This window comes from Eptatretus burgeri, chromosome 1, assembly GCF_056783735.1.
Source record: "Eptatretus burgeri isolate ZD-2024b chromosome 1, Ebu_testis_v1, whole genome shotgun sequence".
In the NCBI taxonomy this organism is placed as follows: Eukaryota; Metazoa; Chordata; class Myxini; order Myxiniformes; family Myxinidae; genus Eptatretus; species Eptatretus burgeri.
In genome coordinates, this window is record NC_140961.1 from 45197526 (window position 1) to 45485883 (window position 288358).

The 288358-nt window shown below is 44.4% G+C and overlaps 8 protein-coding genes and 1 pseudogene across 26 annotated transcripts in view; 4 read left to right on the forward strand and 5 right to left on the reverse strand.

Annotated features, from left to right (window-relative positions):
• GPN2 (GPN-loop GTPase 2) overlaps positions 1-8989 on the forward strand; it is a 30133-nt gene extending 21144 nt beyond the window's left edge. For 2 of the 4 annotated variants that reach the window (XM_085881586.1, XM_085881604.1), the window contains exon 6: positions 7552-8989. Coding sequence is in view for 2 of the 4 variants with exons in the window: in XM_085881594.1 (XP_085737720.1) it covers positions 3491-4537 (1047 nt within the window). In the remaining 2 variants the exon portion in view is untranslated. Of the gene's footprint in view, positions 1-1729; positions 6645-7551 lie in introns of those variants that run through there. The other 2 variants (XM_085881615.1, XM_085881594.1) reach the window with 2 other exon arrangements.
• An 8744-nt stretch (positions 8990-17733) lies between these two features.
• Positions 17734-47927, reverse strand: LOC147034370 (zinc-binding protein A33-like). 5 transcript variants are annotated; one of them, XM_085881655.1, is made up of 9 exons: positions 47800-47907; positions 40924-41233; positions 32364-32806; positions 26981-27076; positions 21467-21700; positions 20988-21010; positions 20688-20806; positions 19982-20059; positions 17734-19694 (listed from the first exon to the last, which is right to left on the reverse strand). In XM_085881655.1, the coding sequence occupies exons 2-9, from the start codon at positions 41153-41155 to the stop codon at positions 19168-19170; spliced, it is 1752 nt and encodes a 583-aa protein (XP_085737781.1). In that variant the 5' UTR covers positions 41156-41233; positions 47800-47907; the 3' UTR covers positions 17734-19167. The 5 variants fall into 5 exon arrangements, with proteins under 5 accessions (XP_085737781.1, XP_085737810.1, XP_085737788.1 ...); XM_085881684.1 differs by lacking the exon at positions 40924-41233 and having other exon boundaries at positions 47800-47927; XM_085881662.1 differs by lacking the exons at positions 40924-41233; positions 47800-47907 and adding an exon at positions 34531-34573.
• A 6063-nt stretch (positions 47928-53990) lies between these two features.
• Positions 53991-101808, forward strand: LOC147034371 (aryl hydrocarbon receptor repressor-like). Of its 2 annotated transcripts, none has more exons than XM_085881740.1 (11): positions 53991-54665; positions 61406-61590; positions 65947-66035; positions 81132-81221; positions 81469-81562; positions 88322-88389; positions 88745-88881; positions 90500-90555; positions 90739-90841; positions 91084-91265; positions 101306-101808. In XM_085881740.1, exons 1-11 carry the CDS (start codon positions 54610-54612, stop codon positions 101509-101511), a joined length of 1266 nt encoding a protein of 421 aa, XP_085737866.1. In that variant the 5' UTR covers positions 53991-54609; the 3' UTR covers positions 101512-101808. The 2 variants fall into 2 exon arrangements, with proteins under 2 accessions (XP_085737866.1, XP_085737874.1); XM_085881748.1 differs by lacking the exon at positions 101306-101808 and adding an exon at positions 92175-92309.
• Positions 96150-106195, reverse strand: LOC147034372 (uncharacterized). 5 transcript variants are annotated; one of them, XM_085881795.1, is made up of 6 exons: positions 105190-106195; positions 104068-104169; positions 103784-103815; positions 101796-101934; positions 101360-101523; positions 96150-97001 (listed from the first exon to the last, which is right to left on the reverse strand). In XM_085881795.1, the coding sequence occupies exons 1-5, from the start codon at positions 105239-105241 to the stop codon at positions 101483-101485; spliced, it is 366 nt and encodes a 121-aa protein (XP_085737921.1). In that variant the 5' UTR covers positions 105242-106195; the 3' UTR covers positions 96150-97001; positions 101360-101482. The 5 variants fall into 5 exon arrangements, with proteins under 5 accessions (XP_085737921.1, XP_085737911.1, XP_085737904.1 ...); XM_085881785.1 differs by having other exon boundaries at positions 96150-97207; XM_085881778.1 differs by having other exon boundaries at positions 101360-101465; positions 103784-104169.
• Positions 106196-113405: 7210 nt separating this feature from the next.
• On the reverse strand, positions 113406-146379 carry LOC147034373 (E3 ubiquitin/ISG15 ligase TRIM25-like). 4 transcript variants are annotated; one of them, XM_085881715.1, is made up of 9 exons: positions 146196-146350; positions 134822-135449; positions 133820-133915; positions 133333-133530; positions 133179-133201; positions 132909-133033; positions 124979-125056; positions 123033-123150; positions 113406-114126 (listed from the first exon to the last, which is right to left on the reverse strand). In XM_085881715.1, the coding sequence occupies exons 2-9, from the start codon at positions 135422-135424 to the stop codon at positions 113970-113972; spliced, it is 1398 nt and encodes a 465-aa protein (XP_085737841.1). In that variant the 5' UTR covers positions 135425-135449; positions 146196-146350; the 3' UTR covers positions 113406-113969. The 4 variants fall into 4 exon arrangements, with proteins under 4 accessions (XP_085737841.1, XP_085737852.1, XP_085737832.1 ...); XM_085881726.1 differs by having other exon boundaries at positions 113406-120148; XM_085881706.1 differs by having other exon boundaries at positions 113406-123150; positions 146219-146379.
• Positions 146380-153753: 7374 nt separating this feature from the next.
• On the reverse strand, positions 153754-195734 carry SEC63 (SEC63 protein translocation regulator). 3 transcript variants are annotated; one of them, XM_085881821.1, is made up of 22 exons: positions 195592-195734; positions 194442-194590; positions 190495-190594; positions 190284-190395; positions 186434-186546; positions 186030-186091; positions 185851-185909; positions 183859-183909; positions 182872-182980; positions 178892-178986; positions 178119-178254; positions 177820-177912; positions 177431-177579; positions 169235-169382; positions 168943-169031; positions 168378-168431; positions 163377-163520; positions 163121-163255; positions 157326-157427; positions 156903-157001; positions 154153-154257; positions 153754-154001 (listed from the first exon to the last, which is right to left on the reverse strand). In XM_085881821.1, exons 2-22 carry the CDS (start codon positions 194563-194565, stop codon positions 153909-153911), a joined length of 2172 nt encoding a protein of 723 aa, XP_085737947.1. In that variant the 5' UTR covers positions 194566-194590; positions 195592-195734; the 3' UTR covers positions 153754-153908. The 3 variants fall into 3 exon arrangements, with proteins under 3 accessions (XP_085737947.1, XP_085737933.1, XP_085737943.1); XM_085881807.1 differs by lacking the exon at positions 195592-195734 and adding an exon at positions 195379-195505; XM_085881817.1 differs by lacking the exon at positions 195592-195734 and adding an exon at positions 195404-195503.
• A 35234-nt stretch (positions 195735-230968) lies between these two features.
• LOC147034375 (uncharacterized) lies at positions 230969-233189 on the forward strand. Its single transcript, XM_085881834.1, has 3 exons — positions 230969-231210; positions 231630-231977; positions 232407-233189. Exons 2-3 carry the CDS (start codon positions 231842-231844, stop codon positions 233054-233056), a joined length of 786 nt encoding a protein of 261 aa, XP_085737960.1. The 5' UTR covers positions 230969-231210; positions 231630-231841; the 3' UTR covers positions 233057-233189.
• A 206-nt stretch (positions 233190-233395) lies between these two features.
• LOC147034376 (14-3-3 protein epsilon-like) overlaps positions 233396-288358 on the reverse strand; it is a 58191-nt gene continuing 3228 nt past the window's right edge. The window contains exons 2-6 of one of the 2 annotated variants that reach the window (XM_085881853.1): positions 285323-285528; positions 251005-251111; positions 250274-250480; positions 238561-238697; positions 233396-235139 (exon numbers count right to left, since the gene is read on the reverse strand). In XM_085881853.1, coding sequence (XP_085737979.1) covers positions 235081-235139; positions 238561-238697; positions 250274-250480; positions 251005-251111; positions 285323-285528 — 716 coding nt within the window. In that variant the 3' untranslated portion in view covers positions 233396-235080. Of the gene's footprint in view, positions 235143-238560; positions 238698-250273; positions 250481-251004; positions 251112-285322; positions 285529-288358 lie in introns of both variants that reach the window. The other variant, XM_085881847.1, reaches the window with a different exon arrangement.
• Positions 258330-260366, forward strand: LOC147034377 (uncharacterized; annotated as a pseudogene).

Sequence of the window (288358 nt, forward strand, 5' to 3'; positions counted from 1 at the left end):
ATCAAGCTCGGCTTAATCAAGCAGTTCACCAATAGCTCTGGACAAAGATGGTGACTGCTTCACTTACTTGTGCCAGGCTTTTCCAGGATTGACCATGGAGAAGTTGAAAGCTGGCATCTTTGATGGTTCTCAGATCCGTCAGCTCATCAGAGATCCAGAGTTCAAAAACTCAATGAACGAAGTGGAACTGGAAGCGTGGAAGACATTTGTTTTGGTAGTGAAGAACTTTCTTGGCAACAATAAGGCCAGAAACTACGCAGAACTTGTCAACAACATGCTGACTGCTTTCAGAAACCTGGGGTGCAACATGAGCATCAAGATGCACTACCTATTTTCACATATGAACCGGTTTCCTGAGAACCTGGGTTCAATGAGTGACGAGCAGGGGAGAGATTCCATCAGGACATGAAGGAGATGGAGACCAGGTATCAGGGTCGCTGGGACGCAGTCATGATGGCTGACTACTGTTGGAATCTGAAGAGAGACCTCCCTGCCGCTGAACATTCCAGGAGTTCGAAGAAACGGAAGTTCAAGCCCTGAAGTTTGAACAGTGGTGACGCAACATGCAATTTACTTGTACTTACCTTTATCAATGCCCACCATTCAGATGACAGTAATCGATGTTTCTATCATGTAATCAATAAATGTTGTTGGCAAAACATTTTTTTTCTTAAAAACATGTTTAGGATGATATGTGTGTTGACAAAAAATCAGCTGATAATGCCACAAAAATGTAATTGATTTTGTCACAAGATCTGATTTTTTCAAATAAACTTAGCACAAAACCTGACCTGATGGAGAAAAACGGATGCCATTTCCTGATTCAGCAGTGCCAGAATACCCTAATTCACTTGTAGAAAACTAGACAAATTTCAAAAAATAAAAACTTGTTCTCCAGTGTTCTTTTTTTCTTCTTTGTTCTTATTATTTTTTTTTTTTCTTTTTTTTTCTTGCTTTTTGTTCTTTTTTTTTTTTTTTTTTTTTTTTGTTCTTGCACATCTTGCACATCTTGCAAGTTTTTGTTCTTGCACATCCATACTTTGAAGAAACTTTTGAATCTGGAAACATCTTTTGAAATAGAGGTCCAGCATGATCTGAGACTGATATGGGCAAGTTATGTTCCACAATAAATCCACTAAAGAGAAGTTCCGCTCGGGTAACATCCTCTTCCTCGCTTGTCCCTTGTTTGGTGAAATAATTCAGAAGTGTACCGGTACTCGTGCTCGAAGATCTCTCCTTTGCAATGTCTGTGTGCCGTTTGCTTCCAACGTGCTTCCGAATATCATCGCGACCTCCGTGCTCAACTGAAATATCAACGCTGCATACTGTACAATACGCATGATGAATTCCTCTTTCAGACTTTCGAATACACGGGTATTGGAGACTGTATTCGGTCTTGTACTTCTGAGACCATTTCTTGGTCTTCGTAAGCTTCTTTTTTCTGCCATTCCGTAATCAACATCGAGGGTTTGAAGCATCGGTAACTTCGAAGTCGATGTTCCACAGCTGCAGCGCGACTCGTAGAACTCTAGCGGCTGTTAAATTAAACACCGCACGGTGGTCGCGACCGCCGGGCTGGTACGGGGCCCAGCTGCATGCAGTGAGCGTATCGCATGCATATACACTGTGCATACATACCGCATGCACTGTATTGCACACATACCGCATGCACTGTATTGCACACATACCGCATGCACTGTATTGCACACATACCGCATGCACTAAATCTCAGTGCATGATCGCATAAGCGAGATCCAGACCCAATGTTTCGCTGCTCCTCATTTGAATTTGCAATTTTTTACGTACAATTTGGTAGCAGCGAACGTTATGGAGTTACCACATGCTATACGTAGCAGACGATGCTTTTCATTCAATTCTCATACTAGTACATTCTGATGAGTGAACAGTGCAAAAATATCAAAATTTCGGGAGGATAAGGATAGTGATCGTAAGGGCGGGAGTTTGGGTGAATTTTCGGAAGCCTCCCGATGAAATCGGGAGGGTTGGCATTGCTGCCATTGCAAAAAGTGAAGACGAACAGCTTCTTGTGAAGCTCAGTACTTCAATAAACCCCACAGACGCGCATGCCATTGATGTTAAATACCACAAGCGATGTTGGGCAATTCATGTAACAAATGTTTGGCGTGTCAAGAAATCATCAGAAGTTCCTCAAGCCAGTATTGTAGTTGAGGAGGAAGCAGAAATTGAGTTCCTGAGCCTAGCAGAAGGCATGATGTTGGATGGAAAGATCCTCAACATGGGTGAACTACAAGACACTTTCACTGCAATAAGATCTGCTAACAACGTGACCCATCCAGAATGTCCCCGCAAGGTAATCAAGCAACTGCTGCAGAACGAAATACCCAGTATAGAGTTCAACAAACCGAAGCGCATCAATGAGCCAGAACGTTACACAATCAAAACTACCAGGGATGAAGCCATTAACCGGATGGAGGAAACAGAGATGGGGATGAAATCGGACATGAGGGTGCTATACAAAGCATCTTCAATTTTGAGGAGAGCGATATGCAAGGCCGACAAATGGACATTCACTGGAAACTTATCTGACTCTACGAGCGAGCATGTTCCAGAAGAACTCCACATATTTTATAGATGGTTAATCCAGGGCCCAAACACAACATTGTCATCAGACAAGGAATACTTCATCGTCAACAAGCATGCCGTCAGTCTGGCACAAAGTACTGTGGCGAAGTACTTGTCACCACAACAAGTTGGAAACGTAACGAAGACCTTCAAAGTGATACATGAGATGCCACAGCAACTGGCTATCGGAATAGCCATGAGGCAAGCCACCAGGAGCAAAAAAGTTGTTGATATGCTACATAAGTTTGGAGTGTCTGTGGAGTACAACAGATTACTCAGAATAGAAGGGCAGATAGCGTCTACCGTACTTCAGAGAATGGCAATAAACGATGGCCTTTACATGCCCCCAGATGTTGTGATGGGAAGATACTTGTTCTTTGCAGTCGACAATGTTGATTTTGCGGAGGACACTACGACGGAAAAAGAACCCTTCATGCTACAGCAATGGCGATTTACCAGAGGTGGGATCCAGGCGATGAGATTCCAAAGCTTGAACTAACTGGACCAGCCCAGATGCGTTCAATCACAGATCTACCAAGCATAACCACAAAGCTGGTGGACTGTCCAAAACCAACAGCAAAGCCTCAGAGTCCATCCTATGCATCATTCTGCATCAGAGAAGGTACCAACAAATCGGAGTATCTACCCGATGTTGCCTGGCTGATGGGACGAACCTTCCGCAGGTTCGAACAGAAAAAGGACGTGTTACCACATCCGAGTAGCGAAGAACTTGCAGAAATACAGGAAAGGTGATGAAATTCACTTGGTTTTTGACCGCTATGATGTTTCCTCTTCTTTGAAGACAGCCACTCGTGATAGACGGAAAGGCAGCCAGCCCGTGGTATCCTATCACATCACAGACACTACAAACATAGCCAAGGTGTCGATGAAGCAATTACTGGTGAGTGTGAAGACGAAGATAGCATTAACTGGTTATCTTGCTGAGAAGATGTTGGAAAGAGCAAATGCCATGGGGAAGCACATGGTCGTGGCATGGGGATCACAGTGTAAAGCAACTCATACAAACATGGCATACCTCCAAAGTGACCAAGAGGAAGCAGACACTAAGCTCCTCTTGCACGCTGTCGATGCAACCAGTCATTGTGCATCCAGTATTGCCATCCACTCCCCAGACACCGATGTCTTCATTCTGGCACTTCGGCGGTATCCAGTCTTATGCAGGAACACAACTTTTGTTACAGGGACAGGACAAAAGCGCCGCACTGTTCCCCTCCAAATGATTTACCGATCTCTGCGACCGATTCAAGTAGCAGCTTTGCCGGGACTCCATGTTCTGAGTGGAGCAGACAACACCGGAAGTTTCGCCGGAAAAGGCAAAATGGTTTTCCGGAAGGCTTTCCAACATGCCAGTGATGAGGTCATTACTGCACTTGGATCCCTGGGAACAACATCACACTTGAGTACTGACACACTGAACGCCATCGAAACGTTCATCTGCTCAGTGTATGCCCCTCAAACACTGCTCACCAAGATAGACAAGCTCAGATGGTGGATGTTTTCACAGAAACAATGCCAGTCCAAGAAACTCCCTCCAACACGTGATGCCCTCGGACAAGCCACCAGTCGTGCCCACTTCCAAGCCATCGTGTGGTTCAATGACACGACACCAAACCCACAGATTCCATCACCACAAAACTATGGCTGGAAACTTGAGGAGGCAAAATGGGTTCCAGTCATGACCACTCAACTCCCAGCACCAAAGTCTGTTATTCATTTCGTGAAATGCAACTGTTCCAAGTTGAGATGTCAAACAGCACGATGCACCTGTGTGAAAGCAGGACTCAACTGCACAGACATGTGTGGATGTTCCAGTCTGGAAGACAACTGCGAAAACTCGCACCACTCAACCGACGAGGATGAAGTACCAGACGAACACGATAACGATGATGACAGCGACGAGCTCTTTGGATGAGAGCTGACTGCCATGGGACTTATGCATACATATGAACTCGGGGGTAGGGTTACATTTTGAGGTATATCTCGTTGAATTATCAAGTGAATGATATGTATATAATATCAAAAGAACTAGTGATAACATAGGTACGTTGCGATACTATTCATTAGCAGATTGGTGAGCACAATGTTGAGAAAAAGGTATTTTGGTGAACTGCGGACGGTGAAACCTAAGTTGAAATATGGTCAAAATTTTGATTTTTGTGTGATTTATTCATGATATGGCTCATATTGACGAATAAATGACCTATGAGTATGCAGAGGTTCATGCCGGTCAATTTGATACCAAATATGACAAAATTGGTGGTATATGGAGGGGTCAGGGTGATTGTCACTTTTTAAGCGGCGTAAAAGTCATTCTTCAAAAAATGTTAAATGTGTTCAAAATACATGTCCACACCATTTCCCAGAGTGCCACCAAGCTTTTTATTAATCATTAGGGTCCACTTGAGTCCAGCGTGGTGGTTTGCTTTCATACCAAAAGTCCCACGGGACTTTATTTTGTGCAAGATGCTGCCTGACTATATATAGATAAATAAATAAATTCTGTGCATGATGAAAAAAAAAAACAGGCCCAAGACTCGGTCTTGAGGCACTCCTACCTTTGAAATAAGTAACATTTTGCCTCCACAAGGCACACATTTTAATACCTTTGTTTCAAAAGGCTCATTCATTGTTGGTTAGTTTTAAATGATTTACAAAATAAATAATTGAGTGTTTTAGCGTCAAGGTGTGAAGATTTTCTTCCGAGTAAATGTCTCATTGAAGGAAGACCCGTCGGGTTTCTATTAAAGTACGAAATAGTGTTGTGGGCCAGGGTTCGGTGGCGATAAACGACCACTAGGTGGAGCAGTAGAGCCGTCTCCCACCAAACACCTGGAATTTAGGTCGTGACAAACACTCAAACCCACACCTCCGTCGCCGCACGAAGCACCAGGGACCAGGAACGACGCAACGGACGCCAGCCAGCACGAGAACGGACGAGACGATCGCCCGCGGGTAGACGAGAATGCCAGCAGGCAAGACGAGGCTTCTTCTCTTTCTCCTTCTTCCCTTCTCGACGGCTCGCCACCGACTCTTATCCTTCCCCTCCCCCACGGGTCGAGGGAACCGCTCTGAGGGACTCGCCTCCGGATTGGACGAGGGGCGAACATCCCATCTGGCTGGGCGGGGCCACCCCTGAGGTGGTCAGCCTCCTGATTGGATGAGGCATCTCGGGGGGGGGGGGGCGTCGAGGCGTCTCGGAGGCCCGCCCCCGAAGAGGCTCCATAGTAGCTTTCGGCACGCTGGCCTCCCATTGGCTGGGGTGCGTGTGCGATGCTAGTCCTTCTCTCGTTGGCTGGAGGAAACGTTCCATGCCCTTCCTCGGGGCGGAGCCTCAATCTGAGGCGATGGAGGCTCCGCCCACGCCTTCAGCCAAAAACACGTGGGCAATGGAGACCAGGTTGAGTGAGGGACGGTGCCGCTGTTGTTGTTGTAGTAGATGTATAAAACCTGACTTTTCAATAACTCAGCGCACACATGAAATTCCCATTACACATCGGGACGGGACCCTGACTATAAACACATACTTATGGAAATAACTGAACTGCGGGGGCTGCTGTCTGTGTGCAAATGGCTTCCAGATTCGTAACAATACAACATATTGCCAATGGATCCTCGATATGGAAATCGGTCTAGTGTTCGGTGTTGTGTAATTGAAGCTGCTCCATGATTCTCCATAAGATTTGCTGAACTGATGCTTTTTAATTACCTTGCATGCAGGTGTAATCCTGCATGGATTTTTTTTTCATCCAAAGCTGTTCTTCACAAAAATCATCAATTGAACAATACATACAGAGCCCAGTGCTTGCTGTGCCTAATGTTTTGCACCTTAACCCCAAGCACAGTGCTGGCTACACAAGAGAAGTACATCAAAAGTGATGTGAAGACTGTGGAAGAAGAGCTGAGAGATTCATGATGGCGGTGCAACCGCACATCAATCCTGTACGGGTCCCAATTAAGTTATTATTCTGCAGAGCTGAAACTGTTAGGGTTGGGTCCCCTCTCTCTTTAAATTTTAAAAGGTATTACCTGTTGTTCAAGTGACTTGTTCTTAAGGCTATTCTGATATGGATTCCATATTTCTCAACTCGTTGGTAGTTTTTTTTGTTCTCTTGATTTGGGCATTTCAAACCATCAATTATTTTCAAGGTGTATTCTCGTTTTATGAGAAAGGTCATCCTATTGTGCCATTGCTGCTCACCTGCCATGAATAACTACTCACCAAGGAGGGAGGGGAAGGAGAGAAGAAATAAAAGAAAAACTGCCCCAAAAGTTTGACAGCAAACCGTTATGATTACGAGCATCAGAATGTCACTGCTGGTGAACATGGGGTTATGTTGTGAAAGTTACATCACTATAGAAATACGTATTCCTGATCATCACTCACACAAGTTTCTTTTCTCCCCTTATTATTATTATTTTTTTGTATAATTTTTTTTTGATCATCACTCACACCTCGACATAGTCGAGGCTCGTGGAAGAACTAGTACTAGTACACTTGATGAATTAGGACACAACAGAACAAAAGGAACAGTAAAAAGAGGGGGGAGAAACACCAACAGCAGAGCCAAAGGCCAAGACAGAGGGAGTCTGACAAACATTGGGTGTCGGGAGGAATGGGGGGCAGGAGTGTATACATGGGGTGGAAAAGAGATGGATACAGAAGGAAACTCACAGGAGGGAAAACTGGAAATTTTGAAGGTTGAGAGATTGGGGTGGGGTAAACGAGGGTATAAAAGATCATGGTTTTGGATTGGGGATGATTTGAGATGGTGGTGAACAGCTGTCTCAGAAACTTTGAGGGAAGGGTGGGATTGAAGAGGATGTGCAAGTTTATTCCACAGGCAGGAAAAAAAAAAAAAAGAGGAATGATCCTGGATTGAGGTAGTTTAACAAGGGGGTTGATGGTGGACCGTGTGTGCCCTGCAGAAACCTGGGGGAGACGAAGCACGGAAAGAGGGTGCAAGACCAGAAAGAAAGCGGTTAAAGACAGAGGTACCACCGACCTCTCTGATGGCGAAGTGATAGGCTCATTTGATTTGCTGTAAGAATACACAATTTGGGGTAGCTGCTGCATCACTACTCAACCAAGTACAATACAATGGTGAAGGGTCATTTAAATATTTCTGTTTGCTCTTGGAATTGTACCTGTATAAACCTTGTCCTTGCTTGCCAGCTTAAACATTGTTCAATCTTTAGACAGCTTATAGGACATTGAAAATGCAGGTTGCTTAGTTCTGTAACGATTGGGATTGAGGAGTGTGTGAAGGGAGGGGGGCAGCACTTAGTTCTTCCTCAAACATTCTGAACCCTACAGGACTTTATGGCTGCCTAGCAACTGACAGAGACTTTTGACAAAAAAGTACAAATGTAGGGTGCATAATATGAGTTTTCAATTTATCAACGACACCAAATTGGATTTTATCTGCATTCAAAGATTTGTTTAAAATATTCTTTACCACCTCCCTTTTCCCCCATGTAAACAACAGATGAAATTTCATTGAAACATTTAAAAACTACTGGTGAAAGTGGTCATTTTCTAATAGCAGCAATTAATAAATAAACGGAGCCCAGCAGGATAGCTCGGTAGCAAACTCACCGTTGGCCCGGCTGCTCTGGAACCGACTCCGAGCCCAACTATAAACTCTCGTCCTGATGGTTTACCAACATGGGATTCCGTTGAAAGGTTCATGAAGCCGGGTGTCCCGTCTGCTCGCATTTGCCAGCAAACAGATCACAAAAAAGGTCGTCATGTCGCAGTACTACCAGGGTTCTCTGCACCTCGATGCTTTGATAGCACCGAACCTGAAGAAAAAGCATTAAACTGAACATTAAAAAAAAAGTGTCCGTAAAATGTTTTGTACAAATGTGAGTAAGGTTGTACATACCTGTATGATAGTTACCTTGTTGATATATTTAAGCTGCAATGTATAGTTGTTTTTTTTTTAATTGAAGAAGTTGTATGCCAGCATATGAGGTTCCGAACAGGGTGGACATATTTCAGGTGAACATTTCTGAGAGACGACAGCCATTTAAAGAGAACCACCTTCGTCGGGCAGCAATGGATGGGTGCTGAGCGCTACTTTATAAAGCAGTCTCCAACATACTGTACTATAACTTAATGAAATAACATTTTTGACTTGCATCCCTCTCGCATACATATCGTTCTTTTGCAGTTCCTTTTCTATCCTGCTGGTTTTCAAATGTGGAAGGATTAGGGAAACATGTCATCATGTGTAAATAATCAATACATGCATGTACTGTGTACGTCTTACAAGAGGTTTGAAAACCAAACACCATGTGACTTTAGCTTTAAAATGAAAAATAAAAACCTTTTTTAATGCCTCTGCAGCTGCAGGCCAAAGTCCTCATGTTTGTGGAATTTTTTTTTGTATACCTTGTTGAGGCTCGTATGAGAGCAAACACACAACGCACATCAAGGGGGGCATGAGACAGGAGGGGTTGTCGGTCCATGCATCCTTTGCCGGTTATTTTTGTGAGCATAATTCCGGAATTACCAAAGGTGTTTCAACCAAACCTGGCACAACTATGGACTGAACCAAAGGGAGGAACTGATTACATTTTGGGTTTAAAAGATGAGCAGTCAAAAGGCACGTGACCTTAAATTGAAAATAATTTTGTTACCATAGTAACTTGTGTGAACCACCGAAGGGATTTCAATCAAACTTGACATCAGTATGAATCGCCTCCACTCATTCGTTCTTTTTTCTGCTTGTGGAACAAACTTCCATACTCGCTTCAATGTCATTCTTCCCTTCAGGTATTCAAGACAGCTATTCATTACCATCTCAAATCATCCGCCATCCAAAACAATGATATTTTCTACACCTGTTAAACTGCCCACCACCCCTTCCAAAATTTTGCTTTTGTTTGTCTCCATCTATTTTCTCCCTCCGCCCAGCATTTCCCCCTTCTCCTGCTGTTCCTTTTGCTATGTTACGTGCTGATCCATTCTTTGTGCTAGCTCTTCCACGAACCTTGACGATGTATACAAAAAAAAATTTGTGATATTAAAGATGAACTGATTCAATATGGGGGTTTAGAATGTCAAAGCTCATGTGACCTTTGAGAATCATTTTGCAGACCAAAACTTAAGTGACAAACATGTCTCATGTAACCTTTAGTTGAGATCAAACATAAGTGGTTTGCGATCTAATGTAGGTGGGATGTGATCTCACATAGGTGGAAGTGGTATATCCAGACACATTTGTATGCAATCCTATTTTCTACTTTTTTATACGCCCAATATATATATATATATATATATATATATATATATATATATATATATATATATATATATATATATATATATATATATATATATATATATATATATATATATATATATAATCGGGGCGTATTATGTGATACCGGTCGTCCGTCCGTCCATCCATTCCTGTCCGCACTCGAACTCCCAAAGTTTTCAACTTCCACATTTCATATTTGGTACATAGGTACAGACTGTGGAGACGGTGTGTCGCGACATACGTTCGTCACCTAAAATGGTTGCCATGGCAACCAGGATGCTGTTTTCCACGTAGTAGCACAATTCTGTAAATACCTTCTTGTTTTTCATAAATTGACGTGTTTGAATATATAATTGTGTGCGCGCGTGTGTATCACAGAGACTTTTTCGGGCGTATATTGTGCTCACTTGTTTCTTCTTCTAACTATTAGACATTGTCCATCCTTGTATGCACCAGTAAGGCAGCAAATGCAGTTTATTAAATTTACCAGCCATTTCCATGTCTCTCACACGGGGCCATCTGGAAAGCCCGCAACAAATGTAGATCTACCCTCAGGAGAGCCAGAAAACAACATCTGTCCAGTCTCAACAATGAGCTTTCAAACTTGCCTCCTTCCTCTAAAATCTGACGGTGCCTTGTCAAGTCCATCTCTAGTGTATGCTCCCCTTCCATCCCTTCCCTCACTTCAAATGGCACCATCGCAGACTGTTAGGGAGAAGACAATGCTTCAAAATCTTGTCCCCAACCCCTCGCTCTCTGTATCCACCCTTCCCAGTCATAACCAACTGCTCCTAAATAATGTATTTCGCACCTGAAAAGGGGGAGAAGTTTCTGGCAAACCTCAACTCTGACTCTGCAACTGGACTGAATGGCATCAGCACCTGTCTCCTAAAAACCTGCTCTTGCACTTCCTCTCTCTGCCCTTTTTCACTCTGTCATTTACCATAGGTCATCTTCCATCTGCTTGGAAATCAGCCAACATCACAGAATTAAATCTTCTTCTTTTTGCGTATGGCAGCTTGGTTGCTGGGTAGCTATCATTATGGTGGGGTGTGACTATGCTGCTGATGATGTGCCCCTGTTCCAGTACACTGGTACTCGTTTTGCCGATCTTGGAAAGATGACAGACAGTCAACCAAACCTGGTTTAATTCAACAACCAAGTGGGATTTGAACTCAGGACAAAAGGATCTCAAGCAACCACCCTAACCACCAAGCCAACACCATCCATCCATTGCGACCATACTCTGTGCAGAGCATTGGTGCTGCCTACGCAGTCTCCTGAATGAATGGGTGCAGATCTGGACAGGTCACCACTCCAACACAAGATACCAGCAAGCTGGTACTCATTTTTGCTGACCTCAGAAGGATGACAGGCAAAGTCAACCCTCAACAGCCAAGGGGGATTCCAAGCCCACCACCCCAACCATCAAGCCAACACCAGGCACTCATATACACCAAGACAAGAATCTAAGCATTGATTGTCGCCTTTTTATTTTCAGAATGACAAAGAATAAACAACAAATTAATTAAACTATGAGCAGTACAAGTTTCCAAAGGATGAAGTTAATTTTACAGTAAAATCGTAAACATAAGCTCTCGATTCAAAGTTTATTTTGAAATATAATTTAATATTATACAGTACTTGGCTGTTACACATGCCAAAATAACGGGAAGATGGCAGGATGGGTAAAGGGTATGCATGCTCACCTCTAAGCTATCTCACCTGGGTGCAAATCCCGACCCAGCTATAAAGCATAATCCTGTTGTTTCACAGGCAGGGCAATTCATCAATGTGAATTGATGTTAAACTGGGCATCCTGTCTGCCGGCATTATTTAAAGATCCCACAGTGCCCTTCACAAAGAGTAAGCAAGCTATCCCCAGCACCTTGGTCAAATTCCTGCCTTGACTTCCTGAGTCTGACTGGCGACCCAACCGGGATTGTAGCCTAACAACTGCTTCAGTAGCACCAACGCTCTGTATAGGACATGGTGATGATGATATAACGGGTGATGAGGTATGTGAAGCACCACCATCTGTTCCACGTAATTGTTACTTGGCACATCTAGGTCAAACCACCTTGAGGTGTGAGCCTTCAAGTGCAGTTATGATCCAATGTTACAGGACTCTATATGGCAAATAAAATCCTGCATGCTGACAAACACACACTACGATATCCATAATGAATAATTTGATGAGACATTTCATGGGCATGCCTGTGCAGCATGTTATCAGCTCATCGGTAAAATTGCATCAGCTTGGCTGACGAACACAAGTCATATGTGATGTACCTGTTGGCCCTTGATGAGCAAAGTCATCATGTGGATGGTTGCTTGGGCCGACAGGTAAGCAAATGGAAGGATGAAAGGACAAAAAGCAGAATTAGTCTGGAACATCTATAAAGAGGATGCTGTTATGCTGGTCCAGAGCATTGCTGTGGCACCAAGACTCCCAGAAATAAAATGTTCCATGAAAATGTACCTATTATCTTCATTAACCCAAGCCCCTTACTTTCTGGTTTCAGTGTTTCCTCCCTTTCCTGTTAGTTTATCCACTTGCTGGTTATGCCCAGTTCTTGCCTTTCTACCCCTAACCAATTTAACCATGCTTTCCCGTGAGACTCACTCTTGTAGAAAGAGAGCAAAATAAAAATTAAAACCACATAACAGACAGGGGGGTTGGTGTTCACACAGCATAGACTTTGGAGCTGTAGTCGCAGTGCAGAGTGGAGGATCGATCATCACATTGCACACACAACTTGGATGTGGTCCATTGTCCCAATGCAAGTACAACTCCTGGTAGAAGGCTCTCTCATGCTGTTTCATCACTCCTCCAGACTTTGAGGCCTTGAGGTGTAAGCTTTGGATCTTGATCATCTTCGAGAGAATATGTTGTGATGACCATTGCCATTGCACCCTTTGACCAGTCACGCCAATCTTACGACTCAGACATTTGAGCACCGTCGTGGCCGATCCGATGAGCACAGGGACATGCAGAGCCGCACATTGAGGGAGTTGCAACCTAACGGGTCCCAGTTTCTCTTGTTTACATGATTTATAGTTTCCATTTCATGATTGCACAGGAACACACACTGTAATGCTTAAATACTACTTCAGTTGCATGTAGTCTCATTTTTCTCATGGTCAGTTTGTTACATGATGGGATGCTGTGCTTAAGGGTAACACCAATCGATCAGGAGTTTACAATGTATAGGTTCCCTCAAGACATAGGAGATCAAAGGCAGTCGAGTGCCCTGGAGCAAGCTGATTGTAGAAAAGGGAGGGGGGGAACCTGAAAAAGTCAAATACAGAAAGCAGAATATCATGCAAGATAAATTCAGCTTCTCCCATGTCACAGCATCAAGCAGACTCTCCCTACCAAGTATTTGAATGCCCACCTGCACATCTACTGTTAAAAAATGGAGCTACAGAAAGAAGTAAAGTCGAAAGTGCTAATAAGAGAACCAATAAGCAAAAGTATGGCCATGAGGAAATGCAGAGAAATTGAAATAAAGTTTCAATTGCAGACACAGTGATCGGAAAATTTGCATAACTTCCATACATTTTAATCTGATAGACTTTGAAAAAATTTTTAGGGGGATGGGGGAGGTCTGCATTTGCTTAGAAAGTTAAAAAAAAAAATCCTAAACTATTAATAAGTGACAGCAGTCCTTTCAGTGTTATACACAACTAAGGAAGGAACTTTGTACTTTTGACAGATAAACTTCCTATCATAAAGCATATCAGTATTTACTATGCATCCTCATAAAAACTACCTGCAAAATCAAATTCTCCATGACAATTCTACCTTTGTTTGGAAAAGTGTGCCTTGTCAATACACATACTAGTCTCACTTTAGCTGTGCACTTTGTCCTCGCTCAACATTGTAGTTGCGTTCTCGAAAAATATGACGAAGCGAAAGTAACGTTTAACTTTTTAAGCGAATCACATTTTCCCACAAGAATTAATATATAAACTTTTGAACATTTCTCATCAGAACAAAATTCAAAACTTGAAATACTCCAAATGTATACTGATAAATGGAATAACGTTTTACAAAACAACATTATAAATATAAAATAGATTTCAATTTAAAAAAACATATCACTCACCAGTGATGGGTGTCGAGGTAAGTTGTAGAGGTGGGGTTGGGTGGAGGGACCAGTGGTGGAGTTAATGGGACAACCCAAGCACTGTCCCGATATCAACTGCTTGTTCTCAGATGTCCAAATGCTTTTAAACCTGCACTTTGATGTCTAAATTAATAGCTTTCTTACAACTGGACTCACTACAATCACTTAATGAGCATTTTGACTCTTCTTTCTGAATCACACTTCAAACAACATCAAAATGGCGTGACAGTTGTTCGTCTACATACGCCTCTGCATATACGTGACACAGAATAGTTCACTGTGGCCCTCTGGAAAACGACATAATAGCGAGCGTCTTGACATTAAAAGGATATATGTTCCCTATTGCATTAACACCGTTATAATGAAACGATGTTAACCGAATCAATGATAAGTGAAGAATTACTGTAACGTCTGTTACGGATTAATATAAATCTTTTTTGAATCCTATACAGTATATAATTGGGAAATGCTAAGGTGTTTTGTGTTAAAGGCATTATTCTGATAACTGTGAGAAAGGCAACTCGAGTTACAGTGAATTAAACCAGAGAGTTGGTGTCAAAGCCGCCCAATGCTCACCTGTTTATACATTTATCGTTTTTAAAAGACTAGTCTAATAATATTTTTTATAAAGCATTGCAGTGAAGTCTGATACAAATAATTTTAAACCAATATATGTATTTGTATATTGTAATCATTAAAAAATAGTGCGGTAGATAAAAACATTAGAAAGAAAATAACTTGCACCAAAAACTTTAACATTTTCACGCTGACGCTGATGCTCACGCCGGGGGTATCGCTATAGCTCTCTGTTCTTCGAACAGGCGAGCTAATAAATGAGATGTATTGGGGGAATGCAGACGGCTGAGTGCATCATTGGCATCATGACATCGAAATGGGTTATCAACAGAACTTTGAAGATGACTTTTGGTGAGGCTGAACGGTTCGATCAACATGACAATTGCACTCCTATGTTGACGTGAAATGAACTGGGTGAAAGATTTTTTTGTTAAAAAGAACACTCTGAACCAATGGTCAGGCTTTGGTCCATCTTCGGATTCAGACAGTACACATTGCCTTCTCTTGAGAAGGACCTTGCATAGTTGCCATAAAAGCCATGAGAGTTCGGCAGAAGCACCATGGAGGAGGTCTTGGAGATGAACCAGATATCCAGCTCCAGCAGCATACGGAGCCTTGCAGCGGTGGAGTGGTGTGCACAATGGAGACAGGCTGCGACGGCATCGTGAGCCTTGCCTCAATGGGCACACGGTGCCCACAGACCTGATTGTGATTCAGCACAGTGCCGGTGTTCAGATCCACTCTTGCTGGCAGACTGGTTGTGCTCACAAAGAGCCAACGCAGCACTCGGGGTACGAAACAACTCCACGTTGACATCTCATGCCAACAGCTTCTCTGGGCAGCGCGCGCCAAGGTCGTCCCTCCTCCTCCATTCTTTCTCACGGTTCGGTCAGAGTTGCGGTGAGATTTCCATACTGTGTGATAATTCCCGTGGCGCTCATTCACTCCATACACAAGGCTGACCATTTGGCTGACCATTCATGTTAGCTTCCACATGGCAAGGTTCAATTGCACGTTCGGACACTGCAAGATTCTGACTTTGCTTCACGGCATGAATCCTCTATTCAAAGGCATTTGAAGAATACGATGAGGTTATCATTTGGGTTTACAAAAATATTCAAGACTATTTACATGTGAATGGAAAGCAAAACATTTGCCAACTGAAATAATATTACCAGCATATGTTTTGAAAACAATATGTTCCTATATGAAAACAATATGACTGCTTTGAAGAAGATGAAAAGTGGAAAGGCGGTTGGCGCAGATGGTATACCAGTGGAGGCATTGAAGTGCTTAGGAGAGATGGCAGTGGGGTTGTTACCAGATTGTTTAATAAAGTCTTGGAAAGTGAGAGGATGCCGGAGGAGTGGAGATTAAGTGTACTGGTTCCGATTTTCAAGAATAAGGGTGATGTGCAGAGCTGTGGAAATTACAGAGGGATAAAGTTGTTAAGCCACACCATGAAGTTGTGGGAAAGAGTCGTGGAAGCTCAGTTGAGACGAGAGGTGACGATCTGTGAGCAGCAAGATGGGTTTACGCCAGGAAAGAGCACCACTGATGCGATGTTTGCTTTGAGAATGTTGATGGAGTAGTATAGGGAAGGCCAGAAGGAGTTGCATTGTGTGTTTGTGGATTTAGAGAAAGCTTATGATAGGGTGCCAAGAGAGGAGTTGTGGCATTGTATGAGGAAGTCGAGAGTGGTGGAGAAGTATGTGAGGATCGTGCAGGATATGTATGAGGACAGTGTGACAGCAGTGAGGTATGCGGTAGGAATGACGGACCGGTTTAAGGTAAAAGTGGGATTGCACCAAGGATCGACTCAGCCCTTTCCTGTTTGCAATGGTGATGGACAGGTTGACGGACGAGATCAGACTGGAGTCTCCATGGACTATGATGTTCGCGGATGACATCATGATCTGTAGGGAGCAGGCTGAGGAGAGCCTCGAGAGGTGGAGGTACGCACTGGAGAGAAGGGGAATGATAGTCAGTCGGAGTAAGACGGAATACATGTGCATAAATGAGAGGGAGGGTGGTGGTATGGTGCGGTTGCAAGGAGTTGAGGTGGGGAAGGTGGATGGGTTTAATTACTTGGGATCAACTGTCCAAAGTAACGGAGAGTGTGGGAGAGAAGTGAAAAAGAGAGTGCAGGCAGGATGGAGTGGTTGGAGAAGAGTTGCAGGAGTGATTTGTGACAGAAGGGTAGCTGCAAGAGTGAAGGGGAAAGTATACAAGATGGTAGTGAGACCAGCTATGTTGTATGGTTTGGAGGCGGTGGCACTAACAAAAAGACAGGAAGCGGAGCTGGAGGTGGCACAATTAAAGATTCTGCGATTCTCGTTGGGAGTGACGAGGATGGATAGGATAAGAAATGAGTATATTAGAGGGACAGCGCAGGTAGGACGGTTTGGAGACAAAGTGAGAGAGGCGAGATTGAGATGGTTTGGACATGTGCACAGGAGGGAAGCAGAGTATATCGGGAGAAGGATGTTGAAGATGGAGCCGCCAGGCAGGAGAAGAGGAAGGCCAAAGAAGAGGTTCATGGATACAGTGAGGGCGGACATGCGGGTGGTTGGAGTGTCAATGGAAGATGTGGAGGATAGAGTGAAATGGAGACGGTTGATCCGCTGTGGCGACCCCTAACGGGAGCTCGCCGAAAGAAGAAGATGTTTTGAAAAGAATAATAATAATAATAATAATAATAATAATAAAGAAGAAAACGAAACAGGGGTGTATTAAAACTTGAGTGTAAAATTGTTTTCTCACAGGGAGGCACTCATTCAGAGGCACGGAGGCCGCGCGTAACACGTCCTATTGAGTGAGGGTCGTATCCCTCAATGGAGGTTAAAGATTAAAAATAAAATGTGTTCAAATATCCATTCCTATATTTAATGAACAGTATGGTGTTTGAAAATCCCCCAAAAAACATCTCACCTCATCAAATGCATGTACGATCAAGAAAAACTTGTATGTATTGAAGGATTAAAAGTGAGACAACTGTCCACTTATTGTTGGCTCCTTCGCCCTCACCCCCTCCACCAAACCACCTCACTACCCCCAACCACCATGCAAACAATGTCTTTCCACTTTTGCTTAAATGGTATTGGTATTTTAAATGAGTAAGACCAAGGGAAAAAGGTTTAATTTCTGTGATGGTTTCTCAACCTCGACAGGTTTTATTCACCATGTAGAAACAATCAGATGAATTGGCTAAAAAAAAAATTTTTAAATAATCTTCTCTTCAAGTCATCTAGTTTTTCTGATATTTATTTTCTGATCAGACTCACAATGTAATGCTTGTCAGGTATCTGATGATTTATTGAAACAAAGCTAAGTTACTCGATGTATTTAGTTTTTGAAATGTTTTGTGAATTTACAGTATTTATTCAGATTATGGTGAGAATACATGTCGTTTCTTATATTTTAACTTATTTCCAGATTTTTAACTTATATTTTTTATTGTAAATTACTACTTACTTATTTCCATTTAACGTCAAAATATAAAGGGCATTTGAAGAATGCGATAAGATTATCATTTTTGGTTTATAAAAATCTTCATAACTATTTACATGTGCCTAGAAAGCTGTACATTTGCCAACTGAAATAATTATTACCAGCATATGTTTTGAAAACAATAATAATAAAGAAAATTTGATGAACATAAGTTATAAACACCTGTCTTTTCTGTAAATTATAACCCGTCTCATAGACATGGTTGTGTGGGGGAAAAAAAATCTAACCCAGCATTGTAATTTTTGGTATGACACATTCTTCAGTCTTGAAAGCAGAAAGTGTGTGTGTATGTGTGTGTATGTGTGTGTATGTGTGTGTATGTGTGTGTATGTGTGTGTATGTGTGTGTATGTGTGTATGTGTGTATGTGTGTATGTGTGTATGTGTGTGTATGTGTGTGTATGTGTGTGTATGTGTGTGTATGTGTGTGTATGTGTGTATGTGTGTATGTGTGTATGTGTGTATGTGTGTGTATGTGTGTGTGTGTGTGTGTGTGTGTGTGTGTGTGTGTGTGTGTGTGTGTGTGTGTGTGTGTGTGTGTGTGTGTGTGTGTGTGTGTGTGTGTGTGTGTGTGTGTGTGTGTGGAGAGACAGACAGTACAATCGTGTCGTACACTGTACTTTTGCATTCACGAAAGTGAGAGAAGGAAAAGAACCATGAATCAAATTTTCCCCTCAGATTAAAAATAATAATAAAACAAGACAAATAAATTCCCTCCAAACATAACTTACACGTGGCCTTTCTTTCACTTATAACACCCAACTTTGTCTCGATCTTTAAAATCAATATTTTATTTAAATTGAAGTATATACTTAAATACTGAGTATTTTTAATTTTATAAAACACCTGTTCTTTCTGTAAATATGCAGGGTAACATGTTCTTTGAACTCGAGTTATTATGATGACAATCACCGAACAACAGCACCTCAGGCTCTCCCAAGTAAAGAGCAACATACCATTTATTGGGCAATTGTATATCATTGCTATAACCTTTTGAACCACCCTTGTATAATCCAAGTTAGATAATAGGTGGCTGTTCTCAGACCAAGAGATTTTTCACCATAACAAGCAGAATGATGCAGACCCAGCACCCAATGACAATGCAGGAAGCAGCGGCTGGTTGAAAGTCGCTTTGAAGGTGTGCAAGAGTCCAGTGTCGTCCCCGTAACACACCAGCTCACCCGCCTCATAGTCCAAGCACAATCCCAGCCTAGATGGACTCGCCATCAAGTTCAGCAACACCCTCTTTCCGTTGTGCCAAGCGGCATATTTTCCATCCCATTTCCTCAAGCACCACGATGCGAGATTACCTCCCAGTGAGCATTCGCTGCCATATCCTTTCCGAGAGATGGAATCGTACACCGCACCGATCTCGCAACGATTTGTCCGACTTATATCCACCTCCCAGTAATGGCGGCCTGAGGAAAAGCTTTCTGTTGTCAGCACTTGGGTATAAAAGTCAAACCTGAGAGGATGGTCAGGGTGCGGCTGCACAGAGCTCGTCTTCGTTGCCATTTTTAAGTCTTTGGACAGCAAGAGATTTGGGTGAGCTGAAATGTGGTCCAAGGTGGGAGTACGTCCATCTGGTAGACATAGCAAGAACACATCTTTTGATCCAATTTCAAACTGACTGGCCACCAATCCTCCACTGATCACAATTATGAGGTTAACCACCAAGGTCAGATGACCAGGAACATTGCCTTGCATGATGTTCAACTATCCTCCAAATACATGTTCTAAACCAGCAATGCATTAGAAAGGATTCGGAAACATTACACTCGGATGTCACCAATGTTCTGATATGAACAGATGAATACACGATAAATAGTCTCTACTACTCCCCCACCCACACCCTCCAATCATTACTTACAGAGACTCCTTAAGCTGTTTGGTGACAAGCCACTGATCCCTGGTATGCTTGCCTTCCCATCCTTGATGAGTGGCAGAGCTAGAGAACAACAACAACAAACAAAAAAAACACAGAAAAGATTGAATTTAAAACTTTCCTTCACAATGTGTTGCTATTATGGAACATCACAGAAATCTGCCGCACCATTCAAGTTTGAGCAAATGTGAATAATTGGTTCTGATCAAGGGTGTACTTATCCCTCAGATGAAGGGTGTGAAAACACAAAACAGCGATCTCGGAGTGATATTCATGTGAACTTGTGAAAATCCATGTGATTATTGCATGCTGATCAATTTGGGTGGTATTCAGTGGCAATGCTTTGTCAAGGTCTCCACCAAAGCAAGAGCGAGAGAGGTGAAAGTAAAATAGATTTAAATAACCCGGCAGTGTAGCCAAAGAATGCCACCAACATCGCCCGGCACGTCCTGATGCCATAGCCGTACAAAAGACAAGCAGTGGTGCAATCCAAAAGGGGGCAATGGGAGGGAAATGTTGAACTTGGCCAAAGTGCATTCAAACTACAGTTTTATCCCCAGAGGAACTGAATCCTGTTATTATTACTTTTTTTTGTGTGCTTCGCAAGTGTAAAGGTGCATTTGGAGCAATCGCTCATCACACACTGAACTATGAATCAAAGGTGACCGAGTTCTAAACACATTCCACTCACTATGTATTTCCTTGAGGAAGGTCTTGTTCAGCTGGATAAGCGAGTCCATCTCATGCTGCTCTTTGGAAAAATCCAGTATGTCAGGAAGTGTGTGCTGTATGTCCCGCACAGAGTCCAGCCTGCACACAAACAGGAAAATGCATGGTGATGAGAATGGCCGCAGCACAAACATCAAGGACCCTTGAGGGTGATGAGAGCTCCATTAGAAAGTGAGATTTGAATGACTGAAGATTAGCACACCAGCATGCCAAATGCACAAACATGGGGCAGTACTCCCACTTTACCACCACTCACTCATACCTGCACTGGACATCTTTGTGATCCTGAAATGGCAAAAAAAAAAAAAGCAGCGATCAACAGGACTTCTACTCTTCCATCCATCAACTCAAACTACAATAATCGATTACTCCAGCTAATGATACATTTCGTACAAAAGAAAATAGGACGGCTACCAACAATGATGTGACAATAGTTAAGGAAAGGACCACGGATAGCCCGCCTTTATACCAAGCAGAGGGAGAAAGAAAAAAATGTTTTTTTTAAAAGGAGTAAAGTTTGAAGAAAGATAGTACGATTATAAATGCTAAAGCGGAGGCTTTAAAATCCCACAACTGCCTCTTTCAAAGATTCCAGAACTTTTCAGTCAAAAATGTGTAAATAAGTAAATGTAAGCATGTTCCTTCACAGATTGAATGTTTTTGTTATTGCAGGAAAAACAACAGCAAAGCATTGGAGTTTAACCATGATTAGCACAGACATGATGGTGAAATGCAGCTGACCTGCAGGAAGGCAACTGCCTGAGCTTCCTGTAGCACTTTCTTCAGGCTCAACTCTGTCTCCTGAACACGTTCCAGCTTCTGTTCCACTTCCAGAATGTGCTTCTCAAACAGCACACACTCCAACCTCTCCCGTTCCAGGAGTCTCTTTTTCATCACTTCCACCGTTTTGTCCACAAGCTCGTACAGTTCGTCTCGTTTCCGCTCCAATGCAGCCGTACCATCCCCAGCTGAACCCTGCATGGCATCGGTAGTATGTGGGTTCATGGGTTCATCAACTCAAAAAAAAAAAGATGTGCACTATGTGCACGTCCCATTTCAAGGTACAGGTTTGGAAGGCTGTGCATTACAATGACGGGGGTGGTTCATGTGTGACGTTAGATGGAAGTGGTACATCATAAATTGTACAACTGAAATGGCGAAAAGCTTTCACAAACTATCACGAGGACTTTCGGCTTTGCAAACTCTCCACCTCGTTCAATGCATTGTCACCTTGTGGGATGTAAATAAGAGTTCCCTTACAAGGACCTTCAAAAGCCTATGCAATGGATGCTTGTGCATGATCTATCCTTTTAAAACTAGCCGAAACCCCGTCAGACGGATTCCGTTCAATGAGCCCAATATGACAACCAGTGGCGGCTCTTGTAAGAGCCAGATCCCAGTCGATGTACTCCATGGCCTTATCTCATGAGGCCTACAAAACGTCCTTGTACACAACATTTTTTGTGTACACTACTCCTTGTGAAGAAGTCCCCTGATTTGTGCACGTGTCTACTTTGACGTACAAACACCGTGTCAAAACTTCTCAGGTCACAGTACCGAGAAAAACGTGACGCGACCGCGAGGAGGAGCACAAAATTGGTCCTTCAGTATTAATATATAGATGCTTCAGAGTTGAAGGTTGACTATTGCCACTATGTGCGATGCACTCTTACAGGTACGAAGTTTCTTTCAGTCCAGGTCACAGTACCGAGAAAAACGTGACGCGACCGCTAGAAGGAGCACAAAATTGGTCCTTCAGTATTATCCTTTTAAAATGCTGAGCGTCAAGCAAGAAAGCAACACATACCTTTCTCAAAGTCTTTGGTACGAGTTAGTCAGGGTCGGGTTTGAAAGACCATCTCCCAGACTAATCAGTGGATGCTCTAACCATTATGCCACTGAGTCTGGTTAAATTCTCTTTCTCTTTAAGAGTGAGGAACCAGATTTGGTGGTGTAATGGTAAAGAGCATATGCACTGAGTCTGGGAGGTCAATAATTAAAACCCTGGCTGAGTCATACCAAAGACTTTAAAAGGGGCATGTGCTGCTTCCCTGATTGACACAACATTTAAAAGGATAGACCACGTACAAAACGCAAGGAAGGCAATGGCAAACGACCCAGTATATCCTGTGCCAAGAAACTGGTTCAGCGGCACCAGCGCTCTCAAAAGAGTATGGTACTTCAACATTAAAAAATAATAATAAAAGCGAGGCTCATAGAAGAGCAAGGGGTAGTGGGGCAAAAACTGAACACAACCATCAAGGGAATAAATAAATTTTAAAAGTAATGTGTTCACGAAAAAAACAAAAATTGTTTTATATTTACTTTCCAAATATCTACCAATATAAAACAGTGCATATTTGTGTATTTGTCTGTCCCCCGTCATAAGGACGATTCAAGAAGGGTTTTCAAGGCCAATCTTTTAACATGACTGGGTATTCACGATGGTCGATTGTTGATTGAATATATATATATATATATATATATATATATATATATATATATATATATATATATATATATATATATATATATATATATATATATATGGCTTGTAGCAAGGTATTATATTATGTACACATTTAGGACACGGGGGACCAAAAAATGAAAGTCATTGTATGATTAAGTTTTGCATATCATTTGTTAGCCAACATCATGGGGATTCAGGATCTATTTGGGCAGAGCTTAATTCTTCCTCTTTCTATTGCTCTGACAGGTTCAAGGTCAAATAAACCCAAAGAGTATCAATTATCTGTATCAAGGAACCACTCATATTATTCTAAAATTGGTCTGATGGCTTAGATATGGATTATACACTAATTGGAAACCACATATATGGAGAATATTTGGTTTACCTGATATTTGACCTTGAGCAAAGAGGTCAAGGTCATATGAAATTAACAAATTGATCAAATTGATCAGTGTTCATTCAGGTCATAAATATATGTGCACATAAACTTAACCATAGAAATACATGCTGTGATGAACCAAACTAACATCTTAGGATTAAAAGTGCAGATTTATTAAAAACGTTACGTACTTCCTAACAACCTTTGATGTTCTGTATACTGAACACAAACTGGCCTTTGGTATTGATTTTTATATCATAGGGCCATCTTGGTAAACTTATTCTATGGTTATAAAATCAAGCTTATAGCTTCCAGTAATTTTGTAGCAGCTTGGTAAATGCAATTTGTTATGTACTTCCTAACATTTTTGACCCAATCATGGAAGTGAACCTAAAAACTGGTATGTAGTAATGATCCATGTTGAAACTTGCCATTTTAAATCATCACTTTATGCAGAAGTAAATTGCTATTTAAGATGTTCTATCAGATACATTTCAAATTTCTGGAATAAGATTTTGTAAGCTTCACTATGACTGGGGGAAATTTTGCAAAATCTGAGATTTTACACATTTGAAGGTGCCAAGATATGCAGAAGGTCATAAGAAATGTACTGTTTCGAGGAATTGTTCTATTCCTAAGTATAATGATATATATCAAACAAAAAAATGCATTTTCAACCATTTTGGACAACATATACAATCATACATGTAACCCATTTCTAAAAAATGAGCTATAAAAATGGAAAAAAATAGCCTGTGTTTGGATAAAAAACATGCTTTGTAAGCAACTATATCCAGAGGACCCATAGCAAAGTATACATTTTCTGAAAGCACAGACACTTGGGCATTATACAACATTATGATTGTTTATCTTATTAAAACTGGGTTCAATTTCTAAGCTTTCTCCTCATTTAGGACCACAGTGTACACAATACCATGCTACAAGCCATATATATATATATATATATATATATATATATATATATATATATATATATATATATATATATATATATATTCCATAAAAGAGTAATTACGTCTCTTCTATTGGAATTTTAGATGGTGATTTGCAACCGAGCCTCAATGGCGGTATACAGAAACTTTAAAAATAACAATAAATACAAGGCGCAGGGAGGTGAAATTCGCTGCATGTGATGTGTAATGCACGCAGCGTAAAACGAATGTTCATTTATGTCAGCAGGATGTATAATAAATAAAGAAGATATAAACACATCTGACTCAAGGACAAGGCTTCAGACTTTGTATAGCCAGGTGAGTGTGCCACTCAAAAATAAATGTCTCAGAAGATAAAGAAAATAGAGTAACACTTGTACATGTAGTGTGTTAAAATAACAGTTTTTGCGACAAAAACATCATATCTTCCAGTCTCTTTGAATGAAAATTCCAACCCCTCATTTTTGACAGGTTTTTATACTAGTATATGTACAGTGCCTATAGAAAGTCTATGCCCCTTTTCAAAATGTTCACCTTTTGTTGCCTTGTAGCCTAGAATTAAATTACATTAAATCAGCCTTTCACCACTTTTATTTACATATTGTAACCTACAACTTCCAAGTGAAAAACAAATTCTACAAATTTCAGAAAATTAATGAAAAATACAAAACTAGAAAATCTTGGTTGGATAAGTGTCCACTACCCCCTTTTTACAGCAATTGTAAATTCGCCACGAAGTGGCCAATGGCAACGTTGAAAGAGCTACAGGCCTTTATGGCAAATACTGGTCACTGTGTGCATGTGACAATATCCCAAAGACTCCGCAAGTCTGGTCTGTACGGTAGGGTGGAAAGAAGGAAGCCATTACTCAAAAAGCCCACCTCGAGTCCCACTTGAGGTATGCAAAAAACCACTCCAGAGATTCTGAAGCCATGTGGTGAAAAGTTTTGTGGTCTGACGAATCCAAGATGGAACTTTTTGGCCTAAATGTAAAATGTTGCGTTTGATGCACTTCCAACACAGCACATCACCCAAAGAACACCATTCCTACAATGAAGCATGGAGGTGGCAGCATCATGTTATGGGGATGCTTCTCATCAGCAGGGACTGGGGCACTTGTCAGGATAGAAGGGAAAATGGATGGAGCAAAATACTGTACAGAAAAATCCCAGAGGAAAACCTGCTGCCCTCTGCAAAAAATCTGAAATTGGGACGGAAGTTCACCTTTCAGCATGACAACGACCCGAAGCACACAGCCAAAGCTATACTGACTGGAGTGGTTAAGGAAAATAAAAAAACAAACATTCTTGAGTGGTCCAGTCAGAGCCCCGACCTAAATCCAATCGAAAATCTGTGGTATGACTTGAAGATTGCTGTCCATCAACACTCCCCACACAACATGACTGAGCTTGAACAGTTTTGTGAAGAAGAATGGGCAAATATTACCCAATCAAGTGTGCAAAGTTGAAAGAGACCTATTCCAACAGACTCACAGCTATCATTGCTATCAAAGGTGCTTCCACCAAGTAACTCAGGGTTAACTCAGGGTGGTGGGACACTTATCCAACCAAGATATTCCAGTTTTGTATTTTTAATAAATTTTCTGAAATTTGTTGAATTTGTTTTTCACTTGGAAGTTGTGGTTTACGACATGTACATAAAGGTGGAAAAAGTCTGATTTAAGGTAATTCAATTCCAGACTAAGACAACAAAAGGTGAAAATTTTGAAAGGGGGTGTAGACTTTCTATAGACTGTAATAAACCAGAAATTGACACGACACTAAACGTCATGCGCATTTGCAAACCGCCGCGTCACCTTCAATGCCAGATGGCTTCCAGAGTTACTCAGGTCTTTTTTAAAGACTGAGTTTTAAAAGGTCATAAGTAAAAGAAAGTGGAGCCACCCATCTCTGCCTGTTGTGACCATTTCAATCTCGGTCTTAAAAAATTTAAATACCATAAAAAAAGACTTGACACTGCAGGAGCCATCTGGAATTGGAGGCAAAGTTGTGGTGTGCATGAGCACAACGTTTAGCGTCATGTTTATTTCAGGTCAGAAGGGTGATTTCTGGTTTATTAATCATGCCGAAACGCCACTCCACATCCTCTCTGGTGCACAGCATGGCAGAGACAAGGCACTCGTGTGGCGGATGATCATTGTTAAAAGTGTGCAGCAATAGCTGATATGGGACACGATCTGTCTTGCTTCCTCGCCAAATTATAGTGTTTCATATACGTATCTATCTACCTCTCTATCATATATATATATATATATATATATATATATATATATATATATATATATATATATAATCTGTGGTATGACTTGAATATTTATACTATATATATATATATATATATATATATATATATATATATATATATATATATATATTTATTTATACAACTTTTGGGCATTTTGACCTACTGTGGGTATCTCATTAATAAAATACCTCTCCATTCGCATGTTTCTGCCTCAACTGCAACAGGTTGGACTCGAGATGTTTCTTAGACTCTTCCACTTGAGCAGATTGTGCAGTCAAGCTGTCCTGCATGCACCGTAGGGAACCAAAGAGTGGTGGAGAGAGATCATTAGTTCCAAGTGGACTGCTTTTATGCCCAACCTCAAATTATTTCAAATATATCATCCCCCCCCCCAAAAAAAAAAATGGGTAACAAGATGCTATGAAAAAGTCAGCACTCCCCAAAATCCTCCTAACCAAATAAAAACTAGAGCAAAGTCAAAGGCGTGCCATCGCAAATCCTCACGCTTCCCACTTAAAGCAAAGTTGAAAGATGGCAAAAAGTTTCACCTGTAATAAATAACCCAATATCAAATGGAGATTTTTTTTTTAATCCCCATGTTGACCCCATGACCCTGTCCCTACCCCCTGTTGTATGAACAGTTTGTCAAATACCAGAAAAATTGTTACATATTTCATGCTTCGTTTTCTCAAAAACAGAAAACATATTCTGTTTTCTATACATACACATATATATATATATATATATATATATATATATATATATACATATATACATATATATTGTTGCGGGCCGGCGGAGTCGGGTGAGACGACCACAAGCAACGTCGATTCCCACCAGACTCCCCGGAATTGTAGGCCGTCGCACACGGATAATTCCGTGACACGGCGGATCACTTAACTGACCGTGGACGCCAATAACTCAACCGCGTGACCGAGGGTCCTCCCGTCTATGGGTTAATCGGGTTACCTAAATAATCACGTGGTTGAATTACCGAGGAACCACGCCCTCGGTACGCCTTGCCCGAACCGGATCACTACCGGATCCGATCACTTCTCCGGATCGGATGCAGCCGAGCAACACTGCCAAGGACGTACCGGCTAAAAGGAACGGATCGTTGGGAATAAAATCCCGGTGAGAGTAGGATTCGGACCATGCTGGACCAATGAGAGAAAAGACAACGGCGAGCTGGGAACATTCCTAACGATAATTATTTATTAACAAGCAAGCAAGGAAAAGTATGTGGTACGACAAAGATTTATTGGGTATGTAATGCAGGGAAAGAGGAGAGAGGTGTGGTGCGACAATAATACAAGCAACTTAGGAAAGCAGACACAGGGCAGACTTGACGCGAGATTAATAACAGTAACAACAATAATGATCTTCTTCAGACTTGCTTAACAGACAGGCGCCAGCACACTCAGACACACACAGAAAAAGAAACCCCAATGAGAAGGGACTTTTGCAGCCAGGGAGGGAGGGAGTTGAGGTTATGCTCTCGGTACCTGGGCGTTTCGGGGGAGGGGACGCTCCGTGGTGCGGTACCCGAAAGTAGTCGCGTTGTCTCTGGCCCAAGCCGCACGTGTGGAGCCTGTGTTCTGAAGGAGGAGCTTGAGTGGAGAAGGGCAGAGTCCAGAGTGCGAGGTTGGAGTAGCAGGTGAAGACTAGAAGCAGGTGGTTCGTCGAGGCGAGACATGGGCGGAGTCAAGAAGCAGGAACACACAGCGTGAAAACACCACTCCGAATCACACACACACACCCCACGGAGGAGCTTCTCCGTCTTTTATAAAGCCTGAAGCTCGGAGAAGGGGATCAGGCCGAATTTGACGTCATCACCCGAATCGGGCACTTTGATTGGCCCCGACCCCTCACGTGGTCTGCCAGCTTGGACCTGGTTTCGGGTAGACATTGGTGCAGCCCACCCACCCTACTGCTAAAGCGTACGTGACTCGCCACACATGTCGGGTTTCGGGGGGTGGACGTTGGTGCAGCTCGCCCTCCTTGCTGCTAAAGCGTTCGTGACTGATTTATCCCGGGAAAGAAAAGAAGAGAAGAGTGGGCATGAAATGAATAGTGTACTAGACAGTAGAAAAATCGTGCAAATTATGATACAAGCATCAAATTTGGCATTTCTGTTCTGCAGGGCTTTCTGATCAAATCTGCCCGATTGGCCATTTGAAAATCCAAATTTTGAAAAATTTGAAGGAAAAAAAAAACTTCAAAAAAATTTGAAGTCACAGCTGGCTGAAATTCTTGAAGCGCAAGTGAACATCCCAGACAGTGAACCAAGGGGAGATGCAGTCATCATTGATGGCTCAGCACTTATCAATGCCCTACCTCCACGCACTTCAAAGATATTTGATAACTATGCTAAAGAAGACATCATCCCAAAAGTGGAATTCTATGGTGCCAGGTACGAGAGGGTGGACGTAGTGTTTGATGTGTACAAGAAGCAAAGTCTGAAGTCCGAGGCAAGGTCGAAAAGGCGGCAAAGAATCAGAAGAAGAGCGACAGGAACCAGTAAGACCCCAAGTAACTGGAGAAGCTTTCTTCGAGATGACAGCAACAAGACCAAGCTGTTTCACTTCCTTGCGGAAAAGATGTGTGAAGCACAGACGACAAGCACAGTCATTGTCACAAAAGGAGAAGATGCCATTAGCAACACAAGGAAGTCACTGGATGCTGTGTCTCCATGTTGTCATGAAGAAGCTGACACTCTAATATTTGTACACGCCAGGGATGCAACGACGGATGGTAGCAAGTCCATTATTAAGGCTAATGACACGGCCGTACTAGTCATAGCAATATCTGTACTGCCATCCTTACAGGAACTAAGTCTTGAGAACATGTGGATTGCCTTTGGCCAAGGAGCCAAGGCACGATGGATTCGAGTCCATGAGGTAGTTTCTGCAAGAGGGCCTGAGAAAGCTAAGGGATGCCATACTTCCATGCGTTCACTGGATGTGACGTCGTGTCTGCATTCCGCAGTAAAGGGAAGAAAACCGCATGGCAGACTTGGAACGTCTTTGATTATGTTTCTGAAACATTCACCAATCTCAGCCAGCATCCAACATTGATTGGTGATCTTGACTTTTTTGGGTTTTTTTTTTATTTTTTAAATTTGGATTTTCAAATGGCCAATCACGCAGATTTGATTAGGATCCCGTGGAGAACAAATGTGCCAAATTTGATGCTTGTATCATCATTTGCACGATTCGTCTCAAAAATTGCTGTTATCTGCCCCACAAGAAAGGGAAAATTATTTATTAACCCTAACTATTATACCATCGCAACGCACTCCCCGTTGTCCCGCTAAACAAAGGGAAGGGGTCTATCTACATGTATATTAATGGCATAACTGTCTTGGGACACCCCTCTGTTGTATACATGCGGTTCTTTGTGCGGAAGGGGTCTTTGTGCCACCAAAACTGATCAATCTGATATCTGAACTATACTCTGGTACTAAGAGTGCTGCGAGATGTGGTGATACCATCTCTGACTTATTTCAAATTGTTGCTGGAGTTTGTAAGGGTGTGTACTGGCCCCCACACTTTTCAGAAATTGTATGGACTGGATTCTGGGGAGGATGGCGGAGAGATCAAGCTGCAGTGCATCGTTTGGGAATGTCAAGATTTTTGACCTTGATTTCGCAGATGATGCAGTTATCTTTGCGGAGACTGGATATACTTTTGGGGGCCTTCAGGGTGTTGAATGAGGAGTCGGAGCCACTGGGATTATGGGTTTCCTGGGTCAAAACTATGATCGAGGCTTTCAATGACATCTTGGATGCTGCTGTCCTGTCTGTACCTGTTTGTGGTGAGGATGTTGAAGTCACAGAGAGATTCACTTACCTTGGCAGTGATATTCATGTCTCTGCTGGTTGTGAGACAGAGGTCACCAGACGTCTGGGTCGGGCCTGGGGAGTCATGGATTCACTGGATCATGGGGTGTGGCGCTGCGGGTACTTGTGAGAGAGGACGAAAGTCTGAGCCTTCATATCCTTGGTGCTTCCAGTCTTGCTCTATGAATGTGAGACTTGAACTCTGACCAGGGATCTGAGACGGAGACCTAATTCCTTTGGTACCAGGTCTCTTCGGAGAATTCTTCGCTTCCGCTGGTCGGACTTTGTGTCTGACGAGCGGCTGCTGAGACTCAAATGAGATTTGTTACCTGCATAGTCCGTGAGCGTCAACTGCGGCTGTATAGACATGTGGCTCATTTTACTGACGCTGATCCTGCTCACCAGATTCTCTCAGCAAGGGAGCCTCGTGAGTGGAGGAGGCCAATGGACCGACTACGTGCCTCATGGTTACAGCAGGTTGATCAGCATCTCAAAGAGATGGGGATGGGCTAGGCATCTGCCTTGGAGATGGCCAGACGGAGGCCCCTGGAGTAGCAGCGGAAAGTGGACACAGCGACGCGCTGCTCCGGGAAAGAGACAAGAGGGAAAGAGCCACGATGCCCTGACAAATCCAGTCAACAGGGAAGAATGGGGAAGATTTGGCCCCTGACTTGCGTTGATTGGGGGGGGGGTACAGCCACAGCGAAGAGGTATCCCTGATAGTGTGATTGTAATTGCATTTCGTTTTGTTTCCCATTTAGTTAAGCTGGTGAGAATGTGGCAAGTAATGCAAGGGGCCATTTGTCAAGAAGCAGGTCATTGGGACCAGGCTCATGACTACCCTGTTGCAGGAATAACTGAGAAGTCAAATCTAAATTGCAAATATCAAGTCCAATTTCACAAACAAATCAATTCCAGAGATGAAACCATGAGAATAACTGCTTGTACGAAAGATAATCTCAAAACGTACGATGCACAATAATTTGAATTTATGATGTACAGAACACATGCTTTGGAGGATTAATTCAAGAAATGAAACATTGTCATAAATATTGTGCTTAAAGACGTAACAGACAACACAAATGGGAAATGAGAGCAATTTGAGCCTCAGCATTTCTCCATGGGAACAAATTTTGTGTCCGTTTATATGCATGGGTTTTTTGGCAGGGGAAGAATGATGTGAGAGAGAACAAAGAAGTTTGATCCGTTTCCAAGGATCTACCACCAGTGCAACAGTTCAAGCAGACATTACCATGCCTACAGAGCCAAAATCCCAAATAGTTGAATGGTTACACACTCAGGTGAATGACCAGGTTGGAATTTGGGTTGAAATCACTTGCTTATCAAATTAACAAAATTCCATCCATCCATTGGGACCAGACTCTATGCAGAGCATCAGTGCTGCTATTGGGCACAATCCTGGACAGGTCGCCACTCCGCCGCAGGATACTCGAATGGCTCAATCACCCCAGCAAGCTGGTACTTATTTCGCCGACCTCAGAAAGATGACAGGTAGAGTCAACCCCACCTGGTATTAATTCAACAGCCAAGTGAGATTTAAACTCAGGAGCCCAGAATCCCAAGCCCACCACCCTAACCATTAAGCCAACACCAGGCATAAATAACAAATTACTACCCAAATAATGGTAACTGTTAAGTAACCGGAAAGTTGAATAAGCTTCAGAAAGCATACCACAACAAGGTTAAGTTTGGTAGTCCCATTAATTTACCTTGAGCTCGGCATGGGCGACTTCAACTGCAACCACTTTGTGTTGTTGGTGCTTCACCGTCATGCACATGAAGCACATTAAGCTGTCATCATCTTTGCAGTAGAGTTGAATCAACTTCCCATGATCTGGACATATGGGTCGTTTTGCCTGCTCCTCCACACCCAGGTTCATCTGTGTGACCATACTGGCTATTATCACATTCTTTTTGAGCTGAGGTTTTTGGGGGAAAACCTCACGACAGTTCGGACAGATGTAAGTGGAGGTCCCTCCTCTGCAGGCCCAGTACTGATTCACGCACTCCAGACAAAAGGAGTGACCACAGCCCAGGGTTACCGGGTCATTGAGCAAATCCAAACACACGCTGCATATCAGCTCATCACTTCCAAGTCCAGCAGCAGAAGCAGAAGACATTATGGGAGCAAACAAGGGGTGTCCACGACAACCTAGAACAAAGGAAGAAATCCATCACAGATGGGGGTAAAACATTAAAATGTTTGTTTGGAATGGTTATCACTATTGAACTTGATTATAAAAAGAAAGTGAAAAAATTGGGGTAGATACATAACCTCGTTGAAACATAAACTGATTCCTCAAAACAAGGCGATGCAAACAACCCAACACCTCCAAGTCAGGTTAACGATACAACCCAACACCTCCAAATCAGGTTAACCATACAACCCAACACCTCCAAATCAGGTTAACCATACAACCCAACACCTCCAATCAGGTTAACCATACAACCCAACACCTCCAAATCAGGTTAACCATACAACCCAACACCTCCAAATCAGGTTAACCATACAACCCAACACCTCCAATCAGGTTAACCATACAACCCAACACCTCCAATCAGGTTAACCATACAACCCAACACCTCCAAATCAGGTTAACCATACAACCCAACACCTCCAAATCAGGTTAACCATACAACCCAACACCTCCAATCAGGTTAATCATACAACCCAACACATCCAAATCAGGTTAACCATACAACCCAACACCTCCAAATCAGGTTAACCATACAACCCAACACCTCCAATCAGGTTAACCATACAACCCAACACCTCCAAATCAGGTTAACCATACAACCCAACACCTCCAAATCAGTTCAACCATACAACCCAACACCTCCAAATCAGGTTAACCATACAACCCAACACATCCAAATCAGGTTAACCATACAACCCAACACCTCCAAATCAGGTTAACCATACAACCCAACACCTCCAAATCAGGTTAACCATACAACCCAACACCTCCAAATCAGGTTAACCATACAACCCAACACCTCCAAATCAGGTTAACCATACAACCCAACACCTCCAAATCAGGTTAACCATACAACCCAACACCTCCAATCAGGTTAACCATACAACCCAACACCTCCAATCAGGTTAACCATACAACCCAACACCTCCAATCAGGTTAACCATACAACCCAACACCTCCAAATCAGTTCAACCATACAACCCAACACCTCCAAATCAGGTTAACCATACAACCCAACACATCCAAATCAGGTTAACCATACAACCCAACACCTCCAAATCAGGTTAACCATACAACCCAACACCTGCAAATCAGGTTAACCATACAACCCAACACCTCCAAATCAGGTTAACCATACAACCCAACACCTCCAAATCAGGTTAACCATACAACCCAACACCTCCAAATCAGGTTAACCATACAACCCAACACCTCCAATCAGGTTAACCATACAACCCAACACCTCCAATCAGGTTAACCATACAACCCAACACCTCCAATCAGGTTAATCATACAACCCAACACCTCCAAATCAGGTTAACCATACAACCCAACACCTCCAAATCAGGTTAACCATACAACCCAACACCTCCAAGTCAGGTTAACCACACAACCTAACCAGGTTAACCACACAACCCAACACCTCCAAGTCAGGTTAACCACACAACCTAACCAGGTTAACCATACAACCCAACACCTCCAAGTCAGGTTAACCACACAACCTAACCAGGTTAACCACACAACCCAACACCTCCAAACCAGGTTAACCACCCAAATCAACACCAACCCTCCATTGAAATGGAGCCTTCGTCAACAAGGACCCAATGGAGGGACGAGTAACTTTGGGGCAAATCAGCACATCGCTTCACGTGTCACCACATCCAGTTGGATCACAAACCAGAGACGAAGGCAAACACACGCATGGAAATGACGTCACGCCCTTCGTCACAAACGGGAAAGATTGTTGTAAAAAACCAAAATCATTTCGAAAACTTCCTCAATCTTTTCTCTCTCAAGTGCTCATCCACAATTATAGTGAATGTAAGACATTCTTTTTACCGTTTGGTCCACCAAAAAATATTTATATAAAAAGTCTCCATTTAACGACAAGGACATGTAATGTGGATGCGTGGATGTTCAGTGGGAAATAAATAAACGGGACATCTGGGACAGCAAGCTCATTGTCCCCTTGTACGCAGGGTCAGATTCTACTTCGTTATCGAGATGTGTGTGTGTGTCTGTGTCTGTGTCTGTGTCTGTGTCTGTGTCTGTGTCTGTGTCTGTGTGTGTGTGTGTGTGTGTCTGTGTGTGTGTCTGTGTGTGTGTCTGTGTGTGTCTGTGTGTGTCTGTGTGTGTCTGTGTGTGTCTGTGTGTGTGTGTGTGTGTCTGTGTGTGTCTGTGTGTCTGTGTGTCTGTGTGTCTGTGTGTCTGTGTGTCTGTGTGTCTGTGTCATTCCAAACTTCCATTTTGAAAAATAATAATCGACTTCAAGTTCAAGCAACAACATCGAGCAACACGACTAAGTTATATCAGTGAATCGGTTTGATGCTCTAGATGGAGCTGTTTGAGAGGTCTCAAAGGTCTGGCAGAGAACCAACACCCACCGATGAAACAAAAGCTTTACTCTTCGAATATGGAATGTAACTAGATAAAACAGCTTTCATTTACAACCAAATCAACAAATCACAGGTTGTTTGTTTATATTTGCATATACCAAAGAACAAATGTAAGGGTTAAATAAAATCCCAGAACAAGTGTGTGTCCCACGCTAGGGAAAGACAGAAAACAACATCTGTTCAATCTCAACAATGAGGTTTCAAACTTGTCTCCCTCCTCTAAAACCTGGCGATGCCTTGTCAAGTCCGTCTCTAGTGTACGCTCCCCCTTCCATCCCTTCCCCCACTTCAAATGGCACCACAGCCAACTCCGCTCGTGAGAAGACAGAATTCCTCAATGCTGTGTTTTCTACAAAATCTTGTGTCCCTCACCCCTCCCACTCTGTCCCAATCCTTCCCCATCTTCCCCAATTACTTCTGGACTCTGTGTCTTCCACCCCTGAGAATGTGGACAAGGTTCTCTCAGTCTCAATCCTTGACTCTGACTCTGGACCGGACGGCATCAGTCCTCGTGTCCTAAAAACCTGCTTTGGTGCTCTTGCACTACCTCTCTACCCTTTTCACCTTGTCATTTACCATCGGTCATCTTCCATCTCCTGAGAAATCAGCAAACATCACAACATTGTATTATAAAGGTGCAAATAAACAGACCCTCTTAACTACAGACCAATTAGCTGACTTCCAATCAGCAAGATCATGGAATCCATCATCAGTTGATATAAAGGAGAGGAGATTGGGACCATATTCTGTGCAGAGTGTTGGTGCTACTTAAGCAGTCTCCTTGGCTATTGGACACAATCCTGAACGGGTCACCATGATGACAGGATACCAGCAAGCTGGAACTCATTTTGCCGAACTCGGAAGGATGACAGACAGAGTTAATATAAAATCATTCCTTTTCTCCAACAGCCTCATCTCACATCATCAATTTGGATTCAGACCTGGTCACTCCACCTTGGACATGCTGCTTCTACTCACTCAACAATGCATGGAGACCCTCAATGTCAGACATGAGACCAGCTCTGACTCTCTCTGGACATATCTCATGCTTTTGATACAGTCTGACATCCCAACTGTGTCTGCGGACGTCCTCCTGCAGTTGGGTTACTTTTTTATTAGGAGGTTGGTGGCAGGATTTGCACTCCGGCCACCGTAAAACCCTTCATTCCGCAAAACACAAAAACGCAAAAAAAATCTGAAAACCCACTCCGTGGGAGTACCTCCTGTGCAGCTTCCCTTCGCAGGGCAGCTCACCGGATGATGGGATTGGGGCAAAGCCTTCGGGACCCCCAATCTTTGATGATAGGAGAGAAACCACGGGGTAACATCCCTGGGTCAGATTGCGGGAGAGTGTGTCGGAGTGGTGCTGAGGTGTCGTCCACCAGACGGCGGTCTCCTTGGGTTAACCTGAGGCGGTCCCTTCGGGTGGGTGCCTGGAATGTCCTATCCCTAAGAGAGGATGATCACCTGTCTCTGTTATCATCTGAGCTCAAGCGTTTGGACATCGGGATTGCAGCTCTCTCTGAGGTTCGGAGACCGGATTGCGGCGAGATAATGGTGGATGGTTACACCTACTATCGGTCTGGTCGCTCTGATGGTTACCATACCCAAGGAGTTGCTGTAGCTGTGTCCAATAAGCTGACCCCAATGATAATTGAGGTAACCGGTCAACGAGCGTATTATGAGATTAAGGATTCGTCACTCCTTAGGTGTCATTTCCCTGGTCTCTGTTTATGCTCCAACTGAGGCGAGTGATCTCACCGTGAAGGATGCATTCTACGCCACGCTCGAGTCTGTGGTTGATCAGTGCCCCAGACAAGATACACTTCTAGTCTTGGGAGATTTCAATGCATCGACTGGAACTGATAGGGATGGTTATGAGGTGTGTGTTGGTCCCCATGGGTCAGGAACTATGAACCAGAATAGCACTAAGTTCCTTGACTTTGCAAGAAGTCATGGACTTAGGGTGGCTGGTTCATGGTTTCAGCGCCCACAAGCTCATCGCTGGACTTGGTATTCCAACGCTGGCGGTGTGACAAAGGAGATTGACCATGTCCTCATTGACGGTCGTTGGAGGATGATCCAGAACTGCAGGGTCTACCGGAGTGCTCAGTTCCTCAATAATGACCACCGGCTTGTTGTAGAAACTCTAAAGCTGCACCTTAAATCGTGGAGAATGGTACCATCCCAGCCTAGGCTGGATATTGGCAAGCTCAGGGATGAGAGAGTAGCTAAGGAGTTTGCGAACAGGCTAAGTGGACACTTGGGGGGTCTGGGTGCCTTGGGGGGTCCTGAAGAGTTGTGGAGTGCCTTCAAGACCACCGTCCTTGATGTTGCCGGTGGATGTCTTGGAGCTCACCACAGGGCAAAGAAGATTTTGTCTCTCAAGGGACACTGGATACCATTGACCAGAGTCGCAGGGCCAGGCTGAATGGCAGAGCTGAGCTGTTCAGGGAGCTGAGGAGTAAAACTGTACGTGCACTGAGGGTGGACAAGGAGGCCTATGTGCGAGGAATCTGTGAGGGGGTAGAGCATCACCTGTAGACAGGTGATTCTAGTCCCGCTTACAGGGGAATTCGCGCATTGCGTTCATCCAAGCACATCCCTCGGAGCACTGCAGTTAGAGCAGAGAGCGGTAGGCTCTTGACAGAGGAGTCTGAAGTGAAGGCCCGCTGGGCCGGTTACATTGAGCAGTTGTACCAGGCTGATCCCCCAGCTGTCGAGTTGGACGTCAAGGGTGTTACAATCCCTGTTGCTGACCCTCGAATCGACTGTGGTCCACCTTCGCTTGTGGAAACACGGGCTGCGGTGAACCGGTTGAAACGGGCAAAGCTCCAGGGATCTGTGGCATCCATGCTGAACTTCTCAAGGCTGGTGGAAATGCTGCACTCGTGCCATTGCATGCAGTTTTGTGCTCTGCCTGGAACACAGGCATCATCCCAAATGATTGGAAGAGGGGCCTTGTTGTTCCTCTCTGGAAAGGGAAGGGTGATCGCCAAGACTGCAACAACTACCGAGGGGTGACGCTGCTCTCAGTGCCGGGCAAGGTCTTTGCTCGGATAATTCTTGATAGGGTTCGCCACCATCTGCTTGAGCACCAGCGTCCAGAGCAGTCAGGCTTTACACCAAAGAGGTCAACAATTGACCGTATCCTTGCTCTTCGTGTCCTCACCGAACGCAGACGAGAGTTTCGGCAGGGGCTGCTTGCAGCCTATGTTGATCTCTGTAAAGCGTTCGATTCAGTGAATCGGGATGTCCTCTGGAGGATTCTTGGTCTTCGTGGGGTGCCACCAAAACTGATCGATCGATGTCTGGACTCTACTCTGGTACTGAGAGTGCTGTGAAGTGTGATGGTACCATCTCTGACTTATTTCCAGTTGTTACTGGAGTTCGTCAGGGATGTGTACTGGCCCCCACACTTTTCAGCACTTGTATGGACTGGATTTTAGGGAGGATGTCAGAGAGATCAAGCTGCGGTGCATCGTTTGGGAATGTCAAGATCTCGGATCTTGATTTTGCAGATGATGCAGTCATCTTTGCGGAGACTTTAGATATCCTTTTGGGGGCCCTCGAGGTGCTGGATGAGGAGTCGGAGCCGCTGGGATTACGGGTTTCTTGGGTCAAAACTAAGATCCAGGCTTTCGGTGACATCTTGGATGCTGCTGTCCTGTCTGTTTCTGTTTGTGGTGAGGATGTTGAGGTCGTGGAGAGATTCACTTACCTTGGCAGTGATATTCATGTCTCTGCTGGCTGTGAGTCAGAGGTCACGTCTGGGTCGGGCCTGGGGAGTCATGGATTCACTGGATCATGGGGTGTGGCGCTGCCGGTACCTGTGCGGGAGGACGAAAGTCCGAGTCTTCAGGTTGTTGGTACTTCCAGTCTTGCTCTCTGGATGCGAGACTTGGACTCTGACCAAGGATCTGAGACGGAGACTTAATTCCTTTGGTACCAGGTCTCTTCGGAGAATCCTTGGCTATCGCTGGTCAGATTTTGTGTCCAACGAGCGGTTGCTGAGGGAGACTCGGATGAGATTTGTTACCTGCATAGTCCGTGAGCATCAGTTGCGGCTGTATGGACATGTGGCTCGTTTTCCTGACGCTGATCCTGCTCACCAGATTCTCTCAGCGAGGGAGTCTCATGAGTGGAGGAGGCCAGTGGGCCGACCACATGCCTCGTGGTTGCAGCAGGTTGACCATCATCTCAAGGAGATGGGGATGGGCCTGGCATCTGCCTGGGGATGGCCAGACGGAGGCCCCTGGAGTACCGGCGGAAAGTGGACGCAGCGACGCGCTGTTCTGGCACATGCTCCCATACCTGACTTGACCTGACATCCTACCTTACTCTCCAAACTCTCTGCATATGAAATCCAAGGCCAACTCCACACATGGCTTACTGACTTCCGCTACTCTTGTCGCCAACGTGCGGCTCTCAATGGAGTCCTCTCATCGACTTTCCCTGTCAAGGCTGGAGTGCTCCAAGGCAGTGTTCTGGGCCCAGTCCTATTCCTGATCTTCATAAATGATCTCTTTGACTCTCTGGAAAATCCCCTTTCTCTATTTGCTGATGACTTCACCTTCTGCCGTGACATCACTCATCCTTCAGACAGGATGAGCAACCTCTTCCCTTCTCGTCAGACCTTGAAAAAAAATGAAAAAATAATAAACCACAAGCTGGTCAAACACTTGGAATATGTCTTTCAATCTTGACAAATCTCATACTCTCACTATCCCTCTCCAAAAGGACCATCTGGTAAACCCTCCTATCTACGTCCTTAACAATCCTCTTGAGGAAGTTCAGTCATTGAAACTCCTGGGTCTCACTATTAGCCATGATGTTTTCTGGGCAAACCACATTTCAAAGTTGGCCTCCAAAGCCAACCGCCGACTGGGCAACCTCTGTCATACAAAGTCCTTCCTTGGCACACCTGAACTCCTATTCACAGACAAGGCCTTCATCTTCAGCTTCATTAAGCACTGCTCTCCCCTTTGTGCTGGATCCCCTGCCTCACATCTTGCTCAGCTTGATGCCGTAGAAATCAAGACCTTTGAGATCATTGGAATCTCGCGTGATGAGGCTGCATCTGTGGGCATATCACTTTGCCATCGTGGACAGGTCGGTGGTCTCTCGATCTTCTACTCCCTCCTTTCTGGTCTTGCACCCTCTGGGAGGATGGGGGGATTGAGGTGTCGGAGGCGGGGAGAGGATATTGAGGTGTCGGGAAGGGGGGGAGGGATATTGACTCACAATGGTGGGTGGGGTGGAGTCATGAGGGGGAAGGTTGTGAAGCTGTGAGGGGGTGGAGAGGTCTGAGGACTTGAGGTGGTTCGGGAGGTGGGGGGGGTGGTTGAGGAATTGGGGTGAAGAGGAGGGGGGGTTGAGGACTTCAATTCACATTTTACCTTACGTGGAATTTCCACGGGTCCTTGCTAGTGTGATGCAGTACGTTCAAATAACACAGAAAACGCATGAAGTAATGCACTTTCAAAAACGCTGCAGAACATGCTTCGTCCATTGCTCGATAATAAAGTAATATGTCACAGTTCGTGACAATGCTTTCGTCACTCGAAAATTTAAATATACATTCAAGTTAGAAGTAGTCAGGTATCTGTGAATTGCAAGAGGTCCTCCACTCAGTGCTGCCGAGCCCTGCAGTACGTACGCCGCACAAGCCTTACCTCTGATGTTGCTGCCGCGACGACAGATGGTGGTGTGATGCTTGTGACACCGGGCGGGGCTGGACACGTGAGAGAGACGAGACTTGAGTGTTGCCGCCTGGACGAAAAAATGTCTCACCGATGGTTGGTCATGTTTTTCCAGTCGTTGTCGGTTTGTGAATGGCGGTTTCATTTGAACGGCAAGACTCGGTTTTATGGTTGCTTGCAATGAGTTATGACGAGTCGTCGCCATGCGTCAAAAATAAGGACCTCCACTTCTCAATCACCTTGAAGTAGCATGTTCAGTACATGCCGAGCATCTTGATGACACCTATTAACAAGGATGTTGTAAACGGCACTTACTAACACAATGTTCCTGTCAAACCCACCAGCCACCACCCTCCACCTGTAAACGACACTTACTAACACAATGTTCCTGTCAAACCCACCAGCCACCACCCTCCACCTGTAAACGACACTTACTAACACAATGTTCCTGTCAAACCCACCAGCCACCACCCTCCACCTGTAAACGACACTTACTAACACAATGTTCCTGTCAAACCCACCAGCCACCACCCTCCACCTGTAAACGACACTTACTAACACAATGTTCCTGTCGGACCCACCGGCCACCACCCTCCACCTGCAAACGACACTTACTAACACAATGTTCCCGTCAGACCCACCGGCCACCACCCTCCACCTGTAAATGACACTTTCTAACACAATGTTCCTGTCAGACCCACCGGCCACCACCCAAAACCCTCCACCATAACGTACGAACGAGCAATTGCGTGTTGAGCTACGATTTTAATGGACACCAACCAGCACATTAATTACCCGTCGGGTGATTGCGTCACCTCCCCCCACCAGAGTGACACACACAAACTAACACTGATAAGTAACCCTACATTGTGAAGCACCGGCATCACGTGATGTAGACCTCTCCTCGCAAGTGTGCACCGTGGCTCTGACACTTACTTATTCTGTTCATGGAGGACATAATCCATGGGTAGACAAAGTACACATTTCGAGGTCGGGAGAGAAAAGGAATAGGAAATGAAGATTGGTAGAGAAATACAACAGGTGGATTAAAAAAAAAGGTGAAAGGATGAAAGGGATGACCCTTCACTATTAATTGCATTTGCCGCCAAAACAATGACATGAAATCACATGTCACATCCATCGTTTTCTCACAGAATGCAAACAAAATGGCGTCCCCAGACCACGTGACCAGAATTTTCCGGACACGTCACGTCGCCCCTCTTTCTTCACGGGGACTTCACCTCAACCCACCTCCTCTCCCTCATAAAGTTGACACAGCTCCACTCTCTGCACCCTCCTCCCGCTCCTACCAAGCTCATGGGCATTCCCACGTCAAAACAGCGGACCATGTGACCTTTTCCGCTTCACAGAAACCCGTTGACACGGACACATGGCCGCTGTCCTGTTCAACTCACAATTTGAGAAAATAGTTGGGAAAAAAAAAAACAGCAAACCTGCATAACCTCCGCAGGAAAAGCTTGGCTTCAGACAAAAGATCATTCTAAACCGAAAGGGTTCCGAAATTGGCGGCTGGAGGTTCGAGTATGGAGGGTTTTCAGAGCGATCCCATTGTGGTGAATCGAAGGACGTGGCGCGTGATCACATGTCGCACGGCTCGAGCACGGAATAGATAAAGCCAAGCTCCGCGCGGACGGGGCGATTGTCCCAGGGGCATTGTCATTTACGGCGGCGGTCCACTTGGTGCTCATTGAATGGTGAGAATTGAGAGTATATCGGACTCCGTGCTTATACTGATTTATTTTGCGGTGATTAGTTGCACGTGTATACATTACGGCTTATGTACTCCTTGCTGCACCTGTATTCCCTGATGTGCCCGTAGAAGCGGCTTCAATCAAATGGAATAAAGCCTACACTCTGAAGGTTCTTCTCTCGCTTTCATTTCAATTTATTCCATTTGGTTTTCTCGGCTCTCTCAACCAACGATGGACAAGATCTACAAACCAGAGAGGTTCGACGCAGACCCAAACGCGACTGACTCGGAAATGAAATGGTCGCATTGGTTCCATTCCTTCTCACACTATCTGACCATCATCGAAGAGGGAGCTGACAAATTGGCCGCCCTTGTGAATCATGTCTCGCCCAGCGTATACAGGCTCTTCTTGGAGTGTGACACCTACGATGCAGCGATCGACGTGCTGCAGGCGCTCTACGTGAAGCGCAAGAACGAGGTGTACATACGACATCTTCTCAACACACGCAAGCAAGCAGCCGGGGAGACCATCGATCAGTTCCTGCAAGCTCTGAGACAGCTGGGAAAAGACGGCAGCTTCCGGGCCGTAACCGCCGAGGTACACCGAGATGAAGCAACCCGAGAGGCATTCATCCAAGGGCTCAGGTCAGCCCACATACGGCAACGCTTACTGGAGAAAGCGCAACCCACTCTTGAAAAGGTAGTCGACCAGGCTCGAGCGATGGATACGGCTCAGCAGCAATCTGAGTCATTTGGGACACCGATGCTGCTAATGAACGCCGCTACGGTGGAAACTCAAGGAACCCCACAGGGCACCCCTGACACAGAGGATGGAGAAAAACCCGAGGAGTCGGATACCCAGACCTCGACAAACTCCTCAGCAACTACTTCGGTTGGTAAATGCTTCTTTTGTGGGTACAAAAGACACCCCGCCACAAATGCCCCGCCAGAGATGCCACATGCATGAATTGTGACAAGAAAGGGCATTATGCCAGGGTATGTAAATCTACTCGAAGGAGAAATAAACCCACTTCTGCGGCTCTCTACTCACAAAAGAAACTAACTGCAGCCTCATCGGGGAATCTATCCAAGTCTATCATCAACGTACGAATTAATGGGCATATGGTTGAGGCTCTGATTGATACCGGTAGCTCTGAAAGTTTCGTCAACAGCTCGCTAGTGAAGGGCAGGAAATGGAAGATCCACCCGACAGACAATACGGTATGCATGGCCGCCACATCACTACAGTCCCGCGTACGAGGATACTGCAATGTTGAATTGGACGTAAAAGGGTACACGCATCGGGATGTAAGGGTACTGGTGCTTCGTGATTTATGCGCAGACGTAATCCTGGGTCATAATGTCCTCAAGCAGCACACGAGCGTCGAAATACCCTTTGGAGGAAGCAAACCTCGTCTAATTTTAAATGCTTTGACCACCGCAGAGGTAACGTCCCCCCAGCTGTTTGCTAACTTGTCGCCAGTCTGTAAACCGATAGAGATCAAATCGCGGCGATATACCACTGTTGATACGAACTTCATCGCTTCAGAGACCAAGCGATTACTGGAAGAAGGAATTATAGAATCGAGCGATTCGCCATGGCGCGCACAGGTGATGGTCACCGCCAATCAGAACCATAAGAAACGAATGGTTGTCGATTATTCCCAAACGGTCAATCGTTTCACCCATCTCGATGCCTACCCTTTGCCGCGCATAGACGAGATGGTCGAACGCGTGGCCAATTATAAGATATTCAGCACCATCGATTTGCGAAGCGCCTATCATCAAATTCCCATCCGAGAGGAGGACAAACCTTACACCGCATTCCAAGCAGGTAGACACCTCTACCAATTCAGGAGGATTCCGTTCGGTGTCACGAATGGAATAGCTTGCTTCCAACGAGTTATGGACGACATCATCTCAGATGAAAACCTCAAAGACACTTTTGTTTACGTGGACAATGTCACAGTGTGCGGTAAGGATCAGGGGGAACATGATATGAATCTGGACAGATTCTTGAGCATTGCTAGAAAATATAATCTGACCCTCAACTACGAGAAATGCGTATTCTCGGCAAGGTCAATTGACCTTCTCGGCGACACGATAGCCGACGGCACGATTAAGCCTGATCCTGAACGATTGCGCCCACTTCGTGAGCTACCCCCACTTCAGGACCTGCAGACGATGCGCCGGGTGATCGGCATGTTCGCTTACTATGCGAGATGGATTTCGCAATACTCCGAGAAAATACATCCCCTAGTGCATTGCAAAAACTTCCCACCAGATGCCGCTGTTGTAAAAGCTTTCCACAGCCTCAAAGATGATATCAGTAATTCCGTGGTATTATCGATCGATAGCTCGATTCCCTTCGTGGTGGAAACAGATGCTTCTGATCACGCGATAGCTGCGACGCTTAATCAGTCTGGGCGACCCGTCGCGTTCTTCTCGAGAACTCTCTCTGGAAGCGAGCAGAGACACTCAGCAATAGAGAAGGAAGCGTACGCTATTGTCGAAGCCCTACGTAAAGGGAGACACTATTTACTGGGAAACCATTTCACGCTCGTCACGGACCAGCAATCTGTTGCATTCATGTTTGATGGGAAAAATAACGGGAAAATTAAGAATGAAAAAATTATGAGATGGCGGATAGACCTAGCCTGCTATAGTTACGACATTGTTTACCGGCCCGGGAGGGAAAACCCTGCTGCAGACACCTTCTCCCGGGTCTACTGTTCGGCGACAATCAGTCGGGCTTTGCAAGACCTACATGTGTCTCTTTGCCACCCAGGGGTAACCAGAATGGCACATTTCGTGCGCAGACAAAACCTTCCCTATTCTATTGAAGATATTAAACAAATGAATGCTTCATGCCCTGTTTGTGCTGAACTAAAACCCAGATTCTATGGCGCGGCTTCTGGCAGATTGATCAAGGCCACTTCTCCCTTCGAGAGACTAAACATTGACTTCAAAGGGCCCCTGCCGACCGAGACAGACAACAGATACATATTCACTGTTGTTGATGAATATTCAAGGTTCCCTTTCGCATTTCCGTGCTCGGATATGACCTCGGGCACTGTCGTGAAATGTCTCTCTGACCTCTTCGCTATGTTTGGGAAACCTTCGTACATACATTCAGACAGAGGGCCGTGTTTCATGTCGGCCGGGCTAAAACAGTTCCTATTAGAGCACGGCATAGCAACTAGTCGAACGACGGGTTACAACCCACAGGGTAATGGGCAGGTGGAACGGTATAATGGAGTTATTTGGAAAGCCGTAACTCTGGCGTTGAAATGAAGAGGACTGGGCCCCGAGCGGTGGGAGGTTACCCTTCTCGACGCTCTGAATTCCATATGCTCTTTGCTCTGCACGTCCACCAATGCAACTCCTCACGAACGAATGTTTACTCACCAGCGACGTTATGTTGACGGCCAATCGGTACCCCACTGGCTAACCCATCCTGGAACAGTGTTCATGAAACGCCCGGTACGACAAAGCAAGTATGAACCCATGGTGGAGGGGGTCGAACTCATCGATACTAATCCAGAGTATGCTCATGTCAGACTCCTGGATGGCAGGGAGACCACTGTGTCGGTTCGCCATTTGGCTCCCTCAGGTACTCCTCCCGCAGGTACACCACCATCTGGCACACCTCCCTCTGACATCCCCTCCCCAGGTGTTCCCTCCCCCCAGGAACTCCACCCGGGAACGGTGGCGACGGGGCTGCCGCGTTCCACCCGAGAGCGATCGAGGAGTCATCCCCGGCACGAGTCGAGGCTCACCAAGAGGATCGGAAGCCTCCCTCAAGTGAAACCGCCATTTACTCCTGGAGAGGTCGTCGGATAAAACCCCCTCGCCGACTCAATCTGCAAAGGGGATTATCGGCATCCTCGATGCTCATGCTCCTATATGCTCATTATATCATATATCGATGCTCATTACCATGCTCCTACAACTCAAAATAATCCTCACTGCTTGGCATGTATGCTTCTGTAGTTTAAATAGTTCGCATTGCTTGAAATGTATACTCCTGTAGCGCTGAAGTAATCATGGTGCGTTAGTTGGGCCTCTAGTTACATTTTAAAGACGGGGAGAATGTGGTGAATCGAAGGACGTGGCGCGTGATCACATGTCGCACGGCTCGAGCACGGAATAGATAAAGCCAAGCTCCGCGCGAACGGGGTGATTGTCCCAGGGGCATTGTCATTTACGGCGGCGGTCCACTTGGTGCTCGTTGAATGGTGAGAATTGAGAGTATATCGGACTCCGTGCTTATACTGATTTATTTTGCGGTGATTAGTTGCACGTGTATACATTACGGCTTATGTACTCCTTGCTGCACCTGTATTCCCTGATGTGCCCGTAGAAGCGGCTTCAATCAAATGGAATAAAGCCTACACTCTGAAGGTTCTTCTCTCGCTTTCATTTCACCCATAATGCCGTGCGCGCCGCCATGTTGCTTGTATTCACTTCCTTGGCAACGATCGCCTCAGTAACTCGACCATCGAGCACGTTTATCTCGTTATTCTGACTTACTGCGATGGAAGGTTACGCTCGTCGTTTTGCCTTGTTCCGTTTTGTTTACCTTTTCTCGCTTGTTTGTTTAGCTTGCCAACCAATATGGCGCCCGCGCATTGCATCATGGGTATTGAAACTCGTCGAGATAATTTTTTTTTCGTGCTGACAGGATGGTCGAAACTCGAGAGGTGTGTACATTCGCCTCGAAGCCGTCTATCCAGGGTTCGAATCCCGACACGGCTACAAACTGCCGTCCCGCTGTTTCACAGGCAAAAGGTGATTCGTCGTCTCTTGGATGGACGTTAAGCCGGATGTCCATTCTGCCGGAATTAATTGGTGGGCGTTGAAGATCCCATGGTGTCCTTCGCGAGGAGTAGGCGAGCTTTCACCGGCATCCTTATCAAATTATAAATTCCTCTCCTAACTGCTGGGAAGACAATGGCAAACCACCGAGTGAAATGAGTGAGAGAGAGAAAGGCCTTCGATGGGTTCGGCTTTAATTCGCTTGATTGAAGCCATCTCTACAAACACAAACAAAAAGGCACATCAACAATCGACTACAGCGAAGTATAATAACAATTAACCAGCAAACACACAGAGCGAGGTACACTCTCAACTCTCACCGTTTAAGCCTCAGTCGTCCACAACGCCAGTCAACGACAAGAACCGAGGGACCGTCCTTCAGTCAGACCAGTTTGTCAGACATCGCTTCACACGCAAGTCACACGTCACGTGACGCGACTTCGTCTTCTTCTTCTTTTTCTTTGATTTCACCACAGTGGATCCGTGAAAAGGTGTCCGCAGCAGCGTTGTCCCTCCCAGGCCGATAAACAAGTCATAGCTATAACAAGATAGATCGATGCGCCATCTCATTTTTAATTTTTCCGTTATTTTTCCCATCAAACATAAAAGCAACGGAGCATCAATGTTGCCAAGCAACCAAGGACCTACCTTCAGGCAGAGCAATCAATCGACATGCTCAATATCTCTATCTCTATCTCTATCTCTCTCCCCCCCTCTCTCCCTCTCTTTTTTTTCATTCACAATTGTTATCTTTTCTAATTCTCCACTCTCTTGATGGTGTGTGAAATATTCACTGACTGAAAGCTTCCAGTTGTTTCTTCAACTTCGTTCCATGCTCAACATGGCGCCTTTGGGGAGAGGGGGGGAGATACCTTGTCGAGGCTCGTGTGAGAGCGAACACACAACGCACATTAAGGGGGGGCATGAGACAAGAGGGTCGGGAGTGGGAAGGACAAAACAATGGGGAACGGAGAAATGAGGAGATCTGTGGAAGGGAGAGGGATGGGGCGGGGAACACGGGGAATACAAGATGTACATTACAGGGACTTTCAGGAGGGAAAGCTGGGAATTTGAAGGAGGTGGGCTTGGGTGGATTAACGGGGGTAGAAAAGATCGAGGATTTGGATGGGGGTGGTGATGAACAGCTGTTTTGAAGGCCTGGAGGGAAGAATGGATTGAACAGAGTGAGGGAGTTTATTCCAAAGGTGGGAAAAAGAGGAATGAAAGAGTGAAGATGAGCAGTGATTCGTGATTTTGGTAGTTTTACCAGAAGGGGGTTGTTGGCGGACCTTGAGCGCCCTACAGAAATATGGTGGGGACAAATCGCAGACAGAGCAGGGGGGCGAGACTGGAGAGGAGTCGGTAAAAGAAAGACCACCGACCAACCTGCGGTGAGAGAGTGAGAGTCCCAAAGACTCAGACAAATCGCGGGAGATGCCAATGATCCGAAATGCCTTGGTTTCCACAGCGTGAAGCCAAGAAAGGCGGGAGGCAGGAGCACCAGCCCAGAGGGGAGAGCAGTACTCCATCATGCTGTGGACAAAAGCTTTGTATGCGGTCAGGAGCTCAGGTGGGCCGAGGAAGGACTTTGCACGATGGAGGATTCCCAGTCGGTGACTGGCTTTGGAGACGAGGTAGGAAATGTGGCTTTCCCAGGAAAGGTCATGGCAGATAGTGAGACCCAGAAGCTTGAAAGAAAGGACTTTTCCAGAGGATTGTTGAGAAAGTGGATGGGGGTGGAGGGGGTTCAAATCGGTCCTTTCGGAGAGACATCATGAGAGTGTGAGATTTGCCAGGATTGAAAAATATGTTCCACGTGTTGGACCAGTTTGTGATTTTATCCAGATCTGCAGTGAGCGAAGAAGCTGCTGCTTGCCGGTCTGAGAGATGACAGATGGTACGACAGAGGGTGGAATCATCAGCAAAGAGATAAAGAGGATTTTCCAGAGTCGGAGATTTTTTTCCCATCAGCAAAAGAACCAAATTAATGAGCGGAAATCAGGCCATTGGAGAAGAGGAAGGATTTAATGTCTGAAGCGATGATGGATTCCATAACCTTTCTAATGATTGGGAGAAGGCTGATTTGTCTGTATTTGCAGGGATCTGTTTTTGAACCTTTTTTGTGCAGTACAGTCATGTTTGCTGATTTCCAAGCAGATGGCAGATGACCTTGAGCAAATGAGAGGGTGAATAGAACAGAGAGAGGGTGAGCAAGAGCAGAGGAGCAGGTTTTTAGGACACGTGGGCTGATGCCGTCTGAACCGGTTGCAGAATCTTAGTCGAGGTTTGACAAGTTCTCCACCTTGTCAGGAGAAAAGGACACAGAGTCCAGGAACAGCTTAGCTGCGGGGTAGCTATCATTTCTTGAAGCGCGACTGTGTCACTGATGCAGTGCCCCTCTACCAGTACACACACTGGAAGTAGTACTCATTTCGCCGAGCTCGGAAGGATGACAGGCTAAGTCACCCCCCTGGTGTATTATTTCAGCGGCTGACAGGGTTTGAACTCAGGGCTCTAGGATCCCAAGCTGCCACCCTAACCACTGAGCCAACACCAGGCTTAACAGATCGGTGTGCCTGGTAAGGTGGTACAGAAAGAAATGGGTTTTGGACACAAGATTTCGATGCAAACACCGAGTTTAGGCATTCAGCCTTTTCACGTGCGGTATTAGCAGTGTGGTCATTTGAGGTAAGGGAGGGAATGGGGGGGGGGGAACATACACCAGAAACCAGTTTGATTAGATGCCACCAGGATTTGGAGGAGGGAGAGAGGTTTGAGAGTTCAGACTTGAGATGAGAAAGATGTTGTTTTCTGGCTCTCCTGAGGGTAGATACATACTTGTTCCGAGCTTTATGGAAGGAAATGAGATTATCCTCAGTTGGGTTTGCTTTCCATGAGGCAAAGGCAAGTTGTTTCAGGACAACTGCCTCACCACAAGCTTCAGTGAACCAAGGGCGGGAGGAAGGGTAGGACAACTGAACACGAGAGGGGATAAATCTGTGCATGAGGGAGAGCAAGTTTCTTTGAAAGAATTCCCAGGATGAGTTGATGTTGGAAAAAGTAGCGATAGGAGACCAGTCTATAAGTTTGATGGCTGCTTGGAGACCCTGTCAGTCAGCTTGAGTGAAATGCCAGACTCGACGGCGGTGAGGTGGTTCTCTGATAACAGCCAGAGAGATGTCCACTCTGACAAGGACGTGGTCAGATGAACCGATTAGAGTGGAGGAAGAGCAGCAGATATTGTCAGGGAAATTTGTCAAAATCAGATCCAGAAGAGATGGAGTACCATTGGTTGAGATCCGGGTCGGGAAGTTGACCGATTGAGTCAGTCCCAATGAGTCGCAGAAAGCTTTTGTTGAGGTGCCATGACAGGTGAGAGAGGTACCCACACCTCGCCAACTGGCATGATGACAATTGAAGTCACCACAGATGAGGAAGAGAGAGTTTGGATGAGAAGTTAGAAGTTGCTCCATGTTTTCGGATAGTGAGGTGTAGATGGAGTCATAAAGTTAAATCAATCTCGAATGTTTGAGTGTGTGTACGATATATACAGTGTAGCATATCTCAAAAAGTTGAGGATGGATTTTGACGAAACTTAGTGGACGCATTGGGTGTGTGACAAGGACGAATTGATTTGATTTTAGTGAAAATCCGAATCCGGATACTTGAATTTTTTGTGCGGTTCTTCACGATTGAGAGATGGGGCTAAAAACGATATCCTGTACAGCAAGCACGATATCTCAAAAAATACTGATTGATTCCGATGAAACCTGCACAGGGTGAGTGTGTGACAAGAACAGATTGATTTGATTTTTTTGGAAGATCTGGATATGATATTATTTTTTTGAAGTGATTCTTCATAATTGAGAGGTGGGGGTAAAAATGATATATAGTTTGATATTTCAAAAAGGTATGGACGAGTTATAATTAAAAAAAAAATGGTGGATGAGTTGGATCGGTAACAATGACAAGCACATTCGATTTTGGTTCAGATCCGGATCCAGATCCGACCTATCAGTGAGATACAAAATGTAAACTGTTCAGCCTGGCAGAGGTATGTGCTCTACGGGGTGCTGCTCTCGTTTCGCATGTACAGTATATATGTATGTATATCCAGCATGTATGTCTAAACTTTAGAGAATCTAAAACGGCTTGGCTGATCTCCATCAACATTTTCATACTTGCTCTGGGTACCCAGGGTCAGGTCGTTCGCACCAAATCCCCTATTTCTCTCCTGTGAGGGTGAGGAGATGACTTGCAATTTTCACCTCTACGTGTGGAACAGTGCAAGTGGTTTTAACTCAAACTTCTCCTTGATTTACAAAAAATGCAACCAGTCTCCATTTCATAATGGTTCGAACCACTGATCCCTGCATAGTGGAGTCGCTATTGACACCATATTTCGCTCCTGGAGCGTGTGCGTATTACCAGTAAGAGAAAAACAAATGAGAGGAAATTAATAATGGGGAAGGAGAAAGTGCAGAGAAGAAAATTGAGGCAACATACGGTTGTTGGTGAAGAGTGTGGACAGAAGGGAAGGAGGATGGGAAAAGATTGCAGAAGTAAAGCGAAAGGGAAACATCTCACCAGCGCATTACAATGCATGGATCACTACCCTAAAGGTGGTATTATGGGATCTGTGGGGTTTTTTAAAAAAAAAATAACTCAACCCACAGTTTCATTTGGAGTGTGAATTTGGAGATTATATTTGCCTTTTGCGGGGGAAAAGGGGGCACAGCTTGAAGTTGCACAGAAGTAAATTGTATGAAATGTTAATTTTCAAGATTCATTTCCACTTTTTATCGGGCAAATATCTGATATTTAAAGTTGTACTTTTACCTTCCCTGTGTTATATTACTTCACAGGCCAATTAAAAACCACATTCATAAAAGGAAATTAGTACAGTGATGATAATAATAATAATAAATATTTCAAAAGGAATTTTCACCATCATATGAAGTAGCTTGGAGGTAGAGGTGTGCGTTGTTATTATACCCACACTTTTTGAAAAAAATGGGGGGATTTTGTAATCTGGCTCCATCTGTCCATCCGTCACGCGATCTCCTTAAGACCTATACGGTTGTGCATAAATTCACCAAACTTGGTAGTTATGATCACTACATGACAAGAAGGTGCGAGAGCAGTGTCATTTTTGGTCCCATCCCCTGGCGTGGGGTCAAAAGGTCAGATACCAAAAAATGCAATTTCTGGTATATTAAAAATAAATAAAAATTTGAATGAAACTATGTGCAATCAACATTGGGAGACGCATGAAATATGTAACGATTTTGGGGATTTGATCCCCAGGTTCATGCCTCAGGCGGTGGGGACTTTGGGTCACAGGGGTCAAAAATGGAAGAAAACAAGCTCAAATGAGCTAAGATCCTCGTCCTCTTAATGATGACGTCATAAAAACGAATATGACATCATTGTGATGTATCAGGTTTGCGATAAATTATCTGTGCTAATGCCCGGCTTGATTCGCACAAACAAAATTCAAGCAGCTTGCCTAGTTTCGGAGATAATGGTATAGGCAATTTCCATTAGCGGCGATATTATGACATCAACTTTTTTTCTAGGAAGAATTTCCAAAATCGGAGATGGTTACTGTCTGCGCGTGGGCTTTCTGCATATACATGGCAAGTTTCACAAAGATCCGATGAAAACTCTGGGGTGTGAAACAAAAAAATGTCAAAAAATAGGAATGACGTCATAGTGATGTATCTTATGTGCGGTAATTCATCTCTGCTCATGCCCTGTTCGATTCCCGCAAACAGAATTCAAAAAGCTTGCCTAGTTTCGGAGATAATTTTTAGGCGATTGCCATTAGCGGAGATATTTTAACGTCATAACTTTTTTTCTAGGAGGAATTTTCAAAATCAGAGATGGTTCCTGTCTGCGCAGGGTATTTTTACATATATATGCCAAGTTTCAGGAAGTTTCGATAAAAACTGTAGGCTGTGAAACAAAAAAGTCCACAAGAAGAATATGAACAACAACGTGAGTAAGACTTCGAGATCCTCCACAAGGATCTAAAAAAAAACATTTTAAACTCAAAATTTGATATCGAGTCATTCCTGGTGGAACTTTTTTTTTTCCATCTATCAACTTTGCTTTAGGTGGGAAGTGTGGGGATTTGCGATGACACACCATCGACTTCGCTCTGTTTTAATTAACGAAACGTTTTAATGGCTCTAATTAAACATTTAAATGCAATGACTGAGGATGATGAGTGTGGATTACAGCATGAACCATTGATCTTTTATTTATTTTTTTTTGCAGGTTTATTGTTCCCTTCCGTCCAACAGTACATGCACTGTAGGTAACACCTGTATGTAATGTCCAAAGCCATCCGGCTTGTCGCATAGGTCTCCATGCTGCTTTAAACATTTTATTAACCATCATTGAAGTGAAATGCATCATTGAGGCATTTCATGACCAGTTTTCCCAGTCTGAAGATGGCAGGACATGAGCCGATGGGCAGGGCTGGATTTAGACATGTGGTGGCCCCTGGGCAGCCTTCAGTAGTGGAGGCCCACCCTACCTTAGAATACTAAAAAGGTGACAAGACATATTTACAGTCATCCTTAAAGTATATTTTTCAAGAACAAAGAATCTGAACTTCTATATAAAATAGAGAATGAGATAAGATGAATATCTTGTATCTGCTATAGATGAATATCTTATATCTGTTCCACGAACTACCAACTACCATTCAGGCACTCACAAATACATTTATCCTTACAATTTTTTTTTCATGAAATATGTGGAGGCCCCCTGGTTGTGGAGGCCCCTGGGCAACTGCCCAGCTTGCCCATGCCTAAATCCAGCCCTGCCTATGGGTATGTAATGTGGACAGGCATGTGAGCCACAGTAGGTGTTGTTTATGCGTATGCATGTGATCCTTTATCCCTGCAAGGTGGTGTGCGTGAAGGCCCATAAAGGCTGTGTGTGGACAGGTGAAGCCCACCATGAAATTGGTTCAGTGGGAGGCAATGATACCTATGCACCTGGTCGGGGAGGGCTCCGAGGAAGTGACAGTGGAGGGGTGGATATGACATCCACCTGCCAAGCCCCACCGTTTTGTCCCCGAACTGGCACAGACCAGTGTATTTCTTCACCGTTTTACCATGCTGAGCTCGAGTGCGTTCGCTTGCAGGAAACGCCGACGACCAATTCCGAGGAGGTACTTTGCACTTTGTCCACATGGCAAGATGGAATATTTTAACTTCTTATTCCATTGTTATTACTCTCACTATTAATATTTATCCCAAATAAATAATTTCTTGATTTAGTGTAGTGACAGTTGTGGTTACATGCAGTTGTTTTGGGATCGATCATAGATGTAAGATCTCTGTTGAAACCTTTTTTCAAACTTTTCTTACCCATGCATCACACTCCTGGTTATGCAGCCTTTACAGTCCCTCATCGGTTTCCATGAATAATTAATGCTGTGTATCCATCCTGACATGATGGTGCAGAGGTAGCACACTTATCTTTGAACTGTCTATTCTGGGTTCGATTCCTGACCAAGCTGTGAACTGTCAGTGTGGTGTTTTGCTGACAGGGTGTTGCATCACATAGTGCACCGACCTTCAAATGGAGGTTAAGCTGGATGTTCTGTCTGCTAGCATTAGCTGGATGATATCCCATGGTGTCTTTTGTGAAGAGCAGCTAAGGAATTCTTAAAAGTGTGTGTGTTTGTCCAAAATTGTTTTTTCAATTTGGGATAGCTTTTCAGGTGTGTATTAGAACATAAATGGTGATATGTCTTGTATTACTTTAATACGTTGAACCTTTTTTTATATTTCTGTTCGGATTGATTGCGAAGGTTCAACCATGCAAAGCACTCTTATCGTTACTTTAGGTGTGCAAGTTAGATATTTACCTTAATCAATCAAGTAATTAATATTACCATTTCTGTTTTAATATGACACCTTATTAATCATTGCAGATCTTGTTTCCAAATAGCAGAAACTACTTATTTAAAGGGTAAGGTAAAAGCAATCCAAGATGTAAAGGATAATCAAAAGAAAATTCTGGCTTGGAAAACTGTTAATAAAATAACAGGCAAGGAAGTCAAAGCTGGGACACCAGTCAGATTAAAGGTGATACTCCAGATGAAAGAAATAAAGCTCTTAAACATCATTTTTGTAAGCTACTTGGTCAGCTTCCAATGCTTGAAGATCAAGAACTTCAATGGATTATGCCAGATATATCTATCTATCTGTCTCTATATTACTAAAACTCTCATCTTGCATGTATGTATTAAAATGTAAGATGTATTACATGCATGTAAGAATATGTATGTATGTTCCTCAAATACAGCCAAAACGGTACACGATAGCGCAAAAATTTTCGGCCCACCTTTCTCACCATTCTCCTGTGGTGTGCAGTATCAAGTTTCGTTCAAATCGGGCAACGAAAAAAATTATTAAAAAATTAATTCCCGATTCAGTCACGTACTCTTCGAAAGAATTTGATCAATGCAAATTCGCTGTTCGCAGGAGCTATCTTTCTTTTGTTGAAATGATTTTTTTCATCAACCGCTGTCACAATGGGAACCCAACGGGTTCACGGGTCATTTAGTTACTGATTAAAACTGGAGTTTTCACGAAGGAGGAACTTAACGCATTCATCAAGCAATACAGGACTTTTGAAATGACGTATGAATGCTAACGAAGTCTTTTGCGCATGCACAGTGTGCGCGTTTTCAGTGATTCGCTTCCACTAATTGGGGAATTTTTAACCTACCATTGCTTGGGTGAAATCTGTAAGTGAAATCGCCTTTTAAACAAAATTTTCAGAATTTAAATGAAAGAGTGGGAATTTCAAAATAGTGAACTATAATTGTTGTGTTCCTGAATTCAAATTGGACTCACGGAGATAAAGGAAATACGAGAAATATTTGTGTATGATGAGGGTGTCGTGTTCTTACCTTTCCCTGTTTATAAAAAATTATCAAGCAGTGGCAGTGGATAACACACCACACACACGTTTCTCCTTTCGATAACAGACACAAGAAAAAGAGCAATCAGAGATTGCAAACCCTAACTGGGACTTCTTTTGATTAAAAAAAAAAACCTATAACGTCATTTAAAAAAAATCACTCATTCCCCATGAGGAGTACTTGCTATGCACCAAGTTTAACTTTTTTCCTTGGTGCGGTTTCAGAGATACGGAGGTCCAAAGTTTTTTTTCCGTTTTTACAATATGATTGCCACACCACGTGACCTATGACGTCGTAAGTATCATTAAAACATTCTGCATGAGTAGTCGCCCCATTGCTGAAAATTTCGTCTTAATCTGACAAGCAGTTGCGGAGAAAAACACGAAAGTTCTGTGCGGACAAACAGACAGACAGAGACAAGCCGGTAGGCGGACATGGGTAGTCGCCTACCCAATAGAACCTGACGCGATGGGCCCGTTCGATGGGGAATGACCTGAGGATTAAGCACAAGAAAATTCATGATTCTAGCTTCAAGGGTTAATGCTGCAGATTGTTTTTTCGTTAAAATACCCCCACATTTAGAGGTTTTTCAGCCGTTGCTAGGCAACGGATGGGTCCATAGCAACGGTTCTTTCTCACACATAACTCGGACATACCATGAACCTACCATACCAGTTTCATGTATATCTGACTCATAGTCTCTGAGATATAACGAACTTCGTTTTTTTATTGTTTTTGACCAGGGTTCATTCAAAGTCTATCTTCTCCGACAGGTTTCATAGGATCCAGCTGGAAATTTTGACAATATGGCTGAATGTACTGCCCACAGTCGCTCGTGGCCCGATTTTTGATTTTCAAAAAAATTAATTTTTTATGATTTTTCAAAAATTTCAAAGTCCCGTTGCTAGGCAATGGTGGTGTCCATAGCAACGGTTCTCATTTGCACAGAACTTGGTCATGGTATGAACCTACCAACCAAGTTTCATCGAAATCGCCATTGTATTAACGGAGCACTGGACCGAACAGAGGGACAGACAAACAGACATATCGACGGAAACACTGAGTAGGGAAGATCAAAAAAAAAATCTTTTTTTCGACTGGATCAACTACCCAATAAACGGACCCAAATGCAATACCCTCTCCGAATCCTTCGGCGAATGTAAAAATCTCGTGAAATTTCTCTTACGGCTCCAGAACCAAACAAACAATGTATTTTTAACAGCCTACAGCTCCACCCTCCCATCGTGATTAATAGTAAATATCATCATTTTAAACTTACCCTGTGCATTGACAAGCCACAGATACGACCTTTCTGGGAAATCTGCCTGAATGTTGGGAATGGCGGCATTGGCTTTCCAATTGAAGACATCCAAGAAATGAATCACCAAGCCTGCCATGTTCACACGAGGTAATCCTGCAAGATTCAATGTCCACTCACTGGCAGCGATGGTCAATGGTTTGGGTAGTACGCACCCATCCACAGTCAGGGCCTTGCACCGGTCCACATCGTCGGGAGTTTTCTCTACGGGCTGAAGAGCTCATCTTTTTGGGGAGTTGAGAAAGTTCTCAAACGCTTTCGTTGTGCGGAGACACACCCCTTGCTCACAGATACTTTTCAAGCTTTGCAGCTTCGCTTAGAAGCTTTGTGAGCCAGTCCATGGAAGAATCCTTGTCTCGCGCACATAAATCACCATAATAAACATTGTTGCTAATAAGGGGTTCTGTGCAATGCGCACCGAGCATTCTGCGGAGGATTACATCATTTCAAAAGTCCCATATTAGCTAACAACAAAGCAGCTGTTCGAGGTAGCATACCAAAAGAAGTCTGGAAAAGTAGAGCCTTAAATAATTATTTGCTTAAAACTTGCAACAATATCTTCCTCGATGTAGATAAGGCCTAAGTCACATTTGCCACGGCGGCCGTGGGGTCTCCAAAATCTACGGCCACTAGCAATTATACGGCGGTCGCAATATTTCCACGGTCACACAATGTAGCAGTCACATATGTTTTTATTTTTTGGGTAGCCGCACGGCCTATTTATAAATTGTGGAGACCGAAAACGTGGGGGTGCCGTACGGTCTTTGATTTGATGTCGCACGGTGACCTTAGGGCGTTCCTGCGGCGTCCATATAATTTTCAAGGCAAACGCAAGGTCCCCTCAAGGCGACCGCAGGGGGACCGCAGGGGGGCCCTAAGGCGAACGTGTGGCCAGACGGACGGTAACGAGTGGGTTATTTTTTTTTAACCAGTTCTTTTGTTTCGGCTTGTCGAATTGCTACGGCGAACGTAGAAATGAAAAAAGTTATAACTCCGCGCTATAATTCCACGGCGACCCTACGGCCTGTAAAATATAGCCAAACAACGTGGGGCCACCCTGAGGCCACCTCAGAAACTCTGCGGCCGCCACACGTTTCTGTCAATTCAGAGGGCATACGGCCGCCGTATCCTCGCCGTAGAGCAAATGTGACTTAGGCCTAAACAAGGCGATCTGAGTCAACCAAAAAATTACAGAGGCATCAGTCTAATACATGTAGGAGATAAAATATTGAACAAAATGATATTGAATCACACATCCGTACATAGAGAGGATTTTGAGGAAGAATCAAAATATTTTCGGACAAAATCGATCAAAACTCACCCAAAGGCCAGATCTCACTCAGATGCATCATTGAAGGCATCAAGGCAAAAAATTGATAAGCTGTCATGACATTTATACCATTTCAAAAAGCTTTCGATTCAATCCATCATGATAAAATGTTCAACATATTGAAAGCTTATGGCACACCAGAATCAATCGTAAAAACGATCTGTACACTTTACACCGACACTATGGTGAAAGTTATCACACGAGAAGGGGAAACAGACCTCTTTAACATCCTGGCTGGAGTGCTACAAGGCGACATTCTATCTCCTTCTCTAATCATTATTTATTAGATTATGCAATGAGAACTGCCATTGGTGAGGATGCTAATTAATTCGGTTTCATAATTGTAAAACGCAGGAGTCGACATCACAAAGTAGAAAGAGTTAGTGAGTTTGATTTCGCAGATGACGTTGCCCTAATTCCCAACTCTTGACGCTGCCGAAGAGCTTCGATGCAGAAATGAATCCTCTGCAAAAACTGTTGTCCTGCACATAAATGCAAATAAGACAAAGTGCATGATGTTCAATGTTAATGGAGAAGTTAAAACTGCAGGCAACAATATCCTTGAAAATGTTGATGATTTCAAGTATCTTGCATCCTTTATTAAGAGTAAACATGACTTTAAAGTGAGAAAGCCCGAGCATGGGATGCTAAAAGAAAGATAAACAAGAGCGACTGATGTCTCCTACCGATATTTTCTAAGTCTAAAAAGGGCATTCATCCATTGGGATCATACTCTGTGCAGAGCATTGGTGCTGCCTTAGCAGTATCCTTGGCTGTTGGGCACAATCCTGGATGGGTCGCCACTCCGACACAGAATACCAGCAAGCTGGTACTCATTTTGCTGACCTCAGAAGGATGACAGGCAGAGTCAACCCCACCTGGTATTAATTCAACAGCTGAGCAGGATTTGAACTCAGGATCCTTGGATCCAAAGCCCACCACTCCAACCATTAAGCCAACACCAGGCATCAAAAAGGGTATAACTCTGTGAAAAATTGACGAAACATCCTGAAACTCGAACTTGTTCTGTAACTTATTATAACAAAGCCATGTACCAAGTTTCAGTTGTATATATTACAGGGTATGGGGAAAAAGTCTGTAAAACCACAGGTGGGACGGTCGGACAGATGGACAGACAGAGAGCAAACCTATCGTCCCCTCCTGTGAAACCGGTATGGAACTAATAAAATAGGGAAATAAAAGTATTTCAAAATACAATTCTTCAAAGCAACAGTCGAGAGTATTCTCCTTTCTTGGACACTAACTAAAGTACTTGAAAGTAGACTGGATGGATGTTCCACTGGACTCCTCGGAGCATCACGAAATATTCGTTGCAAACAACACGTCTTTAGTAAAGATCTAAATAGTAATCTTCCACGGGTTTGTGACTGTTTAAGGGAGCGCAGACTTGGATATACTGGACACTGTTATGGAGGCAAACATGAAATTGAGTCGCAACTCATACTCTGGTCACAAAGTCGGGACGAGATCTAGCGGTCGACCGGCTCTTACCTACATTGATGATTTGGAAATGTGAAGAAAGAAGTGACCAAGGAACATAGAGACCGAAGTGCGTGGAGAAACCTCATACGCATACGGCTTCAGTCGACCTGATGATGATGATGACTTAGGTTACGCAGCCTCATTCAATGGACTTTGGAAACAAGTTAAGGTTGTGGAGCCACTGTTCGAGGAGGTCCTGAGATGAATGGGTGCAAATGTCGATGATGAACGGTTCCCAGCTAATTATCCGAAGAACCATCGAACAATTGATTTTCTCGTCATTAATAAATATCGGTAGAAATGTAAGTTTGCCTGAAGAATGCAAGGTTGTTGTTTGAATTGCCTACCTTGGTTGTACAACTTGTATGATTGGTCTCAAAATGTGTTAAAGTTAATTGCAGGATAAGGTTGAAGGAATCCTCCAGATCTCTCTTTGTTCCCTATTGTTGTCATGAATTTACATGAGGGGTGACTGATGACAGTTTTTAGTCCTTTGTCTGTATTGGCCATACGATCAGTGGGGAATATAATATTACAATAAGTTGGTTAAACATACAATGGAGTTGGTGATCAAGTTTTGATATATTAAATAAGAGGATAACACTATGTGGACACGGGTAATATGTAATAAATGCTTTTCATACTCAAAGTACCATATTCCTCTGTGTAGCTTCATGTCATGCCATGCTTGCATCGTGTTAGCTGGCCATCTGGCTTGTTTGGAAAGTTTGAGCCATGCAGGTTGAGCGAAGCTATGTCGGTGAAAAGTTTGCCTTACGTACCAGACCTTGACTTGTATTCCTTGCTTAACCTCATGTGATGCAGACCAGCCAGGCAGCCCGGAGCCCCATCTGTGAACCCCTCTCGTCGACATCGTCTGAGGTTCAACAGTGAGATGGAGAAGCTTGCACGGCTTCTTCCTCTCCCTCCGCACGTTCGGGCACGGCTGGACAAGCTGTCCGTGCTGAGGGTCGCACTCGCCTTCCTGCGCTCCCGCGCCGCATTTCAGGGTGAGGTTGTAATACGATAACTGAGCACAAACAATGAAAAATTGGCCAAAGTCCCATCATGGCACCACCATGCAACGCAATTTGCATACACACCCCTAGCTGTCTATGCAGCATGTACATTGAGTGAGGGACCGATACTTGTACGTACAACGAAGAACCGATACTTGCTCTTAAAATTATGGAGGGATCCATACTTGCACTACAATGAGTGAGTGACCGCTACTTGCACTGCTGGGTGTTCCCACATTAGATGGGCAAGTTTTAACATTTAAGTGGGATGTTAAGGGCATCTACGGGGTGTATCAATAAAAGGTGAACCAATTCAAAACTTTATTAACCAAGATATTGAGAAATAAAACAAAAAATTAACTCGGAAAATGAAAACCAAATCATGGAGAAATGAAAGTCATTATGCATTAATGTGTTTGTCGTTGAGGTGTTCAATGTGAGCACCCCCACGCACACAACATCCATTCACACGAAGTGCGAAGGTTTCAATGATGTTTCTGCAAGTTATAATGGTTACTGTCTGCACAGAAACCTCAACTGCTGCCTTCAGATCAGGTTCAGATCTGGGACCCTGTTCCTTGTACACGTTGTCCTTACAAGCTCCCCAGAGTGTCCCTCGTCACTAAACCACACATCATGAATCCAGTTTGGGTTTGCCTCAATCTTCTGCTGCAGCATCTCACACATAGCGACTCATGCTGCTTTATCCCCATCAGTCAATTTATGAGCTGCTGTGATGTGGTAAGGAAAGAGGTTTAAATGTTGTTTCATTCTTCTTCTGATACTGCTGGGAGTTCAGCCGATCTTTGTCGATGGGATTTCTTTGCACTTTGCATGACTGACTCATGAACTTGTTCTATGTTTCCTTCACACCGTATACTTCTTGGACGACCGGACCTTCCCTTGTTAATGTTGAGAATCGTCCGTTCACTTTTGAACTTTTTCACAAGTTTCCAAATGGCTGGCTTGCTTGGCTTGTTTCTGGGATGCATTCCATCTTTAGTACAGAACCTCGTCTGGACGGAAGCAATTGATTTGGTCTCAAAATACCACGTGGCAATGTTTACTCTTTGCTCCATAGAAAACGTCAATTTTCCCATAGAATACTTTGGTTATGCTTGAATGACTTCTCCAAAGATCATTGATCATTCCTGCAAAAAAAAAAAAAATAAAGTTAATGGCTAAAAGTACAAAGGTCATTTGAAGTGGTTAACCTTTTATTGGCACACCCTGGAGTACACACGTCGACCCTCTCCTACACCCTCATCCCCAACCTCACAGGTCGTTAATAGCTCTGTGTACACGTTTTACCCACAAAATTATATGAAGAGGATGGTGTACACATTTACCCCACTATAGAGGATGTGATGAACATGGTGTACACATTTACTCCCTGTAGAGGATGTGATGAACATGGTGTACACATTTACCCCCTGTTTAGGACACGATGAACATGGTGTACACATTTACCCCCTGTTTAGGACACGATGAACATGGTGTACACATTTACCCCCAATATAAGATGTGGTGAGCGGGATGTACACATTTACCCCTTGTTTAGGACGTGATGAACACGGTGTACACATTTACCCCCCTATATCGGATGTGATGAACACGGTGTCCACATTTACCTCCCATATAGGATGCGATGAGCATGGTGTACGCATTTACCCCCCATATAGGATGTGATGAACATGGTGTACACATTTACCCCCCATATAGGACGTGATGAACACGGTGTACACATTTACCCCCTATATCGGATGTGATGAACACGGTGTACGCATTTACCTCCCATATAGGATGCGATGAGCATGGTGTACGCATTTACCCCCCATATAGGATGTGATGAACACGGTGTACGCATTTACCCCCCATATAGGATGTGATGAACATGGTGTCCACCTTTACCTCCCATATAGGACGTGATGAACATGGTGTACACATTTACCCCCTATATCGGATGTGATGAACACGGTGTCCACATTTACCTCCCATATAGGATGTGATGAACATGGTGTCCACCTTTACCTCCCATATAGGACGTGATGAACATGGTGTACACATTTACCCCCCATATAGGATGTGATGAACATGGTGTACGCATTTACCCCCCATATAGGACATGATGAACATGGTGTACACATTTACCCCAATATAGAGGATGTGATGAACACGGTGTCCACATTTACCTCCCATATAGGATGTGATGAACATGGTGTACACATTTACCCCAATATAGAGGATGTGATGAACACGGTGTCCACATTTACCTCCCATATAGGATGTGATGAACATGGTGTACACATTTACCTCCCATATAGGATGTGATGAACACTGTGTCCACATTTACCCCCAATATAGGATGTGATGAACACGGTGTCCACATTTACCCCCCATATAGGATGTGATGAACACTGTGTCCACATTTACCCCCTATTTCGGACGCGATGAGCGTGGTGTACATGGGTTTTGGGGCCAGGGTTGGGGGGGAGGGGGGGAGGAAGGAGTAGGTCGGTATACGAGCTGCTGGTGTGACTAGTAGACCCGAACAATGATGGTCCCTTTAAAACTAGACAAGGTGTTTCGGTGTCGATGAAAGTCGCTAAACAATCGCAACATGATCCGCTTCACGTTCAGAACCTGCCATTTGTGTCAAGTTCAAGCCTCTGTTGGTAAAGGGGGGAAGGGGTGAAAGCGTGGGGGCAGCCAAGTGTAAACTCGCTTAGTGTTACTGTATCCGATGTGATGTGCAGGTGATATTGTTTGGTGCTTTTTACCATCATCATATTACAATAATCACCTCTTTACTGATTTGATTCCTTGTATAAAACTGTTCTTTCACCCACCGCGATAGGTTTAACGATCTGTTAATTATATGTTATACCTGTAGTGGTGTACTTAATCATGCTACACTTTCTTTTTATTAAAACTTTATATTTTTCTTTCCTTAATTCCTGTTTCAACGTTTTATTATATTACCTTTTTATAAATCACCATGATTTCACTTTTTGGAGCCAGCAGTACAAACAATTCCGTTTGTGTGTACACCACTCCGACCACCTGCAGCACACACATGACGTGTATCTGTGTGTAGGTACTGGGTATACATGCATATTCACGCGTACCTGTTCATGTTTCCCGGTGTTCCTACCTCTGAGTGTTTACATGTCTGTGCTCTGCATATCTGTACATACATGTTCACGTATCCATGCATACCTACCTGTACGTACATGTTCACGTATCCATGCATGCACCTGTACGTACATGTTCACGTATCCATGCATGTGTATCTGTACGTACATGTTCACGTATCCATGCATGTGTATCTGTACGTACATGTTCACGTATCCATGCATGTGTATCTGTACGTACATGTTCACGTATCCATGCATGTGTATCTGTACGTACATGTTCACGTATCCATGCATGTGTATCTGTACGTACATGTTCACGTATCCATGCATGTGTATCTGTACGTACATGTTCACGTATCCAGACATGCATATCTGCATGTACATGTTCACGTATCTATGCATGCGTACCTGTACGTACATGTTCAAGTATGCATGCATACCTACCTGTACGTACATGTTCACGTATCCATGCATGTGTATCTGTACGTACATGTTCACGTATCCATGCATGTGTATCTGTACGTACATGTTCACGTATCCATACATGTGTATCTGTACATACATGTTCACGTATCCATACATGTGTATCTGTACGTACATGTTCACGTATCCATGCATGTGTATCTGTATGTACATGTTCACGTATCCATACATGTGTATCTGTACGTACATGTTCACGCTTCCGTACATGCATATCTGTACATGTTCACGTATCCATGCTTGCATATCTGTACATTTTCCATGTGTCCAATAATGCATACCTGTAAATGTTTGTGTGTCCATACGTGCGTACCTGTACATATTCATGTCACTGTGTGCATACGTGTGTGTGTGTGTGTGTGTGTGTGTGTGTGTGTGTGTGTGTGTGTGTGTGTGTGTGTGTGTGTGTGTGTGTGTGTGTGTGTGTGTGTGTGTGTGTGTATCTGTGGGTGCTCGAGTATCTGTGCTCTGCATATCTATGTGTTGACATGTCTGTGTGTGCATACTGGTGCATGTTCACTAGTCCATAAACATATGCATGTGTGTACTTGTGCTTGTTAAAATTTCCTTGCGTGCGTACCAGTACACATTCATGGATCCATGCATGCAAAGTTGTACATGTTCACTCATCCACACATGTATACCTGTGCATGTTCACATGTTTGTACTCTGTGTACCAGCGTATGTTCACGTCTGACATGCTCCTGCCTCCCCATCCCATGTGTGACAGTGCGCCCAGAGCAGCTGAGTTTGCTGCACACGGAACACCACTCCTTAACTGGCAGAACAGCCGTTCCTGAGGGAGACCTCATGCTACATGTGAGATAATCCTTAAACTCGTCAAATGATTACTGTAAGAGCTATCACTGTTGTAATTATAATGTAGTCAGACTCACAGCAATGGTATATGTTGCGCTCTATCGGTGCAGGCTTTCAGATTAAAAATAATAATAATAATAATAATAATAATAATAATAATAATAATAAAAAAATCAAATCCAATCTGTACACTCATTCTATGGTCTTCATGGTCCAGTTGCTTCCACGGAGTTTCCTTTCAAATCCACCTTTGTTTTGAAGATTTGCTCTTTGCACCTCTTTGATTGATCCAATTGTCATTTTCATTATTAGTAGCGCAGTAATCTAGTATAATACTAGTGGATTGTGCTTGCATTCTGTCAACAGATAAATAAATTGATTAAATGAAGAATGAGTGAGTAGTATGAGCTCTTTAATAAATCCAAGGTTCACCTCTCTCCCGACTGAGGAAGCTCGGCTCCACTGGCCGACTTTTGTTTACAGATATTTTCATTTATGGACAGTTTCGTGATTTTGTTTTCTCGAATCATAGCTTTTTTTTCATTGCATCAGTTGGCCAATTCCAACTTTCAACTTCTACCGCACTTCAAAACTATTAAACATTGATATCAGTGAGTGAATGAATGATTGATTAGAAAGACATATTGTATGCAATATATAAAATATATATATATATTATTTTTTTTTCTATATATATATATAAATATATATATATATATATATATATATATATACACACATATATATATATAAATATATACACACACACCCACACACACACACACACACACACACACACACACACACACACACACACACACACACACACACACACACACACACACACAGTATATATAAATATATAAAAAATATAAATATATAAAAAATATATTTTATATATATATATATATATATATATATATATATATATATATATATATATATATATATATATATGGTGTCCCAAAAAAATATACACCTTTTAAAATGCTTCGTTTGATCCAAAAAGCAGTAATTTTGTCACTAATGCTTCATTTCTTGTTGCAGAGACCCTGAAGTTTATTTTGATACCAAGCAAGCGCCAGAAAATTGCCAAGACTGACCGTACAACAACGGACGAAAATTGTTGAACTTTGGCACCAGACGAAAAGTGTCATACAGGTGCAACGACTTTACTCGAGACATTTCGGTATCCACTTGCGCCATGCACCAAACTTTCGGACAATAAAGTACACCATCGCAAAGTTTACCAATGTGGGAACCATCTGTGACCTTCACAAGGGTCACAGTGGTCGGAAGAGGACAGGTCGTAGTGAAGAAAATGTGGAAATGGTGAGACAGGTGGTCGTTCAGAGTCCAAAAAAAATCGATTTGACGACTTTCTGCCGAGACAAACATTCATAAGAGCAACGTTCAGAGGATCCTCCGCCAAGACATTCATGCCTTTCCATACAAAATTCAAACGGAAATGGTGCTTATTGATCAACAGAAACGCAAACGACTAGACTTTGCAAATTGGTTCTCAGGAAAGTTGGAGGAAGATGCAGACTTCCTCAAAAAACTTCACATGACGGACGAATGCCATGCTCACTTGTCCGGGGAGGTGAACAAGCAAAACTTTCGGTACTGGGGAACTGAAAATCCTGGTAATGCATCAACTGAACTGGTGCCTCGATCTGTTCTCAAAGTCACCATGTGGGTGGCGGTTGGTTGGTATGGGATAATTGGTCCATACTTCTTTGAAGATGACCAGGGACGCACTTGCATGGGAAACCAGAGGAACTATCGCGAAATGATTCAGGAATTCTATCTGCCTGAGCTACGTACTCAGGCCCGTAGGAGAAACAACCTGATCCAGATGAGAACCCAGTGGTTCCAGCAGGATGTGGCACCACCCCATACATCCAGGGAAACAAGGCGTTTTCTCAACTAACATTTTGAGGGCCGCTTTATCTCCTATGAAGACGTTGAGTGGCCACCGTATTCCCCTGACCTTAGTCCTCCAGACTTCTTCTTGTGGGGGTATCTCAAGGACAGGATCTATGGAAACCCTAGGCCTCAGACTCTTGATCAGCTGAAGGAAAACATCCACCGAGAAATCCAGAACATTCCTCAGGAAACGTTTCCAAAAGTGATGGAGAACATGACAACGCGTTTGCAGGCAGTGATCGGACAACGTGGAGCCTACGTCGAACATGTGGTCTCAAAGAAAACGATGATTCTATACCAAAATTTAAATTTTGGTGGCAATTTTGACATTGGTACAATAAACTTCAACCTTTCACCTTTCTATCCAGCCATATATCTTTTTTTTAAATATATGTTATGACCATCCTCTTTGCAGATGAAAAGTTGTATATTTTTTTTGGGACACCCTGTATATATATATATATATATATATATATATATATATATATATATATATATATATATATATATATATATATATATATATATATATATTGTTGCGGATTTCGCGCCCGCCGGCGTGCGAACGGCCACGTAACTCGAATCGCGGCACGTCGCCCACCGGACGGACAATCCAGTCGTGACCCTCTCGGACTAACGCCGGGAACCAGTCACGGGTGGACCTTTCGGTCTCACCGCGATCGAGCCAATCAGCCCCCGCGTGGTATAGGGTTGCTCGCCGACCCGACCTACCTAAGTACCCACGCGGAGGGTAGACCGGGCGATCGCACCTCGCCGCAGGTCGACTTCGGACACGGGCCACGAAGCGACCCGTTCCGTACTATCAGAATAACCGAGCGGTGTTATCGTCGACCTCGACGGTTCGATTGAGTATCGGGCGTATTCAGCCCACTAGCAACGCTTTACGAGAAGCAAGATGAGGATCCAATGGAGGAAAAAACGAAGCAAAGCGGGAAACAGGTCAACAATAAAGCACATTTATTCGCGGCACACGGGAAGCACACAAATACAATTCCACCAAATGCACACAAAAAAAAGAAAACACAATTCCATTTACACAAAAAAGCAAATATAAAAGTGAAAACACAGTGCAGAGCTAATACCGACTACCGAGCACACGGCAACACTTATACAATTCTACTTCACAGACGGCGCCGACAACACATACCCAAAACCAAGGAAAAGAAATATCCTCAAGAATGAGGCGGGCCTGAGGCCGAGACCGGGTCGCGCCTACCCGTCTGGTGATGAGACGCGGAGCGGCGATGGCGCTTCTCTCCGCGGGCCTCGCGGACAGTGTCAGGCAGGGGGGTGGGAAAAGGGGCCCCCTTGGTCGCACTATCTCAGCGCGGGGGGAAACAGGAGGGGGTTGCTGATGCTCGGGGTATAGAGGATCTTTATTATCCCTGGTGTGCGTCTCCACCTCGGCCAGGTCGCGCTGCCGGCCTCCCTCGGGCGTGCAGCTCCTGGCACCGACGTGAGCACCCCCTCGTCCGACTCTCTTCAGCTTCTCCAGCTACTGCAGGCTTCGGGCTCCAGACTTCCACACTCGTCCCCTCCGTTCCGACTCCTTCTCGTTCTCGTTCTGCTGACTGACGAACACCGTCCTTTTATCCCCCCGTAGCTTCGCCTTTGACCCCCTCCCTTTGACCTTTCACCTCGCTCCCCATTGGCCCGAGAAAAAGTGGGCGTGAAGGCTTTTTGATCCACAAATTTGCATATATCGATCGTTCTGGAGGCGGGGCCAAATCGCCCCTCGCTCACCGATTGGACGGCAAAAAGTGGGCGTGTGTCGTTTTTGATCCGTTTTTGAAGCACAAAATCCGTGATTTTGTACACGCTGTTCAACGTGCGCCCTGCACGAGTCCAACACCGGTACCCACAGCGGGGCAAGAACGGTGGCGATGCTACGGTTGCGAGGTGTGACGTGAAGGTCGTGGCGGTTGTGGTGAAGCGGTGGTTGTGGTCGGTGGTTGATGTTGTGGTTGTGATTGTAATCATGGCGGTTGGTCCAAAATAAAGATAGTAAAAGAAAAACGGCTATCCTGAAGAGTCGCAGCACGTATAAATGACATGTATTCCCACTAGACAACGGGTTTGGGCCTAACTACACATGCACTTTCCGAGATACCTCACCTAAGGGACCTGAATGGTGGTTTGCGAATTTGGTAACCACAACACTACCCCCTTCCCTTTTTACAGACTCGTCCCGAGTCGTCAAATTTTCGTGTGCCATCATGTGTAGTTTTCCCCTAGTACATTTTACCTACGGATCCCTGAGTGCGACATTCATGGTATTCGTGTCCCCAAAATAAATAACCTGAGGGCTGCGTAACTATCGAAACAAACTCACTCATACGGACGACTTAAATAAAATTGCCGGCGCTAGACAGACATGCCGGGGGGCGCACTCATATTTACAGTACATCTTAACCTTAACTTACAAATTTTACACTAAACCATGGCCCAGGATCACTGAACTCTGCAAAAAGAAAACAGTTAGCAGGGAGCCAGGCGCCCGCATGCAGTCTCTGGCTCAAACAATGCAGGTGACAGGGAACGTGGCTGGCTGCTCACACGCAGTCCAAGGCCTTCCCTTTTGAACTGAACGCGGTGAACCACAACGGTGCATGGGCCGCACAACGCAGTCTCCGTGCCAGCTCAAGTGGCACACGCAATGAGCACAACGAATGGATGCATGAACGGTTTGAACTGAATGCAGTGAACCACAACGGTGCATGGGCTGCACAACGCAGTCTCCGTGCCAGCTCAAGTGGCACACGCAATGAGCACAACGAATGAATGGATGAATGGATGGACGCAAAACACGGTGCACGGGCTGCCACTGCAGGCCCGTGTTGTAACCAACAGGGCAGTTCTCGCAGCTTGCAAACTGTTGCTTTCTGATCCTGGCGCATGCATGGAAACGAACAGGGGGGCAAAGCAAAAATTTAACGGGGCTGGTGAACGTGGGCAGTGGGCATGGCATGGCAAAGGTGAGCAGGCAAACACAGCCCGCAGAAGAAGGCCGCTGCAGGCAAACATAGCGGGCAGATGAACTGGCCGGCACAGGCCTTGAAGCAAACACGGCCAGCCGATGGCACAGGCCTTGCAGCAAAACAACAGCTGCCGATGAAGTTGGCCGGCCTCCGCCTTGAAGCAAAACACGGCCAGCCGATGAAGTTGGACAGCTCTTGCCGTTCAGTGGAGGTTGGTGGAGGGAGTGCGGTGGTGCTGGCCACTTGGAGGGCGGGCTCGGACCTACCTACCTGTCTCCCTCCCAACCTATCGCCTTTGCCTGTCACTGTACATACCCACTCCCTTAATTTGTCAAACCCCAATTTAGCCCCAACTTATTTTTTTATTGCTTTTATTTTTACTTCCCCACTATAAATCGTCCCCTAACCCCCTTTATCGTCCTTGTTCGGCTAACCTATTCTGTCACCTAGCCTACTCCCAACCCCTACGTTCCCTTCCCAGAGGGGAACAAGGGAGAGCTAACGTCCTGTGTCGAGGCCCAACGAAGCCTCAGAATGGCCTCCCCAGAGTTCGGCGATCTATAACCCAAAGTGGGTCCAGCGGCCCACAACGACAGCGAGGGGATGGATGGTGCGGAGGGGTACATCTCCTAATCTACCCTAACCATTAACTCTTAAACTACCCCGGGGCTTTCAACAAGTGCCTCTCGCTTAAACTATTGGTTCTAACAACCCAGATTCCCGTCGCCTGTGTTGGTGTCCTCACAATTTCGGGCCTCGCCCCCCAATTTTCGCTCCGTGCCCTCACACGGTCTCCTGGCTGGGACACGTGGCTCCCTTTGGCAGGCACGACCCTCTGCCGATTCTCCCGCTATGGCACCCCCGGGCACTACACTGCCTCCGAGCCTACCAGCTCCCTAACACCGGGGAGTGCCCCCCATGGCACCTCCCCTGAAACGCACACGTGGCAGGCCGGCCTCCCGGGCCCCTTTCCGAGGGTCACCCGTGCCCACAACACTGCCCACGCGGCTAATGGCGCCCGGGCCCCGCACTAAGCAGGCGCACCCGTGCCCACTACTCTATCCCGGCCCCCCATGGGCCCATGGCCTACCGCGGCCGACTAGCCTGGTGCCCGGGGTACCCACTCAGCGATACTCACCTTTCGCAGCCACGCTCCCAAGCCCGTCAACAGGGCTCCTGCACCCCTCCAAATGGGTCTCGAGCCTACTTTCCCACCAACAACAAAACGACCTCCATTTTTCAATTTGACTAACCCAGCTAACTCACTTTACTCTGACCCCGGGGTCCCTTGGGCGGGAGTCACTCCTCCCCCCAATCACTCATCGCACCATGCATTCCCCATTCGCTCCACTCACACAGACCCGCTGGCCTCACTCACTCACCATGTACTCACCTCACAACTCACCAACTCTTCAACACACACACCGCTGAACTCTGCCATCCTTCTAACTACATCCCCTAACTAACTCGTGCTCCCACGTCGTCCCTTAAACTACAGCACGTTCCTTTTAACACTACGTAGCTAAGCTACGTCCCCACTACACATTCACTGCCTGTCACTGTCTCAAATGTCATTTTATTTCCCAACCTAAATCTGGCTACAATCCCTCTAACTAATCCATTCCACGGACTCCATGAGGACTTACCCCTGCCCCAGTCGGTCCTAACTAAGCTAACCCTTCCCCCTAACTAGTTTTCATCCTGTGCCCAGGTAAGGGGTCTTCCACCCCTTGCCCACGAATCCTGTGCACCCGAAAGTGAGGCTTGTTTTTTTTTTTTTTCCATGCGCAGCACCTGCGCGGCAACTCAGAGGCTCGCGCACTTTGCACCTGCCCGTGACGTCATGCAGCTGCACGTGTTCCTCGTCCCTCCTTGGACGGGACCATCCGGCAGAGATACCCTCCTGCCGGATTCCAACCCCACGTGCAGCCATGACGTCACCGTGCGCATAAAAAAACAAGCCCCCGTCTCGAGGGTTCCCCACGCGAACACGTGTGCTTTGCCCGTTGGAGCTCAACACACACGATCGCGTGGAGAACCCGTCCGGTCCAAATCCATTTACCTGCCTAAACTTTGTCCGTCCGCGGGATCGGCAAATCCACCGCTGGCGTTTCCGGACCGGGACTTCACTCTCGCAAGCGAGCACGTGGTGGTCTCGTGCGTTGCACAGCACGGAACCGCGTGCTCACTGCTGGGTGAACCCGGCACGGTCCTCGAAACAGCTACAGCCGCTACCCGGCTTTCGTTCCTTACATGTCTCCGTCGTCGCCTCCATTCAACCCACGCACACCTGCGTGTTACGACGCACACAGTCCACTCCATCACATTCACACCGGGAGACGCGGCTGCGTGCTCCCGCATGCTGCCCGACATCTCCCTCTCATACCGCTCTCTCACACACACGGTCTCCCTGGCACACAGCGACCTTGCACACGGCCGTTCACTCACGCGTGCGGGGGCACTCACCCGCGGTGCCTCACTCGCACCTCCGTGCCTCATCCACACACGCGGGGGCACTCACCCGCGGTACCTCATCCACACACCGTGCCTCACTCATACACGCGGGGGCACTAACCGCGGTGCCTCACTCGCACTCCGTGCCTCATCCACACACGGTGTGCTGGGAAGCACGTACTCCGGCAACATCGCCACCACACCACTCACACGTGGTGCCTCATTCATACTGGCCGTTTCATCCACACACACGGCCTCTCTCACACACGGTGCCTCATCCACACACGGCGTGCTGGGAAGCACGTACTCTGGCACCACCATCGCCACCACACCACTCACACAGGGGTCGCTTCCACACACGGGGACGCACTCACACCTTGCACCACACACACAGGGACAACCATACTGGGGATTCGTGTCCCCACAAGGGTCTCCGGGGCCTCTATACCCCCAAGCTCTCCGTGCACCCGTCCACAGCACCCGTCCCCTCAACCTCGCAAAACACGACCGAACTCACCTGGTCGTGACTCGCCTCAAGGGGCATACTCCCTCCCCTCGTTCCTGGAGGAGGCCATCCAGGTGCTCGCACTGGGTCTCTACCCAGTCCGCCAGCTCACCCCATTGTTCTCCACTACCTCTGTGTGTGTGTGCGCGTCACTTACCCCGTCTTCCTCGTGTAGTCTTTCCTCTATTTTTTCTATCTCCCGTGTCTCTGCCAACTCTGTCACCTCTTCACCCTTTACCTCCCTTGTCTCAACTATTATTATTTCCTTTGTCACGGCCTTCATGCCCGCCTGCCGGCATCGGCCCATGTTCTGCGTCTCACCCCGCAGCTTTTTCGTTCTTTCCTTCATTTGCTGTGTACTCGCATCGATCTTTTCGTTCATGCTTTTTATTTCGTTTTTTATTTCATTTGTCATTGCCGCATTCATTTGTGCCAGCATGGTGAATAGCTGGGCCATGTCGGATGCACTCAAGTGAGCCGTTTCGGCAGGGGTTGGGGAAGGGTCTTGGTGGAGAGGGGGGGGAGGTGTCATACACCGCGGCCGCTGCCGCACCCACCTCGGGCCCTGGGTTCAGTTGGGCGAGTCCGTGTTCCTGCACAATCAACATTTCCTGCTCGGGATTCCATCCTGGACCATGGATCCTACACATTCTACATCCATTTCTAATACCCCCGGCTCCCCGCCGCCTTGGAGACGCCATCTTGCTTCTCGTGAAGGGTTAATTTGCTCGCTCGTAATTTGGAGGGAATCGGGGTCGCTTCTCTCACCCCTGGACCGATTCCCGTGAATTTAGCCGGAGACAGGACAGCCCGTTTCCTGTTCTCCGATACCAGTGCCGCGAGGAGGGCGATGAATTTGTATCCCACTTCTGACACCAGTGTTGCGGATTTCCGCGCCGCCGGCGTGCGAACGGCCCACGTAACTCGAATCGCGGCACGTCGCCCACCGGACGGACAATCCAGTCGTGACCCTCTCGGACTAACGCCGGGAACCAGTCACGGGTGGACCTTCGGTCTCACCGCGATCGAAGCCAATCAGCCCCCGCGTGATAGGGTTGCTCGCCCGGGTCGACCTACCTAAGTACCCACGCGGAGGGTAGACCGGGCGATCGCACCTCGCCGCAGGTCGACTTCAGACACGGGCCACTTGCCGACCCGTTCCGTACTATCAGAATAACCGAGCGGTGTTATCGTCGACCTCGACGGTTCGATTAATTATCGGGCGTATTCAGCCCACTACCAACCCTTTACGTGAGGCAAGATGAGGATTCAATGGAGCAAAAAGACGAAGCGAAGCGGGAGAACAGGTCAACAATAAAGCACATTTATTCGCGGCACACGGGAAGCACACAAATACAATTCCACCAAATGCACACAAAAAAAAGAAAACACAATTCCATTTACACAAAAAGCAAATATAAAAGTGAAAACACAGTGCAGAGCTAATACCGACTACCGAGCACACGGCAACACTTATACAATTCTACTTCACAGACGGCGCCGACAACACATACCCAAAACCAAGGAAAAGAAATATCCTCAAGAATGAGGCGGGCCTGAGGCCGAGACCGGGTCGCGCCTACCCGTCTGGTGATGAGACGCGGAGCGGCGATGGCGCTTCTCTCCGCGGGCCTCGCGGACAGTGTCAGGCAGGGGGGTGGGAAAAGGGGCCCCCTTGGTCGCACTATCTCAGCGTGGGGGGAAACAGGAGGGGGTTGCTGATGCTCGGGGTATAGAGGATCTTTATTATCCCTGGTGTGCGTCTCCACCTCGGCCAGGTCGCGCTGCCGGCCTCCCTCGGGCGTGCAGCTCCTGGCACCGACGCGAGCACCCCCTCGTCCGACTCTCTTCAGCTTCTCCAGCTACTGCAGGCTTCGGGCTCCAGACTTCCACACTCGTCCCCTCCGTTCCGACTCCTTCTCGTTCTCGTTCTCGTTCTCGTTCTCGTTCTCGTTCTGCTGACTGACGAACACCGTCCTTTTATCCCCCCCGTAGCTTCGCCTTTGACCCCCTCCCTTTGACCTTTCACCTCGCTCCCCATTGGCCCGAGAAAAAGTGGGCGTGAAGGCTTTTTGATCCACAAATTTGCATATATCGATTGTTCTGGAGGCGGGGCCAAATCGCCTCTCGCTCACCGATTGGACGGCAAAAAGTGGGCGTGTGTCGTTTTTGATCCGTTTTTGAAGCACAAAATCCGTGATTTTGTACACGCTGTTCAACGTGCGCCCTGCACGAGTCCAACACCGGTACCCACAGCGGGGCAAGAACGGTGGCGATGCTACGGTTGCGAGGTGTGACGTGAAGGTCGTGGCGGTTGTGGTGAAGCGGTGGTTGTGGTCGGTGGTTGATGTTGTGGTTGTGATGGTAATCATGGCGGTTGGTCCAAAATAAAGATAGTAAAAGAAAAACGGCTATCCTGAAGAGTCGCAGCACGTATAAATGACATGTATTCCCACTAGACAACGGGTTTGGGCCTAACTACACATGCACTTACCGAGATACCTCACCTAAGGGACCTGAATGGTGGTTTGCGAATTTGGTAACCACAACAATATATATATATATATATATATATATATATATATATATATATATATATATATATATATATATATATATATCTATATATACACAGTATATACAAAAGATATAAATAGAAATATATAAAAAATATAAATATAAATAGATATATATATATCAGCTTCCAGTGTGGTATTGCTGGATTTTGAGCAATTAGATCTCAAGGTGAGGCTGCGGCCCCTTCACCGACATTTACAAAGCATTGCTCCCTTGTTACATTGGACCCCGGGGCAGTTATAAACAAAGTACTCCAAGCTGTGGTGCACAGTTGCTCCTGAACCATGTGGACGTATAAACGTGAGATGTGATATACTGTGAGACAATGCAATTGTGCATGGTCGATTCAAATGTAACGCTTGTGTTTGTCGTTATGGATCATATTATCTTTACCCAAGCGGTAATGCAATCCGTGACGCCATTACTTGCTACAAACATTATCGCACCATTTGTATCTATTGTTCGATACCCTGAGGGCCATAGGTGGGGGGCTTCCCACACTTTTTGTTGTCCGACCACCTCCACACGTATTGTACGTCTTCGTCGACATGGTTCGGTCCCGTTAACTTTAGCACCTTTCATTACGATGGATGAGACCCACATATCTTTGACATTTTGACCAAATTATTAATTTGTCTTCTCCATATTCTCATAAGAAAGCTTTGTTGAAAATGTGATCACAAAATCTCAAATGGTAAAAAAAAGTTACAGCCCAGACGGACACACACAAACAGAAGTGATTGCAAAACCCAGGCTTTTGCTGTGTGGGAGACAGGCTAACAAACTAGAACGGCACTCAGTAGAGAACTTACCTCCACCAGGCTGAACAGTTCACGTTTTGTGTCCCACTGATAGGCCGGATCTGGATTCAGACCTTCATCAAAATCTAATCAGCTTGTTCTTGTCACCTACCCAACTCATCCACCAATTTTGTCATAATCTGTCCACAACTTTTTGAGATATCATGATTTGTATAGTTTTTGGCCCAATCTTTCAATGGGAAAGAATCACTGAAAAAATTCTCATATCAGGATTCGGATCTTCATCAAAATCGAACCGATTCATCCTTGTCATACACCCAAGCTATCCACCAATTTTTGTCCGAATCTGTCCACAACCTTTTGAGATATCCTGCTCACAGACAAACAGGGGTGAAACATATCCTCTGTCCACCTTTGGTGGTGGAGGTAACAATGATCAGTTTTGGATTTATACCCTTTATAATCCCCTATAACAGAACAGAGGTAAAACCATGTCGGCATCAGATTTATTATCTAGTATTCTAAAGTCATGGGTTTGATGCCTGAAAAATTGGATCCACACTCGAAAACTTCCACGAGCAAGGCATTGAGTCATAAAGTATTAGCGGTTTCAATGAGGGCACGAGTACGACGTTAAAACCGGCTGCCCCCATCTTTCTCACAGGGTATGAAAGAATGCAGACTCGATGGTGTAATGGTTAGTTTCCACACTGAATCTGGGAGGTCAGCGCTTCGAACCCCGGACGAGTCATACCAAAAACTTTCAAAATAGGAAGTGCTGCTTCCTTGCTTGATGCTCAGCATTTAAAAAGAACAACAATATGTTGGCAACCATTGCACAGGTTTGATGGGCTGCCGATAATGGCCCCCTGCATTGAAGTTCCTTGAAAGGGAACTCATGTTATCATAACATTCCAGGGTATCTTTCTGGCAGTTTGTAGGCCACTGTGTGCCAGTACCCTGGGCCATAATCAAAATTCACACCTCTTTGTCTGCAGTGTTATACAGTACATTCCACATAATCACGGCATTTTATAGGCAACACATGACAGGTCTACAAAAGCTCACCCACCATGGTATACAAGTGCACATTCAACTAAATAACGACGAAACAAGGAGAAAAAGACAGAAAATGTTATCGCCCCCATGGTTTTAGTAATTTTGCTGTACAGAGTTTAAAGAGGCAGCCCATATTTACAAGATTTATGTGTGTGTGCAACTGACTCGAGTGGTCATGTGACGTGGAAGAACATTTGAGACATTAGTGACATGTGACATTTGCCAAGTATGAACAAAATCAGACTATGCATGTTCAAGAAATGGCTGAGGAAACGTTTAAGTAACAAAATGGTTTCCAGTCGATATAAGTACAATATATATATATATATATATATATATATATATATATATATATATATATATATATATATATATATATATATATATATATATATATTGTTGTGGTTGAGGAAATTCGCAAACCACCATTCAGGTCCCGTAGGTGAGATATCTCTGTAAGTACATGTGTAGTTAGCCCCAAACCCGTTGTTTGGAAGGAATAAATGTGATTCATTCGGGCTGCGACCCTTTAAGATAGCCGTTTTTCTGTTCTATCTTTATTTTGAACCAACCACGTCTCAACCGCCATCACACAACAACCAGCAACCGCAACGCCGCTTCACAACAACAACAACAGCCACGACCTTTACCTTCACAACTCGCTCTCACAACCATCGCATCACCGCCATTCCAAGCCTCACCGTGGCCAGGGACCGCCACTTTAGACCCTCCACCACCTTTTCCTCTCCTTCTGCGGCCATTCCCGCACCACTTGTGAACGCCGAGCGTCAGGCTGTCCTGGCCTTGTACAGGGCGCGCGCTGAGCCGCGGGTACAAAGAGCAGCCTTTCCGAGGGGAAGTCGGATCAGGAATGATACACGCCCACTCCTTTCCGTTATATCAGCGAGCGCGGGGCGTTTTGGCCCCGCCTCCAGGCGCGTCGGAGTCGAATCGATATATGCAAATTCGAGGATCAGGGGAGGTTCACGCCCACTTTTCCTCCGTCCAATGGGCGAGCGTGGCTCCGCCCCCAAGCTCACCCTGATCCGGAAATTTGCATATGGGTTCTCCTGCCGTACTATAAAGCGCCGAGCGCGGGGCGAATTCAGTCAGTTTTTGGGTCGGAAGCAGTTGGAGGCAGTCGCAGTTTTGGGCTCGGGCAAGTTGGAGAGGTGTGGCGGCGGCGGAGTGTGGCAGCAGCAGTCTGGACGGGTCTGGAGGAGGGTCAGTCTGTTGGGGTTCGGAGTCTGTCGGGGAGCTGCAGAGAGGGGAAGCCGGGAACACGGTCGAGGTCGCAGTGGAGTCGCTCGTCATGGGACCCAAGCAAGCCAGCTATCCTCTTTCCCCAGAGCATCAACAATTCCCCCCTTCCCCCCCCCCCGCGCTGAGATAGTGCGGAAAGGGGGCCCCGTTCCCACCCCATTCCAAGTAGTGTCAACGAAACCCGCGGAGGAGCGCGGAGTCGGGGCACCGCCGCGACATTTGCGGCTCATCACAAAACGGGTAGGCTCCACCCGGTCTCGCGCCCACAGCCCCGTCTGCCCCCTTGTCGTTGAGGGTGGCCCTTTTCTTTTGCTTTTGAGTGTGTGTGTGTGTTGTCGGCGCCGTCTGTAAAGTAAAACTGTGTAAGTGTTGCCGTGTGCTCGCGTAATCGGTAGTAGATCTGCATTGTTGTGTTTCTTTTGCAATTGCTTTTGGTGCATAATTGTTGTAATTGTATATGTGTGCTATCGGTGTGCCGCGGAATAAATGTGCCCCATGTTGAACTGTTTTTCCCGTTTCGCTTCGTCTTTTCTTTAATTGAATCTCCATCTTACTTCATGTAAAGGGTTGGTAGTGGGCTAAATACGCCCGATAATTAATCGGAACCGTTGAGGTTGACGATAACACCGCTCGGTTATCCCGATAGTACGGAACGGGTCGCTTAAAGTGGCCCGAGTCCGGAGTCGACCTGCGGCGAGGTGCGATCGCCCGGTCTACCCTCCGTGTGGGTACTTAGGTAGGTCGAATTTGGCGAACAACCCTATCCCACGCGGGGGGCCGATTGGCACGATCGTGGTGAGGCCGAAGGCCCACCCGTGACTAGTTCCCGGCGTTAGTCCGAGAGGGTCACGACAGAATTGTCCGTCCGGTGGGCGACGTGCCGCGATTCGAGTTACGTGGCCGCTCGCACGCCGGCGGGCGCGAATTCGCAACAATATGTATACATGTATTGTCATTGTGCCAAGTTTAAACAAAATCGGTTCATACATGTCTGAGATGTGGCTGCGGACAGATGCACGGACGGACAAGACCCAATCCATGTATAAGCTCCCGTTTTGGACCAAGTCCAATGGTGGCTCATAATATGGCCGCCATCTTGGTATTCTGGTGGGCCTATCACATTAGGCCTGGAAGCCTCTGTTGATTCTTCCTGGTCTCTTGGCCTTGCGTGGCATTTTTTTTTTTGCGTCGCAGTTTGTGATTACAGTGTGGTCGTTTCTCATTTGTTATGTTCGTTTTTTGCGTCGCAGTTTGTGATTACAGTGTGGTCGTTTCTCATTTGTTATGTTTGATCAGGATGGTTCCTGTGCCTAAAAGTGCATGCTCACCAATACTCCTTCATGCTTACACTCCTTCTGGAGCTCACTCAATCATTGCTTCATTGATTTATGAGGAAAGGGGGAGTGGTTAACCCCCTATCCCACCCATCCCGATTTCAGCCAAAAACATTTCTACTCCATTGGCATGTCCCCTCATGATTCTCTGTTCTCATCATCACACTTATATCCTGTAAATCACACAATATTGGTTTCCTTTGCTTGTCTTGCAGGCACTGAACGGGTTCGTCATCGTGATAACAATGAATGGGACAATATTTTATGCTTCACACACCGTTGAAGAATACCTCGGATTTCACCAGGTAGGGAACCCTGCAAGCTCTCCGTACCTTTACACACCACAAATAATATCCACTGACTACACACACTGGTTGGTACATTGTCTGTGTCTGCTGAGCCAAGTACAAGTGCAGTACACACACACACACACACACACACACACACACACACACACACACACACACACACACACACACACACACACACACACACACACACACACACACAGTGCTACAAGAAATGTTTTCAAAGTGAGACTTTTGTTTGCAGTGTGACATTGTCCAACAGAGCATGTACGACCTTGTACACCCTGATGATCACGTGATTTTGCAGCATTCTCTCAACCCACCTTCTCGCAATCTCAGTAAGTTTGCGTTGGGAAGATGTGCTTTGCTTTGGAGAAGAATGAGAATAAGTAGACTAATTAACTTATTCGTCGGGGATTGACAGGATAGCTGAGAGAGAGTACTCGATTTTGACCTGTCTAGCTAGCCTGGGTTCGATTCCCAACCCGACTACTGTATATATGAACCTTTACGCTGGTATTTCGCTGGCAGGGCATGCCATCCTTCAGATGGGGATGTTAAGCTGGGGACTTGTTTATTTATTTATTTATTTATTTCCCATCACTTAGTGTCTCTGGATGTTAAAGATCTCACACTGTATTTCATAAGAGTCGACCATTGTGTGCTGGAACCCTGTACTCCAGCCCTGATTACGCCTATGGTTGAACAATGCCTCCATGAGGTGCTTGGCAGACAAGACTGAGTAAAAGTTGTTGCGCTACCTGTATAGCTATATCTACCAGACGCAGGAGGGGTTGTTGAGGAATTTTCTCCATTTGATTTAAAAACACGGTTTATTGCAATGAGATTCTGATCACACAGTGATACCTGCGATCGGTTGCGTTGCTACAGCCTGGTACATGCGATTGATTGGCTTTTTTTTTTTCTTTTTTTTTTTTTGTATACCTTGGTCGAGGCTCGTATGAGAGCGAACACACAACTCACAGCAAGGAGGCATGAGACAAGAGGGGCGGGAGTGGAAGGGACAAAACATTGGGGAACAGACACAGGTGAACTGTGGAAGGGAGAGGGATGGGGATGGGACGGGGAACATGGCGAGGGGAAGATGGACATTAAAGGGACTTTCAGGAAGGAAAGCAGGAGAATTGAAGGAAGTGGGCTTGGGTGGATTATCGGGGGTAGAAAAGATCGAGGATTTGGATGGGGGAAGATAAGAGGTGGTGGTGAACAGCTGTTTTGAAAGCCTGAAGGGAAGAATGGGAAAGAATAGAGTGAGGAAGTTTATTCCAAAGGCGGGAAAAAAGAGGAATGAAAGAGTGAAGATGAGCAGTGATTCGTGATTTTGGTAGTTTTACCAGAAGGGGGTTGTTGGCGGACCTTGAGCGCCCTGTGGAAATGTGGTTGGGACAAATCGCAGAGAGAGCAGGGGGGGCAAGGCTGGAGAGGAGTCGGTAGAAGACAGAAAGACCACCGACCAACCTGCGGTGATTGAGTGAGAGGCCCAAAGACTCAGCTTCATTGCGGGAGATGCCGATGATCTTAAATGCCCTGGTTTCGACAGCGTGAAGCCGAGAAAGGTGGGTGGCAGGAGCACCAGCCCAGAGGGGAGAGCAGTACTCCATCAGGCTACGGACAAAAGCTTTGTAAGTGGTCAGGAGCTCAAGAGGACCGAGGAAGGACTTAGCACGACGGAGGATTCCCAGTCGGCGACTGGCTTTTGAGGCAAGGTTGGAAATGTGACTTTCCCAGGAAAGGTCATGGCAGATAGTGAGACCCAGAAGCTTGAAAGAAAAGACTTCTTCCAGAGGATTGTTGAGAAAGTGGATGGGGGGGTTTTGTAAATGGTCCTTTCGAAGAGACATAGTGAGAGTGTGAGATTTGTCTGGATTGAAAGACATGTTCCACGTGTTGGACCAGTTTGTGATTTTATCCAGATCTGCAGTGAGCGAAGAAGCTGCTGCTTGCCGGTCTGAGGGATGACAGATGGTACGGCAGAGGGTGGAGTCATCGGCAAAGAGAAATAGAGGATTTTCCAGAGAGTCCGAGAGATCATTGATGAAAACCAGAAAAAGAACAGGGCCCAGAATGCTACCTTGAGGAACTCCAGCCTGCACAGGAAGAGGGGATGAAAGAACTCCATTTAGGGCCACACGTTGACTGCGACAGGAGAGGAAGTCTGCGAGCCATGAGTGGAGATGGCCTTGAATACCATGGGAAGAGAGTTTGGTGAGTAGGGCAGGGTGCCAGACTGTGTCAAAAGCACGTGATATGTCCAGGGATACGGCTCGGATTTCCTGTCTGGCATTGAGGACCTCCATCCATTGATGGGAGAGCAGTAGCAGCATATCTAGGGTAGAGTGACCTGGTCTGAAACCAAATTGATGATTGGAAATCAAGCCATTGGAGAAGAGGAAGGATTTCATGTCTGAAGCGATGATGGATTCCATAACCTTGCTGATGATTGGGAGAAGGCTGATTGGTCTGTAGTTATAGGGATCTGTTTTTGCACCTTTTTTATGCAGGGCAGTGATGTTAGCAGATTTCCAAGCAGATGGCAGATGACCTTGGGCAAATGAGAGGGTGAATAGAACAGAGAGAGGGTGAGCAAGAGCAGAAGAGCAGGCTTTGAGGACACGTGGGCTGATGCCGTCTGGACCGGTTGCAGAATCTGACTCGAGGTTTGAAAGCAAGCTCTCCAAGGCTTAGCAAGCAAGGCTTAGTCGACATTTTAATATTATGCAGCGTTGTTTGAGAGCTGGGGGGAGGGGAGGGGGTGCATGCAATGTCAAATTTTCCTGGGAAAAACATTTCATGAAAGGCTGTGCGGTTTTCAAGCAATTTCCATATTTCTAACACCTGCTGCACACCTGCAGCCTCAAAATGCCCTCTTCCCTTCATACTCCCTCCCATCTGGTTCTCTTGCCCTGGATTGGTCAATCGAATCATCACTGCAAATACACAAATTTGAATTATTTATTTAATACATTTTGACCATCACTGCTCCCTTCATACGAGCTTGATTTGTTTATTTATATACACCTTGCCATCTACATTCTACTTGATGGACGTATACCACCTTGGATTATTACCTCCACCACCGAAGGTGAAGGTGGTTATGTTCTCATCCCTTTGTCTGTTTGTGTATAGGATATCTTAAAAAAGTTGTGGACAGATCCGAATGAAATTTTGTGGACAGGTTGGGTGTGCGACAAGGACGAACTGATTGAATTTTGGTGAAGATCCGGATCCGACTACTATAATTTTTAAAGTGATTCTTCATCATTGAGAGATACGGCCAAAAATGATATATTGCATGATATCTCAAAAATGTATTGGGTCAGATATGTTCTCACGGATCAGGCATTAGTGGCGGAGGTATGCGCTCCACCGAGTGCCCTTCTCCTATATATATATATATATATATATATATATATATATATATATATATATATATATATATATATATATATATATATATATTTATATATATATATATTTATATTTTTATATATATATATATATATATATACATATACACCTTACCATTTACGTGACAACATACCACCTTGGATTATTTATTTATCTACATCTTACCATCTCCATGACAGACATACCACCTTGGATTATTTATTTATTTATAAACACCTACCATCTCCATGATGGACATACTACCTTGGATTATTTATTTATTTATAAACACCTACCATCTCCATGATGGACATACCACCTTGGATAATTTATTTATTTATAAACACCTACCATCTCCATGATAGACATACTACCTTGGATTATTTATTTATTTATAAACACCTACCATCTCCATGATGGACATACTACCTTGGATTATTTATTTATTTATAAACACCTCCCATTTCCATGATGGACATACCACCTTGGATTATTTATTTATTTATAAACACACCTTACCATCTCCATGAAAGACATACCACCTTGGATTATTTATTTATTTATAAACACACCTTACCATCTCCATGAAAGACATACCACCCTGGATTATTTATTTATTTATAAACACCTACCATCTCCATGATGGACATACCACCTTGGATTTTTCTTTTTTTTGTATACCTTGTCGAGGCTCGTATGAGAGCTAACACACAACGCACAGCAAGGGGGGGGGGGGAAATGAGACAGGAGGGGTGGGAGTGGGAAGGACAAAACAGTGGGGAGCAGAGACATTAGGAGATCTGTGGAAGGGAGAGGGATGGGGAACACGGGGTAAGCAAGATGGACATTACAGGGACTTTCAGGAAGGAAAGCAGGGAATTTGAAGGAGGCGGGTTTGGGGTGGATTAACGCGGGTAGAAAAGGTCGAGGTTTTGGATGGGGGACAAGAAGAGGTGGTGGTGAACAGCTGTTTGGAAGGCCTGGAGAGAAGAATGGAATTGAACAGAGTGAGGGAGGGTTATTAAGATATACTCTTTACCATATCCACGACTAACACACAACTTTGAATTATTGTTTATAATAAAAAGGTATTTAAATCTCAACAGAAATACAGCAAGACTTAGTTTTCCGGTAACCCAATGACCCCGATAATTTTCACCGAGCAATTTTGTTTTTCATTTTCCAGGTTTGGCAGTTTCCATCCGTTTTCGGCCATTTATGTTTGTTTCGGAAACCACTTCCATCACACCAATAACTTTCGATTCTCCATGGCAGGGGAAATAAATGTTAAATGTGTGATCAATGGCATGGGCACGTCGTTAACCTCATTGATCATTGCGGTTTTACCAGCTAACACCAATGGCAATTCATTGTTATCGAATAAACGTTGGACTGGGACATACAGTCCGTTGGTTGCATCATTATGTACTCAGTGCCGCTTATGCATTTCCCTTTCAAGTTTGGGTGGGAATATCGAACTTGTTCAGGGTGCCAGAGATAACTCCCCTCCCCGTGACAAGACACCGTAGGATATTTAACGTCCATCAACTAATGCTGACAAATGGGACATCCACTGTTAATGTCAATCAGAGCACACACATTGAATTGCTCTGCATGAGAAACACCAGGATGACAGTTTATAGCTGAGACAAGATTTGAACCCAGGCTAGACAGCTGAGAGACAAGTGCGTCACAGTGGAGGGGGAAATACATAGTTCCTGCAATTAAATGAATTGACTTGTTCAGTTCATCGATCTGGAGTATATTGAACCCACATACTTCCTTCCCTACTTATCTCACTTCTCCGCACACAGGTTACCGGAAACAATGTACACGTCAGTGCGAGTTCAGAAAATGACGAATCCATTTTGATATACGAGTGAGTATAGAGCAAAACAACCTCTATGCTTCATTGACCTCAAAAAGGCCTATGACTCTGCCACGCATTTGTTTTTCTTCGCAAGAGGCTCATGGAAGAGCAAGGTATATTTCACAAGTAAGATGGATGAATTGGGAAAGGCTAATGGGGGGTAATAAAGATCGTGGGTCGGAATTGGGGATGACAAGAGATAGCAATGCACTGCCTGCTTGAAGTCGTGGAGGGAAGAGCGAGATAGAACAGCCTCTGTAAGGTGGCTCCATAGATGGGAGAAGTGAAGAATAAAAGAGTTGAGGTGTGCAGTCAGCCTAGATTTTGGAAGTGTAACCAGGAGGGGGTTACTGGAAGAACGTGTGCATCCTGGAGTTGTTGTGGAGGGTTGGAGGACTGAATGAGCAATAGTGGAGATCAGACGGTAAAAAACAGAGAACACCTGCCTGTCATGGGAGAGCAACAGACCTTGTACTTCAGCCTGATCAGAGGAGATTCCAATACTTTTGAGAGTTTCAGATGATGAACCTGGTGAAATTGGTGAGCTCACCTGATGCTTTCACCAAAAGATACAGGCCCAGATTAGCTTGTAACATCCTCTTGGAAGAGATTGATGTGAACAATGGCCTAAGACGGGTGCTGTCTGGCACCTGCTCTATCCGAGGTGTACAAATCAATTGTATGGGAGTAGGAATCAATTTAAAGTTGTAAGCATGACGTATGGAATCAACAGAACGTTGATCACAGTATTCCAATCACCGTGGAAAGCAAGGAGTGCAAATCTGACAGTATAAGCATGACATAGGTGAGCTATCATCAGTACCCTGGCTAAATTACAAATTCCTGTCCTAACTTGCAGAGGGCATTGCATCAGTGGCAAAGCCATGCCTTCTGCCAATGATGCTATCTTGCCAGAAGAAAGGAAGTGACAGTGGGGGGAAAAAACCTAGAAGCAGTACGAGGCAGTGACGAAGAGCCATCTGGAGTGGTTTGGCCACCATACCCACATGCCTGACAATCACATACCAAAGATGAGCCTTTTCGGCTGACTACTTCAAATGCATCTCGGCTCTAAGTTGGGCTAAGAATAAGATGGAGAGATATGATTTGCAGAGATCTTAAGGGAAATGAAAGTATCAGAAGACAAGTGGTTTCTTATTATTTCATATACAGCCAGTGGCTGCTCGTTGCATCACTGCTGGGAGCACGGCTGTGCCGCTGATGGAGTGCCCCCCCCCCCCCCGTTTCCAATAAGGTGGTCCTCATCTTGGCAACTTCAGAAGCATGACAGGCTGAGTCAACCCACCTGGTATTAATTTAACAACCAAGTGTGATTTGAACTCAGGATCCTCGGATCCCAAGCCCACCACCCTAACCATTAAGCCAATACCAGGCATGACTGTAGTTTGTTTGTAGTAATATTTCCAGGGGTTGGTTTTTAAGAGACTTTATGTAAGGTTCTTCTTTGTCATTCCCGTTGCTGCAACTATCACTGGTACAACTTTGGTGCTCTTTGGCTTCCAGGATGTTTTCACTTCATTTTTGAGGTCCTGGTATTTGGTCATTTTCTTTATTTCTGCATTGTTTTGGTCAAAAATCGCTGGATATTGACAGTAATCTGCAGATATCCTAGAAATGCCTCCTTTTCTTTTTTTGACCTCAGCATGCCATCTGGTCGCATTGCTTTGTTTTCCATGTTCACGCTCGATGGGATTTTCAGGTTTATAAGAGTGTCACTTCCTTGTTTTCAATTATTGCTTTTAGTTCATGTTTCCATGGATTTTCTGGTACTGGAATATTGAATGTGTGTTTTTTCTAGGGTGTACTGTGACCGAGGCATTTAGTTGCCGTTGTCGTTGCCTGTTGAAAAATTCACTCGGTTTTGTGGTAAGTCTGTCTCTGTCTCTGTGTCTCTCTCTCTCATATATATATATATATATATATATATATATATATATATATATATATATATATATATATATATATATATATATATATATATATATATATATATATATATTTAGCATTGCCATCACTCCTTGTGCATGAAATGACCAGGAGTCGTTTATACTGTGGTTGGATTTGTGCGTCACAATTGCATCAATTGAACAGAACAAATGTTTGCACAATATTGTTATTATATTAAATAATGTTGGATAATGCATCAAGTTGTACATCACCATAAATTAATGTGATCATATTTCCTTGATTGTTTAAATGATGTCTGCTTTATTTCCTTCAGACTTTCTGCTTCCAAGGACGTGTGAAGGGGATAATTGGACAACTGGGCACATCAGAGTCGGCTGATAGGGTCATCCCAGCATTTTTTGCCATTGCTAGTCCTGTTCAGGCCAACATGCCTCTACCAGCCAACCCAAGGCAAACATGCATAAACACAAAGTTGCACAACAAAACCTTTGCATCTTATAGTAAACCTCTAATACAAAGCACTCAAGTGTAAAATCACACCATAAGAGGTCACAGGGAAATTCCCCTCATCCACATTTCCTCCTTGAGAGGCTCAACCTTAAGTGCAATGAAAATGTAAGGTAACTTTAAAACTACCGAAGGACAAGCTTCTAATTTTCATGTTTCTATCCACTGAAAGACCAGACTCGGTGGCGTAGTGGTTAGAGCGTCTGCTCTGAGTATGGGAGGTCAGTGATTCAAACCCCAGCCAAGCCATGCGAAAGACTTAAAATGGTCCATGCTGCTTCCTTGCTTGACGCTGAGCATTCAAAAGGATAGAGCATAGATGAACAATGCTGGGAAGGCAATGGCAAACCACCCAGTATAACCGTTGCCAAGAAACTGCTTCGGCAGCACCAATGCTCTGTTAAAAAAAAATAAAAAATAATAAAAAAAGTGCGATCCATCAAAAATCCATGGAAAGAAAGTTTCAGTCTCACGTCAACTCTGGACATTACAACCTTTCTCCCTCTTCCAATACCTGCTGACACTTGGTCAAGGCAGTTTCTGCAGTGTGATCTGCCTTTGTCAACTCTTTCATGAAAAAGATGGAGCATCATGGATCAGAACTCCAAGGACCATTTTCCCAACTCAGCCTTGTCTATTCTCACCATTTCCCTACCCTTCTCACCTCCGAACATTTAAAAACACCTTGAGCTTTCCACCCGACAAAAAAATAAAAAATTACTTGCGGTTATCAACACCACCACTGCACATAACTACTCTACAGTGCTTCAAGGGCAGGATACTCGTATTTCACTTGAGTTTATTGAAGTCTCCATCTTCTGTTTTGTTTTGTTTTGCTGAAGGTTTCTATCAATCTACAGAGAACATAGATGAACGTGGAAATGCATCAAGGAACTGAATGTCAAACAAGATCAGGGTGATCTCCGTGACATGGTCTTAAGCTCAGATTACTTTTTGAAGAGAGTCTTAAGCTGATCTCCGTTTTCTTAGCTCTCCACCTGCAGCAACGAAGATCTTCTACACACCGAAAATGCCACTTTATTCCGTCAGAGCGAACCACGAGTTACTTTGACAGCATCCTTGTTTATCACGTGTTGTCCAACATCCTCAACGTTGTATTTTGGAATCAATCTCCATGTAGCAATTTGCTAACAATTCCTGTTGAGGCTAAACGTCCCCTCATCCCAGTGACAGACACCGGCAGTACTTTCAGTCCTTTCAGCCAATGGCAGACATGATATAAAGCTTGTTCATCACCTGGAATACAAGATTCATCCTTCACTCTGGAAATAGCATCTTGCTAAATGTAGGCAACCTCGAGATAAAGTCTCTTCAATTACTATAACTCCCCACCAGACATGGGCAATTTATTCATTATGTATATATGAAGGGAGAGAGGGAGAGAGTCATTAGTAGGGGAGAAATATGGCACTGAAGTTGGGGAGGGGAGAGGGAAGAAAGACAGATTTGAAGGTACAATACAGGAGAGAGAAATGGCTTGCCTGTTATTATCATCGAGGCTGGGGGGGGGTCAAACTTATATCTGTGTATCTCTTGACAGAAAGGTGCATTTTCATACAAAGGAACCCCAATTCAAAACTCATCTAAGTCTTTCAGGTAAGACATGATTCTGTTGTGAGTCATTTGCTGACTTGTTGCCTCCCAATGATTGCCCTGAGTTAAGCTTCAAGTGCATGATACGAGTAATTGTAACAGAAAAAGGATTAGAGGAAACAAATTTCCTGAATCTGCTGAGAGACCGTTTACACTTTACATCATTTGTTTTTGTCCATATTTCAGCCTTTCATGGCAGTCACGCATTGCTGGGAGGCGATCATTGGATCTGGGCATATCCTAGCATGCCACATGGAGCATGTGGCTTGTACTTCGACTCTAATTTAGGGTAAGTCTCCAACTTCACCATGAGAGCATTGGATGAAATTGGATGCATGCCCAGGATGTTAATCTTTTATTTATTTAAGCTTGTACATTTTTCTTAACTCAAACCCAAACCAAGAGTTTATCAAAATGTAGGAAACGTCAGAGTGATGATCATATCAGTTCCGATCTCATCTCTCAAGTATGGATCAAGTTTAGTTAAACACCCTTCACCGAGTCAATAAAAGGAATTTTCTGTTGGTGCAGTTATATGAAGAGGGCTGAGCCTTTTGTGTACCCATGCCAAGAGTCCAGCAGCTTTTGCTCTATTGACTGTAAGAGTTGTGTTGGGAACAGCCAAAGCTGCAGTGTACACAGAACTCTCAGAAGCTTGGAAGAGCCTTCAAATTGGAGAAATATGGCTGGACCTTATGGACAGAGCAATCAAGGTGAGATCCTTTGTGTTATTCCCTCTGCCAGTGAGGGTGGACGGAGGTTATGTTCTCAGCGCTGTTTGTTTGTGTGCAGGATCTCAAAAAGTTGTGGATGGATTCTGACGAAACTTGGTGGACAGGTTGAGTTGTGACAAGGACGAATCGATTCGATTTTGATGAAGATCCGGATCTCGATCCGATCAGGATGCTAAAGTTTTAAAAGTGATTTTTCACAATTGATTGATAGGGCCAAAAACGATGTATAGCACGATATCTCAAAAAGTTGTGGACCGGTTATGACAAAATTGGTGGATGAGTTGATCAAGTGACAAGAACAAACCGATGAGATTTTGGTTCAGGTCCAGATCCAGTAGTCCGGCAGATAAGTGAAATATTTGGGGGAATTGTGCCTTTGATGATACAAGCATGAACTTTGGCACACTGTTAGATCATGCCCTTAGGAAGATATTTAGCTAAAGTCCATCGCAGATTTGTCCTGTGGCCAAAATGGCGGCCATTTTCCAAAATGAACGCTACCGATTGTTATTTTGCCAGTAGCTCAGGTTCTAGACCAGCTAGGATATTGATTCCGGTGGCTAATCGTACATTTTCAAGGATGAGGAATGCAGTGGTGCTATTTATAACATGCTAGCAACTACCAAACTACATATATCTGGCATTCAGGGAATTAAATAGTAAAACCATCAAATATTAGCGGAGTTATGCACATTTTCCGGAATTTCAGAATCAGCCCACGAGTTGTGTGCTGACCTCATAATTATGTTTATGTGTATTCATATATTTTGCTGCATATTCACACAGAACATCATAATAATGTCACAATGATAATTATCGATGTTAATACAGCTTTTGTGTACACCAAGTAACAACACCTAATCTGCATGTATATCTGTATGCTTTCAGTTGACCTGGACTGTGATTGTGGCGGCAGCCAACATATTTTCCTGGAGATTTCAGCTGGTAGAGTGGTGGTGGTATAACTAGTACATACTGTTCTCATATTATAACAAGTAGATACTGTTCTAAAGTAGCATAGTGCATAGGGACAATGGCCAAACTATACAAGGTGGTGGACCCTGATGAGCCTAGCTCCCCAGGTAAACAGTGCCCGACCAGACTGGAACAAATGTGTTCTGTGTCAGGAAGACACAGATGAGATGCTGACATGTCTATATAATTCAGCACGTGGCACAGATGGGGCAGGATACAAGACCATAGCTGAGCATCTTGTAGCATTCGACAAGATCAGTTGCCTGCCAAGAACACTAAAACTGTCACAACTAGATGAGGGTCAGGGCATCGAGGCAGCATTCTGGGTTCACAAAGCCAAATGGCATGACTCCTGCAGACTACAGTATAACAAAACAAAACTTCAGAGGGCTGAAAAGAGGAAAACACACCACGATGATGACCCAGAAACCCACAAATTCACCCGTCAGAGCATTGAACGTGAAACTCATTCAACAGAGACATGCTTCTTCTGTGGCAAATCTGCAGCAAGAGATGCTTTGTGTAATGCATCAACATTCGAACTTGACATTCGTGTGAGGCAGTGTGCCCTCAAACGAGACAATCAGCAGTTCACCCAGAAAGGTAGAGACATTGAAGGACTCCCTCCAACACAAGCAGCACTGATTCGGCACATAAAGAGGGCTGCCTCCCAAGCTGGTCACTGCTGGGGACAGATGATGGTTGCAGTCCTGGAACTCCCATCCCCAGGTGACTGGGGGTGGAAGAAGAAGGACACAGGTGGATGGGAAGTTCACTGGACCACACTGCCAGAAGCAACCCATGCCTGTCGAGAACTCATACGCTATGGATGCAAAAAGGGGTGCAAAGGACAGTGCACTGCCCTTTGCCACTGTGGTGGACTGTGTTCCCGAAACCAACATTACATTTCATTGAAAACCTGTAATATTGTTGCGGATTTGGAAGTTTACTGCACTCAACATACAGGCCCTATAGCTCAGTTATTTCGGCAAGTACGTGGTTTTAGTTAGGATCGCCGTCCCACGTTTAATGGGTGAAATAAATGTACTTGCGCTGTGAGTTACTTTGATAGTCAGGGTTTTCTTTTATTTTTACACCCCTCATGACTACGACAATGCCATCATCAACGCCGACAACACCGCATCACCCTCGCCTTCACTTCGCTTCCTTTACCTCGCTCTGGCCGATGTCATGGTGGGCGGAGTTCAGGGAGGAGCCGCGCGGCAGCCCTCGGCCAATCGGCGTGCAACGAGTGGAGTGACTGTCACTCGGCCAATCATGGCCCGCAACAGGAGGAAAGGGGTCCGCGTGACGTGACCACACCCTGGGCCAATCGATGGGCTTGCCGCCCGTTTTGGCCAGTGAGAGAGACGAAGAGCGATTTTGCGCGCCAAAACCAGGCAGTGAGAGAGGGAGGATCGCGAGGAGGCCCCCCCCCCTCTAAAGAAGGGGGTTTAATTATAGGCGTGGTCTGCGCGCTCAGGTGTTCTGGTCCTGGCAAGAAGTGCGAGCACGGGTTCTGAGAGTTGTGGCAAGAAGTAGACATCTGCGCGCAAGGGAGTTCTGAAAGCATCCGTGCACGGAGTGGTCGGTTCCACGGAGGGTCTTCTCCTGCGTTTTCACCCTGCCGACTTTCGTTCGCCCGGAGCCCAGTCGTGAGGGCGTCTGGATTGTGCTGGGGGTCCAGTCCTGCCCCGAGGACATGGTCCTTGAAGACCGCACGAGGCGGACAGGTCCGAGATAGGCCTCAATGAAGACCATTTGGTCCGATTCTTTGGGTGTGTGCGTATGTGTGTTCGTAGCGCCAGTCAGATAAGTAGTGAATTGTATAAGTGCTGTGCTGTATATACGTGCATTTAATAATCGGTTTTACTCTGCTCTTGCGTGCTTCCCTCATTCCCCAATTATTATTGTGAATAAATACCCCGATTGTTAAATGTATCTGCTCGTCCATGTCCTTTCCTCCATTGGCTTAGTGTGCTGCATGTTGGAAAATTAGCCAGGCTGTTGCCGCTGTAACGGGAAATTGGGACCGACGGACCTTGGCGATAAACTGCTCGGATCGCACACGGTTCGAGTATGCTAAGCGGCTCGTTCCGTACGGGTGCCGTCGAGGGTGAATTTCCCCGGTAGTTTGAATCACGTGGGTATTTAGGTAAATTGAAATTGGCAATCGACCCTAACCCACGTGGTCTACCTATTGGCGAACTTCGGTCCAATAAGGGACCCGTACTTTTCCGGAGTTTTCCGAAAAAGCACGATCTAAATTCTGGGTGATCGGTCGAGCAGACTCTGCTACTCCATCTAGCGGTTGTGCTCGCAGCCGACGCCCGGCCCCGCAACAATATTACCATGGAAGGCCTTACCTGGTTAATAATGGAGGGACTGTCGTAGACTTGCCCTCACCACTAACATGTCAAACAACAATGGGACATGCACTATTGATTTGAAAGATACAGCATAATTTCATGAACTGTGTGCTCATATAAATAAACTACCAAATATTATAAAGGAAACATTGCGAAGACTGCATTGTACTCTCAAGAATATGTCACAGTTTCAAAACATGTACATGTATAACTCCACCAATATTAAATGCGTTTATAATTTTACTATTATTTATTTCCCTGAAAGCAAGATATATGTAGTTAGGTAGTTGTTGGAGTAGTTATAGCATGTTGTAAATAGTACCACTGCATTTCTCATCCTTGAAAATGTACGATTAGCCACCAGAATTAATATCCGAGGTAGTCTAGAACCTGAGCTACTGGTAAAATAACAACTGGTGGTGGCCATTTTGGAAAATGGCCACCATTTTGGCCACAGGACAAATCTGCGATGACCCTTTCGCTAAATATCTTCCTTAGGGCATGATCTAACAGTGTGCCAAAGCTCATGCTTGTATCATCAAAGGCACAATCCATTCCCATATCTGCCGGACTACAGCCTGTGTGTGGGATACAAACGTTCAGCCTAGTGGAGGTATGCACTCTACCGAGTGCCATTCTCGGTGATGTTCCTGTTTTGATAATGTCTGTTCAATTCATGAGTTTCAACACGTAAGCTTCTTGTTAATTAAACATCATAAGTTCTGTAAAGATGACAAAAAGGTGTGTGCCATTATGAACGATAAATAATTTAAATGTTTCAGCAGTGTGAAAATTTGTTTTGGTGTTTAAAATTTGTCTGAACTAATTGAAATGCTGATGCTTCACTGAGAACTGTTCACAAAAGTGTCGAAAGAGGCTTTTGGAATGCCAGAGTACCAATTTAATGACTTCCTTATGTAGTGGTAAGATCATGCTGTCGACATCACCCTGGGGGGCTGGCTTATTCAAGAGGATTTACGGGGTGACATATTGGCACCAAGGAAGAGGTACAAAATCTAGGCTACAGTTAGAGCAAGGTGAACGACAATAGAATACTCTAAGTATTTTGGGGGTAATAACATGGCTGCCGTGTCACTAAGGCATCTCAGATGAAGTGTTTCTGGAAGCTTCACCAGAGGCCTCGGAATTCCATAAGCTATCTGTAGAGGAAAAAAGCGACTTGTAAAAAGACTGCCATTTGCAAAGCCCTATTGTCAAATGTAATTTAAGTTCACCTTTTAATTGAAGTTGGCTTTCAATTCCAATTTATAAACTGAATATGCAGAGCCAGAACGCTTTTTATTTTGTTGAATACAACTAGAAGCACCCGCTCCCTAAGGGAGCCGTCAAGGGGGTCATGTTATGCCTAATTTACTGCAAGGGGTTCCAGGATTACACAACCAAAAAATAGTTTCAATCGTTTCAGTTGTTTTTGCGGTACCTGGGAACAGACAGACGGACAGTCGGTGAATTATAGTAAGATGTCAAGACCAATGAAGGAAAAGAGAGTCCGAGCAAATTTAAAGGAACAAACACCAAAAGGTTTATTTGCGAGGGCGAGAAAAATAATGTGGTCCATTTAAAACAGGGGTTATTTAATCATACAGCAGGGACATACAGTAATTTGGCTGGAGTGTGCAGCAAAAGACATACAATGTGGTCCAAAAGTAAAAAGACAAAAGAGCAGTGCAACACCATTTCTATCTGAGACAATTTTACTTATTTAACAATACAAGGCACCATCAGTTTCATTCTGTGGATGGGTAGATAAGGGAGAAAGATAAGAGAAAGTTTGAGGTTTTGGTGACCTCTGCGCTCACCTGACATGGACTGGCGAGCCTGACACTTTCCTGCGCTGGGAAAAGGCAAGATTGACGGGACTGGGATAGAGGGTGTTGCTGTGCAGCCGGGTTATTGTTCTACCTCGTCCCACGGAACTTCACTTCATCCAGTAGCGCTCCGTTGCATCCTGTGGTGCTTCACCTCGAACCCACCACCAGACAGTTCAACCTCAAAAAATAAATAAATAAACAAAAAAAACCCTCTATATCCCTTTGGAAAATCCCCTGCAACGATATTTTGTATGAATGGGGTGGAATCCAGTGTCCCCGGAAAGCGTGACCGTGCCATGCAGCAACCGATCTCTGCCCCTCATGTTCCAAGCGTGGCGTGCCCATTGGCCCAGACTTCACTCGTTCTGCGACTGGACATGGCTTGGCTTCGGACCGGAAATGGCTACATTCATCTGTGAGGCAGGCCATGGAGCCGATCTCCAGACTCAACGTGAGGGCAGCTTGCATCGCTCCCCGCTGTTAGCACAATCGTCCTTCCTGGAGAGTCACAGATGGTTCCCCGGACAGCGCGATGGTTGCTGCCAATAGGGAGGAACAGAAATGTTAATGGAAACTTGCAGTAGACGGCAACGAGCTTGGGTGGTCATAGCGTTCCGAGCGGGAGCAAAGTGGTGCCCTGAGCAGGCGCAATGGTGGTGGCTGTGGTCAATCACAGGCGAGTGGGTGAGATGATGGTTGGAGCAGTGTTTGGAACAGCGCCGCAGTGGAAGAGCGATGGTAGAGTCTGAAGTGGATGGGATGTGAGTAAAGTGAGACAATGGTTGTTGTTTTTGTGCTGTGGAAGTAATTGTATTCTTGTGGTGGCGGTGTGGTTGAAAATGGTGTTCCCTTCATGTGCTGCCTTTTTGGCTGCTGGTTGCACCATTGGTTAGGGGCACAGCTATGCCACTGATGCAGTGCCCCTATTACCAGTATACTGGTGCTCATTTCGCCGACCTCAGAAGGATGACAGGCTGAGTCAACCCCCTGGTGTTAATTCAGTGGAAAACAAGGCTCAAACTTAGGACCCGAGGATCCCAAGCCACCACCCCAAACCGCAAAGCCAACGCCAGGCTGAAAGTGGTTTGGAAAGCACGATTGAAAGTGGTATGGTGGTTGAAGTCTGGTGTGTGATTTGAACAGGGTTTTGGTGGCATATGCTAATGAGGTGGTTCATGCAGTTTTAATGGGGTTTTAAATAAAGATAGAAAAATGGGGTGAAAAAAAAACAAAACTAATTATCCCTCACAATGCATGTTCCCTTTGTACCCCATGAGACACAAGGGAGGTCCCCATCTGTAACAAGGACTAACAAAATAACTATCTTGGGAACCACTGTATGCTGGTTGCCATTACTGGGGAGTGACAATTCACAGAACAACAGTATTTATCCATTACACACTCCTTCACTGCCAGGGTGAAAAATGGCCAAAAGCAGCTGGGAAGAATGAATTATAATTAGGACTTTCAGTCTCATCTCACTGCCACCAACTGCAGCTTATATATTGTTGCGGTCTTCGCGCCCGCCGGCGTGCGACGGCCAAGTAACTCGAATCGCGGCACGTCGCCCACCGGACGGACAATCCAGTCGTGACCCTCTCGGACTAACGCCGGGAACCAGTCACGGGTGGACCTTTCGGTCTCACCGCGATCGAGCCTCATCCACACACCGTGCCTCACTCATACACGCGGGGGCACTTAACCGCGGTGCCTCATCCACACACGTGGGGGCACTCACCCGCGGTTCCTCACTCATACTGGCCGTTTCACTCACACACACGGCCTCTTCCATACACGGTACCTCATCCACACACGGCGTGCTGGGAAGCACGCATCTCGGCACCATCGCCACCACACCACTCACACACGGGGTCGCTTCCACACACGGGGACGCACTCACCCCTTGCACCACACACACAGGGACAACCACACTGGGGATTCGTGTCCCCACAAGGGTCTCCGGGGCCTCTATACCCCCCAAGCCCTCGTCCACAGCACCCGTCCTCTCAACCTCGCAAAGCACGACCGAACTCACCTGGTCGTGACTCGCCTCAAGGGGGCATACTCCCTCCCCTCGTTCCTGGAGGAGGCCATCCAGGTGCTCGCACTGGGTCTCTACCCAGTCCGCCAGCTCACCCCCATTGTCCTCCACTACCTCTGTGTGTGTGTGTGCGTCACTTACCCCGTCTTCCTCGTGTAGTCTCTCCTCTATGGTTCCCTTCCCGGCTACCGTCACTGCCAACTCTTCACCCTTTACCTCCCTTGTCTCAACTATTATTTCTGTTGTCACCTCGTGTCTCGTCTCACACGTTTTGGTCTCCCCATTTAATTTTTCCCTTTCGGTCATCGTCACGACCCTCGCCCAACACGTTCCACGAATTATTTTTTCACCCGCCTCCACCGCGGGCCTGTCAGCCGTTGCACCCCCTTCCAGCTCGTTTGCTCCCACACGTGGAGTCGCCATTCCCAGCTCCCTGGTCACGGCCTTCATGCCCGCCTGCAGGCATCGGCCCATGTTCTGCGTCTCACCCCGTAGTTCTTTCATTTCTTCTTTCATGTTTGCTTCCATTCCGTTTATTTGCTGTGTATTCGCATCCATCGTCGTTTTCACTTCATTCATTTGCTTGTTCATTTCGTTTTTCATTTCATTTGTATTTGTATCCATCTTTTCGATCATTTTCGCATTCATCTTTTCGTTCATTGCCGCCAGCATGGCGCATAGCTGGGCCATGTTGGATGCACTCAGCTGAGCCGTTTCGGCAAGGGTTGGGGAAGGGTCTTGGTGGAGAGGGGTGGTGTCATACACCGCGGCCGCTGCCGCACCCACCTCGGGCCCTGGGTTCAGTTGGGCGAGTCCGTGTTCCTGCGCAATCAACATTTCCTGCTCGGGGATTCCATCCTGAGCCATGGATTCTACACATTCTACATCCATTTCTAATACCCCCGGCTCCCGCTCGCCTTGAGACGCCATCTTGCTTCTCGTGAAGGGTTAATTTAACTCGCTCGTAATTTGGAGGGAATCGGGGGTCGCTTCTCTCACCCCTGGACCGATTCCCGTGAATTTAATTGGAGACAGGAGAGCCCGTTGTCCCGTTCTCCAATACCAGTGCCGCGAGGAGGGCGATGAATTTGTATCCCACTCCTGACACCAGTGTTGCGGTATTCGCGCCCGCCGGCGTGCGACGGCCACGTAACCCGAATCGCGGCACGTCGCCCACCGGACGGACAATCCAGTCGTGACCCTCTCGGACTAACGCCGGGAACCAGTCACGGGTGGACCTTTCGGTCTCACCGCGATCGAGCCAATCAGCCCCCGCGTGGGATAGGGTTGCTCGCCAAATTCGAACTACCTAAGTACCCACGCGGAGGGTAGACCGGGCGATCGCACCTCGCCGCAGGTCGACTTCAGACACGGGCCACTTAAGCGACCCGTTCCGTACTATCAGAATAACCGAGCGGTGTTATCGTCGACCTCGACGGTTCGATTAATTATCGGGCGTATTCAGCCCACTACCAACCCTTTACGTGAAGCAAGATGGGGATTCAATGGAGGAAAAGACGAAGCGAAGCGGGAGAACAGTTCAACAATAAAGCACATTTATTCTCGGCACACGGGAAGCACACAAATACAATTCCACCAAATGCACACAAAAAAAAGAAAACACAATTCCATTTACACAAAAAGCAAACATAAAAGTGAAAACACAGTGCAGAGCTAATACCGACTACCGAGCACACGGCAACACTTATACAATTCTACTTCACAGACGGCGCCGACAACACATACCCAAAACCAAGGAAAAGAAATCCCCCCAAGAATGGGGCAGGCCTGAGGCTGAGACCGGGTCGGGCCTACCCGTCTGGTAATGAGACGCGGAGCGGCGATGGCCCCGCAACCCGCGGGCCTCGTGGACAGTGCCTGGCTGGGGGTGGGAACGGGGCCCCCTTGGTCGCACTATCTCAGCGCGGGGGGAAACAGGAGGGGGTTGCTGATGCTCGGGGTATAGAGGATCTTTATTATCCCTGGTGTGCGTCTCCACCTCGGCCAGGTCGAGCTGCCGGCCTCCCTCGGGCGTGCAGCTCCTGGCACCGACGCGAGCACCCCCTCGTCCGACTCTCCTCTTCTTGACTCTCCGACCCGTTCTTGTTTGCGACTCTCTCCTTACTCGTTCTGACTCACGAACACCGTCCTTTTATCCCCCCGTAACTTCGCCTTTGACCCCCTCCCTTTGACCTTTCACCTCGCTCCCCATTGGCCCGAGAAAAAGTGGGCGTGAAGGCTTTTTGATCCACAAATTTGCATATATCGATCGCCCTGGGGGCGGGGCCAAATCGCCCCTCGCTCACCGATTGGACGGCAAAAAGTGGGCGTGTGTCGTTTTTGATCCGTTTTTGAAGCAGAAAATCCGTGATTTTGTACACGCTGTTCGACGCGCGTTCTGCATGAGTCCAACACCGGTACCCACAGCGGGGCAAGAACGGTGGCGATGCTACGGTTGTGAGGTGTGCGTGAAGGTCGTGGCGGTTGTGGTGAAGCGGTGGTTGGGGTCGGTGGTTGATGTTGTGGTTGTGATCATGGCGGTTGGTCCAAAATAAAGATAGTAAAAGAAAAACGGCTATCCTGAAGAGTCGCAGCACGTATAAATGACATGTATTCCCACTAGACAACGGGTTTGGGCCTAACTACACATGTACTTACCGAGATACCTCACCTAAGGGACCTGAATGGTGGTTTGCGAATCTGGTAACCACAACAATATTCATTTGGCCTCAATTTATTTCATCAGAGATCAGTTATGTAGAATACTGTATTCCATTCCTTCTCTTTTCGGCCTCCCTACAGCTACATCTGATCCCAAGTGGACGCATATGAGTGTTATATCAAGGCCGTACGAACCTGGCTCCATCCACTCTTGGTACTACCCCGTCGCTCCGCTCACCCCGCAACCAAAGCAGTTGGTGTCAGGCCAGTCTGTTGCTGGATTCTGTCCACCCTCGTTTTCCTGGCCCAGCAGTATGGTCATGAAAGAGCGACAGCCATCAGTCTAGTTGGGGGTTGGGCTTGAAAATCAAAAACAGGAAGTGACGAAGATAGCACTTGCAGGAAAGTTATAGATTAATGCAATAATGTAATTATTTACAACAAATCCTCATCATGACTAAAATGATCTGGGGACAGGGATTGGGGGTTGGGGGAGAAGGAGGGAGGGGGTGGAGGGGGTTAGAGGCAATGAGCAATTTTTTTTGCTGTTTACCTTTTCGATAAAACTTGGAAATTATTTTCCCGCTACAAAATCTTGTATATTATACAATAATGTCTTGTCCACACTCACCAATGATGGGAATGTGAATAAAATGACAAATTTGCAGCAACGTTGTACTCCTTTTGACTTTGATATTGTTCTCTTCTTGAGGCCGGCTCAATTCCATCTTATCGAGAGCTTTACAGCTCAAAAGGTCTTCTCTTTTCTTCTAGTGTTTGAACACAAGTGGAGAATTCAGGATTAACCATGATGGACAAAGTTTCAAACAGTTTCTCTTTACACAAAGACCGTAATAAGAGTTCAACATGAAGCACAATATCGTAAAATCTGTCGGACCACTTTTCAGGAGTCTGGGGTAGCCAAGCAGCTTGACCTCACTAGTGCTTCCAAATAAATACGCACCTGATGTACAAGCGTCACTGTTCAACCATCTCATGCAGTTTGCTCAAAGCTCCCTGCACTAAACTGCCTCAACAAACACCTTTCTCCTTGATTATTTGCCTGACTCGGTGGTATGATTGTTGAGCATCTGCTCTGAGTCGGGGAAGTCAGTGGTTTAAACCCCGACACAGTCTTACCAAAGACTTTTAAAATGGTTTGTGCTGCTTCCTTACTTGACGTTCAGCATTTAAAAGGAAAAGAGCACAGACAATCCCCAAAGGTTGGCATCTGTTCAGTACAGTGAAAAAGGTGGCAACCTTGTTGTGGCATCACTGGCATCCAGCATGCCCTGGCAAGTGATGGCACACTTCCCCCAAACTTAGTGGCTGTGGTTGTCTCATGGAACAGTCATGTGGTGTGTGTGTGTGTGTGTGTGTGTGTGTGTGTGTGTGTGTGTGTGTGTGTGTGTGTGTGTGTGTGTGTGTGTGTGTGTGTGTGTGTGTGTGTGTTTCAGCTCCACTACAAGCCTTATATCCTGTTAGAAAAATTTTTTTAAAGCCTCCAATATTGGGGACATAAAGTGCCCAAAATGTCTGTCCTCATTATGAACATTTATATACAATAAACTTAAATTCTATTCACTAAACTTAAACCAAACTTCATACGTGTACAACACCATGCCTGCCTAATCCAAGAGACCTCATGATTGGGGTCATTAGGTCAAAGGTCACTCTTTAGACCATGGTATAAGGGTATCTGTTGTTAAATGTAGATTTTTATCATTAAATTGTCAAAACAGGCTAAGTAATAAAGGTGGTATACATGTGCAATTGTACAGCACAGTCAAAGCTTTGTGTCCATCGAAATGTACTGTACTCTTCATTTATGGAATGTTCGTTCAGATAGAAATGCTAGGAGATTACCAATAACTGCATTCTAAACTCATCAACAATAATTACCTGTTTTCCTCGGCATCTGGTGATTGCAGCCAAGGGCAGGAAAATCGATTTTTACTGTATTTTCACAGTCAAAGTCTTCATTGTTCCATTTACCCTTTACCAAGCCCTTGGTGCAACAAGACAAACAAGTGTCTTCAACTGTGCATATTAGAGAAGCTGGGGGGAAACAACACCCCAACCACCTGCGCACCACCCATGTTATTGATGGCATAGCACTGGAACAGATGATGGCCATAGGTGGCAATATGGCCACAATTGGAGAACTACCACATTGAGATAGCTCCACTGGGTCAAAGTGACTGTAATAGGGTGGATGGTACATTCAACCAGGCAACAGAGAAACCCGTCGAATCCCTTAAATTAACCACGACAAGAACATCAGATGAAGTTGAAATAAACATCCAGAGTTTGAAAATGCCAATCTCAAAAGGTGCAACAGACCAAGTACGTACATTGAGAATCTAATGAATGAGGAAAATCTGTGCTTTCTGCAAGAGTTGGTACCAAATGTGTCAGGCAAAGCTGTCGCTTGGTCTTCGGTTATGCATCACAAAAGGCAAGTGAGAAGTGAGAGATGAAGGCTTTGACATTTGATCATGAGGGAGCTAATACAAGAATGTTGCTGTGTGCCAAAGCTGCTGCCTTCTGGATTGAACAGCGGTTCGATTTCAGTCCCCCATGCCCCCCCCCCTTCCGACCATTTTGTGTGTCACTCACTTTAAGGCACCTGGATGCACAGAGCTTGGGTTCTGCACAAGTGAAAGACAAAACACAGTTCATATCCATCAATTCCATTCCCCAGTTAGTCCCAGCACTAAGTGCAGCACTCCCTCCACACCATGCAACACAAGCTCTCAAATTGGTAAAAAAAAAACCATCAAAAATAATCTCAGCATCGGAAAAGGTCTCAGAATTTAGAAACCATCCATGGGCAAAAAAGTCATGAGAAATGAAAATTTTGTATGCAGCCTGGATAACCATGCACAGAAGGGTAGGATCACCGTAGGTAGATGTCAGGTATTGGTTGTTCTGCCAAAAGCGGCACAAAGATGAGGGGCATCCACCGAAATGACAGCTTGGATCTTCATACTCAAACAGACCACCTGCAAGAGGCCAAACAAAATCTGCCTCATCTGTCAGTCCTGGGTGGGATATTGAAAATGACATTTGTCAACAATGATGATGAAAGAACAAGCACAAATACGTTTTGGAACTTATCGATTCTCATTCTACTGAATGGACTTGTTTGTGCAAAGGCATGTAATGAATATGAAAATCCACACTCGCTTGAGATGATAATAACGATGGCACAAACTCGTCACACATGTGCACACAAGTATAGTGCATTGTCAGACTGCCAAAGATACTGTTAGCAACGTAGTGCATAGAGAGTTTCTGCCCATCTATCTTACCTGCATATACTGATATTGGTGAAGGGTTAATAGAGAAGCATACAGTTCAGTTTATAAAATGTGTGCTGCTTAAATGTACCTCATCACAAACCCTGACCTAGAGGTGGGGGAGGGAGGAGGTAGATTCCACAATCTGACGTTACACTTACCTTAGAAATGTTCAGGTGCTCTTGCTGGGAAGTGTCGTTAGCCCTCTTTGTGGTGTGAGTTTTATAAAAATTTTGTGCTGTAGCCCACCTCTCCACTATTTGATGAGATTCAAGTTACTGTTGGCCTGATAACGACAATGTTTGATTATATATTTTATTCCCTTCCCAAGGAACTTAAAAGGGGTCAAAAATTCAGATACCTTTCCATACACAAGATGCAGATGGCTTATTTTGCTCTGTAAAACTGGTTCAACCTTTTAGAGCATGTTGGCCCCTTCCAAAACCTACCATTTGTGAACCACCATCCAGGACTGACTAACATAGTGGCACACATTTGCTGAGTGCAGGTCCCTGGTCTGCTAATGTGTATATTTATTTATTTCCCCAAAGAATGACAAAACAGCAAACAGTTGATGATCAGCTAGCTTTAAACTCTCATTCGACAACACCTCGTAACGGAATATATGAAAACCACAGCTCCTATTCACCAATGGTCCAAGTAAACCCCATTTCTTAGTACGTGTCGAGGGTGGAAGGATAGTCTTGGAGGATGCACACTCGCCTCCAAGCGATCCAGCATGGGTTCGAATCCAGCAGCAAGCGATGACTGTCATCTTGGTGTTTCACAGGCAGGGTGATTCAATGTGTGCCAGCCCTCAGATGGACGTTAAACCGGGCATCCCATCCACTCACATTAGTTGGTAGATGCGATAGACCCCACGGTGTCCTTCACGAAGAATAGGCGACCTATCGCCGGCACACACGAAACGAATTACAAATTCCTGCCCTAACCTACAGAGGGCATTGCATCAGCAGCACAGCGGTGTCCACAGAAAAAGAATGTTGCTACCAGCAGCTATGTGCTGCCAACAAAAGGAAAGCAAGGCACTGTACTTCTGCATTTACTCCGTTTGTTGCAGGGTGTCACATAACGGTTAAGGTGGCTGGCTTAAGGTCTCAGTTTCAGCCCCTGTCGTAGCGTTGAATTAACACCAGGTGGGTTGACTCAGCCAGACATCTTTCCAAGGTCGGCAAAATGAGTACCAGCTCACACTGCATCAAATGCACAGCTGTGCTTCCAGAAAATGATGCAACCAAGCATCCACAGGCTGCATACGAAACAACAAGAACAACTTGATGAATTATTGTGATTCACTTTCTCTTTCATGAACCTGTATTTAGCAAACTATCCATTGTTGATGCTTCCCAGCTGACACAAACATGATGAACCACAACACTCCAGGAATGCTTGCAATACGATTAGACCCCCCCCCCTCCGCGCTGAGGACACTGCAGCGTACCTTGATCGTCCCGAGCACTCACCTTATGGACTTTGAACCGTACCTGGCGGGATGATAGAGCCTCATCAAGGTTTCGCCACGTTACACTCACTGTGTCCTACCAGGCACAACTGTGGAATCTCCATCTTGTCCAGGATTCTATCTCCTATCGTATGAAAGTGGCTTTGAAGGTCCACAGACACAGAAAACAAAGTTTGGTTTAATGAGTAGATATGGCCTCCCAATTAACACTTAATCGTTATTCTTTATTATATATATATATATATATATATATATATATATATATATATATATATATATATATATATATATATATATATATATATATATATATATATATATATATATATATATAGCCTGGTGTTGGCACAGTGGTTCGGGCAGCGGCTTGGGATCCAAAAGGTCCTGAGTTCAAGCCTCGTTGGGCCACTGAATTAATACACCAGGGGGTTGACTCAGCCTGTCCTCCTTCGGAGGTCAGCGAAATGAGTACCAGTATACTGGGCCGGCGTATACCCCGGTTAAAATAGGTGTACCATATCCCTGTGTCATAAGAGGTGACCAGGGTTGCGTCAGGAAGGGCATCCGGCATAAAACATGTGCCAAATTACGATGCGAATCATACGGATGATCCGCTGTGGCGACCCGTAACGGGAGCAGCCGAAAGAAGAAGAAGATATATATATATATATATATATATATATATATATATATATATATATATTGAAAGGAAGATTTTAATGTTATTTGGTTCCCTTTTACGCTCAATTGGACAAGCCACTCCCATGACATCATCTGGACCTCTGGTTCTGACATGTTCGGTCTGACAACACCTTCTTACACAATGATTTTGGCTATCGTCATAATTTGGGGATTCTTGGTGAGAAAATTATTCGTCAAATTCATTTTCTGACGAGTCTAAAGTGAGTTGTGCGTCCATTATCTATTGAGTGCTGACAATGTTTTCCTTGATTGCCATGGAAGTTCATCTGGAATTTTAGGGGCGGCACCCAACGGGTTTACTTTTTGAACTGTAACACCTCAAAAATGATTATAATATAAAAACATGTTCAGTTATTTATTTATTACTGAAAAAATCAACACAATCACATCAAAAAATATATTTATTTATTTTTATGATTCTGGGAACCTCTAAGTAGTTTGTTTCAAGAATCTACCATTGGTTCGTGGACACGTATTTTGGAGAGTGACGTCATTTGGCAGTGTTGGGAGTGCAAACATCATCTCCGATTCTTTATACTACTCTCCCCACGATGGCCTTGCAGATGCTGACCATCGGTGTTAGCATATCCTGATTACTTGGAAAGTGTCGAGGACCCACTTACTGTGATAGCTTTACAGGATAGGTCGAGAAATCAGAGCATAAGTCATGCATGACTCATGTATGAAAACACCAAAAGGTTTGGATTGCAGGGTGGGAATAAGGGACGATTTTCACTCACTTGCAAAGACATGAGATAATCAGGAGAGCCACTGGTTAGTGTGAATGCTAGTAGGGTAAGCAGACAAGTCGGTGTGTTGGAATAGTGACGGGTTGCTGGGGTTGGTTGGTGAGACAAATTCTGAACAATCTGAAGTTGGCATCTCCTAACTCTGAAATTCTGAAAGCGTGAATATCATGTACTTCTCACTCTACCCACACTCTCATCCCATTTGGTTTGACGAATCCACAGATCAACCTCGAAATCCATGCTGGTTCATCACGAACTTCACAGATTGTTGTATTATTCTTTATTCACTCTAATTCTTGCTTTTTCTTTTCTTTTCTACTTTCATTTGTTATCTATCTCTCTAAGGAGAAGTGAATTCTTGCAGAAAGTTTTCTTTAAGGATCACTTGGCTGCACCTGGATGGGTTTGAGGGTAGTGGAGTAGTGGCTGAAACCAGAATCCTATAGGAGGTTCCTCCTGATGACTCAATCTTTGCTCTTTACTTCTTCGGGTTCCTTCTTGGTCTTCGATTTCATTATCTCATCCCCAGAGTATCAGCATTCACGCCAACTTTATCTTCACCATAGGAAATTTGCCTCTGAAGACCAGTGTCTTTCTGTACCATCAGTACTTTCTTTGATAACATGCAGCACATCTCCAAATCAATAGCTCAACACTTCAGTCTTTCCACCCAACTTACGAGTTCCTGAAAATTTCCTTCATCAAAATGTTATGGGAAACTTTGCCTTTAATCGGATAGTTATCTCCCACATTACATGTGTTGGTATAAAGAATCAAGTAATTTAATTGCGATACAAGATGTGCCATTTTGTGTAAAACTGCCATCTCCACTTTCCTAATGTGTCCAAAACAACCATTCATTCTTTGATACTGCTTTTTCATGTTTTCACCTTTGTAATCTGCTTTGAATGTTCTTTAAGAAAAAAAAATGGAACGCCAGGCTTTCAAGTGCAAGTTTTGGAAAAAAAAGGGCACGGATATCAAAAACGGAATGTCCCCCCACCATTTTGATGGAACTGGCGTGAAGCTAAAGAGGTGGGGGGGGGGGGAGAACACCTTGATTGATGGCAGAATACCAATAATGGCAGGGTAGTCGATACAAAGCTACATAATGGAGTGCAGCCAGAGGGATAAAGTCAAATCAAGTGGGACTGTCGGTGAGGGCCAGTCAAGTAGGACTGCAGACTCAGCTTGAAATGCTGTGCAAGTTTCATGCATGGGTCGGCACGATAGACGTCCCTACTGTAAAGCACCAACACCAAACTCCAAGGACACTGCAGGTTGCCGTGATCATCCTGAGCCCTCACCTTGTGCACTTTGAACCATGCCTGCCAGGACAATTGAGCCTCATGAAGGTTCTGCCGTGTTATAGTCACTGTGTCCTGCCCAGCCCTACCGTAGTACAGTATTTCCATCTTGCCCATTGTATCTCGTCGTATGAAAGAAGCCTTAAGGAATAGTTTTTCAGTAATCTGTCGTTTGTTGGCTCATGGACCTGTATTTTGGGTAGTGGGATTAATAATTACTGTATTGCTTCCAACTGTAGGCTATCCACACCCCATGGGCAGATACATTTTAAAACCACTTCGTTGCAGACTGCATTTGAGTGTTCATCACAATTAAAATTATACACATCCCTTGAAGGACATATGGTTTGGAAGATTCATGCCTACAATAAGGCTGTGCCTGCACCTGGCGACTCGTCTTGGTTGTGATAAGAGAATGGGCATACATAATGTGGGGAAGAGGTCCATAATCCGACCCAGAGCGACACAAGTCAGCCAGCTACCCTGAATGCTTTGATGGTCTGTCGGAATCTCAAATGCAATGTGAACATGAGAGAGAGAAAACATTTCAAAGTTGCCACACCAGCATCCAATGAAATAAAAAATGGTGTCACGCACGCATGCACGCACACGGCTCAATGGTTAGGTGGTGAGCTTGGGATCCGAGGATCCCGAGTTCAAATCCCTCTGTTGTTGAATTAATACCAGGTGGGGTTGACTGCCTGTCATCCTTCTGAGGTCGGCAAAATGAGTACCAGGTTGCTGGTATCCTGTGTCGGAGTGGCAACCCGTCCGGGATTGTGCCCAATAGCCAAGTAGACTGCTTAAACAGCACCAATGCTCTGCACAGTGTGTGGTCCCGATGGATGGACACACGCACACTTGTTCACCAAAAGTTTAAAAAAAAATTATTAATCAATCTTGAATCTCGATCCAGCTTTAAAGCAGTCATCCTAGTATTTCGCAGGCAGGGTGATTCAACATGTGCACCATCCCTTGGATGGATGTTGAATTGGGCATTCAGTTTGCTAGAATTATTTGATGGACATTAAAGATTTCAGCATCCTTCCCAAAGAGGAAGCGAGCTATCACTCGCAAACAGTTGACTAACACCCAGAACAAATTACAAATTCCTGTTCTAACCTTCAGGAGACACATATTTTGGGTTGTGGGATCAACGGCACAGCCCCCAACAATGATGAAAGCGAGCAGCCGGGTTACAAACGATATGAAATGAATTTTACCCAAATTCACCCACTCTGGTTCAAAAGAAAACAAAAAACAATTTTAACATACAACTCGAGAATTGTCCCACTTCTATGCACTCTTGAAGCACTGGACAGAATGAGTTGAAAACTGGTGGTTGTACGGTACTTGGAGTGTGCCCAGGAAGGTTTCAGATTTTAAAAAAATAATAATAACAAGTGGTGCCAGGCACAACAAATTCCACCCATTTAAGGCATAAAGTTATTTTGGGGATCAAATTTAAATTTGATACATCCTTAACCTGAATGTTGATTATAAGGAATAGAATAAGGAATATTTTAGTCTTAGTTTGATGTCAATTAAACCATTTTTGAAGAAGTTATGAGCGAAAAACGATTTTGACCTTTTCGTGACCTGACCTTGACCTTTGATCTAATTGGACCCAAAAGTTAATGGGGTCGTCCGAGGTTCATTACCCACCTGTGGATACAATTTGACTGTTTGAGCCAGCCGTTTTCCCATAAAGTTGTATTTTCGTAACCATGGTTTAGTTATAATGCAAAATTTGTAATTTTGACCGATGACCATGACCCCCAAAACTTCAGACCCTACCAATCTTCACAAATATGCATTTTTCACTATAGGAATGGGTAGGATTATAAGTGACAAATAGAATAAGGTTCACTATAAGCTTAGTTTGAAGTAAATCAGATCATTTTTGACAAAGTTATGAGCGAAAAACGATTTTGGTCTTTTCGTGACCTTGACCTTTGATCCAATTGGACCCAAAAGTTAATGGGGTCGTCGAATGTTCATTGCCCACCTGTCGATTAAATTTGATAGTGTTTGCTAAAGCCGTTTTGCTGTAAAGTTGCTAACAGACAGACAAACAAACCGGACGATTACAATATCCCGCTCCCTCCCTCCAGGGGGCAGGATAATAATAACTGGAAATGCTACTTTACAACTGCTGGCAGTGATGACCAGGTACCCAGATGTCCACCTTTGACACAATGTGAGACTTTCTGTAGATGATAGTTGCAAAGTTTCGCTTCGATAGGATAAGTGGTTCCAGAGAAAACATTATTTAAGAGTGATACAAATACAGCCCTGCTTCAATACAGCGCGAGACTGACGAGTTACGAACCGGGTCACACAAAGTGTTCAATCTAATTATTACGTATGCAGTTAGCCCTTTTTCCTGGGGACATTGTCGGTATCAATTGAATTGCTGTTACTGCACCATCAAACGCACGTGCCAAGGTACAACTATGTGAGCCTTCTGGGAAAAAAATAAAATCTATAAGATCTCAAATTCAAATAATTAAATAATTCTGGCTGCCAAACCGCGTGGCCGATCGGGTTGAAATTTTAAAACTATGTTTCACATGTGGGCTAGATAATAATTTTGAAGTTTAACTTATATTGACACAGCGATTCCAGAGTAAACATTAATTAATATTTCCCCTTCAATCCAACATGGCTGCCAAACCATGGGCCCGATCGAGTTGAAATTTCAACCCTTCATTCCACATGACTGTTCCATCATAACTCTGAAGTTTCTTTGTTCATCAAAGGAACTCTTTGTTCGTCATGGAGAGGCGGTCATACATGTGGAATTTCACCTCGATCTGTTTAGCTGTTTCAGAGAAGACTTTTAAAGTTATTAATTTTCAATCCAATATGGCTGCCTTATCATGTGCCCTTTACAACATAAATTTAAATTCTCCATCTCATGGGGAAGTGGATTATGCTTGTTAAGTTTCGTGTTGATCGGACAAGATGTGTCTTTTGATCCAAGATGGCCTCCAAACCTTGTGACTTGTGACATCATAATTTTTACCGTCTTGCAGGCATGGGCGTAGATTCTATTTGCCAAGTTTCGCTTCGATAGGTTATGTGGTTCTAGAGAAAACATTATTTAATATAATTCTTGAATCCAACATGACTGTGAAATCATGTGACCTATCAATTCGAAATTAACAAACTTATATTCACTGCTCGTGTGCAATATGTTTGTGAAGTCTCCTCTTCATCTGACCAGCCGTTCTGCAGAAGATGTTTGAAGGTTTTAGGGTAAATTCAATATGGCCGCCAAATCATGCGACCTATCAATTAGAAATTAACAAACTTGTGAAAGGATGTCTTGGGGAAAGTGTGTGTGAATTTTTGCTTCAATCTGTCCAGCTGTTCTGGAGAAGAATATTTTTTAAATTTATTAATTTCCAATCCAAGATGGCTGACGAACCATGTGATCTATGACATCATAAATTTATATTCTGCTTTCAATCGTGTAGTGGAACACGTTTTTGAAGTTTGTTTATCGGACAAGGTGCGTTTTTCTATCCAAGATGGCCGCCAAACCATGTGACATGTGACGACGTAATTTGTAACGTATACGCAGGCATGGGGGTATAGATTATAGTCGCCAAGTTTCACTTCGATAAGTTATGTGGTTCCAGAGAAAACATTATTTAATATAATTCTTGAATCCAACATGGCTGCCAAACCATGTGACCTATCAATTATTCATTAAGAAACTTATATTCCTTGCTCATGAGCAATACGTATGTAAAGTTTTGCCTCAATCTGTCCAGCCGTTCTGGAGAAGATTTAAAAAAAAAAGAATTCAAAACAAGATGGCTGCCGAACCAAGTCACCTATGATGTCATAATATATTTTTTCTATGGTGAATTGTTGTGTAGATGATGCTCAACAAATTTCAGATTTTTCATATGCAGCGTTCTACTTGACGGATTGTCACCGGGATACCGCTTCACTGTTGTCACAAAAATCACCAATGTTCCCGATGGGGAGTTCATTAAAATGTATGAAGTGAAAAAAATTGCATTGCACGATTTCAGAGAAACAGAGGTCCAAAGTTTATCGTTTTTTTCAAGATGGCGCCCGTACCACGTGACCTATGACGTCACAATTATCAATTAAGTTTGCTATCAAAAAGATACATATTATGGTGAAAATTTCGTGTCGATCGGACTTACCGTTCCAGAGAAAATTATTTTTAAAGCGAAAGAACCCGAAAATTGCCGGTGGAAAAAGAAAAATAATAAACAAACAGAAGAAAAACAATAGGTTGCCTCATTGGTCTCATTGGTAAATCAGTCTCATTGCCTGGTTCAGGATCACAATTCTCTCTTGGTCAATATGTATGGCTTCGTGGGTATTACGAGTCATAACAAAATATGCCAATTATGGGAGAATTATGGAGTCCAATTCTGTGGGAATTATCCCACCTATTAAGACTGGTTCTTCGTGAGTACAGTACTTTCCATTTTAGTTGATAAAATCCAAAATCTATACGACTCACTTCACTCCCCTCACAAAAAGAAATACATACATATATATATATATATATATATATATATATATATATATATATATATATATATATATATATATATATATATATATATATATATATATATATATATATCTATATCTCTCAATGCAATAGACAACCATCATTTTTATATTCACCATTGGACAAACAAAAGCAGTCAAACTTTATTTCAAACAAAATGACAAACTGCAATATCCATAATCCATAAACAAATGAAAGTTGCACTATCTGGTCTAGAGAACAAGAAAAGGTTCACCACAGTGAAGGTACTGCATTTCATAACCTAAGCCTAACCCAAATCAAAGATAATGCTACTCACGCTCACCCTTCATTGCTCTGCAAACAATCATAGCTCGGAGGTTTTTGGAACCAATCCCCAATCTTAAACTATAGAAGAGGTACTGTGCATTGTAAGTACACCACACTATCTCTGCACAACCCAAAAGATTCCCTCTGAAAGGTGTGCATTTTTGACAAATTCTAGGTTCACAGAAGTTTGGGGGGGGAGGCAACATACTGTACTGCCAAATGTGGCAGTTGGGAGATGGGGGGGAGAGAGAGAAAAAGAAAACAAAGAAACAGAAAGAAAGAAAGAAAGAAAGAGCGAAAGAAAGTGAGGAATGAGTGAACAGGAAAAGGCAAAGGTAGGGAGGAAACTTGCAAGCGAGCACATCGAGTGGTGTTAATGGGGATAAGAAAAAGATTGCAGGTAAGAATCAGGTGCATTGTGAGATCGTCAAGCACTGCCTGCTTGAAGCGCTGGAAAAGTGGGGGTGAACAACCTTCAGGTCAGAGGAAGCCAAAGGAAGAAACGAACAACAAAAGAGTTGATATGCAGCAAACCAGGATGGGTTACTGAAAGAATATGTGATGCTGGAGGATTTAGGAAAGAAAGAAAGAAAAAAAGAAAAAAAAATCAGAGGGCTGGAACAACAGGAGCAATGGTGAAGGGCAACAAAAATAAAATAGAATAAATTATTTAAAATAAAAAATAAAAAAACACCAGTCACCAACCTGTCTAACATGATAGTAGTAAGCCTTATGCTTTTGCCTCATTGCAGAAGTTACCATAATGTTGAACGTTTTGTATTTTACGGAATCCAGAACATGTGGTGGGGGTGCCAGGCCATAGGAGAGAACGCAGTCAGTACTCCAAGCTGCAGACAAAAGCCTTAGCCTGTGACTCGTTACCCACCATACAAAGTGAACAAAAAAGAGCAATCAGATTGCAGACCCTTGCCAGGAATTCTTTTGAGTGGTGTATTTTTATAGGTTTTCGTGTAAATCCAATATGGCTGCCAACCATGTGACTGATATCATATATGTGTGAGCTTTTTGTTCCTCATGGACAGGCAGTCAGTCATACGTGGAAAGTTTCGCTTTGATTTGTTCAGCCACTTCAAAGAGGATTTCTGAAGTTTTTTTTAATTTTTTTTTAACAATTATGGCTGCCAAATCACATGACTGATTACGTAATGAAAAAAATTTCTGTGGACCATTTTATCCCTAGATGACCCTCAAAATTTTTCATACTGACCGGATGTGGCGTTCTCCACATGCAATTATGAAGTCATAACGAGGGCACCTTCGACGTTATTTAAAAATAAAAAAAATTTAAAAATAACTTGATAAATAAATAAAATCACATTCTGCATGAGGAGTACTTGCTACGTGCCAAGTTTCAATATTTTCCTTGGTGTGGTTTCAGAGATACAGAGGTCCAAAGTTTTCCCATTTTTCCAATATGGCTGCCACACCACGTGACCTATGACATAATTATCATTAAAACATTCTACATGAGTAGTTGCTCCTTTGTTGAAAATTATCTCAATTGAATAAGCGGTTGCGGAGAAAAACACAAAAGTTATTTGCGGACCCAAATGCAATGTCCTCTCCTTGGCAAGGGTAAAAAGGGGTTAAGGAATCGGTTTATTTTTCTGTCTACAGACAATGATCAACAAAAATAATAATAATAATAATAAATATATATATATATATTTAAATCATTTCAAATGAATTTTAGATTTTAAAACACTGTAGAGCATGAATCAGAAGACGAACCTGCAGTTTAGCAGTACTTTGACTCTAACTTTAGCAAATTTTATGAAATCTCTTCCCAAGCATGCATACGCAAAAGGAGTAAGGAATTATTTTATTCTAACAATTTTAAATCATTCCAAACAGGAAACTTACTTTTAGGGACATCATAAAAGATGAACAGGCACAAATAACCAAATGAACTTGTTAAATTAGGTGGTGTAAAAGATGATGCATCAATGGTGGCCAAACTTCTGAAAAAAATTCCTACAGCTTTTAATACGCTAATTTTATTTCAAATGAATTACATACTTGAACACGAGAACACCTTATCACTTCCCAAATCTCCAGTTTAGCAGTACTTGGACAAAATATGCCATCTCGGCCAATCAAATGTGCCAGTTGCACACTCAGCATTAGGGTATATTTGTGATCAAGACAAAAATGGCGGCTCGGTAGAAATATAGATCGTGCTCAGAAACGCAAGCCAAGAGTTTAAAAGACCCTTCCCATGTCATTTTTCTCAAGACTGCATGAGGCAAGGTATTCTATGAACTCCAGTTGATTTTAAGGAATGGATTCCCAGTATGCAGCCAATTTTAGAGGCTGATTTATGTGTGATCAGCGTATGAGATGCTCCGTATTAGAAAGTTTACATATAGTCAGACCCACAAAAGCACAGCTTTTGCTGCAATGTCATGGATTGTCGTCAAGCTGACACCCAGCCAATCTGGCATGGTGGAAATACACGACCTTTCAATCGTCTCGGGAACACTATTTATGCCGTTCGCGCATGTGCTCTGCATATACTTTCGGTGACTTGCTTCTGCTAATCGGGGCACTTGTAGCCTGCCGTTGCTCGGGTGAAATGTGCAATTCAAATAGTCTTTTTACTACAAATTTCAGCATTCTAACTAAATAATCAAACTGAGGGAAATTTAAAGATGGTTAACCATAATTGTTGTGGTCCTAGATGCAAATCGGACTCATGAAAATATGGGAAATATCAAAAATATCCATGGATGACGAGTGGCACATTCCTACCATTTCCTATTAGCATGGCAACCTACACACAACTTGAGGGTGCACAGCCATCACTTTGTTGCAATACACAGATGGAAGTGGGAGGAAAACTCGGTCTTCTTAGCTACAAAGTCCTGAAGTATTCCCACAGAATGTTTGAGGTCTCATAAAGCACCACAAATTAATCACTCCTAATCAACTTCAAGCCAGCAAAGAAATTGCACAAATATCTGGTCAACTTTTACATGCTTCACTGCTGATTAAGTCAATCAATGCCAATGGCAGATATCTCTCATGTTACACTGACAGTGATGGAGAGGGGCCATTGGTGTATTTCCCTGACTTGCAAGGGGCTGACATATTTTTTAAAGTCTTTAATTTCTTTTTGGAGCTCGGTGAGCCATACAAGTTAACAAAATTTATGATCAATCACAGCGTTGAAGAAAGATCTAAAACGAATTTGCACAACAGTACATTCAATACTTATAAGGCCTACATAGCAATCGTTACCTTGCACACAATATATTATGCCTCGATGACCATCGTTACCAAGGGTTTCTGCACATGCACGCCGATGCATTCTGGAGTGATCACCTCATTTTAAGTCACGTATTGAAGTCACCACGGATGTGGAACAAAGTCGGAATCAATTGTTAGAAGTTGATCGATGTTAACGGAAAAGGATATACAGCGGTCCCTCTTTCTTTGGAGGTACCTCATTAAACAACTTGGGAGGTCATTTTGCTATTCAAAGGAAGTTTTTTCCGATACGAAAAAGCTTTTGAGAGTGACTATCTATCAAACAGCCTGCTTTGTAGTTTAAAAAAATGGACATTTCCCTCCAAAATAGGTCAACGAAGTGGTGCATCTAATCAATGAAAGGTCGTCGTTTAATGTGGAACACAAATTCTAAATTTGAATAAATTGATAAAGTTTAATAGAATCAGAAATTTTTTTTTGTTTACCATTTTCTCATTATTATTATTATTATTTTTTAAACCAGAATTACCAGAATTTTAACCTGCAGTATGTACGTGCCCTTTGGTTAGATCAGACAAAACTACGCAACCATTTTCCTGATTAAAGAAACTTTGAAAGTGTTCCACATCGTTTGGAATACAAAAACTGGTCACATGACTCCTGGGACAATAAAAATGTGGATATTTTTCAACATCCTTATAACAGACATTTTAAATTCCAAATCAAAAACCCATCATGTTTTTTCCATTTTTTTTGAGCGATTAATAGTGTTCCCGCTCAAAAAGGGTTCCTTTTGGTGATTCGATGCACTAATCACTGAACCCTGGGTGACAATACTGAAAATACGTGTCAGGTTTACGAATAACTTCACCAACTACATCGTGCCCAATAGCCAAGGAGACTGCTTCGGCAGCACCAACACTCTGGATAGAGTGGTGTCCCAATGGATGGATGTTGTGGTAAGATGCTTCAATGTCACAACCATAAATATTTTATAAAATTATACATTGCTGCTCCAACATTTGCTCTGTTTCATACAAATCATCATAATTACAGTACAGTAAAGGGCATTGTAAATAAAATAGGAAAGCGAACTGCAGTTTACCGATTATAGCATCCTGTTCATGCAAAGACTCAAGGGAAAACAAAATCTTTTTAATCCAATTTGAGTAAATTTCCAGGAAAAAGGGGGCTAAAAATGGATTTCTTTTTAATTCTATATTCAAAACTGCACAATAGTGGGAATCGAGAAAGGAAGCACATACAGCTTGGAGGCCACAATTCAATATTGTAATATGGGCAACCAGGCATGTCAAATTTAGGAGCCATGTGTACAATCGGGGGGGGGGGGGGGAGGAGGAGTGGGTTCAGCTGTAGATCATAGATTAATGATTAATTACTACACCGTAAAGACATCCAAGCAAATGGAGATGTTCTTGAAGAAATTACAATATTTGAGATATTTTGTAGTTTATACACTGCATTGTGTCGACAGCTATTGTGTAAAAATAACAAAAAATAAAAAAGAAATAATTAAAATAAACCTATTGCTTAAATTAAAAATAAATAAATTAATAAAATGGAAGGTGTTTGACAGCCAAAAATTGTATGCTGTGCCAGCCGAAGCCCCACACGTAACAGTACCATTACATCCAAGGAAGAATTCTGACTTGGAGGCGTTCAGCCATAATCCTTCAGAGGGTAGCTTCATGCCACTGGCTGCTCAGCCAGACGCATGCATCAAGTGTCTGAACCCACGGTTCCTCTCGTAATGAGCAGGGTTGCTGTCCCGGCGACAAAAGCATCAGAAGGGTAAGACTAACCTGTCTCACGACGATCTAATCCCAGCTCACGTTCCCCGTTAGTGGGTGAACAATCCAACACTAGGCAAATTCTGCTTCGCAATAATAGGAGGCGACATCGAAGGATCAAAAAGCGAATTTGCGATGGATGCTTCACCGCCACAAGCCAGTTATCCCTGCGGTAACTTTTCTAACACCTCTCACTTAAAACCCAAAAAGTCAAAAGGATCGTAAGGCCATGCTTTCACAGTCTGTATACGTACTGAAAAATCAAGATCAAATGAGCTTCAGCCCATCTGCTCCACAGGTTTCCAACCACCCCCACCCCCACAACCACCGACCAGAGGGTCTGCACTTCCCATCTCAGTGAGTGAGTAAAGGAATGGTAAGAGTAGTGCGTTTTGCTTTTTTGACTTGGCAAACTTCTGGGGGGGAGGAGGAGGTGTGTGCGTGTGTGTGTGTGTGTGTGTATATATATATATATATATATATATATATATATATATATATATATATATATATATATATATATATATATATATATATATATATATATATATATATATATATAGTAAAGCCAAGGGGGTGGCAGTATGAAGGTGGGTGGTGGTTGGGGGGGGGATGGGGAAACTGGGGAATATGGGGAGGAGTAGACGCAAAAGGGTGTATAACGGCCTCAAGCCCTTCCCCTTCGATAAGCCTCGTTCCTGTAAATAAAAAAACCTGCAATCACTGCAAACCAGGTTTCTGTTTGCTCAAAGACAGACAAGACAAGAGTGGAGGGATGGGTGGTTAAAAGAAAAAAAGAAAAAAAATTTTGAAAAGTTTAAGATGAGTATTAAAAGTAGGGAGGAAAGAGTCAATCATGAGCGAATGAAGGAGTTACAGTGCATGTAAGAATGAGAGAAAAGTAGAAGGGGGGTAGTTGGGGTTATTTCTTTCTTTTTTACAAATAAAATAATTTGGAGAAGTTTAAAATTGAAAAAGGGAGGATGATCAAGTGCAATAGGAAGAACAATGTGCATGTGGCTTTGAACACAAGAGCACAAGACAAAAACTCAATCAATACAACAGGACAAAGTACACAGACAAGACATGGGAACAAAGCAATGAAATGAAATGACGAACAGGAAAGGGAATAAACGACAAGTTAACCAATGCAGATATGGTGCAGTATACTTATCTTTTGAAGAGGTTCTCACGGAACTTCGAGAAAAATAAGTCAAAAATGAAACACCACGTGCGCACTCAAAGAAACCGCAAGCACAATTTTTCCAACTTCCTATTCACCACAATTTTAGGATCGAGAGAAGTTTCAACATTTTAAAATAAATCATGACGTCTAGATGATTGGCAAACCCCAACTAAATGCTGTACAGAAAATTCTCAAACCTCAAAAAAAATAAAATAATAATAATAATAAATAAATTTTAGAATGAGTCTCAAACCACAACTAAATACAAAAAATACAGCTCACCACCTTCTTCCTCACCCGACACCTCCATCTTGGAACTTTGAGAAAATAATTTGCTGTGGGCAGCCATCCGTAAGGCCTTGGATGAAAGATCGTTTCAGTAAGCAGTGTTGACTGGTCCTGCTGGACATCTTCATCAACTATACCATCCATATACCTCCACTACATCACTCACAAACTGCTTATAGCTGTGAAGCTCAACTCATGCCTGAAATTCTAAACATGAATATGCAAGAACTTTGTTAAAAACTCATCGCTGTGAAGATTGACATTCTGGTTTGCAATGTTTTCAGCTTACACTTACCTATTCTCTCAGAGCCTTTCAACATATTCAGAATACGGCAGTCAGGTTCATAAATTTGATCAAATTCTCAAGACACTTCATTGGCTTCCAGTACACAAACATGAAAGATTTTACGAGACACCTTCCAAACAAACAAAAAAATTGTTTACTTTTAGTTCCTGTCTAGATTTCAGGTATAATTACATCTTACAACACATTAAAAAAAAAACGCTACAATCTAACAAGAGGAATATTCTAGTGGTTGTTCACACTAGGAGGAAAACTTTTGGTAATCAAGCATTCAGATATCATACAGTATATAATTTGGCATGCATGCGTTATGCACTCCTAAACCGCTAGACAGAGGAGTTGAATCTGGTGGTTTACTTGGGGTGTGGCACAAAAGAAAAAGGTTTTAGGAGTTTACTTAAAAGAAAAAGAAAAAAAAAAAAAAAATAAAATAAAAACAGTTGTGGGAGTTTGGGGACGTAAATTCTCTTTGTAGATGTGCATGTTGTCACGCCACTTCTTGTGAGTTATTACAAGTCCCAGGTCATTTAAAAATACACCAATTCTTTGTATACAGTATAATGAAATCTATAGTAATTAGATTGGGGGAGGGGGGAGTGTGAAACATAATCCTGGTGGTGGCTTGGGATTCCAAGGTCCTGAGTTCAAGCCCCGTTTTCCGCTGAATTAACACCAGGGGGTTGACTCAGCCTGTCATCCTTCCGAAGTCAGCAAAATGAGTACCAGTGTAGCAACCAAAAGGCTGCACATGACGAGGAGTAGTATCGACAGATTGATTAAATCTGGTATTGGTGTAGCGCAGGCATGATGGGGCGAAGGACCTCCTCATGCACCTTAATTCCTTGTTAATGTGTGCCTGATTGTAAGAAGAAATGCGTTGAAATTTTATGGTTGTACAGGAAAGTCCTACTAAGTTGGGATGGCAACCGCCAACTTGTGTTTTTACTTTTATGTGAAAGTAGGGAATCACCAAAACAAAAACCAGACATCATAGATGTGGGTCAATTATCATATGTGCACTCCTGAACTGCTGGACACAATAACTTGAAGTCATCGCAGAAACAAAAAGTCCCAAAAATTGTACTAATCATTCTAAAATGTGCCAATTCTTCGTTGTAATGTAACGAAAGGTCATCATAGCAAAGCTTATGGATCAAGTTATATGTTGCCTCAGGCTGACTACACTTTCCTGTTTCAGAACTGATAATAATTAAACCACCCCCTGCGCAGCAGGAGACCGGCTTTTGCAATCACTTCTGCGTGCCTGTCTGTGCTGCAACTTTACCATTTGAGCTTTTGTCAAATTTTCAGCAAAGCTTTATTATGAGAATATGGAGAAGACAAATTAATAATTTGGTCAAAGGTACCATTTAGCATACAGAAGAAGTCTGAATTCAAAGCGGACGGGCTTTGCATTTTCAGATGCTTTCTAGTTACCTCCGCTGCCGAAGGTGGATGGAGGTGTTTTCAACCCCTGTCTGTGAAAAGGATATCTCAAAAAGTTGTGGATAGATTCAGAAGAAATGGTGGGCAGGTTTGGTATGTACCAAGGAAGAAGGGATTCGATTTTAGTGAAGATCAAACTCCGAATCTGAATTTTTTTTTTAAGCGATTCTTCACCACCGAGTGATGGAGCTAAAACGATATATAGTGTGATATCTGAAAATGTTATGGACGGATTCGGACGAAACTTGGTTTGGTGACAAGAACAAGTGGATTAAATTTTAGTTTGGGTCTGAATCCACATGCAGCCCATCAGTGGGATACAAAACAAACTAATGAACTTGGCAGAGGTATGTGTTCTACCAAGTGCTCTTCCAGTTGAATTTGCTTTTGTTGCTTGGATGTGCCTTTTATGTCTAAATTGATAATCCTATCTGCGTAAACATAAAGTCGAGAGGAAATGTATACAGTATATATAAAATATCATGTGACAGCTTTAACAGAATAAAGTTGCCCCCTTTCCTTGGGAGTAGGGGTTTCTAGTGCTCGTCAACTATGGAACACTCGGCTATATATAAAATTAGGAACTCTGCTTTTTAAAAATTTTCAGTCGCATCAATCTTTCTGAAAAAAAAATCCTATATTTTTAGTTGCTTCTTCTTAACTCATATTTTCTATCAAGTACCAACATTTTACCAGGTACTTTGAAATGGAATGCGAAACAAATTTATTGATGAGAAAAAGGAGAAAGTACTGCAAATGGAACAGCAGGAAAGGTCAAACAAACATTCAGATCACTCAGTCCAAAGGGCAGAATGACAATGAATGACCACCAGACAATTGCAGGGCCTGAAGGAGAGGTTGGTTGAAGGTGGCCCTGAATGTGTGAACGAGTGAAGAGCCCATATAAATCACTAGCTCACCAGCATCACAGTTCAAGTAGAACGAGAGCTGATTGACATCATCCGGCACATCCAGCAAGGTTTCTTGCCCATCATGGAGCGCCGTGAACACACTGTCACACTTCCTAATGCACCACGACATGCTATTGGCTCCCAGCTTACACTCTGCCCCATCTCCTTTGCGGGAAAGTGAAGCATAAGCAACACCCACACCGCAATCCTCGGCACGACTCACATCCACCTCCCAAAACAGGCGTTCCAAAGAAAAACTCTCAACTCCCACAACCTGGACATAGTGATCAAACCTCTGTGGGAAATCAGGGTACGGATGCATGGAGTCACTCAGTGTCACGGTCCGGAGATCGCAAGAAAGCACAAGCTTTGGATGAGCAGAGCTGGAATCCAAAGTCAGAACTCTTCCATCTGCAATGATCATGTCACATGGGAGAAGGGAAAAAAATATATATATATATATATATATAAATAATAAAAATATATAAACAAATACATATAAAAGCAAATAAATATATATATATATATATATATATATATATATATAATTTAATGGGGTTCCAGCACGTGAACTGAAAATGTTGAAATCTTATTAATAAATTTTGTTGTTTTTGGTGTTTGTTCCCCTTTCACGACCAAAATCACCACCAGAAAAAACAGAAGAAGAAGAAGAAGAAGAAGAAGAAGAAGAAGAAGAAAAAGAAGAAGAAGAAGAAGAAGAAGAAGAAGAAGAAGAAGAAGAAGAAGAAGAAGAAGAAGAAGAAGAAGAAGAAGAAGAAGAAGAAGAAGAAGAAGAAGAAGAAGAAGAAGAAGAAGAAGAAGAAAAGAAGAAAAAAAGAAGAAGAAGAAGAAAAAAAAGAAGAAAGAAGAAAAAGAAGAAAAAGAAAAAAGAAGAAGAAGAAGAAGAAAATGAAGAAGAAAAGAAGAAAAAGAAGAAAAGAAGAAAAAAGAAGAAGAAGAAGAAGAAAATGAAGAAGAAGAAAAAGAAGAAAATGACAGAAGAAGAAGAAAAAGAATGAAGATGAAGAAGAAGAAGAATGAAGAAGAAGAAGAAGAAGAATGAAGAAGAAGAAGAAGAAGAAGAAGAAGAAGAAGAAGAATCAGAAGAAGAAGAATCAGAAGAAGAAGAATCAGAAGAAGAAGAATCAGAAGAAGAAGAAGAAGAAAATGAAAAAGAAGAAGAAGAAAATGAAGAAGAAGAAGAAGAAGAAAAGAAGAAGAAGAAGAAGAAAATGAAGAAGAAGAAGAAGAAAAAGAAGAAGAAGAAGAAGAAGAATGAAGAAGAAGAAGAAGAAAATGAAGAAGAAGAAGAAGAAGAAGAAGAAGAAGAAGAAGAAGAAGAAGAAGAAGAAGAAGAAGAAAAGAAGAAGAAGAAGAAGAAGAAGAAGAAGAAGAAGAAGAAGAAAAGAAGAAGAAGAAGAAGAAGAAAAGAAGAAGAAGAAGAAAAAGAAGAAGAAGAAGAGTAAAAAATGAAGAAGAAGAAGAAGAAAATGAAGAAGAAGAAGAAGAAAATGAAGAAGAAGAAGAAGAAAATGAAGAAGAAGAAGAAGAAAATGAAGAAGAAGAAGAAGAAAATGAAGAAGAAGAAGAAGAAAATGAAGAAGAAGAAGAAGAAAATGAAGAAGAAGAAGAAGAAAAAGAAGAACAAGAACAACAACAAGAAGAAGAAGAAGAAGACCAAGAAGAAGAAGAAAATGAAGAAGAAGAAGAAGAAAATGAAGAAGAAGAAGAAAATGAAGAAGAAGAAGAAAATGAAGAAGAAGAAGAAAATGAAGAAGAAGAAGAAAATGAAGAAGAAGAAGAAAATGAAGAAGAAGAAGAAAATGAAGAAGAAGAAGAAAATGAAGAAGAAGAAGAAAATGAAGAAGATGAAGAAAATGAAGAAGATGAAGAAGAAGAAGAAAATGAAGAAGAAGAAGAAAATGAAGAAGAAGAAGAAAATGAAGAAGAAAATGAAGAAGACAATGAAAAAGAGAATGAAGAAGAAAATGAAGAAGAAAAGAAGAAGAAGAAAAAGAAGAAAAAGAAGAAGAAAGAAGAAGAAAAAGAAGAAGAAAAAGAAGAAGAAGAAGAAGAAGAAGAAGAAGAAGAAGAAAAAGAAAAAGAAGAAAAAGAAGAAAAAGAAGAAAAAGAAGAAAAAGAAGAAAAAGAAGAAGAAGAAGAAGAAGAAGAAGAAGAAGAAGAAGAAGAAGAAGAACTCAATATCACACCCCCCCCTCCCCCTCCACCAACCACTTACAGAGACACCTCAGGTTCCTCAGTAGCATTATGGCCATTTCTGGTTCCCTCTCAAGCTCCTCTCGCGTGACATTTGGAGCTGCAACATCCAAAATGATAAAAGACTAAGCAGCAGCCAATGAATCACAAACCCACATCTTTCAAAGTCAACATAAGCCAGCCACCCTCACTTTCATAATCGAATGTCCCATGCATGTTTGCATTTTAAAGCATGCAAGGCTCCATCAATGTCATCCCCTTTTTATTAAAAAAATGAACAAACTCCCATCCATCTGTTCTATTGAGATGTAAAATTACCACCATGCTGAGAAATGGCCAAAGGTGACGTGATGACCCAAAGAACGCAGAAAATACCTTTTGTGATGCCACAATTCTCCCACCTCGCTAACTCACTTTCCACCTTGGACCACTATCCCTTCTGGAACAAAGTATAACTTTGTCAGGTCCATTTATGCTCCAATGAACTTGAGATTAAATGTTACGATGGCCTGGCATTGTTGTGAAAATCCATTCCTACTCATGAAGTTTTCTGCCATTTTTAACTCTCAAACCCCACCCTTTCCTGTCCAGATTATTGTTTTCTCCCTTCTCGAAACCCACCCACCCATCCAACTATTTATTTCACTGCCGAGTTTTCCCTCCCTCTTCTTCCAGACCCTTAGTTGTGCTCAAGGTTGTATCCAGATTGTTCACCTGCCCCCCCCAACCAACCCCCCCTTAGTCTTCTTCACCTCTCACATTCTTCCCCCAGATGTCAATCTACCCTGCCTTCCACGCTTCTCTTCCAAGAGCCTAGACAGTCACAGAGAAAACACACACACACAACTATAATAATTAATTTTTAAAAATTAGGACCACTGGACCTGTAGCTTATCTAGGCCCTAGCCTAATGTTGCAACCCAAATTTGGTAGTATTCTGACTGGTGGGTCTGGAGAAGGATTTTGAAGAAATTTACGAAGTCGGCCATTTTGACCTGCTTAAAGTCATGTGACCGGAATACGAGTTTTGCAACTCCTGTTACCAGTCAGGCGAGGAACGTTGCTGCCAAATTTCAGCCGGATTGGCCCGAGAAGTCGAAATAGGAGATGGACGAACGGTGCACGATGACAACACCTTATCTGGAAATTAAATTTCAGATAAGCAAAAAAATAAATAAATAATAATAACCTGAGGCACTATGCATCTGCTACTTATGTGGAGGACTGGGTCAGCCGAGCTGCAAAGATCGGTTTACTAATACTTCGATGCAGATTATGAATGCCAGAAATTCCTCGAGTAATTAGTTCAATCCATCATGCCTCATGTGCTCCCCATATTTCACCTCCAATCTAGTTTGCAGAAGCTTGAGGCAACATTCAACACACATCTAGTCTTCAAAGGAAATCCAATGGATGAGAGCCTCCAAGTTACATCAATTCCAAGATCAGAATATTCTTCAAATCCTTATCAGCAACTGGTTGGGTCTGCTCCAAGGAAGAGATGCTCAGTTGTACATTCACTTGTGATTAATGGACTCATTGTGGACATAATTAGCAGCAAAGAGAAATTCCTGAATGTTTTTGTTTAATGCAAATCACCCAAAGCAAGGCATAAAGCCACTCGAGGTAAGGAAAAGTTAGACAAGGATAAGGCGAAAGCAAAACAAAACAAAAGAAAGAGAAAAATAACAACAACAAAAAAACATCCAAGACACAGGAAGTTGCAGAAATCACGTCTTAAAGATGCAAGAAGTAGGAATTGGCATTCCTCTTAAAGCTGGGTAAATTGTAGGAAAATGGGAATCGCGTTACAGGTTGAGAATTCCAAAGCAAGACAGCATGAGGGATAAAAACGATCTGCATAGCCTTTCATTCGGCACTTTGGATCAGCTACAGTGCAGTACATGGGTGTGCAGAGATGGCAAACAGTGTCTTGTGTCCACTCGTACAGGAGGAACAAAGTCAGAAAGTCCAGCAGAACATGTGCCATGAAAATATCTGTAAAATAGACCAACAGTGGCAACTGACCGACGGTGAGAGAGTGGTTGAAGAGTTTAATCCCTCTCCAATATGCATTTCTGGAGCCTATCAAGTAAAGATAAGTGGCAGGCTGGTGCTCCAGCCCAAATATGTGACAATAGTATAGTTGTCTTCTCTTCTTCTTTCGCTGCTCCCATTAGGGGTCGCCACAGCGGATCATCCGATATGATCCGCATACTGATTTGGCACAGGTTTATGCCGGATGCCCTTCCTGACGCAACCCTGGTCGCCTCTTACGACAGGGATCTGGTACACCAATTCTAACCGGGGCATACACCGGCCCAGTACACTGGTACTCACTTTGCCGACCTCGGAAGGATGACAGGCTGAGTCAACCTCCTGGTGTATTAATTCAAGCGCCCAACGGGGCTTGAACTCAGGACCTTTTGGATCCGAAGCCGCTGCCCTAACCACTACGCCAACACCAGGCTGCGTATAGTTGTCTTATATAGGTTATAATAAATAAATAAATAAATATATAAAAGCATCAGAAGGCAAATACCTCTGGGCTCGATAGAGAATGAACTCACTTGAAAGCACTCTTAGCAACACCAGAAATGTACTTAGCCCAGCGGAGGTGAGAGACGTCCAAACCAAGAAGCTGAAGCTCAGATGATTCTGTTAGGGTTGGAGACCCCATGTGCACAGAAGGAAAAGACCTGTTTCTGGAGCTAGACATGGACAACAATTTAGTTTTCTTTGTATTGAATGTTACCAGCCAGTCATGCCCCCACTTCAATACATTCTCTAAATCACTGTCCAGCGAAACTCCAACCTCATTACGAGTAGCGATGAGTGTCAGATGTACAGTAAAGTGAGGAGTCATCAGCATATATCATAAACAAAACATTATCAGAAAGATCATCGATATAAACAAGGAACAGAGTGGGACCAAGGACAGAGAAAGCCCCGTGGAACACCAGAATTGATGGATCAAGTAGAAGGAGATTCACCCTCAAGTACCAGCTTCATCTTGCGATTTGTAAGGAAAGCCGAAATGATTTAATGCATCACTCCAGATAGACCATACGACTGAAGCTTGTGGAGCAGACCCTTGTGCCATACTTTATCAAAGGCTTTTGAGATATCCAAAGCACCTAATCGAGCTTCACCCTTGAGCTCCACTGTCCTGCTGAAATGATCCATAATTAAGGATAAGAGATTACCAGTGGAGCGAGAATGGTAAAAACCATACTGGCAGTCAGTGAGAAGTTGATTGTCCTCCAGATGGCTGAGAAGTGTTCATTGATGAAGCATTCAAATACCTTACTTATTCGAGGAAGCAGGCTGATGGGGCGAAAGTTACTTGGTTCAGAATGCTCATGAGCACCTTGCAAACAGGGACAACAGAAGCCACTTTCCAGGATGAAGGACACACCAAAGCAGAAGAACACAGGGTCTATAACTCGGCAACAATCGATGACAGTTTAGGACAACACATCTTCAACACAATCACAGGGATTCCATCCGGACCAGTCGCTTTCGAGGCATCTTGAGTACAAACAATTCAGGCAACTTTTGTAGGAGTGGTAAATGAAACAGGAATATCAATGTGTAGAAGACGGGGGGGGGGGGGAAGAAAAAAAAAATCAGGAAGAGTGTGTCCCTGATCATTGAGAGTAGAATTAGAAACAAATCGATTGGAAAAGATGTTAGCCTTTTCCATAGGTGAAGTAGCAGCCTCAGGTCCATGAAAGAGAGGAGGTAGAGAAGATTTATTGTGGTTGAGTACACTGTTGGCAATCTGCCAAAAGTCCCAAGAGCCAAGTCGCAATGGAATTGGATACAGAAGCTCCATATTGCTGCTTAGCATCCTCAATAACTCTTTTACAGAGGTTACTTGCTTTGCAGAACAGACATTTGGACTCAAGAGACCCTTGCACATCGTGGTGAACGTTGAATTCACCAAATACCATGCATGCTGTGTGCAGAAGGCTGCAGTAAAATCGCCCTGTCAATGCTGTTTGAGATTGCATCGAGCACGGCACAAGAGGGAAAGGAAGGCGAGCGATACAGAAAGAGGAGATATGTTGTTGAATGCAGGAGAGCAAGGCGGAAAAGACATGAACTAGTGAGAGCCACTTTCAAGAGACCTTTTACAAGCTGAAGGTGGAGTCTTTAACCTTTGAACTCTAGCGACCAGTTTATCAGCTGCTATTCAAACCTCCATATACCCGAGTGGCCGGATTTTTCTCCAGAGAGCCCATTGTGGGGGAACCAAAAGTCCAAGGAGCTCAGAGTTAACATGGATACCAAGACCATGAGGAGGGTGATCAAATTGTGAAAAATGTAACTTGAAAGAAAAGGAGGAAGATGCCACTGTCCAACTCAGATAGAGCCAGCAGGTCAGGTGAGTTTAGCTGAACAAAAGTTGGAGCGAAAGCCCCTGATATTGGAGAAACAAATATTAAAAGGATTTGAGCGCCGCTGCACACGGGCAGGTAGAGATCTTGTTGTTAGACTGTATAACCATATTCTTAGTCGTAAAAACACAATACAAGAAGACAACAGTCAAAGTTACCCAAACAAATTCACAATGCAGTCCAAAACTCAATAGGGTCCCAAAAACTCATGCTAACACATTATCATAACAAGGCCACTGTTGGCCGAAGGAATGCAACTGAAAATGGCTGCAATGGCCACCCCCATGGCAGTACAACCATCAACATCTTAAACATGTTCATAAATCAGCCTCTCAAAGAATTACAAAACAAGTTTGTGATCCTGTACTACCAAGCAGCCGTGACCGGCAACATGTTTGTTTCCGGTACCCTTCAGACAGAATTCACGATATCCCACAGGGAGTCCTGGACAAGAAAGATGCAGAATAACTGAAAAGAAAGGAGAATATAAAGAGAAAAAAGACTGACTGGTACCATTCACCAAATCCTGAAACCAGGAAAGCCCTCTTCATAGGATCACTGTGAAGGTGGGGGTAACTAGGCCAGATGGAAAAATAAATTTTCCAACCACCAAAGATGTGACTGCTCCTAGTCTGGCTCCTACCCATTGACCTGCCTGACTAGGTAATACCTCCCAGCTCCCACCAGTTTAGCTCTCTGGGTCACAGGAGCAGACAAGATTTCCCACTTCGATCAAAGTGGTAATCACAATCAGGGAAGAAATTTTGTGTTGTTGAAAAAGTCCAGGGTACCAAATATATCCCTGTCAAAATATCTTCCTTCCAATAGAACAGAGAATATTGTCGTGTCCAGGTGGTTTTACCTACCTGGACAGATTACCAAACGGTTTCCTTTGGAGGCTTACTGCCGAGATTCTCGGATATTATGGTGCACGCGGGATGGGAGGATGGCAAATGCAAGTTATGGAGGGAAGCACAGCACAGGGGTTTATACTCAAACCCACGACAAAGACAACACAAGCAACTTTAAAAAATAAAACAAAAAATACAGGGTTAATGGAAATGAAACAAATATTTACAATGGTAATAATTCAAAACGGGTTGATAATGAAACGGAACGAGAGGTAAAACTAAATCCAAGTTTGAGGCGCCTCCACACGGACAAAGGGACAGATAAAACAAAAAAAACCTCTCCTTTATCCCTGCACTTATCTGTGTCCCCTGGGATGAGTTTCAGAAGCTTGAAGATCACCAAACCGCTTCGTCACTGTGCGGTAAAATGCGCCCAGCCTCTCTCTGGGTGTGCAAATGTACAGGAGGCAATACTCAACACGAGGGCTCAGAAACTGCCGTGCAACTTCCGTCGATCGTGCTTGCCGACGCCACTGCTGCTCTGCAAAACAGCACAGTCTTCCCCCAATGGCCCAACAAGAGGCTTTGAGGTGTGGTCTCACACGACATAGCCAACAGTCAATGGCCAGCGTCTTGCTCAATCACGCGACCCAATTCCCCTCAGCAAGTACACGAGAATCAGGTGGCCTTCCTTCTTCACCGTGTCGAGGGAAAGCCAGCCGAAGTGTCCTTCTTTTTTAACCACCGATCCTGCCTATCTCGCTTCAAAACTCGTCCCAACTGCCTTCTTGTCACACAACGCGAGACTCTCTGCCTAACCTCACGCCCGTCAATCATCCACTCCAGGGGCATGGTTTGCTCACTGTCACCCCTGGAGGCGGAGTTTTTGCCTGTCTGGACATGCAGCCCAGTTGTCGTTTTAAGGACGTGATCCCTTTTTAAATCGCCGGTCTTGAAATGCAAAAACATAGAAGGTCACAGGGGGCAATCACATACTGGGACAAATTATCCTTAAGCCCTACCCAATTAACACAGCACCACCTCCCCTGTGGTGGCAAGTAACACTTAAGCTCAGTTTCCCAACTTCATTTACATCGAGGTGTCTCCTACACATCCACAGACAGAGCTACTCTATACTGTTACGGTGCCGGGGTCAGCAGCTGCCAACCGACCGCTCTGAACGGAGCCGCAAGTCGAGTCGGCCCGACCGATCGCCCGGAATATAGATCGCCGCCCGGATAAGTCCAAGCGGGTCCTTGTACAAGAACCGAAATACGCCAATGGGCAGATCACGTGGGATAGGGTCGATTGCCAATCTTCAATGTACCCAAATACCCACGTGATCCAACTACCGGGATATTCCACCCTCGACGGAACTCGTACGGAACAAACCGCCGAGGCGAGCCTGTCCCGTGCGCGATTCCGAGCGGCTTAATCGCCGAGAACCGTCCGTCCAAATATCCCCCTTTTACGGCAAACCAACGGCTTTCTAACTCCCAACACACGAAATGCTCAGTCAATGAAAGAATCGACGCGACGAGCTGGAAACATTTAACAATTGGGGTATTTATTAATAATAATGGGGAACTAGGGAAGCACGTAAGAGCAGAACTATTCCGACTATACGAAATGCAATGCAAACATTTACAGCACACAGAGCACTTCACAGTTTCCTACTTATTGGACAGGCCCACGGACACACGTACGCACACACACCCAAGAAATGGCGGCAGAGGCCTTTAATAATGAGCTCCAGCTCGGAGGACAGGTGAGCTGAAACCCAGAACCTATCTCGAACATCTCCACCTCGTGTGGTCTTCAAGTTGTTTGGACTAAGGCTCCAGCGAGAGCGAGCTGGACCCAATCGCCGTGAGCCGCGATCCTTCCCGAGCTCCCGCGAATCCTCCCGCGCTTCTCAACACGTGCTGGTGAGACGAGGCGCCGATCCTTCCCGTCGATGCACCGCTTTCCCCAAGGAACCACCTCCAAGAAGAGGTCGATGAATCGCACCAAGCCGGGAACCAAACGGAGAACAAAGAACTCCATGAACCATGAAGAAGAAGCCACCACTCGAAGCTCGAGCCGAGTAACCAGCTCAACTCTCTTCCAAACAAGGCAGCTTGAAGCTAAAAGCTTTCAAAAGCCTCCAACCCTAACCCAAGCCAAACAGGACCCGAAGGTCTGCTGAGCGACTACTCTCTGCCGAAGCAAAAAGCTTACTTCTCAAGAACAAAGAAAGGATCTCGTCCTTATCCTTCTCGGCCCCCCTCCTCCGCGCCCGGCGTGATTCATGCCCTCGTGATCCATCCCCCGCTCAACCACGGGTGGGAGGGAGTTGTTGACATCATGAATCATGGGACGGCAGGGTTCTTCTTCCTCTTCGCAGAAGAGGGAGAGGGACGTCTCCATTGTTTCGTTCCCTAACTATTAAATCGATCCGCAGCGCATCTAATCGATTTCTAAACATTTAAACAATGGAAGGTGAGCTATCGAGGGAACAAGCACTTATCGACATAGCTGACTAAAGGAACCTACCTGTATGTTGTGTGCAATCGAATTCCAAATTCGTAACAATACACTCTTATATTTTCTATGAAATTCCTCCATCTACCCCACAAACAATATTGTTGCAATTATTAAAACCAAAATGTTCATTGGAAATTTGAACATAGCCAAGCCCCTGTGTACCAAAACTCACGCCAAGCACCACTGATGACATTCTTGTTAAGCTGGATGAACGCATCAAGTTGTTCCACCTCCTTTGACACGTCTATGCGTACAGGTGTGCGCGGAGCGTTGGCAACTTTCTCGAGAGCTGCCAGCCTAGACAAAATGAGGATCGAGTAATGACGATGTGGCAAAAATGCAGCATAGGTGTAAATGAGAGCAGGACATGTTGGAAGGAAGTGAGAAAAAAATTCAAGTGGTGTGCACACTCATCAACCAAATGTATAGTTACTCCACTCACCTCTGCTGTATATCACTGTGAAGCTAGGAAGGAAAAAAGGAGGGGGGGATCAGCATAAAGATGTTTCACAAGAATGAAAAAAGCATTTTCAAAAGGCAACCATGATTTAAAATAACCTGTGCTCCTATTATAATTATCAACACAAGTAGCCCACCTTTAGAGCACCAAGTGAGTTTGACTCATTCATTTCTTGCTGGAGCAAAGCTTGGGATTCTAGGATAGACTGCATCTCAGTCTCCATGTAATTTTTGCGTTGCCTCAAACAGGAAAGGGCAGCATTCTCCTTCGCCTTGAGGCGCTCCTTCATTATATCCACAACCTTGTCCACAATGTCATGGAGCTCATTTCTTTTCTGCTCCAATAAATAAATAAATGAATGAATTTTTATCCATTTAAAACAAACATATAAACATCAGTCAGGCACCAAGAAAAAGAACAGATAAAATATGATCACTCATGAATCATGAAAATTCATGTGCAACTCTGTTTGATGTCATACAGCCCCTCAGCAATGCAGAGAGTAGGCATCAAGGTCAGGAAGGTTTCATGAAACTGAAGAGGTGCATGGTCATGGCTATAATACTTAAGAATGGACATTCACCTGTCACGCTGTAAAACAGAACAGGCCATGGCATTCATACCTGTTCATGTGAGTGCTCAAGTCTTAGCTGCTGCAGCTGAGCAGCCACGTTCTGACGAGACTCTTGAAGGCTCTCAATTTTTTCAGCCAAATGCTTCTGCAAAAAAACAAAAAAACAAAAAAAAACTAGAGTAATTTGACTGCGCGCAGTCGACGGGTATGCCTCCGCTCTCCCGCACAAACACTTGAGTATTGACATATTTGACCCTTGACCTTTATCATATCTGGCCCAAAATCTAATCAGTTAATTGTCCTGTCTAACTTTACCTTTGTACCAAGTTTGATGAAATTCTGTCCAATATTTCTTGAGTTAGGGTGTAAACAGTAAAATTTTAGAGTTTGACCTTGACCTTTGACCTTTATCACATCTGGCCCAAAATCTAATCACTTAATTGCCCTGTCTTACTTTACCTTTTCACCAAGTTTGATGAAATGCTACAATTTGCATCTTGAGTTATCGCGTAAACGAAAATCCGGACGGACGGACGGACGGACAACCCGGAAACATAATGCCTCTGGCACCCTTGGTGCGGAGGCATACAAAAGCGGGGGGGGGGGGAAACTGGTAAGAAATATGATCCAAATAAAACTCCCACCTTCAGTCATGCAAAACAACTGCGTACAGTCATAGCAAGAATGATGTCATCTGATATGAAAAAAAAAATCACAGTGGCCACCACCACCACCGCCACCAAGCTCGTAAAACAGACAATAAGAAGGAAAAAAAACCCCAACTCATTCAATGAAATGTTTCAAAAAAACTTGAAATCGCATTTACTTGTGTGCGACACAAGTGATAAAATGTTAAAAGGATATCCATGGACAGCAGGTAAAAAAATGACAAACAACTGTTAAGGTTTTCCTTGTATGCCGAATGTACATGGCTCTTAAATAAATCACTGGGCCACTTCCAATGTGTACACTGAAGCTACTTCACAGCTCAGTGAAGCAAAAGGTGTTTGCAATTAATCACAAGTTACATCAAGTTCAAAGATTTTGTTACCTTGAGTTCAATGTGAGCAGCCTCGACCGAAAGAACCTCATGATGCTGATGACTTCCGGGCATGCACTGTGGACACAACAAGGTCCCATCGTCCTTGCAATAGAGTTGAATTAACTGCCCATGCTGAGTGCATCTCAAAGACTCCACATCTGTGTCAGGTTCCACGAGCTTGTGCCCCCTTTTTTGGTGTGGTTTAATATGCTCACTGCAGCACTGAATCTCACAAGGTACACAAAACTTCACCGACTCTTCTTTGCAAACCTCACACTTTCCAGGAAGTTCTTCCTCCTTGTCCGCAGGCACACCGTCCACAGTTTTGGCTTTACTTTTTCTTTTTTCCATCTTCATCACCTGCAACTTCATCTGTGCAACCATTCTGGAGAGAACTACATTCGGGCTGAGCTGTGGCATTCGGGAGAAAACCTGCCTGCAGGTGGGACAAGTGTAGCGTGTAGCACCACCTCTGTTCACCCAGTAGTGTTCTACACAATCAAGACAAAATGAATGCCCACAAACGAGCGTCACTGGCTCCATAAAGAGATCCAAGCACACCCCGCATTTAAGATCATCGTAGCAAATTCGAGCATGGCAGGATTCCGCCATCCCTCAACACCTTCAGAAAAGTTTCCTGCATTGGGAGGGATCAAAACAGGAGACAGCAAGACAAGAACTTTTCCAAAGCATAGTGCGATGCAGTTTTGAATACAAAGCAAAAATAAATAAATAACTTAATAAATAAAGCAACATTAAAATAATTAACATGAACCAGTGAAAGCACTTCAATGTCAATATGACGGTGCAGTCAATATCGTTAAAACATTAAAAGTGGTTGCGGGATACAATTTCACTGCAAAGTACAACAGAAGAGTACTGCAAGACCCTGACATTCGCAGGGGACGTTCGTGGAAAATGCCGCGGCATTGTTTCAATGGGGAAAAAGGGGGATAGGCTTTTCTTTTCTTTTTTAACACTTCAGGACTGTCTCCTATATCCACTGCTACTGATCAATTCAGCCTGCGAATTCTTCCACAGAAACCTGCTCTCATCTGCAGATTCATCCCACCTCTTCTTCAATTATATCTTACCCATCATCCCGCTCTTGGTACTCTGACTGACGTGGTGAAGCAGTTGCTTCAAAACAACTTGCATTCCACAAAGCCCACAAGTGTGTGTCCACTCATGACAGCCAGAAAAACAACATCTGTCTAATCTCAAGAATGAACTTTCAAACTGGTCTTCCTCCTCTAAAACCCAGTCGTACCTTGTCAAGTCCATCACTGGTGTATGCTTCCCTTCCCTCACTTCAAAAGGCACCATACGGAGAATGCCCAGTCTGCATCTGGCTTTGAGAGGCCAACATTGAAATGTGGCTTTCTCAAGAGATCCAAGAGTTTTAGTGACTGAACCTCTGAGAATGTTGGTGAGAAGGTATATGGGAGGATTTGCAGTACGGTCCTTTGGAGACAGAGATAGACACACACATAGCTCAGGATTGAAAGGTATATTCCAAGTGTTTGACCAGTTTGTGGTTTTTGTAAAGGTCTGAGGAGAGGGAAGAGGCTGCTGCCTGTCAGAAGAATGAAATCTCTCACGGCAGAAATATCTCACGGAGTTATCAGCAAAGAGATAAAGAGGATTTTACAGAGAGTCAGTGAGATCATTGAGGAAGACTAGGAATAACATGGAGTCTAGAACACTGCCTTGGAGTTCTCCAGCCATGACAGGAGAGGGGATGAAAGGATTCCATTGAGAGTCACACGTTGTCCACAAGAATGGATGAAGTCAGAAATCAAAGAGTGGATTTGACCTTGGATTCCATAGGTCAACAGTTTGGAGAGCAAGGCAGGATGCCAGACTGTATTAAAAGCTTGACTATATATCCAGAGAGATGTCCCTGATATCATGTCTCATGGAAGGTCCTTCATCCATTGTTGGGAGAGTAGAAGCAGCATCTCCAAGGTAGTGACCAGGTCTGAATCCAAATTGATGATCTGAAATGAGGCTGTTGGAGAAAAGGAATGATGGATTCCCTGTCCTTGCTGATTAGAAGTAAGCCAATTAATCTGTAGTTAAGGGGTTCTGTTTTTACACCTTTAAAAAAAAAAGTAATTCCTTGATGTTTGCCGATTTCCAAGGAGATTGAAGATGACCTATGGTAAATGACAGGGTGAAAAGGGCAGCAGGGCAGGCTTTTTGGACATGTGAGCTTATGCCATCCGGTCGAGTTGCACAGAGTTGAGGGTTTCCAGAAACTTTTCCACATTCTCAGGTGCAAAAGTCAGAATTCAAGAGCAGGTGGGTGTGGCTGGGAAGGAGTGGTACAGAAAGGGAGGGGTTTGGGCCACGATATTTGTAAGAAAACAGCATGAAGGAATTCTGCCTTCTCACAAGCAGAGTCAGCTGTAGCCATTTGAGTTGAGGGAAGGTATGGAAGGGGAGCATACATTCGAGATGGACTTGACAAGGCACCACCAGGTTTTAGTGGAGGGAGACAAGTTTGACACCTCATTGTTGAGATTGGACAATGTTTTCTGGCTCTCCTGATATGAGAGGAGACAAACACTTGTGGGCTTTGTGGAATGCAAGTTGTTTAGAAGCAACGATCTCACCACGCGATTGAGTACCAAGAGCGGGAGGATGGGTAGGATAATTCCACATCACAGTGGAAAAATAAAAGCAAGAGCAGACCCGGTCTCTCGCATTTTTGCTCAAATTTGAGGAGTCGATCGAGTTTTTACTTTTGGTTGAAAGCGCCAACTTGTTTAAAATATATATATATATATATATATATATATATATATATATATATATATATATATATATATATATATAGTATATGTATATGTATATGAAGTACAGGGGGTGCCAATACAAGGTTAACCACTTCAAATGACCTTTGTACTTTTAGTCATTAGCTTAATTTTTTTTTTTTGCAGGAATGATCAATGATCTTTGGAGAAGTCATTTAAGCATAACCAAAGTATTCTATGGGGAAAATGACGTTTTCTGCGGAGCAAAGAGTAAACATTGTCACGTGGTATTTTGAAACCAAATAAATTGCTTCCGTCCAGACGAGGTTCTGTACTAAAGATGGAATGCATCCCAGAAACAAGCCAAGCAAGCCAGCCATTTGGAAACTTGTGAAAAAGTTCAAAAGTGAAGGGACGATTCTCAACATTAACAAGGGAAGGTCCGGTCGTCCAAGAAGTATACGGTGTGAAGGAAACATAGAACGAGTTCATGAGTCAGTCATGCAAAGTGCAAAGAAATCCCATCGACAAAGATCGGCTGAACTCCCAGCAGTATCAGAAGAAGAATGAAACAAGATTTAAACCTCTTTCCTTACCACATCACAGCAGCTCATAAATTGACTGATGGGGATAAAGCAGCATGAGTCGCTATGTGTGAGATGCTGCAGCAGAAGATTGAGGCAAACCCAAACTGGATTCATGATGTGTGGTTTAGTGACGAGGGACACTCTGGGGAGCTTGTAAGGACAACGTGTACAAGGAACAGGATCCCAGATCTGAACCTGATCTGAAGGCAGCAGTTGAGGTTTATGTCCAGACAATAACCATTAAAACTTGCAGAAACATAAATGAAACCTTCGCACTTCGTATGAATGGATGTTGTGTGCATGGAGGTGCTCACATTGAACACCTCAACTACAAACACATTAATGCATAATGAGTTTCGTTGAAGTTAATTTTTTGTTTTATTACCTAATGTTTTAGTTAACCATTTATTGAGTCCTGGGTCCATTTGAGAGTGCATCAGTCCTGGGCCATGGTTTAGTGTAAACTTAAAGGTAAATTGTACATGAGTTTGCTCCCCCTGCATGTGTGTCTTAGCGCCGGCAATTTAGGTAAGTCGTCCGCATGAGTGAGTTCGTTTAGTTAGTTAAGCCTAAGTCACATTTGCCACGGCGGCCGTGGGGTCTCCAAAATCTACGGCCACTAGCAATTATATGGCGGCCGCAGTATTTCCACGGTCACACAATGTAGCAGTCACATGTTTTTATTTTTCGGGGAGCCGCACGGCATATTTATAAATTGTGGAGACCGAAAACGTGGGGGTGCCGTATGGTCTTTGATTTGATGTCACACGGTGACCTTAGGGCGTTCCTGCGGCGGCCATAGAATTTTCAAGGCAGACGCAAGGTGCCCGCAAGGCGACCGCAGGGGGGCCCTAAGGCGAATGTGCGGCCAGACGGACTGTAACGAGTGGGGTTTTTTTGGGGTTTTTTTACCAGTTTTTTTCTTTCGGCATGTCGAAATGCTACGGCAAACGTAGAAATGAAAAAAGTTATAACTCCGCGCTATAATTCCACGGCGACCCTACGGCCTGTAAAATATAGCCAAACGGCGTAGGGCCACCCTGAGGCCACCTCAGTTTCTCTGCGGCCACCGCACATTTCTGTCAATTCAGAGGGCGTACGGCTGCCGTATCCTCGCTGTAGAGCAAATGTGACTTAGGCCTTACTCAGCCCGTAGGTTATTTACTTTTGGGACACGGATACACCAAATGTCGCACTCAGGGATCCGAAGATAAAATGTGCTCGTGGAGAACTTACACATGAAGGCACACAAAAATTTGACGACTCGGGACGAGTCTGTAAAAAGGGGAGGGGGTAGTGTTACGGTTGTGGAAATTCACAGAACACCATACAGGTCCTTTAGATCAGTTATGTCGATAAGTCTGTGTTCTGATAGATTTCCCCACCGAGGTCTAAAGGGCTTTATTTGTGTAACCGGGCTGTGATCTTTGAGGTAGTGTTTTTCTTTTGCTATCTATATTTTGGACCAACCACCACTCAACCACCACAAGCACACCCACCTTATCCACAACCACCTTCACAGCAGCCACCTTCTCTACAACCGCCTTCACAACAACCACCGTAACCACAACCACCACCGCGTTTCCACCTCGGCACACAGTTGCGAGAAGCCTGGCATTCGTCGAGGTAGAACGGACGGCGGCACCCCTTCCCCCCCCCCCACCCAACCGATGACATTCCCACCGGCCAACACGGTAGATTCGATCCTCCAAAAGGCACAAGGACAAAGACGAATACGGCGGAGCGGTGAGGGAACGTCCCCGATTGGGCGGGAAAATGACTCCTTCTGGAAGTTTCCCTCGCGCGCTGGAAGAAGGGCGGGAGGTGAGGGGGGCGGGGCTCTGTGATAAAAAGGAGGCGCTGAAAGGAAAATCTCTCTCTCTCTCTCTCTCTCTCTCTCTCTCTCTCTCTCTCTCTCTCTCTCTCTCTCTCCTCTCTCTCTCTCTCTCTCTCTCTCTCTCTCTCTCTCTCTCTCTCTCTCTCTCTCTCTCTCTCTCTCTCTCTCTCTCTCTCTGCTCTGTATCGCGCGCGCTCTCGCAGTCTCTCTGGAGGCGTGGATTGGGTCGGTGGTTGTGGGCGCTCTCTCTGGGTCGTGTGCGAGGAAGCTCTCTCAGGGAAGGTCGGATCGAGGAGGACGGAGCCCAATAATTCACCATACGGTCACGTTCTCTTTCTTTCCTTTTCTGGGTTTTTGTGTGTGTGTTCGTGGCGCCAGTCCCATAAGTAAAACTGCATAAGTGACTGTACATAATAACTATAGACATCGGCTGTAGGCTTTCTTTTTACTCGTGTCCTACCACCCCCCCCCCCCTTCACCCATTGCTTGATTGCATTGCTTTTCCTTGCCTTGCGTAAATGCATTGCTTTTGTTTTCCTCGCCTAATTGCATACATGACTGCATATGTGTCGTGTATGTAATAAATGTCCTTGTGTGAATGTTGACCGGTTCGTTGCGTCCTTTCCCTCAGTTGAACTTCCATAATTAAGTTCGGAATATAGCTGGTTGTTAATAACCGATAAGAGAATCGGATCCGGCGGGGCTTGGCGATATACACCGCTCGGCAAATCGCAAACGGAGCGAGCTGCTTAGCAGCTTGTTTCCAAGCAGGTCCCGTCGAGGTGTAAATCCCCGGCATTTCTGTCTGCACGCATAATTAGGTAAATCGACAATTCGGCGATCAGACCCTGTCGCGCGCGGACAGAATAGCTGGCTGATTTTTGGTGTGATTAAAGATACACCCATAGCTGGATTTCGGCGTTGATCCAAAAGCTGCGACTCGGTTTGTCCGTTCGGTGGGCGAGAGCGGCCGCCATTGGCTAGAAGTGGTCGCCCGTACGCCGACGGGTGGGAAACTACAACAATATATACATATATATTTGGCTCAGTAATTTAGAAAACGTGTTAATATGGCAAACAGCTTGGAAATAAGGTTTTATCACATATTTTGCTTTAAAACTCACAAAGAGAAACGTATAACCAATTGCTTTAGAAACAGGTGTGAGGACAAAGGAAAACCTGATAAAACCTCCATAAGATACGGGATGAAACTTTGCCATCGCGGTTGCCTGTAACAGGCGTGGCATGTCCACACACCTGCGGCGAGTCCCATCAGATCCAAATCTACCCGTGTGCGCTGTATACGTACTTCTAACTGTTGACTGTACATCCCGATTGGGACACAAACTGTACCGCTATTAACTCCACTGCGCTCGGCAAGTGGCTTAAGCACTCAAGCAAGTACTCCAAATGGCGCACCTGGCTTGGCAAGTGATTACCAATTGCCATCACTAAACTCCCAAGCAATGTTTTTGGACAAATTGGACAAATGTTTTAAAAAAAAATATTATATCTTAAATGTCGGAGCTGCTGCTGAGTTCAATTCTGGAGCTTACATTTTGTAATTTGGCTTGGTTTTAGAGATTCTTAAGGCTATGGGATGTGCGGAAATGAAATAAAGCCACGAACATTGCTGTCTCCGGGTGTTTATCAGCGTTGCAATGTATGCAGCAATTTGTAGGTGTGATTAACATGGATTGGATAATGAGTGAGGAAAGTGAGAGGGGGGAAAATTTTTTTATCATTAAATGGCTGTGACATGGTGGCTTCAGACCCCAGCGAGGACACCCAGGGTACATCTTAAGACCCCAGAGAGTGAGGTGCCTGAGGATGTGCCTGATAAAGGATATGATTTAATAAGGCTGTTAATTACCATCAAAAGGGGTGTTTTAATTAACCCAAACACCAAATTTTTCCACTCTTGCGCTTCCTTGGAGTTCCTAGAGTATGCATGCAAAGTTTCAAGCTGATAGGTTTCATGGAGGACACACACAGACACACACAGACACACACGATAATTCTGCAATTTTGTAGGCCAATGCTACAAGGGAGGAATGTGAATGAGCATCTTGATTTTGAATGACCTTTTGGTTGTGACATCCATAAGTTTGCTCATGGGCCATAATGCAGCCAGTGGTTCTCCATAATCGTGGAATCATTGCCTTTGAACATAAATCTAAATTTGACACCGGGTTGGAGGGAGGGGTTGGTTAGCAGAATATAGTAAATTACAGGGGGAAAAAAAAAAGAAGTCGATATTTGGTCAAATTGTAAATGGTGTGTGTGTGTGTGTGTGTGTGTGTGTGTGTGTGTGTGTGTGTGTGTGTGTGTGTGTGTGTGTGTGTGTGTGTGTGTGTGTGTGTGTGTGTGTGTGTGTGTGTGTGTGTGTGTGTGTGTGTGTGTGTGTGTGTGTGTGCGTGCGTGTGCGTTTCAGAAAGCACATCATATTCTCTCTGCCAACCACCACCCTTCCATCTCTCCCTTTGTCCCATCTTTGCTCTACCCCCTCCCAATACAATGCAGTACATCTCTCTCCATCTCATGTCTAGACATGTCTGTCTCCGAACATGTCCGAGCGGCGCCATTAGCCTCTGGAAGGTAAGGTACAGCATAGTATGACCGGTATAAAATGGATTTCAGACATTATTTTGTTTCCATCTTCACTGTTATTCGATGCAGAATCGTTTTGACGAGACGGTATGAATCGTAATTAATGCTCCACCGCACCTCTGCCTTCCATTTCCCCACCCCCCCCACCTTTATTATTATCCCCCCCCCCTCCCCTATTCCTATCAGCTTAGGGACGAGTGGTATTTCCTGGGATTTAAAAGAAAAATAATTTGTCAGCAACATTGGAGATTTTATTTCAGACAAGCGAGAACAAAGCTCGCGACCACTAAAGCAAGCTGTTACATTGTGGTCCAAAGCTGTCAGTTCTTGGTGAATTATTCTGACTTGAGTAAATACCTCTCGTTCTCCCCCAGCACATTTTACAGCGATGGTAACAGATTTGATAAAGACTCTGGTAAGTACACCTCAAAGATCAATTCAAACAACCTGTGCTGCTTGGAACTTTTAGCCATGGGACAGGTATGCTTGAACAATTCAGCTCATAAGGATCCCAAAAGGTGGAAACTTGCATGTTACCTTAACAGGCAGTGAGAAAAACCAATACAGTGCACCTGGCTAATGGAGTGTTCTTGATTTACACGCCTGACATCTCAGCAGCCATGTCATATCACTGTTCAACATCGCTTGGAAATGGGTTGGTAGTTTATACAATTGATGTTAAAAAAATTTCACCTTGTGCATTATTTATGGGCAATGGATTCCAGACCTACAGGGATAGTTTTGTTTTTTGTTTTTTTTTAATCTGCCATGTTGGTTTGCAGATGCCGTTTACAATACAAGCAGAACAGGTGGTGCTGGTATTTACTCTGACTGAAGGTCATTCACAACCTTTAACTCACAGGATTGGATGGTAACAGATTGAGCAAGGTCTCATCCCCCGCCGTTACCACGGCGACTCCTGAACCTGCTCCATGACGAGTCGCACAAGTTGAAAGGCGAAAGGCCCCCTGCCCCCTACCCTCTGCCCCGAACCACTTATCCTGCCACTGAGCCCTCCCTCTCCCCTCCCCTGCCCATTCCCTCCTCCTCTCCCCTCCCTCCACCCCCTCTGCTCCTCTCACCTGCCACTCCCTCTGCTCCTCTCACCTGCCACTCCCTCTCCTCTCCTCCTCTCTCCTGACCCTCCCTCTCCTCCTGCCCCTCCCCTCTCCTCCCGCCCTCCTCTCGCCGCCTCCCCTCTCGCCCCTCCCCTCTCGCCCCCTCCCTTCTCCTCCCTCTCTCTCCACTCTCCTCCCCTCTCCTCCCCTCCCCCTGCCCATGCCCTCCTCCTCTCCCCTCCCTCCACCCCCTTTGCTCCTCTCACCTGCCACTCCCTCTCCTCCTCTCCTCCTCCCTCTCCTCCTGCTCCTCCCCTCTCCTCCCCTCTCGCCCCTCCCTTCTCCTCCCTCTCCCCTCCACTCTCCTCCCCTCTCCTCTCCTCCCCTCTCCTCCCCTCTCCTCCCCTCCCCCTGCCCATGCCCTCCTCCTCTCCCCTCCCTCCACCCCCTTTGCTCCTCTCACCTGCCACTCCCTCTCCTCCTCTCCTCCTCCCTCTCCTCCTGCTCCTCCCCTCTCCTCCCCTCTCGCCCCCTCCCTTCTCCTCCCTCTCCCCTCCACTCTCCTCCCCTCTCCTCCCCTCCTCCCTCTCCTCCCCTCCCCCTGCCCATGCCCTCCTCCTCTCCCCTCCCTCCACCCCCTTTGCTCCTCTCACCTGCCACTCCCTCTCCTCCTCTCCTCCTCCCTCTCCTCTCTCTCTCCTCTCCTCTCGTCCCCTCCCTTCTCCTCCACTCTCCTCCCTCTCCTCCCCTCCCCCTGCCCATGCCCTCCTCCTCTCCCCTCCCTCCACCCCCTTTGCTCCTCTCACCTGCCACTCCCTCTCCTCCTCTCCTCCTCCCTCTCCTCCTGCTCCTCCCCTCTCCTCTCCTCCCGCCCTCCTCCTCACCTCCTCTCGCCACCTCCCCTCTCGCCCCTCCCCCTCTCCCCCTCTCTCCCCCTCTCTCTCCCTCCCCCTCTCCCTCTCCTCTCCCCCTCTTTCCCTCCCTCTCCCTCTCCCCCTCTTTCCCTCCCTCCCCCTCTTTCCCTCCCCCTTTCCCTCCCCTCCCCTTTCCCTCCCCCTCCTCCTTCCCTCCCCCTTTCCCTCTGCCTCCCCTCCCCTCCCTCTTTCCCTCCCCTCCCTCTTTCCCTCCCATTCCCCTCCCTCTTTCCCTCCCCTCCCCTCCCTCTTTCCCTCCCCTCCCCTCCCTCTTTCCCTCCCCTCCCCTCCCTCCCTCTTTCCCTCCCTCTTTCCCTCCCCCTCCCTCCCTCTTTCCCTCCCCTCCCTCTTTCCCTCCCCTTTCCCTCCCCTCCCTCTTTCCCTCCCCTCCCCTCCCCTCTTTCCCTCCCCTCCCCTCCCTCTTTCCCTCCCCTCCCCTCCCTCTTTCCCTCCCCTCCCTCTTTCCCTCCCCCCTCCCTCTTTCCCTCCCCTCCCTCTCCCTCCCCTCCCCTCCCTCTTTCCCTCCCCCTCTTTCCCCCTCCCTCTTTCCCTCCCCTCTTTCCCTCCCCTCCCTCTCCTCCCCCTCCTCCCCTCTTTCCCTCCCCTCCCTCTCCTCCCCTCTTTCCCTCCCCTCCCTCTCTCCCCTCCCTCTCCCTCTCTCCCCTCCCCTCTTTCCCTCCCCTCCCTCTCTCCCTCCCCTCCCTCTCTCCCCTCCCCTCTCTCCCTCCCCTCTTTCCCTCCCCTCCCTCTCTCCCCTCCCTCTCCCCTCCCCTCTCTCCCCTCCCTCTCCCTCCCCTCTCTCCCCTCCCTCTCTCCCCTCCCTCTCTCCTCCCTCTCTCCCCTCCCTCTCCCCTCCCTCTCTCCCCTCCCCTCTCTCCCCTCCCCTCTCCCCTCCCTCCCTCTCCCCTCCCTCTCCCCTCCCTCCCCTCTCCCCTCCCTCTCCCCTCCCTCCCCTCCCTCTCCCTCCCTCTCCCTCCCCTCCTCATTCTCCCCTCCCCTCCCTCATTCTCCCCTCCCCTCCCTCCCTCATTCTCCCCTCCCCTCCTCCCTCATTCTCCCCTCCCCTCCCTCTCTCATTCTCCCCTCCTCCCTCTCTCATTCTCCCCTCCCCCTCTCTCATTCTCCCCTCCCCCCCCTCTCATTTCCCCTCCCCCCTCCCTCATTCTCCCCTCCCCCCCAGTCCCTCTCCGGTAAGAACCGCCAACCTCGTCGGCTCGGGGTTATCAATAAAATAACAAACAAACCCTCACACATACACAAAGCCGTTGCAAGAAGTAAATTTCTGAGAGGAATTAAAAGTTCCGCACATCGACAAACACTCGTCATTACGAGGAACGTTCATGTCAACATGTAATTGTGAGGAAACCCCCACGGATTACAACAAAACCTCGCTCGTTTTGGCGAATACAAAATACAATAATAATAATAATCAAATTAACGTTCAAGATGGCTGACAGAAGGTGAGTCGAGATGAAACAGGGAGTGATTCCCAGGTACATGACCATCAATGACAAGAAACAAAACGCCATTACTGTGATAAAACGAACGGACATGTTGAATCTCAATCGCAACAAACGGAAATACACTATTTACCTTTACTGTCACAACAAAAACTTACGCGGATTGAACAACACCACACACCTTGGTCCACAACAAAATCAGATGAGAATCTTATTATTATAATTCTTCTTCTTCTTCTTCTTCTTCTTCTTCTTCTTCTTCCTCCTCTTCTTCTTTTCTTCTTCTTCTTTTTCTAGTTCTTCTTCTTCCGCATTCTCGTTTTCATATGATCATTCAAGGAGAAGGGTCCGCCCCCTCCTCCAGATTGCTAACTTCTCATTGGTTGAAATACAATCTGGGCGTTTCCATGTGAAACTGTTTGGAGTTCTTCTTCCTCTTGTTCTTTTTATTTATTTATCTATCTAAGATTTATTTGGGGCTGTTATGTTGGAAAAACTGCGTGATGGCTTTTGAGGTTCTTTTGTTTTGGTATTTTGTCAGCAATGGTGGTTACGCCTCAGTGTGTGTGTGTGTGTGTGTGTGTGTGTGTGTGTGTGTGTGTGTGTGTGTGTGTGTGTGTGTGTGTGTGTGTGTGTGTGTGTGTGTGTGTGTGTGTGTGTGTGTGTGTGTCAATGTATTACTGTATTTTAGTTGCAGGTATGTTTAACACAGTGTAGAACGCCCAAAGAAAAAGAAAAACCACACGAACCGGTTTCCAACTTCCTTAACGCCTGTCATACTTCCAAGGTCAGCATAATGAGTGCCAGCTTACTGGTAACAGGGGCACTGCATCAGCGGCATAGCCGTACTTCCAGAAAATGATGCAACCAGCAGCCACAGCCTGCAACCGAAACAACAACCGAGATGTCGAGTTGTGGACATAAACTGGAGTGACTGAACACTCAGGAACGGTTCATTCATAAGAATGCCTTGGGACTTCAGGGTCATGAGTTGACTCAGAGCTTGTCATCCTTCTGAGGTCAGTGAAATGAGTACCAGTGAACTGGTCATCGGGGCACTGCATCAGTGGCACTGCTGTGTCCTGAACCAATGATGCAACCAGCAGGTGAAAAGGCTGTACATGAAGGGAATAGAGAAGAAACAAATTCCCCTCGTGCTTTGTGTAGCTGGCTGTCACCTGGAAACCAAAATGTCAATTATTACACTTTTTGGTGGGAAAAAAAAAATCTTGATCATCTTCATAATATACTCGTGGATCAAACAAGTTGTTCACATGTAATGTTGCCAACATCATGCACTCCCAGTTCCCATCGTGTGCTGCCTTTTTGGCTGCTGGTTGCATCATTTTTTGGGGGGCACAGCTTTGCCACTGATGCAGTGCCCCAATTACCAGGATACTGGTGCTGATTTTGCCGACCTCGGAAGGATGACAGGCTCTGAGTCAACCCCCCTGGTGTTAATTCAGTGACCAACGGGACTCGAACTCAGGACCCTGGGATCCCAAGCCACCACCCTAACCGCTAAAGCCAACACCAGGATTTGGGACTCGAACTCAGGACCCGAGGATCCCAAGCCACCACCCTAACAGCCAACACCAAGATTTGGGACTCGAACTCAGGACCCTAGGATCCCAAGCCACCACCCTAACCGCTAAAGCCAACACCAGGATTTGGGACTCGAACTCAGGACCCTAGGATCCCAAGCCACCACCCTAACAGCCAACACCAGGATTTGGGACTCGAACTCAGGACCCGAGGATCCCAAGCCACCACCCTAACAGCCAACACCAAGATTTGGGACTCGAACTCAGGACCCTAGGATCCCAAGCCACCACCCTAACAGCCAACACCAAGATTTGGGACTCGAACTCAGGACCCTAGGATCCCAAACCACCACCCTAACCGCTAAAGCCAACACCAGGATTTGGGACTCGAACTCAGGACCCTAGGATCCCAAGCCACCACCCTAACAGCCAACACCAGGATTTGGGACTCGAACTCAGGAACCGAGGATCCCAAGCCACCACCCTAACAGCCAACACCAAGATTTAGGACTCGAACTCAGGACCCTAGGATCCCAAACCACCACCCTAACCGCTAAAGCCAACACCAGGATTTGGGACTCGAACTCAGGACCCTAGGATCCCAAGCCACCACCCTAACAGCCAACACCAGGATTTGGGACTCGAACTCAGGAACCGAGGATCCCAAGCCACCACCCTAACCGCTAAAGCCAACACCAGGATTTGGGACTCGAACTCAGGACCCTAGGATCCCAAACCACCACCCTAACCGCTAAAGCCAACACCAGGATTTGGGACTCGAACTCAGGACCCTAGGATCCCAAGCCACCACCCTAACAGCCAACACCAGGATTTGGGACTCGAACTCAGGAACCGAGGATCCCAAGCCACCACCCTAACCGCTAAAGCCAACACCAGGATTTGGGACTCGAACTCAGGACCCTAGGATCCCAAACCACCACCCTAACCGCTAAAGCCAACACCAGGATTTGGGACTCGAACTCAGGACCCTAGGATCCCAAGCCACCACCCTAACAGCCAACACCAGGATTTCTCTCCCAATTAATTACTTTTTACTTCTGCCACCGGTGATGGAGGTTATGTTTTCACTGCTTTCTGTTTGTCTGTTTGTGTGCAGGATATCTCAAAAAGTTGTGGACGGATCCGAATGAAACTTGGTGGACGGGTTGAGTGTGTGACAAGGACGGAATGATTCGATTTTGGTTAGGATCCATGTCCGAATCTGGATACGAGAATTATTTAATTTTTAAAGTAATTCTTCACCATTGAGAGACGGGGCTCAAAAAGGACACACGGCATAATATCTCAATAATGTATTGGGTCCGATATGTTCTCATGGATCAGGCATTCCATGTGAGTAGAATCCATTCCAATCCGTTGAATTAACACCATGTGGGGTTGACTGAGCCTGTCATCCTACCGAGGTCGGCACAATGAGTACCAGTGTACCGGTATGGGGCACACCATCAGCGGCACAGCTGTGTCCCAACAAAATGATACCTACCTGGCAGCCAAGCTGCTGTATGCAAGAAGAAAATGACTAAGCCATACAAGGAGTGGCTGAAGGACATCAGACTTTATACATGAGAAAGGAGGTGGTAACAAGGGATGGTGGAGATGTATAAGATGATATGCAGAGGACAAAATAAATGCAGAGGACTTTTTTTTTTTTTAGCAGAATGGACAGTGACAGGTCCAGTGGCCACAGCTTTAGATTAAGGAGAGTTATTGCAGTATCAAGTTAAGGATCTCTCACTCGGAACATGGAAAGGTCATGGCAGCAGAAACAGAGTGTCGGTTTAAACCGGAATTTGATGAGTACCTAGAAACATTGGCTGGACTGAGAGGTAGCTCAGGTATTGATTGGTGATTGTGTTCATGTGTAGTGATTGTGATGTCTGTTTAAACAGAATGGCACCACAAACTTCAGAGTTCCTCCTTGGATAGCCTTAGCCCTTTCATTATTATTCATACTTCAAAATCACAAATACTCAAAATCACTGTAGAATATTCAATGCAAATATATTGGATATGGATTTCAGAATCGGATCCTACTAATGCACACAACGTTCAGGTCCTCAGACAGCTATTTCCATAAATGTATGTCCAGAATAGACCCATCCCCTTTGTCTGGTGGGATTCGAACTCTCTGATGCGTTGGAGAAGGGTATAGAACAGATTCCCTTTCTTATGGGATAGCCTTTTCCTCTTTATGACACGTTCATGCACGCGAGAGATAGCCGTTAGGCCAACGGAGACTCGTTCTACCCCTTCCCATCAGGACACTTTGGACTTACAGGATATTTGATTAAACACATCACGTGTTTTTCCACATTTCATTCATTTTGACGGTCAAATACGGCTGTGGATCATTTACCTCACCCACCTCTCTTCCATTGAAGTTTGACACCCACCTCTTTTTCACCGACGTTGACATCCACCTTTTTCCATTGACGCCCAACACCCTGTTTGGCAGCTCCATGGACACTGGTTCCGTTTGGCAGATCATGTCAGGGCAAACGGCGAGGCGATGGCCGCCGTTGACGTCTTTGTGAGTGCCCCACCTTTTGGCTCGGCAATTCAGGCAAATGGCCGCCCTTTGGCACCCGTCCAGCACCCCAGTGGCGTCGTGGGCCAGGCCTGTGTTGATTGGGAGTTGCGTCTTGCTCGATGGTGAGGAAGGGATGATCGCGAGATTGACGGTTGGAGGTCACGTGCAACGATGCGCCAATAGGCAAGCTGGATTTGGCTGGTCTGCTTAAGGCTCTGCCCACACTGGTCACCTATAAAAAAGACAGGAGGACCGTCGTCCTGACAGTTGGTGACGGTTCCTGACAGCTTCTTTCAGCTGCTCGTTGGTTACGGCTCCTGATGGTTGGTGACGGTTGGACCGTTACTGCTGGTTCTGCTCTTGGCGGTCCTGATTCTTGGCATCCCTGGTTCCTGGAGGTGACGACATGACATTGATTGGTGTTCGAGTCTGTTTGCAAGTGGGTGCACTATGAGGCAGGGCGCCAGCAGCGGACCAAGGCATGCTCACACATTTTGGGACATTTTATTGGACACACGATGACTTCTGCCTCGGTAAGCCGAGACCGGATTTCTTTTCCCCCCAAACGATCTGCTGGGTACCCTCGTCTCATGTTTAATTGTTAAGTAAGGCATTGTGATAAGCATCTGCTCTTTTTCTATCAATGCCTGTTGAATTCTTTATTTGTTTGAGATTATTTTGATCGATTTGAATTCATGTATTTACGCCACAAGGAAATAAAAAGTTCTTCAATTATTTATTTTTCTTATTAATAAATTCCTCATTGATGTTTCAACCTGTCCGTGCTTGTCCTTTCCTTCCATTGATCCAGCATTGTTTGAACCTAGATAGACTGGGAGGTAATTCCCAAACGAATTAACCTGTCATAGTCAGTGGGCACCAGAGGTAAACGCTCGGCTGCCCTAATAAAATCTAATCAGGATAAGATTGGTGCATCTCCGAGGGCACGTTCCCTGGTCAGGTAGCCACGTGACCTCTAATTAAACGGTAAATTGGACGGTGGACACTGGAACTCGTGGTTAACTGATTGGCGTTTGTGGTTGTAAAACAAAAGTGAATTGTGAGCGGTGGCCCCATGTCCGGTTCTTCCGAGGAGCAACAAGGATCAACCCCCTCATAATACACTCGGTACCCATGGCTGTAACAATATTTATTATTCTGAAAAACCAGCATCAATGATTAAAAGGGTCCTCAGCAGTAATCAGCACAATCACTAGGCAATGTCATGGCAGCTCCCACACAAAACCTATATTATAACTACGTATTTTTAATTTTTCACGATTATGATTAAACAAGCAGATTTACCCTGTGTTGTGCAGGAAGAGAAACGTGAATTAGTAACACTTTGTAGCCAACCACAAAGATTGATTAAGTGGAGCTCTGTTTCAATTTCCACATCCGTCCATCCCTGAAATGTCGAAAGAAGACGACGTCTGAATTCAAACGGCTCTGCATTTTGAATGCGGACGGGCTTTCCATTTTTATTTTGATCTTCCTCTTAGTGTGTTGTATATCGTTCGCAATTCAGCATCTAAAAAGGCCGTGATAAATATCCCATGAACAATGTTCCCCTCCTTGCTCCTTACCCCACCTAATTTTATTTTTCACCAAAGCGGATGCGAACTGTCTTTGCGGGGACGGGACAGGAGGGCACTTTCTAGTTTTATATAAACCCAAACTGGTATTACCTCAACGCACCGTTTTAAACCATTCACTACACCACCCCCCCAACCCACCAGTCCTCCTGTGCCCTTCTCAGTACACGGAGCTCTCCAGCCTCCTCCAAGCCACCTGGGTCGGCAAAACTATATACTGCCTTGCTTGGAATATAATAGGGGGGATTTATTGACCGAGGGTTTGCCATTAGGGGGGGGCATGGGGGAAGGAGGACAAATTTACCCATTCGAAGAGTGCTTTCACTTCATCGTTGTCCAGGTAAAAAAGGAAATGGTAACACCCTCTGCCATCACTATCAGGTGGTGCAACACGGTACACATTTACAAAGAGAATATATGCCCCCCACCACGGCCACATAGCCTATGTTACCTCCCCACACAAATTTGTATTTGTACCCCAAATTTGGAGTAACTAAAAAGATGTGGCCGTGCGTAAAACACATACAAACAAATAAAGCTCGAGAGATTTTTGTCTTTTATAGATACAGATATGTACATGTTTGACATCAATTCCTTCCTTTTCTTTGCATCCCACTCTTGACACCATTTTATAGTGGCAGGAGTCACATTATAATTTTTCCAAAATTTCACATACAATTTATTACATCAAACAAATTTCTCCCTTGGATGTACCGTATTTAGATTGGGAATTAAATCACACACCAGATGTCAATTTGTCACTGCGACAAAGAGTGCCAAACAACCGCATGCCCTCAGGTGTTAGCAAACATCCAATTAGGAAGAGTTCTCGCACTGCCAAAAGGTATTCGTTCTCTGGTGAAGAGTCTATTCATTGTGATGGCCGAACGATTCAGAGAATATTTACGCACAGGCACAGTTTATCGACACGATCAATGACGATGCAAATACTAAAATTCAGAACTAAAAAATAGTTTCACCAGCCTTCTCACAATCGAGGCAAAATATCAAAACTGGCTAAGCTTGAAGGATGATATCACTCAGATGTACCCTTTCCAACACAACCACCAATAATAAAACTTATCTTGTCAAAGCAACAGCCTCGTCCATCCCGCTAGTATTTCTTGCTGCTTTTGGTAAATAATTGTTTCAAAGTATGAAAATATAATTCCACTTTAAAATGAAGTAAAGTACTTGAACTTACTTTGACTAAAAAGTAATTTTTCGACTTAAAATCCAATTAACAGTAATTGATTAAAATGTTTTTAATCTTGCTTTAATATAAATGTCCTTCAATGCTTTTATTAAAATAGGGGAATAAATTTTTCATTACGAATGCACATTCTAAGTTATAAAAGTGTTTTTAATCATAGGAGATCGCATTTGACATGATCAATGATGATGCAAAAAACTAAAATTCAGAGCTGCCTCCACACCGGTTCTGGTGGCTAAAATGGCCCTTGGGACCCTCCGATAGTTTCCTCACTACCGAAGAATGCGAGAGTGGATTCCCCAACCTTCTCACAATCGAGGCAAAATATCGAAACTGCTGTGTGTGAGAAAGGGATCATCAACACACAATGTTGGAGGATCACCGTTTTTAAGTCCACTGCATGCATCTAGGTGATAGCATGCCATATGTGAATGGCTATCTTCAGCTACAAAAGGCAACCATAACAAGACCCTTCAAAAAGACTCCACTCATGAAATCCATCCATCCATTGGGACCATACTTTGTGCAGAGCGTTGATGCTGCCGAAGCAGTCTCCTTGGCGATTGGGCACAATCCTGGCCGGGTCGCCACTCCGACAGTATACCAGCAACCTGGCATTCATTTTGCCAACCTCAGAAGGATGACAGGCAGAGTCAACCCCACCTGATATTAATTCAACAGCCGAGTGGGATTTCAACTCAGGATCCTAGAATCCCAAGCCCACCACCCCAACCATTAAGCCAACACCAGGCATACTCATGAACTGATAACAAAATAAAATAAATAAATAAACAAAAACAAAACCAAACAAAATGACAACGCAAAGGTTTTGTTTATTCAAACTTTGACGTTTATCTGGCTTTGTCTGCCCGTGTCGGTAAGAATCTTTATCTGTTCCGTCTCCCATCAAAAGTAATGAGAGGATTTAAACACTTTGTACAACTAACTGTCGGTCTTTTTTCCTTTGGTCAATCAGTGTCTGAATCCCCGATCTCAGAATCCGTTTCAGACTCGGACTCAAGCTGAGGGTGCCGCTCCTCTCCTGCTTCATGTACTTGTACCTGTGGAGGTTCCCAGAAGCCATAAGGAGGGGGAAAGATGGGATGGGAGGGAGGAAGGTGAAGAGGATGTCAAACGGCATCAAGGTGCAATTTTCATTCCACTCCAATATGCTCTGTGAGCTCTGAATAGCTCCAGAAACACCATAAGTACCCGAATGTTCTGCATTGTGTCCAGTCCCAGGTACGAATCGGAACGAAGCACCAACAGGTAACCATAAGAACCAGGTCGCTCCGGAGCAGCAAATTTCAACTCGACCTACAACCCAGAAAGGACTTGCTCACGACACATTATATCCCATAACTCAATAAGAAGTCAATTTTAACCCTGCAACGTTTAAAATATAGTTCTCACATACTAGTAAAACGGTTAAGCATTTCCACTCCGAGCCTATACGATATAGTGAAGTGACGAAACAGCAAAAACAGCATTGAAAAGAAACTTAACAGAAGTTAATATTGTCACATCGGAGGCTCGCAAATGTGGTATGATGCCTCAGCGCCAAGATCTTTGATCCCACGAACAGCTGAAAAGGTGGTAAGATAAATTGTGTTCAAATACGAATTACCCTGCGCTCAGATTTACCTTATGATTCTTCAAGTCTATTCCCAATTAATCCAAATTCGGCAGCGGAACGCGCACTGAGGCTAAAGACTAAAAAATATATCTTACCCTGATAAAGGTTTATGTTTAATAAAATAAACGACATATGGGGAGAATTTGTGGATCGGACAATGGGAATGGAACAAATCAAGCGACACAACAGACAGGTAGGTATAGGGAGAGGAGAATATGCAAATTTATATACAATTAAAGAAATAAATCATCCAATCCCCCAAGGCACCACAGAAATCAAATTCTTACAAACAAAGGGGAAATGGGTGAGGACTTCCTCAAGCACAGCGCAGATGTCGCAGACGGTCCCACGCGAGGCGGGCGAGGGTGTCGATGTCTGATATTCACTGCTCTCATGAAGAGCAGCGAGAGAGAGAGAGAGAGAGAAAGCGATGGGGGCGAAGAGACTGGTCTCATGATCTCCTGGCCTGTCCACCTCAGTCCAAAACACGAGTGATGGGGGCGAAGAGCATCGAGAGGTCGAAGGGCATCGAGAGGGCGAAGGGGGCGAAGGGGGCGAAGGACATCGAGAGGGCGAAGGGGGTGAAGGGCATCGAGCAGAGAGAGAGAGAGAGAGAGAGAGAGAGAGAGAGAGAGAGAGAGAGAGAGCACTGGGGATGAAGAACAGTGAGAAAATCACCAGGGGTGAAGAGTAACGACAGTGAGAGCGTGCACATATTTTATCGAGATGTGGAGGCAGTCTTTCTCCAGCATTCGTCTCCCCCTCTCCCACACCCCTCCCCTATCCAGAATGTTTCCCCAGCTTGAAGGCAGTTTATTCATCATCTGCCTCTTGACCTCGGCAGATTTGCCTTGCTGGCTCTGCCACCTACCTCTGTCATGGCTAGCTTGTACCGGCCGAACAGATCTTTAACTGAAGTGTGAAGCCCTTTGGAAAGTCATCCACCCTGCCCTGCCTGCTTTACCGTGAGGTTTTACACATACATCTTACCCATCCCTTGGACGAAGAGCAGCTTATCCTGCCTATCCTAAAGGTTACACTCACTACTCTCCCCTCAGTACAACGTAGCCAAACATGTCCCTGTTACATGGCAATCTAGCTTACTTGAAACACACAGTCCATACTTCTTCTTTCGTATACAACACAAGGCTGCAGGTTTCGTATACAATCATTGGTTGAGGGCATGGTTGTGCCACTGATGCAATACCCTCTGCTGGTTAGGGCAGGAATTTGTAATTTGTTCAGGGTGCCAGAGACAGCTCTCCTACTCTTCGCTAATGACACGAGTTTTGAGCTCACCTGGAACGTAGTTCCGGGGAGCTTATGGGATGGCGCATCAGCCGTTTATCAGTCTGTCCTTCTGTGCACAAATACTTAAATTTCTTCTCTGAAACTACACATACCATTTCAATGAAACTTTACCACAATGTTTATCACCGTGTATGTGAGATTGTTCATGGCATTAATATATTGAGGTCTAAGGGGATCTACGAGGGTAAGGGGGGGGGTTTACCCCCAAAATAGGTATTTGCTTTCTTCTCACAAACTACACACACAATTCCGATGAAACTCTACTACCGCCCTCATCACCCATGATGTACTAAAGCTTGTTCACGATATTAAAAAAAATTAGGGTCAAAGGGATTCTACGTGGGGGTTGCTCCCTAAAATAGTATTTGCTTTCTTTTCTGAAACCACACACACAATTTTGATGAAACTTGACCACAACCTTTATCACCCATGATGTACCAACGTTTGTTCATGGCATTCAAAAAAAAAAAAAAAAAAAAAGAGTCCATAGGTATTTACTTTCTTCTCCATTATATATTTTGTGAGTCATCCATGCCTACCAGTGATTCCCTGATTATCTGATCCAGCCACTACCAAGTGAGCGCCCAGGGGTACTACCCCTCTGTTTTTATAACTGGGTGGGAATTTGAACTCATGCTCGACAGCTTAGAGGTGAGTGTGCATACCTCTTGGCCATCCTGTCAGCCCATGGTCCATTCTTGAGGCTCACTACATTCTAACTACGGATCCCCCTCCTCTCCCCAACCCCCACCTCCTTTCCACATAACAATTTATATTTGGGATAAGAAGCACGAGCTCATATACTTGTTCGGAGGGTGAGACAAAATTGCGGACATGCAGAATTATAGTTCCATCCTGTCACACGCACCACGAGTTTGCGGAAACCAATGCTCCGAGCACATTGCTCACTCCGAGGAAGTACACGTTCAACTCATGTTCATTACATTTATACCCAGAATCCCATAAACAATAAAATAAAACAAATGATGCTGCTTGCCAAAAGTTATCCACTGACCGTTTCCGAATCGATGAGCGACGTGACTGGCTGTGGAGGAGTAACCAATGTTTGCCGCTTGCGATCAACCAAGTAAAGCCACCACCGCTCTTGCTTTTCCTTGGAGAAAATGTGGTTTGGATGGGAGTGGTTAAGAATGACACAGCGGTAGAGCGAGACAATGAAACATGGGGATATAAAGGCCAAATATATATATATATATATATATATATATATATATATATATATATATATATATATATATATATATATATATATATATATGCAATAAAGAAACGATAATGAAGAATCCCATCAGAAGTAGAAAATAAACCTCATTGTTGTCAAGTTTGTTTCGTTTCATTATTTTGAGTGGTACTGAACGTATTCCCTCCACAAGTACCCTTTATTCAATGCACGTATTGGCCCTTTTGGTCAAGTTACCTGAGGAAAAAAGAGCGTAAACACTGGATGCGTCGTCTGGGGTCGTGAGGCGAGGAGGCCACGTCCTCTTTGTGGCATGGACTGCTGAAGCTCTGCCCACTCCTGCAAAAATCGCCCACCGACCACCACCCCCCAGCACCCGGATCTTTTAAGTGAATTTAATGCACAATTCAATGACCCACACAACAAATCGCATGCAGCACACATCCCAAATACAGCAATTCAGTGCGCGATCTGCAGTACACTGAATTGGCATTTAATATCACAGTGTACCAAGTAAAAACTGCTGCAAAATACGGGCTTTACGCCTTACTCACATTTAAAGGGAAAATAAAGAACTTTAATGGCTTCAGCGGGTGAAGAGCCGTGGGTTTTAATAGGCATGAGTTTCATGGGAAGAATGGCTTCAGCAGGCGCTGCTGGTATTGCACGGGCTCCCCAATGGTGATTGGATTTGTGGTTAAATTTACCTTTTCCAATTGTCAGGACTCGCTGTGCTTCGCTGATGGAGGTATGCAGGTGAGTTGGGGAATTAGTATGGGTGATGGGCAAGAGTGGCCACGAGAGCCAAGCATGCGGATCGGTGGAAAGGGATAAAATGTGATATGTGCTGAAAAGAAAGAATGGTGTTTTGTTGAGTGTTTGTTGATGATTAGTGTGTATGCAGGGTAGGGTCGGTACCCAGTACCCTATATTGCAGGTGTTAGAGATTGGAATGGCAGTAGGGGAGGGAGTGACGTTTATGGTTTTGTGGGTGGGGAAGGTGTGTGTGTATCCACAGGTATGGATCAAGCTCTGGAGGAGTGGCGACTGCAGCTCCTCCTGAGGTAACTCACTCTGGGAACTGGTGGTATCTGGAATTGGGGGCCCATCAGAGGAGGGTCTGGTTTCGGTGACCAATGGGTATAGAGACACTTGGCAACTCGGGGAGAGGCCAGGAGTGCCTATGTGTGGATTCGTATTCCTTCGTTGGGTCAATCTTCCCCTGGTGTGTTTGTTTCAGGAATAAACTTGTTGGCTTTATAAAAGCTTTAAGGTTCTCGTGTTTCTCCTCACAACCACGCACACATGCATAAAGCCACCATAACTGACGCAGTCTTCTTCTTCTTCTTCTTCTTCTTCTTCTTCTTCTTTCGGCTGCTCCCGTTAGGGGTCGCCACAGCGGATCAACCGTCTCCATTTCGCTCTATCCTCCACATCTTCCATTGACACTCGAACCACCCGCATGTCCGCCTTCACCGCATACATGAACCTCTTCTTTGGCCTTCCTCTTCTCCTCCTGCCTGGCGGCTCCATCTTCAACATCCTTCTCCCGATATACTCCGCTTCCCTCCTGTGCACATGTCCAAGCCATCTCAATCTCGCCTCTCTCACTTTGTCTCCAAACCGTCCTACCTGCGCAGTCCCTCGAATATGCTCATTCCTGATCCTGTCCATCCTCGACACTCCCAACGAGAATCGCAGCATCTTTAACTCTGCCACCTCCAGCTCCGCTTCCTGTCTTTTGTTAGCGCCACCGCCTCCAAACCATACAACATAGCTGGTCTCACTACCGTCTTATATACTTTCCCCTTCACTCTTGCAGCTATGTAAATTGGTACTACAATTCTGTCACAAATCACTCCTGCAAATCTTCTCCACCCACTCCATCCTGCCTGCACTATCTTTTTCACTTCTCTCCCACACTCTCTGTTACTTTGGACAGTTGATCCCAAGTATTTAAACCCATCCACCTTCCCCACCTCAACTCCTTGCAACCGCACCATACCACCACCCTCCCTCTCATTTACGCACATGTACTCCGTCTTACTCCAACTGACTAACATTCCCCTTCTCTCCAGTGCGTACCTCCACCTCTCAAGGCTCGCCTCAGCCTGCTCCCTACAGATCATGATGTCATCCACGAACATCATAGTCCATGGAGACTCCAGTCTGATCTCGTCCGTCAACCTGTCCATCACCATTGCAAACAGGAAAGGACTCAGAGTCGATCCTTGGTGCAATCCCACTTTTACCTGAAACCGGTCCGTCATTCCTACTGCACATCTCACCGCTGTCACACTGTCCTCATACATATCCTGCACAATTCTCACATACTTCTCCACCACTCCCGACTTCCTCATACAATGCCACAACTCCTCCCTTGGCACCCTATCATAAGCTTTCTCTAAATCCACAAACACACAATGTAACTCCTTCTGGCCTTCCCTATACTTCTCCATCAACACTCTCAAAGCAAACATCGCATCAGTGGTGCTCTTTCCTGGCATAAACCCATATTGCTGCTCACAAATCGTCACCTCTCTTCTCAACCTAGCTTCCACTACTCTTTCCCACAACTTCATGGTGTGGCTTAACAACTTTATCCCTCTGTAATTTCCACAGCTCTGCACATCACTCTTGTTCTTGAAAATCGGAACCAGTACACTTAATCTCCACTCCTCCAGCATCCTCTCACTTTCCAAGATTTTATTAAACAATCTGGTGAACAACCCCACTGCCATCTCTCCAAAGCACTTCCTTGCCTCCACTGGTATGTCATCTGGGCCAACCGCCTTTCCACTTTTCATCTTCTTCATAGCAGTCCTCACTTCATCCTTACTGAGCCACCCCACTTCCTGATTCACTATCTCCACCTCTTCCAACCTTCTCTCTCTCATTTTCTTCATTCATCAGCTCCTCAAATTACTCCATCCACCTTCTCAACACACTCTCCTCGCTCGTCAACACATTCCCATTTACGTCCTTTATCACCCTAACCTGCAGCACATCCTTCCCAGCTCGGTCCCTCTGTCTTACCAATCGGTATAAATCCTTTTCCCCTTCTTTTGTATCCAACTTCTCATACAGCTCGTCATATGCCTTTTTCTTAGCCTTTGCCACCTGTCTCTGCCTTTCGATGCCACTCCTTGTACTCCTGCCTACTTTCTTCATCTCTCTGACTATCCCACTTCTTTTTCGCCAACCCCTTCTTCCTTATACTTTCCTGTACTTCCTCGTTCCACCACCAAGTCTGCTTATCTTCCTTCCTCTGTCCAGATGTCACACCAAGTACCTTCCAAGCTATCTCCCTCACCACTTCTGCTGTCGTTGCCCAATCATCCCACCCATCTTTACCACCATCCAACACCTGTCTCGCCTCCTCCCGAAATTCCACGCAAGTCTTCCTCCTTCAGCTTCCACCATGTGGTCCTTGGTTCAGCCCTCACTCTCTTCCTCAACCTCACCTCCACAATCATCCTACAGACCACCAATCGATACTGTCGAGCTACACTCTCCCCTGCCACCACCTTACAGTCTCTAATCTCTTTCAGGTTGCATCTGCTGCTTAAGATGTAATCCACCTGTGTGCACTTTCCTCCACTCTTGTATGTCACCCTGTGTTCCTCCTTCTTCATGAAATACGTATTTACCACTGCTATTTACATTCTTTTTGCAAACTCTACCACCATTTGCCCTTCCACATTTCTCTTGTTGAGACCGTACCTACCCATCACCTCCTCATCCTCTTTATTCCCTTCCCCAACATTCCCATTGAAATCTGCTCCAATCACGACTCTTTCATCCTTGGATACACTCTCCACCACTTCATCTAACTCACTCCAGAAATCTTCTTTATATTCCATCTCACACCCCATATGTGGGGCATATGCACTGATGACATTCATCATCACCCCTTCAATTTCCAACTTCACACTCATCACTCGGTCAGACACTCTCCTCACCTCCAATACCCTCTTGACATAATCTTCCTTCAGGATTACCCCGACACCATTTCTCCTCCCATCCACACCATGGTAGAACAGTTTGAAACCACCTCCAATGCTCCTAGCCTTACTCCCCATCCACTTGGTCTCTTGTACACACAGTATGTCCACCTTTCTTCTCTCCATCATATCAGCCAACTCTTGCCCTTTGCCAGTCATCGTCCCAACATTCAGAGTTCCAACTCTCACCTGCACACTTCTACCCTTCCCCCTCTCCCACTGCCTCCGGACTCACCTTCCCCGTCTCCTTCTCCTCCTTCGCCCAGCAGTAGCACAATTTCCACTGGTACCCTGCTGACCACCGGTACCGGTGGCGGTCGTTGGTAACCCGGGCCTCGACCGATCCGGTATGGAAATTCGTTTTGTTGTCCGCATAATCATTTGGCATAGGTTTTTACGCCGGATGCCCTTCCTGATGCAACCCTGGTCGCCTCTTACGACACACAGGGATATGGTACACCTATTCTAACCGGGGCATACACCGGGAAGTCTGAGGGAGTTAAAGTCAGTTCGGCCTATTCGTTCAGGGGTCCGTGTTAACACACCACTTGAACACGACAATATATTCAAATTCTGAGATTGATCTCTTCTTCCATATGCAGTCAACTAAAAAACAAACTAGCCCGAACCTCAGCTATAGGCTGAAGGTTATCTTGCCAAAAACAAAAATATTTATATCGTCAATGACGTCAGAAAAAGATTCTGTCGTCAAATTATAGCTATATCTGAAAAGCACTCTTCTTGGGCTTCAATTTGAGGTACTACTCGATATTGTTAGTCAAAGATTTAAAAATGACCTTCATGATCGTCAACTTCGACCTTAGGCGCTAACCATGAAGGTCAAGGCCGATCACCACCAAAAACTAATCAGCTGAGCGCCTATCGATATACTATATATCCACCAAGTTTGAAGATAATCCGATAAAAATTACTCAAAAGTTAAGGGTTTCGTTGATTTTGATGTTTGACCTTTTGGTGACCTTGACCTTTGACCTTGACCTTCAACATTTTGTGTGTCAAAAGCTATTGCGCTCACGAGTATACATATCAAGTTTGAGAGCGATTGCACGAAAACTGTGATCTACAGAGCTAGTTGAAACTTGAAAATCAACTGTAACAAAAAAATTAATACACAAACAAACCGACGAAAAAACAGATCTTGCAAAAAGCTCTGCGTTTGGCAAGATAAAAAGAAGCTCAACCATCTCCCGCATTAGTGCCTCCTCTTCATTCTTCATGGTGTTTTCTTGACCCTCTCCTGAACTATTTCCATAAGTTTTCTCTCTCACCTCTGCTTCACTGTATCCTGGCTCACGATGATATGGTTCTCTTCCAGGAGAAACATCCATTGCTATGGCGAGACATGTTCCAATGTGGCAGTTGAGAAACAGTTTACTGGCGCTGTGATGTCACTACTACAAACATTTCCACCATTTTATGTTGTTACACTCGAAGCCTGGTGTTGGCTTAGTGGTTAGGATGATGGCTTGGGATCCCAGGGTCCTGAGTTCAAGCCCCGTTGGCTGCTGAATTAACACCAGGGGGTTGACTCAGCCTGTCATCCTTCCGAGGTCGGCGTAATGAGTGCCAGTGTACTGGTCCCGGTGTATGCCCCGGTTAGAATAGGTGTACCATATCCCTGTGTGTCGTAAGAGGCGACCAGGGTTGGCGTCAGGAAGGGCATCCGGCCATAAAACATTGCCTCAAGAAAAAGCCAAACCCCTGCACAGCAGGGAAAAATGGCTGTAAAAACGGTCATTTTTTTTTATATATGTTGTTACACTCACTCTCAGAAACTGAACTTTTGGTCGAAATTTCTGTTCTACTCTGCGCAATTGCCGAAATATTTTGTGCACGTTTGGCTGAAAATATTTAAATCACCGATTAAGTCAGTATTTATTGCTGGGTTTATTTGTGGTTTAAGATGACTTCTGTAATCAAAGGGACAATTATCACTTGAAACAGGTTAGTGAATCCATTTGTGGCTGGTACATATTTATGCATCATTTCAAAATTGACATCCCTCACCGCATCGTCCTTGTCAGATCCATCTCTGTTCACACCCTCGTCGTCATCCTCGCTCGACTGACCCTCACCTTCAGAACTCGACTCTGGCTCCACCGCAAGGATTGCAGCACCACCTACATCTCCCTTTTCTGGAGCCTGAAGGTCACATGGCAAGCTGTTTAAACTTCAACCCACACCATGCCTCCCCCATCTGAAATTACTAATCTCAATCAATAGCTCCATTGTTCATGTTCATGGGAATGACAGGAACACCCACAACACTTATGATATCCTTCTCTCCAATCCTTCCTCTTCCTCTTCCTTTCATCCTCCATTTCATCCCTTTCCCTCTTCCAGCTTTCTTGCCTCCCTTCTGTTTCTGCCATCGTTTCGCTCCTCCAGACTTCTTCCCCAAGTCCTCCTGTGACGTAGGAAGAGTTGGAATGGGAGGTGGAGGAGGAGTTGGGAAGGGGAGAGAGGAAAATAGAGAACCTTACACAACTTCCATCTTAAAAGAGGCACCAACTTGGTGTGGAATGTCATGGACAAACACGTTTTATATCTCAACACATTAAAAATGCTTTTATGACATTCACATTTTCTTCATACAAAACAAAATGCAACAAGCAGTGATACATTTACCAATACTAGTGAGTTCATAGAACATGATACCACACACAAGTACACACAGTAAACCCTCAAATATCGCGGGTTTCAACCAATCGTGAGCAACCTATTATATTCCGATTTAGTTGGCATGGGACTTCATTTCGACCAACCACAGTTTTTGAGCTGAGATGAGTCATTGTTACATTACAGGGACTTTCAGGAAGGAAAACGGGGAATATGAAGGAGGTGGGTTTGGGGTGGATTAACGGGGGTAGAAAAGATCGAGGATTTGGATGGGGGATGATAAGAGGTGATGGTGAACAGCCGTTTTGAAGGCCTGGAGGGAAGAATGGGATTGGACAGAGTGAGGGAGTTTGTTCCAAGAGTGGGAAGAAAAGAGGAATGAAAGAGTGAAGGTGAGCAGTGATTCGTGATTTTGGTAGTTTTACCAGAAGGGGGTTGCTGCCGTACCTTGAACGCCCTGCGATGGTGGGGACAAATTGCAGACAGAGCTGGTGGGGGGGGGCGAGACCGGAAAGGAGACGGTAGAAGACAGAAAGACCACCGACCTGCCTGCTGTAAGAGAGTGAGAGGCCCAAAAGCTCAGCCTCATCGTGGGAGATTCCAATGATCCAAAATGCCTTGGTTTCCACAGCGTGAAACCGAGAAAGGTGGGAGGCAGGAGCACCAGCCCAGAGGGGAGAGCAGTAGTCCATCAGGCTGTGGACAAAAGCTTTGCATGTGGTCAGGAGCTCAGGTGGGCCGAGGAAGGACTTTTCCAAATGGTCCTTTCGGAGAGACATAATGAGGGTGTGAGATTTGTCCGGATTGAAAGACATGTTGCAAGTGTTGGACCAGTTTGTGATTTTACTCAGATCTGCAGAGAGCGAAGAAGCTGCTGCTTGCCGGTCTGAGGGATGACAGATGGTACGACAGAGGGTGGAGTCATCAGCAAAGAGATAAAGAGGATTTTCCAGAAAGTCTGAGAGATCATTCATGAAAACCAGAAAAAGAACAAGGCCCAGAATTCTGCCTTGAGGAAGTCCAGCCTGGACAGGAAAAGGGATGAAAGAACTCCATTTGGGGCCACACGTTGACTGCGACAGGAGAGGAAGTTTGTGAGGCATGAGTGGAGATGGCTTTGGATACGGCTTTGGATACCATAGGAAGAGAGTTTGGTGAGCAGGGCAGGGTGCCAGACCGTGTCAAAAGCACGCGATATGTCTGGGGATATGGCTCTGATTTCATGTCCGGCATCAAAGACCTCCATCTATTGTTGGGAGAGGAGAAGCAGCATATCCAGGGTAGAGTGACATGGTCCGAAATGAAATTGATGATCGGAAATAAAGCCATTGGAGAAGAGGAAGGATTTAATGTCTGAAGCGATGATGGATTCCATAACCTTGCTGATGATTGGGAGAAGGCTGATTGGTCTGTAGTTGCAGGGATCTGTTTTTGCACCTTTTTATGCAGGGTAGTGATATTTGCTGATTTTCAAGTAGATGGCAGATGACTGAGCAAATGAGAGGGTGAATAGAACAGAGAGAGGGTGAGCAAGAGCAGGGGAGCAGGTTTTTAGGACACGTGGGCTGATGCCATCTGGACCGGTTGCAGAATCTGAGTTGAGGTTTGACAGCAAGCTCTCCACCTTGTCAGAGGAAAAGGACACAGAGTCCAGGAACAGTTGGGTGCGACTGGGTAAGGTGGTACAGAAAGCGATGGGTTTTGGACACAAGATTTCGATACAAACACCGAGTTTAGGCATTCAGCCTTTTCACCTGTGGTATCAGCAGTGCGGCCATTTGAGGTAAGGGAGGGGATGGAGGGGGAACAGACACAACAAACAGATTTGATTAGACGCCACCAGGATTTGGAGAAGGGACAGAGGTGTGAGAGTTCAGATTTTAGCTTAGAAAGATGTTTTCTGGCTCTCCTGGGGGTAGATACATACTTGTTCCGAGCGTTATGGAAGGAACCGATATTGCCCTCAGTTGGGTTTGCTTTCCATGAGGCAAAGGCAAGTTCTTAGAAAGGTTGGCAAGAGGTGAAAGTGCAACATCTGTGGGTCGCCATTACGGGATCAATGAATCTGTGCAATTTTTCAGTAAAAGTGAGTGTCGTTCCACAAAGTAAAAAAAAAAGTGTCATTCCAGTCCCGTGATCCTCATATTGAAAGAATGTAAAAAGCCATTAATATTTGGATCAGGTGCTTCCACCAATCCCATCAGACTCACAGCTATAATCGCAAAGGTGCTTCCACCAACTATTAACTCAGGCGGGTGGACACCTATCCAAGCAAGATGTTCTAGTTTTGTATTTTTATTTAATTTTCTGAAATTTGTGGAATTTGTTTTTCACTTGGAAGTTGTGGTTTACAATGTGCAAATAAAGGTGTGAAAAGCCTGATTTGATGTAATTTAATTCCAGGTTATAAGGCAACAAAAGGTGAAAATTTTGAAAGGGGGTGTACACTTTTCTCCAGGCACTGTATATATTTTACATGTTTATTAGTTCGCCCCGAAGGGGATGCAAGACTATTGCAATGCCCCTGTCTGTGTGCGTGTACGTCTGTCTGCGTCTGTATGTTTTTTCTTTAAAAACGTTTTTCTCTGCAACCGCTTGTCCGATCAATGCAAAACTTTAAACGTGGAGGGACTCCCCATGGAGAATTTTGTATTGCTAACTCTAACGTCATACATCACGCGTTATGGCAGCCATATTGGTTTAAAGGAAAAAAATTTTGACATCATTTTCTCAAAAAAAAATAAAATAAAATAAAATAAAAATCGCTCAACGAAAAAAAATGAAACTTGGCATATGTCATCAATTCCCCCATGGGGTATATCAGGTGATAATGATGATGTCATCGGTGGAGTGGTATTCCAACCATAATTGGTTGAATTGAAATTATTGTCCACAAATCTGAATCGTCAAATTATAACTGATGCCAAGAAACTATGTGACATAATAGAGTGCATGCATGATACGGGTATTTGGGCCATAATCATAGCGTGTTCAGTTAACGATGGTGTTTTTGTTCAGAATGAACGCGTGAGAAGCAAGACTATGCGCTCTACGAGTGCCATTCTAGTTCCAATTGTGATGTGTTTATTTCTGGCTGCCGCTGACCTTCCTCTGTATTTTGTTGAAGTCCAGGAACCGAACCCCCCTTTTCCCATTGAACCTTGCTGTTAACTGTCGTGGCATTTTTCCGGGAACGTAACTTCCAGGATATTTAAGGATTTATTGTACTTAAATTTTAATAAAATGGTGATTATAAAGATCATTTGAAAAAAAAAAACATTATAATCTGAAAGTTTAGCACTACTGGAGCAGTCTTATACCCCACCCCCTATACACTGTACACTGTACACTGTAATAAGATGACCTTGACTCACAGTTTAGGAGATGAGAGGCTTTATTGATCACCATAGAATGCAGCATCAATCAGCGTCATACATAGCCATATTGGCAGTCTTCTTCACCCCGACACTGTACCCTGTCACTTGCTATGCCCTCTTATGCTATATAATCGATGTATAGCATGGTTCTTGGAAGTATTATGAAGGAGATTTATGTTCTTCGGTGTTAAAGTATACAATTCAATTTAAATAAAGGTTTCGAGGTGTACAAATAAATAAATTGTGTTTTACCACCGTTTTACCCAGTGTCTATTACATCACCCTGCCTAACACATTACATTAGTTATCTATGCCTGTTGTTTGTGTCATTTACAACATTCTTAAAAACAGTAAGTTTCCTGTTTGAAAGGATTTTCAATTTTGTTTGACTGCCAGGCAGGTACAGAGGAAAAATATTATCCGACTTTTCTCTGCACATGTGCAATCAGGATGAATTCAGAGCCAAAGTACGGTAAAAAGGTGAGACTCGTCTTCCTATTCCTGTTCTGATTAGTGTTCAAAAGATAACATTCAATTAAATAAGTTGTACCATGATAATAAACTGATAAGATGGACAGACGGACGGACATGAACCAATTGCTCAACTCCGCTTTTCGCTTCGCGTGTGTGGGTTAATAACGATACACGACGATGTCGGTGCAAGCAATGATGACAAGAGAAACCAAACCATTCCAAGCCGAGACCATTTCAGATTAGTAGAAGCTCATCGCACAAGTCTGTCTTAAACAGACAAAAAAACACATTGGTGCTCTCAAACTGCAGTTCAATGAGATTTTATGATTTCGACAACAATGACATAGTCACCCACAAAATCAGGAGGTGAATTCCTCCTTAACGGGAGAGTCAGGTATATCTTCAACAACTTTTACCCTTTTATTCACATGCGAGTGGATGAAACGCTTTAAAATAGTCTCTCAAAGTTTAAAATTTAAATCTATCCAATGTTTTTTTTGTTTGCATTCCATCTCTACTTGCCTGTATGTTTATTTAACCCATCGTGTGCTATTGTTTAAAAATCATAAACAAAGGCCGCGTTATAAACAAGAAACTATAATAACAAGCAGTATCGAGCCAACATTGCAGCCCAGACGACGACTGAACAAGCTCAAGCATTTCACATTGGACCCAACCAAGGTCAACAGTCAAGTCTCCGAAGTAGGACAAAATGTAGCACAGTGAGAAAGTTTCAATTATTTTCTGTTCCTATTTACAACAAGCAGACAAAAAAAATAAAGGAAGAAGAATACCTTTTCCTCTCTCTCCTCGACCCTGCTGTAATCCTCACCCTTGTTGTGAAATTGCTGTAGAGAAGCAATAGAGAAGGAACATGAGGGATAGTTTGTTAATAATAGAGAAGCATGAACAAATTACAGGTTCAGACCAAGTCAGAATTTCCTCTCACCACAAAGAACCACATTTTATGGGATCCGTCAAAACATCTTTGGATTATAACAGAAAATAAAGCAACTGGTCCCTTCAATACGACAACGAAATACCCCATCGACGTCCATTTGGGTGTGACGTGCGGACAAAAATGTTATGAAAGGTCAAACTTTGTTGGATGACAACTCAACGGTATTTTAACCTTGAAGCAAATGTTTTCTACACTTATTGCATTACAGACAAACATCTAAACATATTCATATTAATGAAATACAATTCCGAGACTTACCCAGAAAATGCATTGGCAAAATTGTATTTCAGATTTAAAATCAAAATAAACACAGCATATGGACAATAATAATAATAATATAAGTATTAAAGTACTATGCAGTACTGAAGAGAGAAATATTTGCAGCATTGGAGTATTACCATTTCCAGAAGGCTGTAGCGAGTGATAGTAACTGACAAGGTAACCAAAGCTCCGGCAGTGACCTTATCTGTGTCTTCGTCGTCCAAAACTGTGTACAGCGAGTCACAAGGAACAGCACGTCACGGTCTGGCAATAATGCAAGGCTAAGGCATATAAGGCATACGGAACAACCTTTTCTCTTGATGGTATTTAACCTCAAATGCAGTACTTGCAAGTAAACTCGTATAATCTTTCCTATGCAACCAACAGTATACATCATAATCACTCGCAAGCAGTCCTTTCCTCCCTCACCTTTTAGCTCCCCATGCAGTGCCACACTTGGCATGGTCTTGAGCACCCGCGATATGGTGGTCAACTTGTCAATATCGCAGTGATCGGAAAGGAGGGCCTGACGATTGGCTGAGCTGATCGACGCCAGTTCCCGCAGGCCGCGCATGCCCTGTACGACCATGACAAACACAAGCAGTTTCAGCTGCGCAGTTAGTCATCTAACTGAAAAACACTTTCAATGGCGATAGAAGGGCAAGAAAGAATTGGATGCAATCAGGGGTCACTGAGAGAAATTAATTAATTAAGTTGAGGGGGTGGGGGGAAAATTAAAAAATTGGTGGGTACATTTCATTTTACCAACTGCACAGAATTCTCTCATTGTTTGTCACAGTGTGACCACTCCTCATTTTCATAAATGCCAAGGTGAGCCAAAGAAAAAAGCCAAGAATTCACAAGGTTTCGGAAAAGCGATGATAATAGAAAACCTATATGCCAAGAAAACCTATCGAAAACCAAGACACCAAGGTGAACAACGAATAGCCAGGATTTTGTGAAAAGAGCCAAGGAGTGGTCACACTGGTTTGTCATATTATAAAAGAGATACGGAAAGAACTGGAGAGTTCATGGAACAGACTACGCATTCTTGACAAAAAGAGGATATGGGCGGAGTCTGAGAGCAGCAAATTTGATTGGTTAAGATGATATAAAATGCCGTAATATTTTGGTCAAGTACAGATAAACAAAAAGGATTTTGAAAGTGCCAATCAGGCGATTTGTGTTCTCCAGTGTTCAAGTACATGATTTAATTTAAAAGGAATAAAGACTTTAAAGGTTGTAGAAAAAAAGTTTTTTTTCGAAATTTATCACCGTTGATGCAACGACTTTTACACCACCTTATTTAACACTTATATTAGTTCTTCGTGCCTGTTGTTTGGATCCGTTATGACTACAAAAAAAAATGATCTCACTCCTTCCTGTCTTGTGCATGCGCGATCGGGACAAATTCAGTCAAAGTTCTGCTAAGCTTCAGGTTCGTTTACTGATTCATGTTCAAAATATAACATTCACTTGAAATCAAGTTGTTCCTCGATCAAAAACTAACGTTTGTAGACAGAAAGACAGACAGACAAAACGGTAGGCGGACATGGGTAGTCGCCTACCCAATAGAACCTGACGCGATGGGCCCGTTCGAAGGGGAATGACCTGAAGATTAAGCACAAGAAAATTCATGATTCTAACTTCAAGGGTTAATGCTGCAGATTGTTTTTTTTGTGAAAATACCCCCCACATTTAGAGGTTTTTCAGCCGTTGCTAGGCAATGGAGGTGTCCATAGCAATGGTTCTTTCTCACACATAACTAGGACATACCATGAACCTACCATACCAGTTTCATGTATATCTGACTCAGTCTCTGAGATATAACGAACTTCGTTTTTTTATTGTTTTCGACCAGGGTTCATTCAAAGTCTATCTTCTCCGACAGTTTTCATAGGATCCGGCTGGAAATTTTTGACAATATGGCTGTATGTACTGCCCACAGTCGCTTGTGGCCAGATTTTTGATTTTCGAAAAAATTAATTTTTTATGATTTTTCAAAATTTTCAAAGTCCCGTTGCTAGGCAACGGTGGTGTCCATAGCAATGGTTCTCATTTGCACACAACTAGGTCATGGTATGAACCTACCAACCAAGTTTCATCGAAATCACCATTGTATTAACGGAGCACTGGACCGAACAGAGGGACAGACAGACAGACAAACAAGCAGGTAGGCGGACATGGGTAGTCGACTACCAATAGAACCTGACACGATGGGCCCGTTTGATGGGGAATGACCTGAGGATTAAGCACAAGAAAATTCATGATTCTAGCTTCAAGGGTTGATGCTGCAGATTGTTTTTTTCATGAAAATACCCCCACATTTAGAGGTTTTTCGGCCGTTGCTAGGCAATGGAGGGGTCCATAGCAATGGTTCTTTCTCACACATAACTAGGACATACCATGAACCTACCATACCAGTTTCATGTATATCTGACTCAGTTTCTGAGATATAACGAACTTCGTTTTTTTATTGTTTTCGACCAGGGTTCATTCAAAGTCTATCTTCTCCGACAGTTTTCATAGGATCCGGCTGGAAATTTTTGACAATATGGCTGAATGTACTGCCCACAGTCGCTTGTGGCCCGATTTTTGATTTTTGAAAAAATTAATTTTTTATGATTTTTCAAAATTTTCAAAGTCCCGTTGCTAGGCAACGGTGGTGTCCATAGCAACGGTTCTCATTTGCACACAACTAGGTCATGGTATGAACCTACCAACCAAGTGTCATCGAAATCGCCATTGTATTAACGGAGCACTGGAGCGAACAGAGGGACAGACAGACAGAGACAGACAGACAAACATATCGACGGAAAAGTGATAATAAGGGAAGAACAAATTTCAAAAATTAAAAAAAAATTTAAAAAAACATTTCCGACTGGATCGACTACCCAACAAAGTGAACCAATTGCTGAACCTAACTTTTCGCTTCATGCACATGGGGTAAAAACCCACAGCTTCCATCCAAAGGTGATAGTAGCCTGCACCAAGAATGGGCACAGGAACAGGAAATTGGAAGCAGTATTAAACACGGATGGAAGAGAGTGAACTCATGGAGCACCCATAAGAGTCAACTCAGGATCCATTGCCATTTGCAATTTGCATCGATGATCAAGATAGGGTGGGGATAAGTTTGTACAAATTTGAATAGCACACTTAGCTAGGGGCTCGAGGAAATGGTTGGGATGGAGGAGAAGTTGGTGGATAATAGTTTGGATTTTTAAGGAGAATGGGTCAAGGAATAAAAGATAAAATTACATGTTGCGAAATGTTAACGTAACGGGATTCAGTAAAAAAAAAAAACTGGAGTAATTCGACAGCGCGCAGTCGACGGGTATGCCTCCGCTCTCCCGTACAAACACTTGAGTATTGACATATTTGACCCTTGACCTTTATCATATCTGGCCCAAAATTGAATCAGTTAATTTCCCTGTCTAACTTTACCTTTGTACCAAGTTTGATGAAATTCTGTCCAATATTTGAGTTAGGGCGTAAACAGTAAAATTTCAGTTTGACCTTGACCTTTGACCTACATCACATCTGGCCCAAAATCTAATCACTTAATTGCCCTGTCTTACTTTACCTTTTTCCAAGTTTGATGAAATTGTACAATTTGCTTCTTGAGTTATCGCGTAAACGAAAATCCGGACGGACGGACAACCTGGAAACATAATGCCTCCGGCACCCTTGGTGCGGAGGCATAAAAACAAAATTAACTCACAGGGATAATTTATTGGAGAGAGAAAGATTCTACAGGAAGTAGATCAGGCCGTAGATGAAGGAATGAGTGCAGAAGAAACCATCAATCAGTGTGCACAGTGTGAGGCAGCAATGAAGAGAGCAATACAACCCGAGGATGCATCAGGGTGGGAATTTGGTTTGTCTGAAGTAGTGGTGTTCATGTTTTAACAGGTCTGGTTCAACTGCATCTACTTCTGTTCACCATATTACAGAACGGATGTAATTGCATTACAGAAAGTTCAGTGAAGATAAACTTGAATGTCGATCGGGGACTAAGAGGCAGTTAAACAATATTATGAGGATGGTTCAAAGTTGACCAGGGCTTTTGTTTCGGAACATCTAATCAAGATGGTAACGAGTGAGATAACAAAGAGGGTGGAACAGGGAATAATTATGAAATTTGAGCTCAATGAAATTATCTAAGATCAAGCCTGTTGACGATTACACATTCGCTGCACAGTATGGTGACAATTGCCTCTCAAGGCCACATTCATCAAACAGCATTTTTTGAGGAAGTTTTTGACACCTTGAGGGTGTTAATGTCAAGAGTGATGCATGCAGCAATTGCAACATACATCCAAACAAATTCCACAATGAACGCATATCATAAAGATGTTTACGATAATGAAGGTATCGACAAAATAAGTGCGGAAGAGTTTTCCAGCAGAGTGTAGAGCAACAGGGCCAGGGACCACAGCCGGAGAGTAAATAAGAGAGTTGGGACGATAGTAAAGCAGGGGTCTTGCACTCAGAGTAGTTAATGCATGGAATGGTCTTCCTGGAAAGGTAGTGGCTCAGAAATGGTAGATAAGTTTAAATTTGAGCTATATGGGTACTTAGACGTGTTCGGAATAGAGGGGTGCATGTATATTAGCAGGAATGAAAGGTAGTTGAGGTTTGAATCAATGAGTTATAGATAATAGATATGCGTCATGAATGTGATGTTTGCGAGAGGGTCTCATCAAAAGGTGAACGTATCATTAGTATTTGCTCATTCCTCAGCCTCGAACAAGGAACAAACGTTGCAGCCCACCCCCACCCCCACCAAGAAAATCTGAAAAAAAAGTATATATATATATATATATATATATATATATATATGCAACACACTGGTGATGTCTGTGCCTGTCACACTGTTCTCGTACCCACTCGTCTGCCTTCCCACCACCCACACCTCCCAGTGAATTTAAGTCGATAAGTTTACAGATTTCATTAATGTGTTGATGGGCCACATGATGGGCCAAATGGTCTCTTCCTGTGTCAATGTTCCTTGGGTATCCTTGTGTATGAAAGCTTCCACTCTGATGAAACAAGTGTCCAAAGCTGGAGTACAGGCATTGTGCCATGACCTCAAAAAATTGCAACAAAAACTCTCACTTGCATCACACCAAGGAAGGTGACCTCTGATTATACAAAAGTCTTAAGACTAAAGGTCTTAAGAAATCTTGTGAGGAAAAGGTCCTGAAATCAGAACTTTTATTTTTTGGATTGTGGGAAAGCAGATGAAGGAACTGTCAGACACACCCATGCTTCAGGAGATGCCGATCTCCTCGTGCAAAAAGCTGTGGAGTCTGCTACATCATCAACAGTATGCTGGTCAGTGATGACACAGACCTCCTCGTCCGACCATGTAAGCTTAGTCTGACCTGTTTTTCCACTCGAAGAACACAAAGACTCCTCGCATCTGAAATATCAAGGTGGTCAAGAACTAGCTTGGTCTGAACATATGCAAACACATCCTCTTCCTCCGTGCTGTCCTTGGATGACGCAACATCTCGTCTCTACAGGATTGGGAAAGGAGCTTCCCTCAATAAATTCAAAACAAGTGGACACTTCTGTGTGCAAGTCAAGGTGTTTGATGCACAGTCATCTTCTTCCGATGATGTAACTGCAGGAGAGAAAGCCTTGGTGATCCTCGACAATGGGAAACCCAGTGAAAAGCTAGACTATGTGGCACAAGTGGTTCTGTAAGAAGGTGGCTTCAAGCACGTCTCACGTTCAATAACAGAGCTTACCACTTACATCAGCAGCAGCAAAGTACCCGAGCCACCATGTGTACTTTCAGGTTTAAGAGTAGAAGGGATCTGGGGACAGACTCCTTCCCAAAGAGTGGGGATGGTAAGACAGCGACGAGGGGCTTGTCCATCTCCAGACAGACCTAGTTCCTGCTTATGAGGAGCTGCTGTGGGTCATCAGGTGCAACTGCCAGACCGACTCCAGCAGCTTGAGGCGCACAAGCGAGAAGCGTGAGGCTGAGTGTACTCCTGCTTGTGGAAACTGCAGTGGATCTGGTTGGACAAACACAACACAGCTGGCATTTGGTGAAGATGAAGATGATGACATTGTTGGCTTCTCAATTTTTTTTTTTTACATTGAAACAGGTTACCCATGGTGGGGAGATGCTGGTAATAGGGCTACTATTCATCTTCGATGCAGATCTATGCTGCTCTTGCATCATCTAACATATACATGTTCAGCGTCAAGTTCTCTTCTCTGTCGACTCTTTGGTGTATTCTGAAAGCTCTCAGTATTATGTTTTATCATTACTACTCCTGCCAGTTGATGTTGTTCAATATTTGGATTTTCATTCTTAGCTCACCTGTACTTAAGTCAGCTGAGCTTATGCGATTGAGCAGTGTCCATTGGTGAGTGAGTCAGTCAATCAATCAGTCTAGAAACACTTCAGTCATTATCGCTTGAAACAAACACACAATTTTGATTAAGTGGCCCCAAGTTTCATATCTGATGCCGAACAAAGATGTATTGACCGCATCAAAATCTGCGCTCACTTAGGGGGTCTACGGGGGTTATTTTTGACCCCGCCCCACCCAAAAAAATAAGCATTTGCTTTCTTCTCGGAAACTACACAAACGATTTTGTTTAAACTTGACAACAACATCCTTCACCCGTCACGTACCAAAGTGTATTGACTGCATCAAAATCTGCACTCATTAAGGGAGTCCACGGGGGGGGGGGGGTTCTGACCCCTTAAAATAGGTATTTGCTTTCTCCTCCAAACTATACACAGAATTTCAATGAAACGACCACAACCTTCATCACCCTTGATGTCTGAAAGTTTGTTCACGGCATTAAAAAAAAACACTTCAGGGTCTAAAGGGGTCTGCTGGGGGTTTGAGTGACTGTTGCCCCTGATCCAGGTGAGCTTCAGGACAGGCAGTCTTATTTTTTTAATTAGTTTGTGCAATGGCAAACTGCAATAATTACAAATGATCTTCAGTGTCTTATTTCATCATTTATAACAATTATGTAAGCTTCATTCCTAACTTGTTGACTTTTGTCATCATGTACAGTATGTGTCAAGAAGATAGTATGTATCTCAGTATTGCCTTTTACTTCATTATTTTAGTATGAAATGTTTTAGCCATTAGCTGGGACTGCCTCTTAGTCCTTCAAACCCTAACTGCTTGCCAACAGTTTCAATAAAAGTCAGTATCTCACAGTCCATTGAAATCTTCAGATAGGCTTTAACATGTTTAAGGAAGGATAAAATGTGGAAGAATGATATTTTGGGTTGGGGTCATGTTCCAGTGATTTTTCACGGGTTTCCCCTTCGATATAGAATCCTTTAAGATTTTCTATATGCGATGGAGGACATATTCAGGAGTATAAAAGAGTAGATACTTTTTGTTGCAATTTGTTCAAGGTTGACCAAAGATTTTTCATGAAATGCCTGAATGAGAATACCTTGAGAAAAGCAAGGGAATTTTTTTTTCTTCTCAAAATGCATGCAAGTTATAAACAAGTATTTAACAAAACTCAACGGCAAACTAGAAGCACCCTCATACATACATGGCTGAAAGAGAAGGGAAAGTTTTTGCCCATTACAAATGGAGTCAAAACCAATGTTGGGAGGGATTGGGGGGGTGGTTTTGAGGAGGGGATGGTAAGAGGAAAGGTTTGCACAATTTAAGGTCTTGGGTCCTCAAAAGGTGCAAAGATTGGGATCGACCCTATTAATCTGTTGTCGATAAAAGTTATCCCATTTTTGGACAATCTTTTTTTCATGTCCTTTCGTTTGAGATGACTGCTTCAAAAATGTTCAAGTCTATTTTTGCCTTCTTGAAAAAACAAGGACAAATGTGTCCAAGAGCCACGTCCAAGAAGAAGAAGAAGAAGAAGAAGGAGAAAGAGGAGGAGGAGGAGGAGGAGAAGAAGGAGAAGGAGGAGGAGGAGGAGGAGGAGGAGAAGGAGAAGGAGAAGGAGAAGGAGAAGGAGAAGGAGAAGGAGAAGAAGAAACAACTTCCGATATTTCGTCACGTGCCTTGATTGAGCCAATAGCGAGACCCGTCATGGACGATCGTCGTTCATGATGAGAAAATCGTGTATTTACGAAATTATAACACATTAAATGAAATAATCTTTAAATAGTAGCGTGAACCTTTCGAAACTTTAAAGCAAATGTCCGAATATATTTAAAAGTTCATGATAGACGCTCTCAAAAGGCACCGTTAATGCGAGGATGTGTACAGGTGTTTAGTATTTAAGGAGATCCGGATCCTGTATATAAAAGAGCCGAGTCCTAAAGGTTTTGTCTTCACAAGAACAAGAAGAAGAACAAGAAGAAGAAGAAGAAGAACAAGAACAAGAACAAGAACAAGAAGAACAACAACAACGCAGAGCTCTCTTAGAGCCACGTCTCGCGTAAAAATATTTAATTGTTATCGGTGAAATCTTCCTTTTGGAGGTATTCAATATGGAGACTCCTGAAAACAGGAGGTTGGGGGACGGAAATGTTCCTAAAGGGGTTGAGGTTAAAAAAAAATAATAATAATAATAAAGAACTCACATGGTTGGAGGGAGGGGGGGAGTGAAATTTTCTAAAAGGCAAAGTTTAAAATGTGTTTTGCAGTTAAAATGGACCTTGCGAACTGAAAGGTGACGAGCGAGGTCTTGTGAGAGGAAAGGCAGCTGGAGAAGAGGTGAACTGTTATCCCACTGGGACTGGACGATCATCTGAGATACCCTCATAATCGATTCAATCGTCTGCAGGGGCACGGTGTCCGACGATGCTGGAAGGGCAGGTATCAGGGATGATGTGAGGGTGTCAAAGAAACTTTACCAGGAGGAAATATCAAAACAAGAAAAGAAAAGGAGCATCAAAAGGTCAAAACATTGAAGTGAAATTGATGAAAAGCAAAAATGATGTCGAGTAAACAAAGTTCACTTCAGAAAACTTCTCCAGGAAGCCAAGCATCTCCGGACAACCATATTGGGGGCATCGAGATCAAGGACCGATGAGGAAACCTTACCTCCTCTGTACTTTGCAGCTTGGTTGAGTTGCCAAGCAAGAGACACCATCTCCTGGAGTAACGCCGGGGAGAGTGCCAGGACAAACCTGCGGTCTATCAGAGGAAGGGATGTTATGAAGGGGTAATGATAAGAAAGTTGGATAATTCTCACGCCGACAGATGAGTACATGATGATCCAAATGAAGTCAGACTACTGCATGAACATGAAAAACAAATTTGATTAAGGTGTGGAGCAAATGTGATGGGAATTTTTATGGTTGCCCAAAATGGAACAGAGGGTATAAGGAGGTATCTTGTACCTTGCTCAAGGGTGGTTGGGTTGAGAGGGAGGCGAGCGAGGTGAGCAAGCAACAGTGCACGAGCTTTGATACTGTACGGGTAGCACAATGGAGGGTCCCGACCCCCTTCGCCAACACCACCCAAAGCCTTGATCAGCTGGTGGGCACAAGGAAAGTTCACAATTAAACAAACTTGTGTTGTTTCAGACTGTCATAAATTCTTTATGAGTAACTCTTAGACAGTGTATCGAATTCAGTGCATAGTTAATACTGGTATACTTAAGATTTGACACAGAATTTTATATATATATATATATATATATATATATATATATATATATATATATATATATATATATATATATATATATATATATATATATAAAATATACACAACTCTTTAATGTTTGTTGAGGTGAGATGTTGATTGTAAAAGGTGTGCAATGTAAGATGTGACAAGTAATAATATTTTAGTTAGATTTTACAGCCTGTGGAAAGATTCACGAACTGCTTCCGGATATCACATTATCTCACAGTATCGAGCAGTTTCAAGCTTCTTCGAGCAAAAGAACCATTTCGTATTCACGAGTAGTTTCTTATGGAGAAGGAGGGGGGGAGAGGTGGGGAGAAGATTTCAGAAATTTATGTGAGCTGTGTATATGTGGCAGAGCAGAGCCGGCCGGAAGGATGTGAGCCCAAAGAGCCAGTCACCATTCACTGTGCTGTGTACGACACCGTGCCGGTGTGTTCGTGTAGCGCTTCAAGTGCAAGGTGGTCGTTCGGGTTTGACAAACCTGTGGGATCTCCATGTCATCCTGAGGTCGTGTTGGAGCAGCTTTGTTGTAATATGGACAGAACTCTGATGCAGCAGCAAGGAGACACAAAACTCCTGCAGCAAACACCCAGCAAGTAATCCCCATTGTGGTCTCAATCCCTCCATAATCGATCTTTGCCAACCATACCATCCGCTGCCCCATTCCCATCAAACCCCTAATAATGAAATGTCGTATACTTTTATAGTCTATCATGGCACAGTCCTGGTAGAAGGAGCACTTGGTGCAAGAAGAGCACTTTTGGTGCACAATGTCGTTTTAACGAACAAATTTGAACTCTATATAATGAGCAGAGAAATGTAGATTTTTATTTTTGTCCAAAGATTTAGATATTCTGGAAAAATTGAGTAAAACTCTCTATTAGGGAGAGTTAATTAAATATGATGATGGACAAATAGGAACTGGAAGTCGAACCACACAACAAAAATATTTTTCAAGGGGAGATGAGGGGTGGCAATGTGATGGTGGTACAATATGTTCATGCGCTGAACACAATGGAGAGCAATTTTTAAATATTTTCTTGTGGGGTGGAGGGGGATGGGGGTGTCGGAAGACCCAGCAAAAGAACATTTTTATACAATAACTGACACACAAAGTTATTTGTTTGTGCTCGTGAGAATCTAGCGCATTCAATAATACACATAATAATCTTGCTTCACCTGATTTTTCATTCCCATCGAAGTACTTAGCTCACACCGCTGCCCATACATCCTAAAGTTCCATCTGTACATCTTTTGTTGTTTCGTTAAAATAAAGTGTGAACAGAATAAGAAATCAAGCTATTCATGGTATGTATCAAAGAAACCAGAGCACCTGCCTGAGCTCCTGTGAAACCCTGACTATGAGTACCAACTATGAGAAACACCAACTCTGAGTACAGTACCAAGTACTACATGAAGGCGTCAAGAGGTGTACTTTGAGAACGTCAACATTCAGATGGACTTTAAACTGTGTAGGGGAAAGAAAAAAAAAAAAAAAAGGAACACCAAATGCACACTCTGCAAGAAAGTTAGATCGTGTCTGACAGTGATCAAGATATCGAAAAAAGCTCATCAGCAGTGCAGTGCAGCAATCAAAATGTAACAATCCAAGGTCAGTGATCAGGCTTGAGCATTGTGCATGCTCTTATCTTGGAGAAGCACAGAGGTGGTAAGGCCTTAGCAATGCGTGCGGCATGAAGCCAATTACTTGCAATCTGAACTGGGCCAATTACTTGCTTGGAAGCAATAGTACTGCGTATGTGACAGACAACAAACCAACTAACAAGCAAACAACCTCCAACCTGGCATATGTGCATGACATGTACACGTACATTGCCTCCTGGAAACCAATTAAATCAATCGGATTGATAAACACACTCGCCAATTTTTTCATTTTATTTTTAAAACAAATTGAGACGGACGTTGCACATTTTCAAGCTTCCGTCGCTGGCTTGTTCGCAAACTTTTTGGCACTGCCATTCTGACATCCTATTGGCTGAAAAGCATGTATGATGTCAGACATGTTTCATAGCCAATATTTATATAATACTAGCTGAATGCACCTGGCGTTGCCCGGGTTCTTTTTGAATGAATTTAATCTTCTGTACATAGGTCTGACGTGAGCCCAGTATCAGTTCCCAATTGGGGCCACGGCAGTCATAGCCTGGGGGGGTTGGTGAGGGGAAAACACCACCCCCCCCCCGGCCGCGGGGCCTCGCCATCTAGCCTCTGACCTTCCTGGGGCTGGTCCCGACATTTTTTGTTTCAGAGGTTTCCTCCGATCTTTCACTGTTCAGGAGATTAGCACGTACAGAGCCTAAGGGGGTTATGCGTCACCACACAGGGGGTGGTGCTGTGTTAAATTAGGTAGGGTTTAAGGACAATTTCTTCAAGTATGTGATTGCCCCCTGTGACCTTCTCCTATGTTTCTGCATTTCAAGACCGGCGATAAAAAGGGATCACGTCCTTAAAACAACAACCACCGAGCTGCACGTCAAATGAGGCAATAAACCCTGCCTCCAGGGATGACAGCAAACCATGCCCCTGGAGTGGATGACTAATGGGCATGATGTCAGAGAGGAAGGGGGAGTTAGGTTCAGAGCAGGACACGAGAAGGAGCAGAACAGAAGCGAGTGAGGCAGGAGATGGCAGTTGGAAGAGAAGGGCATTATGGTTGGCTTTCCCTCAACACGGTAATGAAAGCCGCACGATTTTTGTGTTCGTGCTGAGGTGAAATGGCTCGTGTGGTGGAGCAAAATGCTGGCCATTGACTGTTGGCCGGGTGGTGTGAGACCAACCTCGAAGCCTCATGTTGTGCCATCTTGGAAGGAGACAGGGCCATTCTGCAGAGCAGTGGCGTTGGCAAGTGCAATTGACGAAAGAAGCTGCATGGTGGGTTCTGAGCCCTAGTGTTGAGTATCACTGCCCAAATTGCCTGCTGTACATTTCCCGCCCAGAGAGCGGCTGGCGCCATTTTGGGTGCATTTTCCCCACACAGTGACGACGAGGTTTGGCGACCTTCAAGATTTAGAAATTCATCCCTGGGCACACAGCTAAGTGACGGGATAAAGGAGGGATTTTTATTTTATTATCTTGTTCCCTTGTCTGTGTGGAGGCGTCACAAAATTAGATTCAGTTTACCTCACGTTTCATCATTATTATCCCATTTTGAATTACGAGTACGTGCCCGTATGTGCGTGCCTGTACGTGGAAAAAAAATAAAAATAAATAACTTTCAAACCGCGTGCCAGAAACAACTACACAGGCCATTCCTTCGCTCTCGTGTGACCGTACGTGCGTGGCCATACGTGCAACCCCCCCCGCCCCCCCCTCCAAAAAAAAACTTTCAAACAACCACACAGGCTGTTCCTTCGCTCTCATAAACGACGACTGGATTGGGGAATTGTGTTGATCTATAAATGCTGATAAGAAATTGAGAAATTATTAGAATACAGTAAGTCATCACTATCCGGAAGTAGTGCGTGCCCGTACGGAATGTTAACATGCATTCCACGAATTATCGCTTGCATTGAAGTAACACCTGCTGTGATACTTTCACACACAGAGTTAATTAAAATCAAGTTTACCTCCCTGTCTTTGCTTGCCATGACATTCGCTGCCATTGACCATTGCCACTCATACGTCACGGTAACTAAATGGCGCCCTTTCCCCCATCGGCCACGCCTACGCAGAAACGTGTCTTGTCATTGGTTTGGTAAATAAATGGCCATAACTCGGGAACCACTTGTCTGATTAATATCAAACCTCGAAAAGGCACATACTCAGGTCCCCAGCAATATACCTAGCCAGTTTCAATTAGATCGGACCAGTGGTTCTCGAGAAACAGCGGTCACACACAGACACACACATTGCTGGAATTACAGATAGATTACCATTGTAAATATTTGATATATTTTCATTAAACACCATATATATTTAAGTTGCTTATGTTATCTATTTGTCGTGGGTTTGAGTATAAACCCTTGTGATGTGCTTCCGTGTGCCTCTGAACTTTCCTTGAAGTTTTCTTAGTATGCATGCAAAGTTTCAAGCTGCTAGGTTTTATTGTTGTGGAGGAGACACACACACGTACATGCACGCACGCACGCACGCACACATGCACACACTTTGTCCCAGAAAACATCGCCTTTTATCGATCGAGAAAAATGCAGATTTCTTCACGACACAAAAGCAATCTTTATGACTGCAGAATCTGTTGAGAATAATTTCATTAAAATACATTTCCCCTAGTCCCAGGTTAAAAAAAGGTTAATGAATATTTCAATCAAAACAATAAGAAGCCAATCAAAGCTGGAAAATAGAGAACCATTTCCACAAACCATTTCCAACATTGCAAATAAAATCCATTCAGTGGAAAAGCAGAAGATGCAAATAAGCAAAGTTGTTTATTCAATTGGGTCTAAAATGACGCATAGCACACCATTCGGGATGCAAACGTACTCTTTGGTGAGAGCATACGATGACGGTTGAGGTGGAAAACAAAGAGCTGTGTTGTGGACAGCAGTATTTGATCCCCAGTGTACCGCATTGACCTGTACCACCACGTACCCTGGGGGAGATACATTGGAAGACTTCACCACAAATAATCAATTCGTGTTTGGCGAAAGCAATGGGAAGGACAAGGAGCGAAAGATAGGTTGGTCAGAGGAATAACGGGATAAGTGAAAGAGATGATGATAAAGCTCAAGGAGGAGCTGATACACATTAAATGCTACAAGAGATGGAATTGAACAGATAGTAACGGTATCATGAAGCAAACATTTCAATACAAGAACCAGTCAAAAACATTTAAACAATACTGGCAAAAAAACGTACAATAAGTCCTTTGACAAAAAAAAAGAAAGAAAAAGACTGGAAGAGTTTAAATAAGAGAGGTCAGTTTCTCTTTCTTTTTCACTCATGTATCTGTGGACCCCCCTCATCACCATCATAATGCACCATGTCCTACACAGTGTTGGTGCTGCTGAAGGAGTTTCTAGGCCACAATCTTGGTGGAGTCGCCACTCCGACTCAGGTAGTCAGGGCAGGAATGAGGAATTTGCTCATGGTGCCGGCGACAGCTCGCCTCCTCTTTGCGAAGGACACCGTGGGCGACAGGACACACAAAGGACAAAAAGTTCACCAACTCATGCTAGCAGACGGGGCGCCCGATTTAATGTCCATCCGAGAGATGTCACACATGATTGATGAATCACCCTACCCATGAAACAATGGGATGACAGTTTATAGCTGGGTCGAGATTCAAACCCAGGTTCGACAGCTCAAAGGTGAGTGTGCGTACCTCTAAGTGATCCTGCTACCAAGTTTCTTTAGGATCCACAAACACAAAACAATTATCTTTAAATCCAACGAAGGTTCCTCCCAACGAAGATATATTTTCATGTCAATCGGTGATGGAATCGATGACTTTTGATGATTAACACTTACCACGGCAGTGGGCAGAATAACCATGAAGGCGAGGGCATATACACCAAGTACCTAGAGAAGAGGAAAACAAATCTCAAATGGAGGAATTTTGATTCCAAACCAGATAAATCAGGGCTTTATGCAGGTCCTATTACCTCTACACAATGACAGAAAAAAAAAACATAAAAAAAAACAAAACAAAAAAAAAACCAACCCAGAAACAGCAATAACCTGTGATGTCGTCGAGCTAAGCTGCCTTCGATCTTCAAATAGGTTTGCAAAACAAAACCTATACACAATATTTCAAGCTGGATGGGTGTCAGACAGTTGTGTATCTCTGTTAAACCCCCTCCAAACACTGTTTACATGGATATGAATCCATGGTTTACTCCTGCTGCATCCATGGTTTACTCAACAGGGATGGTAGGTGACTGGTCTCTCCATTGCAAACCATATCTCCAGACCTCCCTTCTACCCACACCCTCTCTACCCCAACTCTCCTCCCTGGTGTTTTAACTACTGCCCTTGCTTGAGATCTATTAATCAATTTTAGAATCACACCATCTCAACTTGATCCTATGTTGGTTCACCAAGTTTGCGGTAGTAATTTTCGTGATAATACAATATCTGTGTTTGGTGTCTTTCGTCATATCTCCGCTCAGGACTTCCAAACATCTCCATCAAAATATAGCCGACGTGTTATTTTTTTTTCATATCGCTGCGCCTGGTTTGCGATTACGAGTTATTTTGTGATTTAAACCCTGTTTGTAATTGTTATGATGGAGGTGTCTCCATTTCCCACCATCGGGTAACTCTAAACAACAGGGAGCTGTTAGCAAAAGGGGCAGAAAGCAATTAGCATAAATAAATAAATAAATAAATTTTAAATCAACCAATTGCCCCTCGGCTATGACCATGACCCCGAAAACTTCGGACCCTACCGATCTTCACAAATATGCATTTTTCACTATAGGAATGGGTAGGATTATAACCCCAAGCATACGAGGTCTCGAAGCTGCCGCAATATGCTTAGTTGAGGACAGTTTTCCAACACCTCATGCATGGGACATTATATAAAGCCATGGGAGCAGGAAAACTGCAAAATTTCTTGAAAAAAAATGGCCAAAAGAAAAATCCAGCAAAATGCTAAAAGTGCTCAGAATTCCACGTAAAGCAGGTCCTCAAAGCAGCAACGTCAAAGTAAATTATATTGATGAAACCTTCATTATCGTCGAGGAATTACTGTGCCTTAAACTTAAGCTCAGCAGTGAGCATTTTCTTCGAGGGAAATTTTTAAAGGTCAAAAAACTACAGATTAAGCCTTTTGCCCTCAAGAAACTTGGATATATATGTGTATGTACACACACACACACACACACACACACACCGGCTCGCTACGCCCGCCTCTCCACACCCACACGTCGTTGCAGAGATTGATGTCACAGAGTTGCTGTGTTGTCTGGATTTACATAAATCATACAAATATTTATTTTGTACAAATATATTTGTAATATAGGTGATATTACATTTATTTGTAATATAAAAAGGTCCAGAACGGTGTAAGCGGTCTAAATGCTGTTGAGGGTCTATTGGGTCTTCTCGGACTTTTGGGTCCTCGGTGACTTTTGGATTATCTGGGTCTTATGGGTCCTTCAAACAGGAATGAATAGGTCTTTGGGGTCTTTGGGAATATGAAAAAAAATGTTTGGGTCCTTCAAACAGATGTTTTGGGTCTTTGGGAATTAATGTTCAAACAAGATATGATCAATAGGAAAATAGTCTTCACGGACTGACGGACGGCTTCATGGCTTCCCGGACAATGCTTTTCGTTTCTATAAACCCAGATATATCCAGCTTTTTTCTTATTTTAACAATGGAAATGTTGTTTTTTTTCTTATTCATGGCTTCCCAGACCATACTTCTCATTTGTGTTTCTACATTTTTCTTCTCTCTCTCTTCCCCCCCCCCCCCACTAGTTTTCCACTGAAAACTAATGGAAAAGGAAGAACTTACCAGCATCGAGTTCTGCTGATCAACAATCCAGGCCGGAAGGGCAATACCAAAACTCATTGCTGTTATGGATAAAAGAGGTCGATGTAAAAACAAAGGCCAAGACGAGCAAGTGCATGCAAGGAGGAACACCATGTACGTCTTTACTCAAAGGATATTTCCTCAATATCATAAGGACTTACCCTGCGGTCCATCTGGATTACCATGGAGCTCCAGGTTTCGCCTCGCTTCTTCATCCGTCAACCTGGCAAGAGTAAAGTATGGTGTCACTGATGCAAGTGCATCAGCAAAGGCAAATGCTCTACCACGAGGCAAACGTCGGGTTATAGCAGCAGGACCTGCACCTTCATGGAGGCAGCTTGCAATGATAAGTCAATGTTTTGGAGACTCTAACCAATGATATCAAACACTAAGAGACAAGATTTTTTTTGCAAAACATTCACTGAAGCTGCCTGCAGGGAAAACAAATTATTTGTGGAGTTGTGCTAAGTGGAGAGAACATTGCTTAAATTAAGCAAATTTAAAGGTGAAAACATGGAACAATACGTGTGCTTGTGTTGGTTTTAAATTAGACAGTATGGCTTACGCCTTGTAGGCCCGGGTTGCTGCCATAAATTTAACGGAGTCACCCCCTCGATCAGGATGAAGTACGAGGCTCAGTTGGCGGTAACGCTTCTTCACCTCCACCACAGATGCATTCTATATCAGGAAGGGAGCGTGAGAGAATGAACCAAAACCAAAATTACAACTATTTAGCAAAGCAGTTTCTGGTCACCATTGGTGAGCCATGAACAAAGAATGCTCAGCATCAAAGTAATTAAAATTTCTGCAGAACACAAGTGTGCAAGATATAATAATGCTATTTGTATCTTCCAGAGCAAACACTGGATGGATATGGCTGCATTCAACCGAAAAGCACTCTAAATTCGAGTGAACACTAGGCCGTAATGAGTTGCAGGCACAAATTGCAAAACTCATGAGTGAGACGTCCCAAGGTTGAGTTTAAACAGGTGTGACTAACTGGGTTACACATGGTATAAACTTCATGATCCATGGCAAATAACATTCGTAATGGCTTAATTATTTGCAGAGTGAACCTTACTATGCCTGGTGTTGGCTTAATGTTTAGGGTGGTGAGCTTGGGATCCTGAGTTCAAATTCTACTTGGCTGTTGAATTAATACCAGGTGCGGTTGACTCAGCCTGTCATCCTTCTGAGGTCGGCAAAATGAGTATGTCAGCTTGCTGGTATCCTGCGTCGGAGTGGCGACCCGTCTAGGATTGTGCCCAGTAGCCCAGGAGACTGCTTAGGCAGTACCAACGCTCTACATCACGTATGGTCCCAATGGATTGGATTGGAACCTTACTGACCCGCACCTCATATCTTACTCTTACACCACACTGCATGACACGTTGCACCACACTCGCACCTCTCACTCCAACACCAGACACCTTCAATTCTTCTCCCTCCTCCCCTTTCCTAAGTGTTTGGGTTGTGTAGGTCCGCCGACTGTGGAAAGTACTACGAGGTTGCTAATCCTCAACAGCCTCTTATCTCTCTGGCCTATCTCTAATTTTCCTTAGTTGTGTGCGTGTGATGGCACCTGTCCTAGGATAGATTAAGATTGTGCAAGTTTATTCGGGGTAATTCTGCAACCTCTTCTTCTTTTGTGATTATTGCATTTCTTATGCCACACAAATTCCTTGCTTTCTCTGCTGTACATTTGTCAATAAATCCCTTACTGTGCCACATAACTTTCCTCACTTTGTTAAATAAATGTCCCTGTTAGAAATGTGCCGAGCTCGTTTTTGTCTTTTCCTCCATTGGTCGAGCATGGTCCGTACCTCAGCATAGCCATTATGTTATCCCCCAAAATCTGCTTATTGGCCGATGCGTACTTGGCAGCTCTGCTCGGCTGCACCTGATACAGTAAGTTAAGTAAGTGCGCATCGAGGGCACGATTCCCCAATAAGACGATCATGTGTTCCTAGTTAAAAGAGTTGTCAGACAGAGGACACGGTCACGTAATTGGCGTTCACACTCGATTAGCGAGCCACCGCGACACGAAGTTATCCGTGTGCGATGGCCTGCGATTCCCGGTGAGTCTGGAGAGGAACCAGGGACAGCCCCTCCCTCATGGCTCCCCCACGACAATACTATAAACCCATTAGACGAGCAAATGTCTTTCTACATTTACATTAATAGACTTTCAAAAAATATTTTTACTTTTATTAATACTGTGGGTAAATGTTGAGCCCAAAAGCAAGAGCCCCCCGGCCCCCTCTCTCCCCAGGTGAAAAAGAAAAGAAAGAAAGATGGGAAGATTATGGTAATTAACTGAGATCCAGACGATTGATTCATGATTTGAAATGTTGCAAGTTGACAGAAGTTGAAACATTGCTGGGGAGGCTGTTCTAAAGAAAGACAATGAAGGGAACGGGGACGGAGGATGGCAACTGGTATAGAGGAAGGGGAGAGTGACGCAGAAAACGTGATGAGTAGAAGCTTAACAGGTATTACGAAGAGAGCAAAGAGAAGGAACAGAAACAGAGTTTGACAGAGCACTGACCGTCATCATAGAGGTACAAGAGGCTCCAGTAGTAGACTGCTTGACAGTCACACTGACAAAATAGGATTGTTAATCAGTCAGACAGCCTTAGCTTGGACGTAATCCAGAATACCAATGTCTGACGAAGGAGCGCCACCCAAACATGGAAGCAATCTTACATCACCCGTCTGACTTGAGATTTCTCGAGGGTGATGAAAGGTGAGCTATGAAGTGGAAACAAAGTTTATTGGAGGCAGATTTGATAATATCGAGGATGTGAAGCTGCCAGGGGAGATTTCTGGAGATGGTGACTGAGCAAAATAATAGAGGAGGACTGCTGGAGTTTAGATCTGGACATAAGAAGAGGGGCAGCTGTCTTGATCTTCCTGTACATTAGGAGGGTTTCAGTCTCGGACCGTTTGAAGGAGACAAACAAGGCTGTCAGAGCTCCATTGGAGGATAAGAATTAGATCATGACTCATGGGGGAGGCAACAGTTGAGAGGAGATTGGCAGCAAGGGACTGGGAAGAGGAGCACTGGGATTTATAACTGGTGGAGGAGTGGAGTTGTCAGCAAAGGAATGAACAGGGTTGTTCGTATTTATGAGGAAGTTATTTATGAGAGAGAGAGAGAGAGAGAGAGAGAGAGAGAGAGAGAGAGAGAGAGAGAGAGAGAGAGAGAGAGAGAGAGAGAGAGAGAGAGAGAGAGAGAGAGAGAGAGAGAGAGAGAGAGAGAGAGAGAGAGAGAGAGAGAGAGAGAGAGAGAGAGAGAGAGAGAGAGAGAGAGAGAGAGAGAGAGAGAGAGAGAGAGAGAGAGAGAGAGAGAGAGAGAGAGAGAGAGAGAGAGAGAGAGAGAGAGAGAGAGAGAGAGAGAGAGAGAGAGAGAGAGAGAGAGAGAGAGAGAGAGAGAGAGAGAGCTGGACCTTGAAGGACACTAGAATGAATGTGTTGGGGGTAAAAAAAAGAGAGCACCATTAATGCAGGTACAGATCGATCGCCCAATGAGAAAGCTGGAAAACCAGGAGCTGAGGCTGAATACTCGTACCATACATTGGGAGGTTCGCTCGGAACTCTTTGTGCCAAACTCAGTCACTCACAAAATGTGCTCACTTTGCCATCACATGCTCTATGATTCATATTTTCACAAAACAGACTCGATCTCATGATGTTTACATTCAGGAGAAAAAGCAAGCAGCATTTATCTATCCATTTTATAATAACAGCACAAAGTGTCCTCTTAAAGTTTATGAAAACATGAAATTATTAAACTTAACTTTGTGCTATGTCTTCAGCTTATTCATAATTTAGCGTGCAATTTTTTTTCAAAAATAATTTAAAAAATAATTTCAACAACACGAACATCAGACATGGATCAAGCAAAAACAACAATTACTTGTACAGGAAGGTGTTACTATAACACTGGAGCAAAGTCTACAGTTGCATAGGTTTGGATTGTGAAGATTTCAGTACAAATTCAAAACAATCAAAAATTAAGATTTAAAGCTTAGCTCAAATCTTTCACGAACCCTCGAGCCAGGCCTGATGTTCAACTAAGATTAAAACAGGAATTTGTGGTTTGTTCATGGTGCCGGCAATAGATTGCCTACTCTTCGCGAAGGACACCGTGGGATCTTTAACGTCCACCAACTCATGCCAGCAGACGGGACGCCCAGTTTAACGCAAACCCGAGGAGAGGCACACACCTTGATGTGAAACAGGGAGACAGTTTATAGCTGGGTCGGGATTCAAGCCCAGGCATGACAGCTTAGAGACGAGTGTGCGTACCGTCCTCGAGGGTAAGGCCATCCTGCCAGTCCATGTCTGATGAGATCTGCTTAAACAATAATTTTCTGGCAGGAGTAAGATGGTGCTTTGACAGCATACTGTACCTGCTCCAGGCCGAGCACAGTGTAAGGATCATACTCTGGTTCTGACTGCAACCCTGTTGCCCTGGTGAGCAGCAGTGCCACTCCTATCCAAGCAACCAGAACCACAAATTTCCTGCAATTTTGACAGGTGGGCAAAACGAACGAGTCAGTGACACAATATGTTGAAAGGAAGTAAATTTGTGAATCGACTCAACCAAGGGAATGTGGGCACCTCAACTGGCTTTTCCACTTCCCTCCTTGCTGTTCACTTTTCAGTTGGAACCAGAGTGTGTGGTGGTGCACAGAACGGAGAGAGGCCAGCCGTTCTCTCTCTGAGTGAGCAAAGGAAAGGAAGAACGACAGAAAAGGCAAGGAAATCCACAATTTATTGAGAAACAAGACATTTCTGTCCAAGCACAAGTTCATCAGCTTTAAAATGCATTGAGCAGGCAGACTCATCGTATCAAGTTAACGTCTCCTGTTTGATGCATGCTGGTGAATATAAAAAGAAGAAACAATAATTTTCACACGCATGAACATCGGTAAACATTTCTCTCTCAATCCACTGTACTCGATTCTCCAATTCCCAATGAAACCGATACACTTTTCCCACCTCCACAAGTTCCCTTCCTGCTGAACTGCCACCACTTGAGACAAAAGAACCACCCCACCCCCCCCCCCCCCCATCCTGTTACGTCCTACAATTTTGTCCCACAATTCGGTGCTGCCTCAGTGTGTGAATCGCTCGTCTTTCTTCTACAATACAGAAACTTGGACGTAGTAGTTCATCATCTGTCTAATGAAGCCTGGTGTTGGCTTCATGGTTCGGGTGGCGGCTTGGGATCCTTGGGTCCTGAGTTCAAGCCCCGTTGGCCACTGAATTAATATACACCAGCAGGTTGACTCAGCCTGTCATCCTTCTCAGGTCGGCAAAATGAGTACCAGTGTACTGGGAAGGGGGACACTGCATCAGCGGCATAGCCGCATCCCAACCAATGATGCAACCAGCAGTCACAGGCTGCACTCGATAGAGAGAGGGTTTTGTCTAATCATGCCTTGTACTTTATCAACACACCATATCAATTAAATCTATTAGTTTATGTACTCAATTTTAGACGGCAAAGAGGGTGTGAGATAAGAACGGGGATAGCCCAGGGACATCACCAGGGGGGTTCATTATAGGGTGAGGAATAAACAAACACAGACAGCCCATTCACTTTTGTACAGTAGGTGATCATGAACATCACAATCACCCATCCATACCAAATATATTACCGATATCCATGTCACGTTGTATCCCCAATGCTTCCAAGTATCGATCCAATTCCAATTTTAACTTATCTACTGTTCTCGCTGCCACTACCTTTCAAGGCAGACCATTCCATGCAACCACTATTCTTTTGAGTAAAAGACCCCTGCTTCACTACCATCTTAACTCTCCTCTTTACTCTTGAGCTCTGGCCCCTGGTGCTGTCGCTATCCAATATGCTGAAAACCTTTTTTTTTAAACAACATATAAAGGGTCATTAGTTGGCAGAGAGACAGACACAGACACACACACACACACACACACACACACACACACACACACACACACACACACACACACACACACACACACACACACACACACACACACACACACACACACACACACACACACACACACACACACACACACACACACACCTTATTACCTCCACCACCGAAAGTGGAAGGTGGTTATGTTTTCACCAGTTTGTGTTTGTTAATTGGCAAAAAAAAATTGACTAAGTACGTTGGTCTGAAGCGTTTGTTGGGTCACCTAAATTGGTGACCCTTTTTGTCAGTAATTCTGTCTGTTTGTTTGGATGTTTGTTTGGATGTTTGACACACTATTTTTGGCCACAGTTTTCAAGCAATCGTTCTGAAATTTTCTCTGTGTGTAGGTGACAGGCCAAGGACAGGAACGCTTCATTTCGGTGAAGATCCAAATCCGGATCTGGATCTGAGAATTTTTAAAGCGATTCTTCACCATTGAGAGATATGGACAAAAACAATATATAACACAATATCCCAAAAAGTTGTGGACGACTTGTGACAAAACAAGGTGGACGAGTTGGTTTGGTGACAACAACAACCCAATTCGATTTTGGTTCATGTCTGGATTCACATGTGACCTATCAATGGTATACAAAATGTAAACTGTTCAGACTGCGTAGGTACGTTCTCTACACAGCGCCGTTCCATTTTGCGAAGTGTCGCTCCATACGAGTGATTTTTATCTTGCCAAAACGAAGTTTTTGCAAGATATGTTAGTCAGCTTGTATGTTTTTTTTTGTTTGTCTGTAATCACGTATAAATCACTCTGCAGAGCACAGTTATCATTGGAAATTTTTGTAACTTCGAATATCAGAGGCCTATAGAGGTCCCTTTCAGCGCAAAAAATTTTGAAGGTCAAGGTCAAAGGTCAAGGTAACTTTGTCGCAAATCAGGGGAGTTGACGAAACTCTTATTTTTTGATTAATTTTGATCGGATCGTCTTCAAACTTCATGGGAATATAGTTCATGGTCTGGCGCTCTGCTGATTAGTTTTTGGTGGCGATTGGCCTTGACCTTCATGGTTAGCGCCTAAGGTCAAACATATTGGACCCCAAGGTCAAATTTTCAAGTTTTAGGAACCATATCGTGTCGTACCTCAAATTGAACACCTCGATGAGTACTTTCTAGATATGTCAAGCTTGAGACATTATGACGTCATTTGGTGACGTTATGAGGCAAACACATATTTTTCATGGTTACTCTATAGAACGATTCTCATCGGAATCTCTCGTAGGCAGATATTCCTCAAGGAGTCGCTCCTGGTGGATAGCAGCTCTGTTCACCTCAGTGTGACCTTAAAGAAGTGACACGTGGTCACCTTTTGGCAAGATACGGGTCACCCTGCGGGTGACATTGGTTTATTTTTTTTTTGTTTGTCTGTCTGTTTGTTTGTTTGTGTGCAGGATATCTCAAAAAGGTGTGAACGGATCCAGATGAAATTTGGTGGGCAGGTTGGATGTGTGACAAGGACAAAATGATTAGATTTTGGTGAAGATCCAGATCTGGATTCATCTAGTCGAATTTTTAAAGCGATTCTTCACCATTGAGAGAGGGGACCAAAAAGGATATATAACATGATATCTCAAAAAGTTGCATACAGATTCGGATGAAACTTGGTGGACAGGTTGGGTGAGTGACAAGGACGAACTGATTCGATTTTGGTGAAGATCTGAATCTTGATCTGGATACGAGAATTATTTAATCTTATAAGTGATTCTTCACCATTGAGAGATAGGGCCAAAAACGATATAGTACTGTATAGCATGATATTTCAAACATGTCTCGAGTTAGATATGTTCTCATGGATCAGGCATTACGTGGTGGAGGTATGCGCTCTACCGAGTTCCATTCTAGTTTAACTTAGTACGAAATGATGCATACCTATCCCAGCATCTCACATCTTCCCTATGTTAAACTGCATCTGCCAATCTTATCCAGTCACCTGAATCAGATCACCTCCCTCTCCATTCCGGTGTACCTTACCTCCAAGTTTAGAGCCATCTGCAAATGTGTAAATCCGACTCTTAACCCCACCGTTCAAATTAGGTAGCCCACTACCGAACCCCACAACCAAATATCCTCCAACAACTCATCTCGGTGGCGCAATACATACAGCATAAACTCAGTCTGGAAGGTCAGCGGTTCGAACACCAGCCGAGTCGAGTCGTGTCAAAGACTTCAAAAATGGGACGTGCTGCCTTCCATTAATCAACAACGTGTCGAGCATAGACAACCATAGGTTGGCAACCATTACGCAGGATCGATGTACCTAATGGCTTCAAGGGAACGAGTAGATGCTAATAGTAGAATCCTGACGAGTAAGTGATCACAGTTCGTTGTAAACTACCTATTCCCATTTCCTATCGCATTCCCATTCCTGAAACACCCAAACGACCCTGTACTCGGACTCCTCATCCCCAGTCACGTGCTTCATCCCATGTGGAAGCGCGTTCTTCAGATTTTTCCCATGAAGGGACCTCCACGGCTTGTCGATGCAAGCCATTCCCTTTAAACCCCGCTGTGTGCCCCTGAACTCCTCTCAATCTCCGGTTCGTGCATCCGTGTGCCGGCACCGGTGCTGTGACGAGCGTCCCTGACCTCTCCTCTCGTGGGAAGGCCACAGCAGGTACGTGAATGGCAGCAGTGACAGGATGGCCACGCTGAGAGCGAAGTAGATGGACGTACCAGCACCAGCATCGTACTCAAACTGCTGGGCACCCATGTCTCAAGAGTTGGCAGAGCCGTTGCTAAATGAAACCCGAGAACAAGACACGGTGAGGGGGAGGGATGACAGAATAAATAATAATATTAATATTAATAAAAGGCTGAACATTCATATGTATTATGTGAGAGTGGCTGTTGTTAAATGTCTCATCGGTTCAAAGTGCACACTTTGGGGACTCCACTCCACACACCACACCACCACTCCACTCCTCACATTACACCACCACTCCACCACTCCACAACTCCACAACTCCACAACTCCACAGCACCACTCCACTCCTCACATTACACCACCACTCCTCACACTCCACTCCTCACACTACACCATAATCCACCACTCCACAGCACCACTCCACTCCTCACATTCCACACCACCACTCTACTCCACACACCACACTCCACACACCACACCACAGCACCACTCCACTCCTCACATTACACCACCACTCCACAGCACCATTCCACTCCTCACACTACACTCCTCCACTCGTCACACTCCACTCCACCACTCCTCACCACACTCCACACCACACACTCCACTCCACCACTCCTCACCACACCACTCCTCACCACTCCTCACCACTCCTCACCACTCCTCACCACACCTCACCACACACTCCTCACACTCCACTCCACCACTCCACCACTCCTCACCACACTCCACACCACACACTCCACTCCACCACTCCTCACCACACTCCACACCACACACTCCACACACTCCACACACTCCTCACACTCCTCACTCCACCACTCCTCACCACACACTCCTCACACTCCACTCCACTCCACTCCACTCCACTCCACTCACCTGCGTCCACAGTACAGCAAAGTACCTTAAATAAACCTTAAATAAATAAAGGACGCTCCATCACACCGCCGTTTACACGTGTCATCTTTCTGTTTCCGCTTCCGGTGCGATATATAAATTTAAAAAAAAATCCCGTCCATAATTTAATAGTTTTTATATCTTTATGACGTCAGCAAGCAAATCTCAAGGGAGATTATAAACCTTGGGGCGAACCTGGAGCGGAGACACATCTGCTTTGATGAAGGCGACCCCGGAACCGAGAGAACAAATGGCAATGGAAGATAAGGACGTGTCCGCACAACGCTGAGCGGATATCTCATAAATCATTGATATCATTCACATTCACGTGGTTTCGGAGATCTTAGGATTTCCTCTCGCACATTTACTCTTCCCGCACTGCCTGAAACATGTTAGTTTTGTTGTTTAATGATTTTATTAAAATGAGGAAGTAACGATCCATAAAATTCCAATTACACGCCAGAAAAGGTGTCACCTGCCGGTAAACATGATTTTGCAGGTGAGTTTGGTGTACTTACATTCTTTAAATTTAAACTTTCAATCTGGGTCGTCTCGTCTGACTTCCGGTCTAGAAAAACAAGCCATGACCCGCCCCCAAGCGTGTCCACGCCCCCAAGTGTGTCCACGCCCACAAATGTGTCCCCGCCCACAAACGTGTCCCCGCCCCCAAGCGTGTCCACGCCCACAAACGTGTCTCCGCCCACAAACGTGTCCCCGCCCACAAACGTGTCCCCGCCCCCAAGCGTGTCCACGCCCACAAATGTGTCCCCGCCCACAAACGTGTCCCCGCCCACAAACGTGTCCCCGCCCCCAAGCGTGTCCCCGCCCCCAAGCGTGTCCCCACCCCCAGGCGTGTCCCCGCCCCCAAGCGTGTCCCCACCCCCAAGCGTGTCCCCGCCCCCAAGCGTGTCCCCGCCCCCAAGCGTGTCCACGCCCACAAATGTGTCCCCGCCCACAAACGTGTACCCGCCCCCAAGCGTGTCCCCGCCCACAAACGTGTCCCCGCCCCAAGCCGTGTCCCCGCCCCCAAGCGTGTCCCCACCCCCAAGCGTGTCCCCGCCCACAAACGTGTCCCCGCCCCAAGCCGTGTCCCCGCCCCCAAGCGTATCCCGCCCCCAAACGTGTCCCCGCCTCCAACTGTTTGCCTTCACGATGTCGATGACAAGGACATTGTTTTAACGTTTCATTCCTGAGTTCAGGAGTCGTGGGGAAGGGTTGCGGTGCTTTCGTTGTCTGAAATGTTATCAAATGATCTCTTTATGGAAGCACTGAAGTAATGAGGAATTTTTATGCCTCCGCTGATGAAGTCGCCGGAGCCGTAATGTTTTGAGGTGGTCTGTCTGTCTGTCTGTCTGTCTGTCTGTCTGTCTGTCTGTCTGTCCATCAAAAGTTTTCCTTATTACGATAACTTAAGAACGGCTGAAGGGATGCAAGTCAAACTTGGTACAAATATGTACAATGATGTGTACATAAAGTGATTCGATTATGGGGTCAAAAGGTCAAAGGTCAGAGATTCCGAGGTCATGTCAGGTTCAAATGTGATACTTGAGAACGGCTAAAGGAATGATAAATCAAACTTGGTACAAGTATGTCCAATGATGTAATAATGTGGGCAGACTCATATCTGGCAACGTCGCAATGTCAAAGAGTTCCCTTCTTGTTTTAAAATGTTTTTATTTCTTGTTTTTCTTTTTTTTTCCAGAAATATATCTATATATAAATGATCCTACTGCTGATTTACAAATGTTTTAGTACATACTTTATGGACTATCTAACATTCTAAATAGTATGCACTTTATTGGGTGGTCGCTAGACTCCCGTTATTCTCAGGTTTTCCATCTGTCTGTTTGTTTGTAATGGACAGCTCTGGAGGCCAGAGGAGTCAACCGATTTTGATGAAACTTGACTGGTCGGTTAATACCAGGATCCAGTTGTATGCTTTTGATCACCGTTGCTATGGACGCCACCGTTGCCTAGCAACGGGACTTTGAAATTTTTGAAAAAATCCGAAAAATATTTATATGTATATTTTTTCGAAACTTAAAAATCCGATTCCGCGCTTTTATGCGCACTATAATCAACCTCTTTGTCAAAAATTTTCAGCCCGATCCATCAAAAATTGTATGACTAGTATGCAATTATATAGCGACCACCCATGTCGCCTTCCGGCTTGTATATATATATATATACTAGTACGTGCCCGTATGTACAAAAAAATAATAATAATAATAATAACTTTCAAACCGTGAGCCAGAAACAACAACCACACAGGCCATTCCTTCGCTCTCGCGTGCGCATACGTGCGCGGCCATACGTGCAAACCAAAAAAAAAACTTTCAAACCACGAGTCAGAAACAACTACACAGGCCGTTCCTTCGCTCTTGCATGCCCGTACGTGCAAACCCCCCCCAAAAAAAACTTTCAAACAACTACACAGGCCGTTCCTTCGCTCTCGTAAACGACGACTGGATTGGGGCATTGTGTTTATCTATAAATGCAGATAAGAAATCGAGAAATTATTAGAATACACGAGTTTTGTTGCACCAAGTAAAACTCTGTCGGATCGTCCCAGTCATTGCCATTGAGAGAGGCAGCTCAGAAATACGTCTTCTGAATTTGAATGTTATTATTATTATGATGACGATGATGATGATGATGATGATGATGATGATGATGATGATGATGATGATGATGATGATGAACGAGAAGAAGAATTTGGGGTTTTGACCGGTTTCGGTTTTTCCCTTTTATTGATTTTTATTCTTTTTTTTCATTTTTTTTTCTTCATTTTTTTTTTCGCCTTTGCCATGCTTTGGAGTACTGAAAAGTGATCCCTGCCGAGACAATCAGCTGAACAAACCATTAAGGCTTTCATATGTAGACGAGGCAACTTTTTCGAGAAGATACTCCCAACTTTAGTTTTGTATATAGCGGGTGGGACCGCAAGTTATTTTTTTGCACCATCCTTACATAGAGAGTACGAGCACACTCTCTGACAATGAAACCTATGCACACATACTTCAAGAATCAGAAAACACCGATGACTATGAAAACACTATCAAACCTGAATTGCAACTTTCATCTCAGGTGGGAAGTCTAACTCTTTCCTGGTACTTCCTGTAAATATTTTTTTGAATGAGGCACATGCTCAGGATATATTTATTATATACTATTAAAGATGTTTCACATGTTATAAATTTTATGACAATATTAATAGTCGTTTTACAATAATTTTTCAGTGTACAATTTTCACAGGTTGATGCGTCTGTAATGTACTTTTCATCGGTGTCAATTTTTAGTACTTTTACATCATTGATTTTGTTACATTTACTTGTACAATCAATGGCAGTAATGTCAGCATGTTTTTTTTTTCTTAATCTGGTTTCTAACCAATCATTTGCTCCCACACTACTATCGGGCATCATCATCATTGTTGTTTCCAATGCTCGTTCATCATCATCATCATCATGGAAATGACTCATGGACTTGAGTTTTACAGAAGTTAAACAAAAGTTCACTGGAGTTAAATTGCATTCACAGCCCTGTCTTCAGCGACGCATTTCCTCTCTTAACTCACAGAGTATCGTACCCCGTGTTTGCTTGTGTGGCCCTTTCCTCTCGTAGCACTTTACTCTCTGCACCCGGAGCTTCCTACCATATGCCGCATCACAGTTCTATCTTCAGTGCGTTTTCACTCCTTTCAACCGTGGGACTACTATCATCGAACCCCTTTTGGTGAGCAGATTCTTCCCATGGGCACTGGCCTTTTATGATACTGTAGTGTGGTTTTTCGATGACAACATCTGCCTGGACCTCTCAGTGAAAGCGTTAAAGATTTAAGCAGTTAAAATAAAGTCCACATGACACTGTATTTTAATTAAATTGACTAAGCCTGTGAAACATGTTGTAATTGAAAGAATTTTAATTGTAGTATAAATACTGCATTAATCCTGGATTACATTTACGCTTTATAAAACATGTGTGTGTGTATATATATATATATATATATATATATATATATATATATATATATATATATATATATATATATATATATATATATATATATATATATATATATATATATATATATATATATATATATATATATATATATATATATATATATATATATATATATATATATATATATATATATATATACATATACACATATATATATATATATATATATATATATATATATATATATATATATATATATATATATATATATATATATATATATATATATATATATATATATATATATATATATATATATATATATATATATACAGTGGGGAGAAAAAGTATTTGATACATTGCCGATTTTGCAGGTTTTCCCACTTACAAAGCACATAGTGGTCTGTAATTTTTATCATAGGTACACTTCAACTATGAAAGACGGAATCTAAAACAAAAATCCTGAAAATCACATTGTATGATTTTAAAATAATTAATTTGCATTTTATTGCATGAAATAAGTATTTGATCACCTACCAACCAGTTAGAATTCCGGCTCTCACAGACCTGTTAGTTTTGTCTTTAAGAAGCCCTCCCATTCTCCACTCATTACCTGTATTAACTGCACCTGTTTGAACTCGTTATCTGCATAAAAGACAGCTGTCCACATTCAATCAATCAGACTCCAACCTCTCCACAATGGGCAAGACCAGAGAGCTGTCGAAGGACATCAGGGACAAAATTGTAGACTTGCACAAGGCTGGGATGGGTGACAGGACAATAGGCAAGCAGCTTGGTGAGAAGGCAACAACTGTTGGCGCAATTATTAGAAAATGAAAGAAGTTCAAGATAACAGTCAATCTCCCTCGGTCTGGGGCTCCATGCAAGATCTCACCTCGTGGAGCCTCAATGATCATGAGAAAGGTGAGGGATCAGCCCAGAACTACACGGCAGGACCTGGTCAATGACCTGAAGAGAGCTGGGACCACAGTATCAAAATTAACCATAAGTAACACACTACACCGTCATGGATTAAAATCGTGCAGCGCACGCAAAGTCCCTATGCTCAAGCCAGCGCATGTCCAGGCCTGTCTGAAGTTTGCCAATGACCATCTGGATGATCCAGAGGAGGAATGGGAGAAGGTCATGTGGTCTGATGAGACCAAAATAGAGCTTTTTGGTTTAAACTCCACTCACCGTGTTTGGAGGAAGAAGAAGGATGAGTACAACCCCAAGAACACCATCCCAACCGTGAAGCATGGAGGTGGAAACATTATTATTTGGGGATGCTTTTCTGCAAAGGGGACAGGACGACTGCACCGTATTGAGGGGAGGATGGATGGGGCCATGTATCACGAAATCTTGGCCAACATCCTCCTTCCCTCAACAAGAGCATTTTCGATGGGGCGTGGCTGGGTCTTCCAGCATGACAACGACCCGAAACACACAGCCAGGGCAACTAAGGAGTGGCTCCGTTGGAAGCATATCAAGGTCCTGGAGTGGCCTCGCCAGTCTACAGAGCTGAACCCAAGAGAAAATCTTTGGATGGAGCTGAAAGTCTGTGTTGCCCAGCGACAGCCCCGAAACCTGAAGGATCTAGAGAAGATCTGTATGCAGGAGTGGGGTAAAATCCCTGCTGCAGTCTGTGCAAACCTGGTTAAGAACTACAGGAAAGGACTGATCTCTGTAATTGCAAACAAAGGTTTCTGTACCAAATATTAAGTTCTGTTTTTCTGATGTATCAAATACTTATTTCATGCAATAAAATGCAAATTAATTATTTAAAAATCATACAATGTGATTTTCAAGATTTTTATTTTAGATTCCGTCTTTCACAGTTGAAGTGTACCTATGATAAAAAGTACAGACCTCTGCATGCTTTGTAAGTGGAAAACCTGCAAAATCGGCAGTGTATCAAATACTTGTTCTCCCCACTGTATATATATATATATATGTATATATATATATATATGTATATATATGTATATATATATATATATATATATATATATATATATATATATATATATATATATATATATATATATATATATATATATATATATATATATATATATATATACACACACACAACATACAGTTGTCCTGAGTCAGTTATTCCATTAATATACGTGTAGTTAGTTCCCTACCTTTTGTCTAGTGGGAGGACAAGGTGTGCTATGAGTTAGGATTAATAAATCATTTTTCCCCTTTTATTTTATCCCCTCCTTTTATGATCCACGGTGCCTTGCCTCGCTTGCTACCCTCGTCTCGCTGGCCACAGCGCATCACCGTCTACCCGGACACTCACTTTGAGTCAAAATCCCAACGTTCGGCTGGACAAACGCTGTGGCTGCACCACATCCACCTGCCAAAAGCCAGACATGCACGGCGTGGGTGGACCAACCGTGGGCGGACCATACCAGAGTCTGGCTGAAACCCAGCCCAGAAAGGTGGACCACGTGAAGGGCCGGTCCAATCGGGATGCTCAGATCGGACGATGACGTCGGTTTCGAAATGGCTCCTCCCCGAACTCTAGGCATTATAAAGTACGGAGCAATCCTCAGAGAGTGTGGAAGTTGGGTGGTCGAAGTTAGTTGGTTGAAGTGGTTGCGAAGGTAGTTGGGTTGGTTGGAAGGAGAATTGCAGATGAGGGTTGGGAAGAGAATTGAGAGAGATTTTTGAGTATTGAAGAAGGAGTAAGGAGAATTGAAGGAGAGGAGTCATCATTGAGAGTGAGTGCTCCTACCACTTGTCTCCACCGACACGTCGAACCGCCCCTTGCTTCTCAACAAATGACCTCTTGCATGGTCCTGCCTGCTGCTCATCTCTCACCCGCCTTTGGACTCCACTCTTCTTCACACGAGCCCCTCCTGCAGACACGATCTCCACACGTACGGTTGTGGCCAAACAACTGAACCATTGTCGGGTGCCGCACCACGGAGCATCCCACCCCCAAAACGCTCAAGTACCGAGAAACTGTAACCTCAATTCCCTCCCTCCCTGGCTGCAAAAGTCCCTTTCACAATTGGGTTTACTTTGTCTGAGTGTGTCTGAGAGTGTTGGTGCCTGTCCCTTAAGTAAGCCTGTATAAGATCTTTTATTGTTGCTTTTTTAATCTCACGTCAAGTCTGCACTGTGTCTGCTTTGTAAGTTGCTTGTAAAATTGCCGCACCCCACACCTCTCTCATCTTTCCCTGCATTACATCCCCAATAAACCGTTGTTGTGCCACATGCTTTTCCTCGCTTATTGTAAATAATTAATTCTTGTAGAAATGTTCCCAGCTCGCCTTTGTCTTTTCCCTCATTGGTCCAACATGGTTCGGATCCATGTTTAGCCGGGTCTTTATTCCCAACAATCCGTTCCTTCTAGCCGGTACGTCCTTGGCAGTGCTGCTCGGCTGCATCCGATCCGGAAAGGAGATCCGATCGGGTAGAGTGATCCGGTTCGGATAAGGCGTACCGAGGGCATGGTTCCCCGATGGTTAAACCACATGGTTAATTAGGTAACCCGATTCACCCATAGACGGGAGGACCCTCGGTCACGCGGTTGAGTTATTGGCGTCCACGGTCGGTTAAGCGACCCGCCGCGTCACAAAATTATCCGTGAGTGACGGCCTACAATTCCGGGGAGTCTGGTGGGAATCGACGTCGCTTTTCCCCACCTAGTGGTCTTCTCAACCAACCCCGCAACAATATATATATGTATGTATATATATATATATATATATATCTCCTTTTAATAATCATGATTTGTTATGTAGTAAATATATTGTTTGGTTTTCCCTTGTGTGCCTTTAATTGTCACAAGCCAAACCTGCGCTTTGCGCGAAGTTTCTAAATTGAGGGTTCGTTAGTACGTCAATATATCCAGTGTTCACAATGTGATTTATAGAATTTCTTTATATACAATGTTTCTTGTTATATTTTTTGTGTCAAATTCACCTTCTGAGGGAATCAGCATGTGCAGAAGAGGGTTTTACATTGCAGACGCTGTTTTCTAGGAGTGGCATTACGCCTCTCAGCGGTGATGGTCTGTTGACGACAGACGTAATGACGTCAGCAAATGACCGATGGTGTCATGATGTCATTACGCCGCTCAGCGGTGACGTCACACGTCGCCATGCAAATGAATGTAAAAATGAGAAAATCGCCAAAAATTCCCAAACCTGTCCATCTGGCGTGATCTCACCTAGCCCATGCTGTACATTAGACCACAGACCACCCGCATGCCGAAAGTGACGACAATCCATCTGGCAGTTTTGGAGGAGATATGTCCACAAAATATGGCTTAGCGTATTAATATAATAATTTTATATTACCGTTAAATGACGGGAAATGACGGTGATTGTCTCGTTAATAAAAAATGGCGCACAAGTACCGTTAATGTGGAATTCAACATTAAAAAGACAGAGACGAATATCATGAGTCCATTGGATAATATGTGGAGTATCCAAGTTCCGCATCCACCAAACACTCCCTTTAACCAAGATCCGAACTCCCCTTCTTTAAAATAGCCATGGTACTTTGCAGCTACCTTCCTTACATGCTATACCATGCCATGGATATGTACTGTTTGACGCTACTTTAGCTGATGTCCCATTTATGCCCTTCCGGTTATCTTCCATGTAATTACGGTACCATCCGGCTCCGCAATAATCTATTTCCTCAAATGGAATCACCCCTAACGGCAATCCTGTTCGTGAAGAGTGTGTGACGAGTCCCATACACGCCTTTCTCATGCAATTGGTCCTGATGTTTCCCTTCTTCTGCCCTGCATACCCTGTCATGACCCATTCCTTGTTTTCCCTGCTCTCGACCTACCAAAGATTCTGCTCTCCATGGCATTCCCATAATGCACTCACTGTCTGTTATTGTCCATATTATCATAATTATGCACATGTTAATCAGAAGCACCGCTACATATGTCATGAATCCCCGGTAACGTTCTTCCCACTTGCGGGTTTCCTCTATTCGCTTTACGACTTCCTGTATGCTCTTTTGCAGTGAGATGTGCGAGTCTATCTTGGCTTACCTTCTCACTTGACAGCTGTGTGAGTAACCAATAATACCTGGTGGGGTCCGGTCAAACGTGCCCTCAGTGCGTTCTTTCGCTTGAACACCTTGACGTACACCCAGTTGCCAGGCTGGATGCCATGGTGTTCCTCCGAAGCTAGTTCTGGTAGCGCTTGTTTGACCTGAGAGTTGAATTCTTTGACAACCTTTGTTAGAGCAGCACAGAAGTTAATCATTGTCCTCTCCCCATGTATGTCCATTTGTTTCAGGGTTAATGGAGCTGTTACCGGCACTCGCATCGGTCTCTCCATCAGTATTTCATGTGGGGACAATCCGCTGCGCCTGTTTACCGTTGACCTCATCGACATCAGTGCCAGAGGCATAGCCTTCGGCCATTTCTAACCTGTTTCATCACATATTTCAGCAACTTTGTTGTTAAGTATGCCATTCTGGCGTTCTACTTGCCCTGCAGACTCAGGATCGTAGGGACAGTGGAAGCGTTGTTTTATTTGCAAAGCTTTGCAGAGTTCCTTGGTTATATCCGATGTGAAATGTGATCCTTTATCACTGGATATTTTCTAAGGTATACCTGCAAATGTACTCTTTGAGCAAAAGCTTTACCACCATCCTTGCATCACATGTTCTGCATGGATATGCCTCAATCCATTTGGTGAACATATCGACCACCACCAAAATGTGGTTGAAATTACAGCATTTTGGCATGGTTACAAAGTCCATTTGAATATGAACGAAAGGCCCCCAGGGTGGAGGATGAGCTCATTCCGGTTGCTTAAACACTTTACCAACATTATGGTGTTGACAATACACACATCATCTTCAAAAAATTTCCGCCACAGCTGTAAACCCCGGAGCGTGCCACGTTCGTAGCACCTCCTTCTGCATCCCCCGTTTGCTCGTGTAGCCACTTCAGTGAGCCAGACGAGAAAGCCATGGTAAAAGCGCCTTTGGGGCAACCACCTTACCCTCCTTTGAGACCCAAAGTTGTGTTTCCGCGTTATCGCAACAACCTGTTTTCTCACACTTGGCTCTTTCACTTTCCTCAGTTTCCTCCTGTTGTGCTGCAATGTCGTCAGTAGTTGGCACCCTTCCCTCATTTTTCGATTTAACAAGCATATTTGCTATTTGTTGCTATTTCGCCGCTTGTTTTGCTGCTAAATCAGCGAAGGCATTTCCTTTTGGGACCATATCTATCTCTTTGCTACGTATGTGCTCGGCATTTTACTATCCCTATTTGTTTTGGTAATTGAATAGCTTCTAACAGTTCCGCTATCAATTTACCATTTTTGACTGGCGAACCTTGTGATGTTATATACCCCCTTATTTTCCAAAGTGCCCCTACATCGTGTGCCACCCCGTACGTATATCGGGAATCTGTATACATTGTAAAGCCCTTATCCCCGGGGAGGTTGCATGCCGCCATTAGCGCACATAGTTCTGCCTGTTGTGCGGAATAATGTCGAGGTAGCTTTCCACTTTCCAAAACGTCACTTCAGAACACACTGCATATCCTGACAGTATGACCCATCGACTGCTTTTGATGATGAGCTATCCACAAAGACTATCATTTTGGGGTTTTGAAGTGGGATGTCCTTTAAATCTGTCCAGGAAGTAGCGGTCTTCATCATTACCTTCTGGCAGTTATGTTCCTCTCCATCATACAGTGCGGGATCCGCAGTACTAAAGGCGATGTCATCACGATCTGACTTGTGGTTTGTACAGCATATGAGGAAGCAGCTACTGCCCGCAAACATGGTGAAAATCCTTGCGCCATCGGATCTAGTTTCGTGTTGTAATAAGCTAACAGATGCATTTTATCACCGTGCTGCTGTGTTGGTACTGCCTGTGCAAATCCATCTCTCTTATGGGTGTATAGGTAAAACGTCTTATCATAATCAGGCAAACCCAAGGCTGGCGTTGTTGACAGAACTGTTTTGCCCTTACCAAAGTTTTCTTCTGCCTGTTGTGTCCACTCCAAAAAAAGATGCACTGGCCTGAACACAAAACCCCCCTACAATGATAACACCAGGAGCTCCACAATCATCACCCGCATGGCCCGCCAACCAACATGGTGGCCCAAGCAAGACCATTCCACATTGTAACGTGTAATTTTAAAACACCTCTGCAAAATTCCCCTCACTGCGCAACCCTCCATCCACACACCATGCACGTAAATCCGTGCGGCAAGGATGAATAACTTCACAAACTACACGGCACTCTCGGCATGTCCCAGGTGTCAACTCGGCTCATCAAAAGTACTTCCCATAATACCAGGTGACCCCTCCCCCAGGAACATCCATGCAGTCTCCGTGCCCTGCTCAGTTGCGCATGTATTATGTCCACAACCCACAGCCGTTACACACAGTAAAATGCTTTTCCTCACCATGAGCGATTCAAATCGTTATAAGCTCATTCACATTCACTCATTCCTCATTCAAACATGTCATGGTAACTATGGTGACCAGATACCTTGACTCATGGTTCATAAAGTCATCATACACACAGCTGGAATTACTCCTTTCCTGACCACCATCGGGAATGCAATGGTAAACCACCTTGTGTAATCCTTGCACCGAGGTATTCAAACTCCAGTGTTGTCATTAGTTGCCATGGTTTTCGCATGGCATCCTCACCTGCCGGCATTTTCTTACATGCACACGCTCACCTCCGTGTATCTGCCTGCAGCCATTCACACAATGAGCGACCTGTACCTGTATGCTCTAACATGCGGCACCCTCTGTTACATCTACATGGTTGGCTCGCTTAGTTCCACATTCCAAATCCAAAACACTTACCAACAACTTTTGAATCTTTCGACTTCGGTGCCAACCAGCACACGAGGTATTCTCCAAACACAAGCCATCGCTGGTACGCCACTCTATTCACATATATACTAAAATTGCATTGGTATGCTCAAAGAATTGTCCTTTCTATCTTGATCCCATGTGCACTTGCAATCAACAGATAAAACCAGAACAATATCTTTTTGCTTCAATATTTTTACCAGCAAAAGTCAATTTCCTTATTAATCAATTTTACAATTTTTCTTTCCTTTCTTTCTGCAACCAGTTTCTCGAGCATTACAAAGACAAGCTGCCCCCCACTCTCCTTTCCCTTATCAAGCAAATCACATATATCCTGCCAAGGCAAATTCCTCTACTTCACAGCAAGGCATCCCTCCCACCCCACTTCAACACAATCTCTCCATTTCAGATGCAAATTCACCTTTGTAACATAATATAGGAGAACAAATAAATCCTATGCTCTATGTTTGTACCAAACCAAAACCATATATTCTCTCCAAATAGGATCATACAATCCAACTATCCCTCTACTGCCTCCAGCACGACGACCCCACACCGAAGCAAAAGTGGGCAGGCCTGTCCAACTCTGCCTCAAAGTTGTCTCGCCTGGGTTTGATTCCCAACCCAGTATTCCAGAGGTATTACATAAGGAAAGTCGACTTGTCAGTATTGTGTTCCTATTGAAGCAAAAATTGTCAACATAGAGTCATCAGGCAACTTGAACATCCTGACAGATGGATGGGAGATGAGACATTCCGTCCGCATTCCAAACTCGTGATTGATCTTTTCATCACTTTCCCTCTTCAGGTCTATCAGAAAACTATTGCACTCGCCTTCATCCAATCACACCACTTTGTTAAGGTCCCATACCAATTCTGGTCTGTACTTATCAAACATATATCGTTTACATGTCTCTTTACTGTCCCCACTTGTTCATGCCTGTCCTGACTGTCAATTGTCCCAACAACCTACTTTGCATATACACAGCCAGGCACAGATAGATCGTGCTCCCTTCTGGACGCTCCTCGCTCCGCACTCAAGCCTCGTGTAGATTTACAAATTCATTACAATTCTCTCACGCTGTAACCACAATACAACTACATATATATCTGACACACGTAAACCCACATGCACTGAAACGTTGTACACAAACTATTTAAGACACTTTCAAAACATTGACCCAATATACACACTTCACATTAAATCACTTTGGTTCCATGCGCGATAATTTCTTTTCTATTCTATCTCGGTGGATCCTCTGTTTTTCGGTTCACTCTGCCCACAACTTCACATCTTTTGAAGTACTCGACCCAAAGGTCTCATTCATATACTCGGCGTTTGACCCTGCGGACACATCACCACCTGCTCCTTTTCAATGCTGGTGCCCCATAACCGTGCCTCTAAATCGGTCCAAGCACTCATCAGCACGCCTCTTATTTACAGCGACTTCTTCAAACTCATTGGCCCCCGGCTCTCGCAACTTTGGTACAAAATACCCTCGTTACTCGCCCTTGTGACAATACCTGCGCTTTTCCACCAGCCCGTGACTTGGCGACTTCATCCCGTAAGCAGTGCCTCTTTAACGCTGTTTCCTGACTCGGCAGTTCACCAACTCTCTGTGCAACGCCTCCGCCCTCCAGCATGTGACTCGGCGCTTTTATCAAAACACAACAAGATGTTACCTGACGAAAGGAATAATAAATCCCTTTGCCCCTTATGGGTTGATGCCGGACCTTTACCCGACGAAAACCCCAAAAGTCCTTTATTTCACTCAATAAATATATATATATATATATATATATATATATATATATATATATATATATATATATATATATATATATATTTTGGTTGGGGACTGTGCAGCGTCCGCAGAGAGAAGCAGGGCAGTCTGCCCGGCAGGAACAGGCCACCCTCCAGCAGAGGTCTCTCACCTTCGGCTCCGCCGGTGTTTGCTGACCGCCAGAGGCCCTTTCCTCTCCCTGGACGGAGGCTGTCGATCCCATCCTCGTCACCAATTCTGTCATGGCAGTTTTGGCCACCTTAAGACAGAAAAACCTTTAGTTCAGTTTAAGCTGTTTATTCAGTGATAAATACAAGACAAAACTGGTGCATGAGAAAGCGAGTCTGAAGCAGTGTCACAAGCAAAACTTAACTTTAACATAGGGTATAGCACATATATATGTGATCTCACCAGGGCATGTTTAACTCTTCAAAGGAAATTAACTGAACAAAGAGAGGTCTTTGGAGAAACAACAGATGAAACTTTGTACGCTTTAAAAAACACAAACACAGGATGAAAACGGTCTGTTTCCGGAGCAGGCTCCAGATTGCCCCAGTGAGGGGAGGGAAGAATATGTCATTTCTTGCTGGCCATTTGGTGAGGGATATGGCTTTACAAGGTTTCACAACAGAGGAATTTTTTTTTTTTTGTATACTTTGGTTGAGGCTCGTATGAGAGCTAACACACAACTCACAGCAAGGAGGCATGAGACAAGAGGGGCGGGAGTGGAAGGGACAAAACAGTGGGGAACAGACACATTAGGTGAACTGTGGAAGGGAGAGGGATGGGGATGGGACGGGGAACATGGCGAAGAGAAGATGGACATTTCAGGGACTTTCAGGAAGGAAAGTAGGAGAAATGAAGGAAGTGGGCTTGGGTGGATTATCGGGGGTAGAAAAGATCGAGGATTTGGATGGGGGAAGATAAGAGGTGGTGGTGAACAGCTGTTTTGAAAGCCTGGAGGGAAGAATGGGAAAGAATAGAGTGAGGAAGTTTATTCCAAAGGCGGGAAAAAAGAGGAATGAAAGAGTGAAGATGAGCAGTGATTCGTGATTTTGGTAGTTTTACCAGAAGGGGGTTGTTGGCGGACCTTGAGCGCCCTGTGGAAATGTGGTGGGGACAAATCGCAGAGAGAGCAGGGGGGGCAAGGCTGGAGAGGAGTCGGTAGAAGACAGAAAGACCACCGACCAACCTGCGGTGATTGAGTGAGAGGCCCAAAGACTCAGCTTCATTGCGGGAGATGCCGATGATCTTAAATGCCCTGGTTTCGACAGCGTGAAGCCGAGAAAGGTGGGAGGCAGGAGCACCAGCCCAGAGGGGAGAGCAGTACTCCATCAGGCTCCGGACAAAAGCTTTGTAAGTGGTCAGGAGCTCAAGGGGGCCAAGGAAGGACTTAGCACGACGGAGGATTCCCAGTCGGCGACTGGCTTTTGAGGCGAGGTTGGAAATGTGACTTTCCCAGGAAAGGTCATGGCAGATAGTGAGACCTAGAAGCTTGAAAGAAAAGACTTCTTCCAGAGGATTGTTGAGAAAGTGGATGGGGGGTTTTGTAAAACGTCCTTTCGTCGCGACATCGTGAAAGTGTGAGATTTGTCAGGATTGGAAAGACATGTTACACATGTTGGACCAGTTTGTGATTTTATCCAGATCTGCAGAAAGTGGAGAAGCCGCTGCTTGCTGGTCTGAGGGATGACAGATGGTAAGGCAGAGGGTGGAGTCATCAGCAAAGAGATAAAGAGGATTTTCCAGAGAGTCCAGGAGATCATTGATGAAAACCATAAAAAGTACAGGGCCCAGAACGCTGCCTTGAGGAACTCCAACCTGTACAGGAAGAGGGATGAAAGAACTCCATTTAGGGTCACAGGTTGGCTGTGACAGGAGAGGAAGTCTGCGAGCCGTGAGTGGAGGTGGCCAAGGATACCATTGGAAGAGAGTTTGGTGAGCAGGGCAGTGTGCCAGACTGTGTCAAAAGCATGTGATATGTCCAGGGATGCGGCTCGGATTTCATGTCTGGCATTGAGGACCTCCATCCATTGATGGGAGAGCAGAAGCAGCATATCCAGGATAGAGTGACCTGGTCTGAAACCAAATTGATGATTGGAAATCAAGCCATTGGAGAAGAGGAAGGATTTCATATCTGAGGCGATGATGGATTCCATCACCTTGCTGATGATTGGGAGAAGGCTGATTGGTCTGTAGTTATAGGGATCTGTTTTTGCACCTTTTTTATGCAGGGCAGTGATGTTAGCAGATTTCCAAGCAGATGGCAGATGACCTTGGGCAAATGAGAGGGTGAATAGAACAGAGAGAGGGTGAGCAAGAGCAGAAGAGCAGGCTTTGAGGACACGTGGGCTGATGCCGTCTGGACCGGTTGCAGAATCTGACTCGAGGTTTGAAAGCAAGCTCTCCACCTTGTCAGGAGAAAAGGATACAGAGTCCAGGGACAGTTGGGTGCGACTGGGTAAAGTGGGTAGAGATAGTGATGGGTTTAGGACACAAGATTTAGCTGCAAACACCGAGTTTAGACATTCAGCTTTATCACGTGTGGAATCAGCAGTGCGGCCATTTGAGGTAAGGGAGGGGATGGAGGGGGAACATACACCAGTAACAGATTTGATTAAACGCCACCAGGATTTTGAGGAGGGAGAAAGGTTTGAGAGTTCAGACTTGAGATGAGAAAGATGTTGTTTTCTGGCTCTCCTGAGGGTAGATACACACTTGTTCCGAGCTTTGTGGAAAGAACTGAGATTGCCCTCAGTTGGGTTTGCTTTCCATGAGGCAAAGGCAAGTTGTTTCAGGACGACTGCCTCGCCACAAGCTTCAGTAAACCAAGGGCGGAAGGCAGGGTAAGACAACTGAACACGAGAGGGGATAAATCTGTGCATGAGGGAGAGCAAGTTTCTTTGAAAGAATTCCCAGGATGAGTTGATGTTTGAGAAAGTAGTGATAGGAGACCAGTCTGTAAGTTTGATGGCTGCTCGGAGACCCTGCCAGTCGGCTTGAGTGAAATGCCAGACTCGACGGCGGTGAGGTGGTTCTCTGATAACAGCCAGAGAGATGTCCACTTTAACAAGGATGTGGTCAGAAGAACCAATTGGAGCGAAGGAAGAGCAGCAGATATTGTCAGGGAAATTTGTCAAAATCAGATCCAGAAGAGATGGAGTACCATTGGTTGAGATCCGGGTCGGGAAGTTGACCGATTGAGTCAGTCCCAATGAGTCGCAGAAAGCTTTTGCTGAGGTGCCATGGCAGGTGAGAGAGGTACCCACACCTAGTTAACTGGCGTGATGACAATTGAAGTCACCACATAAGAGGAAGAGAGAGTTTGGATGAGAAGATAGAAGATGGTCCATGTTTTCGGATAGTGAGATGTAGATGGAGTCATCACTGTTCGGTGGACGGTACAGTACACATATAAACATGAGGTGGGAGTGGAGGGAAGCCGAAGCCAGAGGTATTCCTGGGGGTGTGGGGGAGTGAGAGCAGTGCATGGAGAGTGAGGAATAGAGTCTTTGATGAAGAGAGCAACACCTCCACCAGGACGAGGCTCAGGTCTGTCATACCGTAAGAGGGAGTAGCCAGGGAGAGATACTTGGGAGTCAGACACGTCTTGGGAGAGGAAAGTTTCTGTTAGGCAGATAATGTCTGGTTTGTCAGTGGCAACCTGTATGGAAAGATCTGAAAGGTTTGAGCGAAGGCCCCGGATATTTGAGGTCCCGGATATGCCCAGTCGGCGATTGGCCTTTGAGGCCAGCTTTGAAATGTGGCTTTCCCAGGAAAGATCATGGCAGATAGTGATACCCAGAAAATTGAATGAAAGGACCCCGGACTTTTAATGAATGGGGCCCGTGGACTAGTTAGTGGGAATTTAGGTTAGATTTAGAATGGAAACAGAACGACCTCCTTTTGGTAAATGTTTATTTTACCTGCCGACTAGCTTTCCCAGCATATATTTATTAAATTCTTTCTCAAAGCACTAACTAAAGCTAATTGGCATTTTACCTCATTATAAATTCAAACAGTTTAGTTTCTCACAGGGGGGGGGGCGAGGCCAGAGAGGAGACGGCAGAAGACAAAGACCATCGATGTGCCTGTGGTGAGAGAGTGAGAGACCCAAAGACTCAGCCTCATCGCGGGAGATACCAATGATCCTCAAGCCTTGGTTTCCACAGCGTGAAGCCGAGAAAGGTGAGAGGCAGGAGCACCAGCCCAGAAGGGAGAGCAGTACTCCATCAGGCTGCGGACTAAAGCTCTGTATGTGGTCAGGAGCTCAGGTGTGCCAAGGAAGGACTTTGCACGATGGAGGATGCCCAGTCGGCGATTGGCCTTTGAGGCCAGCTTTGAAATGTGGCTTTCCCAGGAAAGATCATGGCAGATAGTGATACCCAGAAAATTGAATGAAAGGACTTCAAGAGGATTGTTAACAAAGTATATTGGGGGGGGGGGGTTCCAGACAGTCCTTTCGGAGAGATGTAGTGAGAGTGTGAGATTTTTCTGGATTGAAAGGCATGTTCCACATGTGGGACCTGCTTGTGATATTATCCAGATTTGCAGAGAGTGAAGAGGCTGCTGCTTGCTGATCTGAGGGATGACAGATGGGATAGTAGAGGGTGGAGCCATCAGCAAAGAGATAAAGAGGATTTTCCAGAAAAAGAATAGGGCCCAGAACAGTGCCTTGAGGAACTCCAGCCTGGACAGGAAAAGGGGATGAGAGGACTCCATTCAGGGCCACATGTTGGCTGTAACAGCAGAGAAAGTCTGCGAGCCATGAGTGGAGATGTCCTTGGATACCATAGGAAGAGAGTTTGGTGAGCAGGGCAGGATGCCAGACCGTATTGAAAGCACGCGATATGTCTAGGGAGATGGCTCTGATTTCATGCCTGGCATTGAGGATCCCCATCCATTGTTGGGAGAGCAGAAACAGCATATCCATGATGGAGTGACCTGGTCTGAATCCACATTGATCATCGGAAATCAAAACATTGGAGAAGAAGGATTTAATGTCTGAAGTGATGATGGATTCCATAACCTTGCTGGTGATTGGGAGAAGGCCGATTAGTCTGTAGTTGCAGGGATCCGTTTTTGCACCCTTTTATGCATAGTGCTAATGTGTGCTGATTTCCAAGCAGATGGCAGATGACGTTGAGCAAATGAGAGGGTGAATAGAGCAGACAGAGGGTGAGCAAGAGTAGAGGAGCAGGTTTTTAGGACACGTGGGCTGATGCCGTCTGCATAATCTGAGTCGAGGTTTGACAGCAAGCTCTCCACCTTGTCAGAAGAAAAGGACATAGAGTCCAGGAACAGCTGGGTGTGACTGGGTCAGGTGGGTACAGAAAGTGATGAGTTTTGGACACAAGATTTAGAAGCAAATTAATTAAATGTTCATGCACTGCGTGCATGAACATTTAATTACCCATTAAACAAGGGAAACGAGCTATCTATCCACATTTACTTCTCGAAATAACAGCTATGGGGACCTGAATATCTGTACACAAGGCTTCCAAATTCGTAACACTACCCCTTCTCCTTTTTACAGACTCGTCCCGAGTCGTCAAATTTTCGTGTGACCAGCATATGTGAGTTCTCCCCGAGTACGTTTTACCTTCGGATCTTTGAGTGCGACATTTTTTTTCATACATGTCCCAAAAATAAATAACCTAATGCGCTGCGTAAGTAACTAACAGACTCACACGGACAACTGAACTACAATTGCCGGCGCTAAGACAAACAACAGGTGGGTCAAACTTATTTACAATTTTACCTACTATTTACACTAACCATGGCCCAGGACCGGTAATCTGTGGAAGAAAATGTCACAAGTCATTGTAAAGTCATCGGTGCAGGGGAATGGACTCAAAAAAAAGAATGGATGCATGGGCTGCACAAACGCAGTCTTTGTGGAGTGGCTCTGCCTGCAGGGCAGTCCTTGCAAAACACACTGAAGCAATGGTCCAAGCACACATGGTGATTAACGGTGACACAGGGCAATGCAAATAGGGCTAGCAGCCATGGGGTCATGGCAGAGGCAGGCAAACAAGGCATGGCAAGGCAAGTGCGGACCAGCAAATACAGCACAACAGGCCGGCATGCGAAGCTGGCCGGCCTCTGGTCTCGTTCCGTGAGGTTTGTGGAGGGAGTGCGGTGGTGCCGGCCACTCTGGCAACGGGCTCGGACCTAACCTACGGTCTCCCCCCAACCTATCGCCTTTGCCTGTCTCTGTCCATACCCACTCCCTTAGTTTGCAACAATGAAACAACCAAATTTAGCCCTTTTTTATTTTTATTTTAATATAATTCCGTCTCCCTAACCCCCTTTATCGTCTTTGTCCGGCTAACCTATCCTGTCCATCAACTCCCAACCCCTACGTTCCAGTTTTGGAGGGGAATAGGGAGAGACTAGCATCCTGTCTCGAGGCCCAACAAAGCCTCAGAATGGCCTCCCACATAATTCAGCAATCTTTCCCAAGGTGGGTCCAGCGGCCTATAGAGAGCAAAGGGATGGATGGTGCGAAGGGGTACATCTCCTAACTATCTTAGCATTTATTAACCTTAAACTACCCCAGGGCTTTTCAAAACGCCTGTCACTTTAAACTATTGCTTCGAGAAACCATGATTCCCATCGCCTGTGTTGGTGTCCGTTATTAATTTGGGCCTGGCACTCAAATTTTCACTCGTGCCCTTGCACAATTTTGTGGCTGGGCAGCGTGGCTCACTTGGCAGGGACTTCCCCTCTACCGAACTCTAACCATGGCACCCCCGGGCCCTGAGGCTGTCTCCAAGCCTACCTGCTCCCTATGAACGCGGGGGGTTGCCCTCCCTGGCATTGCCCCCCTCCAATGCCCATGTGGCATTTCGGCGCTTCGGGTCCCGTTTCCGACGGGTCACCCGTGGCCACTACACTATCCCGGTCCCTTGGACCCTTGGCCAACTCTGGCTGACCAGTCCGGTGTCCGGGGTGCCCTCCACTCAATACTCACCTTTCAACAGCCACACTCCCAACTGGTCCATGGACTTCTGCACCCCTACAAATGGGTTTCGAGCCTTCTTTCCAGACCAACAACAGAACGACCTCCTTTTGGTAAATTTCACTAAACCACTAACTAACATTACACTGACCCTGGGGTCACTTGGGTGGGACTCACTCCTCCCCCCACTCATTCATTCACACCATGCATACCACATTCGCTCCATTCACACTCTTGGGCCCGCTGACCCACATTCAGTCATCACACACATTCCTTTTCATTTTTCAATTCACACCAACACTCCAACACTGCCATTCTCCTAACTAAATTCCCCTGACTAACTCGTGGTCCCTCGTCGTCCCTTAAACTAGTGCACGTTCCATTTTAATCTACGTAGCTAAGCTACGTCCCCACTACACATTCCATGTCTGTCCATGTCTTCCAAAATTCATTTTCCATTCTAAATCTAACCTAAATTCCCACTAACTAGTCCACGGGCCCCATGGAGGACAGCTCATGCCCCCATGAGGCCGGTCTAACTAAGCTAAACCCATCCCGCTAACTAGTGCTTCCTTTGCCAAAACAGGATGCTTGCCACATCCTGCCCGGGGCATATAATTGGAGTGAGCTTCCCTCCACGTAGTTGCGCGCGAGGGCCGTTCGCGAAATGCCGAACGGGCCTCGAACGTGGCGTCTCGCGGGACCGGCGCAGTTACCAAAATAACTTTACACGGCGCAGGAGGCTCGCCACACCCGTCTCCCGTCTGGATCGGTCCGTCCATTTCCACGCACGCACTCACGCATGCCATGGCACTCGCATTCTGCACACATTTCGACACACTCGTACCACTCATACACTCCACCACACACTCCGGGACAATCACTTCGGGGATTCGTGCTACCACAAGCAATCTCGGGGTTTCCATACCCCCCAAGCTCCGCGTGTACCCATTCACATCAGACATCCCCTCAACCTCGCACGGCTCGACCGGACTCACCTCGTCGCGATCTGTTTCAAGGGAGCATACCGTCTCCCTTTGTTCCTTGAGGAGGCCATCCTGATGCTCGCGCCGGGTCACGAAATATTCCACCAGCTCACCCCATTGTCCCCTCTTAGCTCTACCTGTGTGTGCTCGTCTTTTACTTTATTTAATTCGTTCCCCTCTTTTGCTTCCTTCGTCTACCTCTTTATTTCTGACTTCTCTCGTGTCTCTACTACTTTCTCCGTCATCCCTTTTGTCTCTGTTAATTTCCCTGTCTCCATCACCTCTTTTAATTTTTCCGTCGTCCCCTCGTGTCTCACCCTACATGTTTCCCCTATTATTGTCATGGCGTCGCTTGTCCCCTTGACCTTACTCGTCTTCATTGTGGGCCCGACACAATTTGCACTCCCTCTGGTCGGTTCGGTCGCTCCACCAGGTGGTGCCGCCATTATGCCTCTCATGCCGGCCTGCAGGTTCAACCCCATGCTCTACATCTCCCCTCGCTGCGTTCGCATATCACCCTTTAGTGTTTGCATATCACCCCTCATGTCATCCATTTTACGCTCCATGCTTTGCGCATTCGTTTTCATTTCCTGCATCAACGCCTCCAACATCTGCCTCATGTCAAATGGCGGAGCCGATCCGCCATGATGGTGTGTGGAACTGGCAGAAATCGGGGGGGAGCTTTTACAGAGGTGGGGGGTGTCATACGCCACCGCTGCGCCCCTTACGGACTCTGAGCCTGGTTGCGGGGGCACGTCTTCTTGCATGGGGGTGGGGTCCTGGACCATAGTTTCCTCGACACTACTACCACTACCGACCTGCTTCAGCTCGTCTTGGTTCGACATGTTTCGTGCTGGGAATAAAATTTGAAATGCTCGTAATTTGGGGGAAACGGGGGGGGGGGGGTTTGCTCCCTACACCCCTGATCCGAATCCGTGAATTTCGTGGAGACGGAGGGGTTCAAATCCCACTCCTGAACACCAATTTGTTGTGGAGCCGGGCGTCGGTTGCAAGCACGACCGCAAGGTGGAGCAGTAGGGTCGATTCTACCGAACACCCGGAATCTAGATCGTACCTTTCGGAAAACTCTGACAGGTACGGGTCCCTTAGAGGACCGTGAATCGTCAATAAATCAACCACGTGGGACAGGCTTATCTGCCAAACTTCAAAATACCAAGAGGACCACGTGGCGAGCTTCCGAGGATTCACACCCTCGACGGCACTCGTACGGGATGAGCCGTATGCGTACTCAACCCGTGCGCAACCCGAGCGGATGGTGACCGAGGTCCCGTCGGTCAAAATGTATACTTTTCCACTTCCCAAATTTCCCAACATGCACCGTGCTAAGCCAATGAAAGAAACACAAAAACGAGCTGAAACATTTAACAGGGGATTTATTTATAATGGGGGGGGGGCAGGGGAGCACGCAAGGAGCAGAGTTATCCAATTATAAGAAATGAAATGCAATGTACAAGCAAAAGCACTTATCCAGTTTCTACTTAAAGACGGGCCCACAGACAGACGCACACCCAAAAGAAACGGACCCAAAATGGTCTTTATTATCCCTTCAGCTCGGAGGGAAGTCGAGCTGAGGGACAAGAACGTGGCTGGCTACCTGGCCGTGTTCGCGCGGCTCGACGTCCGGACCTTCCACGAGCACCAATCGGCAAAGAACGGACCAGGGCAGCCGAATCCAGCGGCGGCGAGACGAGGTGAGGGATCGCTGCGACGAGCCCAGAACCAGCGACAAGACGAGGGCAGAGAAGCACCAGCGACGAGAGAGATCCGACCAGCACCAGCGATGGGACGAGCCGAGCACCAGAACACGCGCTCGAGAAGACGGAGCGCAGATTATTTGTTCCTGTTTCTTCGTTGTCTTCTCGGGCGTGGTTCGCTCATGCGTGGCCTGCGCCTATTCGTCGACCGTCGGGGAACTCGCTCGCATCTTCCTGATTGGACGAGAGCGATGTCAGGTCCTTGTGAACTCCGCCCACGTACGTGCTGACACGCACGTAGGCAATGGCGTCGGTGTGAGGAAGCGAGGTGAAGGCGTGTTGTTGTAGTTATCGTTGATGTAAAAATAAAAAAGAAAACCCTGACTATCAAATTAACTCCGCAGCGCATGAACATTTAATTACCCATTAAACAAGGGAAAGGGAGCTATCTATCCATCCATCCATTAGGACCATACTCTGTGCAGAGCGTTTGTGCCGCCGAAGCAGTCTCCTTGGCTATTGGGAACAATCCTGGACGGGTCGCCACTCCGACACAGTATACCAGCATGCTGGCACTCATTTTGCCGACCTCGGAAGGATGACAGGCAGAGTCAACCCCACCTGGTGTTAATTCAACAGCTGAGCGGGATTTGAACTCAGGACCCTAGGATCCCAAGCCCACTACCTTAACCATTAAGCCAACACCAGGCATGAGCTATCTATCCACATTTACTTATCGAAATAACTGAGCTATGGGGACCCTGAATGTCTGTGTGCACAAGGCTTCCAAATTCGTAACAACATATTGTTTGTGTTCCTGAATCAAATCCAAACATCCATCTATCTTGATTGATTCTATCAAAAGACGCAATAGCTTGGACGATTGAAATATTTTGGAAATTTATGTCCAATTGACAGTGGAAAATCCATTGTCACTTGCACATAAAACGTGTATTTTCAGTCTTGGAAAAGTGTAATTTTGATCTTTGATGGCTGTGCAAACCATCTAATAGTTGAAGTCTTTCTTGAAGCTAAAGGTTTGGAGCCAGATGAACATCCGAGAGTATTGAAGGAGATTGCAGACCAGATAATCATGATGTTATAACATACATGACATGGCCAAAAGTACATGGAAACCTGCTCATTCAACATGTCATTCCAAAATCATGGGCATTAATATGGCGTTGGTTCCCCCCCCCCCAACCCCCTTTGCTGCGATTACTGCCTTCACTCTTCTAGGAAGGCTTTCCACTACATATTGGAACATTGCTGCAGGGATTTGCTTCCATAAAACCACAAGAGCATTAGTGGGGTCGGGCACTGATGTTGGGCGATTAGGTTTGGCTCGCAGTTGACGTTCCAATTCATCCAAAAGGTGTTTGATGGGGTTGAGGTCAGGGCTCTCTGTGCAGGCAAGTCAAGTTCTTCCACACCGATCTCGACAAAGCATTTCTGTTTGGACCTCGTTTTATGGACAGGGGCATTGTCATGATGAAACAGGAAAGGGCCTTCCTCAAACTGTTGCCACAAAGTTGGAAAATCCTCTTTATCTCTTTGCTCATGACTCCACCCTCTGCCGCACCATCTGTCATCCCTCAAACCGGCAAGCAGCAGTTTCTTCGCTCTCTGCAGATCTGGATAAAATCACAAACTGGTCCAACACGTGGAACATGTCTTTCAATCCTGACAAATCTCACACTCTCACTATGTCTCTTCGAAAGGACCGTTTAGAAACCCCCCCCCCCCATCCACTTTCTCAACAATCCTCTGGAAGAAGTCCTTTCTTTCAACCTTCTGGGTCTCACTATCTGCCATCATGACCTTTCTTGGGAAAGCCACATTTCCAACCTGGCCTCCAATGCCAGTCGTGCAAAGGGAATCCTCCGTCTCCGTCGTGAATCTTCCGTCGTGAATCCTCCATCGTGCAAAGTCCTTCCTCGGCCCACCTGAGCTCCTGACCCCATACAAAGCTTTCGTCCACAGCCTGATGGAGTACTGCTCTCCCCTATAGGCTGGTGCTCCTGCTTCTCACCTTTCTCGGCTTCACGCTGTGGAAACCAAGGCATTTAGGATCATTGGTGTCACCCGGGTGAGGCTGAGTCTTTGGGCCTCGCACTCTCACCGCAGGCAGGTTAATAGTCTTTCTGTCTTCCACCGTATCCTCTCCGGTCTCCCCTCCCCACCCCTCCCTGCTCTGTCTATGATGTCCCCCCCCCCAAATTTACGCACGGCGCTCAAGGTCTGCCAGCAACCCCCTTCTGGTAAAACTACGAAGATCACAAATCACTGCTCACCTTCACTCTTTCATTCCTCTTTTTTCTGCCTTTGGATTGAACTCCCTCACTCTATTCAATCCCATTCTTCCCTCCAGGCCTTCAAAACAGCTGTTCACCACCACCTCTTAACATCCCCCATCCAAATCCTCGATTTTTTCTACCCCCGTTAATCCACCCCAAACCCACCTTCAAATTCCCTGCTTTTCTTTCTGAAAGTCCATGTAATGTCCATCTTGTATACCTTGTGTTCCCCGCTGTTTTGTCCGTCCCTCTCCCACCCCTCTTGTCTCCTGCCCCCCCTGTTGTGTGTTGTATGTTAGCTCTCATACGAGCCTCCCCCTCCAACCTCTCCTCTCCATCCTATCCTCTTCCCTCCTCCTTTCCCTTCATCTCCTCTCCCCCCTCCCTTCATCTCCTCTCCTCCTCCCTTCATCTCCTCTCCCCCCTCCCTTCATCTCCTTTCCCCCCTCCCTTCCCTTCATGTCCTCTTCCCTGACGTGGATTTCTATCCTCGAACCGCGTCGTGATCGAAAGGATTCTTGATTGTTGAGGGATCTTGACCTCCTCGAGGATTCAACGTCTAGCCGACTCAGTGTTGCATGTATCGGGATAAAATAAACCACAGAAGTCCAGTAATAATCAATGTCCACAAGGAGTTCTTTCTTCTGTACCATTTATTTGCTCTCTCCCAGATCATTCTCCCCCTCCCCATATATCCATTCCATTTTATAAGCAGAGAGGCCTTTGATCGCAAAACAGAATGCACAGCTTATCAGCCCGGTCACCTTGTACTTTCAGAAACCCAAGCAATGTCCAAAGTGTCAAAGAAAGACAAGATTATAAGTAGGTGGTAGGCCTTAACAACTAAATAGTAGAACAGTAGAGGAAAAACACAAACACTTTGACCTACTCAGACTGAGGCAAAGGTTTCTTGTCTAGAGAGTAATAATTTCCCCAACACTCCCCCCTTGTTGCCTAATAAGGCAACACTAGTTAAGTTTAACGATATATATTTCTCTTCACTTGGAAATGCATTCTCTCTTGCGTTTGAGTGTGCCCATTTTCTTGGGTAGTCACATCCCCCCTTTTCCCCATCGTAGAGCTCAGTCCCTTAGCCTTTCCTGTCCCGCAAGCCAGGTGGCTTCATGTGGTTGTACAGCTTCGGACCTGGTTGAGGTTCCGGTAGGCCCCTAGGCCGATAGAAGATAAGGCTACCCGTTGGGCTGCACAGCTGATTTTCGACAACCTATTTCGGGAACAAAGCAGATGAGCAAGAGTGGATTGACAATTCCCGTGAATATTGAACACATTCATTTGCGCTACTTATGGATTTCCAAGTTCAGGTTCTATCTCAAAAGAGTCGTAGGACTCAGTGTCAAAACCAGGGTATGAGGGTGGTGCTTGGGCCACCATCACCTTTTTAGCAGTATTCCTCTTTAGACAAGAAACAATCAATGCCGGCATTGTAATTGTTGCACATCTAACAAGCACCACTACAATGATGATCCACAATAACCCAACGGAAATCCAATGCAATAGGGTAGTTCCCCAGCCTCCAAAAATCCCTTCAAACCAGGAATAAAGCCCATCTTTCGTAAAATAATTGTGATACTTGGCTCCTTCTTGCTTAATCTTGTCAGCTATGTTCGTGATTTTCTCCGAGTTATCAGGGATATAAGTACAACACTCAGAGTTAATTACAGCACACGTTCCTCCTTGAGCTGCGAGAATGAGGTCGAGCGCAACTCGGTTTTGCATTGAAACTGCACGTAGGGCGACGACCTCCGAGTTGATATCAACCATGCCGAGAGCAGTTTTATTTGCCAATAATTCAAGCGAAGCAGCTAACTCTGCCAATCCCACAGACGTTTGTCCAACACCGTAGTGAGGGATTAAAATCATGAAGAACAGTTCAGTTGACGTGAAACCCCGTTTACCCCGTTTCAAATGCTCAAAAGGTGACTTAGATAACAGGCGCATATGTGGCAAAATGAATGACAAGAAACAAGATCCACTCCAATTAACTGGAAGCCATGGGTATGCTCGATTTCCACACACGAAATAGGTATTATTTAAAGCGACTTGTGGTCCCATCGTGTGATTTTCATAAACATAATGACTGCATTCAGAATTCCCTAATCTTCTTTCTCCCCCATGCCTCTTGTACCAAGCATAGTTCGGGTTTTTCTGTTGCCCGTTCAACCATAAAATGTGGAGGCATTTTACTTAAATTAAAATTTGGCCAAAACCAGTTACTGAAATTTCGTTGTCGGAGGCAATTTCCATTTCCATTGGTAACGATGTGGTCGTCAAGGTTATTATCTTGTTTATCCCAGTTTCTTTCCTTTGCCCAGTACCCACACCATTCACTCAGATTGAATGGTATAGCCAGAAGCGGTATCCCGGTAACTGCTGAATGAGGTATCTTAGTACAAACCCAGCAATTGGTTTTATTAAAAGCTTTCGCGTGTTTACGAGAAAGAGCCAGATAAGTGTTTATTCCATGTGGTGAACCCACTTTGCTCGTTAAGCTTCTTCGGTCTCTGAATGCCCTAGGCTTAGTTTGGTGGGTAGTCTGATAGGCCCATCTCCAAAGAACATGCAAATAATGTTGATCACAGACAGTACTTATCGGATTAACAGGCCAAGTACACATTGTACAACTTGCATTTAGTAGTACAAATAATCCTGCAATGGAAAGAATCATTAAAGTTATCAGGAAGCAATGTTCTCCTCGGGTTCTTTTCTGCCGTGTGCCAGTTTGCAGTGTGTGGCATGGATCCATGTTGCTCTTCCTTTACACTTCACAGCTGTATGGGTAGTTAGCAGTATTTGAAATGGCCCACACCAACGTGCCTGAAGAGAGTTCTTCCGTTTGTAAATTTTCACATAAACAAAGTCTCCGGGTTTGAAGTTGTGATGATCAGATGTGGCTGGTTCTGGCAGAGCTTGTTTCACCTGTGCATAAAAAGTTCTTACAGCATGATTCAGAGAGACACAGAACGTAAGCAACGTGTCGTCCATTTGCTGCACGTTCATGTCTTTTATAGTCAAAGGAGGTGAGTTCGGTAATCTCATTGGTCTTCCCATCAGAATCTCATGCGGAGATAAGCCAGTGTTTCGATTTGCGGTAGATCTCATAGTCATGAGAGCAATTGGCAGAGCATCTGGCCATTTTAATCCAGTTTGTTCACAAATCTTGGCCAGTTTATTCTTCAGGAATCCATTTTGCCTCTCTACTGCCCCCGCAGATTGCGGACGATGCGGGCAGTCGAAATGTTGCTTTATTTGCAATACGCGACATAATTCTTTCACCACTTCGGCTGTGAAATGAGTACCTTGGTCACTGGAGATCCTACAAGGTATTCCAAACCTACAGATGAAATCCTTCATCAACAGTTTAACCACAGTAATGGCATCTGCTTTCCGACAAGGGTAAGCCTCAACCCATTTGGTGAACAAATCGACGATGACTAACGCAAATTCAAAACCGCAGCATTTTGGTAACTGGACAAAATCCATCTGGATATGAACAAAAGGTCCGAATGGAATTGGATGACCCCCTGGGGCCATCTCCACCCCCCTTGCTGGGTTATGTTTTGGCAAATATGACATGTCTTACAATACTGTTCTGCAATTGGACTAAACCCCGGGGCGAACCACTGTCTCCCAATTAAAGCACTCATGCCGCCTTTGCTAGTATGCCCGGCCCCATGTGCCAATCGGGCGAGCCAAGGTAATAGAGCTCTTGGTGCCACCACACGACCATCAGATGATCTCCATAATTTAGATTCATTATCGAATTCACATCCAGCCAGTATCCACAAATCTCGTTCTTTAGCACTGACAGCTGTCTGCAAAGTGTTTATATCGTCAATGGTCGGTGTTGCCTCTTGTCTCAATACACATTGTGATATTAAAAGAGCTCTGGTGTGGGCAGCAGATTTTGCAGCTGCATCTGCCCTGGCATTTCCCCGTGAGACGTCATCAGATCTCCCAGTGTGGGCGTCACATTTTACCACTGCAATTTGGTGAGGCAGAAGTATTGCTTCCAGTAGATTCGCAATCCATGTTCCATTCCTTACTTGTGTACCTGATGACGTTATAAAACCCCTTTCGCGCCAGAGTGCTCCGAATTCGTGTACAGCACCAAAGGCATAGCCGGAGTCAGTGTAGATTGTCACTATTTGGCCTTTGGCTAAATGGCATGCACGAGTGAGGGCGAACAGTTCTGCCTGCTGCGCGGAACAGCTCTCAGCCAATCTCCCGCTTTCGATTACTTCGTGATCAGAGCAAACGGCGTAGCCTGTTAATAAACATCCATCAGGTGCACGCGATGATGAGCCGTCGACATATAGAACCAATTCAGAATTTTGGATTGGTGTGTCTTTCAAGTCAGGACGGGGTTGACACGTGTGGGCGATTATCTCTTCACAATTGTGAGGATCACCATCTTGTACTCCTGGCAACAAACTAGCAGGATTCAGCGGTGCGCATCTCCTAATCGTAATGTTCGTGGGTGCTGTGAGTGAGAGTTCGTATGTTGTTGCTCTTGAAGCCGACAAATGTTGTGTTTTCGTTTTTAACAATACAGCTGTCACTGCATGCGGTACCAGGAGAATCAAAGTGTTTCCCGCGACGAGCGCTTCGGTCGCCTGCACCGCGAGCGGCTGCTGCTACTGCCTTGAGACAAGGGGGGAATCCTTGCGCTACCGGATCCAATTTAGTACTATAATATGCAACAGGCCGTAATTTATTCCCGTGCTTCTGTGTCAGCACAGATTGTGCGAATCCCTGTCTCTCACATGCGTACAAATGGAAAGGTTTTTCATAGTTTGGTAAACCCAGAGCGGGAGCCGAAGAAAGAGCCTGTTTTAACGTTACAAAAGCCTTGTCTGCATTTTGTGTCCATGCAAGTGGGCTGGGCGCGTTTGCCGAACCAATGTCCACCAGGGGCGCACTAAGGCCGCATAATCTGGTATCCACTGTCTGCAATAGCCGGTCACTCCGAGGAAAGACCTCATCTGTTTAACAGTAGTTGGCTTGGGCAGGTTTAATATTGCCGCTATACGTTCAGGGGAGATGCGTCTTGTGTCTCCCTTCAGAATATGTCCCAAATATTTAACTTCTTCTTGGCAAAATTGCAATTTAGCTCTCGATGCTTTGTGTCCTTTCCCGGCTAAGGCCCTCAACAATGTCAATGTATCTCGTTCGCATGCGTCTTTTGACGCTGAACAGATCAGCAGGTCGTCAACATATTGAATCAGTGTGGATCCACAAGGGAAAACTACATCATCCAAGTCGTCTTTGAGGGCCCTCGAGAATAATGTTGGACTTTCACAATAACCCTGGGGCAATACAGTCCAAGTGTATTGCTTTCCTGGTAGGTGAATGCAAACAGAAACTGTACTTCTTGGGCTATTGGTATACTAAAAAAAGCTGAACAAAGATCCACAACACTAAAATAGGTAGTGTTACTTGGGATGCTTGATAGAATGGTAGTTGGATTTGCAATTACAGGAAAAGCTGGAATTACCGCATCATTCACTGCCCTCAAATCCTGTACGAATCTCCACGTTGGTTTCCCAGGTTTTCTCACAGGTAAGATCGGTGTATTACATTGACTAACAGTGGGAATAATTATCCCTTGTTTCAATAGTGCTTCCACGACAGGAGCAATTCCTACCTCTGCTTCTGGAGACAAAGGGTATTGCGGTTTTCGAGGCAGTTTCTTTTTGGATCTATAGTGATCTTGATTGGATTCATACTTTTAATTTGGCCGACATCGTTGGCATGTGTTGCCCACAGACAAGTCGGGACTTGTTCGAGTATTTCAGGTAATTTTCCTGACCCATTTAATTCTGAGAGATCGACCACCTCAAACACAGCTTTTGCTGATCCTTGACATTCTGTCCAACAGAATCCCTGTTCCCCGATCTTCCAAAGTCCGTTTACTTGGCCTCGATTCCATCAAAGTCGCTTGTGATGCTTTTTTCAAAGAGGTTACCATGTGACCAATGTCCGTTTCTTGGTAACCTTCTGCAATCACTAAAGTAACGTGTGGTGTAACACTGACGGTTGGTTCCACAATTTTAATTGTTCCTGCGTCAGATGCACCTCCAGGCCAATTCCTTGCTTCCCAATCCAAATTGTTCCCAACACTAAGTCAAAGGTCTGGTGTAATTTGAGAGTGTTTCACTCGCATAGACGTTATCTTTTCCCTTGATGTTGCAATCTGCAATGCAATGTAGTCGAGTCTGTAAGTACCGTCTGTCCATGCCGTGTTTACTCACCCAATCGAGCACCTCGGGTACGTTTCTCTCCAAATGTGATAAATATTCCTGCAAATGGTTAAATGCTTCACAATTAATCACAGTCCATTGATATACAAGATTTTCTGTATTTTCCTGTAATAAATTCATCATAGTTATGTGTGATTCGTGAGGTATTTCTAAATATACACCATCAGGGGTACACTTAATTGAACAATTCAGCTTGCATAACAGATCTCTCCCCAACAGATTAATTGGTGTATCAGTTGCCATCAAAAATGCATGGTTTGCAGACAATGGTCCAATTTCCACCCGGAGCTGCTCTGTCAGTGGAATCGTACTAGCAACTCCCGACATTCCCACTACTTTTACTCGTTCTCGCGATAACGGGGCGTCTGGGAAATCACTCCTTCTGAGCGCAGATTTGGTCGCTCCTGTGTCGACTAAGAAAGGAATCTCTTGGCCTTCAATTTTCAAAGTCAATTTCGGTTCGTCACATGGTTTCAAAGTCAGGAAGGGTAACTCAGACGAAGTCGCTTCTTTTCTTTGTCATAAAACGAATGGGTTTTGGGTTTGAAATGAACCTTGAGATGGAGGAGGAAGAAATGAGGGTGGAGGAGGAGGGAACGAGGCTGGAGGAGGAGGAGGAGGGAACTCGGTTTGAGGTGCAGTGGGTTGAAATGAACCAGCTTGCTCAAACTGTGTTCCCCATCTTTCCTGCTGTCTATAATATGGATTTTCATTCACTGGAGGCGTGGAGTGTCTGCGAGTTTCATCTCTGTATTGTGCCGCTGGTCTCTGTTCTATCGGTTCATACGAACTATAAGTTCGACTGTTTCTACGATTTCGGCATTCATTAGCCCAGTGCCCTTGTTTTCCGCATGTATAACAGAAATCTCTGCGCTGGTCTCTGTATTTTGGTCTCTGACGGTAATTGGTTTGCCCTCGGTTTTGTGAATTATATCTCACATTCCTTTCCCCGGGGCATTCACCTTGACCTTGAACCTGGGATAGCATTAATGTTGATTCGTTTTCCTCGTCAGAACGATGTTTCAACAATGAATTACAATGCGTTACATATTCCATCAAGTCTTTCACTTCCTTTAATTCCCAACCAATACATACTCGCTTTATCTCATTTTGTAATTTGGCCGTCAAACCATTAAGGTAGACATGAGCAAATGGTACCCCTCTTCTTTCAGTCCAGAGTGACATTGGTATACACCCCGAAAACGCTCTAAGAACTCCAATGGGTCCTCGCCAGCGCGTTGCCTGCACACCTGTATTTTTGCCCAGTCGGTCTTAAGTGTTACCACCTCTGTGACAGCGTCAATGAGGGTGTCAATATGTTCTTTGAGCTCCTCCCTGTCTCCAGGAGCTTCATCTGGCCATGCAGCGACCTGTTTCAATTGTCGGAGTAACCCTTCTGGTACCACTAATTTTAATAATATTTCCATGTCCATATATGTTGGCTGATGGCATGCCACCACCACGCGTAGTTCCGCCTGGAATTTTTTTGGGTTCTCCCCGTATCTTCGGCATCTCATTTACGATGGCTTTTAATTCAGAGCCCCACGGACGATATATTGCTTGTACCTCCCTTGCACCTGGGTAATCTCGCAATGGAAACGCGCCAATGAGTGCCTCATCATCTCCGTCCTTCGCGGTCTCCGGCATTATTTTTTTTGATCGAGTTTGTATTTTACCCTTGTCAGCAAGAGGAACTTTATTTTTGCTTTGTGTTCTTGTTTCTTTCTTAATTACTCGCCTGGCTCCCCGTTGAGCCTCTCCTTGCCCTGTGGCATCATCTCCCTCTGTCTCTCCCACTTCTTCGTCCTCGAGCGGTTGTGCTATCGGAACTGTGCACTCTGGCCATGTATCTGAGTCTTCTTCTTCATCCTCAAATCTGACAGCCACTGCTCGCTGTCTCTTGGTTTTATTTTCAAGTCTCACCGGCATTTGCTTCGTTAATTGGTCTAGCTGACCCTTCAGGTTTAACAACCGTGCCTTTTCGTCTCTGTCATGACATTCCTTCATCCAATTTATATAAACGCTCCAGTTCACCTGCTTCTGGACCTTTTTGTCACTATTTTTCACTTCCAGTACTTTTCTTAAATTGTCTAAACACTCGTGATCGAACGTTCCATTCTCAGGGAAGGGTAATCGACTATTTTTGGTCCAATTGCACCATTTCCCCATGTCTCTCACAGCTTCAGGCCCATACTTATCAAACATAATTCTTGCACATGTACTCTCTCCGTGGTTTTTGAATACAATTTTCCTCGGTATACCCATTTTCCTTCCTTTTACAATTTCTATTTCCCATCTCTAAAATCACACAAATCACAACCGCTAAATTCACTCTAAAATCACAGAATAAAATAAATCGCACCCTCGGAGAACCCCCCCTGCTTACCTTCGCTCAAGCACTTGTCGTTCCTCCAGGCACTGCCTCCGGCAGATTAAGCACCTCCGGTCACGAGCGCCGCACAACGCCGATTCGAATCCGAGTCACGGCACCAACTGACGTGGATTTCTATCCTCGAACCGCGTCGTGATCGAAAGGATTCTTGATTGTTGAGGGATCTTGACCTCCTCGAGGATTGAAGGCGTAGGGGAGTGAGTGTTGCATGTATCGGGATAAAATAAACCACAGAAGTCCAGTAATAATCAATGTCCACAAGGAGTTCTTTCTTCTGTACCATTTATTTGCTCTCTCCCAGATCATTCTCCCCCTCCCCATATATCCATTCCATTTTATAAGCAGAGAGGCCTTTGATCGCAAAAACAGAATGCACAGCTTATCAGCCCGGTCACCTTGTACTTTCAGAAACCCAAGCAATGTCCAAAGTGTCAAAGAAAGACAAGATTATAAGTAGGTGGTAGGCCTTAACAACTAAATAGTAGAACAGTAGAGGAAAAACACAAACACTTTGACCTACTCAGACTGAGGCAAAGGTTTCTTGTCTAGAGAGTAATAATTTCCCCAACATCCCCCCTCCCTTCATCTCCTTTCCCCCCTCCCTTCATCTCCCCTCCCCTCCCTTCATCTCGTCTCCCCCTCCCTTCATCTCCTCTCCTCCTCCCTTCCCTCCATCTCCTCTCTCCCCTCCCTTTCCTCCTTCTCTCCTTCTCCTCTCCCCCCTCCCTTTCCTCCTTCTCCTCTCCCTTCCCTCTTTCTCCACTCCCCCTCCATTCCCTCTCCCCCATACTTCTCCTCTCCCCCTACTTCTCCTCTCCCTCTCCCCTACTTCTCTCCCCCTCCCCTACTTCTCCTCTCCCCCTACTTCTCCTCTCCCTCTCCCCTACTTCTCTCCCCCCTCCCCTACTTCTCCTCTCCCCCTCCTTCTCCTCTCCCCCTCCCCCTTCTCCTCTCCCCATCCCCTACTTCTCTCCCCCCTCCCCTACTTCTCCTCTCCCCCTCCCCTACTTCTCCTCTCCCCTTCTTCTCCTCTCCCCTCCCCTCCCCTTCTCCTCTCCCCCTCCCCTCCCCTTCTCCTCTCCCCCTCCCCCTCACTCCTCCTTTCCTCCATCTCCTCTCTCCCCCCCTCAAACTTTTACCAATCCATTTAATATCTATTTGCAGATCACGAGAGACGATGGAATCGTTTACCTCACCATAATTGACTATTTGAACATCCCATTTCCAACGGTTCGGTCATTCGTTTGTGGGAATTATTTTTACTCTTCATGGAAAATACGTCATCATGAGCGGATGAATACGCGCTGTGGTGAGTGAGCAGGCCGCGTTGCTATAAAAGTAAGTGCAGGCTTCGCGGAGGTGACGCTTTCGCCGTTCAAAAGTAGTTTTGTGGTTTCTGCTTCTTTTTTTTTTTATAAGAAAAACTTATTTTATTAATTTTAATATTTTATGTTTGAAGTTTATGAAAAGCTTTGGCTTCGATCGCATTTTTTCTGAGTTCTTCAACGGACAGCTTGCCTTGTTCTTCCAGTTCTCAGTTTCTTCACTCTTCCAAGCAGTGACAATGGCGATCTAGGCGCGGCAGCAATGGCGTGAGTCTGAGTGTGCCACGTGTCACCTTTTTAACGCACTCCACCAGCATTGTATCAAGCCTGTTCAGTGATGGGTTTTATTGTCCCCTCATATTGAATTTTGGGATTTAATTTAGCAAGAACTTTAATAGTAGTTTTTTTTTTTTTTTGTAAAGATTTATCCTGTAAATTGGGATCACAAGAATTGCTTGAGCTATTTTTCAATTACTTTGTGAGATGTTAGGTTGAGTTGACTTGGTAGAACTATTTTGATTACATGTTGATGTACAGCAAGCCAGTGATGAGTGTGATATTTTTATTTATTTATTTATTCCAAGATGTGCATTCTCTTGAGATAAAGTTTTTCCTTCCTTCCCTCTGATCTGGATCATTTCATTGTACTGTTCTGTATTGAAAGCTGTTTTTCTTTTTTTCTTTAGGGGAATTTCAAGATTTTTTGCAGCTCCGGCTGCCCTGCGAGACCCTGGAATCGGGCCTCATCCAAACTCCCAACCCCTGTATCATCGACCACACAGACCAAAGACTTCTCAAACCCAAATTCTACCTCCATTAGCTTTTTCTTCGTCTTTGCAACCTTGGACCGGTTTTTATTCCACTTTCAGTGGAATTTGCCCACAGGGGGTGATTGGCAATGGCTCGCACACTTTCGAGCCCATGGGGTGATTGGGCAAGTCGGGGTGGTGTTTATCAGCAAGAGGGCCTTTTCAAGGAAGTGGACCAAGGGAAATTGATGCCGGAGGTTCGGGGCAGTGAATGTGACGCTTCAGGTTTGTGGTAACTCGTGCTTGTGGGAGGCTGTGATCGGAAAAGTTAACCTTTTTTTTTTCTGTGTGGGTTGAGTAATGGTTTGCAATCCCCAAAAACAAAAACTGATGGTACTGCAGTGAGATGATTGGTTATATGTGAACATTGAATAAAAAATTGATAAATTAAAATTTCTGGGGTAATGATGCGAGCTTTATATTAAAGATGTAAGGCTACAATGGAATGCATCAGGCCAGTGGCTTGCTTTCATTTTCAAAACAAAATGGTAGACATTGCGTGTGTGTGTGTGTGAGCAATGATTACAGGGAGCTATCTGGAATATATGATGAATGGGTGAAAAACGAAAATTCCCTTATTTAGTAGGAATTTATTCAGTATTGGACCACCTGCTTTAATAAAAAAAAGGATGTCCCCATTGTTTTTTTTTTCAGAACACAACATGAATGCTGATTGGTTGGATATTGCACTGGGCCAACTTGGTGATCTGGAAGAGTTGCAGGATCTGCAGGATTTGGGACATCTGGACGATTACGGGGAATTGGAAAACTTAGAGTTGGAAAATCTGGGGAAAGAGCTGCCCTTGCTGTGGGAGTCTGCGCAGTGTGGTGATTGCGTGGGCGAGCTGATAGATGATGGAGAGTGGGTCGAGGCAAACACTTGGAGCGGGTGCTGGATTAGAGTGAAAGAGGAAAATGGAAGCTGGGGTATCGTTGAGCAGAGTGGCTGTGAGGTATTGCAGGAATGTAAACCGCTTGAGGCAAGTGAGCAGCGTGACTGCAAAAAGGCGGTGGCAGGTAAAACCACGGCCCACAATCCAAGCACCAATTCCCAGGAACTCTCGACCCGGGCATGGCGGAGAGAACGAAAAAGAGAGCAAAACCAACGAGCTGCACTACGCTACCGTGAGAGGAGACAGAAAGAGCGTGAAGAGCTGAGGCGAATACTGCGGTGTGAGGAACAGCGCAGGGAAGAATTGAGGGAAAAGCGGAGGGAGTTGGAAAAAGAGTTGGGGTACCTGAATTGCCTGTTTGCTGAGCTGCGGCGGTCAGAAGAGGGGTGTTTGAAAAAAAGAAAAGTGTAAAGGGTTTGCGTTGCTTGTGTTGAGGAATTAATGTCAATCATGTGCTTGTTAAATTTACTGGTTGAACTGACTGTCCCAAGCTGGTGTAACATTTGTATAATCAACCATGAAAATAAAGCAATCCTATAATTTACAGGAACTGTACAAAGTGCCTTTATTTGATGGATTAACTGTTGCTGAGCTTGTATTTATCCTTTTATGGAGCAAACCTCATCTTGTACTTTACCCTTGATTGGCAAAATACATGAGATGCACAGCAAACACTGACTTTTGGATAAAATCTAATGTTTATCTCATCTGATCAGACTAATATATTGTAGATTCATGAGTAATGGACAATCAAGATTCAAGCAGCTTTTACTTCACTTATTGTCATTTCATAGACTTGAAGCTCATGCACAGTGGGGTTTTTTTTCAGCCATTTTAATGTTATTTTTTTAATACAGGAAGCAAGGTTCAGAAGAGTAGACCATCGGGAGGTAAAGGGAAAAGCTGGATCACAAACATGCACCACAGCACAGAGATGAATTGCAGAAGGGTGGGACATGGTCTTAACAGGTGTAATAAACTTGGTTGTGAAAATGAGACCATGAAGTGGAAGTGAGGAAAAAACCCTGTAGGAAAAAGCTTGACCGACTCAAGAAGACAGTTCTACAAATGAGGGGGGGAGGGGGTATGAAAGGGGAACAGTTTGCAGTTGAGGGGAACGCTTTCTGGCAAACATGTTTGAGCTGGAGGGGTGAGGTGGAGAGGATGGCAAAAGGAGCAATACGAGAAGATAGCTAGTAAAAAAACTGCAAGGCCACCAACCTGCCCTGCAGTTCGGAAGAAGCAGACCCTGACAGCTCAGGATTAACAGACACTGATGGCCTCAAAATAGGGGAGGGGGGGCAAGGTGGAAAACAACAGCACCAGTCCAGTCACCATATTACATGACACTCTAGCTCAAGGCCTTGTGCACTCAAAAGTTGAAGATTGCTTTCAGACAGCAGCAGGTCAGTTTCAAAATATCTGCCCTGATAAGTTAAAGCTGATAGGCCAAGAAGCTCCAGCAAACACCTTTCCCAGAGTCTGACCTTTGGGGGGGGTGGGGGATTTGGCCAGAAATCCTTCTCCCAAGTTAATGACCAGCCTTCTCAAAATTAGAGATACGACTGCAATCTCTGGTCAAGGGTTCTTAAACCATCATGAGGCAATCACCATGTTTCACCTAAAAGTATTCCCTGATGTAATTTGTAGAAATTGTCCTTGGAAGTGAGCCTCTTCATTGGGGTAATGTTAATTTTTTTTCATTTCATTTATTCTCAATAAATTTGGAAACCTATGTTTGTTTTTGTAAAGCATGTTCATCAAACAACCTAGAAACCAACTGTTTTACTTGCTTTTTGCTTAGTTTTGGGTGGGTTGTTTATTTGGAAGGACAATTGGGGTGTGCAAGGGAGAAAAACCACACAGCCAGCTCGACAAAACGGAACTTTAAAGGAAAAACCAGCAGAGCCACAAAAAAAATTCCCAAATTCCATAGCCAGAACCAGACAGACAGTGGCAAGATGGGAGAGGGAAGGAGCACAGATAAACGTGTGGGGAAGGGTTTGCCAATAGTAAAAAGCAAGGCAATGACACTCAAGAAGCTCAAACAAAATATCACTTAATATTGGGATTATGGCTGTCTGTCACGTTTTCATTTCCCCTTCGATGTGGCTGGCAATCAGATGTTATGATGGTCAGAATAATGTAAATTGAGGGAAAAACTATGTAAAAGGTGATGCCAACTTCAATGAGACCAAGTGAAATGGATTTTGTAGGGTTGAGGGGAACAGAAAGGATAAAAAAGGGGGTGGGGAGGGAACGAGATATAGGGAAGTTGATTTAAAGTGACGACTTGCTTTTATGGGGTGGTAAGATTTTATAGGGGAACATACTAGGGATCACTGTGAGATGGATATCAGGGTGGGGACAAAGTGTCTGCAGACAGCTGGCTGTGTTTCTTAAAGATCAATACCCTCCCTCCCCCCAACCATTTCCTAATCTTTCTCCTCGCTCTCCACTTGAGTTTCCTCCTTGCTTTCCGTAGCCTCAGCATCTGCTGCAAAAAAACAAAAGAATGGAAGGAAGAGTGTGAGAAAAAAAATTCCCTGCTGAGAAACCAAGACAACCAACTGAGTAAATCCAACACACTGGGAAATTGCAAAGCACAAAGTTAAGTGAAATAGATAAGAATGTGGAAAAAGGCATTTATTTGAACCTGAGGAGGTAGTGAAAGCCTAAATACAATGGGTGAAATCAAACGGTGGTGCCATGAAGCAATTAATATTACTGGCAGAGCCCTCACACCATCTTGAAAAACATCCTGAGCAAATACATGGGTGAGTGCGAGGAAGGTGTGTGCAAGATCACAAAATGCCACGTGTATGCACTGCCCAGCTGCTGGTTACCTCGTTTCTGGAAATGCCACTTTGACATTGATGCATTTGTCATCTACCACCCCTTCCCTTCTTCTCCCCCAACCCCACAACCTCCACCATGAAATCAGGGATGTAAAATTCAATTTGAACTGCAGCATGTGATCTTCAACTAACAACAAATGAATGGCAGCAGAAAAGTCAGCTGACAACATTCGCACCAATAGACAGCATCCTCAATGTAGCAACCTGCCTGTAAAGCATGACGAGCTTGAAGTTTGAAACTTGTGAGGTTTAGACTTTAATTTTAGTCAGTTCTGGACAGTCCACAATTTTTTGACTTCGACTAATTACGATGACTTGCCTGTTCCAGTCCACTGCAAGGATGAAGGTCTCAAGGTAAATCTCTTCTCTGCAAATCATTATGGGTTGATGGGATACTTTTTGGAGATATAAAAGGTAGTTGGCTTTTTAAAATGCTCTCCCAATACCTCTCCACTCCGTCAAAGGTATAAACATTCAACTTTACGAGTTCGACTCGGTAAATGGAACTGCTGGTTTCATTAATTTTGCAATACGAATTAAAAATTCCAACATCGATGCTGAACACGATCTTTCTCTGTCAGATTCCTTTATTTCGATCTGACTACAGCGTGAGCTCTTCAATCATATTTCTCAGCGTTTTTGAAATAAAAACTGTCACCTGTAAGTTGTTGGGGGTTTTTGTCTTGCTCAGTCGATATTCCTTCCTCGGTATCATCCCAGTTTAACTGTTGGAATACTCCAAAACAAGCAAAGCAATTTTAGGGAAACCATCACTGTCCAACAGCTCTTTCAATCCTGAGTTTGCTATTTCTTTTCTGCAGTTTTTGGGTCACTGTTCTGCTGTTGCTTCACTTTGATGTGTCCATATATCTGAAGTTAATGATTCAGGTGAGGTTTAGCTTGCATACCATTCGTTTCCATACTGTCAAAGGCCCTTTCGTGCAATTATTTGGAAACAAAACATGGCGCTAACCAACTGCACACCCCCCCACCCCTCCCCACTTTTTCCATCCAACCCAAAAAAATCAGCACAAAATGGGAATTTCTTTGAAACTTTCGTTCTGTTTTTGCTCCAACGAAGGACAAATATCAGCCACATCTCACTTTCCACTGCGGTCAACACATTCTTATCAACTTATAGTTGATAAAAATCAGTTCACCTTATCTGCTGACATGGATACTAGCCTTTACCAAGACAAGCATGGCATTTTGGCAAGCATTGGTTTTGGCTTCATAGTCCCAAATCGACAACAGTTTGTTGTGTTGTGGATACAAGCACTCTTAAAACAACCTTCACAAATACTGTTGTGGCCAAAAATATTGGCACCCTTGCACTTTTTTTCAAATAATGCACCATTTATTCCAGAAAATTGTTGAAATTTAAAAATCTTTTGGTATCCACAAATGTATTTCTTTGGTTTGCAGTTGAACAAAACAAAGCTGAAAAAAATTACTAAATCTTGGCTTACTTCACACAGAAATCCTAAAATGGCCCAGACAATATTATTGGCACCTTTTAGAAGTTAATCGAAATAATTAGATTTCAAGCAGGTGATTCTCCTTCACTTAGGAAGTGAACCCATCTGTGGTGAGTTGCAGATGCCTGTAATAAAAAAAAAATCACTCATTCAACCAGTTTGAATAGAGAAAAGGAATCATTCTGCTGTTTTGTGTCACTGTGTGCACTGCAATGAGCATGGAGAAAAGAAAGAAAACCAGAGAATTGTCTGAGGAGGTCAGACACAAGATTGTAGCCAAGCATGGACAATCTCAAGGCTACAAGTCCATCTCCAGAGACATTGATGTTCCTGTGTCCATCGTACACAATGTGACAAGGAAGTTTAAGGCCCATGGCATTGTAGCCAACCTCCCTGGAAGTGGCTGTAATAGAAAACCTGATCAAGGTTGCAGTGAAAGATTGTTCGAATGGTGGAGAAAACACCTCGATCAACTGCCAAACAGATTCAAGCTGACCTTCAGAGACAAGATACGACAGTTTCAACTTGCACCATCTGTTGCCAACTCAATGAAAGGTATGGTAGGAGACCCAAGAAGACCCCACTGCTGAGAGAGACACATAAGAAAGCCCGACTGGAGTTTGCCAAAACACACCTGAACAAGCCAAAATCCTTCTGGGAGAATGTCCTGTGGACGGATGAGACCAAATTCGAGTTTTTGGTGAAGCACATCATCTCTACGTTTACAGAAAACAAAATGAAGCCTTCAAAGAAAAGAACACCGTCCCTCCAGTCAAACATGTAGGAGGTTCTGTGATGTTTTCGGGTTGCTGTGCTGCCTCCGGCACTGGGTGCCTTGAATGTGTGCATGGCATCATGAAATCAGGAGATTACCAAGGCATTTTGGAGTGCAATGTTCAACCCAGTGTCAGAAATCTGGGTCTGTTGAAGGTCATGGGTCTTGCAGCAGGACAATGACCCCAAACACTTCAAAAAGCACCTAGGAATGGTTTAAGACAAAACACTGGACTGTTCTGAAGTGGCCAGCAATGAGTCCAGATCTAAATCCCATTGAACACCTGTGGGAGATCTGAAAATAGCAGTGAGGAGAAGGCAGTAAGGCACCCTTCAAATCTGGGAGAAATGGAGCAGTTTGCACAAGAAGAGTGGGCTAAACTGCCAGTCGAGAAGTGTAGGAAGCTCGTTCATGGCTATAGGAAGCACTTCACTGCAGTTATTTTGTCCAAAGGCTGTGCTTCCAAACATTAAGTTGAGGGTGTCAATAATTTTGTCAATGCCATTTCTTTTTATTTTCTGATTTAAAAGGATATATTAAGTTCTGAATCAAAAACAAAGGTTCTGCAATATTAACAGTGAAATAAAGAATTGTGGAGAACAAACACTTTCATCAATTTCCTCTTATTTTTTCAAGAAAATTGTGAGTTATTTGAAAAAAGTGCAAGGGTGCCAATATATTTGGCCACGGCAGTGTACTGTCTAATAATTCGAAACACTGAATAAAATAAAAAATTTAACATAAAAAGCCCCATTTATAGCAAAAATCAATTAAACATCAAATACATTACTTTCTCCATCTCACCATCAGCCTGCATGTCAGAGGTCCACAGCGTGAGGTTATCCCTCAGCAGCTGCATGATGAGTGTGGAATCTTTGTAGCTGTCTTCATTCAAAGTATCCAACTCTGCGATGGCATCATCAAAAGCTACTTTAGCAAGCCTGGAGGATGTGAAGATGGAAAAAAAAGGATTCAGTTCAGCAAATACACTCTCCACCATTAAAAAACAAACAAGCAATAAACCAATGTCACCCGCAGGGTGACCCGTATCTTGCCAAAAGGTGACCACGTGTGACTTCTTTAAGGTCATGCTGAGGTGAACAGAGCTGCTATCCACCAGGAGCGACTCCTTGAGGAATATCTGCCTACGAGAGATTCCGATGAGAATTGTTCTACAGAGTAACCATGAAAAATATGCTTTTGCCTCATAACGTCACCAAATGACGTCATAATGTCTCAAGCTTGACATATCTAGAAAGCACTCATCGAGGTGTTCAATTTGAGGTACTACACGATATGGTTCCTAAAACTTGAAAATTTGACCTTGGGGTCAAATATGTTTGACCTGAGGCGCTAACCATGAAGGTCAAGGCCAATCGCCACCAAAAATTAATCAGCTAAGCGCCAGACCATGAACTATATTCCCATGAAGTTTGAAGACGATCCGATCAAAATTACTCAAAAAATAAGGGTTTCGTCGACTCCCCTGATTTGCGACAAAGTGACCTTGACCTTCAAAATTGTATGCGCTGAAAGGGACCTCTATAGGCCTCTGATATGCGAAGTTACAAAAATTTCCAATGATAACTGTGCTCTGCAGAATTTTTTAAACGTGATTACAGACAAAAAAATAAAATAAAATAAAAAACATACAAGCTGACTAACATATCTTGCAAAAACTTCGTTTTGGCAAGATAACAAACAAAAACAAATGGAACCGACAATGTAATTGTTGAAGGACTGTTCCAGAATTTACTCCAAGTGCCTTTTTGGCACAAAGGATGTGCAGAACACCTGAATGCAAGTTTCCACATAACACAATGGCCTCATGCAACTCAAGATCATAGATCACCTTACCCAAAGTAATAAAAAATAAAAATGACATGCGCGAGATCCGCAAGCGGCCAATTTGATTGGTTGAGATGATGTAAAATACCATAATATTTTGTCCAAGTACTGCGAAACAAAAGGTCTATGAAAGTGCCAAAAAAGCGATTTGTGTTATCGTGTAGTATGTAATTGCATGGAAATAAAATAAAGATTTTAAAGGTTGTAGAATTATTTTTTGGACGTTCAACGCCGTTGATGCAGCGTCTTTTACACCACTTATTTAACATGTTACATTAATTATTCGTGCCTGTTTGTGTCCTTTATGACATCCTTAAAAACAGTAAGTTTCCTGTTTAGAATGATTTTCAATTTTGGTCGACTGCCAGACAGGCAGACAGAGAGAGAGAGAAAAAAAAGAAAAGATCTCTCCTGTGCAATTGGGACAACTTCAGAGCAAAAATACTGGTAAACTGCAGGTTCATTTTCCGAGTAGTGTTCAAAATAACATTCATTTGAAATCAGGTTGTTCCTCGATCATAAAATGACATTTGTAGACAAAAAGACAGAGACAGACAGACAGACAAACGAACCATTGCTAAACCACACTTTTCACTTCGCATGCACGGGGTAAATATATAAAGCTTATATTTATTACGAGCAAATAGCACCCATCGCTTAACTGATAGGTATACTAAAGGGGAGGGGGAGAGGGAGAGAACAAGAGGGGGGGAGAGAAGGTATAGGGGGAAAGAGAGAGGAGGGAGAGGGAGCGAGAAGGGGTGGAGGAAGGGAAGGCCGATGCGCTGTGGAGCGTTAATTACGATTCATACAGTTTCATCAAAATGTTTCTGCCTCGAATAACAGTGAAGATGGAAACAAAATAATGTCTGAAATCCATTTTCTACCAGTCATCTATCTATAATTCCAGCAATCTCTGTGTGTGTGTGTGTGTGTGTGTGTGTGTGTGTGTGTGTGTGTGTGTGTGTGTGTGTGTGTGTGTGTGTGTGTGTGTGTGTGTGTGTGTGTGTGTGTGTGTGTGTGTGTGTGTGTGTGTGTGTGTGACCGCTGTTTCTCGACAACCTCAGGTCCGATCTAATTAAAACTTGCCAGGTATATTGCTGGGGACCTGAGGATGTGCCTTTTCAAGGTTTGATATTAATCGGACAAGTGCTTCCCAAGTTATGGCCATTTATTTACCAAACCAATGGGAAGACACGTTGTTGCGTGGGCGTGGCCGATGGGGAAGGGAAGCACAGCCACGTTCCCCATTACGGGTTACAACGTACGGGCTTCCGGAGAGTGATGACTTCGTGTATTCTAATAATTTCTCGATTTCTTATGCGCATTTATAAACACAATGGCCCAAGTTATGATCGTTTTCATATTAGACGGTGTATAAATTTCGGGAGCATCAGAGTGCTGGTATGCTCCAAACCAGGAAGTAATTTTTTTTCTCTCTCTTCTCTTCTCTTTTTGTTTTTCCTTGCCACGACATTGCGAAAAGGTAAAATACGCTGGCGCTAATTGAATAATTGGGTATTAAAAATAAATTGCGAATAATCGTAACTGCGAATAATATCGAACTTCCGGGTCACGCACGTACGAGCACGTGAGAGCGAAGAAACGGCCTGTGTGGTTTATTTATTTATTTATTTTTACGGGCACGTACTAGTACTATAAATACCGTCTGGAGGCAAATTCCAATCCGGACACGTCTGGAGAGAGGAGAGACAGAAAGATGTGTAGGGAGGGCGCTGCTCTGTATTAAGTGGGGGTGAAGGGAGTTATAGAGAAAATATTATGCTTTATGAAACACGAAAACAGGCACGCACGCACACACCAATAACGGCAGTTCTTCAGGAATCGGCAGATTACAGTTAGTGTGATTACTGACGACAGTACGGACTTTAGACAACCCAAAAACTTTGGGTAGATTTCACCCATATTTCACCCATAAAACTTAATTTGAAAAATTAAAAAGAAACATTGTGTGATAGACATTTCAGGGAGATGTGCATAGAAACATTAATGTTTATAAACAGCTGCCAATCACAGAGATGCCAACTTTTGGAAATCAGAATTAGGGAGGATTTTCAACCGACACCAAATAATGTGCGCGAAGCGCACATCTCGAGCGCGGAGCGCTCGACCCTTGCGGCGGGGTCCAGGGCCCGCCTTAGGGCCCTGGAAGCTCTGGGGTTCTAGATGCTCTCTAGTGCCCTCTGAGCCCTATTTTGGAGCATTTAACATGTTAAGAATTCCCACTTTTTGAACAAAAAAAGGGGAAAATTGTGCACTTTTTAATGTTACATGTATGTTAATATTAGTAAGTTAGGGGACAATCAAAGATTAACAAAAAAGCACAAAAGAAGCAATATTTTTCTTACCTTACTGGCTGGTACTACTGCTGCTTGCTTTTTCCATGGCAGCTTTGCTGAGTGACAGCTGTGTGGCTCTTTTAGCCCTTCTGATTATGTCTTTGCTGTATTCTCTCTGGTAGCAAGGGGTGTTATGAGCTAGTTTTTCAATTAAGAGAGCTTCCAGGGTTTTGACACTCAAATTGGGACGAAATTCAGTATGATTCTTCCGTACAAGACTGAGTGCCCGCTCACATGATGCGTTCGAATGAGGAATGACCAAGATTCCCTTCATCACTTTGCTCAAATTAGGATACTTCTTGGCACCAGTGCAGGGATCTGTGAGCTGTGAAATCCGATGCCACTGCTCATCCACTCTCACTGTCTCAGAAGCAATTGTAGCTATGGAGGCGTCTGCCTGGTAGTGAGCGAATTCACTCTCAAGACTGTCTATGTCACTATCACCGCCACTGAACAGACAGGGGAATTTCTTGATGAAAAACTCCACACAGTCAAACCCCACTTCTTGGTGTAGCTTAACATCCAGCACCTGAGCATGCTTGGCTAATTCATCATTCTAGCGGCCAGGTTTTGAAGATATAATTGCAGGCTTTCACATAATATGAGCGAACTGCACTGAAGAAACCTTGGATGTCTGACTCACTCAGAGTGAAGGTGGATTTCTTGAGACTCCTTTGTTCCCTTATATACAGTTTGGCATCGTTCCCAATCATGAGGTCCTCATCATTCTTCTGATGATTTCTGTCAGAGAAGGGTACATTTACCAGAGCAACCGATGACACCGATGGTTTCAAAAACCATACGAAGATATCTTTCAGAAGACCATTCAATTCTCCGTGCAGGAGATGAATACAGGGTTCTGTCTCTTTGGAGCAGAAGATTCCCCTTCTCAAAAAGCTTGTTAGCATATCGAAGGAAGAAACAATAGAGTTTTGTTTGTGGAGACAAGAACATCCTGTTGACACGTTTTTCTCTAGATTCCTGCACAGTGTTTGAGGAAGATGCGCTTTAGTTGTAGAACTCGTAGTACACTTAGCCGCAGGGCGATCACACTTGCGTTTACTGCCAGCAGAAGAGGTCAGACTCGTAGTACCAGATCCAATTTTACGTTTGAGGAGAGAGCTTGAGGTAGGTGCAGCCAAGGAAGAAGACCTCTGATTCGAAGGTTTTGCTGAGCTTCTATCAAGTGATTTGGCAAAAGCAGAACTTAACTTGGGTCCTTCTTTGCCTGTAGATGGGACTATCACAGTCTTTCTCGACTCTGAAGGAATCTGCTTTGTAGATGAACGTGATGAAGGGCCGGTGATGCTACCTGCTCTCAGCATTGGTTTTGGTGCTGTCCCTGCTGTCTTCTTCGCAGCAGATACTGCAGTGGTAGTGGTGAATGCTGCTCCACGAGTGCTTGATCCTGCAGTGCCAGTACTGGCAGTAGATACAGTGCCGTCCTTCTTGCTCGTTGTTAGAGTCTTGGCTACAGTTGGTTGCATTTTTTCTTCGTACTTCTTCTTTGAAGAAGAGGCGAAGTGGCTCCCACTGTTCAATCAGCCTGTCTAGGCACTGACCAAGGGACAGCCACCTTGTTGCGACATGCTTCAGAATCTTGTGTGTCGGGGCATCACAGAGTTCTTGCAGTGCTTTCACTCCTTTGACGCGTTTACTACTTTTGTCCAAGTAGTAGTAAATATCGATGAGAAAGTCATCTAATTCAATGGGTAAGGCCTGAGCCGCCTTCTTACCGTATTGTGCATCATATGGCAAGGGCATCCCATGATGTTGCACTCTGATTTTGTTTGTGGATATAAGCAGCGACTCCTTTGTGCTTGCCCACGATGACAGAGGCATTATCAGCACAAAAGGAAACAATTTCGCCACGGAATTTTCCTGTCACTGAACTCATGATCAAGCAGTTTGAAAATGTTTTCTCCAGTGGAATCTTGTTTGCACGCAGGCAAACTTAGCAAACCTTGCTTCACAATCCCAGCACTGTTGTCATAGTACGAAATCAGGACAGGATATAGCTGGGCCTCACCACTGTCATTGCTACCGTCTGTAGCTAGGCTAAATGGAGCTAGTCTAGCAATATCGGCAATAGATGAAGCAGTAACATTTGACAACTCACCAATTACACTGGTCAACAACAAATTTGTTGTCTGCATTTTTTAAGCTGATTTAGGACGAATCTGATGCGCTGAATCCAAAACTCACATTAGTTTTGTTCAATCAGGTCAAGTTTTTGAGATATGGCCACATGTCGTTTTACATTTTTGTTCACATGTACGCATGTGTGGAGCATTTTAGAAGAAGTTGGTGGGGGTAAAATGTCATGTCAAATAATTGTTTTAATTGGAAATAATTATTTTAATGACAAGAAGTATTCAGGTACGATAGTTCTAGGTGATTATGTCGAAAAGAGATCAGTTTGAAGTCATAAAACCTCAAAATCTTCCAAAAATTGGTGAGGCAAAGCATAAAGTTCGTGGATCAAAACTAAAGTTAATGGGGCAGATTTTGTAATAATGTGATACAAAAAAGTTGTATTTCTTGAAATAACGAACTCTGAAGAATGTACAATACCTACATGCGCCAATTTATGACATGCGCTTCTGCTCAAGCTTGGAGTGCCACAGTATGAACCCAAAGATTGGAGACTGTTCATTGACAGCAGCAAGCGATCACTGAAATGTGTTCTGCTACACAACGGCAACCAGTTTGCCTCTGTACCCATCGCTCACTCGACTACACTGAAGGAGAAGTATGAAGCGGTGAAGTACGTGCTGGAGAAAATTGGTTATGATCAGCATAAGTGGTTTATTTGTGTTGACCTGAAGATGGTGAACTTTTGTTGGGACAACAGTCTGGCTTCACCAAGTACCCATGTTGTCTGTGCATGTGGGATAGTAGGGCCCGTGCTCAGCATTACACGAGTAGGGGCTGGCCTGTGCGGGAGGAATTGGTGCCATGCAAAGAAAGGAACGTCATCAACGACCCTCTGGTGGACAGAGACAGAATACTCTTCCCACCGCTGCACATCAAGCTCGGCTTAATCAAGCAGTTCACCAAGGCTCTGGACAAAGATGGTGACTGCTTCACTTACTTGTGCCAGGCTTTTCCAGGATTGACCATGGAGAAGTTGAAAGTTGGCATCTTTGATGGTTCTCAGATCCGTCAGCTTATCAGAGATCCAGAGTTCAAAAACTCAATGAATGAAGTGGAACTGGAAGCGTGGAAGACATTTGTTTTGGTAGTGAAGAACTTTCTTGGCAACAATAAGGCCAGAAACTACGCAGAACTTGTCAACAACATGCTGACTGCTTTCAGAAACCTGGGCTGCAACATGAGCATCAAGATGCACTACCTATTTTCACATATGAACCGGTTTCCTGAGAACCTGGGTTCAATGAGTGACGAGCAGGGGGAGAGATTCCATCAGGACATGAAGGAGATGGAGACCAGGTATCAGGGTCGCTGGGACGCAGTCATGATGGCTGACTACTGTTGGAATCTGAAGAGAGACCTCCTGCCGCTGAACATTCCAGGAGTTCAAGAAACGGAAGTTCAAGCCCTGAAGTTTGAACAGTGGTGACGCAACATGCAATTTACTTGTACTTACCTTTATCAATGCCCACCATTCAGATGACAGTAATCGATGTTTCTATCATGTAATCAATAAATGTTGTTGGCAAAACATTTTTTTTTCTTAAAAACATGTTTAGGATGATATGTGTTGACAAAAATCAGCTGATAATGCCACAAAAATGTAATTGATTTTGTCACAAGATCTGATTTTTTCAAATCAACTTAGCACAAAAACCTGACCTGATGGAGAGAAACGGATGCCATTTCCTGATTCAGCAGTGCCAGAATACCCTAATTCACTTGTAGAAATCTAGACAACATTCAGAAAGTAAAAAATTGTTGACCAGTGTTCTTTTTTTTCTTCTTTGTTCTTGTTCTTTTTTTTTTTTTTTTTTTTTTTTTCTTGCTTTTTGTTCTTGTTTTTTTTTTATTTTATTTTATTTTATTTTATTTTTTGTTCTTGCACATCTTGCACATCTTGCAAGTTTTTGTTCTTGCACATCCATACTTTGAAGCAACTTTTGAATCTGGAAACATCTTTTGAAATAGAGGTCCAGCATGATCTGAGACTGATATGGGCAAGTTATGTTCCACAATAAATCCACTAAAGAGAAGTTCCGCTCGGGTAACATCCTCTTCCTCGCTTGTCCCTTGTTTGGTGAAATAATTCAGAAGTGTACCGGTACTCGTGCTCGAAGATCTCTCCTTTGCAATGTCTGTGTGCCGTTTGCTTCCAACGTGCTTCCGAATATCATCGCGACCTCCGTGCTCAACTGAAATATCAACGCTGCATACTGTACAATACGCATGATGAATTCCTCTTTCAGACTTTCGAATACACGGGTATTGGAGACTGTATTCAGTCTTGTACTTCTGAGACCATTTCTTGGTCTTCGTAAGCTTCTTTTCTGCCATTTCGTAATCAACATCGAGGGCTTGAAGCATCGGTAACTTCGAAGTCGATGTTCCACAGCTGCAGCGCGACTCGTAGAACTCTAGCGGCTGTTAAATTAAACACCGCACGGTGGTCGCGACCGCCGGGCTGGTACGGGGCCCAGCTGCATGCAGTGAGCGTATCGCATGCATATACACTGTGCATACATACCGCATGCACTGTATTGCACACAAACCGCATGCACTAAATCTCAGTGCATGATCGCATAAGCGAGATCCAGACCCAATGTTTCGCTGCTCCTCATTTGAATTTGCAATTTTTTACGTACAATTTGGTAGCAGCGAACGTTATGGAGTTACCACATGCTATACGCAGCAGACGATGCTTTTCATTCAATTCTCATACCAGTACATTCTGATTAGTGAACAGTGCAAAAATATCAAAATTTCGGGAGGATAAGGATAGTGATCGTAAGGGCGGGAGTTTGGGTGAATTTTCGGAAGCCTCCCGATGAAATCGGGAGGGTTGGCATTGCTGCAATCATCATGTGATGGGGGGGGGGGAATTGGGCTCCAATTTAGGAAACACGTGAATACAGCAAATGGCTCGGAAATCGCGTGTTATCAAATATATTTGGCTTCGAAACTCAGAAAGAGAATCATATAATCTGTATAAATCAGGTACATCTACCTTGTAGCAACTGCCAACCCTACATCTACATCCCGATCAGAACACGAACTGTACCACTATCGACTGTAGGGCGCTCGGCAAGTGGCTTAAGCACTCAAGCAAGCGCTCCAATTAAATGGTTAAGGAACTACTGGCCAGGCTGTGGCTGCATCACATGTAGGGCCCCTTTAACTTTAAAGCCAGTCTTCACTGCACCAGATGGCTGGTGTTGGCTTAATGGTTAGGGTGGCGGGCTTTGGATCCTTAGGTCCCAGTTCAAATCCCGATTAGCTGTTGAATCAATACCGGGTGGGGTTAACTCGGCCCATCATCCTTCCGAGGTCGGCAAAATGAATGCCAGCATGCTGGTATACTGTTTCGGAGTAGCGACCCATCCAGGATTGTGTCCAATAGCCATGGAGACTGCTTAAGTAGAACCAATACTCTGAACAGAATATGGTCCCAATCTCCTCCTTCACTGCACCTGCAGCAGTGAAGGAAATTAAATGAATTTGTTCAAATGATGACAAACAGCAACTTTTTTTTTGGATCAACGTGGACCAACCCTGGAGACATCGCAAAGTTTAATCGCCCGTGAAATAAACAATGCAATGCAGTTAATCCGCCATGTTGCCTGCTCGTTTGTGCATGCGTCAAATGGTACATTGGTTTGTGGTCCGGGCAAACGTTACAACTTTATCTTAAAACGTCTTTTTCACCAGATTTACGGCGATTCCTTGAAGAGCACCTCGCAAAACCTCTGAAAATAGAGGCATAGATTTGGCAGACGCTATGTATAAGCATTCCCTCTGGGGGACAGGGCGTGTGGTCTCGCAGTGAATGTATTAAATCATATAGCTCGGGTTGGGTGAATAGTGGTTTTTTTTCGGTTAAGTGTCTTCGCGTAGCATTTTCTATGGCCATTTTCGATGTTGAATCTGAAAACGTTGGAATTTTTTACCTCTGATGACTTTTGACCCCCGGAACTTTAATTAATTCAAAATGGCGACAAAAAAGATATTTTTATGAATTTCTGACCAACTTGAGAGAAAATAAGGCTTGTAATATATCAATTTATAGGTTTTTCCGATCAGGAAATACGAGAATGACACTTATGCAACTATTTGATGATTTTTAAAAGACAATTTTTGAAAACCGCACAATATTTTGCTACAATTGAACCGTTTTTGTCATTCTCAGATCAACATAAGACCGAGATCACATCGGTGCCGGCAACAAAAGTTCATTAATGTTATCCTGCACTGATTCATCGGGTTTGATAGCATTCTTTATAGAGTTGTGTAGCTCGGTCAAACTGAATTTTTGAGCGGAATTTCCCTGCTCCATCCTTCACACGTCTTTGTTGGCGTATGTCTGGGGCTGCAGTTAAGCGTGAATATGTCACTTCCGCTAGAAGTTCTTTCTCCGATAGTGTACTCAGTAAATATAGACTGTCTGGGGTCAAAGGTCCTTTGTGCTTTTTCCAAGTTTGTATAGTATTCAATAGCCTAGTATTTTTCTTTTTCTTCATCTTCCTTTTTCCTAAATTACTTGATTTCAGTCCTATGCAACATCCAATCAATTTGAAAATGTGATTAGTGCATATTCCTTGACCTGAAAAACATATGAAATGATATATTACAAGCCTTATTAGTCACATTAGAGAAGGAAAACATGAAAAAATGGTAAAATTTTGGCCGCCATTTTGAATAAATTAAGGTTCTGGGGGTCAAAGGGTATCTGAGGTAAAAAAAATTCAACCGGATTCGGATTCAGCATGGAAAACGGCCGTAGAAAATGCTACGCACAAAATTTCAATCATATTTACCCAACCCTAATAAAGCTCAATGAAGCTGGTTAATTTTGACACATTCCTAAATTTTTTGTTCACTCAATATAATTCTCCAAATAGTAGAAAAAGATAAGTTTATTGCTTTGGAAATTTCACATTTTCTTGTGTGCATATGGAGGAGGAGGGACATAGCCTTGCTTGCTTAAAGTAAAATCGGTATATCGGCTTCATTCTTGGACTCGCTATTTCTTTAAATTATTAGACTTCACAACAGATTACGACACTTATTTAGTCCGGACAATATACGATCCTCAAATCTGAAATCATATTTCGATGATGTACTTTAATTAGTACGAGAGAGTACATCGTGGAAAATGGCATCATATAATGGATGAAATCACTCCAAGCTCCTAATTTGAAAACTATAGTACTTACAAAAGCAATGTATACAGCAACTCGTAGCTATGATGAACAGGCATTTGATAATATAAGGAAAGTGAAAACAACAACTTTATCATGAAGAAATCGTTGCGGCCTGTTCAAAGGCAAGGCATGGTTGAGCAGGCCAAAAAACATGGCAGCTTCAGACCCCAGCGAGGTAACCCAGGATATGCCTGAAGACTCCAGAGAGCGAGGTAGCCGAGGATGGTGTCCGATGAAGGATATCATTAAATAAGGCCGTTAATTATCTTCAAAAGGGGTGTTTTAATTCATCCAAACATTCAATTTTCACTCTTGCACTTCCTTGAAGTTTTCTTCGTATGCATGCAACGTTTTAGCTACAAGGTTTCATGGTTTGGGAGTTATCGAGGACACACACTGACACATACACTGACATTTATTAGTCTGCATGGAGGATGCACCCAGAGTAGTTGCTCAGTGTGGAAGCATTCCCCACTAGTATGCACACGCACTAATTCTTAATTCTATATACCAGCACTGTACACCTCCCAAATGTCAACAACTGTAGTCGACAAGTCATAAGGAAAATCAAAAACCGATGTCGTAGTGTCGATATGACATGGTTGCCCATGCCAATTTTTTTTTAATCGTTACAAAATAGGCACAAATCACCCGATATATGTATGCATCGACCACAGCATATGATATGCGAAACTGGTATCACACTATGTGCAGCTATGTACACGTACTCAAAAGCCAAATTTACGGAATGCAAGATTTCGAGGTAAAACAAATGTGTAAAATAACGGAGTGTTTGGAATTGTACCATACACAGGAAGAGGATATTTTCAAAAACGTAAATAAAAGGTGGATAAACATGCGCAAAGGAAAGGTAGAATATGATGGGATTCAGAATTTGAGAGGGAGGACGGGGATAGGGTCGGCTGGGTTAATAAGCAAGACAGCGAAACAGACCTGCAAGCTTTCTCCGGGGTGTTGAGGATTTCATAATAAAAGACAGAGAAGTTCAGCGCCAGCCCAAGCCTGATTGGGTGAGTCGGTGGCAACTCTGTAATGGCAATGTCTTGGGCAGCCTTGTAGGCAACAAGACTGTTCTCGGCCGCTTCCTTACGATCATTTCCACTTGCAAACTCAGCCACATATCGGTGGTAATCACCCTTCCTGAAAGGCAAGTGGAGGGGGCAAAAACAGACAGAGGTGGGGAAGGTAGGGAGGGGTGTGGACAAGTCAGCATCTGCCAATCACATTTCATGACAAAATGTTTTAGGTTTGTTTGCTGTTGTAATAACAGAACAAGTGTTCTACGTGCGGGAGAAGTTTTCAAATTTCGAGTTCGTATATTTTTCCAGTTTGAAGACTCTGAGAAGTACCGGAACATGTGGCATTATAAAAGCAGGAAATTACCATCGGTTGCCAACAAAACTCTGAAGTTGGGTGAATCTACAGGTTCGCTGTCAAGTCATTAATCCAATTCACATGCAGTTTTATTAGATTAACCAGGATTGTCATATTTTAACATACGTTTTAAAGCTAACACAGAATAAGGAGGAACCATAGCTGGGCTCAAGTATGGCAGAATATGCAAGTAGTTTTGACTTCATCCCATGACTATGAGAAATAAAATGAGATGAGCATGGCAGAGTTGCCACTTTTCAGTTAAAGATAAAGTGTGTGGGCATACATACATTTTATAGTAAAAAACCTTGCTCTCCCCAGTCGTGGCAGATGGAATCAGGTTGGTGTCCAAAACTTCAAGGATGTCACAACAGATCGTGCGCAACTCTTTTTCTATCTAAAATAACCACACGAGTAACCTGCAGTGAGAGGCTGCAGGAAGCACAGTAAGGGACATTGCATCTTCCTTTGCATTTCCAACTCCACATCCCATTTCCAGTTGAGAATGAAAAGGAAGGTCGAAGATTTTTTTTTGTTTGAGATCAGGTTCCCTCATTCCTCATGCAATATTTTTTTGCAGGCAGGGCTAATGACCGAAAACCAACATTTTCGCTTTCACCCAGCCCATCATCTTTCCAACATTTTACACCATTGCGATTATATACCGAGATTGTGTGTTTACATGAAAATCCACTTGAGGAACAAAGCCGTGGAGCTCGTGATTGTGTAGGTTTTTAAGGTTATCCGTTAATATACATTTCAACTTACAAGACGTGTTGATGAATCCAATATTCAAGGAATTGAGGATCAGCATAAATGTTAAGACAATCGCAGGCGAAAACCAAGTTGAAACTCGACTCATTGCAAGGTAAAACTAAAATAAACTGGAAGGGCACTCGGTAGAGTGCGTACCTCCACCATGTAATGCCTGATCCACGAGAACATATCGGGCCAAATACATTTTTTAAATATCAAGCTATGCAGGACAATATCGTTTTTGGTCCAATCTCTCAATGGTGAAGAATCACTTTGAAAATTAAATAATTCTCGTATCCAGATCTTCACCAAAATCGAATCAAAATGTCATGGTCACACACCCAACGTGTCCACCAAGTTTCGTCTGAATCCATCCACAACTTTTTGAGCTATCGTGCTATATATAATTTTTTGGCCCGATCTCTCAATGGTGAGGAATCACTTAAAAAAATTCTCGTAGTCTTATCCGGATCCGGATCTTCACCAAAATCGAATCAGTTCATCCTCATTACACACCCAACCTGTCCACAAAATTTCAACCAGATCCGTCCACAACTTTTTGAGATGTCCTGCACACAAACAAACAGACAAACAAACATGCAGTCATAGACTGGTACTTACGAAATCGTCAACTTGACGTCTGACCTTGTCTAATAAAACCTGTCTCTGGAGAAGGTAGCGACACAAACTAGAAGTTTCTACGATGATTCTGCACCAAACCATCAAAAATCGAATGTTTGACCTCACTGTGACCTTGACCTTTGACCGATTTTGACCAAAATCTAATCAGCACTAGCCATCACCCTCCTGAATCACGTGCTGTAATTTGACATTGGTAGCTTCTTCCGTTCACGAGTTATCGTGCCTACAAACAAACACACACACAAGCCGGTATGCGAAGAGGGATTCGCTAGGATCGAAGCGCTAGATACGATGCTTTTCATTCTGACTGATCCACTGACGAAGATTCATTGCCAAGACGTATTGGTTCACATACAATTGTTCCTCTGCCTGGCAAGATTTTTCCTATTGCGTATTTTGCCAACTGGCACTCATAAAAAAAATGACGGTAAATAGACACCCTATTTTTGAAGGACTACCATTTGAAAAATAATCGGTTTGCTGGTTTGTGCTGTGGAGCCTCGCGTTGCAGACACACACACACACACACACACACACACACACACACACACACACACACACACACACACACACACACACACACACACACACACACACACACACACACACACACACACACACACACACACGGAAAACCCGATAAACCTCTCAATGCTTGTTTGACCACACCTCCTGAGCCACACAATATTTTTCATAATTCACACCCACTTTCCTACGCCACTCCCACTTTAAATAATTGGAGGTGGTGTGTGGATCGTGGAATCGTTTTCGGTAAAGAAATAAATAATTAGAGGCGGAGTGTGGGTCGTGGAATCATTTTCGGAAAATAAATAATTGAAGGTGGTGTGTGGATCGTGGAATCGTTTTCGGTAAATAAATAATTGAAGGTGGTGTGTGGATCGTGGAATCGTTTTCGGTAAAGAAATAAATAATTAGAGGCGGAGTGTGGGTCGTGGAATCATTTTCGGAAAATAAATAATTGAAGGTGGTGTGTGGATCGTGGAATCGTTTTCGGTAAATAAATAATTGAAGGTGGTGTGTGGATCGTGGAATCGTTTTGGGTAAATAAATAAATAATTAGAGGTGGTGTGTGGATCGTGGAATCGTTTTCGGTAAATAAATAATTGAAGGTGGTGTGTGGATCGTGGAATCGTTTTGGCTAAATAAATAAATAATTGGAGGTGGTGTGTGGATCGTGGAATTGTTTTTGGTAAATAAATAAATAATTGGAGGTGGTGTGTGTGGATCGTGGAATTGTTTTCGGTAAATAAATAGATAATTGAAGGTGGTGTGTGGATCGTGGAAGCGTTTTCAGTAAATAAATAAATAATTGAAGATGGTGTGTGGATCGTGGAATTGTTTTCGGAAAATAAATAAATAATTGAAGGTGGTGTGTGGGTCGTGGAATCGTTTTTGGTAAATAAATAAACATATTATTAGAAATCCACAAAGACAGAAATGCTGGTGATTTCATTTATTTTGGATCCTTTTCACTTTGGTCAATAACGTTTGGATCGAGGAGAGATCGAAGGTGGAACGACGGTGTAGCTCCTTACAAACACTGTATACACACCTTAAATGACGGTAAATGGACACCCGATTTTTGAAGGACCACCATTTGAAAAATAAAACCTCAATCAAAAATCGGCTCGAGTAAAAATTTCTAAATATCTCGAAGTGTTTAATTCCGAAGTCTCGTTTCTCGACATTCAAAACTGAAGGACAAGGATTGAAAATACTGTACGCGGTTTTTCGGCCGCTGCACAGCAACGGGTGGTTGCTGGGCAACACAATTCAAACGCGCACCTTCCCAGTATATATTCCACCTGTTGGCAAAGTTTCATCGAAATCGGTTCGCTGGTTCGTGCTGTGGAGCCTCGCGTTGCAGACACACACACACAAACACACACACACAGCCGGAAAACCCGACAATAAGGGATATCTCATATATATATATATATATATATATATATATATATATATATATATATATATATATATATATATATATATATATATATATATATATATATATATATATATATATATATATATATATATATATATATATATATATATATATATATATATATATATATATATTGTTGCGATTGAGGAAATTCGCAAACCACCATTCAGGTCCTGTAGGTGAGATATCTCTGTAAGTACATGTGTAGTTAGCCCCAAACCCGTTGTTTAGAGGGAATAAATGTGATTCATTCGGGCTGCGACCCTTTGAGAGAGTCGTTTTTCTGTTCTATCTTTATTTTGAACCAACCACGTCTCAACCGCCATCACACAACAACCACCAACCACAATGCCGCTTCACAACAACAACACGCCAACAGCCACGATCTTTACCTTCACAACTCGCTCCCGCAAACATCACATCACCGCCATTCCAAACGGCACCATGGCCATAAACCACCACCATAAACCCTCCACCACCTTCACCTCTCCTCCTTCTGCCGCCATTCCCGCACCACCTGTGAACGCCAAGCGTCAGGCTGTCCTGGGCTCGTACGGGACGCGCGCCGAGCCGCGAGTGCAAAATGCGGCCTTTCCGAGGAGAATTCGGATCAGGAATGCTACACGCCCACTTCTGATCCGTCCAATCAGCAAGCGCGGGGCGGTTTGGCCCCGCCTCCAGGAGCGTCGGTGTAGAATCGAGATATCTAAATTCTAGGATCAGGGGAGACTCACGCCCCTTTTTCTCCGTCCAATGGGCGAGCGTGGCTCCACCCCCGAGCTCGTTCTGATCCAGAAATTTGCATATGGGTTCTCCTGCCGGCCTATAAAGCGCCGAGCGCGGGGCGAATTTGAGGATTCTGTCGGGGTTCGGAGTCTGTCGGGGAGCTGCAGAGAGAGGAAGCCTGGAGCTTGGAGCGCGGTCGAGTCGGTTTGAGCACAGAGTCGGCCTTGGAGGAGCGGGGAGTCGGCCTTGGAAGAGCGAAGAAAGTTTTGGGGCAGAGTCGGGTTGGAGCGCGGAGTGGAGTCGGGAGGCGAGGGCATACAGGTGGTTTTCTGCAGTCGGCTGAGGAGAATGGGGGAAGAGACCGAGTAGCTCGGGTCCGAGGCAAGGAAGATGGCGGTCGGCGACGAGCTCGCGGTGGAATCGCTCGTCGCGGGACCCAAGCAAGCCAGCTATACTCTTTCCCCAGAGCATCAACAATTCCCCCCCCTTTTTTCCCCCGCGCTGAGATAGTGCGAAAAGGAGGAAAAGGGGGGAAAAAAAGAAAAAGAAAAAAAAAAAGAGTTGGTCTGAAGAGAATGTGGCCGAGAGGTTTTTGTGGAAGCCTGAGGTGTGTGAGGAATTCGAAGAAGTCTTGAGGAAGTCATCTTGCCTGCCTGCTTTCTTCAACCTGTGCCCATTTTGTCTCATCGCCCTGGTCCTCGTCTCCCCATTGTCTGCTCGCCTCGTCATTTTCCTCCTCATTGCCTGCTGCTGCCAAAGCTGAGTCCCCTAGTTTTTGTTGCCTTTTTCCATCTCTGACTGAGTCCGGAGTGAGCGCCTTCGTTTCTTTAGATTAATTTTTATTGTCACTGTACATAATTATTTATGACTTGCATTCCCTTTCTTCTCTCTCAACTGCCATAGTCGGCGTATTCCTTTCGTCGGGTAAATCTTTCCCTTGTTGTTTGGATTATGGGAAATAAACCCGTTGGTTTTGTAAGCTTTATGTTTCTCGGGTCTCGCCTCACAATCCGCATACACGGTGTCCACCATAATTCGAAACATTGTCTGAGGGAGTAAAATGCCAGTTCAGCTCATCTGTCCAGCGTCGGTGTTAACTGACCGGGATATGACAATATAGCCGTCATGTAATAAAGGATTTTCCCAGAAGTAGCCACGTTTCAGTCGCTCTAGTCCCTGTGCCTGCCACACTTTTCTCTTCCTCACTCCTCCCCCAAGCCGAGTGAAATTGAATCGAGAGCATGACTGATTTTTTTAATGGTGGTGCAGCACAGGCATGGTAGGTAAAATGGCCTCCTGCATCAAAGCTCATCATTTATATTTATTGGTTTCATATCTATGTGGTCACAAACTTCATTTTCATGTGAAAGAAAAACCAGACCAAATTTGGTCCGTATCGGTCAGGTCGTTTGTGAGAACAAGATGTTTCAGTCAAATGTTAACAGACATCAGTATGGAAGGACGGCTGGAAACCAGGACCCACTCTACGAGCTTATTTCGGAGAAATAACCAAAAATAACTGTCCTACAAACTCCACCATCCATGTTATCAGACGCCAATTTCTTGATCGAGAAGGAACGCCTCAGCCAACATCTTCCAGATGTTTACGAGGTAACTCGGTCATCGAAACAAAAATTTACTAGCCGAATGGAATAATTGTTCCGCAAGACTTGTCCACTTCTGGGTGAGGACGTCACTTCCGGTTGTTCACCCGTGGCTGTGTCAGCTCCGAGGCCAGAATAAGATGAGTGTCTGTGTGTAGTTTATCGAAATTTGTGTCGGGGGTTGTGGGATTGTATTTATAAAGGTTGTAGTTGTGTTCATAACAGCTTTAGCGGGTATTTGTGTTAGTTTATTGTAGGAAGCAGGGGGAGGCGGAGTGTTAAGTTTAGCTTTTAAGTCAGTTGGGACCTTGGGAATATGGTGATGAAAAAGGGCATAAATAGAGAGCAAAGGAGAAAGGAAGAAGAGTACGTAAAATGTGATGGATTCTCAATATGGGCCACATTAAGAATAGGGGAAGCAGAGGGTACTCACTGCTGGAGGAAGTGTGAGGAAATAACCCATTTGAGGATAGTTATTACGATGATGCAGCAACAGATAATTTGTAGCAAGTAGCAGAATGTGACAAATTTGCAGATTAGTTGGTTATGGAGTGAGGTTGCCGAGGACATTGGCAGTGGTGAGGGTGCAGCGGGAGCAGTCGGCGGTGAGAGTACATGCAGTGGCGAGGGTGCAGCAGCAGCGGTGAGGGCGCAGCAAGAGAGATTGGTTGGAAAGGAGGTCTGGGAGACGGTTTTTGTGGGTGAGACTATTAAACATGTAGATTCTTCATTTTTCAGGAAGGATCGTAGACGTAGAATTCTGTACAGTTTTGAAGGAGCTGGAGTTGGGACATTGAAGGAAGGGTAAATGACATTGTATTGGGTCACGATATGAAGAAGTTGATTGTGGTACACCGAGGAGCGGAAGCTATTAATTAAGTAACTGGTGATGCAACTGTGATTAGTAAGGCCAGGCAAGAAAATAGAATTTCAGGAAGGGAAAAGTTTAACATATTCTATACCAATGCCATGAGCTCAAGTAAAAGGATGGAATGGCTTGAGCCCACAGTAAATAATGAAGAGTACAATGTAGGTGCAGATACATAGTTTAAGGAGGAGAGTAACTGGAGGACAGGATTAGAAGGCAACGTGCTGCATTGGTGTGATAATAGTTAGGGAATTTTATCAAATTGTATTAAATATCTGTGAAAAAATTGCTTACCAAAAAATTTCTTCACCAACGTATTCATCTAAGTGTCTACCAACACCTATCAATTAGTGCAAACCCAAATCTTTGTGGAAAATTATGGGTAGCCAATCAAAGTTTGGGTGCTCAGAGGGCCTGTGTGAAAAAAAAAAAAAAAAAAAAATCGGAAAAATTAACTTTTGCCAATATTGACTTGTGGGATGTCTAACTAGGGGTTTTTTGGGGTGCTGAATTGATTCCAAGCATTATATTTGAGGAAAAATGAATCCCTGGCCATAAAATATTGATATGATACATTTTTAGATATCTCAGACTGTGTTTTGCGGTAATTTGGCTCAATTGATTCAGATTGTTCAAATCGTGCTGAAACCAGCATACAACATTTTTGAAACCACTGCTATATTGTTGGTTATACTTGTGCTCATGCTCAGTAGAATTATCTGTGTTTGCTGACGTTAGCCAAGAACATTTAGCTATTAAATTATTGTGTACCGGACTCAATAGAAGTTGAATATATTCAACGTATAGTGGACCTTTAAAGTTAAAACACATCACTGTATGTGTGTTCTGTCTGTTTTGTGTCAAAATTCCTCTAATCTAACATATGCACCAAGGATAGTCACTGTCTTCGAGGAGAAGATGGCAGAGAGATTGAAGATCTTAGCTGAAGGAGGAAGGACACCAGCACTCTGGGTCTGGTACTATGGCAGAATCGACCTCATCAAGGTATTCATCAGGAGTGAGCGTGTCCTAGACCACACAGGCCATCTCAACTGCATCATTGGAATGCTAAATACCTTCGCAGCAGCAGGCCACCATTAGTACGCAAAGGGAGCAAGGCTGTATGTACAGCTGATGCATCAGCGACAGGAGAGTCCCATGTTCCAGGAAACTCTATCCAAGTTCACTTTGTACGGCAACCATGTAGTCAGCTTCTCAGACCATGAATGGTCCGGCACATGGACTGACATTACGATAGAAACCACACTCATGCGTGAGGCAAAATCCTCCGGTGGTCTAAACAGAGGTCGCTTTCGGAATGAGTCTTCTCATAAGTCTTGGGTTCAGACCCTGAACCACTTCTCGTTCATTCACCAAGAGCTAGAAAGAAGCATGGTCAAATGTAGGGTACCTGTCCACACCGACGTTAAAAGAGCCCAAATGAAGAGAGATAACGATGCTGTCAACACCATAGTTGGGTGGTTGGAGGACGTCAACCCTTTCGATGCCACACGGGACAAGAAGACTCTGGTGTCCTTCTCAACTGGGTTCAGCAGCACTCCCGAAGACCAAGTCAACGCTGATCAAGCAGAAGTTGGCAGAGCCATACAGGCCAAGATGGATGGGAAAACTGTTGTGGATGCAATGGTAACCAAACACAAGGTCAAATCACTTGCAAGCCTCAGATCTGGACCCAAAGTCAATGGCGAGAAGCTGGTCATTGACTCACTGAAGCTATTCAACCGCCTCATTGTCATCAGTGAGCGTGAAGTCAAGACCAAAGAAGCTCCGCGCTTTGAGTTGACACCAAAACTGATGTCTCTGTTTGACAAAAATCAAAAGTTGCGAAAGCCAGACAAGGCTGCCCGAGCAAGGTCCCTGAAGGCATGTGTGGCACCTGTCGAACAACCCCCCTGCACAAGCCTTGTGGTTGATGGTGGGTGGCTCCTGCACAATGTCAAGTGGGAGGCTAACCTTACTTGGAAGGATGTTGCCGAGAGCTACCTCCGTTTTGTGAAGTCCATGGGGAGCCATCGCCTCCGGATAACGGTGGTCTTTGACGGATATGGCAGCTCCACCAAGGACCATGACCACTTGAGACGAATAAAGAATGCATGCTGTGACATTCAGATTCGTCTGGATCTCAAAATCATCATTGCAAGAGAAAAGTTCCTCGATAACAAGAACAACAAAGCCCAGCTCGTTCTGCTCCTTGCTGAGAAATTTAGTAGGAATGGAATCAGTGTACAGCAATGCTCCGATGATGCCGACACCTCCATCGTCCGCGCAGCTCGAGATGAGGAAGAGAGTCCCCTGTCGAGGTGAGGGCTGAGGACACAGACGTCCTGGTTATGCTGATTCATCATGTTGCAAACCATCCGATCTTCCTCACGACAACCAAAGAAACATCTTACGATGTCGGAAAGATTCGGGAAGCCCTCCAAGAGATATACCAGAGGTATCTCATCTTCTTGCACAGCTTCTCTGGCTGCGATCGTGTCTGCAATTTTTGGGTTTAGCAAACCAACTTTGCTAAGCAAGCTCTGCAAGACTGATGAAGCAGAGAGGGCAATGGACGAGTTTATGGACATCCGAGCTGAGAAAGGCGATATCATTAAAGCAGGCTGTGATCTTTTCATGCTCATGTTCCATGGGAAATCCTCCAAAGACTTGGAAGACTTAAGATTCGACATCTTTTGCAAGCGAGCTGCTACTGGGAGCATAAAACCTGAGAAACTCCCCCCGACAACAGGAGCTGCAGCACAGCACTCTCTCCGAGCTTACCTCCAGACTAGAGACTGGCTGATGCTGCAAAGTCCATCGTTGGATGTCCGAGACTATGGATGGCAACTCACTGAGCAAGGATATGCACCAGTCCCTTCTACAGACCCCATTGCACCAGACTACCTCCTGACGTTTGCCAGCTGCAACTGTGTGGGGGACTGCAGCTCACTCAGGTGCTGCTGTAAAAAACAAGGAGTCAAGTGTATTTCTGCTTGTGGCATCTGTCATGGTAACTCTTGCCTGAACATAAACCAGCTGGATGACAAGAGGAGTGAGGAAGATACTGGAGAGTTTGATGAATAAGGTTGTAAAAGCTGACGAAGCAACATTTCCATTGAGCACAGTTCTGTTAAAAATGTCAATAAAATACATCTTATATGATCAAGGAATGTATTTTTCTCAAAAATAATGGTTGGAATCAATTCAGCACCCCAAAAAACCCCAAGACATCTCACAAGTCAATATTGGGAAAAGTTAATTTTCCGATTTTTTCGCACAGGCCCTCTGAGCACCCGAAATTTGATTGCCTCCCCAGAATTTTCCACAAGGATTTGGGTTTGCACTAATTGATAGGTGTTAGTAGACACCTAGATGAATACGTTAGCGAAGAAATTTATTGGGAAGCAATTTTTTCACAGATGGTCAATACAATTTGCTAAAATTCCCTAACTGTAAGGAGAGAATAGGAGGAGCAGCAATTTGGGTAAAGGACAGCATTGCATCAAGAGAAAGGGGTGACATTAAGGAGGAATTAATGTAGAGGATTCAGTATGGGTCGAGATTAGATATTGTAAAAACACTAAGAAACTGGTAGGATGCTTTTATAGGACTCCAGGTGTGAAAGAAGAGGAGGAAGCGGTAGTGCATGAAGAATTCAAAAAAGGGCATGTGCTAAGGGAAGAGTCTTGATTTTTTTTTTTTTTTTTTTTTTTTTTTTTACCTTGGTCGAGGCTCGTATGAGAGCTAACACACAACTCACAGCAAGGAGGCATGAGACAAGAGGGGCGGGAGTGGAAGGGACAAAACATTGGGGAACAGACACAGGTGAACTGTGGAAGGGAGAGGGATGGGGATGGGACGGGGAACATGGCGAGGGGAAGATGGACATTAAAGGGACTTTCAGGAAGGAAAGCAGGAGAATTGAAGGAAGTGGGCTTGGGTGGATTATCGGGGGTAGAAAAGATCGAGGATTTGGATGGGGGAAGATAAGAGGTGGTGGTGAACAGCTGTTTTGAAAGCCTGAAGGGAAGAATGGGAAAGAATAGAGTGAGGAAGTTTATTCCAAAGGCGGGAAAAAGAGGAATGAAAGAGTGAAGATGAGCAGTGATTCGTGATTTTGGTAGTTTTACCAGAAGGGGGTTGTTGGCGGACCTTGAGCGCCCTGTGGAAATGTGGTTGGGACAAATCGCAGAGAGAGCAGGGGGGCAAGGCTGGAGAGGAGTCGGTAGAAGACAGAAAGACCACCGACCAACCTGCGGTGATTGAGTGAGAGGCCCAAAGACTCAGCTTCATTGCGGGAGATGCCAATGATCTTAAAAGCCCTGGTTTCGACAGCGTGAAGTCGAGAAAGGTGGGAGGCAGGAGCACCAGCCCAGAGGGGAGAGCAGTACTCCATCAGGCTACGGACAAAAGCTTTGTAAGTGGTCAGGAGCTCAAGAGGGCCGAGGAAGGACTTTGCACGACGGAGGATTCCCAGTCGGCGACTGGCTTTTGAGGCAAGGTTGGAAATGTGACTTTCCCAGGAAAGGTCATGGCAGATAGTGAGACCCAGAAGCTTGAAAGAAAAGACTTCTTCCAGAGGATTGTTGAGAAAGTGGATGGGGGGTTTTGTAAACGGTCCTTTCGAAGAGACATAGTGAGAGTGTGAGATTTGTCTGGATTGAAAGACATGTTCCACGTGTTGGACCAGTTTGTGATTTTATCCAGATCTGCAGTGAGTGAAGAAGCTGCTGCTTGCCGGGCTGAGGGATGACAGATGGTACGGCAGAGGGTTGAGTCATCGGCAAAGAGAAATAGAGGATTTTCCAGAGAGTCCGAGAGATCATTGATGAAAACCAGAAAAGAACAGGGCCCAGAACGCTACCTTGAGGAACTCCAGCCTGCACAGGAAGAGGAGATGAAAGAACTCCATTTAGGGCCACACGTTGACTGCGACAGGAGAGGAAGTCTGCGAGCCATGAGTGGAGATGGCCTTGAATACCATGGGCAGAGAGTTTGGTGAGTAGGGCAGGGTGCCAGACTGTGTCAAAAGCACGTGATATGTCCAGGGATACGGCTCGGATTTCCTGTCTGGCATTGAGGACCTCCATCCATTGATGGGAGAGCAGTAGCAGCATATCTAGGGTAGAGTGACCTGGTCTGAAACCAAATTGATGATTGGAAATCAAGCCATTGGAGAAGAGGAAGGATTTCATGTCTGAAGCGATGATGGATTCCATAACCTTGCTGATGATTGGGAGAAGGCTGATTGGTCTATAGTTACAGGGATCTGTTTTTGCACCTTTTTTATGCAGGGCAGTGATGTTAGCAGATTTCCAAGCAGATGGCAGATGACCTTGGGAAAATGAGAGGGTGAATAGAACAGAGAGAGGGTGAGCAAGAGCAGAAGAGCAGGCTTTGAGGACATGTGGGCTGATGCCGTCTGGACCGGTTGCAGAATCTGACTTGAGGTTTGAAAGCAAGCTCTCCACCTTGTCAGGAGAAAAGGATACAGAGTCCAGGGACAGTTGGGTGCGACTGGGTAAAGTGGGTAGAGATAGTGATGGGTTTGGGACACAAGATTTAGCTGCAAACACCGAGTTTAGACATTCAGCTTTATCACGTGTGGAATCAGCAGTGCGGCCATTTGAGGTAAGGGAGGGGATGGAGGGGGAACATACACCAGAAACAGATTTGATTAAACGCCACCAGGATTTTGAGGAGGGAGAGAGGTTTGAGAGTTCAGACTTGAGATGAGAAAGATGTTGTTTTCTGGCTCTCCTGAGGGTAGCTACACACTTGTTCCGAGCTTTGTGGAAAGAACTGAGATTGCCCTCAGTTGGGTTTGCTTTCCATGAGGCAAAGGCAAGTTGTTTCAGGACAACTGCCTCGCCACAAGCTTCAGTAAACCAAGGGCGGGAGGAAGGGTAAGACAACTGAACATGAGAGGGGATAAATCTGTGCATGAGGTGGACCATTCTTGGATTATGGAGGATTTTGGTATAAAATAACAGGACTGGAGTTATGTTTACACTCTGTGTACAAAACATTATGAACGTCTTCATAACAATGAGTTTCACCGCATTTTGCCATCAGAACAGCCTCAATTCGTGGGGACATGGGGATGTGCTTAGGGAACAGTATACATCGTGTGTGCAAAGTATACTTTCTGCTTCTAATTTTATACCTTATTTGAGAATACTTATCAATTAACACCTCACACAATCACCAGCCGGCAATGTTGACACAGCATGATGGATGCATGTACTCATGCGAGTTTTCTCCATACCCTAGTCCTCCCATCAGCGTGAAACAGCAAGAACTGGGATTCATCAGACCAGGCAATGTTTTTTCCAATCCTCAAGTGTTCAGTGTTTATCGCTCCTTAGCCTACCGCAACTGCAGATTTATGTTTTTTGGTGAAAAGTGGAACTCTGTACAGTTGTCGGCTGCCATACCCCATTCGTGTCGAGGTACGACGAGTTGTGCATTTTTTAAGGGTCTTTCGGCACCAATGTTGTACTGGACTGTCAGTTGACCAACTGTAGTGCTGCACATATCGTGTCAGCCTCCTTTGGCATGTTTCACATTATGATCTTTCATCAATGAGCTCTTTTCGACCACTGACCTGCCGTTAGAAGGATGTCCTTTGGGTGGTGGACCATTCTTGATACATATGGGAAACTGTTGAGCATGAAAAACCCAGCAGTGTTGCAGTTCTTGACACACTCAAACTGGTGCAACTGGCACCTACTATACCCCATTCAAAGACACTTAAATTGTTTGTCTTGCCCATTCACCCTCTGAATGGCACACAAACACAATCCATGTCTCAATCGTCTCGACGCATAAAAATCCTTCTTTAACCGTCTCCTCTCCTTCATCTCCACCGATTGAAAGTGAATTTCACAGGTGCAATCAATAAGGGACCACAGCTTTCACCTGGATGCACCTGATCAGTCTATTTCATGGAAAGAGCAGGTGCTCCTAATGTTTTGGACACCGAATGTACATCAGTGTTGGAGTAAGCAGAGGCAAGTTATGAAAATAACTCTGCAAGTTAAAAGACAGTATGAGAAGACCCCTACTCAAATTGTTGTACATCAGAATCAATCTGAGTTGCAGAACCAAATGAGATTTTCAGAGTTTCAAAGCTGCACTTTCACAAGAAGCCATGAACCACATATGAAGGCCTTCAGGATACCATGACTGTTGACCTTTGACCTGACATCTTGAGATATAATAAAGTCAAGATTATTTTCAGTCGACTGCACAAATCTTGAAAATGTAATTGTGGGCAGGAAAATGGAACCCAAGAAATAGCTTCAAGATTCTGAAATGGTGGTTGAAGAAAGGAAAAAAAATTTCAAGCACAATGCACAATGATAAAACATGCCTGAAGTCAAAGTTCTCTTACTGTTGCCATTGTGTGATCCATTTTAGAAAGAATGTCAAGTATGGGTCTCGTGTTAAGAAAAGAAGAAAATGATACGGAAGATCCACGTGGGTGGAGAAAATTCAGGGTGATCCCTTCACCTTTATCTGCTCCAATGATACAGCCAAAACAACCAGAAGTTGTCCCATTTGCAAACAACAAAACCTTTCAAATTAATCAATTAACAAGTTCTCATCGAAACAGTGCACATTGAGGATTTGAGATTGAGATGACAAGTACATTTCTGGGTGCCAGTTTCATCTTGGCAACAGTAAAATAGTCAGTGTGGTGGTCGTCTTCTTACAATTCAGCACAGGTGACAAAGATGAAAGGCAGATGGAATGCTGCTGTCCTTTGCCCATTCAGACATAATACGAAATACCAACATGGAAACACTTTGGAAAAACGGCACCACTGTTCAGCCTGGTGAGGTATGCACTCGGTAGAGTGCATACCTCTGACAGGCTGAATAGTTTACATTTTGTATCCCATCGATAGGCTGGATCTGCATTCGAACCTTAAACAAAATCTAATCAGCTTGTTCTTGTCACCTACTCAACTCACCCACCAAGTGTTGTCATAATAGGTCCACAACTGAGATATCGTATTACGTCGTTTTGACCTCATTTCTCAATAGTGAAGAATCATTCTTAAAATTCCAGTGTCATTTCTTGGAGGGGGGGGGGTTGTTTTTTTTTTTTAATCACGATGTAAAATGAAAAATTCAAGGAATTGAGGCAATGTACGAGTGGTTTCTTGTTTGCAAGACATACCAGGTCCCATCTTTCACCACCCTGTTTTTGTAGACTGTATGAATGGTGTGTATTATGTGGTATGTCCACTGTTTGCCTAGTTAAACTGTCTCCCTGGGATTTGACTTACCAGTCTTCAAGTATAAATCTGGGCTGACAAGCTGCCTCAATATACGTACACTCGCCTGGGTTCGAACAGAGTAACTATAAATTATCATCCCGTTGTTTCACAGGCAGGGTGATTCAATGTGTGCCTTTCCTAGGATGGACGTTAAACTTGGCATCCTGTCTGCCGGAATGAGTTGGTGGATGTTAAAGATCCCATGTCCTTCGTGAAGAGGAAGCGAGCTATCGCTGGAACCATAAACAAATTATAAATTCTTGTCCTAATGTATAGAGGGCATTGCATCGGTGACAGCCACGCTCTCAACCAATGATGCCACCCTACAGCCTTGTGCTGCACACAAAAGAAGAGGAAAAAGTATAAATTTGCAATGGTTAATCGGAGAGGTATCCACAATGAATGTTCCTCCGAGATTTAAGTGATGAACAAATGAGACCTAATACTGCATTGGGAGTCATCAGAAGGAAACTCAAAAAAAAAAGAAGCAAGGACCTGGATGTGGTTCAGGTTTTAGCAGCTATTTCACCACCCTCAAACCCATCTCAGGCAAACAAGACTGTAAATAGTAGCAAATTGCTGGCTGACTATCCTTTCATCCAAGTATTTGCTCGCTCATGTTCACCCAGGAATTAAAGCAAAAAACAGTCCAGAGCAAATGAAGCTTTGCATAAGAGGAGGTAAAATCACATCTGGTCCAACATGTGGAACGTCTTTCAATCCGGACAAATCTCACACTCTATGTCTCTTCGAAAGGACCGTTTAGAACCCCCCCCCCATCCACTTTCTCAACAATCCTCTGGAAGAAGTCCTTTCTTTCAAGCTTCTGGGTCTCACTATCTGCCATGACCTTTCCTGGGAAAGCCACATTTCTAACCACGCCTCAAAAGCCAGTCGCCGACTGGGAATCCTCCGTCGTGCAAAGTCCTTTCTCGGCCCTCCTGAGCTCCTGACCACTAAAAAAAGCTTTTGTCCATAGCCTGATGGAGTACTGCTCTCCCCTTTCTCGGCTTCACGCTGTAGAAACCAGGGCATTTCGGATCATCGGCATCTCCCGCAATGAGGCTGAGTCTTTGGGCCACTCACTCAATCACCCCAGGTTGGTCGGTGGTCTTTCTGTCTTCTACCGTCTCCTCTCCAGCCTTGCCCCCCCTGCTCTCTTTCTGCAATTTGTCCCCACCAAATTTCCACAGGGCGCTCAAGGTCAGCCAACAACCCCCTTTCTGGTAAAACTACCAAAATCACGAATCACTGCTCACCTTCACCCTTTCATTCCTCTTTTTTCCGGCCTTTGGAATAAACTCTGTCACTCTATTCTTTCCCATTCTTCCCTCCAGGCTTTAATAACAGCTGTTAACCACCACCTCTTATCATCCCCCATCCAAATCCTCGATTTTTTCTACCCCTGATAATCCATCCAAGCCCACTTCCTTCAAATTCCCTGCTTTCCTTCCTGAAAGTCCCTGTAATGTCCATCGTCTATTCCCCATGTTCCCCGTCCCATCCCATCCCTCTCCCTTCCACAGATCTCCTAATGTGTGTTCCCCACTGTTTTGTCCCTCCCACTCCCGCCCCTCTTGTCTCATGCCTCCTTGCTGTGCGTTGTGTGTTAGCTCTCACACGAGCCTTGACAAGGTATACAAAAAAAAAAAAAATCCTCACCAATTTAAGGGACAAGAACACAGGAACTTTGGTTGGAAGGAACCTTTTTGGGAAAAATCATGGAAAATCCAAACCACTCCGACTCCAAACAACACTTGCCTAGTCAATCACGTCAGCTGTAATCTGCCTTTTGCCACGACGTTTTCCTGCCCCCCCCCACCCCGACAATAAACTAGAGCGGCACTCTTTAATGTCAACCAACATTATTGAATCATTTATACATACTTGTATCAAGTTTGATTTAAATCCCTTTAACTGTTCTCAAGCATCACATTTTTATCTGACATGACCTCTTGATGCCAAAATCTAATCAGTTAATCTTTGCATCAAAATATATACTTGCACCACGTTTGATCAAAACCTCATCACTGGTTCACAAGTTAGCAAGGCAACAGAATTTTTACCGAATGGGACCTCTGATCTTTTGACCCCATAATCTAATTAGTTCATCTTTGCATCCTGATACATACTTGTACAAAGTATGACTTGGACCCCTTCAGCCGTTTGGTGTGGATTTGCTTGCTCCTCAGAGCCAAGTTGCACTGGTCAGATCATCGAGTGTCTGCTTGTTGTCACCATCATTTTTACAATTGTCAACCATTACAGTCGATTTGACTGTACTCGAGAATGAACAAATTGCTGCTCGGTGTTTCTCACTTGGACTCCATTACTTATTTGGTTTTTCTGTCAACATTTCTGCTGTCCACCCTTCCCCTTTGCTGCAAAGTGTTTGTGGAAATTGTGAACATCTGTTGGGTTATCGGACCTTACCTCTTCTGCATTTGTGGTGTTAATCGTTTAAGTCGTTCGTTCCTCCTTTCATTATTCTCAAATCACTGCTCTCTTTAATCCACCCCTCCCCAACTTCATTTTGAATATTACAGACACGCGGTTATAGCCTCCTCCATCTTCATGCAATTTGCAGTGTTAATTATCAATTTCTCATCCTTTGCTTTTTTCCATCTCCATCTCTGCTCTCTCCCCTCCTCCTGCACTCCACACTGTTTTTTTTTTTTTTTTTTTAACAGTTCCACGTCTATTGTATTGGAACAAACCATTACCAATGTATACTGAAACGCAAAAGAAACTTACCACTTGTTTGAAATGTAATAAAATTGTAACAGTTCAAAATAAAACAAACCAACAATTGCCAATTGAAACATTGGCATTTTATTGATGACATGTCAAGTTTTTGACCAAGATACACCATCTCATAAGTTTGTTCTACAGTACAGAACAGCACAGGGTGCAATGTCAGTCCCCTTTCAATAGCGTGTGTGGCCACCATTGTTTTGGATACAGGCAGTGCACCATCGGCGCATACTGCCTACCAGTCTTTGCATGGATTGCTGCTGGATTCTGTCCCACTCAGTCCTCAATGTCTGAAGCCATCTGACTTAGGACCATCTGCCTGTCCTGCCTTGTAGTAGTGACTCTTGGCCTCCCTGATCGAGGTCTGTCATCTGCAGAGTTGTGGAGGGAGTCTCTGTCCACCAGGGCCAATATCGTCTGGTGTGAACAGCCAAGGCGACGTGCCACCTCATGGTCGCTCAATCCGCCTTGCAGTTTGCCCAAGGCACACTGCCGTCGATCCCTCGACAATCGTGGCATGTTGATTGAAATGCCCATTTTGCACTGGCCTTTTTAAAGTCAATATCAAGACATCACGTGGAGCTCATTAAAATCATCCCGTACCCCTTGGCTAATCACTGACAGTCAAAACGGCTGTTCAACAGCTGTGCTATGAAGTGACCATTGAAGGTTCAAGTGACCATCCGTAACCGTTTTGTCTGACAGTGAGGACACGATTGTCCACAAATGAGTTCACACATTTACTACACGCAGTGTTATTGTTGATATTTGAAGGTTTAATAGGTGGTAAGTTTCTTTTGCGTTTCAGTATACATTGGGGTCAACCTTGATCGCAGCATCACGTTCCGAGAACACCTAAAACGGGTCACAGAAAAGATCAAGACCAGGGTAAACATCATTCGGGAACTCGTGGGCATCAGTTGGGGATCAAGTGCATGCGCTCCTTGCTCTTGTGAACTCTGTCAGCGGAATATTACAGGACAGAGATTACATGAAATGAAACTTACAGGATAGAGAAGACATTTTAGCTTCTGAAGATCTTTGAAGATTTATGAAGCCCAAAGGTGTGCAAGGTCAGGCCAAACGTTAGCCATCAGAATAATGTTATCCCAGAGATCTTCAAAGGTGGTTTTTAATGGCTTCATGTGAAACTACAGCTTCTGATCCTTCTGAAAATCTCCCTTAGCGATCTCCCTCAAATATAATGAGAAATAATTTAAAAGGAGAAGAGTGCAAGACAGCAGCAATCTTCGAAAGGGTAATTATTTCATCAACTAATTTACCAACAATCCTTAAATTTGGCAAGGAAGTTTGTTCCAAGAACAACTTTTTACCAAGATTGGAGAACAAGCCTAAAACTGCTAATTTTTGTGGATGTAATGTGTTTTAATACCATTGCTGTTCCAGTTACTGGACGCGTTTGATCATTAAACCCCATTGGAATATTTTCCGTACTTGCAATAGTCATGAACTGCACCAATTTATACTGCACCTGTCCCACACGTTAATTTTCCATCCCAGAAGTAAATGTATGCATCTTGCCAAGATCATTTGTTGCCTCAGTAACCATTATAAAAATAATTTGCTCACGTCTGTTCCATTTAAGCTTTTTTTTTTCTTTTCTTTTCATATGAATCATACAAGATATTATTTGGTATGGCAAACCGACTGGTATCCCCATAATGTGTCCTGTTTTAATTACATTTATTTTTTAAAGTAATGCAGTTTAGTACATTTTTCAACCTGCCCCATCAATTTATAATTTGAACCCTGATGGTATTTCACAGTTAGGCTTATGGTCTTTCAAAATCTTCAGAGGCCAGAGACGGGTGGGATCATGTCCACAGAACTGACCCGGGGTAGTGGGAGCTCATCATGGATCTGAAGCAGGTGGGTCAATAACAGCAAAAACACCCAAGAGCCCCCAAGAGCAGGCTAGGCCGATGTTCTTAAGCTTTTCAATTCGCAAGAAGAATTTTTGTGAGCGTTTCAATTCACAAGCGAGCTTTCACTGTTACTCAATTGTCTGGATTGTTATTTGTTCATCATTAAAAACTCAGATTGAGTAATCAGAAAGAAAAAAAATAGAAAAAAAAAAACCTTCCTCCAAAAAACCCTGCAGAGCAGCAAATTATGCTGCAGTCTGAGGAATACTAGACTTCGTCAAACCACTCAAATCCATCCATTGGGACCACATTCTGTACAGAGCATTCGTGCTGCCGAAGCAGTGTCCTGGGCTATTGGACACAATCCTGAACGGGTTGTTATATCAATGAATGTTCACCATTATGTGATTAAACCATCATAGATGGGAAGAAAAGGAAAGCTGATGTTTTAGGTGTTAGCCTTTTGGAAAGAAAAAGCTGCAGTCCGATTGGCAGACACAGACAGCATGAAAGCAGCACACAATAGCCAGAAAAAGTGGGAAATCCCCATTTATAAAGTGAGAGGATTCAAATTTGTTTCACAGATCGCAAGAAACTCCACTCAAGGATGCAGATGCTTCAAAGGAAAGTGGCAAAATAAACGAAACCCAGACATTCCTTAGAATCCAAATTAAATTTTTGATGAAAAGGCGAAACTCTAATTTATTGTAATTATTTATTTATTTCTACAACTCAGACAAAACCAGTGAGCAGTTTTACGTTCAGGGAGTATACGCAGAACGTCAGCATTAATGGAGAACACCAAATTAAAGGTATTCTATATAGACTGGGCAGAATCTGGGAAAATGTACATAGTTAAAGTTGTGGAGGCAATTCATGTTTACGGCTGGCAAACAACTTTTTTAGATGTATTTATAGGTTCTAAATCAATCTAGGGGGATTGCCTGGCTGTATTTTCAACGATTAACCCATAAACTTGACAAATCCAAGATGGCCGCCATCGCTTATAGAAAATACCTAAATTATTGCATCTCTGGAACTACTTGACCAATATCAATGATGTTGATGTCTATATTAGGGTTTTCACACATGCTTGATCATTTGGAATAAGTTTTAAGTTGATTGTAGGTCAAGGTCATGCATTGGGACAAAGGTTAAGGTCATATTTTGACCTCTTGGGGCCCCTAAGCATATCTCAGGAGGTAGACTAGGTCAATTTTCAGAAAATATTAATGGTGGAGGCATTTCATGTTTACAGCTGACAAAACTTTTTTTTAGATGTATTTATATGTTCAAAATCGAACTAGGAGGTTTGCCCAGCTGTATTTTCAATGGTTAACCCATAAACTTGATAAATCAAAAATGGCCACCACAAATACATGAAAAATTCATTTTTTTCATATCTTTGGTGCCAAACATGGTAAGAACATAAATAAAACATCTGTTTGTATCTTTTTAGGTACAAGGAATCCATTGAGACCATTATTTAGACCCCAATATGTTAAGAAATCAAGATGGCCACCACATTAGGGCAAATTTTATCACTGACCTTAAATGAGTGACTTAACTTTTTCATAATATCATGGCTCAGATGTGGGATATACTGACTGTAAATGAATACAGCTATAGTTATATTTTGTCATTGATCAATGTAGAAGAGGGGTGCAGTTACCAAATGAGTTTCATAATGAATGGGAAATCATAACTGAATTTTGGCATATCAACAAAGCAGAAACGGCTGGCAAGACTTTGTTAATTTATAAACTGCTTAAATCAAATATCAACACATGCATGATACATATCTTATAATGTTCATTAAAGCCTGTTACAAGCTCAAATGCTTCAAAACATGCACCACATTAAACACAGAATCCAGCATGGAGGAAGTCAACTCCAAAATGAGGTTCTCTTTATTGTGTCTTGCAAACATGACATGAGACAGTGAAAATAACGATTATGACAACTCCCTTTTCTTTTACAAAATAACAAGATATAACATCAACATTCAAAATTATACTTTATGATCTACGGGGAACGATCATGTGCCTGTATAATGGTATTCTTAAAATTTCAGTGCCTTTAGCAACTCAATGTTCAATTGTCCTTGTCATATTTTAGAATAGACCTTTGATCCAATATGTGAATATAAACTTGAAAATTTAAAGTTAAACACAGACTAGACAGGTGAAAAGACTTAACTGATAACATTGATTAAAACTGCAAATGTTCTGGTTTACTTATATAATTATTACTTGATCAGATGCCTAATAAGAGTGTGGTCAGAGGTTACCAGCACTTGACCAACCAGTGGAGCATGGTACTCAGCACCAGCTCTTATGATCAAATTATATGCTTTTCCAGATGGGTGGCATTGATTCTGGTTGGGTTGTAACGGATTTTGGTTTGGCTATCAAACATTACAAAAATATAAGTATCTAACATCACAAACTATAAACTTTTATATGTCCACAATTATATTGTAATGTTACATTACTACGTGTGTGTGGAGGACTTGGTTTATGTACCATCAGGTAGAATGTTCCGACATTCGTCGGCATGCTTGTGGCATTTGCAAGCTTCAATGCATGGTAAGCGCATTTTCCTGCAACGACAGAGCTTACTCAGGCATCCCTTGGTGCATCCACATGACATGATCTCTGAGCATGCTTTTGGGATAGGTGGTAGAGAGAGAAGTCTTGGTACTAACTGACCATCCTTGCAATCCCAACCCATATCTGTTACCGTGGAAAGAACTGGAGATGGCATGTGGGCTTGATTCTAGACACCGGCTTGGTAATGGCTTCGCATGATGTGAAATTGTGCCGCATCAGATGTTGGGGGTTGAACTTCTTGCACTTGTCCTATGCAGAACAGTTTAACTCGTGCCTAGTCACATGTGTCTACCTCGAGTACTTCATATAGCTGACAGTAGGGTTGGGCACACATCGACGTGTTCTCTGTTGTCCCGTTGAAAGGAGTGTTTTTTTATGGCCATTTTTCACGCTGATCATGAATCTGTCAAAATTTTTGACCGAGGATGATGTCTTACCAAGACCTCATCCTAGGTCAAAAATTCCAACGGATTCGTGATCAGCGTGAAAAATGACCATAAAAAACTCCTTTTAACGGGACAACAGAGAAAAAGTCGATGTGTGCCCAACCCTAATATTACATGCCCTAGTAAGCCATAATTATCAAATTTTACCTGAAAAGTGGGTAAATTTGGCAACCATTTTGAATTTTTGCATTTTACCAACCTAAGACATCATCCTATGTCAAAAAGTTCAACGGATTCGTGATCAGCGTGAAATTTGGCCATAAAAAACACTCCTTTCAAAAAAAGTATGGTTGTATGCCCAACCCTACTGACAGATGAACTTCTCTGCTGATTTTGAGATTTCTTCAGTTAAGTGGCCCTTTCCCAGATGGTTCAAGTTGCTGTGGTGATGCTGGAAGACATGCCAGGCTGTCTTCTTGCTGTGACCACAGAGTTGGGAAACACTGTCACATCCAGTGATTGCATGGAAAGCGAGCATTGATGCTACTTGGTCGATAGGTACTTGACGATGAATATCATGTACTGGGATATATTTCGGATGTTTTCATGTGCCAGCTTTCATCAGCAGAGTCGTACATCCCATTTTGTCAGAGTGAGCGAGCAGCAATACAAGGACATCTGTGTCACGTACTGATACAACCATTGACTCCATATGAGCATGGAAACAGTGCAAAATTAAGCGTGCATCAGCTTCCTCATGGTTGGCCTCAAGCGAAGACAAGTCGAGTGTTGGGTCTGATGACTTGACGATTGGAGCTTCAGTGAATCCACCAGCAACAACCTGACATATTGAGGTCTAAATAATGGTCTCAATGGATTCCTTGTACCTAAAAACATACAAACAGATGTTTTATTTATGTTCTTACCATGTGTGGCACCAAAGATATGACAAAAATGAATTTTTCATGTTTTGGTGGTGGCCATTTTGGAGTTATCAAGTTTATGGGTTAACCATTGAAAATACAGCAGGGCAAACCTCCAAGATCAATTTTGAAATTATAAATAAATGTCAAAAAACAATGTTTGCCACATGTAAACATGAAATGCCTCCACCATTAACATTTTTCTGAAAATTGACGAGTCTACCTCGTGAGATATGCCAATTTCTGCACCAAGAGGTTAAAATATGACCTTGACCTTTGTCCAAATGCATGACCTTGACCTACAATCAACTTAAAACTTATTCCAACTGATCAAACACATGTGAAAACCCTAATATAGACATCAACATCATTGATATTGGTCAAGTAGTTCGAGAGATACAATAATTTAGGTATTTTCTAAAAGCGATGGTGGCCATCTTGGATTTGTCAAGTTTATGGGTTAATCGTTGAAAATACAGCCAGGCAAACCCTCCAGATTGATTTAGAACATGTACCGTAAATACATCTAAAAAAGGTGTTTGCTCGCCGTAAACATGAAATTCCTCCACCATTACCATTTTCTGAAAATTGACCTCGTCTAATATACCTATAATCGAAAGAACTGAAGGTTCATCCTGATTTCTACCCTGACATCGTCCAGAGCCCTTCATGTATCTCCAATTTAACCATTCTGCAAGCCTGACAGACTGGGGTAAATAATGGACGTGTGTAGGGAATTGCATTGGCAAAATATATTCACAAGGCCTTCTCACAATGAATGCACTCAATTGACCGCAAGTGGATCACCAGCAGCAGCTGTCAAGTCAGGACCTTTGTACTACATTTATACATGATTGAAACTGCAGAACTTTTGAAAAAAAGGAAAGCAATGAGCAAAATGACTCCTTAATGGGGGTGGGGTGGGGAGAGGGGATCCAGGGAATCCAAGGGCTACCCCCCCCCATAAAATTTTGAAAAATCACAAGCAAAACATGCATTTTGGGAGTGATAGTCTCCAAAGCAAAAGAGAAAAACTTATGCAAAAAAAAAAAAGAAAAAAAAAAGGGACATTTGGGGAAAGCATTTTTTTTATTTCACCCAAACATCATTGATGGGAATGTTATTCTCAGTTAGTACAGCATTTTATAATCTATCTACACTAATAAAAGGCAATGTGTGTCTGTCTCCTCCATAACTTAAAGAGCAGGTTGCGGGTCACCAAACATGTTCTGAAAATTTATCAATATGATTATATGTGTATTAAATAGTTCGATGCAAACTATTGTGGTTGCCTAACTATTGGGAAAATTAATGAAATTTAACTCCGAAGTTGTTATTTCTCGAGGCTGTTGAAAAAAAGCCGCGTGCCCATATATGGATGGTGACGTCACGTTCTCCAAAAGAAAGCGGAAGCTCACTCGCTCATTGAAGAAGTGTCCAGTTCAGCGGGCCGTTCTTTCGCTTTTTTTGAGCTTGCAACTGTCTATATTATCCTTTTTTATTTTGAATTATTGTACAACAAAGTTATTTGGATATTTGTACATCATGCCTTGTATGTGTGTCGTCATGTTTTGTGAAAATGGCTGGAAAACGGGTAATCGCTCCCACCGATTCCCGAAGGAATCAAACATTCGCCGGCAGAAAATGAAAATCGACAAACCAATCTGTCTGGTGGTCTGTCAGTGTGAACTGCCAGACAGTCAGTCCTGCCACTTGTACACGAAATAGGCCGTTTTCTGGCACTTTCAAGTGGCTCAGATTTATATGGCTCAGGGCCAGAAACACCATAGTATAAATTCCCATCATCCTCCAACTCGTCCTCAGAAATATCGGAATGAAAACACTCAATTTCATTGCCGCTGAAATCATTCTCCGATTCGCATCTCGCCATTGTTCACATGCTGTTTCCGAATGTTCACAAAGTTTCCGGAGAACATGACATCATAGCATCTTCAGTAACTTCCGCTCTGTTTTTTGATCACTGACAAAAGTTTTGACTTAAAAGTTAATTTTAGCACATTTTGAGTTTTAAATGCAAGAAAATAAATACCCAACCATTATTCATGTGCTTACAACCTTCGAATCACGCGGTCATCAGCGACCTAAAACCTGCTCTTTAAAAACCATAAAATAGCAGCCTGAAACTTTGCATGCAGACGAAGAAATCTCCAAGGAAGTGTAAGAGTGAAAATTGGGTGTTTGGGTTAATCATAACACCTCTTTTGAAGATAAATGATGGCCTTATTTAATTTTAACCTTCATCAGCTGATCATCGGCCACCTCGCTGTCTGGGGTCTGAAGCCGCCATGTTTTTTGGCCTGCTCAACCATGCTTTGATTTGGAACAGGCCACAACGATTTAACGATAAATAGATGCAAGCTCCAGATTTCAAAATATTAGCAGTTCTGACTCCGAAAAAAAAGTGTTGTTTTGTTCAATTCAGATATTGCACAGACGTTTCCGGTTGCATCATTGTATCGACGGCAATTGGTAATCGCTTGCCAAGCCAGGCGTTCCGTTGGAGTGCTTAAGCCACTTACCGAACTGCATAGTACAATTAGTGTCCCGATCTGGATGTGCAGTCGACAGCAACTACAAGGTAAATGTATGTATACAGCACACACGGACGTGGTACATATGGGTAGATTTGGATCTGTAAGGACTCTCCGTGGGTGTATGGACATGCCATGCCTGTTACGGGTGCTGTGGTGGCAAAGTTTGATCCCATATCTTGTGGAGGTTTATCAGGTTTTCCTTTGTCTTTGGTTATAAAGCATTTGGTTATACAAGATTGAGCATTTGCTTTGGTCCTCATGATTCTAAAGCATTTGCTTTACAAAGGGTAAATGTTTCTCTTTGTGAGTTTCAAAGCAAAATATATTTGATAACGCCTGATTTCTTAGCCGTATTAACGTACAGGTATAACTCACTTAGCGTTGTAGATGCGCTACAGAAGAACAGGATGTTAAGCGAAACGACACTAAGCGGGGTCTAATTTCTCATGGACTTTCATGTATTATTGGGGGGATGCGTTCTGTCGACTTTATAATTGGAATTATAACTTCCATTCGCATCGTCGATAGCGCAACGCAGATTAATATACAGTATACAGACGCCAAAATAATACATACTGTTTCTGAAAAACATTCCACAAGTCGTAAATAAATGAACAAAAACGAAGTTAATTTAATGCTCACTAGTCTTATCTCTGAGCTAATGTTGGCTGCGTTGATGTCACTGAATGCCTTTGCTCTGAATGTGGTATCGGTGGGGCTAGTAGAGGATGCTAGGGTGAGGGAGAGGTAGTGGGGATATCCATGTCACCTTCAGTCTGGTGCAGGTTCAGACTGTTTTCTCTTGAAGAATGAGCTGACAAAATTGTCTGGTCATCTTATTCTTCTCCTTGTCGCATGAAAAAGCATTCAACGCCATTCTTTTCAATGCAGTGCTGCGCTCCAAGTCAGGATCATTTTTATCCACAAGATCTAGAGCCTCATTAACTTTATTCAGGATGTTTGAAAGAATTTTACACGTTAAAACCCTCTCTGATTGGTCCTCTTCTGTTGCTTCTTCAGCTGGTTGTTGGTCAAGCTCTGTCAGGTCCTCATTGGTCCTCTCCCCATGAGAGTTCAGCAAATCCTCCACATCTCCTGCGGTGACTTCATAGAATCCCACCTCATTGGCCACCTCGGCGATTTAATTGTGCAGTGTGGGTAGCTCGGGTTCAAATCCCATGAAGTCCTTGATGCACTCTGGCCAAACATCATTAATGCAGTGGTCAGACTTCTCTCCAGGCCTCAACAATATTTTCAATGGCTTTCATGATGTTAAAAAGACTGCCAGAAGCCTCAAATTGATTGACTTTCTTTGCCATCGGTGTCACGGATTAGCTGAGGAAAGGTGTGTCGCAGGTAGTAAGATTTGAATGATGAGATGGTGCCCTCATCCATCGGCTGTAGGAGAAAAGTTGTGTTTGGAGGAAGAAACACAACTTCGACTTTGATGCCAGTTGATGAGTCAAGGTCGACTGAGTGACCAGGTGCATTTTCCAGCAGTAACAGCGCTTTATTTTCAAAGTTATATTTTTCACAATAATTTTTCACTGCTGGACAAAAATCATGCACAAACCAGGTCTGAAAAATGTCCCTGGTCATCTGAGCCTTGTGGTTTGACCACCAGATGATAGGCAGGGTTGTCTTGCAGAAACCCTTCATTGCTCATGGTATTTTAGAATGGTAAATGAGCAAGGGCTTTCATTTAAAATCTCCTGCCGCATTGCCTCCAAGCAAGTGGGTCAGGCGATCTTTGGCAGCCTTAAATCCCAAAACACTCTTCTTCACTTGCAATAACAGTGCGGGGTGGCATCCGCTTCATCAACGTTTAAAACGATCTGTGAAGGGTAATTGCGGTGTTCTGTTTTCACCTGCATGTTGGTAGAGAACTCATCTGCTGCCTGCATGTCAGCACTCGCAACCTCACCAGTAATCTTGACACTGTGCAGGTTTCTGCGACGCTTAAAACGCTTGAACCAACCTCGGCTCGCTGTAAAATTCGCCACCGTTGAACTGTCGCCTTCTTGTTGTTTTAATTTTTCAAACAAACTTTTAGCCTTTTCCATAATAACCAGTGGGCTCAGAGGCAGATTCTGCTCATTTTGGTCCTCGATCCACACGGACAAGTCTCTCCATTCGTTCCATCGCACTGCTTCTACTACGTGTCACCTTGGTTGCAGTCAAAGGCGTCACATTTTGGCCACTAGCTATAATTTTGTCCGCAAGTTTAAAAAGCGTTCTCACCGTGGTCGGAGCAATTACCTTATCACGTGCAATACCCACGGCCCCATCACCTGAATTCAAGCACCTTCTCACCTTCATTTTTGCTCTAGTGTTATGCTTTGACGAGACACTTTACTTTCAGATGCAACATTGACATTAGCTGGGCATTTTGACGCCATATTTAACACTGCAATCACTTTGTAACAGAAAAAAAAGCAAGCACGATAACGTTATGACACAGCAAGGGGTGGCAGGAGATGAACGGAAATACAGCACCAGATGTGGCGTCACTTGAATGGTGTGATGCATTTTTTGTATTGCATGATGCGTTCGTGTCACTGAGATGTGCTTGCTTTACTTGTATGTATTTGTGCACCTTTAACGTTTTCGTTAAAAGCCAATCATTAAGTATCCCAGAAGTAATATTCCCAAAACATGCATCTTGCCCCGAGAGCTGGACTCCACTGCTTTACATACTCTTTATAAAATATGACTTGAGGGCACCGATAACAAGCAATTTGATTTACAGTGAAGATACTTTTGCCCTCAAGGTCGTGTGGTGCATGTAAAACTTGAGATACAATTTAAAAGCATTCATGACACGTGCAAAAAACATGTTTTGAAAAACATGAAAAACTGGAAATCGTAATGTATTTCAAACGACGCTATAATGAAACTGTGTTAATCGGGGTGACTTTAAGCGGGGTCTAACTGTACTTTCTAAATTATCAAGACAATTTTTTTTCCACCCATCACATGCAGCTGTTTATAAAGAATGTTTGTTAACAGCTCCCTGAAACGTCTATGTAAATGTAACATTGTTTTTCGATGAAAGCTACTCAAGGTTTCTGGGTTGTATACAGTACATATTGGAGTTGGTAATCACACTGACGCCAACCTGCAGATTATGGAAAAATTGCCAATATCGGCCGTGCGTGTGCGTGAGATCGACATATGCAAGTTTCAGTATGTAGAATGGAGTCCTCCCAGGGCAGGCTCAAAGCATCCACCTTAATTTCAGTAATGGGTCACGATTCTTGGACCAAGCTATGAAGTTTTCTTTTCTCAAAGTTTTGTGCCGAGGGCTCTCTTCAGGATCGCCGCTGAATCCTTGACAGCTTCCAAACTGTAGTTCGTTTGTAATAATATTCCCAGGGATGGTTTTTAGCTCATCTAGAAAGTAGTTCTCGGGAGCTTATGGGATGACACGTCATCTGTCCGTCCATCCACAAATACTTGCAACTTCTTCTCAGAAACTACACATGCAATTCTGATGAAACTTGACCACAACCTTCATCACCCGTGATGTACCAAAGTTTGTTCATGGCATTAAAATAATCCATAGGTATTTACTTTCTTCCCAATTATATATTTTGAGGGTCATCCATGCCTCCCAGTGGTTGCCAGATTATCTTATCCAGCCACTCCCAGGTGAGTGCCCAGGGGTACTGCCCCTATGTTTAATATCTCTGTGAGGATCTTTGTCATCAATCCTGTAGGTCCAGCTATCACTGGTACAACTTTGGCATTCTTCAGCTTCCAGGATCTTTTCACTTCATTCTTGAGGGCTTGGTGTTTGGTCATTTTCTTGATTAACCTCTGCCATCGAAGATGGACGGAGGTTACTGTTTTCACCCCTGTCTGTCTGTGAACAGCATTATGGAAAAACTCCTCGACGGATTTCGACGAAACTTGGTGGGGGGGATTAGGTATGGTCCAAGGATCATGCCATTAGATTTTGGACTTGGTCCAAAGTCCAATATGGATGCTATGGTGGCCATTTTGAAAAAATATTTGAATTTTTGTTTTTGCATTTCTAAATGTTTTAAGTGATTTCCAAAACCCCCGCCCCCCCCAAAAAAAATTGTTAGAGAAAAAAAAAAAACAGAAAATTTTGCCTGTTTTTTTTTCCTCTAACAATTTTTTTTTTAGAGAATGAATTGAGTATGTAAAAGTTAAAAGTAAAAGGGAAAGTTGCAAACTATAACTCTGAGCACTGTTGAAATCAAATTGAATGAATAGGATATCAGGTTCACTTGAGTGACCTAGCAGTATTGGCGGCGGAGGTTTTGCACTCTACCGAGTGCTCCCCCTCTAGTTTATGCATCGTTTAGTCCAAAAATCAATGGTATCATCACCTCAATCAGCAATACCTTGTTCTCTTATTTTTGATGTTCTCGCTCGATGGGATCATTAAGTCGAATGCGAGTTGTATTTCCATGTATTGAGCGATTACTTTTGGTTCATTTTCCCACAAATTTTCTGGAACTGGGACATCAAAGGTTTTGCAGATGTGCCAGTGGATTACTTTACAAACTCTGTTGTGCTGTTGTGTGTACAGCTGTTCTGACATGAGTTCGTTTTTGTGTGTGCGTTTGGTCATTAAGCAAAACATATTCTCTTTACTAACCACACCTCCACCCCTCACCTTTCTTCTTCTTTTTATTTTTTCCACACTCTTCATTCATTCTCTGTTTGTCTGTGTGCAGGATATCTCAAAAAAGTTGTGCACGGATCCAGATAAAATTTTGTGGACAGGTTCAGTGTATGACAAGGCCAAACTGATTAGATTTTGGTGAAGATCCGGATCCGACAACGAGAATTTTTGAAGCGATTCTTCACCATTGAGAGATAGGGCCAAAAAAGGATATAGAGCACAATATCTCAAGTTGTGGACGGATTCAGACGAAACTTGGTGGATCGGTTGGGTGTGTGACCTTGACGAATTGATTAGATTTTGGTGAAGATCCAGATCCAACTACTATAATTTTTAAAGTGATTCTTCACCATTGATGAAGAGGGCTCAATTACGATATAGTACTGTATAGCATGATAGTTCAAAAATGTATTGGGCCAGAGATGTTCTCGTGGATCAGGCATTACAGGACGGAGGTATGCGCTCGACTGAGTGTCCTTCTAGTTAGGTTTTGTATTTGTGTGCAACAGAATAGAGTCTTTACCTCATGCAATGTAAAGATGGTACTTCAATATTTTCCGTGAAGTTCACAGGAAGAATCAGTGATGGGGAAAATCCAACAATGGATGCCATTTCCATATTTACCGACAGCGATAGACTTTCTCCTGCCTGGCAGACATCTGATCATGGCAACACCATTGCAATCTTTTGTACCCAGCTAACTACTACAAAAATACCTCGTAAAAAATACCATGGGAGTAATTCACATAACCATGTTCATTATGCATTCAGATGAAATGGGTTAAGAAACTAATCAGCATATCGGAGTAGCACCTCAAAAATTCCCCATAATCGGGGCATGTTTTTCGAGAACGAAAATACAGTAACCTCCGGAAGGGCCGTTCCAATAAATAAATACTTCCATCATATACTGAAGGAGCTTCATCCATGGTTTATAGTGGTGCACTTGTAATGATCCTCTATTCAAATAAGCATCACGCACAATAAGTCATCTACATTTTAACCAACCTCGTTTTATGCACATTATCAATCGACTGTATTTGCATCATTACACTTTATTTACATCTTACAACACAATACTGTCAGTTTTTCTGCCTCCAAAATCAATAGTCAATAAAATGTCCTTCATTCAACTAAATTCAAACATTTTGGATTTGTGAAATGACCATTTTACCTACATTTCCTCTATTCAATATGAAATAATGTTTTTTAACAACCACATGGACAATCAAATAAAAAGAGAAAAACTTTAAAATAAATAAATTAACTAGAAGGGCACAATTCAATGTCCCGAAGTTGCCAGATGCGTCTCCTTCCACATTACATCATTATACATACTGTTATGGCTGTGGAAATTCGCAATACACCATAAAGGGTCCTTAGATCAGTTATGACGATAAGTATGTGTGTAGTTAGATTTCCCCACCGTTGTTTAAAGGGAATTTCCATGTTCACCGGGCTGCGATCCTTTGAGATAGCCGTTTTTCTTTTCTCCATCATTATTTTGGACCAATCATCCCCCAACAACCAAATCACCACCACCAACAACGCCCCCAAACAACTACACCGAACCACCACCACCACCTTCGCCTCTTTACCTCCACCCCGCAAACATCGCTTCACCGCCTTTCTCAAACGACGCCCGCCAACAACCAAACTCCCACCACCTCCGCCTTTCTAGCACACATCGTGCCATGGGCTGTGAATGCGTTCCTTCCGCCTCAAAAAGCGGATCAGGAAGGCTTCACGCCCCCTATTCATCCATCCAATGACTGAGGATCGGGTGGCATAGCCCCGCCTCCGAACCCGCTGTGATCCAGAAATTTACAGACGCCCCTCCCCCGGGCTATATAAGCGCGAGCACAACGCAGCTCGCGGTGCAGTACGTCGGCAGAAAAGTCAAGAACCAAGTGGGTGCAGTACGTCGGCAGAAAAGTCAAGAACCAAGTGGGTGCAGTACGTCGGCAGAAAAGTCAAGAACCAAGTGGGTGCAGTACGTCGGCAGAAAAGTCAAGAACCACGTGGGAGCAGTGGAGTGGCAGCGGCGGAGTGTCGGAAGGGCAGTCTCGTCGGGAGACGGAGCTCGAAGCCGACGGGAAAGGCAGACGGGGAGCGCCGGAGAGAGCTCGCCGACCACGCCAGGGGCACGAAGCCAGGCGCAGCTGCGCTGACATTGCGGCTTGCCCCCCATCGCGACACGAGGGCGCAGGTAAGACCCTTCGGTCTCGTGGACCTGGCCGCTTCTCCAGGTTCCACACGCATTAGGCCCATGGGCCTAATGTTCCACGGAGGGTCACGAATTAGGCCCATGGGCCCAGTCTGACTCCCTTACCTTTGAGGGGGTCTTTTCTTGTGTTTTCTTTGAATGCGTGTTGTGGCGCCATGTCTTGTAAAGTAGAAACTGTTTAAGTGCATGTAAATAAACATTGCTTTATTCGGTTGTAACTCTTGCTTGTAAATTGCATTCTTACTGTATGGCTGTGAATACGTGCTTGCCTTGTCTGAGTGCGTAATAAATGTGCTTGTCAAACTGTTCCCCGTTTCTTTGCATCCTTTCCTTTGTTTGAAAGTTCCATCTTGCATCACAGAAGGAATTGGGAGAAGGGTGTAAGCATCCGGTAAATAATCACGTCCGTCGGGGCCGGCGATAACACCGCTCGGTTATCACTGAAGCACGGAACGGACCGCTTAAGCGGTTCGTGTCCTAGGCCAGCCAGCAGCGAGGTACGATCGCCCGGTTAACTTCCCGCGCAGGTACTTAGGTAGGTCGAGTTTGGCGAACAACCCTATCCTGCACGGGTGGCCGATTGGCACGATTGTGGTGTGGTCGAAAGACCCACCCGTGACTAGCTCCTGGCGGTAGTTCCACGGAGGGTCACGAATGAATTGTCCGTTCCGGTTCTTCGACGCGGTCGCGATTTGAGTTACGTGGCCGATCGCACGCCGGGCGGACTGAAATTCGTAATTATACATACTTCTACCAAGTTTGATTTAAATCACTGAACCCAGATTCAATATTAAATAATCCTGGATGCCAGATCATGCGTCCGATCAGGTTGAAATTTAAAATATATATTCCCCATGACGGCGAGATAATCACTTTGACGTTTCACATCCATTGATGAAGTGGTTTAAGAGAAGGAATTTTTAAAAAGATTTTCATTCAATCCAATAGGGCTGCCAGACCATGTGGCCTATTAATTACTTGTGAACACCCTTGTATCTGCAAGGCTTGAGGAACAAACATGTGGGTGAAGTTTCCCCTCGATCTGCCAAGCCGTTCTGGAGAAGAATTTTAAAGGTATATTCTTCCAAAATAAAATATAAAAAAAACCTGCCAAACCATGTGACCAATGACATCATATTTGAAGAACGTTTTGTTCCTCACTGATAGGCGATCATATGTGTAAAGTGTCACATCAATCTGTTCAGCCGTTTTGGAAAACAAAGTTTTTAAAGTTTTTTATGTTTTAAACAATAAAAAACCAATTTATTTTTTTAGCCCTCGATGGCCCTCAAAAATTTTCAAACTGATCAGACAAATTGTTCAAATTATGCAATTATGATGTAACGAAGCCACCTATGACCACATCAAAAATAAAAATCACACTAGTTTCCCCATGGGGAGTACTTCACCTGTGCCAAGTTTCAATTTTTTCCATGAAGCGGTTTCAGAGACATCGGAGGTCCAAAGTTTTTCCTTTTTTTCCAACATGGAACTACACCAAATGACCAGTCATAATTACATCAAAACATTCTACAAGAGCAGTCGCATCTATGGTGAAAATTGTGTCAATCAGATAAGCGGTTGCAGAGAAAATTAGCATGGACGGACGTACGTATGCACACAGACAGACAACCTGAAAAACATAACGCCACCGGCAACTTCATCAGAGGAATTTTTTTTTTTTTTTTAAAGAATGATTTTATATATATATATATAAAAATATATAAATATATAATCGACAAATACAACACACCGTTGTGCGGTAGACCTTGACGAGTTTGACACGGTCATGGGGTTCTGGTGACACCTTCGTTTCCTCCTTCTGCTCCACAGAGCTGATGATGCGCCATGATGCCCGACGTGCACCGACCACATTCTTGTAGGCCACGGACAACAGATTACGCTCCTCGAGAGACAGCTCCCCACGCTGTGCCACGCCCTTCATGAGCACGACCATCTCTGGATGGAGCAGGTGGTGAAAGATGGCAAAGAGGATCAGCTCAACAAATTTCAATGCTCTACAGTTAGTCGGTGTAACCACAATTGGCATGGGTCAGAGCAGCAAATGCTATGATGCCGATCAGTCTCTGGAGAGAACTAGCAATCATCATAGTACAGAGGCAAAACTGAAAAATAAGCCTGGAAAACCATTTTAAAATATTTTCTTGTTACAAGCTAGCATCTGCCACAGTTTGAGGGCACAGGGTCCTGCATTTAACCAGGGTGGATGCCAGCTGAGATTTTTCCAAATAGGGCATTGATTAACCCTTTTTCACAAAATGTGCGATTTCAAACAATGAAATAAAACAAGCGTTCATTAAAATATTCCTGATCTTTTCACTATATTATTAGTTCGACTGGAAAATGACTTTTTCACTATATTATTAGTTAGACTTAGCGCACGTACAGTTTTCGCCTCAGCTCCCTGATGAGCTCAGCCCTGCGACTGGTATCCAGTGCTCTGGTCTGGTCCTGCTCTGGTCATTGACCCTGCTCTGGTCAATGGTATCCAGTGTCCCTCGAGACAAAGTTCTTCTTCGCTCGACGGTTGAGTTCCAAGACATCCACCAGCAACGTCAATGACAGTGGTCTTGAAGGCACTCCACAACTCTTCAAGATTCCCTGAAGCACCCAGGCCCCCCAAATCCCCACTCAGCCTGTTCACAAACTCCTAAGCTACTCTCTCATCCGAGGAGTTTGCAAACATCCAATCTAGGCTGACATGGTACCATTCTCCAGGATTTAAGCTGCAACTTCAGAGTTGCTACAACAAGGCTGTGGTCAGTATTGAGCAACTGAGTACTCCAGTAGACCCTGCAGTTCTGGATCATTCACCAGCAACCATCAATGAGCACATGGTCAATATCCTTTGCCACACTGCCAGCGTTGGAATACCAAGTCCAGCGATGAGCTTGTGGGCTCCGAATCCATGAACTGGCCACCGCCCCGGCCTCGGGAAGGCGCACCAACCGGCGCGGCCCGGCCCCGGGAAGGCGCACCGACCGGCGCGGCCCCGCCCCGGCCCCGGGAAGGCGCACCGACCGGCACAGCCCCGCCCCGGCCCCGGGAAGGCGCGCCGGCGCGGCCCCGCCCCGCCCCGCGAAGGCGCGCCGGCGCGGCCCCGCCCGTCTCGCTCTGGCGCTCACTGCGCAGCCCCGCCCTGGCAGGCGCGCTGGCCCCGCCCGGTCCCGCGCGCCCCCGCCCTGCCAGCATGACCCGCCCTGCCCGGCACCTCGCCCTTGCCCGGCCTCTTTCACTGTCGCAGCATGCGAGGCCTCTGGAGCGCTCCCGCCTGCCCGTAAACATGCAATTCACCCTGTCTGGCATGATTACTCGTCTGTATTGTCACTCTGTTATCTGTCTGTCTCACCCGTCATGGAATTTATATATTGTATTTGTCTGGCCCTCATTTTATATACATTGACGAGTGTCTGATTACAGAGAAGGCTACTATCGTCACCACAGATAACTTGGTCTCCTGTCCGGTATAGGCGTCCTGGCGCTGGGTCCATCACCTCCCATACAATTGAGGCCCCGCCTGTTCAGAGAGTATACATTTACATGGCCCCCCAATTGTCCAGAGAGGCTAATATACTATCCCACCTGTCCAGAGAGTATATAATTGTATGATAAATTGTCCAGAGGATTACTCATCTGTCCAGAGAGTTTACTCATCATTCATATACCATTGAGTATTATTACCAATTACTCATCTCAGAGATATTTCATGATGCTATTACCAATTTAAGAGAATCCGGTCCAGAGCATTATTGATCCCACTGAGAGTATACAATTGGTCACTCACTCATGTATTGTCCAATTGTCCAGAGATATCTACTCATCAGGAGATAGGTCCCCTGGTTCCCGAGCATGATCAACTAGACCCCGCCAACTTCAAGGCGCCCGCCCGGTATATACAAGGCGCGCCCTGCCCGGCATATTGGCCGGCCCCGCCCCGGCCCGGCAAGGCGCGCCCCCGGCCCGGCAAGGCGCGCCGGCGCGGCCCCGCCCCGGCCCGGCAAGGCGCGCCCCCGCCCGGCCGGCGCGGCCCCGCGCGGCGCAGCGGCCCGCCCGGCCCCGCCCCGGCAAGGCGCGCCGGCGCGGCCCCCGCCCCGGGAGGCGCGGCCGGCGCGGCCCCGCCCGGCCCCGGCAGGCGCGCGGCCCCGGCCCGCGCCCGCCGGCGCGGCCCGGGAGGCGGCGGGCGCGGCCCCCGCCCGGCCAGGAGGCGCGCCGGCGCGGCCCCGTCCCGGCAGGCGCGCCAGCGCGGCCCCGCCCCGGCAAGGCGCGCCCCCGCCCCGGCCCGGCCCCGCCCAGGCGCGCCGGCGCGGCCCCGCCCCGGGGAGGCGCGCCCCCGCCCCGGGGAGGCGCGCCGGCGCGGCCCCGCCCCGGCCCGGGAAGGCGCACTAGCTTGGTCCGGTCCTGCCCCAGTGCAGTCCGGCGCACCAGCTTGGTACGGCCACGACCCAGTGCAGTCCGGCACACCAGCTTGGTATGGCCACGACCCAATCCAGTCGTCCAATGCAGCGCGCACCATCGCGACCACGCCCCACCTCACCATCTGAGGTGGTGCCCCGCCCGGTCCCGCCCCGCCTCACCATCTGCTTTAGTCCACAATCACCTCACCAAGACTCCCTCCATGGTCTCTGCCCTGCCCTCCAATACATTCATCCACCTGCCTTTGTGTTTCCACCTGAATATCACCATGCTTCCCCTTCCACGAGTTGTCACCTTTCTTTTTGTTTGTATGCATAGTCCAGGCTGGAGGTCACCTTTCTTCCATTTTGTACTC

Coding starts and splice junctions, on each gene's coding strand:
- LOC147034370 (XM_085881655.1), bottom strand. CDS start 41,155: ATGGCGACGACTCGTCATAACTCATTGCAAGCAACCATAAAACCGAGT. Junction 20,807..20,987: donor CACAAAGATGTCCAGTGCAG/GTATGAGTGAGT, acceptor GTTTGTGTGCAG/GCTGGACTCTGTGCGGGACA. Junction 20,060..20,687: donor CTTCCTCAAGGAAATACATA/GTGAGTGGAATG, acceptor GTTGTTCTCTAG/CTCTGCCACTCATCAAGGAT.
- LOC147034371 (XM_085881740.1), top strand. CDS start 54,610: ATGCTGAGCTCGAGTGCGTTCGCTTGCAGGAAACGCCGACGACCAATT. Junction 81,222..81,468: donor AATACCTCGGATTTCACCAG/GTAGGGAACCCT, acceptor TTTTGTTTGCAG/TGTGACATTGTCCAACAGAG. Junction 88,390..88,744: donor AAAATTCACTCGGTTTTGTG/GTAAGTCTGTCT, acceptor TATTTCCTTCAG/ACTTTCTGCTTCCAAGGACG.
- LOC147034372 (XM_085881778.1), bottom strand. CDS start 105,241: ATGACAGTCATCGCTTGCTGCTGGATTCGAACCCATGCTGGATCGCTT. Junction 104,170..105,189: donor CCATGCTGGATCGCTTGGAG/GCGAGTGTGCAT, acceptor GGCCTCTTGCAG/GTGGTCTGTTTGAGTATGAA. Junction 101,935..103,783: donor GTGCATCCAGGTGCCTTAAA/GTGAGTGACACA, acceptor TTCAAACACTAG/AAGAAAAGAGAAGACCTTTT.
- LOC147034373 (XM_085881706.1), bottom strand. CDS start 135,424: ATGGCGGAATCCTGCCATGCTCGAATTTGCTACGATGATCTTAAATGC. Junction 133,202..133,332: donor ACTCACTTGGTGCTCTAAAG/GTGGGCTACTTG, acceptor TTTCCTTCCTAG/CTTCACAGTGATATACAGCA. Junction 123,151..124,978: donor GAGGAACCTGAGGTGTCTCT/GTAAGTGGTTGG, acceptor TGATCATTGCAG/ATGGAAGAGTTCTGACTTTG.
- SEC63 (XM_085881821.1), bottom strand. CDS start 194,565: ATGGGTGCCCAGCAGTTTGAGTACGATGCTGGTGCTGGTACGTCCATC. Junction 163,256..163,376: donor AGAAGGATATCATAAGTGTT/GTGGGTGTTCCT, acceptor TGTGACCTTCAG/GCTCCAGAAAAGGGAGATGT. Junction 154,002..154,152: donor ACACAATGCAGAACATTCGG/GTACTTATGGTG, acceptor GAACCTCCACAG/GTACAAGTACATGAAGCAGG.
- LOC147034375 (XM_085881834.1), top strand. CDS start 231,842: ATGGCTCGCACACTTTCGAGCCCATGGGGTGATTGGGCAAGTCGGGGT. Junction 231,978..232,406: donor CAGTGAATGTGACGCTTCAG/GTTTGTGGTAAC, acceptor TTTTTTTTTCAG/AACACAACATGAATGCTGAT.